The sequence below is a fragment of the Rattus norvegicus genome, chromosome 20 (genome assembly GCF_021556685.1).
Source record: "Rattus norvegicus strain SHRSP/BbbUtx chromosome 20, alternate assembly SHRSP_T2T, whole genome shotgun sequence".
Lineage (NCBI taxonomy): Eukaryota > Metazoa > Chordata > Mammalia > Rodentia > Muridae > Rattus > Rattus norvegicus.
In genome coordinates this window covers 6,670,624-6,953,570 of record NC_141553.1, presented here as the reverse complement: position 1 = coordinate 6,953,570, position 282,947 = coordinate 6,670,624, and the positions used below count along the sequence as shown (strand labels likewise).

Below are 282,947 nucleotides of genomic sequence, written 5' to 3'. Positions count from 1 at the left end.
GAGGCCTGCTTTCTGCTGCTGGCTCAGCCTCCCCTGCAGGGTCAAGCTTGTTTGCCTGTCAGTCTGGGCCCTGAGGACTGAGCAGGCAGGAGGCCTTGGCTGGAATCTGAGTCTAGGGTCTGGGTGCATGGCTCTGGGGAAGCAGATCATGGCGGCAGGGTGTCCTTTAACAGCAGCCCCCTCCTCCCCTCTGACTCTCCTCTGTGCCTCAGGCCCCCAGCCCCACGGGGTGCAGCCACTCCTAGCCCTATCCATGGCTACCATAGAGAAGGCGCCTTCTGTAGGAAGAGGGTTTTCTTTGGCTTTGTCTCCTCTGACCCTAGATGGCCTGGAGGTTGGAGAGTTAATCAACCCAAGTCCATGCCCCAGGCATAAGAAAACTTCTCATCCTGGAATTCCTTAAAGATGGGTTCGTGCGTGCATGTGTGCATGCGTGAGTGTGTGCGTGTGCGTTGTGTGTGTGTCAGAGGGTGGTGGTCTCTTTTTTATTCAGTGCCTAAAGGTCAGATGTAATAGCTGTGGTTTCAGTCGATACCTTGGTAATGAGGTAACTTGCAGGCTGAGAGTTGCTGTGGCGAGAGTCGGAACTCAGGAGGGGCCAGAGGTACCAGTCCAGACCTTCACCACCAAACTTCTTTGTTCGCTTTTTGGTCTCTCTACCAAGCCCCGGCTATCCTACAACTTTCGATATAGACCAGGCTGGCCCTGAACTCAGTGATCCACCTGCATCTGCCTCCCAAGTGCTGGGATTAAATGTGTGTGCCATCACCACCGCCCAGCTAGACTTCTTTCATAAGAGAAATGACTGTCCTGGCCGAGCCACTGATACCTGCTCTGTTACTGCCCAGACGACTCTGTGGTGACTGGCAGTCTCTTCCATGACTGGGACACAGTCTGCAGCACCCCTCCCCCATGGCCCACCGTTCCCACCTTTGTTAGTTGGGTCCTTGAAAAGGTGTTTTCTGTCCCAGCATTCTAGAGAGCTTGCCGTCTTCCACACACGTCCTAACTCACGAGGAAAGGAGATGATGCCCAGAGGGGGTTACGTGACGGACGGTACAGGGTGGGTTGGTCCACCTGCCCTGTGTCTCTCAGTCTCTGCACCAGAGAGCCAGTATCTCCTCTCACAGTGTAAGCACATGCATGTAAACACACCAAGACATACACATGTAAACACACAAACACCGTAGGTGGAGGCAAGAAGTTTATCACACATTCAAGGATAGCCTGATCCTCAGGCTAGCCTGGGCTACAGAGTGAGACTGTCTCGGAGTGTCACAAAAAGAAGCTGACTGGGTGGTGGAGTGGAAACTTCTAGGTTCTTTGCCAGGTCAGTTACGTCAAATGAGGTTTTGCTGGGGCACACAGGTGAAAGGAAGTCTTGCTAAAGCAGACACGGGAAAGGCTGTTTTCCTGAAGCAGACACAGGTGAAAGGGTGTTTGGACACAGCAGACACGGGAAAGGACCCATGATGGAGGAGTATAAATGTGACCCCCACAGACAGTGGGAGACCGGCACTGAGCTTTGGTTTTGTTTTGCTCCTCCTCGCTAGTCCTCGCTAACGACACACACGTATTGGTTCGCCTTACATAGCGTTGTTGAGCTCACTTGCGGTAACGCCACCATTGAGAGAAACTCGCCCAAGACCTCCTTGTGAGGTTCCCTCGTCAGCCTGCCACTTCAGTGGCCTTGCCTCAGGCAGGGTGAGCCTGGAGGTTTCTTCAGGATTGAACTACAGCTGCTGGTTCTCGCCTGGTGTCTGCTACAGTTGTTGGCTCATGACTGTGTCTGCCTGACTAGAGGGCCGGTCTGCAGCCGCTGAGCTGTGTGTGGTGTTTGCTATGGGACTGCACTGCTGCCTGAGAAGATGGAGCTCGCCCCCAAAGGACTATTCTATTGCTTAGGGCCTCACCACGATTGCTGAACAGGTCCTGATAACTTCTGCTACCTCTGCTGGATGGTGGGCTAGAGGAGAGGCTGAACCCTTCTAAAAAGTAGGTTACAAAATATTTATGCCTCCAGGATGGTGGCGTCACACCCCCATAATCCCAGCATGCAGGAGGCAGAGGCAGGAAGTGCACCCATCTAGATGCATCCTCAGCTACATGGTGAGTTCCAGGCCAGCCCGGACTCCAAGGGGAGCCCGTGGTCAGCATGTGACTTCTCTCATGTCCTATGTTTTGAGACACATCCACGTCACGGCATGGGTCAGAGCTTTCCTTTTGGATGACAGAACCGTATTTCAATCGGATTTACCACGTTCTGTTGCCTGGCACCTATTCGAAGCCCTCAGGTGTGGTGACAAAGGTTGATGTGGGACTCATAACCTCTTGGGCACGGGCTATCCTGCAGGGCATCCCTCTGTTTGGATCACACACGATTTGTGGAGCTTCTGGGTGTTCTATAGCCATGAAACTCTATTTCTCTGTCTCCAAGCTCCAGCATTGGCCGGTGGAACTGGGGGCAGAGTGTTTAGACTCCTGATAATGAAGCACCATAACACCACCGCTGCCGACTGCAGTGCCCTCCCTATTCTGTGAGCCCTGAACTGTGAGCTATTTCAGGCACCTCTGTGGTAGACCAGGTAGACCAGGCCTGGGAAAATCTGAGGTCACCGCTGCCTTCCTTAAAAGCCAGGTCATCCCTGGACTTGGCGACTTCAGTCAGGTGGCCCAGCCCCTTGTTTCTGGTTTCCACTGGGGGAAAGGATGCATCATGGGGCGGGGCTTCCTGTTGACAGACAGCTTGTGGCCTTTAGGTGTAGGGACAGCTTAACCGAGCATCTCTCTAAAAGTGGCTCGGAGCCTCCAGGACTCTTTTTATGTTTGTCACTGCTGGCTCCTTCCAAGCAAAACAACCTTTCTCCTTAGACTGGTTCCCTCTGTGCAGCCCTGAGGCGTCACACAGGCTACGCAGACCCTGGGATCCCAGCTCAGCCCTCCCACTGGACTCAAATCCTGCAGGGTGGGGATGAGACATTGACGCCAGTCTGGGGACATTATTTTTCATTTCTGATTCCGTGCGGCTTTGAAGAAGCCCCTGGCAGGCCCCCGAGTTTCCTCAGCTGGACACAGTGAATGGTGGCGTTCTTTTGAGTATTGATCTGCGGTGAGGCCTCCCCTAGAGGCCTAGGCCTGCAATAATGAGTTAGGTCCCTTCAGCCAGCCTCCACAGGACACGAAGCTCTGGAAGAACTCAAACCTCACCTTTTCTAAACTCTGTTAACTGAGGCCTTAGGTGTGTGATTTAACCCTGAACTCCCGATTCCTCCAGCCTCCACCTTCTGAGTTCTGGGATTACAGCATTGAAGAGGGAACCCTGAGCTTCATGCATGCTAGGCAAGCACTCTACCAATGAGCCACACCCCCAGCCCCTCTCTGACCCTTTGTATAAGGCTATAATGCCATGGTAGCTTTGTCGTGGGTTGACAGAGAGAGTAACACTCCTCAGTGAAGGGCTGGAGACAGCTTGTAGGATGTTATAGGTGCCCAGTAAACCACAGAGGTTGGGGATACAGAGGTTGAGCCACTCTGAATTCTCCCGGTCAGCTGATCCCAGAAGCAGAACTGGTCCCAACCTGCCTGGTACAGGCTCCACAGCCTTCACCCTAACTCGGAGGGCGAGGGGCTCAGGCAGGGCAGAGAACAGGAGGTTAGCATTGCGGAATGGGTAACAGGAAGTCCTGGGTTACTTCCTCCAGAAATCGACAGCTTCTTCCCCCAACCCTCCGTTCTCATTCTTGTGCCAAGCCCCGATTTCAAACAACCCCAGACAATGGAATGAGAAGCGGATTTCTGAGGAGATCAAGCTCTCTCAAGAGATAAACCAAGAAAGGGAAGAGGCCCACCTCACCTGTGGGTCCATCGCCCTGGGAGGCATGTGGCTTCCTGCTCCCCCGGGTGGCTCCTGTAGGCCACCCAGAGGGTGGGATTTCAGACTGCCTGGCCACAATCCTCCCGGCCTTGAGAACTAATTCTCCAGAGTTCTGAGGAGGTCTGTTGATGCAGAACCTTGATCCCTGTTGGAGAGAGAGAAGCCTTGGGAAAAGATGTGTTCTAATCCCCTGCAGCCATGAGGCTGAGGCTACATGTGGGTGATGTGGCTGGGGGTGCTGTGTCCCAGGTGCCGGCCTCCCTCCTCCCTTTTGCCAGAGTCTGCAGGTTCCTTTGTGTGCACATGGCTGGTCTTGGGTGTCATTTCTCAGGGGCCATCTACTGGTTTTTCGGAACAAGGCCTCTCACTGGCCCAAGGCTGGAGAGCAGGAGAGTGCCTGCGCTGTCTCCACACTCTGCTTTTTTACATGGGTTATGGGTATTAAACACAGGTTCCCACACTTGTGAGACAAGCATTTTAAAGACTGAGCTGTCTCCCCAGCCTGGAGTTTCTGTTCTAACTGCCTCCAATACAGCATGGTCCCTAATTAGGACAGTTCCAATATTTGTGGTTGAATTATTACTTTTAAAAAGTTGGGGGGGGGGGACTGGAGAAGAGGACTCAGGACACAGGTTTATTTCCCTATCCCCACAAGGTTCGAGTACCTCCAGTTCCAGAGGATCCAACACTCTAGCCTCCTTGGACACCAGGTACTTAGGTGGAACCCGTACATACATGTAAGATAACACATATACATCTTAAAGGTTGGAGGGAAATTTTGAGAGTCAAGTCTCTCTTTCTACCATGCAGGTCCTAGGGATTGAACTCTGGTCCTCAGGTTTGGCAGCAAGCATGCCTTTCCCTGTGTATAGTTAGAACCTTCCGTTGTGTCCCCTCTGTCTCCTACTAGCATTTCCCCACTTGTGACTAAAAATGTTCTCCTGATGTTGCCAAACATCCCCGTTGGTGTGGGATAGTTTGAGACACTGAGTGAGAAACTGTTTCCCAGACTCCCTTGCAGCTACGTGTGACTACATGATAACATGCTATCCAGTGCATGGCCTAAAACATGGATGTGCAGATGCCAGGTCATGTCTTTAAAGGGAAGAGAAGGCCTTCTACATCCAGGCTGATCTTCCCATTGGCCGTGGCAGCTCTCTCAGGGTGAGGTGGGAGCTGTGTGTCCGGGTGGTGGGGCCGCCACTCCCACCCTGTGGTTTAAGTTTAAACAGCGTCTTGTGAGAGAAATAACATCATCTATCATCCCAGTCAAATTGTGTCCTTGTGAACCAGAGTCATGAGGCAGTGAAGCTGCATCTGGGGCCAGAGAGGGGCTTCTGTAGTCTATCGTTTGCTGCACTAGAGTAAGGGTGTGAGTGTGAATCCTTAGCTGTCATGGAAAAGCCTGGAGGTGGCAGGGACAACTGGAGAGAGGGAGACAGGAGTGTTCCTGGAACTCAATTCCACCAGCCTGGCCAAATCAGTGAGGAACCCATAGCAACCTCTGGTCTTCATGTGTGCATACCCACATGTGCCCCTACACACGCAAGCACACTTAAATATACACTCACACTAAAACAAACACACACATATATGCACATACATATATACACACAACATATACACACATATACACTCAAACATGCACACTCATACATACTTACATACACATGCACACATACTTCAAACACACACACTCATACAGTCATCCATCCATATACACATGCTTACACACATATACTCAAAAAACCACGTGCACATTCACACACTCAACACATGCATATACACACTAAAACACACACTTATAGACATACACAAGTTCACACTCATACTCAACACATATATGCACACACACATGCACACACCTACACATGTACCCACCCACACATGTACCCACCCACACATGCACACACACACTCAAAGCACTCTTACACACTCACACATGCGCACATGTGTACACTCACACTCCTCAACACACACATACAGTCACACATGCACACACATCACACATAGGCTTACATAAACATACACTCACACCCTCACATTCACACGCTCACACATGTGCACGCACGCGCGCGCACACACCCACACACACACACTCATTCTCCCTCTCCCTCCCCCCATTCCCTCTCTCCTACCTGTCTCCACAGGGCCTGTGTTGAGTTCGAGGCTCCATGTCAGGGACTTTCATAAATTCTCTGAGTAACTGAAAAGCATTCACCCTGTGATTCCAGAAGGAGATGCTAAGGCTCAGAGAGGTTGTGTGCGACCTCTCTAGGTAACACAGCTAGCAAGGGTCAGAGTCATGGAAAGCTTCCTAGGGCGCTCCCGGGTTTGGAAGGCCCGTTCAAGGTGCCCACAGAAGGACGGGGTGAGAACAGGAGCCTAGCTTCAGCCTGCACCAGCTGTGCGACTCAGCCGACTCCTGTCCCTCTCTGGACCTGTTTCTTCATCTACAAAAAGAGGGTTAGGCTAAGCTACCTTTCCCTCTCTGTCACCTAGTCCCTAGCGCCTTGTGGCCACAGGCCAGTAGCAGGCCCAGAGGACCCAAAGGAGAGCTCCCCCTGCTTGCTGCTTCCCACGTCCATGGGTCCATGGCCATGCTGAGCGGAGGCCACAGGCCGTGTGCGAGCTGCTCTCTGGGACCCTGCTGTGGCATCACACTCCACTTGGCTGAACATCAAAAGGGACGGGAGGGCTCCTCCACAGACAATTGCCGGGGAGCATGCCCGCGGCCAGGCGGCCCCGCAGGGTCACCGCTATAGGCAGTGGGCAGCCTTTTATGGACCCGATATGGGGGATGGGAACAGGGCAGGCTGAGGCCTCATATGTGTGGCTGTTCCTTTCCCTGGTCTCTCCATTTCAGACTCCCAACCGCTGTCCCCACTGGGCAGGGGAGATGAGTGACTCCCCTGCAGCCTAGGGGGAGGGAAGATAAAGTTTTTAAAAGGGAGGGTGGTGGTGGGTCAGAGAGGGAGCAACTACGTGTGGGAAAAAAAGAACCGAGTTCATCCAGCAGGCAACAAGATATCAGTGTGACCGCAGTGAACAGCACGTTTTTCCCCTAGAGCCAGAAGAAAGGCAAGAATGCTAATCCTGACCCTCATAAGAACTTACAAGTGCCAGGCTCTGGGTCTAGGCAAATGAATGGATGACCTCACCCGCTCCTGGCCAGACCCTATGAAGTCGCCAGGTTTCCAGTGTGCAAGCTGAAGTTCAGAGAGGTTCAGAGGCCTGGCCAAGGCTACACAGCACATAAAAGGCGGGGGTTGGCTTTGATCTGAGGTTTCCTGGTCTAGGCTACAGCGTTGTGTGTGAAGACGGAGGGCAGGGGCAGCAGCTGCTGAGCCTGGTAACACACTGTCATCCCAGCGTGTGGGGGACTGAGGGAGCAGGATCATGACTTCCAGCCTGGGCTACATAGGGAGACCCTGTAAAGAAAGAAGGTGAGGAAGAGAGAAAAGAGCAAAAGAAAGCAGAATCGGAGCGGGTCTCGGAGGCTCAGCAGCTAAGCTCGCACACCATGCGCTCCAGCTGTTTGGTTCCATCGCCTCAGGATCCGAGGCCCCCTTCTGGCCGTCCCGGGTATTGCACACACATGCACAGCCCCACACAGGGACATACATAATTAAAAACAAAATCTTTTAAAAATAAAAGGAGGGGGTTGGGGATTTAGCTCAGTGGTAGAGCGCTTGCCTAGCAAGCGCAAGGCCCTGGGTTCGGTCCCCAGCTCCGAAAAAAAAAAAAAAAAGAAGAAAAGGAGGAAAGATGAGGAAAGAAACAGAAAAGGCAAGATGGCGTGCTGGCCAAGTGGTGGAGACACTAACTGACAAGACCGAGGCTTGAGTTGCACCCCCAGGACCCACATGGTGGAAGGGAAGGATCTCGATCCGGAAAGATGTTGTCACCTGTTCCCGACACCTGTGATATGGCCCTTACACCAACACAATAAATCAACTATTTCTATTGAAGGTAGAAATGGTAGCAGTAAATCTTTTTAAAGTTTTTAAAATATTTTTAAATTTTTATTTTATGTGAATTGGTGTTTTGCCTGCATGTATGTCCATGTGAGGGTGTCAGCTCCCCTGGAACTAGAGTTACAGACAGTTGTGAGCTGTCTTGTGGGTGCTGGCATTTGAACTCGGATTCTCCAGAAGAGCAGTCAGTGCCAAGACCCGATGGCAAAGTGAAACTTCTACTCTGAGGAACTCTGTAGTAGTCAGTTATCTGGTGATGTGAGCACTCCAGGAGCCTCATACCTTTGCCCTTTGGGGTGTCTGTGCATAGCAGTGGACCACTCTGAGGCTCTGATGCTCACCCCCAGACCCCAGCAGGGAGCTGAGGGGCTGAGGTAGGTCAGCAGGGGCTGGTCTAGGACAGCCAGGGAGTTGCTGGCCGACCTCTCTAGGGGATTCTGGAAGCCATCCCCTCTCAGGAGCCTCAGGCTAGTTGGGATTTCAGAATGTGGGAAGTGCCCTGGTCTCAGGATGGGGTGTCCTGCTCTCAGGGTGGGGCACCCTGGTCTCTTGCCTTTATTCTGCCTTCAGCTTTGGGGTGCTAGCAAGTCATTTGCTTGCCGCTAACCTTTTCCTTCAACTGTAAAGATGCGTTTGGCTCAGTTGGTTCTATGGTCTTAGATGGTTGGATGTCACCTCAAGACAAAAATTAAGACTTCCCTGTGTCTTAGGGGCAATGCTGGCAGAATGGCACATGTCAGGCCATCGAGGACCCATCGAGGACCTGGCGGCTTTCCTAAGGAAAGGGGGTTTTCTCAGCAAGATGGGAAGCGCCCCCCCCCCCCGTGTCTATCAAGGTGAATATCCCAGAGGGTTGTTGGAATATGTCCCCTGACTGCTGTGGGCTCCTCAGAGGACAAGCAGACAGCGCCGAGAGGGGGGTGTGTGTGAGGAGGGGAGAGGACGAGGAGGGGGCCAGGCTTTGATTCCCAAAGAGCTGAGGGGGTTTACAGTTTGTGTCCCTTAAATTCATTCGCTTGTTTTGGCAGGGTCTCTCTTTGTAGTCCAGGCTAGCCTAGAACTTTCGGTCCTCTGGCGTGCTAGAGCTCCACCACTACTCGCTCCCTTACTCCGTTATTATTGCAAATCCCACCAGCCCAGGTCATCCTTGTCCCGTTTTGGTGGCGTTGAGGATCAAAACCAGGACCTCATGCATGCCAGACACTTGCTGTGCCGGGGAGCCACGCGCCCGACGCAAGGGGTGGCGCTCTAGTTACCGAGCGGTGAAAGAACAAAACCTGGGCTTAAATTTCAACTCTGCCGCTTGCTAGGAATCGACTTCACCTGGGATATTCACAGAACTTACAATTCACGTGGCTGAACTGTGAAGGAACGTGAGGAACGCTCGCATGGGGAGAGGGGTGCGTGCACCCGCTCCATAGGCCAGAGCTTGACACCGGGTTGCTTCCAGGTTCCACGTTCTATCCTCTGAGCCACACTGTCCTCATCTTCAGGAGTCTGTCCGGGCAAAAATCATCACAGCTTCTAGATGCTTGCTGTTCCTTCATGGGAGGAGGGACGGGGAGGGTCATGGACTCACCTGCGCACGCAGCCAGCTGTAGGCAACTGTGCCCTAATTGCACGGGGTCTCCGGGGCTCGGGGAGGGGCTGGAGGATGTAGGTGAGGAAGGCTGAGAGGAGGCAGCTCCGTCTACACAGCCATGGGGAAAATCGGCGTCTTCCACGCTGGGTGCCCACCTTCCATAGTGGCTACTTCTGGGTCACCCCGCTCTGTAAGTAAGCGTTGATAAACTCATTGGTCCCAGGGTGGGCTTGAACTTTGGTTCGTCTCGAAACTTGGGAGATGGGTGTTGTGTGGCTCCCTAGGGGCAAAGGGTTTATGCAACAATCATTCCTCACCTTCCCTTATGAGGCAGGGTTCCTAACGGAAGCTGGAGCTCAGTGATTGGTTAGACGGACTGGCTGGCCCACGGTCCTCCGAGTCCTGCCGCTCCAAGAACACTATACCCAGCTGATCTTTTCCGTGGGAAAACTAGGGATCCAAATGGGGTTCTCATCCTCTGGGAGGTCTTTGCCCACTGAGCCATCTCCCCATCCCTGAAACGATTTAACCACTGGGGCAACAGGATAACCCAAAACCAGAAGCAAGTTGGGATGAAGGGAAGGGAGGGAACATGGACAGGGGCTTCTCCTGGTAGAAGCGAAGATTCAGTGAGCGACATTTCATAGGTGCTGAATGCGAGCCAGCTGCATGTAGCCTGTCCCCTCTTCCTCACTTTTCCTGTTTCTAAGAAGGGACTTGGCAAAACCGCCCAAGACTCTTTCCGATTCCCAGGTTCCTCTCTGGAGGACTCAGCTGGCTCAGGCCTAGGGCCCCCGCCTGGGGTCTCTTTGTCCTTTGATAAATGGAGTCCAGGCTTTTTCCTGGCGGAGGCCCTCGGAGCACAGCTCTGGGATTGTCTGGTGGAGGAGCTCTCAGTCCCAGGTGATTAGAGCCGGTAGCTACCAGGAAGTTTGTGTTTCGAGGCCTTAGTCAACATGCGGCTGTGGAAACTCCGGACGAGTTTCAAGGCAGAGTCAACCATTTCTAAATAGGGACTTTCACGTTAGTCAGACTTCTCAAAACAACATGGTATTTGAACAAAATTCCACTTCCCTTTTCCATCATGGACGGCAGCGGCTAAAGATATTTCTGTCCTGACCAGGGGTTTCCCCAGCCTACATTCAGCTGGCGTGATGTCATGGCGCTGAGGGGAGGAGGGCCAAATTTGGTGAGTTTGTTTTTCTCTCTCTCTTTTTTCCCTCTTTCTTTCTTTCTTTTTTCCATTTGTTGCAAACAGGGTCTTAGGTAGTTCAGTCAGGCCTCAAACCAGCTATAGGATCACAGGCATTCACCATCATGCCTGCTTGAAATTGCTGGTCCATGAGCCTTAGTTTCCCCCTGGCGTCTCATAAGACCTCAAAGCTAAGACTGCTCAAGCCAGAGCCTCAATGAGTTTCATTCATGTTGAGTCTCTGGTCAGATGACTTCCTGAGACTCCCAGCAGTGCAGGCCACAGCCTCCAAGATGCACCCCCTAAGCCATAGCACCACCCCAGGTTGCTGTGTCCCAACCTTTCAGCTCCAGCCATCCTTACCATCCCAGGATTTGACAGAGGACACTTCTCACAAAGTATCATGTGTCCCAGATGTGGTCGCCTCAAGCAGGCCCAGACTTGAGCCTTACAGCCTGTCAGACCCGGCACCCTTCCACAGCTGTAAGCCCTTGTCTCGTCGGCTGGGGCTCCTGCCCTTCTGCCTTTGGAATTGGGGTCCCACCTCTGTAACCGGATGATTAAAGTCTCCATGCTGAAGGGCAGGGGCTACCCCGTGCACCGCACTTGGCCAGTGGAGGCTTTCGCTGAGGTAACCAGCAATGGCTGCCTCAGCCGTGTGACCTTGGTAAGATGCTTGCCGGGCAAGCATGAAGATCTGAGTTCAGATCCCTGGCAAACATGGCATGGGCCGAGCATGGTGGCAGGTGCCTGGAATTGTAACAGGGAAGTGAAGATCGGGTGTTTGGCACTTCAGGCTGGCTAATCTCTCTGTCTCTGTGTCTCTCTGTGTGTGTGTGTCTGTCTGTCTGTCTCTCTAAACAGGTGTCTCTTATCTTGTGGCTAGCTAATCTTGCTGAATAAGTGAATTCCAAGTTCAGTGAGAGACTGTCTCAAAAACTACATGGAAGGCTGGAGCCCAGTGGCTAACAGTTCTGACTGCTCATGGAGAGGACTCAGGTTCAGGTCCCATCATCACATGGGGCAAGGAATCCACATGGGGTGTGGGGAGAGAGAGAAAGACAGAGACAGAGAGGGAGAGAGGGAAAAAGAGACAGAGAGGGAAAAAGAGACAGGGAGGGAGACAGACAGGGAGGGAGACAGACAGGAAGAGAGACAGGGAGAGACAGAGACAGGGAGAGACAGAGACAGGGAGAGACAGAGACAGGGAGAGACAGAGACAGGGAGAGACAGAGACAGGGAGAGACAGAGACAGGGAGAGACAGAGACAGGGAGAGACAGAGAATGACAGAGAGAGACAGTTGGGGATTTAGCTCAGTGGTAGAGCCCTTGCCTAGCAAGCACAAGGCTCTGGGTTCGGTCCCCAGCTCCGAAAAAAAGAAAAAAAAGTGATCAAGTGACAGAGAGAGACTGGGAAGGACAGAGAGAGACAGAGAAGGACAGAGAGAGACAGAGAAGGACAGAGAGAGACAGAGAAGGACAGAGGGAGACAGAGAAGGACAGAGGGAGACAGAGAAGGACAGAGGGAGACAGAGAAGGACAGAGGGAGACAGAGAAGGACAGAGGGAGAGACAGAGAAGGACAGAGGGAGAGACAGAGAGGGAGAGACAGACACAGACACACACATACATAGTGACATACACACACACACAGAGGCACAGACAGAGTCACAACTGTCTGAGTTTAGTCCCAGGGGATCTGATGCCCTCTTCTGGCCTCTGCTGGCACCAGGTATGCAGGTGATACATATATTTGCAGGCAAACATTTTATACGCATAAAATTAAAATATTTATTTAGTCAATAGTTATTATTGGGTTTTTGTTTCTTTTTTGTTGTTGGTTTTTTAGAGTCAAGGGTTTTTCTGTGTAGCCCTGGTTGTCCTAAAAGTGATTATGTAGACCAGGCTGGCCTCCAACTCAGAGATCTGTCTGCCTCTGCCTCCCTGAGTGCTGGGGGTCAAAGGTACACACCAGCACCACCCAGCACAAATATTTTTTTTTTAAAGGTGGAGAGAGATAGGCACCTACATCAGCCTCTGACCTGCACATAACACACAAACACTTATGCACGCAAAACACAGGAAGCAAATACCTAGGTTTGGTAAGGGCTCAGTCACTGTAGCTGTGGTTATGATGCAGATTCAGCACAACCCAACCTGACCCTGGGTGACTAGGACAAACACACACGTACATACACACACACACACATACATACATATACACACATATACACATACATACACACACATACATATACACACATATACACACTCACACATACACACACATATACACTCACACACATGCATACACACAGAACACACACACACATGCACACTCGAACATACACACACACACACATACACACTCACATACACACTCGAACATACACACACATACACACACATACACACTCACATACACACACTCGCATACACATACACACACATACACACAGAACACACACATACACACATATACAACACACATACACACATGCATACACACAACACACAAATACACAGACACACACATACACACATACACACACATACACAACACACATATAGACACAACACATATACACATACATACACAACACACATATACACACCACACACATACACACCACACACACACACACACACACACACACACACAAACACACACACAAGTAAACAGGGAACTGACACTCGGTTAAGAAACTTGCCCAGGCCCTGTGTTAGTTTTGCGCCTTAAGATCTGGGCTCTCTTGACCTTCAAGTCTGGGTTCGATTCCACCTCAGTTCCTCAGTTCCTATCCGAGGACCAACGCACTAGGAGCCAGGGGAGGGAGCCAGGCTGGATGGAGCCCAGGGAACTCCGCCCAGATCTCAGTCGGGGGCCCATGCAGGCAGGCGCTAGGCTGGGCACAGTTAATCTCCAGCCCTCTGCACTGGCTTCACCTGGCTCATTAAAGCCAGACACTTTCTGAGTTTACTTAGCATCTGCATGGAGCGTCTTTCATCTTCAAAGGCTTCTTGGAGCACCGACCAATTAATCCTTACAACTGCCTCATCTCGTAGACAAATATTTATCCTCACTTCATACCCAGGAAAGCTAAGGTGGGGAGAGAGAAAGACCAGACGGGGTGGGAGGTGGAAGACTGGCCCTGGACCATTCAGCTTCCCAGCCCATTGGATGCTGGGAAGTTGTTTCCGTTAACACACCTCACTCCTCCCCCTCCCCTCCCCCTCCTTATCCCCATCTCTCTCCCTCTCCCCTCCCCCGTCCTGCTCTCTAAATGGAATCAGAACCTGAAGGAAACACATTAAAAATATATTTTATCGGTTACAAATCTTCATGTCACCAGCCAAGAATGAGGGGCCTTGAATGCAGGGACCCAAAATACATAGAGTCAGCAGCTCCCGGGCAAGGGCTGAGAGGATTTATAGAGTGTGGGCTTGGGTCCACTGGAGCGGGCAGCAAGCTCAGGAGGGAACTGAAGCAGAGCTGTTCTCAGAGGAGCTGAGGGGGGAGAGGCTGCCCAGGGCGGCTTTGATTTAATCATTGTTTCTCATTTCTCCTCATGTAAATTGCCTTCCTCCACTACACCCCGCCCCCCATGCTGTAAAAGTCAGGTTTAGATCTGTCTTGGGAAGATTGCCCTCATTACCTGAGTGTCTGTCAAGGGTGCTCTGAGAGCCATCAGCCCCTAAAAGTGGTCCCCACGTCTGCACACCTCTCTCCGTGATGTCTGCAATGATTCGGGTGGGGGATCCGGAGAGCATGGGCAGGACATCCGTAGAATTAATACATTGATTTCCTCTAACAGCAGGGATTATTTTCCATTGACTTAAAACACCCAAATAAAGCTGGCGGGGTGGCTCGAGCCTTTGGTTCCTGCAGATGTCGAATGGATCTGTGAGTTCGAGGCCAGCCTGCTCTACATACCCGAGTCAGTCAGGGTTCCCTAGAGACCCTGTGTTAAAAAGACCAAAGTAAATACAGCTCAGGGACAGAAAACACTGAGTAAAGCATTAGTGGGTTATGGAAAGTTAGTCTGTTTTGCATGGTTTTTTTTTTTTTTAAGATTTATTTATTTATTATATATATAAGTACACTGTAGCTGTCCTCAGACACACCAGAAGAGGGCATCAGATCTCCTCACAGATGGTTGTGAGCCACCATGTGGTTGCTGGGAATTGAACTCACGACCTCTGGAAGAGCAGTCGGGTGCTCTTAACCGCTGAGCCGTCTCTCCAGCCCCGTTTTGCATGGTTTTGAGGCAGGTTCATGTAGCCCAGGCTGGCTTCAGGCTCCCTACACAGCTGAGCATGAATTCAGACTCCTGCTTCTACCTAGTGCTGAGATGGCCAATAGCACTGTATACCTGTGTTTACTTGGTGTTCCAGACCAAACTTGGGGCTCTGTGTATATGCCAGACAAGCGCTCTACCCCCAGCCCTACACTGGTCTTTATATTTTTTTTCCTCCAAAATTTGTGTGTGTGTTTCCAAGCGAGTATATGCCATGTGTGTGCAGTTCTCTCGGAAGCCAGAAGGGGGGCATCGGATTCCCCAAAGTCAGAGACAGTAGGTTGCTCTGAGTCTCCTGATGGTGGGTGTTGAGAACTGAACTTGTGTTTTTTCTTTTTTAATATTTATTTTATGTGAGTACACTGTGGCTGACTTCAGACACAGCAGAAGAGGGCATCGGATCCCCCATTACAGATGGCCGTGAGCCACCATGGGGTTGCTGGGAATTGAACTCAGGACCTCTGGAAGAGCAGTTGGTGCTCTAACCACTAAGCAATCTCCCTAGCCTTAAATTACTCAGTTTCTGGACTTGGTGATCATTGTGACATATGTGAACCAAACACAGTCTCATAAAAGTAAAAGTCGGGGGCTGGAGAGATGGCTGGGTGGTTAAAAGCACTGGCTGTTTCTCCAAAGGACCTGGGTTCAATTCCCAGCACCCACATGGCACCTCGCAGCTGTCTGTAATTCCAGTTCCGGGGAGGGGAGGGCGGGGATCTGACACCCTTACACACAGGATACAAGCAGGCAGGACACTAGTGTGCATTAAATAAAACATTAAAAATTTTTTTAAGGGCTGGAGAGATGGCTCAGCGGTTAAGAGCACTGACTGCCCTTCCAGAGGTCCTGAGTTCAAATCCCAGCAACCACATGGTGGCTCACAGCCATCTGTAATGAGATCTGAGGCCCTCTTCTGGTGTGTCTAAAGACAGCTACAGTGTACGCATATACATAAAATAAATAAATTTAAAAAAAAAAAAGAAAGAAAAGAAAAAGGCCAAACAGCCATGTGAGTTTTAAAAAAAAAAATTTTTTTTTTAAAGTTAACTTTATTCAGTCAGTGCTGGGAGGCTCATTGTGCCAGCCGCGTGTGAGTTTGTCACAGAGAAATACAATCAGCTGTAGACACAGTCGACTCCCAGCATCATCCCCAGTGCTCACAGGCGAGAAAAACGAGTGTCAGAGCCAAGTAGAAAGAAACAGGATTGCTGTTTGCCCAGGTAGTGCGGCCCTGCCCCCTCTAATCCCAGGTCCCTCCAGGTTGGGGGCAGGAGTTCAAGGTCATCTTTCATTGTATGAAGGTAGTGAGTTTTGAAGGTAGCCTGGGCTAAGAAAACCCTCCTAGGAAGAGAGAGAACAAACCCTGCCTATCTTTTGGGGATCAATAATGACTCCTTAGGAATTTTAAACAGCATTTTCCAGCCCTTCTGAGGGCTCAGAAGGGCGATAAAAAACCCTTCCGGTTTGCCTGGGCTAGGAGGGTAACAGGTTCTGACAGCCTGGGACAGCCCTGGAAGTTGGAAGGTCGTTCACCCTGCTGGGCTGTGTCTGTGTAGTTATTACCTCCTGACTTTAATTGACTAATGGGCTCGAAAAGTGAATTCAAAACAAAACAAAAAACAAAACTAGGGCTGAGCCCTAGTGTGGTGTGCACTTGGGAGGCAGAGGCAGGCGGATCTCTGAATTTGAGGCCAGGCTGGTCTTACAGAGAGAGTTCCAGAGCAGCCGGGGTTACACGGAGAAACCCTGTCTCAGAAAAGAAAGGAAGAAAAAAGTTGGAATCGGTTTTAGGGAGGGGACACTGAGGCATGGAGTCCTAGATTTGTCTTGGTGGCCAACAGGTGGGGGCTCAGCAAAAGGTGGAGTGTGGCAGTCAGTATGGTTGCCTTTTGTTCCCCATGTCCTCCGATCAGGAGCCCTGGCGGGGTGCCAGCCCTCTGCATCTGTCTATTTAATGTTCAGGAGGGAGAGAGGCTGGAACCTTTCTAAACTCCACTCCAAAGACCTTGCTCTCAGCAAAGAACCTTGGTGGGGCTGAGGGAGGATGGGAACTTGAGGCCGTGGGTTGGCCCTCATCCCCACACCTGAGCAGCCAGCGGCTCCTGGGGCAGCCTGGAAGGACCCCGTCTGGCATCGGAGCTGGAACCGCTCAGCACAGGAGCCTGGCTTGCTTTTCAAGCCCTTTCTTCCTTTTCTCTCCCCCCCCCCTCCTCTGGTTTAACTGCTTTTTCTGGCCCCAGGGGATCCCTGGCAAGTTAATAAAACTCACTACATCAAAGGGCGCCACAACCATTACCCAATTAAAACCTACCCGGGCTCCTGAAGCATGATTAACCCCGTTTTACGGATGGGGAAACTGAGGTTAAGTGGCTTGCCCCCGGGGCTACCTAGGAAATGAAGTCCCAGCTGTGTTAGGGCTTTGTGGGCTCTTTCTCCTGAGGGTACCCCTGCAGGTGCGAGTGAGGGGCTGTTTCGACGGCAGACTGATTTACATATATATTTTTTTTCCCCAAAAATACCTTGATACTTAGAAATTTCCCCTTCCTGCCGGAAATGATTCCTCCTGGTCTGTACTGGGCCTGAGGAACGTCACTAGTGCTGGTTGTTGCCTGGCGGCAGCTCCTGCCTACAACCAGGAGAGGAACCATAAAAACAGACGAAAGCCAGAGGTTTGGGACAGCAGTTTAGGAAACAACTTGGGCCTTCCAGAAATTAACGTTATTTAAAGGTGCCAATTCATCCACCCAGCAGCCTTCGGGGAGCTCAATCAGTTTATTTTCTGGACCCCTAATCCTCCTGACTCAAACTCCTGGGGGAAGGGGGCGGGGTGGGGGTGGGGGAATCCGGCAAGAATTTTAAAAAAAAAAAAAAAAAAAGCAGAAAGCAGAACTTTTCCCTCTGCCAGCCCTGGCTACGGCTCCTCCTTTCCAAACTGCATGAAATTCCCTAATCCTGTTTCTTCTCAGCGGGGCATAAAGCTCAGCTCCCAGCAGACAGTGGGTCCCACGGGGTCTCCACACCACCCACCACCCCCACCCCCCAGCCTCACGTCTGTCCTCTCTATGGGTGCAGCCAAGGTGGCTGGGATAGTTCCTTCCTTCCTATCCTTTAGAACTTCCCCAAACACCTTGGTGATGCTGGGGCTAAGAGTGTCCTGGCCTGCTGAAGCAGGCTGGGTTATTTTGGGTTTGGTTAACTTAAGCCACCTGAGGGAGATTTTGGAGCCCTGGAGCCTTGCAAGCCTCTCCGGTGCGATGATCGCAACCAATTACCGTTCACCGAGGTGGGGTACGATGTGTTTGTGTAAACGATTGCCAGATTTTGGGTGGCCAGACGTGTTTCGTGTTTCGGCACCCAAGAGGCAAGCCCAGAAGTTAATTTGGGGAATGGAGGGTCAGATTGGTTTTATCTCTGCAAATCAGGCCAGATTCTGGCAAGTGGTAGGGACACTGGACCCTGGGAGGTGTAGGCTTAGGATCCAGACATCTAGGGGATGTGGCTGCCCACCTCCCCTTCTACTAGGCTGGTTCTGGGAGGGGGATTAGGGAAAGAATCACCCCAACTTGCTCTCTGCTTGCCCTACAAAGAAGTGAAGTGTGGGGGAGGGGAGGGGACACCTCACTTCCCTGTGTTTTCTTCCCGGGCTACACATAGGTATCTAGACACTGTGGACAGCCCCATCGGAGTCTCCTCACAGCCCACTGCCCTCTCTGTGTTTTTTTTCCAGCCGGCACACTTGGCACTGGTGCTTATGGCTGAGTACTTGCCTGAAGGGCACTGATGATTGTACCAGAGGGCTGTGGCCCAGGAACCAAAAGATAGGGTGTCTTGTAGCCTGGGCTGGCCTTGAACTCCTCCTCTTCCTCCTTTCAGCACCGGGATTACAAGTGTGCTCCACCAGTGTGTGGGGTATTGGGGATGGAAGTTCGAGCTCACCACCTTCTCCATGACTGGATGACCATGACTGCACCTGCTCCCGTAAACCTGAAAGGCTCGCCCATCTGAACTGGATAGAACCATGCCTATAGTCTGTATTTGGTGCCCTGTCTGGGGTGAATAGATCTTTTTTCTGTCCCCACCACAGTCAGCAGAAAGGCCTTAGCAGAGATCCAGGTGCCTCAGAAGCAGCCAGCAGGTACTGGTTGGTTGGGATCACTGTGGCGGCTATGGTAGGCGTCCTTGGACCTGGCTTCAAAGGCTGAGGCAGCATGGTCACTCAGAGAGGGACACAGAAAGGAAAGGTGCTTGCATGGGGAGCTGGCTTCTCAAGGAAAGACTGCTCAGACCGGGCTGGGCAGGCGGTTAACCATTTTGTAAAGTTACCTACATTTTGGTTAAACAATGACAAGCTTCAGAATTATAAACGAGTTTGGTTCCCGGCACTAGAGCACCTTAATTTTCTAGAGTTTTCCCTCCCTGCCCTCTTGACCGCAAGTAATGGCCGACCATGAGAGATGTTTATCACCACCTGGTATTCTTTAACTTTTCCCCCAGCCAACTGCGACAAGATGGAAACACTGCCCTCCCCTCCCTCTCGGCCTTCTCTGCCCTGTGTAACTGCCCTCGCTTGTAAGTAGTCACTGGATGCCGGATGCTTTTACCCAGGCCCCCTTCTGCTGGCCTTTTCCAGAATAAACCCTTCGTCCTTGAGTCAAGTCTCCCCACAGGCCTAAAAGGATACACAAGAGTTGCCAACACAGAGTGGAGGATCTTGGGAAAGCACCCCCCCCCCAGATGCCACGAGAAGGAAGGGAGTTCGTGGACGCTGAGGCCTCTGTTGAATATATCTATTAAATATAGTCTATTCGATGGATTGAGGCCCAGCCTGTTCACTTAGGTTTACACATCATTGTTGGCCTCTCTCGGAGAGAAAGGAGCTGTTTTGAACAGAGAGCTCACATACCCTGGAGTACATAGAAATGGCTGCCCAGTGACTTCTGGGGGTGGTGGGGTTCTGCCACCTCCCTCCTGATCTGCCCCACCAGTGCTGAGCTAGCAGGTATGGGCCACCATACCCGTCTCTCATGCTGGTGCTGGAGATCCGAACTTGGGGTCACCTTCTGCAGCGGGCACTTTCTTGACCCGACCATCTCCCCTCATGGCTCCTACACCCATTCTCCAAAAAGTGTGGTTTCCTCCTCTGGTGCTGCGCTCACTGTATGCCTGTGACTTTCTGTAAGTCAGAAAACAGTTGAAGGCCTGTGGGCGGAGCTCAGTCGCACGCAGGCAGAGTGCTTGCCAAGCATGCTGGTCTGCTTTTATCAACTTGACACAAACCAGAGTTCCCCGGGGAGAGGAACCCCAGTTGAGGATTTGGCGCAGTCAAATTCATCGATGGGGATGTGTTCTTTGCTTGCTTTCGCTTACTGAAATTTAAAACAAAACAAAACAATTTTATATACAAGTGTTTTTGCTGGCTTTGTATGTCTGTACACCACGAGGGTGCCCAAAATGGCCAGGAGCGAGTATCCAGTTCCCCAGAACTCGAGTTACAGGTTGTAGGCTCCCCAAACTGGGCACTAGGAACTGAACCTGGTCCTCTTCAAGATTAGTAATGACATTCAACCACTAAGTACCTCTCCAGTCCCCAGTGGGGTGCATTCTTGGTTGCTAATTGATGTACCCAGGCCACCATGGGCGGTAACATCCTGCCTTAGGCTGTGTAGAAGAGACAGAAGCCAGGAACTAGCATTCCTCCAGATTCCTGCTTAAGGTCCTGCCTGCAGGTTCCTGCCCTGACTTCCGGGGTGATGGATTGTGACCAGGTAGCCATAAGATGAAATGGGTCCTTTCCTCCATACGTTGACTGTCCTCAGTATTTTGTCACTGTTGCAGAGAGGCCAGCCAGGATGCTGGTAGACCTCAGGTTCTCCCCTGGCACATGCATTGCGGGTTTGAGGGCTCTAGCGATGGTTGGAGACAGACACGGGGGTGGGGGGTGGGGAGTTAGGAATTCAAGGTCATCTGCACCCATATAGAAAGTTCAAGGCTTGCACAGGCTATGTGAGAACTTGTCTTAAAAATGGGGAGGGGTTAGGGGTTGGGGATTTAGCTCAGAGGTAGAGCGCTTGCCTAGCAAGCACAAGGCCCTGGGTTCGATCCCCAGCTCCGAAAAAAAGAAAAGAAAAAAAAATGGGGAGGGGTGTGTGTGTGCTGAGGTCAGGTCTGCAGGAAACCAGATTTAGAAAGTATCGTCTCGTCCTTCTGTTTGTGAGCCTGATATTTAATGGCTGAGCTGTACCTTCAGCCCTTTCTGAGACAGGGTTTCCCTGTGTAGCCCTGGTTGTCCTGGAACTCGCTCTGTAGACCAGGCTGGCCTCCGACTCACAGATCCTCCTGCCTCAGCCTTCCGAGTGCTGGGACTAAAGGTGTGTGCCACCACTGCCCGACTCTGAAAACATTTTTATACAGCATGTTACTGGGGGGGAAAAGGTAAGCCCGGGTCCGTGTAGTTTCAGAGGAAAATTTTAGTCTTCATTTGAGTGAGAAATGTAAGAATCAATTCTTTAAAAAAATAAAAATAAAAAAAATCACCCTACTCATCAAAAATGGAATTTCTAAAGAAACTTTGCTTGAATATCATACCAGTTACAAAGATGAGTTGAGGGGGTTGGGGATTTAGCTCAGTGGTAGAGCGCTTGCCTAGCAAGCGCAAGGCCCTGGGTTCGGTCCCCAGCTCCGAAAAAAAAAAAAAGAAAAAAAGAAACAAAGATGAGTTGATTCCAGAAACATATGGCAAATGCACCAGCCATGGGCCCGGCTTTGTTGTAGCGGCTACATAAGATGAGAAAGAATTTGAAAAACAAGTTGGTTTTTTTGTTTTTGTTTTGTTTGTTCCAACTACAAAGGAGCATTGGTGGCTGTGTTTACTCTCCTGTCTCATGAAGGGGAGGGGAAGCAGGGAACAGAGGGGAGAACGGAAGAGAACAAGGAGTCTGGACAGTGGCTCTGTGGGTAAGAGCTCCTCCTAGAGGACCAGGGCTCTGTTCCCAGCACCCATTGGGCAGCTCACAACTGTAACTCCAGTTCCTGGGGATCTGGTGCCCTCTTCTGGCCTCTCTGTGGTACTGTGTGCATGTAGTGGCGATTGCATAGCCAAGCAGGCTAATGTATGAACGTATAAATAAAAAATATGATTATGTTTTTAAGCCAGGCGTGGTGGCATACACCTCTAGTTCCAGTACTTGGGAGGCAGAGGCAGGTGGATCTCTGTGAGTTTGAGGCCAGCCTGGTCTACAGGGTGAGTTCCAGAATAGCCAGGGCTGTTGTATGAGAAACCCTGTCTCAACAAAAAAGACAATAGAACCAGGGGTTGGGGACTTAGCTCAGTGGTAGAGCGCTTGCCTAGGAAGCGCAAGGCCCTGGGTTCGGTCCCCAGCTCCGAAAAAATGAACCAAAAAAAAAAAAAAAAAAAAAAAAAGAAAGGTACTTGGTCTGCTGGGGTCTCCAGCTCCGGGGGGGGGGGAGACAATAGAACCCCCAAAGGATTGTGTTTTTTGGTTGTGAGCCTAGCCTTTAACGGCTGAGCCATCTCTCCAGCCCAGGATTGTGTTTTTCAAAAAGAAAAGTGGGTATGGTGGGGGAAGGGAAGGAAGGAAGGGAGAATAGTAGGAAACACTAGTTTTCTGGCGTTTACCAGCTTCCTGAGAGGGGGAAACAAGACGTCCCTAGGATTGCTTCAGCCTATTTTGGACTTGAAATCTTGCCTTAGCCCCTCTATCCTAACAGCCACCATACCCAGTTGTGAATTTTAAATCTAAAAAAATATCTTCATGTGGGCTAGGGGGATGGCTCATTGGTTAAGAGAGCTTGCTGCCAAGCTAGGCAACCTGAGTTCAATCCCCAGGACCCTTGTGGTTGAGGGACAGACGACTCCTACAATCTGTCCTCTGACCTACATACACACCAGTGAGTGTGCCTGTGTTTGCTGCACACACACATACAGAATAAAAATGTAAGGAAAGCTTTGAGAATAAACGTATAATAAAGACAGTTTCCTACAAACATCGGAAGAATTTTCCAGCAGCAGAATCGCACGGTAGGAAATTGTTAAAGTCCCCCAGATGGGGAAAATGATGCCAGATGAAACTACGGCTCTGCCCAAAAGAACAAGGGGAAAAAAAAAAAACCCACGGGATTTTAAGCCACAGTTTATATCTTTTTCAAAGATAATTGACCACTTAAACCAAAAATGTACGCTGTGTTGTGTGGTTTGAGGTGTGCATATGTAAAAAGTGTAACAATGAAAGGTAAAAGGTCAGGAGGAGAAAGGAATTCATGCTGTAGGAAGACTCTTGTATGCAAAACAGAGGAACAGCGATAAGATGTCTGTCTGTCTGTCTGTCTGTGGTCTGGAGAATTTGGTGGGACAGTGTTTAAGAGTGCTTGCTGCTCTTATAAAGGACCCAAGTTTGGTTCCCAGAAACCAAACTGGGCAGAGTATAACTGCCTATTACTCTGTGTGGCCTCCGTGAGCACCTACAGTCATACTCACACACACACGCGCCCCCCCACAGATGCACACACACATGCACACAATGACGCACACACGTAGATACAGAAATTAAAAATAAAAACTGTTTATTTAAAAAAAAATGGTTGGGTGTACACCTTTAATCCCAGCACTCAGGAGGCAAAGGTAGGCAGATCTCTGTGAGTTCAAGGCTATGCCGTGAAACCCTGTCTAGAAAAACACAAAACAAAAAATATTTTAGGAAGGGTGGTCAGTTAACTGGTATTTTTTTGTAGCTTGTTTTTTTTTTTTTGTTTTTTTTTTTTGTTTTTTTGTTTTTTTGTAGCTTGTTTTTGAGACAAGGTCTCATAGCCCAGGCTGGCTTCAAACTCACTATGTGGGTAGGGGTAGCTTTGAACTTGGGATTCTCCTGTGCTCACAGGCGCCACCATCCTATCCTGTCTGTGTGGCGAGGGCCATCAAACCCCTGGGTTTGTGCCTGCGAGGCAAACACTTTACCTGCCGGGCCATACACCCCAGCCTCAATTCTTCCCAGCTCTAAAAGTAATTTCACTTAATAAAAGAACTTCAAAATATGTGAGGACAAAACTCCAAAAAGAAAATGAGGCTGAAATTACGAATATAAATATGGCAATCATAATAATTGGCTGTGTCAATATTCCTTGATTACTTATATTGAAAGCAAGTAAGTCTCTGGCAGAGTTGGGCGGCACCATCAACTTGACCTCCGTGATCTCACAGACTACTTCATCCAGTGGCAGCAGAAACACAAATACTGTTGAGACTCCCAGAGAACAGTTACCAAAATAGGCCATATTCTTTCCATAAGGCAAGACTCAGTAAATTTAAAAAGATTCAAGTAATAATAAAAAAATGTTTTCTCACCACAATGGAATTAAATTAGACGCTAATAATAAAGGTCCTTGGAAAAATCCCCAAATATCTGGGGACTTGGCTTCCAAATAACTCATGGGTCAAAGGGGAATAGAGAGAGACATTCAAATGTATTTTGAGTGGGTTAAAAACCCAGCATGAAAATTTTGTCACCCAAATCAGTTTTTTAGGGATGTCTTCTGTTTTGGTCTCGTTTCTGTTGCTGTGATAAAAGCATTCTGATTAAATAAAAACAACAAAAAGTCTTAGGAGAGAAAGGTTGATTTTTTTTTTTTTTTTTTTTTTTTTTTTTTTTTTTTTTTAGCTTATAGTTCCAAGTTCTGTACGGTCCATCTTGTGGGGAAGCCAAAGTGGGGGGGACTTAAACAACTCGTCACATTGTTGCTCCAGTCAGCTCAAAGAAACGAGCATACATGTTCTTCCAGTACTCGGCTTTTCTCTACTCGTAAACAGTCTAGGATCCCATGCCTAGGGAATTGTACCACCCATGGTGGACTGTGCCACATCCAGCAAGGCAGTCCTCCACAGACACGTCCTCAGGTCAGCCTGATCTAGGGAATTTCTCATTGGAGGCTAACCTGATCTAGGCAACCCCTCATTGGAGGCCAAGCTGATTTAAGCAATCTCTCATTGAGATTCGTTCCCTAGGTGACTTTAGGTCAAGTTGAAAATTGAAGCTAGGGCCAGGCGTAGTGGTGCTCACCTTTAATCCCAGCACTTGAGAGGCAGAGGTGGTTGGACCTCTGAGTTCAAGGCCAGCCAGGTCTATGTAGAGCGACCCTGTCTCCAAAAACAAAAAAGGAAAGAGAAGTGGTGGTACACATTTTAATCCTGGCACTCCGGGAGCAGAGGCTGGTGGATCTCTGTGAGTTCGAGGCCAGCCTGGCCTACATCTCAAGTTCTAGGACAGCCAGGGCTACAAGATAAGAGGCTGCTAAAAACAATGGGGAAAAAAAACCCCGAAAACCAACTATTGCAACCTCAAAGCAGTAACTTTGGCTTCCACCTGAAAACAGAGAAAAGCAACCATGGCGACCCAGCTACTCAGAAGGCTGAGGCAGGAGGATCACAAGTTTAAGACCTACCTGAGCAGTTAGACCCTGATTCAAAAGAAGGCAGGCATGGTTGCCATGCCTTTAATCCTAGCCCTGGGAAGGGAGAGGTAGGCAGGCCTCTGTGAGGTCCAGGACAGCCTGGTCTACGTAGTTCTGGGCCAGCCAGAGACATAGAGTGAGATGTGCATGCTGGCACGCACTTGGGAGGTTAAGGCAGGGGCTCAAACGAATTCAAGGATACTTGGCGTATAGTGGGTCCCAGTCCAGCATGTGAGGGATTTTTCTCAAAACAAAAATCAAAGCAGCAAATAACAGTAAAACCTGGAATGATTGAGCCCTGTGATCCCAGCACCAGGGAGGCTGAGGCAGGAGGATTGCTGTGAGCTTGAGGCAGGCGTGGGCTTTTAGAGTGAAAACCAAACTCTCCAACAAGTCTTTTTGAAAAGGTAAATGGGGGTTTGGGGATTTAGCTCAGCGGTAGAGCACTTGCCTAGCCAGCGCAAGGCCCTGGGTTCAGTCCCCAGCTCCGAAAAAAAAAAGAAAAAGAAAAAAAGAAAAGGTAAATATTGGAATATTCACTTCACAAAGGAGAACCTGTATGATAAATATAAGAAAGCCTGCTTTATGTCGGACGACAGGGACAGGCAAATTTAAAGCACCGTGAGCAACCACCACATCCTGATGGGGCCACAAGACTGGGGCCCTGAGCCCATGGGACTGGTGTTCTTGAAAGCCAGTTTCAGGAGCGCATGGTGTCTGACACTGGACTCACAAAAACAGCGCAGAGGCAGCTGCCTCTAAGACAAAGTGGCCAGACCTGCTTAACCTGTCGCATGGACCGTGGGATTGTGTGGGACGCATGCATACTAAAGCCACACACACTATCTCCATGGATCTTCATGCCTGCACAGGGATGAATCTAGCCTAGAGGTGGCAGGGGGTGAAGTGTTGGTTGTCTTGGTGCTGTATTAACCAACCTGGGCGTGGAAGAAATAAGAGGGACAATACTGTTCGTGGTGATGGTTACCCAGGTATAATATTGCCAAAGCCCACTTTTGTGTGATGTCACACGTCTGGGATCCCAGCAAGCACACAGGCTGATCTCTGAGTTCAAGGCCAGCCAGGGCTACACGGTAAGACCGTGTCTTAAAACCAACAAAAGGCTAAGAAGCAGGCAGCTGATTCCGCATTCATCCAACTTGTGTCCTGTGCTTAGGGATCAGGGTTTAGTGTAGCTGGAATAAATTAACCTCCCTTTAATAACTTACACATGGGTCCGAGGTAGCGATGGCCTCTTCACAACTTCCAGAAGCCCTGAGTGCAAACACTGGTTCCAACTTAGTAGAGGGATTGACATTTGCACATTGAGGAGAGGGAGGGAGGGAGGGAGAGAGGACAGAGAGGGTCATGTGGGGCTGGAGGGACTCAGTAGTTAAGAATACTAGCTGCTCTTCCAGAGGACCTGAGCTGGGTTCCCAGCACCTATGTCAGGAGGGTCGCAGGTCCCTGTAACTTGGCACTCTCTTCTGGCCCCCTAGGGTAAGCATACATGTGCGTGTACACATACACACGCGTGCACACACACACATACACACACATACACACATTAGGGTAAGCATACACGTACGTATACACACACGCACGTGCGGGTACACACGTGCACACACACATACACACCCTAGGGTAAGCATACATGTGTGTTTGTACACACACACGTACACACATACGCATACACACACATATACACATAGTTAGGGTAAGCATACATGTGCGTTTGTACACACACACTTATACACACATACACGCACGTACATGCACACACACATATACATACACACACACCCTAGGGTAAGCATACACGTGTACACACACACACATACACACACACACACACACACACACCCCTTTTGAGGGAGATGATGAGGCAGGGTCTTGCTGTATACTCTGCTCTACATAGTCCAGGCTGGCCTGGCACTTGAGGTAATCCCCTAGGCCTCTGCCTTAGCCAGAAACTCAATGGGAAATTCCATAGCATGGAATTTGAGGGTGCCCTGGGAGGCCTTGGTGTTTCTTCTGTGTCCCCGTGTCTCTTACCCCCTGCACATCACAGGCTGTAGGAACGTAAGGGCTACACGTGGGTTTCGGGCACCAGCTTATCTGTTGCTTCCTCTGACAATCAGGGTCAGAAAAATTCCTGCCATTCCTCAGCGATCAGCGGACTCAGCCCCATCGATCTTTTGTTCTGCTGGGGGCTGCGGACCCCCCAGCAAGGGCAAACCATTCCAGCCGGCCGCGGCAAGGAGCAGCGGCTTCATCACTCGGCCTGCCTGCGCTACAGACTCTGGGGAGGGAGGGGAGACGGTGCTAGGAAGATTAGAGAAGGCAGTAAAAAGCAGTGTGTGAGAGTGTGTGTCTGTGTGTGTGTGATTATGTGTCTATGTGTGGTATGTGCATATGTGTATGAGTGTGTATTTGTGTATGTGTGTGTGTGATTGTTCTTAAAGATCACTGGCTGAGGTGTGTGGGTGTGTGAATGTATGTGTGAGACTGAGTGTGTGTGAGAGAGAAAATGTATGTGTGTGTGAGTGTGTACATGGTGTGTGTGAGTGTGCATGTATATATATGTGAGTGTGTACATGTGTGTATAAGTGTATGTATGTGAGTGTATGTGCAGGAGTGTATGTGTGTACGTGTGTGTGAATGTGCATGTATGTGAGAATGTGCATATTTGTGTATGTGTGAGTGTATATGTGTATATATTTGCATGTATGTGAATGTGTATGTGCATGAGTGTATTAGTATGCATATAGATGTGTGAGTGAGTATATGTATGTGAATGTGTATGTGAGTGAATGCATGTGTGTGTGTAAGCTCTTGCTACAACTTGCCGGTTCTCTTGTTATGGAAGGGAAAAAGGCCTACAGAAAAAATTGGTGTGTGAGACATCTTCACTATTAGAGAGAGAGAGGGGGGCTGTGGTGGTCAGGGAGGAGCGACAAGGATGGTCAGCCTTTGTCCAGAGAGGACAGCGCTTTTGTTGAGATGATGGGAAAGGCTTGGGTATAGATTAGTGATTACTCAACATTGCAACTTTAATTTATTTAATGTCCCCAAATTGTCCACGCAGGAATGGGTAAAGGGATAAATATTTTACTATTTTACCACAATTAAGAACCCCTACAGCCATGGCCCCCTAACTTCTCAGCCGTTTCTTTTGAGATCAACTTCAAACAGACTGGCCCTCCAATGCCCCGTTCTTTGTCAGCTCATTCCCGAGGCTCTCGGCACAATCTAGATAATTACATTAGACGGGAGTGATTGAAAGCCATCTCTCTCTCCAGCTGGTCTGCGATGCCTTCATCCCTGTCCAGTCAGTCCTGTGTGTCCAGTAGAGTCTCTTTACCGGAGTCGGAAAAACTAAAACACAGCCCCCCCCCCCTCCAGCGGGGCCCTCTCGTAAGGAAATGGGTTCTGTGAAATCCGAAGATTTCGAAAACAAAATTGGTGGCTGGTTATTTGCTTTACAAAGGCCGCCTCCCTCAACAAAAGGGTCTGCTCAAACCGTCCTTTAAGAAGGGAGGCCCTGGAGCATTTAATGATATTATTGGATTAAAATGAAATCCGTGGACCATTCAAGGACACCGAGTTGGAAGTATATGAATGCATTGTACTGTGTGGAGAGGAGTCAGGGTTCTTGACAAATGGACCGTTTGGGCCCGGAGAAACACACGAAGAAAACAAAACGCGTTTTCTTGGCCTAAAATGCTGGTGGCTGTCTGGGAAGTCTTTAAGGGTTTTGTAAGTGATTTAAGACCAGTCAGGCCCCCAAGGCCTGCGACGTGTCCATTTTATGAGAAAGGGCTGGTGTCATATTTAGAGTCAGAGTCATGACTCCTGCTGACCCCTGTCACCTGCCCTAATCAGAATGAGTTTCTGGGACCTGAGCTCACTTCTGTTCTGCCAGGGCACAAAGGAAACAAAAAACAAAAAAACAAAAAAACAAAAAAAAAACCCCAAACCTCTCTGTTGCCAGAAAGCATATTGGGTAGAAATGAGGGACATTATTTATGTCTGCATTAGGTACATTCTGGGGCCCATAAAGGTTTAATTGTCCTTCCAACTTTTTTTTTTTTTTTTTAAACCCACAAAGAGGCTGCCAGTTTTCCCCGGGAGTTGAAAACCAACTGAATATAGTTCTTTGGGAACAGCTTAAGTGTGTAACTCGCGCCCGTGTCCCGGGCACAAGGAGCAATTGTTTTGGGGGACATAGCTTAGAGAACTTTTTCGAGTTGGTGTTTGTGGCTGCTGGGTCGCCGGAGAGAGCGGGATTGGGGGGTAGGAAGGGGGGGGGGAAGCACAGGCTCTCCCGCGACTTTCTCGCTGCCTTCTGCTGCCCCCTAGCGGTCATTCGAGCGGACCTCGGTGTCACAGAGCCCTCCAGGCCTGCTGCTGCCATGCTTTCCCCCCACCCCCATTTCAATTAGGGGTACGCTCTTTCAAATCCAGATTGATCATAAGGGGTAAACCTGCGACTGCACGTTTTAATGGCTTCTCTGGAGAAAAGGCAACAGTGTGTGCAAAAAAAAAAAAAAAAAAAAAAGAATCGCAGAGCCTGAGAGTCGCTCGGAGGTGGTGAGGACCGTTGGGGGCATCCACCGGAGTTGTGTGGGAAATCTGGGCGAAGTGTGCTTACAGGGTCTGGACCCTGCAGAGCCCCTTCAATCTTGTTGAGGAAGCGGGACGTGGTTGCAACTTCCAGGGTCGTCTTTGTCCTGGGCTCGGAGCTTCTCTCTGGGATCCGTCCTGGTTGCCCACCCGCCACACTTCCCTTTGACCCTTAAGGGCCACCTCCAAGCCAATCTTCAGATTACCTCAGCCTTTCTCGCAACCTTGGGGTGGGGGTTGGGGGTCGGGGTCGGTGGAGTGAACCGCACTTGTCAAGAGACTAAGACCAATCGTTTGGACGTGCGGTTTTGTGTGCCGGGGAGGCCCCGGGTGGAGTCTGTCCCAGTTTACACGATTCCAACTGGTTCCATTTAAATGTCCCCCCGCACTGTGTTTACTCATCCCCGCCGCTTCAGCCGGCTGCCTATCTTCCGGTCGGTCCGACTGGCTTGGCCTCTACTTAACTTCAGCCTTTACTGTTCAGCCTATCTTGTTGTTTTCCTTCGGAAGATGTAAATATTTATTTACAGTATTGGCGTTTACTTTTACAAAGTTCTGTGCGCCACACAGCAGACACGCTGGGCTGTGGATCCTTCTCGCAATTCTTTCCATAAACTGGTGGTGACCTTGACCCAGTCCTTTTCCATCCCGTGCTCAGAACCGCTTTAGTAAAATTAGATTTATTTTTATTTTTATTTTATTTTATTTTTTGGCCTTTGGTTTTTACTTCCCCATCCTCACCCAGGATTTCTTTTAAAATTTGAGCTCCCTCATAGCCACGTGGAACCAGTAGGCCACTGGATTTTTTGCTTTTTTGTTTTTTTTTCCAGAACATCTTTGGGGATTAAACAAATTTCAGCCTAATTTGTTCCCTAGGGTAGAAGTACACGAAACTAGATTTACCCAATGAGAATATGGATTCAGCCTCACCCACGCCTGGGAATGGCCAGGGCTTCAGAGGTCTGATGTTTCTTCATTACTTTCTTTCTCCCCCTCCCCAACACCCCCTCTCTTCTCTTTCTTCGACAAGTTCTCATGTAGCCCAGGCTGGCCTCAAACTCTCAAACGTAGCCAAGGATGACCCTGAAATTTTGGACCTCCTGCCTCTACTTCCCAGGGTGCTGGGATTACAGGTGTGAAGTCGGACTGGGGTTGGGCAGAAATATCTAACACCCGGTTCTCAGTCTGGGGTGTTCTCAGTCTGGGGTGTGGGGATGCGTGAGGTACAGAGGTGTGATAATCTGGACAGGTAGCCCTTCCTTCCGGGGAAATTGAAGAGTAGGAGTTGAGTGTTGGAACAGAGGTGAGAGGCCGCTGTGGTGTTACACACCTAGAAGCTAGCACTTGGAAGGCAGGAGTATGAGGATCACCAATTTGGGGGAAGCCTGGGCTACATCTTTAGCAGGAGGCCAGCCAGGGCTACAGAGTGAGACCCAGTCGCAGTGAATAAACAAAATCAGAGATACTAAGACTAGAAGTTGGGCTGGAGAGATGGCTCAGTGGTTAAGAGCCACTGACTGCTCTTCCAAAAGTCCTGAGTTCAATTCCCAGCAACCACATGGTGGCTCACAACCATCTGTAATGGGATCTGATGCCCTCTTCTGGTGTGTCTGAAGACAGCTACAGTGTATTCACATGCACAAAATAAATAAATCGTAAAAAAATAAAAAGACTAGAAGTTAAAAGTCAGATGGTGGGGTTGGGGATTTAGCTCAGTGGTAGAGTGCTTGCCTAGGAAGCGCAAGGCCCTGGGTTCAGTCCCCAGCTCCGAAAAAAAAAGAACCAAAAAAAAAAAAAAAAAAAAAAGTCAGATGGCGCTGTATCTGAAAGTGAAGTCCGACTTTGGTGAAGAGACGCCCACCCTGCCGGCCCCAGGCACTCAGGGGTGGAGACCTGAGGCTCCAACAGGGAGTCTGAGGCCAAGGCGACTGCGCCATGAGTTCAGCCTGAAGCTCAGTCGGGTGAGCTTTGGGGTTGGACAGCCGTGGCAAGCAGGACTTTTCCTTCTCGCCTTAGGCTGGTTGGGGAAATGCCTTGCCTGCCTCTTTGGTTTGTACACTGTAACAGGGTTAAAGTGTTGGGTTAGCAAGGAGGGAGAATCCAGTCACCTTTAGGAGAGTTTAAAGATGGGCTGAGGTAGAAGATAAGCCAGGTAGAACCAGAGACTCGGTTCCACAGACAAAGGGCCTTATAGGAAATCTTATGTGCTTGGGACCCCAGATAAAGACTTGACCTGGGACACCCACCCTTTTCTCTGACCTGCACCCTGCCCCTGACCCTGCCCTCCCCCCCCCCCATTCTCACCAGGTCACTGTATGCCAGTTCTCTTTATGTGTGGACAGACTCAGTGTGACTTCATAAGAAGCCCGTGATCTAGTCAAGATCTTGCCCATCCCTCCTTTTGGTAACGCCTTGAAATCGCTCTCACCTGGCCTCATACGTGGGGACAGTCCAGCAGGACGCCCGCTTTTCTGGGTGATCATATGCATCTGGAATGTAAAAGCGCCCAGTAAATCATTAAGCAGTGAGTCAGTGATTAACTAAGACCCCTGCCCCACCAACCCAGAGGAAGGGGGCCATGTCTCGTTTCTCTAGGCCCTCAACGCTAACTTTTGCCTGGTTGCTTCTGATAGCTATTAAAGATAAGGATCCTACGCCTTGCCTGGCCCTGGGAAAATGCTTCCCTTAGCCTTCCTCGGCCACCTCCAATGCTCCCCTCCTCTTGTGTCAGCCCCACCCCCACCCTGGATGCCCGCTTTTGATATTGCCTCACAACCCTCCAAGAATTCAGATCTTAAAAGTTTTAATTACGTGTGTGTGTGTGTGTGTGTGTGTGTGTGTGTGTGCGCGCGCGCGCGCTCGCGCGCTTGTGGCAGGTCTCTCCTCCATGATAGGAGTCCAGGGGACTGAACTCAGGTAGCCGGGCATGGAAGCTTGCTTCTTGGCCCATTAGTCCATTTTGCTGACCCATGGATTTAAGTATCAAGACCAGCAATTTCATGATTACAGATAAATTCCCAGGGGAATTCGGACATCTGGGGAGATCTTTATAGTAGTGATGTTTTTATCGGGAGGAAAATGGGCTATTATCTAAAAACAAGCACTTTTTTTTCTCTTGACATTAAAATTCCCAGATGGCCAGGCGATGGTGGTAAATGCTTTTAATCCCAGTACTTGGCAAGGCAGAGGCAGGCAGATCTCTGGGAGTTTGAGGCCAGCCTGGTCTACAGAGTGAGTTCCAGGATAGCTGGGGCTACACAGAGAAAACCCATCATGAAAAACAACTTGGAAAAAAAAAATGTATGTGTTGTGTGTGTGTGTGTGTGAATACCTTATGTGACAGGAAACTGTGACGTCATTGCATAGCTTCTGTCCACTTCACAGTTGACCACCCAGAGGGAAATGCCAGGGAGAATGGTGGGGGAGGAAGGAGGCTTTTAGTGTATGTTGGAAATAGTTTGGGTGGTCGGCGCTGAGGCAGTGCTGAGAACCGAATTCAGGGCTACCAACCAAGCTACAGCCTTAAGTCCTTTCAATAAGTCCTACCTTGCAGTGGCCCACGTTTCATTACTAAGCGGCACCCATTGTCTGGCCTTATTTTGTTTTTAAATTTAAGTTGCTTTACCTTTTCCGGAACTGTGTAATCCAAGCCGACCTTGGCCAGTCCGTCCTCTTGCCTCAGCCTCCCGAGTAGCTAGGATGCTGGTTTTTCCAGAGTCAGGGGTTGGAAAACAAACCGCGTAGGTGTCCTGACAACGAAGCTTCCCCTCCAGCACCCACCGGCATTCAGGCATTACAACCATTTGTAACTCCAATGGCGGGAGATCGCACGCCCTCTTCTGACCACCTGGGGTACTGCATGCACGTGATGCATTTACATACATTTTCCGATGACTTCAGAGTAATGAAGAGGCGAGAAAGAATGTGAGAGAGAACACACCATGTTCTCTCCCCAAATCCAGGGTCCGGGTACCTATTCTATTTAAAAGACTTATGTAGGGGTTCGGGAGATGCATCGCACGCATGCCTTGCCCAGCAGGGATGAAGAGGGCGTCTGGTCCTGAGGAACTGGAATTGCAGATGACTGTGATCCACCATGTTGGTGCCGGGAATCGAACCCTGGTCCTCTGGAAGAAAACCAGTGGTCCCTAAAGGCTGAACTATCTCTCCAGGCCTCATCCTCATCCTTTTTAAGATTTTTGAGGTGGGCTGGAGGGATGGCTCAGTGGTTAGAGCACAAACTGCTCTTCCTGAGGTCCTGAGTTCAATTCCCAGCAACCACATGGTGGCTCACAACCATCTGTAATGGGGATCCGATGCCCTCTTCTGGTGTGTCTGAAGACAGCGACAGTGTACTTATATATAATAAATAAATCTTAAAAAAAAAAAAGATTCTGAGGGCTGGAGAGATGGGGCTCAGCCTATCTGAAGCCCCTTCCATCCCCAGCACTGTAGGAACCCATGGTGGTGACTCACACCTGTGACCCCAGCACTCAGGCCGAGACAGGAGGGTCAGCACCCCTGGGCGTGCTCTGCAGGCTACCCCTAAGCCCCAGGTCCTGACACCTAGAATCGGTAGGGATGACCGTCTCCGCCCCGTCTCAGTCTTGCCCTGAGTAGCGGCAGGTGGTTCGTGGTGGGTCTTATACTGGAGAGGCGCATGTGCCCCGTGTTGCCAGGACACCTAAGCGGTTTGTTTTGCAACCCCGGGCGTTCCCACTCCTGCCCCGGTCACAGGGTGGGGGTGTGGAGTGTGTGACAGCATCGACGTGGGGGCTCGGTGGCTCCGCCCAGCTCCCCAGCCCCGCCGCCCCCGCCCCGTCCTCCTAGGTGGTTGAGCCCACACCACCCACCGCTCCGCCTTGCACACCCGCGCCCGAGCCGCCCAGCCAGCCAGAGCGGGCGGGCGGGCAGAGAAGGAAGTGAGCGAAGGGGAAAGAGAGGAGTGGAGAGGGGAAAGGGAGAAAGTGGAGGGGGAGGGCGGAGGATGGGAGAGGCGACTCCTAGGGAGAAGGGGGAAGGGGAGGGGGAAAGGGAGGGGTGGGGAAGGGAGAGGTGGAGGGGCAAGGGGGGAGTGGGGAAGGACGGAGAGGGGTAAAGGTGGGGGGTAGCGTCCGTCCGGGCGTCCGTCGGGCTGAGGGAGGCGTCTGGTGTTAGACGACAGCCGAACTCTGCTGCCTCAGTTTCCTCCCTGCCCCAGTGCTGGTCCTTCTGTCCCCGACGAGCCCCTGTCATTTGTCCCCACCTAGATACCACCACCATCATCATCATCACCACCACCAGGATGCCAGACTTGAAGGAGAGGGCGGCCAGGAAGGAGCCCGGCGCGGCAGAGAGCGCCTCCCGTGAATCCCGCGGGGGAAACACCCGGGAGAGCGCGAGCAGCGCCCAGGGGCACCGATCGCGTAGGTTCAACCGTCGCTCGAGCACGGCCGCCCTCACCCCAGGGTCCGCGCAGGGGCGCGGGGTACAGACGGCGCCACGAGCTCCCGTGGGCCACGGAGGACTGCGGACCGGCCTGACCTCCCGGTGTCCCCAGCCCTCCGCCCGAGCGAAGCTCCCCTCGGTCACGCGTGGGGCACCGCTTCCGCCATCCCCGGGAAAGGGCCACTTCGGCGCGACCCCGATCTCGCACAGGCTAGGTATCTGCTTGAGGCAGGGTCCCCAAGTGCGGGGACTGCAGGTCTGGACCACCCCTTCCCCTCGGTTCAAATGCTCCCGCGCAAGCGTTGCCATGGATTTCCTGCGATGCTCGACAGTTAGTCTGCCCCCTGTGGCCACAAGGGGTCACTGCTGCTTAATGCAGTGACTTGAGACAAGCCCCAGGTGTAGGGGGTGGGGTGGGGGGTGGGGTGGTTAGGGGTGGGGCTGTGCACCCGAATAGGATCCCGGCCGGAGTGGGGTTCAGGAAGTGCTGCTGCTGCTGCTGCTCCTCCTTTGGGAACCCCAGTTCTTACAATGGTTGGTTGCATCCATAGGTAAAATGACTCCTGAGTATATAATCCAATTCCTTTTGAAAAACCTTGGAACTGTGTATATTAGGCTGGCTTTGTTGTCTTGCAGTTTTATTTTTTGGGGCGGGGGGGGCGATCTGGATTTTAAAGAAAAAAATTTTTTAAGATTTATTTATTATGTACACAGAGTTCCACCTGCATGTAAGAGGGCACCAGATCTCATTATCGGTGGTTTTGAGCCACCATGTGGTTGCTGGGAATTGAACTCATGGCCTCTGGGAGAGCAAACCGTGCTCTTAACCTCTGAGCCATCTCTCCAGCCCAATCTTAAAGAATTTTATAGCCACACTTTATCTCTACTTTTTGAGCCCTCCTAGTTTACGTCTGGAGCTTGGCCCGGAGTGCTCTGGGTGGAATTTCTGGATGCTTCCTTGCAGCTGGAGGGTTCTTGAGGAGCCCCTGTGGCTTCGAAGGTTTCCTTTCACCTCGTTTGTGTACAGATTTGTGTCATTACCGGCTGTTTCGGCTGGGTTAATGAAGGGCTGCATAAGTGCGGGGTAGAGCAGGGGCGGTTCACGCTTGTTTTTATAAAAAGGTTTGTTTGCTTTTGTGTGAGCGGATGCCTTGCCTGCAGGTCTGTCTGTGCACCTTGTGTGTTCAGGGTCAGAAGAGGTGTCGGGGGGCCCTGAAACTGGAGTTACAGATGTCTGTGAGCCAGGGATGGCACCCGGTTCTGAGGAAAAGGCAGCCAGTGGTTTCACAGTAGGAAAATTCTGCCTTTCCAGGCTTGTGGAGGCATCTGAGTAGTTAAAGCTCTCTACCTACCCAGGCAGCCATGTGACGGTGGGAGGAGGGAACCTTCCTCTGGCCTCCTCACACGCACTGTGGTGTGCAATAGTAGTAACTTTTTTATTATTTTAGTCATATGAGCACACGGTAGCTGTCCTCAGACGCACCAGAAGAGGGCATCGGGTCCCATTACAGATGGTTGTGAGCCACCATGTGGTTGCTGTGGGAATTGAACTCAGGACCTCTGGAAGAGCAGCCAGTGCTCTTAACCATTGAGCCAGCTCTCCAGCCCAGAACATTAATTTAAAAAGACATATTTACAGAAGTAGTATGGCCGGCCGGCTGTCATCCTGAGCCCCCACTTAGCGTTCCTGGTTTGACTTTTATAGGCCTAGATGTGTATGGTTGTTAAGTAAAATTTTCTCCTTGTCCATACTTGACAGCACAGAATCGGCAGACTGTGATCTTTCTTAAAATCTTCTTGGAAATTTTACTAATCTGTGAAATCCTAAACTCTGGCAACTACTGTCTTAGAAAAGCAAATAACTTTGGTTCTCTGTCGGAAAGTAAGACTCATCAGTTGAAAAGCTGCTCAATAAACAAGTGTTTATTTTTGCAAACCACAAATTGTTTCTTTGTAGCAGCTTTAAGCAGCCTTTTAAAGACTGTTATTTTTTTTTTAAAAAAGACTAAAGTGTATGTTTTTTTTTTTTTTAAAGACTAAATGTATTACCATGAGTACACTGTCACTGTCTTCACCAGAAGAGGGCATTGGTCCCATTACAGATGGTTGTGAGCCACCATGTGGTTGCTGGGATTTGAACTCAGGACCTCTGGAAGAGCAGTCAGTGCTCTAACCACTGAGCCATCTCTCTAGCCCAACAGCTTTAACTTTGAATTGGCTTCATTCTGTGCCTTCCTGAACTAGCCTTAGCCTTCATGCTGTCGGACTCCTCTGAGCATGTCTAGCCTGCCCCTGGGGGGCATACAAGTGACAGGTGGAGCGGACTCTGAGATAACCTGGGGGGCCTACAGGCGAGTGACCCTGAGGAAATTAAGACTGGTGTGGGTCGATAACTGTCCACCAGAAGTCCTTCCCGTTACAGGTCTGACGGAGAGAGTCCACGATGCTTCCAAGCTGGATTGCCACTTGGAAGATAGGAAATCGGCAAGCAGGTATCGGCTGTTAGTTTTCTGCCTTTGACTCCCTGACATCGTTATTTAGCACTGAAGGATTCTGGGGACTGGGAAGGTGGCTCAGGGAGGCTGACACTGTTGCCAAGCCTGACATCCTGAGTTTAATCCCACATGCCCTTCCCCAATCAACGGACAAATCAACGGTTATTCAAGATAAACTCAGCGCTGCATGGCAGCATTCGCACACCTGTAGCCCCAGTGCTGGGAGGCAGAGGCAGGCAGATCTCTGAGCTGGAAACCAGCCTGGTCTACGAGGTGAGCTGCAGGCCAGACAGGGCCACACAGGGAGACCCCACCTTAAACAAGCAAAGAGAACAACTCAAATAAATATATGTCTCCTTGATGAGCTGTGTTGATGGCCACGGTTCCTATTTTGATGATTAAAATCTCTTTGGTGCTACTTATAATGACTTAAAATCCACAGCCCAAATACAGGATGCCTTTGGCCCGCCTTAATGTTTAAAACCAGTCTCTACATGGCCTCTTTGGGTTGAAAAGATTCTCCTTTCTATATTGAATGGCTCTGTCTTTCTGTCTCTATCCTTAGACAGGATCTTTCACAGTCCAGGATGCCTCCTGAGTGTGGAGATTAGATTTTTGTTCGTTTGGGTTTTTGTTTTATTTTGATTTGGGACAGGGTCTCTCTGTGTAGCCCTGGTGGTTCTAGAACTCACTCTGTAGACCAGGCTGGCCTTGAAACCACAGAGATCCCTCTGCCCCCTGAGCACTGGGACTCAAGGTGTGCACCGCCACCACCCGGCTTTTAATTTTTTTTTAAAGGATTTATTAAATGTATGTGAGTACACTGTAGCTGTCTTCACACACACAGAAGAGGGCATCGGATCCCATTACTACAGATGGTTGTGAGCCTCCATGCGGTTGCTGGGATTTGAACTCAGGACCTCTGGAAGAGCAGTCAGTGCTCTTAACCTCTGAGCCATCTCCAGTCCTGTTATTTTAATTTTTTTTTAAGGCTTAACAAAGAGCGATAACAAAATGTAGGCTTTGAGACTGGGGAGATGATAATGCTCTCAGCATAAAAATTCCCGAGGAAGAGGTAGAGGGAAGCATTTTTTTGAGACAATTTTATACTTGTGTGGATGTGTGTGTGTGTGTGTGTGTGTGTGTGTGTGACTGTGTATGTGTGTGTGTGTGTGTCTGTGTGTGTGTATGTGTGTGTGTGTGTGTGTATGTGTATGTGTGTGTGTGTGTGTATGTGTATGTGTGTATGTGTGTGTGACTGTGTATGTGTGTGTGTCTGTGTGTGTGTAGCCCTCACTGATCTTCTATATAGACCAGTCTGGTCTGGAACTCAGAGATCCTCCTGCCTCTCTGCCTCCTGGGTGCTGGGAAGCCATCACCCTGACCTGAGTCATATTTTTAAAGCCTGACTGTTTTGAAGATGTTTTTTTTACATTCAATTGTTGTCAAAAAAAAAAAAAAAAGAAAGAAAAAAATATTTTCCTGACTTTTATGAGAGAAAATGACGGCTCCATGCACACGCGCGCGCACACACACACGCAGGAAGCAGGTCACACTTGTAGGCGAGACTCACGCTGGACCAGGGGGACCTTGGCATCCCACCCGGCCCACAGCAAGCGGTGCTGAGCTCTGCGTGCGTTACTCCTGGTGTTGTCTTTGCGGGGCTTAGATTCTGAGCCTGGGGTGGTTTCTCCGGCTCTGGTTGGGTGATCTGTGCGTTTGACTCCCTCGTAGCCTGGAAAGCAGAGGCAAGGAGGTCATGCCCAGTGACTTCTGGGACCATCTGAAAGAACAGCTGTCAGCTGTGCCCCCCGACTTCAGCTGTGCCCTCGAGCTTCTGAAGGAGATCAAAGAGGTGAGGGGGCCACGGTCCCGGGCGGACGGAAGGTTCCGGAGACCTGTGTGAGGCCGCCCAGCGGCTAGTGACCACAGAACCCTAATTGCCAAGGTGGCTTAGACAGAAGTCTTGCCCAGGGGTTCAGGGAAGGGTCTGGTGTTATAGATAGGGTGTGAGCGCCTTGTGGGTGCTGGGAACTTAACCAAGGCACTCCTAGCTGCTGAGCCTTGTCCCCAGCTCTGTCTGTGTCCCACGTGCTCAGTGGAGTCCTTGGCTTTATTAATCTCTTTCTCTGACTCTGCGACCTAAGAAGACAGGGGCTGGGGTTTGGGTAAAGGACTGAGGCCTGGGGAGAATGTAGGACAGAGCTTAGGATGTACTCGGCGACTCACCCGGCAGATCCTGCTGTCCCTGCTGCTGCCGAGGCAGAGCCGCCTGAGGAACGAGATCGAGGAAGCGCTGGACATGGAGTTCCTCCATCAGCAAGCTGACCGTGGCGACTTGAACGTCTCCTACCTGTCCAAGTACATCCTCAACATGATGGTCTTGCTGTGTGCGCCGGTCCGCGACGAAGCTGTGCAGAGACTTGAAAACATTTCGGATCCCGTCCGGCTGCTGAGGTGAGGAGACGCTAAGTTTGCAGTTGTGCGACCCTTCTCTGGCCTGAGCTGGGAAGGGCTAAGCAGACCCCGGGCGGCCATTGTCTATACTGTTTTCTTGCCTCCCCCTTGGCCTGTTGGTTCTCACTTCTTCCAAAAAGGACCTTTGGGTCAACCTTATCTCCACAGCACCCTTTGCTTTGTATAAGCCTCTTCAGTAGGGCAGAGTTCTGAGGCGTGAAAAGACTCCTTCCCAGCTCCTCTCTGGTCTTGGTTCACATGAACTGTAAGGGACAGTGGCGGGCCCCCTTCTGTTTTATGGCCATGTGGAGTTTGGGAAGTGGCGTTCACACGTTAAAATTCAAAGACAACACCCGCTCCTCGCCTGAATGGAGGAGGGTGGCATCACTTAGAACTCTGCCTTCTGCTCACAGGGCCCTGTAGCCCTCGCTGGGACTCAGAACATGTCCCTCCTTGGCTCTCCCAGTTGAGGGGGGGGCTCCATTGTGCACCACCACACCCAGCTCTCTGCAGAAAGGGCCCTGGGTCTTTCCTACGTGCCACAGGCTCGAGGTGGGCCCTGTCTCGGCTGCAAGTCCTTCCGCGCCTGGAGGAGACACAGCTCTGCGTTGAGTTCCTTTACAGGCTCTGGAGCCCTGTGCCTCAGTTGTCCCTCTGTGGCTGTTCCCTTTCTGCGACAGGGGGATCTTTCAGGTCCTGGGACAGATGAAAATGGACATGGTGAACTACACTATCCAGAGCCTCCAGCCCCAGCTGCAGGAGCACTCCATCCAGTTTGAGCGGGCTCAGTTCCAGGAGCGCCTCAACAAAGATCCCAGTATGTACTATGGCGTGAGGAGAGAGAGGGTGGAAGGGGGCCTTGTACCTGACTTCAGGAAGGGCTGTTCTCCCTCTGCCTCTTCAGGGAGGATGTTCTTCTTCACCCAGTGGGGGGCAGGGGTGGGAGAGGCCGACTGATTGATTAACCCGGAGCACAGACTTTTCACACTTGGACGTAGCGATTTACTTTAGTTTCTTTGTGAAACTTCGTTTCTTTGCGATTACTTAGTTTCTTTCTTTTCAGCCTTGGCAGTCTTAAAAACTTGAGTTTTCAGGCCGACCCCAGACTTGCAGCATTGCTGCTGTGTCAGCCGCATGGGACCCTCACACGCTGCGCTCCTCTCGTTGCAGGCCTCCTCAACCACACCACGAAGTGGCTCACCCAAGCAGCTACACAGCTCATCGCCCCCTCTGGGAGTTGCTATGACATACAGGACCCCTCCAGCTCGTCGGGGCCGTCTCCCAGTGATATAGCCATCCCGGAGCCTCTCAGCCCCGCAATGGTGCTGTCTCAGGGGTTCCTGAACCTTCTCACCTGGGACCCCGAGAATGAAGAGTTTCCTGAGGTAGAGATGTGGGAAGGGGGCATTTCCTCATTTCTTGTCTTGAGCTTTTGCCAGAAAGCCTGATGGCTGATGGCCTCCTCCTCCTCCCCCGCTCCTCCCCCTGCTCCTTAGACCCTGCTGGCGGACAGATCCCGGCTGCAGGAGCTGGAGTCGCAGCAGAACCAGCTAACCATCCTTGCCTCCGTCTTGTTGGTGGCCAGTAGCTTCTCTGGCAGTGTTCTTTTTGGCTCACCTCAGTTTGTGGACAGGTTGAAACGAATCACTAAGTCCCTGGTGGAGGATTTCAACTCCAGGTGAGCGGTGGTGGTGGGCATCTTTTTTTAAAGGAAGGAGCTGGGGAAGCGGTTTTGTTGGTAAGGTAAGGAGTTTTTTTGAGCAAGCGTGGAGGCCTGGCTGTGCCCCCAGCATACTCAGCAAGAGCCAGGCCCACTGTGGTCCCGCACGCCTTTAATCCTAGCCCTCAGGAATCGGGGACACGGAGATCTGTAAGTTCAAGGCCAGCTCGGACTTTGTAGAGACTGTCTCCAAATAGCAAGAAGCCGGGCATGGGGGTGGTGCATGTCTGTGACTCCAACGCTTTTGCGGAGGGTCTGGGTAGGTTCGGGGGTGGTGGCTCAGCTAGCCCAGCCAACATTTGAATTCCAGGTTCAGAGAGAGAGTAGAGAGCTACGAGGAAGACACCGGCCTCCAGTCCATATGATACCTGTGTGTGTGTGTGTGGGGGGGGGTATGTGTATGTATGTGTGTGTGTGTGTGTGTGTGTGTGTGTGTGTGGTGTGTGGGTATGTGTATGTATGTGTGTGTGTGTATGTGTGTGTGTATGTATGTGTGTGTATGTGTGTATGTATGTGTGTGTGTTTGTGTGTGTGTGTGGTGTGTGGGTATGTGTATGTATGTGTGTGTGTGTGTGTGTGGTGTGTGGGTATGTGTATGTATGTGTGTGTGTGTGTGTGTGGTGTGTGGGTATGTGTATGTATGTGTGTGTGTGTGTGTGTGGTGTGTGGGTATGTGTATGTATGTGTGTGTGTGTGTGTGGTGTGTGGGTATGTGTATGTATGTGTGTGTGTGGGGGGGGGGGGTATGTGTATGTATGTGTGTGTGTGTGTGTGTGTGGTGTGTGGGTATGTGTATGTATGTGTGTGTGTATGTGTGTGTGTATGTATGTGTGTGTGTGTGTGTGTGTGTTTGTGTGTGTGTGCGTGCGCGTGCACGCCCTAGGGAGAGCCAGGCTGTCCTGAAGAGCTGGGAGCTCTTCGCCAAGCTTCAGTATAGAGCGCTGCTTGCAGAGTTAGCCGGTGTGTTCGGAGGGAATCACAAGGAGGCAGAATCTGCCTGTCATCAGGGTTTTTGCAGTTCTCTGGAGGCAGTAGCTTCCCTCCTGTCATCCTACAGAAGGGTGCCAGCTTCCCTCTGTTGTGGTCTAGGCCGGAGGAAGTGATGCAGACCGTGAGCGATCAGGTGACCGAGGAAATTCACCAGAGTCTCAAGAATATGGGCCTGTCCCCTCTGAGCAGCGAGAACACAGACTCCCTCATAGGGCAGCTCCAGAACATTGCCAAAAAGGAAAACTGTGTCCGCAGCGTCATTGGTGAGCGCGCCCGTGTTGTGCAGATGCTGGAGGGAGAGGACCTGGGCAGGTTTTCCAGTTGAAACCGCATTCCTTTTCCAGCCACAGGTGGACTCTGGTCCTATGGGAGGGAGGTCTGCATGGGGAACCCTGCCCACCTACCCTAGATAAGGCACTCATGGCTTCTGATGAGTCTCTGTGACATCCACACCCACCTACCGGCAAGGAACCAGCTCCATCAGTTTAAGAGAGCGTGTTTCTGTAGTGTAGGCCCCAGCCCTGTGCTGGGACTTGAACCTGTCCCCAGCTTTAAGCAACTGAGAGTATCAATTGAAGTGTTCCTTAACATCAGACCCTTGATCTAATGGTGGAGCCCAGGTTAGCCTGGGATACCACATGCATCTCAGACTGGCCTTACTCTCAGCTTTCCCCCTGCCTCTGCCTCTGCCTCTTGGGTGCTCGGATCACAGGTGTGAGTTAGCCACACCCGGATACCAAACAGTCTGGTGTGCTTGGGAGGCTCAGTAACAGAACGCCTGAGAGAACTAGAATTCAGACCCCCCTACCCCCCTCTGTGAGTGACCCGGACAGTGGGCGGGTGGCCCAATCCCAGCTGCTCCAGTTGATGCAGTCGTCGCCTCCTGCTCGCCCACAGACCAGCGGATCCACTTGTTCCTCAAGTGCTGCTTTGTCCTGGGTGTGCAGCGATCTCTCTTGGACCTCCCCGGGGGCCTCAGTCTGATCGAAGCAGAGTTAGCAGAACTGGGCCAGAAGTTTGTGAGCCTGACCCACCACAACCAGCAGGTTTTTGCCCCTTACTACACCGAGATCTTAAAAACCCTCATCAACCCAGTCCAGACCCTCACCACAAAAGTCGGTTCCCTCTGATGGCATCGGCTCGGAGCCCTGGCACCTCAGACCCAGGGGATGACGTCACCAGTGAGCAGCAGAGCAGTGGGTCCCCTCTGCCCCACCCCCGGACAGCCAGCACCCTGGGGCTGTAGGGACCAAACATGTAAACAACCGGCCCAAACCCGCTCCATAATAAACTTCCAAACTGCAAGCTGACAGCCGTTCTTCTTTGATGCGGTGGAGGCCAGACTCCATGACCCGGTGACTCTGCAGTACTCCTCTCTCTGGCCACGTGACGCCCCCCCTCACCCCCACAGTTGTGCACAGACAACAGCCAACACGCTAGGGCGCTCTGGTTAGGGTCAGCTTCCCTGGAGCCTCCATGTTAACCTGGAGGGTTTAGGTGCCACAGCAGGAGGTCAGGGGATGGGGGGGGGCAGCCTCTTCCAGAGCAAGCACTGGAGGGACCTGATGTTGGCTTCAAGCAACCGCCATAGCCAGCAGCCCCTGCTGTTCTTGGCTCAACTCCTCAGGTTATTTAGAGTTCGGGCTGGGACCCTTGGATCTGCTTAGCCCTGGTCCAGTTCTTCTGTGCTCTTAGCAATGGAACACCCACCCCGAGAGACAGGCCACACACGTGTGTGTTCAGATGGGAGCAGACTTGGTCTCTCTCTGCCAGCGTAGGTGGTTTGGGTGGTGACTGTACCTTGTCCCAGACCGACATCAAGTGTGGGACTCTGTAGGAAGGACCTGGGCTCGCACCTACTGTCATGGCTGGTTGCAGCACACCGTGTGGGTACAGACTCGGGGCTGATGAGCGACTTGCTTCCGTGTTGCCATTGAAGTCCGGAGTAACCCAAACAGTAGAAGTTCTGAAATGATTTTTCCTTGTTCTATGTGGAGGAGGCAGGAACCCCATCCTTACGTAGAGAAAGCACTGCTCAAACTCGCCCATGGGTCTGAGGGTAATTCCGTTTGTTCGTTTGTTTGTTTGAAGCCCGGGTCTCACGATGTAGCCCTGGCTATCCTGGAACTCACTCCGTAGACCAGGCTGGCCTTGAACTCCTCTGCCTCCCGAGTGCTGGGATTAAAGGCTTGAGGGCGTCTTAAATTTTTTTTTGTGTTTGTTTTCAGTCGTGATAAATACAAAGTCTCTTCATGAGAGGTTATTTCCTTTCATTCTGAATGTGCACAAGTATCGTGACTTTACACTTGATCTTAGCCAAAAGGCCGAGAAGCGATGTATCGTGACTTTAGATCCAGTTTCATTACCACAAAAAAGAAATACCAGTAGCCAGTCACCCCCTTTTCTCTTTCCTTCAAACCAGGTGACTGTGACTCCACTGCCTTGTCTCAATGCGACTTAAGCATTAATCTATTTAAACATTTTTTTAAAGACTTATGTGGGTGACCGGATTAATCTATTTAAACATTTTAAGACTTATGTGGGTGACTGGTGTGTCTGCATGACGTGTGTACACCAAGCACATGCAGTACCCATAGAGGCCAGAAGAGGGTGACAAACGTCTAGAAATGGGGTCACCAATGGTCGTGAGCTGCTGTGTAGGTGCCAGGAACTGAACTCAGGTCCCCTGCAAGAGGAGGGACTGCTCTTAACCACTGAGCCATCGCCCCAGACCCTGTATAAATATATTATATAAATGGCGCTCATGTTTAGAAGCAGAGCATGTAGTTTTTTGGTCGGTTTCTTTCACAAAAATTTTTTTTTCTTTTTCTAAAGATGTCATTAGTGCCCAGGCTGGCCTTGAACTTGCAGTCATGCCTCAGGTTCCAGGGTGCTAGGACTCTACCTCGCCAAGCACTTGTGTATGATGTTTTCCCCAGGTTATCGTTCCTTCCGGATGGCTGGTTTGGAACGCCAGCCATGTGGCAGTGCCACATCTGCCTTGCCGACCATCAGCTGTCGGGCGTGGTGGTAGCCTTCTGTAGCTTCTGTGAATGCTACCACCAGGAGTCTTGTGTGGCACCATATATTTTATCCCTTGATTTGAGTCTCTGCAAACTTGTCATCCTGCAGGGGGCTACTGTCGCACGACCAGTCCATGTTTAATTCATTAAGGACCGAAAGCATGGATTGGTGTGTGGGGACCGGAGGTGAGGCAGGTTTGTTCTCCTGGGTGGACACATCATTCTAGGACACATCATTCTGTTGAAGCGACCGCTGGATCTCTAGCCATGCTGTCAAAAAGAGAACCAACCGGCTCTTTGGAAGACTGAGGCAGGAGAATAGCTTCAGGCCAAGGACAGCCTGGGTTTGTATCCAGGCCCAATCTCAAAAAAGAAGACACGGTGCACGTAAGTGTTTGTTTTTGGCTCTTCTAGTCTAGTGGTCTGCAAGCCTGCCCTTACGTCAGTAAACTACCACTTTGATTCTATAGCTTTGTGGCTAACCTTTGAAACTGGGAAGTACGTGTCTCCTCCCTGGCCTCTCTTTAGGGTTACTATGGTCATCTCCTGCATTTTGACACGATATTTTAGCATTGGCCTGTCCACTTTTGTTAAAGGTAGTTGGGAATATCTTTACATTTTATTTAATTAAAAAAAAAAAACGCACGTGGGCGCTGGAGAGATGGCTCAGTGGTTAGGAGCACACTGGCTGCTCTCCCTGAGGCCCTGGGTTCAATTTCCAGCCACCCACATGGCGGATCACAGCTGTCTGTAAACCAGGGGATCTGACATCCACTCACAGACACCTGCAGGTGACACCCTCACACAGACATACGTGCAGGCAAAACACACACACACACACACACACACACACACACACACACAAAAAATAAATCATTAAAAATGATGTGTAGGCATTTTACATGCATGTATGTATGTACCCCATATACATGAAGTGTCCATTGAGGTAGGTAGAAGGCATCCGATCCCCTGAAACAGGGGCCGCAGATGGCTGTGAGCCATGGGAATTGAACTCAGGACCTCTGGAAGAGTAGTTGGGTGCTCTTAACCGCTGAGCCACCTCTCCAGCCCGACATCTGACAGTCTTTAGAGTACAGATGTCACATGTCCTCGACTCTGGTTGTCCCGAAGTGCTTCTCCTGTGCGGCTGTGAACAGAACTTGGTAACTTCTGCTCACTTGGTAACGTATAGAGATAAGCCCGTCCATCTTGTTCACGAGGGCCTTGCTGGATCAGGCGCACTTTCTGGTATGGGTGGGAACTGGCATTTTTCTTTTTCTACCCAGGCTCATGTGGACATCAAGAATAAACATTTGTCGTTTTCCTTTCCAGTTTGACTCTATCTTGCTTTCTTGCCTAGTGAATCAGGTTAGGGCTTTGTAGTCGGATGCTGAGATGTGGTAGAACACAGACACCCTTTCCTTATTCCTAACTGGGGGAGAGGAGGCCTTCTGGCCATTTTGTTTTATCTTGTTTTTTTTTTTTTTTTTTTTTTTTTTTGGAGCTGGGGACCGAACCCAGGGCCTTGCGCTTCCTAAGCAAGCGCTCTACCACTGAGCTAAATCCCCAACCCCTTTATCTTGTTTTTTGAAGATAGGGTTTCTCTGTGTAGCTTTGGCTGTCCTAGGTCTAGCTCTGTAGACAGGCTGGTCTAGAACTTAAGAGATCTGCCTGCCTGGGTGCTGAGACTAAAGGCATGTGCTAGTCCCATCCCGGTGGCCGCCATTAGCTTTTTCACTATTGAGTCTGACTGCCGGCTAGCTTTACATCAACTTGACACAAGCTACACTCATTTGGGAAGAGGGCACCTTGGTTGAGAAAGTGCCTCTACCAGACAGGCCAGCGGGGCATTTTCTTGATGACTGATGGATTCGGTATACCCAGCGTTGGCTCACGGACCTGTAACATGTGAATTGGGTATAGTGTGTACACTTCTCCCTACGAGGGCCGCAGGGGCGTTAGCCTGTTTATTTCTCATCCTGGTTACCAGGATTTTGAATAATGTCTTTCAAAAGGCCTGGTGGCCGCCCACTGTACCACCGAGAGGTTTCAAGGACATGCCATTGGAGGGCCGTGGGTGGCTTTGACTCTCCCTGTGTCAGAGAAGAGACTGGGGAACTTTAGCAGAAATCTGCCTCTGCGATATTGGTGTTTCCTCTCCTCTCTGTCTTGTTGAACTTTCTCGAAGATGGCTCTATTGTCTGTCATTGACTCTAAACTTTTCCTGTTTTGGTTTCACTACTCTGCCCTCTCTCATTTTGCTTTGGGCTTCTTTGCCCTGGAAGACCTGCCTCTCCCCATGTCCAGTTAGCACTACAACCCTCTCCAGCAGCCATCTGTGTCCCTGTCCCCGCGAGGCAGACTTTCAATTCTTTGTCCCAGATTCACTCCCTATTTCGTAGGCTGCCCTGCCTGCCATTCTGCCATCAACCCCTACATTGACTCTATGGTGGCTGAACACATCATACGCAGTTTTAAATCTTATTTTACGAAGGCTCGTTTTGTGGCCCAGAATCGATTCTCTTTTGGTATGTGGTTTGTGGGCACCTGGGGACCGAATGCTCTGCTCTTGTTGGCTGGAGCGTTGGCTCGGGTCAGAGAGAGCCTCGTAGTTCAGAGGTCTGCAATGCCCTGCTTTGATCAGTGGCTGATGAAAGGGGTGTGGCTGTCTCTATCTGTATAGTTGTGTAGTATTTTTGGCAGGAGATCCTGTGGATCCCTTTCAGATCACAGGTTTGCACAAGCCCATATATGAAACAGAATAGGAACTTCATATAACCACCATCCGTCTGTCCTGTGCACTTTAAACAGTTGTTATGTATAACAGGCCATTACAGTGTAAATGCTATGTGTGTATGCATTACTTAGGGACGGACCAAAACTCTATGTGTTTAGTATAATTAAAAAAAAAAAGAGTGGAAGAGGGGGTGCTCAGAGGCTGAGAGCACTGCCTTCCCCTCCAGAGGACTGGAGTTCGATTTCCAGCACCTAGCACCTATATGGTTGCCTTCTCCGAACTCCAGTTTGAGGGGACCTGATGCCCTCGTCTGGCCTCCGTACCAGGCATGCAGATAGTGCACAGACACGCAGGCAAGTAAAACACCCAGAGACATAAAAAAAGTAAACTTAAAAACTATTTTTCAGGGGCTGAAGAGGTGGCTCAGCAGTTCAAAGTGCTCGCTGCTCTTCCAGAGAACCCGGGTCTGTTTCCCAGCACCCATGTTGTTGGGTGGCTTACGGCCATCTGCACCTCCAGGGAACACAGTGCCTTCGTTTGGTCTCTGAACGTACGTAACACTCACATGAAATTCACACACACGCACACATAGGTACACACACACATGCATACACTCACACGTATGCAGATAGGGAGGGCACTATTTTATTATTATTTTTACCATAAATACCATAGACCAAGTAAATGGCGTCAACAACAGAAATTTATTTCTGACTGCTCTGGAGGAAGGAAAGGCACGGATAAAGAGCGGCGAGGTAGGTGGGGTTGGGGATTTAGCTTAGAGGTAGAGCGCTTGCCTACCAAGCGCAAGGCCCTGGGTTCAGTCCCCAGCTCCGAAAAATAGAAAAGAAAAAAGAGTTTGTGGTGAGTGTTCTTTGCAGGGTCATAGGTGTCTCCCTTCTCACCTCAAGGGACTTTGTCCTTGGCTCGGGGTGAGGGTGGGATTGCATGTTTGTACACATGGGGTTGGGGAGGAAAGGAAGGAGAGAGGCTGTGGTCTAGAACCTCCTTGTAAAAACTAGCAAACCCAGTGAATTAGTCGTCTCCTAAAAGCCTTAGTTTACCTTAGCCTCCTCATGAAAACTCCACACATACCATGCTCTGAGGGCTGGAAGTCGGCGTAGGAACTGGGGTGGGATTCACTCCAGAGCATCTGTGGAAGCTTTGCATTTTTCCTTCAGTCAGGTCTCATTGCACAGCGTCTCAGGCCTCGCTGGGTGGCGCGTCCGCACTGAGTGTCATTAACACCTTCATGCCACGACCCTCAGTTGTCTTTAATTTGTTCTTCATAAGCGATCTGCATATTTTCTCTACCTTTAGGACTAGTGTGTGTACGGGCACGTATGTAACATGTATGAATGTATGTCTGCATGTTATGTACGTATGTGTGTGCGGTGGTTCCTTGTGAGGGTCAAAGGACAGCCGCCCATTCTCTCCTCCTAGCATTTGGGTTCCAGGGACTGAACTTGGGTTGTCAGTCTTGGCAAGAACTCTTCTGCACTGACCCTCTTTAACCAGATCCCCCACCCCCAAATATATTTACTTTCAGTATGCCTTGAATGGTAGGAGTCCCTTGTGGACATATGGTCCACCCAACCACCCACTCACCCATCCATCTACTCACCCACCCACCCACCCACCCACCCACTCACCCATCCATCTACCCACCCACCCACCCACTCACCCATCCATCTACCCACCCACCCACCCACTCACCCATCCATCTACCCACCCACCCACCCACCCACTCACCCACCCACCCACTCACCCACCCACCCACCTGTTTATCTGTGATACAGGACAGCAAACCCAGGCCTTGTGCACACATTCAGGGCAGATGCCGTTCCATCCAGCAGCGCTCCTAGCCCCAGACCACGTTATCTCTGAAGAGATTTTGAGTGTTTGCCTCATGTGAGTGTGCCCTGTGTGTAGTCCCCAAGGAGTCCAAGAGAGTCTTGGAGCCCCAGGACCCGGAGTTTACAGACAGCCGTGAGCTGCCGTGTGGGTGCTGGGAACTGAACCTGGGTCTATGCACGGAGCAGCCGGGGCTCTGAACCACCGAGCCATCGCTCCAGCCCATCTGGATCACATCTTAAGGATCGACTGTGCGGATGTTCTACTCCTCCTCTTCCGCCTTCCTCTGATGTTTCGAAGCCGCATGGGTTTTATGCCGCTGTTTTATGTTTCACTTATTAGGGGGTTACCCCGCACTTGGTGTGTAGCTGAAGAGGGCTTTACACCCCAGATCCTCCTGTTCTACCTCCCTCGTGCTGGGGTCACAGGGGGTGTACTACCACGCCTGGCTCACCGATCGTTTAATCGGTAATTGCAAACAACTCACACTTAACATTATTGTGGTTGAATAAGAAGCATTTCCCAACAGGTTCTTGTGTTGACTTGATCCAGGCATCCGGAGGTGACCAGGTCACAATTACCCCGGGGGGATCTGTAATTTGATGGCTTTGTTGGGAAGCCTGCAATTGTAGGAGGCAAAGAACTGATCATACCTTGCTGTAAGCCCCTTTCCTTGGCCCTTTCTTGCTTCCTGGCTGCCCCAAAGTAAGCGACCCTGAGACCCTGTCGTTCACACCACACGCTTTTCCCCCTGGAGGCATGGCGCCTGCAGACAGGAGGGACAGTGGCCTGGGCTTCTAAGAAAGTATAAACCTGGGCTGGAGAGATGGCTCAGTGGTTACGAGCACTGACTGCTCTTCCAAAGGTCCCGAGTTCAATTCCCAGCAACCATATGGTGGCTCACAACCATCTGTAACAGGATGCCCTCTTCTGGTGTGTTTGAAGACAGCTACAGTGTATTCATAAATAAAAATGAAATTCCTTTAAAAAAAAAAAGTGTAAACCCAAATCTTTCCTTTCCTGGGGTAATCTGTCATAACAGCAGATGCCCGGCTAACGAACTGGCTTTAGAACGTAGGCCTGCTGTTTTCTACTTAACATATTTTTCTCTTTTTTTTTCTGCCCTCTTGGAATTAGTTGGCTTTTGAGATGGGGTCTTGGTGTTGCCTAGGCTAGCCCTAAATTTGTGATCTTCCCAAGTTGCTAGATTATAGGCATGAGGTACACCTGGCACCCCGGCATGTGTTGTACGTCACTTTGGTTTATCTGTAGTATCTCCTTTTCCCATAGTAGTATGTATGTATGTATGCATGTATGTATGTGTGTGCATGCATGTGTGTGTGCAAGCATGCATGCGTACATACATAGAGTCTGTATATAACTTGCCACACTCATCATCTACCAGTTCAAGTAACAGAAGCTTTATCTCCCAGCGCTGCCCTTTAAATCTGTCACTGTCGACGGCTGTGTCTATACAGGCAAGAGCTGAGAGCCAGAGTTTTGCATTAAGTATGCTTCTGTTTCTGTGTCTGACCTCCCTGTGTGCCTGGAGAGCCAAGGCTTCTGTCTGGCTAACTTTCTCACCACCTATTTGAGGACAGTTTCCAGTGACAGAGTCTCTCCATTACCCCCCCCCCCCCCATATCCCAGGTTCTCGCTCACTCCTGAAGAATACCGACTGTTTTCACTGAGGTAGGATTCTGGCTTGTCAACTCATTCCTCTCCCTCCCCGCCACATGATCTCTTTTGGGGTGGGGCTCACCTTAGTACAGAAATGGACTGGAAACTCATGACACAGCCCAGAGTAGCCTCGAATGGTGGCGGCACACCTTCCTGCCTCAGCTCTCTAAGGTGTAGGATTATGAGACAAGCTGTGCCACCAGGTCCGTGTCGTTTGGCCTTCTCTGCTTGAAGGTTTGTTCATGGATTCGGGCATTTGTCTGTTTAGTAATGATTGCCCTTTTTGAAATGGTCCCAGCAGATAATCTGGCTGGCTTGCACCTCTGCCAAGCTGCTCTCAATTCATCACCCTCCTAAAAGCTGACTAGAGATGGGTGCCGCACCACAGGCCTGAGGATCCTTGCTCCTCCTGGGATCTGGACTCATCAGTCTTAGCTAAACCTGTGTGAGCGGTCGCTGTTTACCACTGCTCTGCGAGAGAAGGAGATACAGCATCCTTACAGCTGAGTAGGGCAGAAATCCAGGTTCCTCCCTTCACCTCAGCTGTCCTGGGGGTTACAGCTGCTCTTCACTGCCTGGGGTGGGAGAGCACTCGACCGTCCCTCATGGAGAGCCTGACCTGTGCTATTGGGGCAGCTTACAGCAGAGGTAGGCAGGCTTCCTTCCTATGGTATTCAGCTAAAACAGAGCCAAGATTAGCACCTTGCCTTTTGAGGCTGCTTCTTCCCCGGTGCTGATCTAGAACGGCCTTCGCTTGGCTTTTTGAGTTAACTGCTGTTTCCCCTGTTAATCTGTCCCAGGTTTAAACTGTCCTAGAGAGGGGGAGCAGATGTCCTGCTTGCTCGGGACAGCTGTCATCAGCCTCCTGTTTGGGGCACAGACATTAACTGCACTTGCTTGCTTTCGTGAATGGTCACACTTGGTAGTGCAGGGATGTTTGGCTGAGCACGTGGAAACGGACCTGGGGTGTCACTGCATGCTTGGAAGGGTTTCTCACAGCAAGACCCTGAGGTGGAGCTCTGGAGACATGCACTGTGGAAGGATTATCCTAGCCAACTGGGGTGGAGCAGTTCTCTCAGCTTAAGCCCCATGCTGTGACAGAGGTGCTCAGTGGCCACCTGTGGGTGAGCCGGGCACACGGTATGAAGACCCATCTGTGGCCACACATCCCTTCTCAGTTCAGTCTTGAGGTCCCTGCTTCCAACATGGTTGACCGTCCCAGGGCCAGCTTGGCATCTACCTGCTGAAGGATGCTAGACAGGGGATTCCCAAACTGCCATCCAAGCCGAGCAGAGGACGTGTGTCCCTGACCTGCAGCGACATCTGGCCTGTGTCCACGCTCAGTGCCGGCGAGGAAGCGTCCAATTCAGAGACTCCAGAGCTACGACCGGTTTCTACCCTCCTTTATTAGCTGGGTCACAGCTACGTAAGAAACCGAGCTGGAAGCCCAGGGCGTGCGCACTCTGCAGTGAGGTCAGTCTACACCGATGCACAGATTGGTTACGTTTGGTACCACAAGGTGTTTATAATTCAAACAAAATTGGACAGACTAACAATTTTATGTACAGTAAAACAAAAGGGGAATTCAAGTATCAAAATATGGAAACAGATTAAATAACATCTTTCTTACAGTCCAGTCCCACTGTCCGCCATGGGCAGTAACTTCCGTGACCTGCAGTGCAGGTCCGGGGACCTCACAAGCTAACTGTGAACCGTCTTGATTGCAGCCGTGTGTTCCAAGCGCTCAAAACCAAGGCTTCTCAGAACCCCCAAGTGGGCAACCTCAGAGGCAGAGTCCAAAGTACCCCGTTGGGACGCAGGGCAGCCGGCTAGACAAGAGGCAGGCCAGGGAGCCTGTAGCCGCTGCTGTGAGGGGATTGGGCACATCTTGCTACTCCCATCAGAATGGCCCCTTCACAGTTCAGGCACAGCCTTGGTTGTCGCAAGGCATGATTCACACAAGGGCCAAAGGCAGGCCCTTCCGTTTGGCACCTGTCCTGAAAAGGAGAGACCCACCCGAGGAGGAGGAAAGGAGGAATCTCTTGAGTGTCCAGAAACCAGTCTTGAAAGAGACGCAGGGCAGACAAGCCGGGACTCCGTGGTAGAAAACCCTGAATAAGACAGCAGCGTCGAGAGGGGGAGGCGCCTGCCTGTGACCCTACGGCAATGAGTCTGAGTGCCCATCGTAGTGTCTACAGTGTCCCCTGGGCTTGGTGCCCACCACACAGCCCGCTGAGCTCACCTCTGGCACAGGGAAGGGGTTGAACATAACTGATCTAGGAACCTAAGGGTGTCTCTGGGTTCCTGAGAGGTGGGAGCCGAGGGCTGCTTTCCAGGGCTGAGAGTGCGAGGCAGGAAGGGAAACACTACCGCCAGTGCCTAGCAGCAGACGGCCCACGGGTCTAGTGGCGGGGGGGGGGGGGGGGACGCCCCTGCTTCCCACTCTGACCAGCCACAGGTAAAGGCACCCAGGGATGCTCCCCGCACAGGCCCAGAATTGCAGCGCCCAGCCGCTGTTCAAGCCTCTGGTCCTTTGGACCAGAGTGAGTACCTGCCAGGGAGGCCTGAAGCCTCCTCACGTACCCATGGGCCAGGCCCCTCCCCCCATCTTTCTTTTTTTGCTCCCTACTCTGGGAAAGCTGGTGAGTGGCCGGGGTGGTCCCCAACCCCAGCAGCCTGCCCCTCGCTGCTCCTTAAGCCCAGGAGGAGGACCAGCACCCAAGTGACTTTAAAAAGCAAAGCGAGCTAGCAGAAGAGTTGAAGCAACGTCAGCTTGACCTCAGGACCGACCACAGCTCGGGGAAAATAAGACTGTGACCCGACTAGCCTTCCCCACATCTGGAACAGATGTGCCCAGCCTGCCACAGAGGGCACAACAGTCTTAACTGACACTCCCATTAATGCCCTAAACAAAGCCACTTCTCCCTTCTGACATGGCTCCGACCCGGCAGCAGCATGGGGACAGCCGCCTCCGGCAGTGCTAACACAGACAGGCGAGTGAGTACGAAGGTGTCCCCTGCACCACGAACTGCTTGCTCGTCCCCACTGGGAACCCCATGAACGTCTACGTCATCACCTCGCTAGACAGTGAAGCTCGACTCTGCCCCAAGTTGCCCACAGGTGTGTCCTCATGGCTCTAGCCAGGCTGAGCGCCCGCCCGCCCGCCCGCCCTCCTCAGTTCCTGTCTTGTATAAAGATTGGCAGCTTTACCGAGAGGCCGGAGCCAGGTGTTAGAAATGTATAAAAAGGATTACTTCTCCTATTAAAAACACATGTCCTGGACCGGCTGCTTCCTGGGCCATCCAGAGTTCCGGTCTCCTTGGTCTTCGCTGCCTCCAGGGCAGGGCACTGCAGGTTGGGGCAGGCCCAGGCCAAGCAGGTGATAGGAGGTCCCACAGCAGGGCTGGGCCTGGGTCTTCAGAGCTGCAGATGAGGCTCTCGGTGCTGGGGGCAGGAGCCTGTGCTCCCCACGTTTCTGCAGCACAGTGCGGCTCCTCAGTGGCTCAGCTTGGCAGAAGCAAACAGTAGGGGAGGAGAGAGTTAACCAAGGAGCCTGCGCAATGTGGAGGACACGGAAAGGGACACAGCGCAGACAAAGGTCCCTGCCTCCCGAGCCCTCTGCAGCCTACAGCCCACCACTGCTTCTGGCCCATCTGCTCAGAAAGGCACGAGGAAAGGCAGGCAGCCGGAGGGCCGGCCCTGGCGTACGGCCTGGGTGCTGACTGACACTACGCTGCCCGCACCACGGCCTCAGGAATCTCTTCTGTCTCCTGCCATCTACACTGATCTTTCCACATCAGGGCACGTGAGGCTTCTCCGAGACTCTGCTCCACTGGGCTAGCTCCTAGGCAGGATGGCTGGGCGACGGCTGTCTCGGACCCCACCACCAGAGGAAGTATGAGGACGCTCCCCGACACCACAGAAGTGGCTCAGCTCTGCCCTGTCCAAGGACAGCTCCACTCTGAGGAGAAGGCGCACTTGTGTGCAGGGCACCCCTCAGTGAGCTGGATTCCGGAACCAGGCCCACAGCACAGAAAGGGGCCAAGCACACACACGGGTCCCTTGGGAACCTGTAGTTCGGAGGATCACAGCCCGAGGTATCAGAGCCAGCCAGTGCACAGGGGCGTGGCTGGCACCACCCTTCCCCCTGATAGAAGTCTGTCCCCGGTGCAGCCAGATCACCCACTGACCAGGAGAGAAACCAGCACCTGAGAGCAGCTGTGTGTAGGGCATCCCGGCACTGAGCGGTCACAGTGGTGGTTGGGTCAGGAAAGGTGACAACTGGTAGCTCTTGGCATCCAGCTGTGACCCAGGCGAGGAGAGCAAGCTCAGAGGGAGCTCCTGTGGTTTGCTGGAAGACTACCTCACCTCACGGTGCCTGTCCCAGAGGCTTTGGGGGCCTCAGCCCCACTCTGCTGCCTACGAGGCCCCCCGTCAAAGACAAGTCAGCCTCCAGCTGTCCTCAGCCCAAGGGGAGGATTCACAGTGTTGGGTGGTGGAGGCAGGGGCTGCTGCCAGGAGGGCAGGTCCCAGGGAGGTGGGGCCTGGGTGGCTGCAGCTGGAAGGAAAGCTGAGAGCAGAAGACTGGGTGGCAAAGGCACAGTGGGGCGGCGGAGAGAGCAGCGTTAGAAGATAGTGGTCTCATACTTGGTGCTGAGGCTCCGCTTCGAGTCTGGCTTTGGGTCCACGATCCAGGAAACACTAGCGTGGGACGGGGCCTCTTGGTCAGAATCGGGAGGTTCCAGCTGCCAAACAAGGAGAGAGGGAGGGAGGGTCAGGACAGGACGGCATACCTGCCCCTCTGTGAAGCTTCTAAGGGACCAGCATCCCCATGGACAATCTCAGCCGCTCTTTGGGGACCTCGCCCCACTAGATTTATGCCCCATGCCTTAGTATGGTCACAGTGGGCAGGAAGGGTCCCTCTGGCGGGGCAGAGGAGCTCAGCCTGGGGCAAGACCACAGCACTCATGCCAGACCTTCGCAGAGGACACAGGACAAAGACAAAGACACACGGAGGGCATCTCCAGGAGGAAAGGAGCAGGCAGAGCATGAGGCCAGGGTATGAGACAGCTCACGGGCACTTGAGGGAGCCTGACACACAAGACAGCGAGAGGCGGAAAGACCTTGGCTCCAGGACTAACAGACGGCAGCGGTAGGTAGGAAGGACGGTGGGTGGTGCAGGTATGACAGTGACAACAGCGAGAATCGGGGGGCACCGGCACCTGGGACGCAGAGCAAAGCAGACAGACACAGGGATGTCACTGGGTGCTTGCTGCAGCCGTGTGCAGCAGCCCCGTGATGACCATGCCCTGGGTTGGGCCTGATAGGGAAGACACTGCCCTCTCCTGCCAGAGGAACCCAGGGTGGAGGGAGCTAAAGGAAGCGGCTGTTTTCCTGGGGAAGCTGCCAAAGAGCGAGAAGACACTGGATGTGCCCAGCTCCACCCGAGCCCTAGGGTGCCTTGGCGGCGGCAGGGGCACGTACTGCAGACTTCCTCATGCCGACCCGAGGCTTAGGCACCGGTTTGGAAGATTTTGTCTCAATCATTGAAGCTGCAGAGGCCGCCATGGTCCTGGATTTCTGGGCCTGCAGGGCCAGCTGATAGGCCACCTCAAATGCCTGCCCCAGGGTCAGGATGATCTCGTAGGTCAGGTTCTGGGGAGAAGCAGAGTGCCAGCTATCAGTGCAGCTTCCTGCAGACCCGCCCTCCTCACAGGGAGCAGGAAACTCAGGGTTTTTGAAAAGACAGATTTGTTTCAAAGTGGTCAGTGAGGAATTCTAGCAGAGCAGTGTTTCTTTAGGGATGACTCTGTTCCAAGCACCAGGACAGTGCAATCCCGGCGGACTGCATCTATCAAGAGGGAGCACCCGCAGCACAGCCCTGGGGACTATGCTCTCTCCGAGTCTCTCTCTGGCTGGCTTGTGAGCTCTAACCTTTCCAAGGTAGAGAACCTAGTGACTGGGGATGGATAACATGCAGAATGTAACCCAAGCTCATCTGCCCATAATGTATGCAGCACGGTGCACTAGGAACATGTGTGCCCGCGTGAGCCACAGGGGGACAGCTGTGTTAGCTAACCCATGTGATCTTCAGCCCCAGATAGGGAAAGGAGAGGCAGAGTTTCTAGACCATGGAGCTAGCTGCCAGAGGCAAAACCGGACATCTGATGCCACAGGCCAGGGCTGAAGGACTTCTGTGTGGAGGAAGCCCCAGAGAGCTGGACATTGGTGAGTGTCCCTCACCCTTCTGGGTGAGAAGGGGCAAGGAGGGTCGAGGCCAGAGTGTATAGCTAACAGCAGCCTGGGGATCTGGGAACAGTGGGTTAACAAGTAGCCAAGGGGAGACGGGACCTGTGCCACCCAGGAATGCATAGCTAGGCCACCAGGTAACCCCTGGGCCCAGGGTGCTTCTGTGGATGTTGCTGGGCTAAGCCGCCACCGTCGGCCAGAGCCTGCACCTGTCACAGGGCCACTCACCACATCCACGGTGCTGAAAACATGGCAGTAGTGGTGGCTGGTCTGCAGGTCCTTGGTGATGTAGGCAAAGGTACAGAGGTCCTCCGGGTCCTGCGCGGCGCAGGAAATGTTCCGGATCTCATGCTCGGCGATGACATTCTGCCAGGGAAGGTGTGTTCTGGAGATCCTGCTTTCCTCAGGGCATGCCCCACACCCCTTTTTTTAAACCGGCCTGGGAACTCCAGACAGACCCCACTTTTTCCTCAATGGGACTAAGGACCGTGTCTAAGCTGGCTCATTTAGGCACAGGGCCTCACCCCTGACCATGGCCAACAGGTAGCAAAATGTCTCCAGGCAGACACAAGCTCCATCTGCCCTCACGGGAGGGCGGGAGATGGCTCTCAGGAGGTGGATCGCAGGCGGTCTGTCTGTCAGTGAAGGAAACCGTAAGACCAGTACCAAGGAAGAGAGGAAGTTGGGTTCCAGGACAAGGACCTGAGCAGTGAGGGGCTGGGACTGGCAGACAGGAGGGGTGAACTCCAGCAACCCCACAGTGAGATGGGCTCCACCCACCCACCGCTGCCCTTTGGACAGGAAGTGCTCCAAAGACTCATGGACTGAATACTTGTTCTCATGCTGGTATTTTGGAAGGTGCTGGAAAGTGTAGGAGGTGGGGCACAGGCAGAGGAAGTAGATCACTGAGAATGATCCTGGTCTCCCTCACTGTTTCCTGTCCGCCACAAGCAGGCTTCCTCTGACCTGTGCTGTGCTCCCCCTCTGTGACTTAGAGGACTATAAGCCAGACCCTTTGTGCTCTGGTTCTCAGGGTGTGGTCACAGCGACCGGAAGACGTCACAGAAGTGGAGCCTCTGCGGTAGCTAACCCGACCACGTGGTTCTCACACCTTTGTAAAGGCGTCTGTGGAGGAATTCGGAAATGTGGGCTAGAGAAAGACCAGGATGCTGCCGCAGAGCTTGGTGGGAAATTCTGGAGGAAGCTCAGACAGGGAGAGGCTGTCTACTGGGGACTGAGCCACTCATGGTGCGACAAGGAACTTTACACCCCGCCTGCCCCTGGACTGAGAAGCCGAGGGTGAGGATGACAGACGCCTGGACCCAGGCAGAGGAGGCAGCGGGGACACAGACGTGTAAGAGGGAACGGTAACAAAGGGACAAAGATGTGGAAAACAAGTAGTTGGGTCATGAGACCCCGATGAAGCCGGCCCCGGGAGGACAGGGTGTCTGAAGACAGTGGGGCACTATGAAGGAGAGTCAAGTGCACTGGGGGAACAGGATGATGACTCTGGAGACAGTTCTGGCACCAGGCAGAGAAGAGCCGGCTCCAGTCTGCTTGTCATGGTCACCTAGAAACGTGTATCTCCGGGATCTGCTTGACCATGCGTAACCATCCAAGTACTCGAAGCCTGCCACAGCCGTGGCCCAGGAGGGCCCTGCTGCTCCTTTAGTGGGTGGCAGACCTTGGGGTCACCTTTGTGGCGCTAGTCTTGCTGCTGTGCAGAGTGAAAATGATGCGGACCGCGGAGGCCTGCACTCCGGGTTCAGAGGGAGACCTAGGGCCAGGCAGCGTGGGGGTCTGCAAGGGGAGCTGTGAGGCTGGGAAGGTGAGGGTACAGGAGCACAGAGACGGCACCAGGGACATGGGTGCTTTCCAGGAGAGGCTGGGGGCTGGGAGCAGACAGGCAAGAGCCGAAAGCAGGGCCTCCCACATCCACTGGCGCTCCCAGGACCGCACCACATGCCCAGGGGCCAGACACACTGTGGGCACTGTCGCCTTGTTGGATTCTGGTTTGCTCTGGTCTGATCTTGCTATTTTATTTCTTCCTTTTTTATTTTTTCTTTTATTTTAGAGTGAAACTGTTTATTCTGTACTAATCTTGGGAGCGTGTAATTTAGCTTCCGATATTGATTTATTTATAAAATAAAATATCTATTTTAGGTGTATGGAAGTTTTCCCTGTATGTACGTCCATACACCACATGTGTGGCACACAGGCCAGAAGAGGGCATTAGATGTCCCTGGAAGTGGAGTCACAGGCAGGTTTCGTGCCACCACGCGAATTCTAAAAACTGAACCCAAGTCCTCGGGAGACCAGCCAGTTAACACCTGAGTTTTACAGGGGTCACAATTATCAGTTTGCTTTGAAGCTGGGCATGGTAGCTTTTAATCCCAGCACCTAGGAGGCAGAGGCAGGGAGATCTGAGTTTGAAGCCAGCCTGGTCTATACAGTGAGATCCTGGGTAAAAATGCATTTGCTTTGAATCCCAGAGGAAACTCTGAACTTGTACTTTTGTTAAGTGTGAGATTGTAAGGGCTCTGCGGATGCTTCAAGGGGGACTGCGTTTGCGTTATTAGATGGTCACGAGCCATTTGGGGCCAGTAGCAGAATACTATAGTTAAGAAAGCACCCAGTGATGGTGCCATTCTAAGATATCCCAGAGAGTTGTTCCTGCCCTCCCTCTGCTGCTTCCTGAGCACCAGGAGGTGAACAGGCCCTGAACCACAGAGGCAAGTGTGCACGGGCTGGCCCTCCTGAACTGTTAGGTTGTTGTCTCAGCCGTCTTGTCAGTGAGAGGGGACACAGAGTCCTCGGAGCAGCATACCTTGTTGGAGGCGTCCATGAACTTGACACCCTTGTATGTGATGGACAGGATGATGGTGGGAATCTTCTTCATGTGCTCTGTCGACTTCTGTAGAAACACGGGGTGGGCTGAGGGGTGGGGCCCAGGCGGTCATAGCGGGCGTCCCCTTGCTTGCTGTTCTGGTCAACGCCTCCCACCTACCCACAACTCCCTTCTCGTCCTCATGCTGTGTGTGTGGCTGCTTTGTCTGCGCATGTCATGCGCCTGCCTGGCCTCCGTGGAGGCAAACAGAGGGTATGGATCCTCCGGAACCAGAGTTATGGATGGCTGTGAGCTGTCATGTGGGTGCTGAGAACCGAACCCAGGTCCTCTGCTAACCGCTGGACCATCACGCCAGCCCCCTTACCCGCATTTTGGCACAGGCATCTTGGGTGGACTCGGTCCCGCGCAGATCCTTGATCAGCATGGAGCCCAGGTACTGTGGGGATGGGCGGAGGGTGGGCTTAGGGACACTCGTGCTGCTGTGTGGGATGGCCTGGCTAATGGGCCATCCGGCTATTACCGGCTTTAGTTTTCGGATCTCATTCTCCTGCCCCCACAGAAAGCTCCCCCGTCCCCGATTCGTTATCCGGCTAGTGTCCCTCGCCTAGTACAGCAAAGGCTGTCCTCTGGGTCTTGGGTCCAGCCTTGCTAACAGTTCGAACAGTTCAAGGGCCCAGGTAAGAGGGGGCAGGGAGGGAGGCTGGCCATCTTGGGAGGGCAGGAGCAACTCACATTGGCCTCATAACCACAGGATTCGAAGATGAGCTTTTCCGGCCGGTGCTGCCAGCTTTGTACAGGGGCGTAGGGGGCAGCCAGGCTGGGCGGACGGAGGGTCAGCTTGCTCTCGCTGGGCTCCTCCTGCAGAGCACACAGTGGGACTGACTCTCTGGCTCCAGTGGACCCGATGAGTGGGGAAGCCGTGGCCTCGGCAAGGTCAGGGCAAACTGGAGTCTGAGCAGCGCTGGGGTCGCGGGAGGTGCCCTAAGTGTGCCTAGGCCCTGAGAGGGCATCACAGCCAGGAAGAGCTTGGATGTCTGAGACAGGAGCATGTCCAGGCAGGCCGTGTGGGGAATGCATCCACGGGGACCAATCAGCTCACAGAACTTAGACTGAGGCCATGGAGCCAAGCCCTGGGCAATGGATGCCCTCTAAACAGAGCCTTGCCTAGGAGCCGGGGTGGTTAGGGTGGAGACGCAGGCTCAGAAAATGGCTTCTGCCTCTACTGTGTGTGAGAACTGAACGACTGAGCACTATGTGAGTAAGATTCACAGCCAGCCGTGCTTCGAGAAGGAGGGACCGGGGAGACACCTTGTGACCTGGAATGTGTGCAGGGTGTTAGAGCAGGGGGGAGTGAGGCATCAGCTCCCCCAGAAGGGAAGGGACATGGACCACTCTGCGGTCTAGATGGCTGCTTGCAGCAAGGAGCAGAGGCAGAGCTTGGCAAGGCGGGAGGTCAGACAGGCCAGACTGGGGTATGGAGGGTACGGCCGAGCCCATACTGTCCCGGGGAGGCACAGAGAAGCAGGGAGAGCCTAGCTCTGCTTGTAAGCTAGAGAACACATGGTGCTGGTCTGTGGGTCTGTGGGCTGGGTGGGCCAGGAGGAAAAGGAGCTGAGAGCTGCAGAGGAAGACATTCTGGGGATGGAGATGGGTCAGAATGGGACTGCTATGGGGATGGGCAAGGGCCTGCAGGGGTAGACCACGCCCCAGGAGAGCCCCAGGTCTGATGGAGAGATATGGAAGCTTTACGAGGAGGCTCTTCTCAAGGCTTCTGGAGGCCCAAGGCCTCACCTTGCTCTGGGTAGAGGTAAAGACAGCAGGTGGCACTGCCTCCTGACACCGATGGCCCCTGTAGACTCTGCCTCTCCTGTTACCTGGACCCGGAAGTGTTCTGCTCGAGAGGTGGTCCCGGGGTCATGCAGGCTGTCATGCCGCCTTCTGCTTGTGTCTACCGAGGGCAGCAGCAGGTCTGCCGACCGCCCTGTACAGGAATCATTCTGGCTGAGCGGGGATGATGTCTGGGAGATTAAATCCTGGCACTGTTGGGAAAGAAACTGGTGTTGAAATTCCCAGGCTGGAGGCATCAGACTGCCAAGGGTGGCACGGAGGCAGGGCGCTAAGAGGTGAGCAGCAAGGAGCAGCATACAGTGGCATCATCCGGCCAAAGCCCGCATGTGGACAGAGGCAGCTAGGCCTTGCCTGTTCCGAGGAAGAGCCAAACCTCCCAGGGGCCAAGAAGGCCCAGCAGCCCACCCTGCAGAAGCCTGTACAAGGCTATGCAGTGGAGAGGAAAGAGTAGGGGCCCCTCCCACATTCACCACAAGTGAAACTATCCGCCCCATCAGCAAAGCAGAGCCCTCTCTCAGGAACAGCCTCAGAGGAGCGGACTCCTCCAGCAGGAAGCCGGTCTTCATGGCCCTGAGAACTGAGGTGCCTTATGTGGCTCCAGCCCTGGCCTGTCTCAGCTTCCTCACGTGTGAAAGCAGCTGCTTCCTGAGGCTGCTGCCCAGCACAGAGCTGCGGGTTGGCCCATCAGTCACAGTTGAGGGGTTCCCAATCAGCAGCCCTGAGGGGCTGTCAGGGACTGGCTGGTCTGAGGAAGCCCCAGCTGACCCAGGCCTGTAACTGCTTCTGCTCCAGGATTTGTAGTTCAGAGGCAGGCACTAGGGAGAGCCTGCTGTCTGTCTGTCTGTGTGTCTGTCTGTCCAGGGATTCCCAGCACTGCCTCAGGCACACTGGAGCGAGCATCGGAAGGGTCTCTTCAGCAAGTAGGTAGAGGGCAGAGTCTAAGCCCTAGATGTGGCCCTCGCCTGGAACTGGTTACGCTAACTTCCTTCCTAATAGTCCCAGTGGTCCTTCGTCAGCAGGCACCTGAAGGATTTTGGGTACAAGCAAGAGGCTGTCACCTTCGAAAAGGGCAGAAATTACTCTCTTGCACGTGAGCCCAGCGGGCGAGGGGCAGGGACGGTTGTGTGCTATCCCAAGAGTCATGCTGTTACCAGGACTAACACACAAAGCTCCCTGAACTCACTCTTAGCTGGGAAAACCTCGGAGGCTTCTGGGGCGGCTCCTCATAGGGCCTGTCGGCAAGCGAGGCGATAATGCGTTTGCGGTGGCCCAGCAGGTGGACCTTCAGGACCTGCAGAGGAGCAGAGGGGCAGTCAGTGGTGTGGGGACCTTCCGCCCCCTCGGCCCCAGCCTGCCCCATGCACTCACATTGACGAGCTCTAGCTCCCAGAGGTTCTTCACGGTGTCGATGGAGCTGTAGCCACTGGACAGGAAAGAGTGGATATAGTCCTGCAGCCCCAGCGAGTCCAGCCAGGAGGGCACTGAGGCGGGGCTGACCCCATCATAGCCAAGGGCCTTCACCTGTGGCGTGAGGAGGCAGGAACGGTGTCCCTGAGTCACAGAGCAGGAACCTGGGGACCAAGGGCTACCGAAGCCCTCCCTTGGCACAGCCCATTGCTGTTCTGGGATGTAGGGGCTGCTGGGTGTGGGGAGGAGGGGCTCGTAGGCAAGGAAGATGGAGAGGAAGGGTGGGGATGCTGCTCCGTGAACTCCAGGAGTCACTTCCTGAGCTCTGATGAAAGGACCAAGGGGCATGCTGGCCATGGCAGTGACAGTCAAGGGTGGAGGCTGCGGCCTCAGAGAATGGTCCTCTCAGGCCTCTCTGGGGTCAAGATAAGCTAGCCTGGATTCTAATGAGTCAAGAGACTCCAAAGGGGGCTTGTGACAGGCCCCGATGGAACTAGGCTCTGTGCCAAGAGGACCCCTGAACCTCCTCAGGGGTCCAGACAAGGCACTCACTGTGCTGGAGCCTTGCTACTCTCCAAGGGCCCTGAGCCCTGCTGGGCTCTTATGAGGGAAGGCGTGGGATGAGATCTGCATGCCTTAGAGCCACACTCCTTTCCTGCTCTGGGTCTAGCCTAGGGATCCTCATCCTTCCTACTGCTGCGCCCCTTTAATACAGTTCCTCAGATGGTGGTGACCCCCAGTCCTAAAATTATTTTTGTTGCTACTTCATAACTGTAACTTTACTACTGTTGTGAACTGTAATGTAAATTTCTAACATGCAGGATATCTGATATGTGACTCCTGTGACCCTAAAGGGGTCGTAACCCACAGGTTGAGAACCTCTGGTCTAGGGGGTCAAGAGGGCCAAGGCCTGGAGTAGTCACCTTGGGCAAGGAGCGTGCAGCCTGCAGCAGCTTCCGCCGGTGCTGGGGGTCACTGATGCCAATCTCCCTCAGGTCCTGGTCTTCCATCACATTAGACCCCTGAGGTAAAGAGGATGTCAGATCATTCCTACACCGAGGCCTGGCGTCCAGTCAGGTCAGCCAGCCGCCATGCCATACCAAATGTTTCTCCACCACGGCCACTAAGAAAAGGCAGAACACCAGACCCCTGGGTAGCAGCCAGTGGAAGCTGTCGCAAACCTGCTTATCCCCGGAGCGCATGGCGCTCTGCTCCCCACAGATACCGCTTAGTCAGCCTGGGGGACAGATGCTGACAGGAATCAGACAGGACAATGGGGACAGGGCTTACTGCAGGAGGGAGGGTCCACACTAAGCTTTATTCAGCTTTCTCACTGCCTCTCCGCTACCTGAACAGAGCAGCCAAAGGGTAGAGAAGCTGCAGAACCTGAGTCTGACAGGGACAGAGCAGACATCGGCAGGCCACATGCCTGCTTCCCAAGTGCGTTGGTGTGAGCTATCTCACCTCACAATCACGACAACGTTAGCATCTCTGTTAAACTTGGTCACCATTAGAATTTTCCAGAACTTATATGTGGAGTAGCAGAGCCCAGATCTGAAGCCAGCAGTGTGACTCCGCCTGCGGCCTACAAGGTGGGCTGACTGACTGACTTCACACCCGCAGCCCACGAGGCCGGCTCGCTGTAACAACCATGAGAAGCGTTTGTAGTTTTTTTGTTTGTTTTCTTTTTTGGGACAGGTTTCTCTCACTGCATATAGTTCTGACCCAGAACTCAAGAGATCCTCCTGCCTCTGCCTCCCAAGTGCTGGGATCAAAGGTGTGCGTCCTCATGTCCAGTTGTGAGAGCACATTTCATGTAGTCTAGGTTCATCGTGAAGTCTGATCTTTCTCTTCCCCTCCCTATGAGGGGGTTTCAGGTGTGTAACCCCACGCTGGGCCAGATTACACACAGATGGCGCTACCAGAACCCCAGGTATCATGCCTGCTAGGCCAGAGCTGCAGAAGGGCACCACTTGCTTAAAGGGTATGGGCATGTCTCCTCAGCGCGGGCTCCCCACGTTGGCAGGGGCTTTTGTGAGCAGTAGCCAGCCCATGGCGGCTGTGTCAATGACACCACTCTCAGCGGAATGAGAGCTTCGCGTCCCAGACAAGGTTCCCGCCTTCTTATTTTGCTTAGGCGGGGGTCCCTGCTCCATGTTCTGCATGTCGAGCATACACAAAACCTTTCTTGGTTACTCTCTCCCCGCTTGACTTTCTGTGTTCTCTCCAGTGAGGAAATAGACCTTTCTCTGTGGGCAGGCTAGCTCAGCACCTGCAGGACATATCCCTGCCCACCATGCACAAAGCCAGGGCCAGCTTCTGGGTGATGTCGAGAGATCACCACACTGATTCTGCAGCTGATCTGGAAACTGCCCTTCCAGCTACTTCTGACGTCCATCTTAGCTCTGTTCTCTGTCAGACCCTTCTTTTTACTTCTGAAAGCGCTCAGATCCCATGGGCGTCTTGGTGTGTCAGGCTTGGGAACCCCTTCTAGAGTTATTCTTTAAGCACTGAAATTTTCTTCTGTATGTAGTGATGTCCTCCAACCAGTGTTCCTCCCTTGTAGGCAGAAGCTGTCTGTTTCTTCAGTGCGCGTCTTTCCTACCAACCTGGAATTACACCTGTAGGTCTGGAGCAGCTGCTTCTGGGCCTCTTTCTGGATTCTTTCTAGAAAGGTGGGTATTTTGTCCCTACTTGGTACTTAGACATGTGAAGTAGCTTGGGTCAGTGATACTGACCACGACCTGGTGGCCCCACTGTCCTGGGTGTGGGACAAATATCCTACAGAGGACACCACCAGCCTAAGCTTAAGAGAGTTTGGTGGCTCTGCTTTTCCTGGCCCGCAGAGTGTATCCCTGCCTACCACACAAAAGCCCAGACACTGCCACCTCTTCTGGCTGGAGCTAGAGTCTGCTGGTGGGTAAGGCAGAGAGGGGGCCGCCTACCCAGACTGCCTTCTGCAGACACCGAAGCAAGGACCTGAGCTGAAGCGACATGAACTTCTGGAAGCAGTCACTTCCCACACGCCCACTGTCACTCCTACCAGCTCCAACACCAGACTGGTTCTCTTGTTAATCAAGACCCAGGTCCAGGGTCAGGAACTGTAAAGCTCTGAGAAAGGTGAGTGGAAACAAACAGACGAAGGGCATGATAGGAATTGTTGCTGCTGTACCCTTCTTCTCCCTGGGACCTTGACTGTGTGAGCTTGCAGGAGTCAGATCCCTCCGGAAGGAGACAGCGTTTATATGGATCCGTGGATCTTGCTACCCCAACAGGCCCTGCCGGGACTCAGCTCACTTCTTCCCCACTGGTTTACATCTCCAGATTACTTTCAAAGCTCAGGGCGGTGCAAGGCTGCCAACAGTTGTTACACAGCATTGTTATTGTGTTGCTTCAAACACCAATGGCTGAATCCGTTGCTATTGCACAGAGGGCTGACTGCACAGAACTATATGAGCTGAACACTCAGACTTTCTAAATAAAACATTGTAACAACTGGTGGTCTAGTAGTTCTGGGAGGGGGGATCTGGGTGGGGATGGAGAGGTTCCAGAGAGGTGGGGCTCAGCTGGGCCATCAACAGTGGGCAAGGACCGGATGGTAGAAGGCAGGTGTTAAGCAGAGAACGAGGTTGCCACTGCCACTGCAAACAGCACCAGTCTCAGTCTGTATGTGTCACAGGTCTCAGTAATCAGTGTTCCCAAGGTCAGCTGAGTCTGGGGTCAAGCCCATCTAAAAGGCTCACATACCTTCACCATGGAATAAAAGCCATTTCACAAAGACTAAGGCAACCAGGCCCCTTACCCAAGTGACCTAGTTCCTGAGCTGTTAGCCGGTTGCGGCTGCCTTGCTGAGAGGCCTGGGGAGGGGCACAGACACAGGGCTCAGTGGCTAAGAGCACTGCCTGCTCTTCCAGAGGTCCTGAGTTCAAATCCCAGCAACCACATGGTGGCTCACAACCATCTGTCACAGGATCTGATGTCCTCTTCTGGTGTGTCTGAAGACAGCATGGACATGTCTTGGCACTCCTTACACATCGACGGACAGAGCGACAGCAGGGGTCATGTGTTCATTCCTGTGTGCCCCTTAACAGCCCCACATGGACATTCCCACATTAGGAATTCTTTCACCACGTGACTTTTTCACATCTGTCACAACCTCTGGCCTCAGGCCATCCAATTCTGCCACCAACACTTCCAGGAGGCTGTTGGAGAATGACACAGCGTGCTTCAAGTTACAGGTGTGCCAGCCGTCACCAATCTCCTGCACTGGCATTTGCTCCTTAGTCCCCACAAAGCCCATTTCCTGTGGTCATGGTTTGTGGTGACGATGAATGGGCCATGAGGCAGTTGGTAGGGCTGCTGGCTGGCAGGACGGCCGCACTCCCTTGCTAGTGCTGGGTTTCCTGGTGCTAGGGCTGGGCCTCCCATTAGCCCCATTAGCAGAGGGAGCTCATGGTAGCCTAGCCCTCACAGCCCTGACCTCGCCTGTTCTCTCTGCCTACAGGCAAAACGGTACGGGAGAAGTTTAAGCTACAAGGTTTGCTTGCCCAAATCCATCACAATTGGGATGATCAGGAGTAAGAGCACTGAACCCAGACAACAGAGAACCCATGAGGCCACTATAGACTTCAACAGAGCATAAGTGTTGTGTGTGGCCCCGAAGGTGAACCTGAGAGCAGTGGGCGCAGGACCCATTGCAAATATGAACATTACGGCAGCCAGAGCACTGGGTCCTCTGTCCCCAAAGACATCAGGGCAGACTGTCCTGTAAAGCTCCCTTAGCCACACACAGAGCTTCCACAATGCTCACAAGTACACCGACAGGGAACGCCACAGTAGCACCTTGTCTGGGAACATGTTTCCAGATGTTCCCAGCATACCTGGATCTGGGCTTACCGGGGCTACTTTGTATCTAGTAGAAATCTCCAGGGAATCTCAGAACCAGGCGAACCATTTCCTGTCTACTGTGAACCAAACTGGATGATCTACACCAGGACCAGGTAATGGGGAGTTTCAGGAGTGGGAAAATGTATTTTAGTCCCTGCCAAAATGTATCCTTAGGCCACCTGGCAGTTTACTTACAGTTACCTAGGATGCTGTGTCCATCACTCAGGTCACTCCAGGACTAAAGCAACATTATACTAAACTCAGGTGTGCTCTGCCCACCCCTGGTGGATACCTCTGTGGATGCTCAGGGACTACAGAAGCCCTGGAGGGACCAGCTGCTGGTCACCAGGGTAAAAGGTCATACAGGCTCTGCACCTTTCATCGGCATCTGGCTAGGGGCATGTTTGCCCCAAATGTCATCTAGCTGCTCTCTGGTCTGGCTCTCAGGTTGGGTCAGGGAGTCCTGAGGCTGCTCAAGGACTGGAAAGTTAATCCTTTCCAAGTTTAGCAGAGCTGCGCCATCATTCCATTCACAGACTTAGCCCCTGAAGGACCGGAGTGCAGGGAGCGTCTGCATATCTTGCTGGCAGCGGCAGCATGGCAAAGGGTACTGAGAAGGAAAGACCCCAAAAACCCAGAGCAAGGGCAAGCTGTCCTCCCCACTAACTGAGCCCTCCTCCTTCCTAGTTCATGGTCCTCCTCTAAAGAGCACTGTGAGTCAGAAGTAAGGTTCCAGCAACCGTCAGCACCCAAGTAGCCTAATTTTCAGAAAGAAAAAACAAACTGCTATTTTAAAACAGCAGATTTTTAAAATCTGAGAAAGAACAGCCCCCAGCCTTGCCATGAGAGGGCAGCTTGTTGAGGACTTGCCCAGGACAGGATGGCTTGGTTAAAGCACTCTCCATTGGGCCTTTCCTGCAAGTCACAAGCAGGATCCCCCCCACCCCCTCCCCGAGACACCAAACTCTATTCTGACAGAAAAAACCCCACTCATCCCACTGAGCGGACGGTAGACTGGGACTCTGTGCCAGCTCTAAACACGGCTCCTCACGTGAGGTCAGGGCGAATGGGCGCAAGTAAGAGAGCTCTGCTTCAAGGTAACAGTCTGAACCCCTAGGACTAGGAGAGGAGGGGATAGGCCTCTCAGAGAATGGCGGAACTGGGCAGATGGGTCTGTTTGCTTACCAAGATACATAGCATATAAGTGACGGTGTTCAGAGAGGGACCTCTTGCTTTGTCCCTTCCAAGTGTACATTTTCACACGGCCAATTACCGGCAGTGTGACCCTGAGCGAACCACTTAGCCTCTGCCTGTATGTGGGAAACAAGCAGACATCAGCACACAGCCCGTGGTGGGTGCTGAGGAACCACAGAGGCCATAGATTATCAAGTGCTGAGATTGGCACCCAGCTCATAGTAAGAACGTGAGCTGTCACAGCCACTGCTGTGACATCGAATGGCCGGCTCCTGCACATGTCTTGGCTCACTAGGACACGCTGGGCAGGGCTTCTTGGAGACGGATGACAGTGGGACCACTGGCTTCTGAGCCCGGGGTGTAAGCTGAGTCCCATCTCCTCAGAGAGCAGGGCTGGCCCTGGGTTTTCCTTTGACCCCTTGTATTCCCTGTGAGTACAGAATGAACCTCGGAAAAGCAACCAGACCAATACTCAGCCCCTCTCCGGTCAGCTCTGGGGCCAGGCCCACGTGAGGCTCTGGTTTCCTCCAGGAAGAAACCTTTGGTGGCCAGGGCCGTCTGCGAAGTGAGCATCAGCTGCCCAGCTGACCTCCTGGTGCCCACGGCCCTCTGTTGGCTCTCCCCTGGGGTAAGGGATTATACACCCTTTCAAACTCCAGCTGGGTGCGCCAGTTCAGTCAGGGAGCCCAGCTTCCAACAAGCAGCGCCAGCCTGGGCCAGCACATCTGACGCACTTACCAGGAAGCGGACATCGTCAAAGCCGTTCAGTAGCAGCTTGCTCTCATACTGCTGCAGGCCGATCGACTCCAGCCACTCCCCGACGCTCTGCTCCAGCGTCCGAGAACCTGACGAGAGAGGAATCGGCAGACGCTTGAAAAGGGAGAGCCCGTTAAGGCGGTAGCAGCGGCACTCAGAGGAAGACAGATGGCACTGCCACATCATAGTCATTACCATGAAGCAGCCAGACTATGTACAAGAGAGCAGAGAGCGGGCGCCCGGCTTCTCCTCCCTGTACAGGCAGGGACAGAGCTGCCTAACGCTGGACAAGAGCCAACTCGTGCGGCTGCTGCCCACTCACACCCCACAGCAGGAGCTGTCGGGGCTGGGACCGAGGCTGCACATGCACGATCTTGCCCCAGGGTTGGGGGAGCCAACCCCCAGTGGTCTCTGGGTCAACTGCTCATCAACGTCCACACAGAGGCGTGGCAGAAAGTCTTCCCCACAGGTACTAGAGGGGGACGCCAGAGCTCCTAAGTGCCCACCAGCCTGGCTGCTCCTCTCATCCATGCAACTTCTGGAGCTGCTGTGGGGCTGTGGCGAGGGGCTAGTTCTGCGACCTTGCAGCATAGACCAGTCAGGAGAGAGCGCGAGTCTTCATGCAGCTGAGGGACACAGGCACACAGCGAGGGCTCCGGGAAGGAAGCGGCCGCGGTCATGGGGACCCAGCACATGCAACACAAGCAGCACACAGAACGGCAGGGGGACAGAAGGGGCTTTTACTTGTTTTCCCCCAGCAGTCCCGGAATAAGCAGACCATGGCCCCAAGCTCCTTGTGCTCCCTGCTCAGGACAGCGGGGGGCTGAGTGGGACAGGTGGGCTGGAGTGTTGGAACCAGGCTCAGGTACGGCTCAGCTGGGTCAGTGGCATGGTCTTCTATCGGGCAGTGTGGCTGGCCGACTGGGGCCCACCTACAGCCTCTGGAGGACGACGGCAAGCGGGGTGCCGCCTTCCTGGCCTGGGTTGGTTTCCAGCAGCGTGGTGTTCATGCTCCCCGTCTTCGTCTTCTGGAGTGGCTCCTATGACCTGCCTGCCTGCTTAGGGGACGGCAGTCAGGCTGTTCAGTTCTTGGTCAAAGAAGACAAAACCAAGCAGACGGAAGAAAGGGCCACTTGTCATCGGGAGCTCCGGCAGTGTCTAGTCACAGTGTGGATCTCTCCGTCTGAGTGACACACACACAGCTTTTTTCCCAGGGTCCCTGCTCTCGAGATCTTTACAGATGCACAGGAACTGAACGTCCTCTCTCTATGCTCGGTCAGGGCGGGACTGAGGCAGCGCTGGGAGGGCAAACGTTCTGTCCCTCCTGGCAGCCCTCACGGGTTCAGTCGGATGCCTTCACATCCACCTGACTTCTTTAGTTCTTGTAGCAGGAACAGGTAAGAGGGGGTGAGGAAGGGGGGGACGAGAGGGGAGCAAGGTGGGAGGCAGAAGAACCAGCTACAGAGACACCACCTCCAGGAGCTCTTCTTTGGCACGATGAAAGTCATCCAGCCGTCACTGGCTGTCTCTGCCCTTCACAGCAGGGCAATGCCAACTTGCTTGTCTTAGGGACCCTGCTGACCAACTGTGGCAGTCTCTGCTCCTCTCTGGTCCTCCGCAGCACAGACGGTGGGCGGTGACCCGGTAGTCTCTGGATGCGGGCTGTGGCAGAGCCCCAGAATGCCAAGTCTGGGGGGTCTCCCGGACTTGCCCTTGAATGGGAAGTCGGCTCCAGGAACCTACACGGCAGGCTCTTGAATGCTCGTGAGCTCACGCAGCCCCGGCTGCTGATTCATTCCTGCTTGTAATCCCAGGGCTGGACAGCTGTGGTCCAGTCTGCTGCCGGGAGATGCGCGCTGACAGAGCCGCGGCGGAAGGCTTTGTCTAAAGGCTCTGGGGCTCCACACCGCTGGCTGCCGGCTCCGCTGTCCTTGCTCACTCTCGTGTCTGGCCCTCCCCCTCGTCCCCTCCCACCCTTCCCCCTTCCACACTCAGGAGAATACATCAGGGATCGGACACCGGAGCAGAAGCTGCAGGCGCTGAGGGGGAGGCAGAGCGAGATGACAGGTTTCCTGGGAGTGATGCTGGAGATGAAGGCACAGGCACTAAGGGGACAGCAGCAGCATCTCCAGCTCGGGGCTGGGAACCTCATACAGGGCACAGACAAACTGTGTCTGTAACTTGGGCTGGTAGTTTTGAGAGCCAGGGGAAGGGACCAAGGGGCACCACAGCCCACAGTTAGGTGACCCTGCTGGCCTCTTTAGGAAGCACAGTCCTATTAGCGCAAAGATAGCGAGACAGGTCTATTGCACCTGATGCTCCGTAGATGAGGACACGAAGCCCAGGGGAGAAGCACCTAGAGCAGGATGCTCAGCAAGGGAGAGCCAAGGGGAGACCTGATCAACTGCAAGTCCAGCCAGAGAGGGACAGCAAAGGTCAGAGGTATACAAGAACCACACGTCACCCCATAAATATGCGGGAGGTGCCTGCACTTAATAGGTCGCATACAGGGAAGCTGTCAGGGGTCTGGGCTCCAGGAGGATGCGCTCAGGAGGTGCTCAACAGTGACTTGGGTGAAGCGCAGGAAAGCCAGGCTACCTCCCGACAATGTAGACCTTTGTTAGAGAATCCAGAGTCCTCAGTGTGATGGAGTCTGGTTGCTGGTAGAGGTACGGGGCCATTGTGACACCTGTCTTTGGGGACTTGGGTATCTAGCTCCAGTGTAGACATTCTGGGGGTCCTTGGGACTCAGTGCTGCCGTCCTGACTTTGAGGAGAGGACCCTGTGCAAAGCCAGTCTTTCTGAGCAGAGGGTGCTGGAGGCTATGCCAGAGTCTAGGAGTTTCCTCCTGGACCCTCTCTGACAGGTGACCCCTGGTACACTCTGACACTGAGTACTGAAAATGTACAATGATTCTGCTTTGGCCTGGGCCAGCCTCTCCGTCCCCTGGGGCTCCCTACACAGCATGGTACACGGCTTTGCTGTCCTGGGGGTCCCTGTGCTGTGGTGTACAAGATGGCAGCAAAGTGAGCGTGTGCACAAGAAAAGACCAGGTGCCGGGGTTAGCACAGCCCAGCCCAGCACAGCAGAACAGAGAAGCCCTCTTGCTACTCCCATGGGAGGGCCGGGGGGAAGGGCAAGAAGCCGAACACACATCAAGGGCAAGGCTCTTCCCGGGAGGCCTGACTAGATCCAGAGGCAGAGCTCTGCTGAATCTGGCCTCTTGACACCCGATGGTGGCTCGGGCTTGGGCTCATGGTCCTTATACAAGGGATAGTAAAGCAGGTGGCCACAAGAAAGCTTAAAGCTCTTGGTCCCAGCTTTGAAAGTGGCCTACACTACTCTACAGACGCCCGACCCTTGGAAACACGTGTGCACGCCAGCACGGTAGAAACCGCGGTCTGGAGAGGCATCCAGGGTTCCCAGCTGGGAAAGCCATCTCTGTCACCTCCAGCAGACGTCCCATACCGGCAAGGACAGCCTGAGCTCAGTCCCTCAGCTAGGACCCAGAAGTGGGGCCGTGGGAAGGAAGGACCAGGAAGTGGGGCTGAACGCGGAGGGAGCCAAGCCAGGAGCGGATGCTCTGTTCTTGGAGCTCCTTAGCACCACAGACAGAAAGGGGCAGGGCCCCTGTGGACACAGGGCTCCTTTCACTCTTGAGTCACAGGTGCCGGCTGGTGGGAACCTGGCTCTCGGGTGGGACGAGATGACTTACCCTGAAGTCTACATCTAGAACTGGGCAGTGTGTCTCCAGGGCCCAGGCTCTGCCCAGCGAAGCCCACAGTTCCCTCCTCCACTGCACATGGTGCCCTCCCTTGTTAGGCCCCTTAGCAGGGCCACAGGGGGCCTGCTGGTCTAATGCTGAGGGAGGTACGGAACCCTGCCCTTGAGGGTGGCACTCGTCAGGAAGGGGAAGCTGGGCCTCCTCCTGGGTACCACAGTTCTAGGGCCTGAGTCAGGACTCTACGGGGTGGGGTGGGGACTGTGAGCGCCGGCTCTCAGAGGTCCTTTGAGGACATCTCTCTTGAGAAAGAAACCCAGCAAGCATGATGGTCCATTTCACAGAAAAGGAAACCAAGGCAGACCTGACTCTAATGGCTTGGATGAAAAGAATGACCAATGCAGGGATGATCTGCGTAACACCAGCAGATGACTGAGGAAACCGGAGGGAAGGAGACAGCTAGTCACTTCAGGAGACTCTGACGTGCTAACAGTGAGGACACTTGTCTACCCCCCCAGGCTGCCAATGTACACAAGGCACGCAAGGGCCACGTTTTCATGCCCAGAGCGAATAAGGACCAGTGTGGAAGTGACCCCAATGTGGGCCGCTCTGATGAAGTCCACACCGACCAATACAATCACGGACATGTCACCTACTGAGCAGTACAACCCCGTCCTTCCCTTAATGAGCTCTGTCAAACTCAGTTCATGTGCACCACGAGGTGGGGATGGCACCGTACCTGAGATCTTCTGCTGCTCCTGAGAGAAGTCAATCCCTTCGCCGATGGAGCTCATGATCTTCTCAATCTGAAACAGAGAGACGAGAAGCAGAAGGGTTAACTTGGGGCCGGCGTTGCCAGCCCAAGGCCAGAACCACTTGGCTCTCCTCCCCGAGTCCAACCCAGCCTGGGATGGGGTGGGCAGCCACTCCGCAGAGAAGTGACCCCCTTCTCCCAGCGGTCTGTACATGTCACTGTTCTCGTTCGAGCTTGGGTTCCCTAAGAGGGCAGTTGTCAGCTTTGCTCTGTACTGTGTTTCCAGTCGTGCTTGGCAGACTGTGAGTACAGTAAAAGATAACTGGTGGCCATGACCGCCAGTTCTGAGGTATAGAGGCAGGCACACAGGAAGTTCCCAGAAGCCAGGGGAGGTAGGCATGCTGCCCTGCAAGGAAACCCTACTGCAGCTGGGAGCCCTATTTGCACTTACTAGGTAGGAGGAGTCATCAACACTGTCCTTCCCCTGTACCGTGGTAGAGACAGTTAGCCTCAATGCATCCAAATGTCTTGAGCACGGCCCCTGGTATGGACCACCTGCCTCAGCACCTGGCTTAGGCTACCATGGGCTGGATCCAGGCTGCCCCACCTGCCCCCCAGTCCAGCATTCGTGGCCCGGGGTAGGTCTAGACAGCCAGACGAAGAGCGCCTGTCCCCTTTCTTGGGCCGCAGTGATAATGAGCTCATTCACGGCCTCTTCCAAAGCCATGAAAAGAGGGACCTTTTGTACCAGGGCTTGGATGTTTTTCCCCTAAGTGCAAGCAAGGAGCCTGCGCCTGACAATCAGAAAAACAACTCCCAGCCGGCCTCCAGCTGGCAGGCAGGGGCGCAGCTGACAGCCAGGAGAGCACAGGGCAAGTGCCCCCTCTCTCCCTGAAGCCAGTTCAGCTGCAGAGCTCAGCCGAAGCCCAGGGGCACAGCAGAGGTGACAGCCTTCCGAGCAGAGTGGGGGTGGTGGGAGGCTGTCTTTGCTTGGGAGGCAGCTCCAGGGCAGGTCCGCACTGCCCCTCCCTCGGGGTGCACATGCATCCCTCCCTTGGGCTCCAGTCATTTCAGGTGCTGTAGCACAAGTGAGTGTCCCAGCCAGGCAGGGAAAGACCTTCAGCCTCTGAAAGCTGGGATGTAAGTGGGGAAGTGCGCATGACATGGCTCACTGTGGATGCTCAGTAAAAATTAGCCGTGCGCCTGTTTTCCTCCTGATCACCGAAGACTCCAGCCTACCAAACTGGAAGTTTGAAGCCTGAAAAATTATTTTTATGTGTAGGGGTGTTTTTGCTGAAATTATGTCTAATCACCGCATATGTGCCCGGTGCCGGTGGAGGCCAACAGAGGGCATAGCATCCCCTGTAACTGGAGCTGTAGATGGTCAGAGCCACCAGGTGGGTGCTGGGAATCAATCAAAGGGCCTCTGCCGGCGGCAAGTGCACCTAAACGGCCAACCACCTCTCCAAACCGCTCGAAAACACTATCTTGGCTTTTTTCTTTTGCTGTTTGCTTTTGGCTGGCCTGGAACTCACAGAGGTCCTCCTGCCTCTGCCTCCCAAGTACACTGCTAAGCTTGGTCCTCTCCTCCATGGAATCCTTACATACAGACTACTCAAGAACTCCAAGAGGTTATTTAGAGAGCCGGTCTGTCCTGCCTGCCTCCTATTACTTGTTCTCCCGGATCTCTGAGATCACGTCTCAGATACGGGCAAACACCAGGACAGCCCTGCCCGTCCACCGCAACAGATACCCTGTGTATTGCTTTTTCCAATAACCATGCTCCGGAGCTTTCTCAGGGTTCACAGAGAACTTGCAATGCATGGGCCGCAGTGTTAGTGCGGCTCTCAGATCGTACTTCTGTCCCACGAGTCTTTGCTCACTCGCAAGCACATGAGTGGGGTCAGTTCTGTGAGTCTGCTGAGGGCCGGCCAGGCGCCACACGACAAGAGCCAGCAGCGTGGTCTGGGGAGGGGGGTGGGGCGTTTGCTGTGAGGTGAGTGACCCTGAGGCAAGGATTCCACAAAATGCACACGAGGATGGATGTGGTAAGGGGTGCCTACGGCCTGCGCACCAAGATGGGAGGTAGAGACGGGAGCCTCCTCAGGAGCTCACCAGCCCGGAGGGCACAGTGGCAAAGAAGAGACCCGGTCTTAAAGGAGGAGAAGGGTGAGGTGGGTGCTGGCCATCATATATGCACCATGATGAGGCACTCACTTACACATGAACACCTGCATGTGTACATGCACACAGACAGAGCCAGCAGCGGGTCAGAGAATCCCTCCCCTCATCCACGGTTCTGTCAAAGGTTGCCTGAAAACCGGCGCTCACCGACTCATACCATCAGTTCATCCCGTCTGCAGAGTGTGTCTACTGGCGCCATCTTGTCTTTTTCACAGAGTTAAAGCTTTTCTGTAATTTTTAACTCGGGGGTGGGGGGTGCCCACCTCCAGACCGAACCCACTCCCCCTGGTGAGGCAAGGCCAGCCCGTGAAGCGCACCTTAACACAGGATACGTAGGCGCGTCCCGTTACACAGGCCTAGCAATGGAGGGCTGTTTTCTGACACCATGCTTCATACAATCAGTGGAGAGAGCTCAAGGTGGGTGGTGGTGGTCCCACCTCATTCCTGAGATTTCCCAGCCGGCCACTTGACAGTAGTGAGTGCTGCTGGTCCCCAGACCCATCCACTTGTGCCTGGAGGCCAGCGCAGGCCAGGGCTCCCACAGCCTGCCCCGTGTGCCTAGTGGACACTGCTAGGAGGCTTTGCCCAACCACCTCACCGTTCTGCAAGCTGCCACAACCAAGTCAGGCAGAAGAGCCACTGTGCAGGGGAACTGGAGGGCACGCCTGTCTTCTGCTAGTCTAGGGAGGCAGAGGCAGTCAGAGCTCTGTGAGTTCCAGGGCAGCCAGAGCTACACAGAGAAACCTTGCCTCAGACAGACAGACAGACAGACAGACAGACAGACAGACAGACAGACAAGCCTTGGAAATGATCCATTTCAGCAGGTATTCACGATGCTTCTGTTCAGACGGCTCCCTGATAGGCTGCATGGAATGTCTCCCCAGACGGCAGACACTGGCCATGCTGCTGACATATGCTCAGAGCCCCCAGGATCCATGGGCATGGGCCTGTCCAGCCACTGAGATGGCACCGCGCCATTCAAATAGCCCTCGGAGTGAAAGGAAAACCTTCTCAAGTCCCCAGGAGAGTTGTGTGTGCCAGAAGTGTCTGAGGTGCAGACAGTCCCTGTGGCGCCCTGGGCCAGCATGCTCCCGCTCTTAGGCCTGTGGGAAACTTCCCCTTTGGGCAACCGTGTGGCCAGAGGCTCCCCTGTGGGACTAAGTCATCAGGATAACAGGCACCACTGCGGTGTGTACCTAGAATTTCGGGTTCAATAGGGAGGAGAGGGCCTGCCTTCATCCTACTGTTCTAAGTGTAAATATTAAAAGGGATTTTCTGGAGAGCAGCAAAGTTGGCTACCGGCAGCTCCCGTTGCTTCCTGGGCTGTCCCCGCATACACAGGATTCCTTAGGGCCAGAAAGCTTGTGTCCTCCGGTGTGCCCGCCTCTCCTCCTCTACCTCACACTTACGAACTTATTCAGAAACTTGTCTGACCCTGTTGCTTCGACACTTTTTTTTTTTTTTTTTTTGGTTCTTTTTTTTCGGAGCTGGGGACTGAACCCAGGGCCTTGCGCTTCCTAGGTAAGCGCTCTACCATTGAGCTAAATCCCCAGCCCCTGCTTCGACAGTCTTAACAGTGTGTCCCAGTGATGTCGAGAACCATCAAGGGGCAAGGCCTGTTTCAGGGCTTTGGATCTAACCCCATGTCTTTTCAGAGCTGGTGAGTGTCTTGGGGGACATTCAGGTCTCCATACGCAGTGGCAATATTCGATGCTCTCACCAGGCTGGTCACTGAAACTTGAATCGCTCTTATATAAATGGAGAACGTAGGGAAGGTGGCCCACGGTGCCGCTCCCGGGTCCGGCTGGACTCTCTGGCATTCTTCCCTTGTTTTCACACCGGCCCTGCATCCAGGGAGGAATCCCGAGTGCCACTCCATGGTAGATTCTTAAATGTGCGTGCAGCACAGCCTGATGAGCACGGAGCCGGCTGGGCAGTGCTTCAGGGTGTGTGAGTGTATGAATGTTGAGGACTGAGCAACGACCTCTCAGTCCACCAGAGGCTCACCCCACCCTGTCCTGTGACCACTGATGCTGTCAGGGAACCTTAAAGATGCTGACAGTGACACTCCCACACCAGAAGCCATAGAAGAACTCACGGCCCCCTCTACAATGGCTGACTTGCCTCTCGGGGCAGACGGGCACTCAGCTTTGATTCCATATTTGAAAAGGGGTCACTGACCGAAGGCTACATTATTATTATTTTTTTTCTTCCCCTTCCAGACTGAGTTGCCCCGGGAAAGACAAAGATGGAGTGAAGTAAATTATGTGTCCTGGTTTTCTAATATTGTCAACGGCTTTTAGGAGAGGCCAGGATGGCGTGGAGAAGCGGCGGGGAGGGCGGGAGCTCGGCGTGGGGATAAAGAGCGAGCTGCCAGTGGGTTAAGGGCTCTTCTCTGGCAGATCCGGGAACAATGGCCAACTTCTCCTCAGAGCAGACCGTTAGTCTCAGCTTAATTTATCTCAGCAGGGAGGGCACGCAGGTTGATCCCGTATTTACTGTGGTATCCTTCCCTCCTCTGCTTGCCCTCTCTCAGGGTCCCGTCTCTTTTTTTCTGGGATACGGGATAACAGAGTTGTTTCATTTCAAAAGTGCTTTGTCCTGCCCTGTGAAAAGCCTCCCCCGCCACCCCCGTGATTGCTCCAGATGTAGAGGGGCAGGCAGCCTGGTAGAGGAGAGAGGGGAGGGTGCTCAGTCCTAGGCTGTGTCTCTCTACTCCTGTGGCCTGCACCTTGGGGTTGTGGACACCGGACACCGGCTCCTGAAGCCTCTGAGCACCTCCAATCCCACAGCCACCAACAGGGTCCCTTTTCCACCCAGGGCAGGCTTGTGGTGGTTAAATGTCATTCTGACATTTGGACTCCTGTGAGAGCACCTCTTGGCATTTCTGCTGTGGGTGCTTTCCGAGAGGTTTAAGTGAAAAGACCCCCCTGAATGTGCCCAGAGACACCCCACAGGATCTGGGCTGGACTGAACAAGGAATAGCCTGGGCAGATGTCTCTCTGCCTCCTGACTGTTGGAGCGGCCTCAAACTGCACCACGCCCTGCACTCTCCCTCAGACTGCAATGAAGTAGACCTTTCATCTGCTTTTGTGACAGTGACAGGGAAGCATAAAGGACACAGAGAGGCCCCATGGCAACAAGTAGCCGTTGACGAGTAGCCTTCTCCAGCAGGATGGCCTGCTCCGAAAGCAGCCTTTAACTCACACATACCAGGAAAGTGCTGAAAAGGAGAAACTGGGAGACCCAGATTCCAATTAACTTGATTATTGCTTGCCCCGTAACTCTGGGTTATGCGCCAGGTATTGGCTTCAAAAAGTGCGACAACTGCGTGAGTGATTAATGGGACTTCCTCGCTTGGGTTCTGGTCCAGTTTATGCTTGGCTTGGCCCCTGCAGGAGGGACACGAGCCTAAGGTGCCTGACTGGGGACTCTCTCCTAGTGTCACACTCACTCTTCAAGTCGTCCCCTGTCCTGTTCTGTGTGTGCCGTGATTAAAGAGGCCAGGGGTTCGAGGCATCACTGCACCAGCACTGTGGGGAGAGCGAGGCGCTCACCTGCTTCTCAGACCTACAGGCAAACAGCTGTTTGTAGTATGGGCGGTCAGATCACGGCGTGCGTACGCTCAGGAGTCAGCACGCCACCTGCACGTCCATCAGCCTCCCTAAGGTCTCCTTAACTTGCTGCCCCTAATGTCCACTGAACAGGAAGAAATCAGAGTAAGGGAACTGACAGAGCCCCAGTCTTATTTCTAGACACTCAAGTAAGTCCTTACCTCACACTCAAGGGCACACCCTGCACTGTGCTTAGATGAGGTCACAGATCAGGTGAACAGCGGCGGAAGAAAATGCCAGAAGAGTGGGTGCTCAGGGAGGCTTTAGGGTGAGGCTGGGTAGGGACTGACTGGGAAGGGCGGAAGGGAACATTTTGGGGCCATAGCAATCTTCTTTGTTCTAATGGAATTTGTGGTTACGTAATGGGCGTCTGTTGAAGCTTACGCAGTGACAGCTATGATCTGAGCTTGTCTTTGAGTATACACCCCTTCCCATCCCAAACTCTATACAAGTACTCAACTCTAGTTAACGGTACAGCCTTCTAAGCCCAAGAAGGATGTACTTATGCAGTTTACCTGAGACACGTCAACAATAACATGGCTTGCCAAATGGACAGAGGCATGAAGGGCTAGAACATATAGCAGGCCCCGAGAAACAGCTGTCCCAAGACATTCTCCACCCCAATCTCTCAAGTTTCTATAGTTCAAAACTCAGAACAAAATCCTGTGAAGAATGTTTCAGGTGCAAATCCTTTAGAAAATATCAAATTGTACAGCCACACAGATTCCCTTTCTATCTGTAAAGGACTCTGTTTAGCATGCCACACCTGGCAGAGGCCACACAAAGGTGTGGGAAGCTGGCACCCCTGCCTTTCTGTAGTACACAGCTTGGGCGGAGGGTTCTCCCAAGGCCTCAATGTTGTGATGTCTGGAACTTGAATTCAGGTGTTCTCAAGAAGGCAGAGCATGGGAAACTGGTCATACCCATCGGGTGCCAGTGGAGTTGATCACCGCATCGGGAATGAAGTGTGGCGGGACGACGTGCACAGAGGAAGCAGCACTCAGTGAGCAGAGCAAATTCCTATCCCTCCCAGGCTGGGATCCAGGGGATCAGAGCCTCACCCAGGATACAGAAGGAGCATGGAGCAGGCGTGGGTGTGCTAAAGGCTTGTGGGCTAGTCCTCTCCTGCTTCAGGAGGTGCTGTGTCCTTGGAAGCATTACAGCTCTAGCCTTGAACTCCGCTTGGTTCTGCCAGTGGACCTGGAGGACCGGCCACCAACACGGCCGGCCCTCTCCCATCTTCTAGCCCATCTGTGATGTCCGAGTTCCCAGAGCTTAAAAATCTGTGGCTCTGACTGACCGTGATCCACTAGCTTCCAGTGTCCAGCTTGATTTTTGGGCTAGCCTCTGGTCTGTGAAAGCTTAGGGCAGAGTTTCAGGTATGACAGAAGGGCATCACTAAATCAAGGTGGCGATCAGGGAAGAGCAGACTTCAGAATAAAAGGCCTGAGTTCACAATCTGGTTCTCTCCATTTGTGAGCAGAATCTTGGAGAGGCCATTGGGCCTCTCTGAGCTTTAGCATACCTCCAGAGATTACAGGAGACTTCCTTAGCCACCGGATCACTGCTACGGTCAGTGACTTTTCTTCTCCCCTCTCCCTGCTCCCCTGAGCTGCTGTTACTGTGCAGCCCAAGCTGACCTCAACATTGAGATTCCCCTGCCTCAGTTTCCCCAGTGCTAGGATTTAGGGCATGTTCAGCTACTTCCTCTTCTGAGCTTCAGCTTCCCAAAGGATGCTGGGAAAGTCTAAGACGTGGTAAAAAGCACAGGTGGGAGAACAGAGCCTGAGGCCTGCGCTGGTGCACCTCCTCCATTCCGAGGACATCATCCTCTATGACGCGGTTCTGTGGTTCCTCTCCAGAGGCGATCTGTCTGTCCTTCCCAGGCCAGAGCGGGAAGTTAGTCCTAAGGGCCTCCCTGGCCCAGTGAAATGTGGGCTGGACTGAAGCGCTGTCTCTTTCCCCTGCTCTGTGACCCATCTGACCAAGTGCCATCCTTCCTGCTCGAGGAAACATCTGTAGTCTTCCAAAACTGCAAATGCCAGGCAGGCGAGCTGCCCGCCACCTCTCACTACTGATTCAGTCTGCTGTGACTAGAGAGACTGCCGGAATTTGTATGCATTTCATTCTGAAATAAATAGAAGTCCACCTCAAAACAAGTTAAGAGCTGGCCAGGTCCCTTAGAGATAAACCAGAGGGAAAGAGCAGAAAGTGTTCACAACCCTCTGTGAACAATAGCGCACTTCCTGGACACAGCTGGTGGTGGCTTCTCCATTCAGGACAAAGTGTCCAGTGAGGGAGGGGCTTCCTGTTAAGAGCTCAGGCCTGAGCTACTCCACCGGTGTAGAGGGGGATGGGGTGGGGGGTGGGGGCACTGGAGGCTGCTGTATCTGCACTTTCCAGAAGTTTGTCCCCAAGAGTTGGACGGCGGGACGAAACAGGCAAAAAGCATGCTGGAGTCTGCTCTGGAGGCTCCTGGTTACCATGAGCTACCAGCTCATAACTCTCTGGCCACCTTTACCTCAACTGACCCGGCAGATTAGCTAACTTTACAGCATGTCCTCCTGACAGGAGGCACTGCGCGGCTCACAGCCTGCAGATTTCTGTCAGCACCCACAAGGGAGTGGTGTGCTTATCCAGAGAGGTGGGACTCACTCCCAAACTGATAATGGTGGTCATATCTACAATGACCTCGGGGCTTGAGGGGCTGAACAGAAGGTTCTAGAATCCGGGGCCAGCATGGGCTATACAGTGAGATCATTTCTGAACTTAAAGCAAATAAATGAAACTTAAGGCTGGGACCTTAAGGTTAGTATTAGACTAAGTGCCTAGCACGTGTGATCTCCAGCTCCCCGCCCCCCACACACACCAGGGAGGAAGAAGAAAATGTAATTAAATGTTACAAACAGACACAGAATGAAACAAATACAAGTGCTGTTTCTATGACAACCAAGTGGCTACTTCAAAGAGATACAATAGTAGGAAGCCTTCGAAAATGTGTTTTTGAATGAAGTGTGGTTGGTTAAATACGTTTGAGAAATTCTGAAAGAAATCTATGCTCAGATTGCTTCAAGAGTGGTGTAATTCTGGCTTTAACAAAACAGTCAAACTGTAAAGGCCAGTCAATGGAGCATCTTGGCTGTGCCTAGTGTCATACAGAGAGGCAGAGAACACAAGGTGAACAGAGCCACTGGGGAGAAATACCCAGGTTCTCCTCCAAGAGTGGACGCACATCTCTTGTTAGAGTAACTTAATGTTTAGATTCCTTTAACAAAATCATTGCTTTCTTTATCAGGGTTTGTAATTAGCCTAAGAGCCCCATGCAAGCTGCTATGCCAGAAACTCCCATTAAAGATGGGATACCTAGACCAAACGAAAGCCCCTGCGGAAGCTTGGAAGCCTCATAAACAAGGCAGCAGTCACTTTCCAATCACCTTCATCATCGAGTAGATCCGCCTCCCCAAGCAGAATCCCTCTCCTCTGCTCTTTCTTAGGAAGTCTCTCCACTGACTAGGGAATGACACTAGGCGGCTTCCTTCTTCTTCCTGGAATAGTTTGGATAGTGTCCCATGGATTGCTACCTCGGTTCAGGACAAACAGTGGGTCTGTCCTTCCTGACCTCCCCGGCAGAGCACGCGGGCATCAGTAGAGCCTGAGCTCTGCTCCGTGCCCAGAGGCCACCCAGGTCCTAGTTCCAGACTTCATTCACACACGTGGCAGGTGGTCAGCCAGAGCTGCTCCCAGCCAGCCCAGTGCCCAAGCTGGGAGCACAGAAACAGGTTACGAGGCTAACTAAAGCCCTTTTCTGCATGTGGAGCCCTATCTATCCTGAACGCCTATTGGACAGGGAGGCAAAGCAGCTCCAAATCTCAAAGACCACTCTGAAGCTCGAGGTCTCCTAAAGCTATGAGAGAAGGGTTAAGCTAGGAGGTAGGAGCTAACCTGGGCTCAGCCTGATCTTTGACCCATCAGGAATGCAAGAATCCATAGGAAAGGCATCTTTGTGTCCCTGAAGGTAAGTCTCTACACACAAGAATTCTCAGGACACCAGAGCTCAGGAATGGGGCAAAAGCGGGAAGTCTGGCTTTGGTGGACGGTGTGACGATGCTTTGCCCGTCGGTCCTGCCCCTATTCCTGCCACTGCAGGTCTCTGGCTGGAGCCAGCAAGCCTGTTCTGAACTCACCCCCTCCCCAATGCCTCTCAGGACCAGCCAGGTCTCTGCCCTCCCCCGATGCAGTTGGAGCAAGGCTTCTGGTTGGCTGGCCCTTTGAGCTAGATATAACCCACCTAAGCCGGGTCCATGCGTGAGAACCAAACCCCTAACGAGAGCAGCAAGGTGAAATGCAAGCTCACGTGCATACGGCACTCACTCACTAGTTCTGTACCCAAGGTTGCTGCCTGGAGCTCTAGCAGCAGAGGTGGCCTGGCTGCACACAGGCGTAAGTGAGGCTTGGCCCCGCATGCTCACAGGCCTCTGAAGCTTTCCTCTGTGTCCACTGCTGCTCCTGCAAGGACTAGACCCTGGGTGACTTGAAAGGCCGTACAATGAGTCTTTCGTGAGGTTAAACCCTAACTGGGTCTTAGGCACGGTTATCTGGTTATCTTAGGGGTTTCCTCTTTTCCTCAAGAGGAAAGGGGAGGGGACAAATATTGGCTCACTCTGAGAGTACAAGGCATCTACAACTGGTGCCTTTCCTCTTGGGGCTCAAGAAAGGAAAAAAAAGAGAGAGGATTCTTAGATTCCAAGCCTCACATCAGCACAGCAGACCCTTCATGATTTCCCTGGCATGCACACCCCAACAGCTCTCCACCTGGCCATCCCCAAGCCCTTCTGAATGCAGCCCCTCCCCCGCTCCTCACACCGCCATCCGGAAAAAAAGTGTTAGCGCCCCTGCCAGTGTTCAGACCGAACACAGGGTTCCTAAGAGCACAGGAGCAAAACTCTTGCCTCCAGTGCTTCTGGGCCAAAGCTCAGGGGTCAGGGGCTCATTTGGCTGGGGAAGGGATGGGAGGCCACAGAAGGACCGAGGCCAGAAGAGACGTACAGGGAGCAGATCCCCTGGCCACCCTGTGCGGACAGCTGGTAAGTTCCCTATTATCCAAGAAGCACAGGGATGAGCACCTGAACAGAGCCCTAGAGAGGCTCTGAGACCCCTGTGGGGCTCACGGCCAAGGGAGCTGCAAGGTGGGAACTGTGGAAGGGCAGGAAAAGTACTCTGACACCTTTGTGCAGGGAGACCCTTAGGCTGCCCTGCCCATCTGCTGAAAATGCTCTCCTTCCTCGGCAAGCATGGAAACCCACAGCAGCCCACAGCAGCCCCACCCCCAAGTCCAGTGGCTCTGTAAGCATGGCTCAGTGCCAAGGCTGGGCCTGTGTGTGTCTGGGCTCTTCAGACAAGGAGTGGGCGCTTCCACCTCCAAGAGGAACCGAGGAAGACCCAGTTTATTAATGCCGGAGTAAGACGGAGGACAGTAAGACCTTAGTATTTCTCCTAATTTTATAAGAGCCTGCTTCTGGTTACTTATTGGGCTTCTGCCAATCTCGGTGTCTCCCACTTTTGTTACAATAATCAATAAAGACTTGGAAGGGGGATGTGTGCTCCTTTCAGTCAGATGCGGCAAAACCGCGGCCGAGCAGCTTTGCTCCTTCCGGAGCTCTGGGCAACAGGAATGAAGGGAGGACTGGGGCAGACAAAGGATCCCGGATAGGCCTGGCAGAGGGGCCCAGGACCTAGCCTGGGCTTCCCAGCTCTGCTGTCACTGGGGTGCCTCCTGAGATAGCCCTTGTGCATGGTTGTGAGTGAGCTGTTGGGGTGTGTGTGCACGCTGAAGGAGTGCTCTACACTCGCTTTTCTCACTCTGAGCTCAGGCTGTGTGCACACATCACACTCTCAAATGTGCTCCCACAGGGGTGAAAGTACACAGGACAGCTGTAGTCAAAACTGTGACGCACGGAACTTGTAGACTTTCTCCCAGAAATGGGAGCGAGTGAGAACGGCTGGCGCAGGCCCCCTCCTCACAGGGACCCTGTGAGTCTCTAGGTCAGTCAGTAAACCAGGCCAGTAACTGGCTCAGTCTTGCTCCCTGCCTTCGGCTCCCCTGCCCTCTCTCCCACTCTGTGATAAGGAGTGGCAGAAAGGAAGCAGTCCTTGGTGAAGGTGCCCTGGATGGTGTCCCTGAACTCAGATGCTAGAGCCTAGCCTCTGAGGTAAAGTGTGTGGCACCAAGGCATTTGCCGAGGGAATATGGTATCTATGAGCCGGGAGGAGAGCCCTCAGGAGTCCTGACTCATTCCAGGCCTGAACAGCCACAGGACAACGACGAACGGTGAGCACTCCAGCCTGTATTCTCCTGGCTCCACAGCAGGAGAAGCGCACACCTGTTCTAACACTGGGGTCTCCAGTTGGGACATGGTTATGTCCCAGTTCCCCTGGGAGCCAATGACCCTGTGCTCGGCCAAGGCGCACCGTGTCTCTGGTTCTCTGGAGGAATGGAGTATGAGGAACACTGACTTCTCTCTCTTTTTTTTTCTTTTTTTCGGAGCTGGGGACTGAACCCAGGGCCTTGTGCTTGCTAGGCAAGTGCTCTACCGCTGAGCCAAATCCCCAACCCCCGAGCACTGACTTCTCACGGCACAGACCTGAGGCTAGATGAGGTGGGCCTTGGTAGGCGGGTCTCGGTGCTCGGGGTGGGACGCTGCTGGGGTGTGTTTATATCCGTTATGAACTATTTCCCCACAGCCAGAAACTGGGGAAACAAAGGACCACTGGGAACTATTTCTGAAACTTCTAATATATAACTACTCCAAATTAAACATTTAGATGAAGAAAATGTTGAATTAACCATGCCTTTTCATAAAGGTCAACTGAGCCCAAACACTGGGGAGGTCAGGCCTAACCGTGCCTTACTTAGTTCTCTCCTGTAGCCCAGCTGCTCGGGGTGGAGGGAAGCCTCCATCTTCCTCAGCCTGGCAGGCACGCGAGGTGCCACCGTCCTGCCCCAGCTTGTGAGGGTCTCCCTTCCTTCCCAGGTGGGCGCAATGACAACCATCGCTGACAGGCCTGGTGATTCTGCTGATGAGATTCCAAGTGCCTGCTCTACACCTGCCTGAATGTCACCAGGGCCTCTGCTCCCACTGTCTCTGTCACTGTCACCCAGGGCTCTGTTCATGGGTCGTGAGAAAAGCAACTTGATACCAGCTGTTCCCTCTGCTCAATTTTGCATTTTTACTCGCTGAACCCTGTTCTTCCTGGCTGACACTGAGGGCCAGTCCGTCCTCAGAGGACCCAGCCCCTCCTGCTACCGGGCTGCCTCAGCTCCCTGTGCTGCTTGAAGCAAGTCTTCCTCTGCAGAAGGCAGTGGCCATGCTCCTAAGACCCAAGGGGCGGCACACTGGACGGCAGAGGCCTTGGGCTGTAACCTCAGTGTGGGGAAGCAGGTCGCTGAGGGGTCCCCACAGCTTTTCCCACTTAGCACTTGCAACTGTAAGCCTCTGTAGTTCCTGGGAGGGGCCACCTTAAGTATCAGTGACCTGTCCTGCCTCCCCTGGGGGGAGTCGCTCACACTGTAATCTTCAGCCCTAGTTGCACCTCTGAGTTTAAGAGGGCCTGTGCCCTGCAGCCCGGGAGGTCCCTCTCCTCAGCTCTCACCAGCGCCCACTGAAGTCCCAACTCCAAATAGACAGTGTGCACTTAATTTCTGCTTTTGGAGATCTCTACCCAAGACAGGTGCTCAGAGGGGAATTAGGGTCACATGCCAAGTGCAGGCAGTATAAACAGGGTGTGCATGAACCACCCCTGGCAGTGGGGCGGCCAGCAGACACCCAAAGCTTGGGTAACTCACAGAAAGAGAGTTTATAATGAGAAGCGATTTCCTTGAAAGACTCACTGCAGCTGCATGTATAAACTACTTCCGCTTGCCTCGTTACCCCAGCCAGCCACGCACCTACAAATGTGTTAGCTAAAACTCGCATGGAATTTTCCTTCCGTAGCAGTGTTAAGGAGGCCCAAGCATTTGAAACAGCTCCTCACACACTGGGGGGCCTGAGAACTTTCTGAGGGCTGGTCAGAGCCAGTGCACTGGGCAGCTCAGGTGTCTGAAGGATGAGAAGCAGAGAGAGAGAGCATGGCAGAACTGCAGGCTGAGCTGCCACTGGTGATAGCATGGGGTGACCCATGCGCAGACCATGAAGAGAATCAGGCAGCGCTGCCTCAACCTGTATGCCAGGCCCTGGCTCACCCTGGGTCTGAACAATGGGAGCTGACACCAGCTCTCCTCAGGCAGATGCCAGGAGACACCGGCTTGCCCGTGTACAAGTGCCCGCCTGTGCCGTCATGTGAATAAGCAACAGAGACTTGGCTTTCTCCAAGGTCACGTGAAGTCGGGGGTCACCTCCTTATTCCTTGTATTTAAGGTCTTCTAGCTGTGGTGCTTACAAAGCAAGGCTGCAGAAACACTCTGTCTTCCTGCAACCAGCCAAGGACTGCCAAGGACTGCCAAGGACTGCCAGCATCTGAGCCCAAGGACCCTCTGGCTGGTCGGAGTCCAACGAGGTTCGATGGGTGCCAATGAAAGGTGCTACCAAGGTAAGATCGTGCTGCACCCAGGGGCAGCCCACAGTGCAGAAGCGCCCGGCGTGAAATCACGTCTTAATTGGCACTCCCCTGGTATATTATGACGGTTAATCACAGCACCGCTGAAGAGAAACCAGGCCCCGCACCAGAACTGAGAAAGCTGTGATAGCCTCAACCGGGCTTTAAATGAGCCCTCCTGCTTGGAATGCGAAGCAGGCAGTAGTGCAGAGGGACAGGGCAGCCACCTGTGAAGGGCATCCAGACACAGCGCTCAGTGAGGGCTGGCACTGCAGAAGCCACCAGGCCCTGACCTCGCAGGCCCCACGGGAAATGCGCAGGGAATGCTCTTGTCTTTTTCGGTTTCCTATGAAGCAACACCCATGGATGACAGCAGAGCTGTGGGCCTGAGAAGGGACAGGAGGGTGGCCCAGGAGAGCCAGCTGTGGGCACTGAGCAGCCAGGCTTCTGGTAGGGAATAATTCTGTCGTAATTAACTACTCTAAGACCTAATGCTGCTGTGGCAGTAAGGCTGAAAGGCTGGATTAGAGACCTCTTGGCGGACCAATACGAGTCCCGCCCTCTTCTGACACATTTCAGCCTTAAATAAGTAAGAGACCCAGAAAGCTATCCTTGTTGACCTAACACACAAAACCTAAATCAAACAGGGAAACTCACTGAGATGAGCCCATGAGCCCTCCGTGAACAGCTCTGCTCTCAAAGCTCTTTCTGAGCGCCGCATGCTAGCAAGCTCTTAGGGGAGTTGTGTCCTTCAGCCCCAGCCCCTTGCCTGCGGGCACCCTGTGCAGCCTACCACACAGAGGCTATCGTAAATACCTGTTGATAACAACGTGAAGGGTCCTGCTCCAGCAAGGGCATCGACGCTGAGAACAAGGCTCCTCCAGGGAGGCCAGCGCTCAGCGCTCGCCTGTTACTCAGGGAGAGAGTGTTCCTAAGCCAACCCGTCCCACCTCCTCACATAGCAACCAGTCCCTTGGGTTCACAGTGGCCTGTCTCTCGGATCTGCTTGCTTGTGTTTTAAAATACCAGCCTACGTCTCGGTGTCTGTGCTTTCGCTGTGGACGCCAGGATTCGAAATCAAGGCTGCGCTGTCGATGTGGCCTCACAAAGTCACACACCTGTCACCCACAGCAGAAGCTCCTTGGACTCAGCTTTGTGGCTTTGTTAGCCTCTGACAATCTCAGGTCAGATCTGTGATACTTTGTTCCCTTTCTAGATAGATAGGTTGGTCTACACCCCACACAGAGACAGACAGACAGACAGACAGACAGACAGACAGTGTCTCTGTCTCTGTCTCTCTCTCCCCCCTTTTTTTCCTTTAAGACAGGGTCTCGCTAGGCAGCTCTAGCTGTTCTGGAACTCACTATATAGACCAGGCTAGACTCACAGAGACTCCCCCTGCTTCTACCTCCCGAATGCTGGGATTAAAGGCATGTGTCACTATACTTGGCTTGGAATATATTTTCGTTAGGACAGTAAAAAAAAAAAAAAAAAAAAAAAAAGGTGTAAATTAAGCAAATCAAGGGCACAGCACAGACCTGAGTGGGGTGAACTTGCCACAGGCTGGGTGTGATCCAGGAACGCTGTCCTTCCCTTGCTTTGTACACTCTGACCGGGGAGAGGGGTGATGTTCCTGCATGGCGGCTCCCTATCACGTCACCTGCTCCCCCACCTCATTCACCTTCTCAATCTGCCTGGGCATACACTGCAATGGTCAGCCACCGGGGCTGCTGCATTTTAAGGATCAAGGACATTGAGTGCCCCTCCCTTCCTTCCAGGCTCTTGAACCATTGACTCCCATAGATTTCTTCTTTCTTTCCTTTTTGTTTTCTTTGTTTGCTTGTATTTTTGAGTCAGGGTTTCCCTGGCTGTCCTGCAACTCCCCTCTGAAGACCAGGCTGACCCTGATATCTAAATGGCCTTGAAAGAATGACCTTGGCTTACTACCTTGGAAAGGGTCCTGATCTGGCTGGGAAGACAGGTCTTGCACACACAAACAAGACTACCGACACACACAGCGCCAAGTAACGGGAGAGACGGCTGCCCAAGCAGACGCAAACCCAGGGTGGAGGGAAGACGGGACTGCCTTTGCACCCTAACACGGCCTGCTCCTTGCTGTCTCTTCTTGTGGCTCACTCCAGGCCTGCACAGCAGGGAGGGTGTGCAGTCTCTCCACCTCGCCACCCTCACAGCTCTCTGCTCTTCCTTCAAGAGCCTTTATTTCATCTGTGATCGTCTTACTGGTTTGACCTTGTTTGATGGCAGTCTCTCCCTTTAGCTTGAAGAACCTCAGAGTGGGCTGCCCTTCTGTTGTCAGCAGCAGAAGGCACTGGCCAGGGCCTCAGCATGCGAGGCGAACACTGTACGCGGCTGAACTATAGACTCTGACCACTGTTTCCTTTTACTCTGTCTTGAGATAGCATCTGGCGCTAGACTAACTCTGCAGCCCAGACAGGCCTTGAATTGGTGATCCTCCTGCCTCAGCCTCCTGGGTAGCTGGGACTACACAAGGCCACAAGGCGCAAATAAAGCTGTGTATTTGTCATGGTCATACTTTCACTTGGCATGACCGACTCTTAGAACCATGCTAGGCATGCAGTGGGCTTTGAATAACTGTGGGACTGGGACTGGGAGGCAGCTTCCTGGGTGAAAGGCTTTCTGCATGAGCCTGACAACCCGAGTTGGGACTCCAAGCAGTTGGGTGCCATGGCAGGCATCTGTAACCCTAATGCTGGTGGTGGAGACAGGTAAGCCCCGGGGCTTGCCGGCCAAACAGTCTAGACAATCAGCTCCAAGTCCAGTGAAAGCCTCTACATCAGAAACTGAAGTGACTTGTGACACAGGGGACAGATGCACACACGCACGCACGCACACACGGGAGAAGTGGTAGAATGAGCTTTAATAAAGGGTGAATTTCAACACAAGAAATGGAGAAAGGTATCCTGAGCGGCAAAGGGTGTAAACTAACAGAGTAAGGGAACATGGCCAGAAACGGGAACAGATGTCAGCAGGGCAGCGACAGAGGTCACACCAAATGCTCTTATGTGGCGAGTCTCAAGCTCCAGCTGAGGACTTGGCTCTCTGCTCTCAGCACCAGGGAGCCCAGGGAGCCTGGGGAGCCCGGGGAGCCTGGGGAAGCCTAGGGAGCCCAGGGAGCAGAGAACACAGGGAGCAAAGGGAGCACCAGAGAGCACAGAGGGCAGAGGGAGAGGAGGCCTGTGGTCAGGGACAGTGAGGTGAAATGGTTAGGGGCACAAGGAGGCAGCCACCATGAGAGAGCCTGGAAAGGCCTGGATGCTGTGTCTGTCCAGAGGGGGAGAATGGTGAGAAGAGGGGGTGAATGATGAGGACAGGCAGACATGTCAGAGGAAACCTTGGTAGTGACAAATGGGTGGAGGGGTTCAGACATGGCCTTGGCTACCCTCTAGGATCTGGCTTGGCTCATCTATAACACCAGGGCTTTCCTAGCCTCCGTCCGTCCTATTGATTTCAAATAAAAACTGGGACAGAGGCGTCTGTGCTGCAGATTAAGGTCACGGCGAGCGAGGCTGCTATTACAAATTGCTTGAGAAAGTCTCTCTGACCTAGAGCAGGCCGAGTTTACCAGCGGGGAGAACAGCCAGAGCCACTGGCATGAGGCAAGACACAAGGAAGACCTGTGTTGACTGTGCCAAACATGACAGCACAGGAAGAGGCTCTTCTGTATTTCCTGGGGTAGGAGTCACAGGAGGAAGAGTTAAAGACTGCCAGATGGCTTTGGATGTAGGTCAGTGATGGAGCTAGGGTGTGTGTGTGTGTGTGTGTGTGTGTGTGTGTGTGTGTCCCTATGTTCAATACCCCAGCACCAGAGACAAAAGAAAGAAAGAAAGAAAGAAAGAAAGAAAGAAAGAAAGAAAGAAGCAATGTGCATTACACAGCGATGGCATCTAGGGATCAGCATGTGGCCATCAGTGACTGAGCTCCCCGACGGACTGGGAGGCACACGCAGGTCCTAGATAAAGAAGGATTTGGTGAAAGCTCCCTACGGCACACGATTAGTCCCGCACACATTCTTCTGCCCTTCTTGTGGCTCAGCAGGTACAAGCAGGGCAGGGTAACCGGAAACAAGCAGAGAGAGAAACAGAGGGTAGAGCAGAGAATGAGAACGGACTTCCCAGGACTTCGCAAAAGGAATGACGGGTGACAGAGGGGATACGGAGCGTCTGAGCTGAAGCTGGCAGGCCCGTCAGGTAACATACAGGGAGTCTAGTCTGTGCACGAGGCACTGGGCTATACTGAATTTGAGAACTTGATGGAAGTCGCTACGTCCACTTTGTAAGCCACAAAAGAAACAAGCAAACAAACAAAACAAAGCGAACAGTCTGCCAGGGACGGCAGCAGCGCTGAGCTTTAGGGGACTGGGAGCGGCACTGCTCACAGGAGGCCTCCTCCCCAGCTACTGAGTGTGTGCATGGGGGAGAGAACCGACTCCCACACCGTCCCCTGACTCCCTATGTGCACTGTGGAATGTGCACACATCCTCACTGAATAAAGTTAACGCTTCAAAGTGTCCTGATAATTGAAACTAGAGCAATGGGAAAATAAAAATCAAGCTCGCCCCACTGCTAAAGTCAATCGTTTTGTTAAAAGCACCGCTTCCTCCACTGGTCGGCACGGAGGCCGCAGGCCAGCTCTTTCTGCTTCCAAACTCTGCTTTCCTCCTCTGGAGACTGAACTGAACCGTGGGCTAGATCAGATCACTGCTACAGACAGAGAGCTCACCAACAAAAGAGACACTGCTGAAGAGACCAAGGCTGGAACCTGAAATAGAAGCTGTAAGGTTTGGCGGGAAAACAACGCTGCTTTTGGAAGCCGGTGCTTAGGGAAGATCTCCGTAAGCCAGAGGTCAGAGGTCACCGGGAAAAGGCATGTAAGAAAGAAAGGAGGGAGGGAGGGAAGAAGGAAGGAAAAACAAAAGAAAGAAGGAAAGAAAGGAAGGAAGGAAGGAAGGAAGGAAGGAAGGAAGGAAGGGAGGAGAGAAGGAAGAAAGGAATAATAGGGGTGTGGACAGCGAGAGCTCAGCTCAATAATGGAGCATTTCCCAGCATGCATAGGTCCTGGGCTCCATCACCAGCATGAGAAACAAATCCAAAAGGCAGCTGACATCCTTGAGAAGGACCAGTCCCTTCAGGCACACAGAGCTTCTACAAATCAGTAAGAAAGAGGTACATCAGCAGCAGAAAAGAAAGAAAGAAGAAGAAAAAAAAACTACTGTTTCTTTTTGTTTTTTTGAGATAGGGTTTCATGTAGCACAGGCTAGCCAGAAGTTACTTTGTAGCCGAGGATGATCTTGAGCTTCTATCTCCCAGGTGCTGAGGTTCATGTTACCCCACAGCCGGCTAAAATTTCTGCTGCTGTCATTTTCAAACCATCTTTTAAACAAATGGGAAGGTGCCAATCTCACTCGTTATGAGACACATTGTAATACTCTACGCTGATACAGTGCTGCTGAGCTGTGGGTACGGTACACACCTGCAAGCCCAGCACGGGACGGGCTGAGAAAGAGAAAATTTAAGTTCAAAGTCAGGCTACACGAAAAAAATCTGCGAACTGAAAGGATGCTAAGAGGGCCCACTGTCCCGTCAGGGGTGTAGAAACAGCTCTCTGTGTGCTCTGAATGGGAGAGCACAGTCATTCAGCTTCTGGAAACCACTGTTCGAGGATCCAGGTCAGAGCAGGGTTCTTAGAGCAAGGGCTTCATAAGATCCACAAGTCCATCGTCAAGAAACTTCTGAAGTGAGTAACAGTGTCTGTGTGTGTGTGTGTGTGTGTGTGTGTGTGTATGAGTGTGTGCAAGTGTGTGTGTGCTTGTGTGTGTGCGAGTGTGTGTATGTGTGTATATGTGCGTGTGTGCACATGTGCCACTGGATCCTAGGAGAAAGCTCAGCATGTCCTTGGTTGTAATCATCACAAATCTATTATTGCATGAAAAGGGATTTGCAGGAATGCACTCGGGACGGCACCGCTTTTTCTCTTAAAGAGAAGATGTTCATTGTGTTGGAAGTGTTTGCTTGAAAGTGTGCAGGATATTTCTGGAAGGATATTCACAACGAGGGAGAGGAACTGGGGGGTGTGAGTGGGCTGGGGGAGACAGTTCTCACTCCGTGTTCCTCACTCAGTACTTTTGGGTTTGTGGCCACATGGCCAGTGTGGTGGTCCGTGTTTACAATCCCAGCAACCCAGGAAGAAGGGTGGAGCACCCAAGGTCTACCTGGGTGAAGACCCGGAACAGCGAAGAAAGACATTTCTTCCTGGCCATTAGCAATTATCTAAAAAAGAACCCCCCCCCACCACGGTCTAAGAATTCCACTTTCAGAGTTGGCTTTGCCCAAATTTCCATACAGCTGGGCAGGAGGCTGCTTCAGGCCCGAACTCTGCGCCAAGGCACAGAGGCAGCTCCGATGCGGCCTGGGCAGCTCTAACCTGAACTGTGTGAGTGTGGAGACTCTAGACACGCCTCTGCGTGGACCCTGAGTGTCAGCGTTCTCTACTATCCACTGGGAAGAGCTGGTGGCTGAAGAGAGACTTCTCCAGGACACCATTTTGGTGGCAGCCCAGAAGCAGTTTCCCAGTGAGGACTACAGGATCTTGTCCTTGCCCAACAGACACGAGGCCTCACTGGGCTGGAGCACATCCTGCTGAAACCAAGGCCTCCGAAAGCGGAAAGGGAGTGGGGCTCAGGGTGTTTGCCTGTAACCCTCAACCTAGGAAGATCACTAGGAGCTGCACACCAGACCGACCTACAAGTGACACCATGTCTCAACACCCCACCCCTTCATATCTCCCCTTCCCCCCTCAAAAACCCAGAGAGATAAAAAAACGCTGAGGAACCAGGATATCTGCACAAAGTGCGAATTTCTTTGTGTCTGCAATGACTTCGTGGCCGTTTAATCAGGACAGCCGGGAACAGATTGCCAGACAAGCTGTCATTTGTAAGGCCTACTGTGCTCAGGCTGTTTCCCACCTGTCCAGACGGACAATCAGGCTGCCTACAGCTATGGACAAGGGGTCCTGGGGTGCCAGACACTGGGCCATTAGAGCTAGTGAGACACAGCAGAGCCACTTAGCTCCTGGAGGCCTGGGCTTCCTTCTTACCTGTTCACTTGGTGGCACCAAAAGGGACCAGTGCTGGGAAAGGCAGCAAGAACAGAGCAACACAGAAACCCTGAGCTGGAGACCTAGGACTGTAAGAGACCCCAAAGGAATCAAAAGCCCTGTGCTGCCGACTCCCAAGGAAGCCAAAACGAGCTCATGAATTCCCTCCTGGAGTTGTATAAAATGTTTGTTCCCCACCCACAACCTGTCTGAGGCTATCACCTTCTGCCTTCATTTCTGGTCCCTAAGAATCTCCTACTGTATACAGACCTACAGACTCCAAGGCCAGAGGTCCCTATAGCTCAGAATTCTGCAACTGGCTATGGTGAATGGTTTGCAATTCATTATCAGCCTCCCGGGGAGATGTATGCAAAACAGTTCATGCTCCAGCGGATGCATGTAAGTGCACCAGGTCCTGGAGGGACACAGGTAAGGCACACGGTGCTCCTGGGCATGTATGTAAGTGCACCAGGTCCTGGAGGGACACAGGTAAGGCACTCCAGGCAAGTTCCTCATGGCAGGGCCTCACGCGTGTGCTCATCTCCAGACTTCCTTACGCCCGATCCGCTGCTGGCCCCACTCACGGCATCTCTTCCTTAGCAATTCTGAACCCCTTCCTTTGTCTTAGAATCCTGACCGTCTGATGAGCTCATGGGAACTTCCTTCCTGAGATAAGGGGGCCACCATCTATCCCCTCCACACACAGAATTCACTCATGGGTCACACCCACTGGACAGTGTAATGCTTCTGAGGAAGCTTCAGGAAGTCAGACCTCAGTATCGTCCCACAGCCTAGAACGGAGATGTGTGAGTGTTAGGAGGAACCGACATGGTCTAAAAGAAAGACAACGAGGAAACCAAACACTGGGAGGCAGATGAGGAAAGACAGGCAGTGGCATTGCACCGAGAGACGGGAAAGGAAGCCACCTCACAGGGCCGACTCTCTGATGACTTAAGTATATGGTGGAATTTGAGATTGCTTTTACAGCACAGATGAACGGGAAGTAGCTGAATAAGGCCGCCAGCTTCCTCCTCCTCCTACCACATCACCGGCCAGCTTTTCCCTGTCCTCAAAAGCATCCTCTCTCAGCTGGCCAGCTGCACCCTACTCCTCGACTCGTGGAATTCTCTGGAATTCTCCCGACACTCGCCACCAAGCACACTGCCAGACCTGCTCATTCAGCCTCTCCTTTCTCCTCTACCTTCTAGCGTGCCCATGGCATGAGAGCGAGAGAATCTGTCATTTTGAACAATGCTGTTTTCCCAGTACCTGGGACACAGCAGGCACTCAACAAAGTAGCTTGATGAATAACTGTACAGAAAAGAATACACGGGGGGGGGGGGGGGAAGACTCCTATTGTGTCTCAGAAACGACTGTTTAGAATTATCCAAGGCAAATTACCATGGCCAAAAATCATACAAAACCTTTTTGTCCACAGTCTGTTGGTGCTATGACTACGTAACCGGAGCCGGGGTGAATAAAGAATGTCCTAGAAAGTGAAAGCTGGGGACAGGAGAGATGGCTCAGAGGTTAAGAGCACTGACTGCTCCTCCAGAAGACCTGGGTTCAAGTCCCGGTTCCTTTTTTTTTTTTTTCCGGAGCTGGGGACCGAACCCAGGGCCTACCGCTGAGCTAAGTCCCCAACCCCAAAGTCCCGGTTCCTATGTGGTGGTCCACAATCTGTAACTCTTAATTCCAGGCAATCTGATGACCTCTTTGGGCACGCATGTGGTACACAGGCATAAATGCAGAAAACATCCATACATAAGTCTTGAAAAACCCCAAACCAAACCAAACATAAAAACAAAACCAACCAACCAACCAACCATGGTGGTACACACCGTTAATCCTGGTATTTGAGAGGCAGGCACGGGACAACCAGAGCTACACAGTGAGGTGCATACATTAGTGCCCATGTTTGTTTGTGTTTAAGCAGTCCCTCTCTGCCACACACACACACACACACACACACACACACACACACACACACACACACAGCTGACAGATTCAGCACCACAGAACCTGTTGTGTGTGCTGTACCCACTGGGCTCTTTGGCCCCTTGCTTGCTGCAAGGGCAGTGGGGAAGCCAGGCTGGGGGCAGTGAGGCAGACAGCAGCGGGAGGCAGGAGGAGAAGTCTGCGGCTCAAGGAAGCAAGCCCAAATTTGCAGGCTCCAGCTCCCTGCTCCCCAGCACGCTGCCATGATGGGCCAGGAAGGCCAGCTGGTCTGACTACAGAGTGTGGAGCCAGGATTTAGGGGCCCTGTGCAGTAGAAGACAGACCTTGAGAGCCCGTGGATCTGACAAAAGACTAAAGGGCAGAGCTACCGGGACACAAGTGTGACTTCGGCATTGTGAACAAATGCTTCAAACCTGAAACCAACTGAAACTCAGAGGGTACGGCTGCCACTCCAGTATGTGCCAGGAAGCAACTTAAATAGACATTCCAGGCTCCGAGCTGTCCCCAGAGGTGGGAGGGCCACATTCTTGTTTAGAGTGGGAGGGCTATGCCCAGGATCAAGCACGCCAGTTTACATACCAAGGAACAATGCACACTGCAGACCCGTGGCGAGCTGAGGGTCAGGGGTTGAAGTGCAGACCTCCTCGTGTGCACTTCTCAGGGGCTAGGGCAGCCAAAGCCTCAGTGGAGCTGCACCAATCGCCTCTCCTCTTGATGACATCATGCTGGCTCTAAGGAGCAGTGCTGGAAACGGGGAAGCTCAGGGCTTGGCCTGAAAGGGTGCTTTGCCTCTCAAGAAGGGGCTCAACTGAGGGTCCCTCAGCCACCATAGCAGACTAAAAGCACGGCACTCTCCACATGGACATTCCTATGCAAGAGTCGTTCTAAGCTGCATACAGAGCACATCCCTGCTTTCTACCGTCTCGCTTGTTTAATATTTATGGAAACTGATTACAAAACACAAATTTATCACTTAAGCCTTCAGCCAAGTGTTCCCTGGCTCGCGTGTTTATGCTAAGTACACAGGCAGACTTCTGTGGTTTTCTCTTCCATAACCTTCAATCCCATTCAAAAGTAGGCACGTGGGGACCTAGCTGACCTCACAGACATCGAACCACGATGTTCTTACAGTCAGCCTCCGCATCTGAGGGTCTGATATCTGATCTGAGGTTCGACCAATTACACAGTGAAAAGTTAGGGGACATAAAATTGAGGCCTACAGCCGGGCAGTGGTGGCGTACACCGCCAAGCACTCGGGAGACAGAGGCAGGCAGACCTCTTTGAGTTTGAGGCCAGCCTGGTCTACAGAGTGAATTCCAGGACAGTCAGGGCTACGTAGTAAGAGCCTGTGTTGAAAAACAGAAAACAAACTAACAAAACAGTCAACACCCATAGTCTACAGGTACTGACTGTTCTGCCTACACTGCCAAGTCAAAGGACTTTATTAGGTACCTAAGTACCTCAGCGCCGTGAGTAATCAGGAATGCGTGAAGTGGTTGTAAGTGGCCCTATCTTGCGCAAGGGGCTCCAGTATCCTCGGGTCTTGCTTGGCATGGGAGGGCTGGTTTACAGACCACTATGGTGTGCAGAGCACTTAATTCTGGCATCAGTCATTTTTGCTGCTGTATGCATACATGACTGTGTGCAGGAGACAGGCTGGGAGTTTCTCTGAGGAGACTGAGGTACGTACGGTACGGAGCACACCACTGAACCTGCCACCTTGGCAGGACAGGGCATTGGAGCCTTTCCTATGGCTGGAAGTGGGAAAAGCTTTGAGTTCTGACCCCCTCCCCAGCACCCTGAACACCCAGCCTCGCCGACACAGGGGAACTTGCTAGAGCTCACTGTCTACCCCAGTGCACAGCATAAAAGCTGCTTAGGGGTGACAGAGATAAGGTCCTCGCTTGAGAAGGATCTCGCATTTCACTGATCCTGGGCGCAGTGGTAATGTCATAGGTGGAGGCACAAGGACTATTATGAGTTCAAGGCCAGCATGGGCTACCAAATGAGATAAAACGAGCCAGCACTTACTTATGCACACAGCACCATTACTAAGCTTCTCAGTGGGGCCGTGGAAGGTAGGCTGCAGGGTCACGTCACAATTGGGGACGCATGCTGGAGGGTAAATGAGGGACCCTGGGCAGACCTGCTGCTGGGCAGAGGCCCTATAGGAATCTAGCCTATAACAGAGGCTCTCCTTGGACTGCCAATGCAGAGCACACGGCAGGTTAACAAAGGCTGAAAGAAGAGAAGGGATTTGAAGGGTAAGAGGCGTGTAGTTCCACAGCGGCTAGGAACCCCAGCAGTGCCCAGCACAGCCACACAACACAGCATGGAGCCTTCAGACCCAAGGGCATTGAGACAACCCGGTGGCATGGTGGAGCATGTGGTTCGCATGCTCAGGGTCCTGGGTAGATTCCCAGCAATGGACATATAGGGGCAAGGGAGAGACGGAGCTCCTGCTCCAAATCCTGTCGTGGAAAGGAGTCTACGATGCCCAGTTATCAGGTGAGAAGAGTAAGTTATAAGTAGGCACACAACTAAATTGGGCCATGTGACAGCTCCCACACGGGCTATCTGCGTGGGAGGTGCATGTGGTTTCCCGTCTGTGAGCCACAGGGGTCAGGACAACCTGCTCTGACCTGACTGAAGAACTCAGAAAACACGTGGAGTTTGCTGTCAGAGACCCTCTTGGGAAGCTGTTTAGTAAGCAAGCTCCCTCACTCCTGGGTTAGCAAGACTCTAAGGGAGCGTAAGGAAAGGCCAGTGTCGCTAATGGGTGCTCCTGGACGTAGACCTTCACCAGGGAGCACTCACACGTCCTCTTGCCCAGGGACATTCGCTGAAGGTTGTTTCCAGCAGTGAGCAGCATAACCCCAACCCTATGCTCCCAGTAACGCCTCAGCCGTTGACCAATGCCCTGCTGGCCGTAGTGTATAAGAAGCATGCGGTAAATCCAAGAGGGCTGGCCAGTGTGCACCTCCTCTGTCTGTGATGGAGAGGAGCCACGTATGAAGGCAGCCCCAGGCAAGTGATACCAGAGCCTGTGGTGTAGCTGCCCGTCCCAGGGAATGCAGGGATAGTGACCGGCACTTACACAGGCCACTGCGTGGGCCTGCTTCATAGTAACAGACAATAACCCGAGAACGCATGTGTGTCCATGCCCTGTGTAATGAACGGTGGTACTGGCCTTAGAGCCAGATCTGCAGAGGCCCAAAATGTGTCTACTTTGCTCTGCATTCTAGAAGCGCCAGCCAGACTCCCCACACCACCACCGGGGCTGCAGTTCAGCTGCCCGGAGCCTCCTCCCCGGGGGCCTCTGGAAGGAGCTGACCACGCTCTATCTTCTGAAGCACAGCACACATTGGTCACAGGACTGCCCCACCCCAGCACGCCCCTGACTTTGTGAGGCTCAAACATGAATTCTTTCCAATAATGGCTCAACCATCTTTGCCCCTTTTCAGATTTAAAGTACAGCAGTGTAGCCTTGCACGGTAGCACTGCACACCTACAGCCCTAGGGCTCCAAGTTCAAGGCCATCCTAGGGTACACAACGAACAACTGAACCAAACCAAACCAAACCAAAACACCAAGCCAACAAACCAACCAGCAAACCTGTACAGTAATACAGCAAAGCTTCCGAAGCTAACACAGAAGTCCGAGTGCAGTGTGGTGGTGCACACCCACAATCCCAGCATTCCACAGCCATGGCAGGCAGGCAAAGCTTAAATTTGAGGCTAGCCTACACCACACAATGGAACCCCATCTTGGGAAAAAAAATGTGCATACATGCATACATTTGTGTGTGTGTGTGTGTGTGTGTGTGTGTGTGTGTGTGTGTGTGTGTGTGTGTGTATGTATGTATGTATGTACAAAGGTGGTAACAGCATCTTTTAAGGCAGAGAACACCGTGCACAGGTCTAAGTGGCCCTCTTTGCTCAGGCTGGCACTGAGTGTGGCTTACTCTCCAGGGGAAATGCAAGGAGAAAATACCTAAGGCTGCATGCAAGGCCGCACCGGTGTCCATGTGCTTGCCCGGCGTTATGGACATCGGAGGGTAAGGACACCAGGAAACAGCCAAGCTGCCTTCTAGCACATCGGAACACTTCTGAAATGCTGTCTTCCTGTGATTCCCCGCTCTCGGCCCCGTTCCAAGGCCTCTCTCTGGTCCCAAGGGCATTTTCTACCCTGCCTCTTTACCACCCCGGCTACATGTGCACACTTCCCCGCCCCAACAGCTATCCGCTCAAGTTGTCTAGTCACTGGGTTACTCTCAACCTGGTTTGAACCAGAGGCGTTATTAGTTCCTTAATTCCAGTGTAATTCCACTTCTCCATGGTCTTCCTGGAGGCTCTCTCCAGCAGTGTGGCTCCTGTCTACCCCTCTTACTGCTCTTGACTACGTCCCCACCCCACCTGTGTGCTAACCTAACGATGTTCTGAGGGACATCCACACACACACACACTGCTGTGCAGTCTCCTGGGGGACACAGTGCCTAGCACCACCCCAGGAACAGCCCACCGAGGCTTTGACTAAGCAATGAAAAATCCTTTGCCCAGGGATTCCTGTGTCTACCTAAACAGCCCTGGGCCTGGTCTTATCTGGAGACAGGGGCAGGAGGAACTGCCCCACCCTGTCTCTGCAGCTACCTCAGCAAGCTGGGTTGGGGATAAGATGCGTGTTGGCATGCGCACCGCAGCTCTGCTGTCCCCTTGTTAGGGAGCTAAATGCTTCTCCAGGTTGTTCCTGGGAGGCACTCAGTCCACTTCAAAGGCAGGCAGTAGATTGTGAGGCAGGCCCTTTAACATTCCCAGGGTACTTGACAATCCTTCAGACACGGGCTCTTCTGCCCAGTAAGACGCTCCAAAGCTCCCTGGGAAATAGGCTGGTTATACCTCCAAAGAGTCAGTAAAAAGGTTGAGAACTCTAGGTCTCTCAGTGAAAAACGCTATCTTCACACCAGTCCTTCCTTCTTGAGTCTGCAAAGCCTCTGCCTCACCAAGCTGGGAATGTGGGATGGGCGGCACACATCTGCTGGGAGAGGCTTCTGGGTCTCAAGAACATGGCAAGAATAGCCGGGAGGAACCCAGAATAGAACCCTTCCCCGGAACCCTCTGGGCACCTTCTTGCCCAGCACCCGCACCCCGGCCCACCTGCCGCCCTGCTGAGCCTGTTTTCCCTCTGCGTCCTTAGGGACTCACAAGAAGTGCCATGCTGTTGTGAAGTAACCTTAGGCAGATGGGCTCCAAATGTTTCCAAACACATGTCATTTCTAGGAACCATCCCTCCCTCAGCCCTGCTCTGCTGGGCCTCCACCCTCAGGCTTAACTATTCGGGGACCTGTCCTTTGGGTTATGGGCTCTCCTCAGAAATGTTCTCGGCACAGTGCTCAGGACGGGGCAGCCCTGGTCCAGATCCAGCACTCGGGGAGTCAGGGTGGGCTACAGCCAGCTCTGCTGTGCGCAAGCTCTCTGAGGCCACGACGGACTTACCTCATCCCACTCGGAGGCAAAGGAAGGCGACTTCTCTAGCCTCTTCTTCCCGATGCTGCAGTTGGACAGGGACTCGCTGCGGCTCCCCATTGTGGTGTCCTCCGTGGGGGAGCAGGTCAGGAGGTCAGAGTCAGACTTAGACAAACTGCGGCTGAGTTTGAGCTCCGCTTTGGGCTTGCTGGTGGGAGGGGCTCTGCTTCTGGACCCGTCTTCTTCCTCGGCACCAGCAGGGTGCAGAGGTACTGTGTGAGTCAACGCGTCGAGGTATGTTCTGCTGGCCAGGGCCGTCAGGCCTGCCGACAAGCCCGCTCTCTTGCTTTGGTCCAGGATGCCAGGCTGCGGGGCTCCAGTGCTTTGCTCGCCCGGCTCCTCTAGCTGCATGCTGGCCTCCTGGCAGGCGTCCTGCTGGGAGGACTCGGGGTGGTTCTGGCTGGGGACAGTAAGCAACTGGAAAGGGTCCTGCCCCACCTCACACACTGGGGAGGAGCCGTGGAGGAGACCTGAGAACTGCTCCGGGACCTGCCCGTCCTGCCCCTCCACAGAGTCCTGGCTCCGGCTGCCGCCGCTCTGCCTGTGGTCTTGGAGTGGACAAAGAGAAATAAAAAATTAAACGTGGCAAAAATCAACAGAGTTCTTATGCAGCACTCGGTGGCAGAGCAGAGTTCACAACGGAGAGGCAGAGAGAGAGAGAGGGAGGCTGGATGGGCTGAGGTGGGGGAGAGGAGAGAAGAGAGCAGGGAGAAAAGCAGTCTCATCTCTCTCGTTCACGTTTATGAAGTTCCAAACACTGGCCTGGTTAATGCTGTCTGGCCGCCATCCCCCTTGTTAGGTCTCTGTTAACGTTACCAACCAGACCTTGCTATATAAGGCAGGGAGAAGCACGGGCTACAGGCAGAAAGGACACGGGTAGGACGGAGTCAGGACAGAATGAGGGACGGCAGGAGTGTACCAGTGGGAGCGACTCCCGGGACTCTGGATACATTTCCATAAAGGCTCAGTGTTATTTAGAGCCACCCGCTTGCCTGCCTGCCCGCCCGCCCGCCCGCCCGCCCTCCCTTCCTCTGGCAAGCAGCGACTAGGGGAAAAGGGAGGTCATGACCGCAACCTGCGACTTCTGGAGTTCCTTAACTGAAAGTGCAAAACAAAACCTCGGGCAAGTAACGGCTTCCTTTCTCCTCCAGGCCACTCAGATCCACATCCACGCCTAGCCCATCCGTCCGTCCGTCCGTCCGTCCTTCCTTCCCCAGGAACACTTTTCCTTTTGTTTTTTGTTTTGGGGAACGTGTGCGCCTCACTGCTGCCGAGGCTCCCAGCTCCACTTATTTGTCTAAGTTTAACCTTAGCTGATCCACTGGAGAAGGAAACAGTCCAGTTTGTCAAGCCAGGAGACAGCTGCTGCTCTCTAGAAACCCCTCTCACACCCTAGAAACCTGACACTGGTAGTTCCTGAGGCTAGCTACTACTGCGCTTTCAAAACCTGCTCTGAAGGAGCAGAAATAATCAGTCAAGTCCACATCTCCCACCAGTGCCCTGGGACGCCCTGTGGGAACTCAGCCTTGCACAGATTTGCCAGTGCCAGTCCCAGGCAACACCACACTGGGAAGCAGGTCCCATCCCAAAGCTGTGTCTCGGCTCTCTAGGGGGTATCTACTTTACAGGCATGGAATCATCAAACAACTTCCTGGTCCGTCCAAACTGCCCAAGAACCATTCACGGGGCTGGAGCTCCGCAGAACTGAGTGTGTGGTTCCGGGGCTTCCACAGGAGCCGTCTATGGCTCTGGTCTGGTGTGCTCTGCCCAGGGTGGTTGGGCAAACGTTCACAGGGCGAGGTACTGGCTTTGTTCCTCTCTAGCTGTGTGGCCTTAGCTGTGGTGACAGATCATCTTGCTGAACATCTCTGTTTAAAACAGCAGGCTGGACTGCACAATGCTTAAAAATCCCTTCACGGCCATGACAGTGAGGAGAACCCCAGTCGCAGACAGTGCTGCTGCCTCTGAGAGAGCCGCTTCTGCCGACCAACAACCAGCTCACCCCGGGTGCCCCGCACCACTCAGCTCTGGGCAGGTCTGCGGGGCAGAGGTGTGGCAGCCAATTCAATCACTGTGGCTCTGAGCCAATGGGGGAAGCCAGGAAGAGAACTCTGAGCACTCTGGACCTCCCAACTCACTCATCCCAGCCTGATACCACAGATCCTGAGCAGTGGACAAGGCGTAAACAACTCGATTGCGTTCTCCAGGGAGGGAGGAGGAAGGGAGGGAGAGGGGGGAGGGAGAGGAGAGTTCCAGTCAACCTAACTGGGGCCCGAGTAAGTCATAACTTTACAGCTGGGAATAGTTACTATGACAATGGGTAGCCAGAACAAAGTTGCCCGTGAATCTGAATATTGAGGCCTCAGAGAAGGTAACACATGACAACTTAACGGAGGCTCGGGATGGCAGTGCTGTCCTGAGAGACTCACGGCAGCAGAAGCTGCCACTGTCCACAGCTCCTGCCCAAGCTGCACTATCCCTGCAGACATTCAGGAAGGGGCCTGCATTACAGGAGGAGCACCGGGCCCCTGCTCCCCTGCATCCTCTCAGGTTCATGGTTAACCATTTGTGGGCAGTTAAGAAGCCACAGAAGGAAAACTCCGCAGCCCAGAACTGGGGCCTGCTTGGCTCACCCTGACTGGTAGGTTTCAAAACCCAAGTTAGAGAATGTTCAAGCTGCTTGCTGGGAGCTGACAATGGAGGCCTTCAAACAGCCACTCATTCATGCCAGCCATCAATGAAGAAAGGGAGGCAGATGCCAAGAGCTCAACACCAGAGGGATGCCAGGGGGAAGCAGTGGGAGGAGGGAGAGCAGGGGTAGGGGCCTGTGCAGGATGGAGATCGGCGGGTAGAGGAAGCTCTGTGAGTCACGGAAGGTACAACTCGAGAATGATCACAGTTATGTGATTGCCCCCAGGAAAGACATCCACGCCTGAAGGGGCCATTGAACCACAAGAACTTTTACCGTGTCGGTCTGTCCCTCTCTTTGTGTATTGAGACAGGGTCTTGTAGGTAGCCCTGGCTGCCTCCAAACTTGCCATCCTTCTACTCAGAGCTGAGACCACAGCCTGCCTGCCTGCTGCTGTGCTCACGGGGATCTCACTAAGCTAGCACGCTGCCTGTCCCTAACCTCAACATGGCTGCTTAAGAGACTTGTCTATTGCTAGAATAAAACACCATGGCCAAGGCAAGTAATAGGGGCAGCTGGGGGCTCACATTCTGAACCATGAGCACAAAGCAGAGAGCGGGAACTGGGGATGCTGTGAATCTTCAAACTTTCAAAGCTCATCCCTAATGCCACACCTCCTAATCTTCCCAGACAGTGCTACCAACTGGGACCAAGGACTTAATGGTCCAAGGCTGTGAAGGCCATCTCATTCAAACCACTGCACGGATAAGATCTGTAATTCAGGTCAGGATTCTGAGGCCGTCCATCAGACTGCACAGGAAGAGTCTCTCTCAAAAGAGCAAGAAGGGGACATATTTAAGACACCCCTGCACAAGTCAATAGATGGGAATAACTGCTTGATGTCTAGCTCTCTACCCCAGGTATTGCTGGGTACCATGGGCTTGCCACCGTCCTGCCTCCAAGTCCGGAATGCAGGAGTTGCCCTCCTGGTTCATGATGGTTTCCATCTGTTTGGGAGGTTAATATCTTCCCTTAGAGACAAGGTATAACAAAGTAACATGAAGTCCCGAGACCCTGAACACATTATCTGATATCTTTGCCTATTATTGTTACAATTCTATGGAACTGCTGAGGAGATGAACTGTGGATGGGGGATGCTTAGGTCCGTGCCTAGGACACACCAAGCTCGGACGAGATGCTAAGGCTGTCTGTCCACTGCCACAGCTCCACTGTGACACTGCCCAGCCCGTCCCTCGCGAAGATCAACAAAGAAACAACTCGAAACATGAAAAGCCCCTCTGAGTATCTACTGTCTTCATCATCGTCCCATCATCTCTCCACAATGGAGGAAGAAGCAGAGACGTAAAGAGAAGTCTAAAGCCTGAAACTCGGAGGCAACACCGAGCCGCCAGCCACGTGTCCTCACCGAATGTGTGTGCGTTATCGCTGCCTTCAGGGGCAGGCCCGGGTAATATGGAGATGGCGGAGCCATGCGTAGCTCGATGCAGGAAAGGGAAGGCGAGTTCAGAAATGAAATGCAAAGACTGACAGGTGCTCTGAGGAAGTCAAGTGTGACTGGGATAAGTTGGGAGTGTCTCGGGGTGGCGGACTCTAGCCTGGGCTTTGAAGGGGAAGGGAAGTCTTGGCAGGTTAGAGAGAGGCAGGCACATGCCCAGGAAGCAGACATCCAAATCCTGCCCAGGGCCTCCTTCTCCTCCCACACCTAGCCCTTGCCCCGCCTCCCAGGACAGCAGGCTAATTCCCGGCATGGCCTTTGTTCATTCTGGTGATGGTGTCTGTTCCCTCAAGGGCCGTGGAGGCAAGAGGTCTTCTGTGCTGTTTGCAGGGGTCTCGAGGACTTTGGAATACTAACATTTTAGTGTTTGCACATTTCCAGTAATCGGTGCTCATTTCGACCAGGGTGGAAAAATGCAGTTCATGTGAGGAGCTAACCTGACCAGGCTGCAACACTGTCCTGCTTCCTGTCCTTAGGATGAGGGCCCAGTCACAGTGAGAGCTCCTCAGACCACATGTGCCCAGCAGACCCAGCACAAGACTCCACTGTTCTCGGAAGGCACGTTTTCTCCAGGAGAAAGGTCCTGACTAGGTGATGCCTACAGACCGTAATATGAAAGTGTCCATTCGGGTCCACAGTGACCCAAGAACAGAACGCAAACTGGAATGGGGGTCAAGAGGACCGGTGTGGTCTATCTCAGGGCTTTTCCCTCTTGGGGTCTTTTTTAGAGCACAGACAGCTGGTGCGCATGGGGTGCATGAGGAGCGTTCTGAGACACCCAGGTGTAAATCTGCGATCACACCACATCTCCGTGGTCCCTCCCAGTTCTGTGACTTGAATCAGGGTTTCTGATCCAATGGTTCTAGTCACATAGGTGAAGACGTGGTCTGGATTCTGTGGACTAGGGCTTAGGTCCAAGCTCTAACACCAAACCAGCTCTTCCCCCACCCCTATTACACGGACCAAAATAGCCCTACCCTGAAGCTGAGTCTTGAGTTACACACAATGAGGTGACCAGGGGAAAGCACCCAGCATGGTGCTGCGCTGGGCGGGCACTCAGCACAGGGAGCTGCTGCGGTCTCTGTGTCATTCTCTATGCACAGCCATTCCCGAACTCCTCTGCAGACAACAGCCCACACAGAGGCTGGCTGACTTTCCTGACTTAGTAGAGGGGATGCTTTCTTCCCACGTGGCCTTGAAATCAGGCTGAGTAAAACCAAAGCTGGGAGTCCAGCAGCCTTGAGACTTGGTTCTGGGTGCCATGGGCTGGCTAACCAGCTCTCCCTTTTGTGTGCCCATGGGGATAGCCCAGGTCTGGGACTCCAGACTGCCCCACACCAGATCCTGGAGACCTCACCGGTACACACTCTGTCGTTTCCACAGTAGTAGTCCTCTGCCCCTCAGATGCCATTAATAGCCTGGCCTGGATCAGCTCCCTCCTGCTGTGACACCTTCCCAAGCCACCTTCGGGGCACCTGGCCTCTCTGCCCCCGGCTCTCAAACAGTTCCTATGTTGAGTATTCACAGCCATTTTGCCTTCTCTTCCACAGCTGCTGCAGTGCTGAGTCTGTTAGAGTCTGAAGAAACAACTGAGACATAATGCATCCCTCCACAGAGCCATCTCGCCCTTCAGCTCCCCAAGGTTCCCTCCCCAAGCTCGGCATCAGCTGGCTCCCATGGCTTCCCTTCTGCTGTGTCCATGGCGCCTCAGGATTCCCAACAGCCATAAAGAACTGGTGTCCCTTCTTTACATGGACACCGCCGAAGCTTCAAGAAGGCACAGGACTCTGCAGATCCCAGTCAAAAGAGACTGAGCAAGGGTTCAAACGCAAGCCTCTGCTCCTGGCCTGGCCCTCTTACGCCTTTCTTCCTCTGATGTCACCACCAGAGTGACTGTCTCTTCTGTTCTTTCAAACTATCTTTACCCACAGCACCGTCTGGGGACATGACAGTCTCCTGAGAAGACAGCAGCGCAGCCATCCTGAGGGAACCCAGGGACTGTTGTTCCTTGCTGTCTGTCTCAGAGAGGCACAGCCCCGTTAGGATTTACCAATGGCCTCCCAACCACCTGACACATTTCCTAGAGGCCGTTCTCTAGCTCCGTGTCACTGGCCACTGTGCTAGTGGGCCCCGCACACTCATCCTCCTGTGCGTCTCTAACCTGGAGTCCCTAGCCACCTGGGATAAAGGGTGCGGTTATCGTTCAGGGTGGCTTCACTCTGCAGTCCAGGCTGATGTGGAGCTTGTGACTCTTGTCCTGACTCCCCGCACCTAGCTTTTAAGGCTGCCACCTCTTCAGCATAACGGCACCATTGAAGAGACATTCAGCTTTTGGGGACTGCCTTCCCATCGCTTTCTCCTGTGCTAACGGCTGGAGAGCGAACAGCCCCCTGGGCTGTGACTAACAGGTCCTGACAGCACCACCTTCCGCCCACCCTGAGCTCATCACTGCAGAGGCCATTCAGTTCCTGGGATCTTCAGGGTCTCTCTTCGTCATCAGAGCCACCTTCCTGGCATGATGGGCAGAGTCACACAGACGTTCTCCTAGAACGCACAACACTCAACCAAGATTTAGCACCGTCCTTTAGTCCTGGCCTTCCCAAGTGCCCATTTCTACTGGTTATGTAATACTCTCTCAGTCAGGCTGGAAACCGCCCTCAGCACCCAGCCCTTGCTCATCCATGCCTGGCCGCACCTCCGCTGTCCTACCCTCAGACTTGTCCCACTCCTTCCTCCTCCCCTAACTTCCTCCTGCCCCTCTGGGATAGGCTCTAGTTACCAGCAGAGACTCATGAAGGTTCCTGGCTGCAAGCTATTCCTGCCTCCGCCGGCCTGTCCCAAGCCCTGACTCCCAAATTCTACCCTTTTGAGCGTGTGGCTCCTAGGCTGTCACCCCACTCCTCGAGTTTCAACAATACCGCTCTGTCTCTGGAATAAAGACTGACATTTGAGATCCAACACTCTGTGACAAGTTCTCTTTGTTCCAGTCAAACTGGAGTCTGGCCCTGATCCAGGCTACTCTCCACCTCCTCCCTCCACCCTCTGTCGTGTGCCACACCCCTGCCTGGAACCTCTGGTCATCTCCCTCCCCAGTGCTGGCCTTTCAGGTTGAAGTCTCTGTTTCAGGGCTTGGCTCAGACACTCTCTTCACAGACCTATCTCTGATCTCTTACGTGAACGTAATTTGTCTCACTTTTGAATATCAAATTGCTTTTTAAAAACCATTTTCGTGTGATCTTAACATATTCTGCCCCCTTTCACCTTTCGACTACTTTCTGTAATTATCATACATGTCCATATACATATATATATCTGTCAAAACATTTGGACAACACAGAGATGCTACTCACAAAGCTTGTTTAATCAGAAGGAGAGCGAGCTGTTCTAACCCTGCAGCGGCAAGAGGAGTGGGGAGGCAGCCAGAGGCCTGGCTTCGTCAGGAGCCTAAGTCAGAGGCTGGGGAGAAGATGCTGGCCCATGAGACTCAACTGCCAAGCCTCTGTCCACAAAGTCACAAAGGCGTGCAAGCTTCTGCCATGAAAAGCCAGCCCGGACCTTCAGGCTGAGGGAAGGGACTGAGGACAGCACTATTTTCTCTTTCTGAAATCTGAGTAAGGGGGCCCTGCTCAGCACTGGAGAGGGCTTACCAAGGTGACAGGATCGGAGGGAGAACTGCAGACAGAGAACAGGCCCCTGCCCTCCAAGAAGATCAGTCTTCTTACTCAGGTGCATGCATGGCTCTCGGGAACAACACCTCGACTCCCTCTGGAACCACACTACGTGGCATTCACATACGCCTCAGAGCAGCCACTGCCGCTCGTGCTAAGTCACCTCTTCACAGACCCAGAGTGCCAAGGACAGTGCTGTGACTACTAGGCCTACTGGCTACTTTCCTTTGTGCTATCCAACCTGGAAAGCAGCCACTGCAATCCCGAGTGGTCACACGTCCGGACTGCACGGACAGAAATGGCTCAGACCCACTGGCCCTGACTTGGAAACAATTTGAAGCACAGAGGGTCCCCCTTCCTTGTTACAACTATCAGTGCCCAGTGGGCCTGGTGACTTTTGGGAGATGCATTTTCTGCCTCGTGGATCTGCTAATGTGTCCTCCCGTGGCTGGGTGTTTCCATCCTGTAAGTGCGATCAACATTTCTGGTGGGAATTCTCCTGTGTCGTGGTGGGCTCAGTGCTCCTGCTCTCCAAGACTGTTAAGTTTTAGGAAAGTAGGGATCCTTTGTGGTTCAAACACAGACACAGGGCCACTTCTGTCTGTACTTCCCGAAGTATCTGACTCTGAGACTGGCCCCCAGAGGCATCAGCTCTGCTTTTTACACAAGATTTGTAGTCACTGAATGCCAGGCTGTCCCACAGTTCCTGACCCCACCCCCACATGCGGCCTGTGTCTATGGCTTGACTTCCCCGCTTCTCTTCTCCTCCTTCAGATACAGTGTGACAGCTGCAAGGAGGCTGGGGCCACAGCGAAGCCTGAGTGTGTTTGCCCGCATGTTATCTCCACTCCTCCTCTCTGCTACTCCCCTCCCAGCCTCTCTTCTCAGGGTCACTGTGCCACGTCACGAGGCCACCATGCTATATCACAGTGTCACATCTGGGATACGCTTAAACTCCGGAGCTTAAAAGGCCCTCCGGCCTCCAAATGATGGGACTACAATGTGCATGCGTCTCCTCACCAGACACCATTCATCTTAATGTAAAAAACAAAAATTGACAAAAAAGCAAACAAAACAAAACAAACAAACAAACAAAAAAACCAAAAAACAAAAACCCACAAAATCATAGGCACCTCAGAAACTAAATAAGCAGGACTGCACATCTTGAGAAGCGAAGGCATTTCCCAATTTTGTTTTTTCTAGCGTGTGTGTGTGTGTGTCTGTGAGACTGGATCTCTTACTGAGCCTAGGGTTTTATCAATAGGCTAGGACAGCTGCGGTCCTCCTGTTCCTACCTCCCTGGTACAGGGGTTAGAAACTCCTGTTGTCAGCCAGGTAGTCGTGGCGTATACCTTTAGCTCCAGCACTTGGGAAGCAGAGGCAGGCAGATCTCTGAGTTCAAGGCCAGCCTGGTCTACAGAGGGAGTTCCAGGACAGCCCGGGCTACTCAGAGAAATCCTGTCTCAGAAAAAAAAAAAAAAAAAAAGGAAAGAAAGAAAGTCACGCTTCTATGTTTGGTATCTTTGTGTGGGCTCTGGTGATCAGACTCAGGTCCTCAGGCTTGCAAGGCGTGTGCTGACAGAGCTTGGCCCCCTGCCATTGATTTTTTAAATTATCTATATCTATATCTATATATATCTGTGTGCATGTCTCCCGTGTGTGTGCAGGTGCCCAAAAGGGCCAGAGGAGGGTGCTACATTCCTGAATTGGGTAAGAAGGCTGCAAGCCAACTGAGGTGGATGTCAGGAGGCGAACCTGTGCCCTCTGCTGAGCAGTGTGGCGTCTTAACTGTGAGCAGTCTCTACAGCCCACTCTAGTGCTGCTAACATCACAGTGACAGTGCACTGTGGGGCGGGCGCAGCCTGGAAGGTGAGAGAGTGTGTGTGTGATATGTGTGGTGTGTGTGTGTGTGGTGTGTCGGGGTCTGAGTGTGTGGTGTGTGTGGTATGTGTGTGTATGTGTGGTGTGTGAGTGTGTGGGGTGTGTGTATGTATGTATGTGTGTGTGGTGTGTGTGTGTGTGGTATGTGTGTGAGTGTGGTGTATGTGTGGGGTGTGTGGGATTGTGGTATGTGTGTGTGTGGTGTGTGAGTGTGGTGTATGTGTGGGGTGTGTAAGAGTGTGTGTGAGTGTGGTGTATGTGTGGGGTGTGTGTGGGATTGTGGTGTGTGTGTGTGGTGTGTGTGTGGTGTATGTGTGTGTGGTGTGAGTGTGTGGAGGGTATGTGTGTGTGGTGTGTGTGGTATATATGTGGAGGGTATGTGTGTGTGGGGTGTGTGAGGGAGTGTGTATGTGTGTGTGTGTGAGGGAGTGTGTATGTGTGGAGTGTGTGGGATTGTGGTGTGTGTGTGTGTAAGAGTGTGTGTGAGTGTGGTGTATGTGTGGGGTGTGTGTGTGTGAGAGTGTATGTGTGTGAGTGAGTGTGTATGTGTGTACAGCAGGCCTGCAGCATAATTTACAGCAGAGCCCCCTGGAGACACATCCATCCATCCGCCAGCTGGCAATGAGAGCTGAGAGATGGGTCTTTAGCAGGGACTGAGGAAGAAGCGGCTGACACGTGAGAGCCAGATGGAACTGGCCCCCTGGTCTTCAGACAAATGCTGTATAAAAGCAGATTCCCAGCGTGGCTTGTCACATGCCATTCTATGCTGTGTTAAATGAAGCACGACTACCTCACAGCCACGACTGCATGAACACAGCAATGGGGTGGGGGTGGGGAGCATGCTCACACAACTCAGAACGAAGACAGGCAAAGCCTTAGCGCACTCTACTCTTGTACTGTTTGCTCCCCCTTTAGTGAGTATATCCCAGTATAATTAACAAGGCCATTCAAAAGCACCCCACACTACAGACTAAGGTAGACCCAAACTCTGTCTCATTAATGCTGACATAAACATAACCTTTGGAAAATGGATCAGTTAGTTCTTAAAAGCTGCAAACAGAGATGATATTACTGGGAAAGAAAAAAGGATTTATCCAGTAGCACTGTAGGCCACTGACTGCCTCACTTCTGGGCTGGTAGTTTCTGCTCCCTGACAGGACATGCAGGGCTTCTGAGAAACCAGTGAGTTCATTTTCATAGTTCATGCCTCATTGCCTTCTCTGAAAGTTCCAGTGAGCCAGGCCGAAAGGCTAGCCTGGGCTAGCTTGCAGGCAGTAGGCCATGACAAAGGGCTAGCCCGTAGGCTGGGCGCACATACACTATGGTTCAAACAGTGCCACAGCACTCGGTCCCAACAGCCAAACAGGACAGAGCAGCAAGGAGCAGAGGGGCAAGTGTGAGATTGTAAGTCCTCGTTCAAAGCTCTCAGGAGCTGGGAGAATTCCTGAGTTTGGGACAGAAAAGCTTCACCAAGGACATTTGGCAGCCAGAAGATAGCCCCTCTGTCAACCTTCTGCTTTCCTTGAACTGCTGAGCAGGCTCTGTATGGCCATTCTACATGAAGCCCCTAAAACAATCGCCCTCTTTCTTCAAGAAGCACCATCTTCAAAAGCACGGGCCTATTTCACCAAAGTTAATTTCCATGAGCTTTTTGGAAAGGGGCTCGCACCGTAGGCTCACCTGGCCTTCAACTCTGGAACTTATAGTAATCCCCCTGCCTCAGTCCCCAGAGCACTGGGATTACAGGTGTGAACAGCTATGCACGGCTCCTGTGGTTTCAGACTCTAGAGCAGGCACCAGAGCCCTGGCCTGTTCCTGATGAAGATCCACCCACAGGACGGGCAGGTTTATCAGGCCAAGACACCAGAGCTTCCTGAAACGTGGGAGTCGGGACCGACCCACACACAGACCCACCCTGGCTCCGAGAATAACCAGCGAGACGCAGGAACTGGATGCTTAAGACACCTGGGACGACGCAATGAGGGAAAGGTGTCCAAGAGGGCCGCACATCCTAAGTACAGAACTTCAATCCAGTACTCAAGAGAGGCAGAGGCAGGTGGATGTCTGTGTGCTCGAGGCCAGCCTGGTCAGCATACAAGTTTCAGGGCATCCTGGGAAGTAATTATATCAATAAATTGGAAACAACTGAGGAAGACGCTTGACACCAACCTCTAGTCTATGCAACCAGACCAACACGTGCATGTACACCCCACATTCATTCATACACACATGCACACACATGCGTGTGTACACACACACACACACACACACACACACCACGGTTATGACATTATGAGCTTATTCATCAAAAAAGAAAGGACAAATTGAACTTCTCCAAAATTAAGATCTCAAAGCCACTATAAAGATGGCCGTAAACTGAGAGAGAAGCACACTGAATACAGAAGTTGTCAGAGGGCTGTGGTGGCACAGGCCTGTCAACTCTATTTATGGCCAGCTAATGGAACTAACAGGAGACACGAGGCATGCACGGAGGAGGACCTCATATCTACAGAGAGCTGGGAGAGGCAGGCTCTGCAGACAGCACCCTCCAGCCTGCTTGGTCCCCCTGCTCACTCCCCTCTGAGGGCCAGAGCACACACCCAGAAGCACAAGCAGGCTGCAGTGCCAAAGCACTATGGACACAGGTCATGAGCTTAACCAGGAACACCCTGCTCTGGTCAGGACTCAGAGCCCATCATGACAACCTAATCTGCTGGCTAGCACAACAGGCTCCAGCCAGTCTCCACAGGGTGTTGCCATCCTGTGTCCTGCTCGCACAGCTGCCAGCTGGGTGCCCTAAACTGCCCCGCTGCACTGTGGGAGGGTTGCATCTCCATCCATTTAAGGGCGTGGTGTCCAGGTATTGAATGAGAGCGAGCACAAGGCCCTCACCGTCCCAGCCTCAGGAGCCCACAGCTGCGGCACCTCCTTTCCTGCGGTGGGAGGCAGGCGGGCAGGCAGGCAGGCAGGCAGGCAGGCAGGCGGGCGGGCGGGCGGGCGGGCGGGCGGGCGGGCAGGCAGGTAGGCAGGCGGGCATACCTTCAGTCCTCCCGTCTGTGGTCCCCAGCTTCTTGGTCTCTGCTGTGAGCAGCAGCTCATATGGGTGCTCCTCCTCTTCCTGGGGGGCACTGCCCTGCATTCTGGGTCTCAAAGCCAGGCCCTACGAGACAGAAACACCCAGAACATGAGGCCAGCACGGAAACAGGTGCTACGCCACAGAGCTGATTCCTGCTGATTCCTGGCAATGGTGGGGCACAGCAGGGATGCGGGGGTCGGGCGTCCCGTGAATTCTAAAGTGCTTGTCTAGTTCTTCACCCGCGCTGGCATCTCCCAGAGGTTGACATACTGGAAGCCTGATGTCCAGCGCATCAAGGATGGGACACAGACCGTGAAAGAGGGGGCATGGTGGGTGGGTGGTCCTTAGGAGGCCACGCCTAACAGACCCACTCCCGGTGGAGTTTAGCTTATGTGACACTACAGGACAGCTTCAGTTGTTATCGTGTGAGCCTGGCACCCCCAAGCCCGACTGCCCAACACACTGCCCTCTGCCACACACTCCCCAAGCTGGGATGGAGCAGACCCCCTCACCAGAAGCTAAGTGGGCAGACAGAGCTGCTTCATTTGGGCTCTGTGGCATTCCAAACCGTGAGCCATATAAACCTCTTTACTTTATAAAGTGCCCGGATTTGGATGCTTTGTGAAAGCAACAGGAAAACCTAAAACAATTTCTGTATATGAAATCTCCACAATCTGACTAAACCGTTCTTTTTTTTTTGCCCCATTTTTATCCTTCAAAATGAGATAAAATCTAAGCCTCTCTTCCTTCCCGTCTTCCTATGTTTTCTGTGGAGACTGCTTTCCTAGCAGTTGTTACTTAAGCTGCACCCTAACTTACCCTTTCTCCATGCTTCTTCTCTGACATGCACATACCCAGTATCCAACTCAAAAGGAAAGCAAGATACTCCTGACGTTCAACCCTTCACAGGTACCGGACAAACTGGCCTGTCCTCATCCTCTTCCTCCCCCTCTGTAGTCCTGGATAGCCTGGAACTTGCTATGTAGACCAGGCTGGTCTCAAACTTATAGGGATCCCTCTGCTTCTGCCTCCAAAGGGCTAGGATTAAAGGCCTCTGCCACCACAGCCAGCTTCTATCTTCTTCACGGACTCCAGGAGCCGTGGGAATGAACTGACCCTAAAGCTAGCTTCCTACCATGTTATAAGGTGACTTCAGATCACTTCCCACAGTCTTGAGAGTCAGCTACTGGCAGAGTGGGTTTCCGTGGGCGGCAGCAGCTCCATCTACTGAGACAGGCCTGATCCAAGCAGACAAGCGCCCCAGCTGCAGGGCTTCAGTTAGGAGCGCGTCAGGGGCTGGCTGTGGCATTGGAGCCGAGATGGTAAAAGCACAATGCTGGAGACACAGGGAAGGCTATGGAGACTCCTGCTCTGGTAATTCCACTCACCTGCCCTGAGCCCAGTATGATTGAAAGGCAAATTAAGAAAAATTACATTCCAGCAATCCAGGCAGAGCACAAAACTTCCAGAGCTCAAGTGATGGGTACAGCCTGGGAGTGAAGGGGATGGGGCTGGGACTCTCTAACAGCAGCAGGTCCTACAGGGTGAAGGGGACAGGGCTGAGACTCTCCTCTAACAGCAGCAGGTCCTATAGGCAGAGGTCCTTTACACACACAGACAAGTCTCATTGCACACTGGGAAAGCAACAGGATGGCGATTGACCAGAGTCCTCCTCTGTGGGGACAGTTCCCCGTGGGCACCTCTCCTGAAGAGAGGACGGCACTCCTAGTCTTATCTGAAGGAAGAGCTGATGCTTGTTTACTAACAGGGCTGCTACTCTGAGGGCCTCTCACTCTAAGTCTGTAGAGTGCAGCAGGCACCCCTCTGTGCAAGCCCCCTGGGAGCTAAGGCTCCTTTATCCTGGGGTCCTGGGCATCTTTATTCCAGCTTTGGTTTCTTAGGAACACAGTTAAGGGAACAAGGAGGGGCCATTAAGTCTGCCCTACAGTCAACTCCATACCCCACGTGCTATTGTCACCGCAGGCAGGCGGCGCCCACAGGAGCTTGTGCCCTGCAGGCTTACACCGTAGGATCCCTCAGGCAGAGCTCTGGAGTCTGATTCCCTGTGTGTTTGCCTCAGCAAGAGTTCTCGCCGGCCCAGGCGAGCTTCCCTGAGTGGGAACTCACCTGGATGGCGGACCTACAACACAGGGCCCGACAGAAGACTCAGTGGCAGGACAAGTGTGAGCAGAGGCATCACCCACAACAGTGGGGACGCCAGTCACAGCTCGAGTACCTGGTTCTGGCCCATCCATCTGTCAACCCAGCACGCCAGGGACCTGTCCTTGGTTACAGCAGTTCACAGCAGAGCTATGGCCACTAAGCACACGTCCTCAGATTCTAATCCAGACTGGCCTCAGTCTTCCTACATCCAAGGTGGACGGCCTCCCCTCTTCAGCTGCAAACTGAGAGCCCTACCTGGACCCGGACCGTAAACATGGATGTTCCTGTCCGAACCTTGCTCTGGCCTGACCAAGCTATGGATTAAACCTCCAGAGACAACACCGACCTCTTCTTCCTGCCATCACTCCCACGGAAGCAGCCCTGTGTCACACAGTGACGACGGCAGTAACTGAACGGACTCTGCTTCTTCTACATTACTACATCTTCCTTCTTCCCTCTTCCTCTAGGGCCGGCAGTGACTCAAAGCTGAGGAAGTGCGCTGTCTGCTCTGTGGGGAGCAGCCCCGCTCGGTCACATGTGAGTAGCCATCACCCAACTGTAGCTTTGGAGGATCCAGCTGGGGTGCGGGTGGCTGAGAAGCCCCACAACAGAGGAGACCACAGCTGCTGTGTGCGTGCGTGCGTGCGTGCTTGCATGCGTGCGTGTGTGTGTGTGTGTGTGAAACACGTGCATGCGGTGCCTGGCATCACGATGGGGTCATTGCTTGAGTAGGCTCTCCCACCATCAAATGCTGGGTCACATGATTGACATTAAATGCTGGGTCATGTGACTGACGAATAGGCAGCTCTCAAGCTTGGCCTGGTCATAAAGTCTTCCTCCCTCAGTACCAGCGAGGTTCTGGGTTTAATCTTCCCAGTACCACAAACAAGGTAAAATGGCCTAAAGTTTACTGACATCAGTGTCTCAGAACAGAGTTTAGTTTTAAAGCTTTGAGAGAGCTGGAAACAAGGGTGGTGGGGTCAGCGGTCTTGATGCTTCTGCAGACAAGCAGAGAGAAGGCCCCGGCACCCACAGCAGCTGGCTCATAACCTCAGTAACCCCAGTTCTAGGTGATGCGATGCCCTCTTTGGCCTCTCCGGAAACCAGGCATGGCTGTGATGTACAGAAGGACAGATATGGAGGGAAGAACTCCCACATACGTAACACACAGCAGTAAAAGTCCTGTGTGGCTCGTCAGAGAACAAGGCTCAGGCCACATCTCCTCTCATTCAAGCACCCGTTCTAACAGCAGATAGCGAGACCAGGGCTCTTGCTCTCATGTCAGCTGATCTGGAACTCCATGCTATTAGGATGCATTTCCAAAAGATGAATCTCACACACAGAAAGACATCCCACCAGGTGAGATGGCCTCTACTCTTGACAACCTGTGTTTAGTCCCCGGAACCACATGATGGGCAGCAAGAACTCTATCCTCGGGCTGGAGAGATGGCTCAGCGGTTAAGAGCACTGACTGCTCTCCCAGAGGTCCTGAGTTCAATTCCCAGCAACCACATGGTGGCTCACAGCCATCTGTAATGGGATCCGATGCCCTTTTCTGGTGTGTCTGAAGACAGCGACAGTGTACTCACATACATAAAATAAATAAATCTTTAAAAAAAAATGCCTCCTTTAAAAAAAAAAGAACTCTGTCCTCTGACCCCCCCACATACTGTAACATAATGAAATATTTTTTTAAAGGTAGGCTGTTCAAATAACCGCCTCCTTCCCTCCCACCGCCATCATAGGCCTCCCATATTTTTTATTTAATTTTATACACTTGATTACTTAGTAAACTTGCAAACAACATAAATGTATCACACAGCAAAATTAACCAGGCTGAAGTCTCTATCTTTTCCAGTTGTCATTTGTGACCTGGTTTGGATAGTCTCAACCACCAAAACTCAACAACATGGTACTGTTCACAGTGACAAGGACAGGAACTTGACACTTTGTGTCAAAAGACAACAGGGCGTTTTAGTGAAAGTCTGACAGTGGGAAGACAGCAGACCTTACTTCCCCTGCGGCAGGGCAGGCGCACACGGGCTTGTATGCTACAGCCACACCACAAGTCTTTCAGGGTGGAAGGCCTTGCTCCAGATTGCAGACACACGTGCATCCCAGACTTACTAAGCACAGGAGAGCAATGAGAAAGTAAGGAGGTCAAGGCAGGGGATATGGCTAAGGGATAAGAGTGCTTGCTCTTCGAGCACCGGGACCGAGTTAGAATCCCCAGCACACACATTAAAAGCCAGGCATGGCTGTGTGTGCCTGTTCCCCAGCATTGGATTAGGGGCTGAGGGTAGAGACAGGAAGATCCCGAGTGCTCACCACTCAACTGGCATAGCCAAAACGGTAAGCTTCAGTTTACCCAGAGACCCTCTTACACCAAGGCTGAGCGCCTCAAAGGAAGGAAGGCAGCCACGGTTCCGCTCTGGCCTGAGCATGCGGGGCACATGCACCTACACTGCACAGTGTGTGTATCTAAATACTCGCACACATGTAGCGCTGCTCTTCCCCTGAAAGAAAACAGCCTGGGGTGGTTCAGGGATGGAGGGCTAGGCTCTGGGTTTAAGCCTAGGACTCCAGAGATGGGTCGGCAGTTAAGGTCACTGGCTGCTCTTCCAGACTTAAATCCTAGCACCTATATGGTTGCTCACAACTCTCTGTAACTCCAGTTCCAGGGGATCTGATGCCCTCATATATCTGACCTCCACAGGAACCAGGCACACATGTGAGATATATATGTGTGTGTGTGTGTGTGTGTGTGTGTGTGTGTGTATATATATATATTTATATATTTATATATTTATATAATCTTATACAAGAAAAGAAAGCAGAGGGGGAGAAAACGAAGCCTCCTTTATGCAGACACTCATCTACCATCTAACACGCTGTGTCAGTCATGGGCTAACCCCCAGTCCCTCTACCTCAGAAGCTGCCAAGGGAAGATACTTCTTATCTACGCGCTCTTCCTCCTCTTCATCAGGCGGCGGCTTTGCTGGAGGTGGCGGGCGTTCCCTCTATGGAAGAAAAATAAATAGATTCTACCATCTCTCTTTTGGGTTCACCCTCATTATAGTCCTTGGAAATAAAGAGTTATGAAAGAATTCCCCTAGGACACTGAAGTTGAGGTCCGGTGTCTGAGCAGGTGGAGAACCCCACCCATGGCCATGGCTTCTGACTTCTGCAGCTAAGATCACAAACACCTCCTTCCTCGGCCCCGCTGTGAAGAGGGCAGGGGAAGCTCAGAGCTGAGTCGCTGGCACAAGACTAAGACACAGAAAACTGGAAGCAAAAACGCAGCGGCTCCACTTTCAAACTCCACTGAAGAGAAGAAACTTGAGAGTAAAAGGGCCAGCCCAATAGCTCTTCTAAAGCCAAGCATCCAGTGAAGCAAGGGGAAAAGCAGCCAGAGATGGAAACGTGTCCTTCCTCAGACCCCGGCCTTATCTGCACGCACCAGTAAAAGCCCGAATCCCTCTACCTCCTGCAGCCAGTCAGGGCTGAGCCAGGAGCATCTCAAGCCCCGGAGTCTGAAGTCACCCTCGCTCAAGACACAACATCTCATTTGTTTTTTAAATCAGTGATAGGGTCTCACTGTGTAGCCCAGGCTGTCCTGGAACTTGCTATGTAGGCCAGGATGCCCTTACACTCACAGGGATCCTCCTGCCCCTGCCTCTGAGTGCTGGGATTAAAGGCGTGTGCCGCATGCCCTGCATATCTCGGTTTTAATCACCCCCTTCAATAATGAGAAGCACATGGTTATAGGGAACCCTGTTTGGCCCATTTAGACAGGAGCATGGCCACTAGTCTCCTTAGGGCTGGGACAGGCCAGCTTGTTCTTAAAGGACCATCGGTTCACTTCACACTCAGAGAGTGTGGCTAGATTTTAAAACAAACAAACAAAAAACTTCCTTCACAAATTCAGGCTTCCTGTAACGGGGCTGTAATTGCCATTCTACCCCAACTCGTGGAAGGGGTACAAGTGGACCAAGAGTGGCCAACTTCAGGAACACACGTGACTCTTTTTTTTTTTTTTTTTTTAGTTCTTTTTTTTTTTTTTTTCGGAGCTGGGGACCGAACCCAGGGCCTTGCGCTTCCTAGGTAAGCGCTCTACCACTGAGCTAAATCCCCAACCCAACACACGTGACTCTTGATGGCACGGTGGAAGGCTGGGAGGCCATTACGGCCCAGCATTTCCCTCTGTTCTCTACAGGGCTGGACAGAGCTGGTCCCGGGCGCCACCCCAGGCTGGCGGGTCAGTTCAGTGTTGCTGGAGCAGCTGAGGTGCGGGAGGCAGAACGGTAAAGGCTCCCACCCTGCACGTTGCAGAGGCAGCTGTGTTGGGTTTGGCACCCAAGACTGTCCTGTTCCAACAGCGTCTCTGCTCCGTAGCTCCCCCATGACCCCGTCCTCCCTGGAGTCTCCAGAGGCAGCTCTAGGGCAGCTTATGCTCACACCAGGGCTGTTTGCATTGCACTCCCATGGGGAGGGCCTCAGTTTCTCCACCCTTCCTGGTTCTACTACAAGTGCTGGAACGGACCTAGTCAATGCACCCTGTACAAAGGGACAAGCACAGATCCGCTGTGAAGCCAGCCTGGGGACACGAGTGTGGCAGAAAGTAAAATAAAACAGCAGAAATGGCCCACCTCAGAAGCCTTCCGGACGGTGCAGACCACTGGAGACAGGGAAGGAAACCAAAGTCCCCATGGGTCTCTCCCTCTGAGGCAGATCTGCCACCATCGCCGTGCCATCCACCTACATGGAAGTCTTGGCCATGGTGAGCCAGAGGTCTGAAAACAAGAATGGCTACAGCACACGCATGCAAAGTGCTCACTCGGGATGCTCTTGTTTCTGCTTAAGTACAACCACTACAGAGCCCTGTGGCTTCTAGCAAAGGCACTAGCGCCCCCTACTGGGCGACACCTGCAAGCTCCACTCAAAGCAAACCTTCCCCCACAACTTACAGCGTGGGTGCCAATAGGAAGACCTAACTGTCCACAGAAACACCGTTCTCAGCACGTGCGTGTGTTCACAGTTCTCGCTAACACCTATTCTGCTGGGCTGCCATAGACCGCAGGGCTCATCGAAACCCACACCCAAACGTGTGACTGCATCAGGATATAGTAAGGGTAAGGAGATCACCAGAGACACCAGCGGCCAACAGGAAAAACAAAGGAACACCAACACCTATGCCCCCAAATCTGTACCAAGGTGGCTGGCACTAGGATCCCGTCAGCTGCAGCCGGGTCAGACCTTCACCAGGGTCTGAAAACTCTGTCAAGGGGAAATAAAGAGGGCACAGGGCTGTAAATGTGGAGCACCCTCTAGGGCAGAAGGGGGAGTCAGGAGGGAGTCCTGAGGCGCATGAACAAGACCAGAAGTAAAAGCAGGTACTGGACAACACAGCAGGAGGCAGGACCAAGGGGCACACCAAGGAGAAACACGGCGTTGCTCTCAGAAGCCGAGACAGGGCTCATCGAGAACCAACAGTTGGCGTGTCTAGTAAATGCGCAGTCTGATTAAACCTTGTTATGCCCTCTCCCCTGGACAGGACCGCACCGCCCACCCACGTGGCTGGTGAGGCGAGTGGGACCGGGACATCACTGGATACATCTGTAGAAAACGGAGCACGCACAGCAAGACCAAGGCTTGAGCAGCACTGAGGCTGAGTGAGAGCACAAGACATGGATTTGCTCCAGGGCATGGAGGATGGAGAGCCGCAAACTGGCTACACTGAACTTGCAAACGGCAAACTTCTACCTCAGTGTGAGCTACAGTTTTACCTTCCTGGGCAGGAGAGACTAGACAGAGCGCCCCACAACAGCAGGCGGGCTCAGGGGTCCGGCAGCACACTTTCTCTGGCTAGCACCCCCCTCCCCAGCACCCTACAGGCTCAGGCCGGGGCCACATACAGGCCTCACTCCAGCAGCCCGTGCTCCGGTGGCCTCGGCCTCCTTGTTCACGGAGTCTCTGTCCGACGATCGCCCACTGGCCGTGCTGTCCAAGGAATGGCAGGACACAGCGTTGTAGAGCGCCTCGTAGGGACCCTCCTCCTCAGCGAGGATGTCAGAATCAAGAGTCGGCTCAGTCACTGCCTTCTCCACACTCCCTGGAGGAGAGGACAGAGGGCGAATGATTGGTATGATGGTATGAGAGGGCAGAGTCCGTCCCCGACTTCTCTGTGATAGGAGCTCGCCCAGCACTGGTCCATCGGGAAAACTGTGACTTTGCTAAGGGACCGGAACTGATTTTCTCTAAGTCAAAACAGGGAGATGAGGCTCAGCAGTGACAGAACTCTACTCTTTATGCACACATCCAAGGGTCTAGCTCCCACCAAAAAAGGAAAGGACAGTAGTTATATGAGGGGCTCCTCCCGTGCCCTTGGTAAACTCCCTGGCATCTCAGTGCCTGCAAACATCACCTTAGCCTGAAAACGCAGCTGAATGCGTAACTGAAACTTTAAACTGGTACGTTTGTTTGTTTGCGGTTTACTTCTAAGGTAGGGTCTCACTATGTAGCCCTGGATGACCTGGGACTCTCACTCTGTAGACCAGGCTAGCCCTAGCCTTGAACTCACAGAGATCTGCCTGCCTCTGCTTCCTAAGTGCTGGGATCACAGGTGTGTGTCATGTCCAGCCTCCACTTTTTGGGTCCTTCCTTCCTTCCTTCCTTCCTTCCTTCCTTCCTTCCTTCCTTCCTTCCTTCCAAGATTTATTTATTTTACGTATATAAGTACACTGTAGCTGTCCTCAGACACACCAGAAGAGGGCATCAGATACCATTGCAGATGGTTGTGAGCCACCATGTGGTTGCTGGGAATTGAACTCAGGACCTCTGGGAGAGCAGTCAGTGCTCTAACCACTGAGCCATCTCTCCAGCCCCCTACCTTTTGTTTTGAGACGGGGTTTTAAATGCTTTAATCTAAACCCTGAAGCCTTTCTAAGATAAGGTGCTCCGTGATTAAATGGCTGTCTGCTCAGTGCTGGGATCCAACCGTGACTGCAGAGTCACTGTCAGAGATGGCATCTCTGAGTGGTGTAACAGTCACAAACGTCAGGGTGAGCGAATGCCTTCAAAGTGAATGACCCAGGCCAAGGAAACCGTGTGTGTGGGTGTGAGGCTGGGGTGTGAGGCTGGGGTGTGACTCGGGTGTGAGGCTGGGGTGTGAGGCTGGGTGTGACTCGGGTGTGAGGCTGGGGTGTGACTGGGGTGTGAGACTGGGGTGTGAGGCTGGGGTGAGAGGCTGAGGTGTGAGGCTGGGGTGTGAGGCTGGGGTGTGACTGGGGTGTGACTGGGGTGTGAGGCTGGGGTGTGAGGCTGGGGTGAGAGGCTGGGGTGAGAGGCTGGGGTGTGAGGCTGGGGTGTGACTGGGGTGAGAGGCTGGGGTGTGACTGGGGTGAGAGGCTGAGGTGTGAGGCTGGGTGTGACTGGGGTGTGACTCGGGTGTGAGACTGGGGTGTGAGGCTGGGGTGTGACTGGGGTGAGAGGCTGGGGTATGAGGCTAGGGTATGAGGCTGGGGTGTGACTGGGGTGAGAGGCTGGGGTGTGATTGGGGTGTGACTGGGGTGTGAGGCTGGGGTGTGACTGGGGTGTGAGGCTGGGGTGTGACTGGGGTATGAGGCTGGGGTGTGACTGGGGTGTGACTGGGGTATGAGGCTGGGGTGTGAGGCTGGGGTGTGAGGCTGGGGTGTGAGGCTGGGGTGTGAGGCTGGGGTGTGAGGCTGGGGTGTGACTGGGGTGAGAGGCTGGGGTGTGACTGGGGTGAGAGGCTGGGGTGTGACTGGGGTGAGAGGCTGGGGTGTGACTGGGGTGAGAGGCTGGGGTGTGACTGGGGTGTGAGGCTGGGGTGTGAGGCTGGGGTGTGACTGGGGTGAGAGGCTGGGGTGTGAGGCTGGGGTGTGACTGGGGTGTGAGGCTGGGGTGTGAGGCTGGGGTGAGAGGCTGGGGTGTGACTGGGGTGTGAGGCTGGGGTGTGAGGCTGGGGTATGAGGCTGGGGTGTGACTGGGGTGAGAGGCTGGGGTGTGACTGGGGTGTGACTGGGGTGAGAGGCTGGGGTGTGACTGGGGTGAGAGGCTGGGGTGTGACTGGGGTATGGCTGGGGTGTGTGGCTGGGGTGAGAGGCTGGGGTGTGACTGGGGTGTGAGGCTGGGGTGAGAGGCTGGGGTGTGACTGGGGTGAGAGGCTGGGGTGTGACTGGGGTGTGAGGCTGGGGTGTGGCTGGGGTGAGAGGCTGGGGTGTGACTGGGGTGAGAGGCTGGGGTGTGACTGGGGTGAGAGGCTGGGGTGTGACTGGGGTGAGAGGCTGGGGTGTGACTGGGGTGAGAGGCTGGGGTGTGACTGGGGTGTGAGGCTGGGGTGTGAGGCTGGGGTTATTAGACTGGGGGTAGGAGGAGCTTGAGAACGCTGTGCAGACAGGCCAGAGCCCGAGGCCATCCCCCTTTCGTGTTGCTTTACTGTCCATTACCATCTACGTTAGGGACACTGTCACCACTGTCTTTAGGATTTACTTTATCTCCGTCATTATCATACACTGGCTTCTCAGCAAACCGGAAAGGACTCGGCCAATGATGACCACCTACCACCCAGACCACTCTACCCGGGCGACATATCACCACTACTGCCACCTGCACGACGACTGACCAGCAGACCTCATTAGGCACTTGCTTCGGACCAGCTGCTCCCACACCAGCTTGTGTTGGAAAGGAAGCGACACTGACCACACCTTGAGATGATCCTGCCAACTACAGATGTACAAAACAGAGCCAGCGTGGGGGTGGAGACGTGCTCAGAGGTTACAAGCACTCTCTGTCCTTGTAAAAGGCCAGCGCTTGTTCCTGGCACCTACACGACAGCTCACAACCATCTGCAGAACCCGACACCCTCTCCTGACCTCCGCGGGCTCCTGCCTACAGGCAGTGCACACACACACACACACACACACACACACACACACACACACACACATATGCACACAGAGACACAGACACACACACACATACACACACAGTTTTGTTTAAAAAAAAAAAAAAAAAAAGACAGGGTCTTACTATGTGGCCCTGTCTGGCCTGGAACTAGCTATGCAGACCAGGTCTTGAACTCCCAGAGCTGTCTGTCTGTCTTTCAAGTGCCTGGTTGAATTAAGAAGTGTAAAGGGAACAGAAGGACAGACCACACCCACAGCAGAGCTGCCTGTGCCCACGGACGTCTTAGCTTGGAGACAACAGAGCATCCTGACGACCCTGCAGTTACCATTTCAGTGAAGAGCTTCCCACTTTGCCCAAGAACGAACAGTTCCTCTCGGGCCTCACAGAACCTCACCCAGAGACTTTGGGGCTATGGCGTCTGTGCAGGAGAGGAGAGGTAGCTGGGCTGTGGAGGTCTTGTCTACATCTTTCACACTTCTTCTTCCGGTCATGTGGTCTGTGAGGATAAGTGGTAAAGACAGAAGCTGCACTAAGCATGGTGCACTGTAGGTTAGCCATGGCTGGCCCAGGGGCAGTGTGGTGATGCACACGTACCTTCAATCAGCGCAGCTATCTGCTGGCTCTTCTGAGAAGGCAGGTCTCGGACAGTGTCAAGGGCAGTCAGGCCACGGTTGTCCTTGATGTTGACGTCGATTCCTAGAAAGGGAGACAGATGGACAGACAGGGGAGTGAGCGTGTCTGGGCCAGCCTCAGAAGCCAAGTCCAAGGACAGCCCTAGCTTTGAGGCAGCACAGCGAGCATTCTTCACTCACGGCCGGCTGTCAACAGTCGGGTGTCCCGGGACCGACCGAGTCCCACAACCCTAACCGCACACGTGCGTGCGCGGGTCTCAGACACCACCTGGCCCGTGGGATCAGCGCTGCCAGCCTCACCTGCAGCCAGCAGGATTTGCACCACATCGGTCTTGCCGAACAAAGCAGCTTCATGCAAAGCACTGCCCATCTCCGTCTGGAAGGCAAACGAGAGCGCGAGGCGAGTCACGTGACAGACGGGACGTGGGTGAGGAGGGATGGCAGTTAAGCTACACAGAGCCCCCTGGGGGCCCTTCACCCTTCCGAGGTCCACACGGCAAGGCCACTGTGTGCTATCTCGGGCCAGGGAGCTTGTGAACTCCCACTGTTTATGGGGAGGCTGACCAGACCAGTAAGACTTGTGCACGCTCCGCCTGCCGGGTGAGGGCATCGGAGCACCTCATGGTCCAAGTGGAGAGTCAGCACCAAGCCTAAGGAAGGAAGATGACTGAAGCACTGAAGCCCTCCATCAGAGAGGATGGCTGGGTCACACAGCAGTTGAGGCTTTGGCAGTGTAAAAAGGTGGCCCTGGAGTGTGTACGGGAAGGTAATGAGCCTTTCTGCTTTTTTTGAGACGGCCCAGGAGCGCATCTTTTCAGGGGTTAATGACCATCTCAGACCCTGAAGAGAAACGTGCAGAATCACTAGACTCACTCCAGAGCTCATCTGCTTCTAAAATGTCAGGGCAGGACAAGGGACACACGGAAGCACGTGAATGTGATGTGGAAACACAAGCAGCCCAGCAGCACTGTCCTCGTGCCTCTCCCAAGGACATCGTCCCTTACGCCACAAGAGACGTCCGGCTTGCTACCTGGTAGTTGCTGTCCATGCCGGCGTCCAGCAGCACCTGCACCACGGCCTTGTGGCCGTTCCTTGCTGCCAAGTGCAGGGGGGTGTGCTTCCTAGTGCTGCAGCTCAGGAGATTGGGGTGCGCACTCAGCAGCAGCTTCACCACCTCCAGCCGCCCGTACAGCGCCGCCAGGTCCAGCGGGGTTTCAAATTTGTTGTTGCGCATGGTGGGGTCCGTGAGCTCCTCCAGCAGGGCCTTCACTACCTCCGTGTGGCCGTACTGTGCCGCGCAGTGCAGGGCTGTCTCGTTGTCGTTGTTCTGAGGGTCAACAAGAGCGTCTTATCAGAAAGGTGTGGGGTGGGGGACTGACCCTGCCCTGCCTGGGTAATCACCCGTAAAACCGCTGAAATTTCAATGAGGAAAACAGCAGCAATACTTGGGGACTCATACAGCCAAACTCCGGGTGCCGCCCCCAAAGCTCAGCCTGGCTGCTCCTGCTGGCTTCGTCCGGCCACAGACCCTGCATGAGGGGAGCATCCTGAACACTTGCAGTCTGAAGCCCCGGCATGCATGGACACCGTATCACTGATATTGCTTCACTGTAAATTTCAACTGGCTTTACGAGCATTTCTTTGTTGAGCCTGTGGTCCTGATTCTGGTTGGTCACCAGCCATACCCTTCCACACAAGCTTTATAAGGAGAGATCATCATCCCGGTAGCTTCTTGCATGCAAATCAGTCAGCCGGTAAGGAGAGCGACAGAGCAGAACACCGCAAACCACTCTAAAGGTAGCAGCCAGCAGCCATTCCCCAGGAAGAAGGCACAGGCTCAGGCCTGAGGGCAATGGGACCCTCTCCTGTCCCAGGCTTACCGCGGAGGGGCGCATGGGCCAGTGCACACAGCTTCTACCACTTAAGAGAACGGGCACAGGGGGAAGGCCTTCTCACGTAAGAAAGGGACAGTCCTGGGATGGTTGGTGGGAGAGGTGCAAAATATTCCAGTGCGACACTGCCCTCCATTCGACTCATAGGCTGAGGGCCCCTGATGCCAACGTAGTCTCCAGGACACAGAGTCTGGGGTAGAGTCAGAGAACTCTGTGCTTTTTCAACTGTCGGACACAGTGTGCGAGCCATCTCGACTATGTTCTCTGCTGAGACTGACGGCACGTGACTGAGGCAGACAGCGCTCTACAGAGCGCCTCAGTCCACCCAGGCAGTGCCCACTGCTTTGGGGGGAGACACGGCTTGAGAGCACCCGTCCTGAGCCAATACTGTGCACCTTCCTGGAGCCCCGAGTTAAAGATTAACTATGTCTACAGTTGGTTTAACCCTGTTAGTGGCATTAAAAGGAGCAGACGAGGAGTTACCCACGCGTGCGTCAATCCCATCTGCTTTTGACTACATTTTGTTGTTTTCTTTTTTTTTTTTTTTTTTTTTTTTTTTTTTTTTGGTTTGTTTCCCAGCTAAACGAAAATGGGCGAGAAAGATTCAGAGCTGCTGAGACCAAGGCCCCAAGCGGCCAGTGACGGCTAAGAAATGTTTAAAACCCAAACAAGAACAGGAGGAGTTGCAGCGGTGGTGGTGGTGGGGCACACATGCAGAGATAAAAGGCACACAAACACACAGAACACGGATGAAGGAACCAGAGTGCCAGTACGGCCAGCCAGAGCAGCCACAGGACACAGCCCTCAGTGGCCTCTGGCAACACGCCGGCCCAGAGAGGGAACCCGGAGGTCTGGAGGAAGGACAAACTCTGCACAGAAAGCAAACTGTTGGGCTGGTGTGCCCAGTGGTCATTTCCACCTCCTACCGAGCTAGGGCCTAGGGCCCCTGAGCAAACTCAGGGCTGTCACCTCACTTCCTTGAGACAAAAACAGCTCTATCGGAAGAGCTGGTGGGAGCTTTCTTTAGAGCGCACCCCGAAGATGGTTAAGAGGAGTCTCTGAGTTTTCTATCTCAACTTGTGCATGACAAATAGGGCCAAGAAAGGTCATTCGCTAAAACTTGTCAACTATGAAACAAATCATTACAGCCATGGTGCCTTCTCCCTCTCCTAGGTTGTATAGAAGAAAGTAGGGCTCAGGCACTGAAAAATCATAAAGCTATAAAGACTAAACTGCCCAGCGAGGGATGGAGGGAGAGAGGAGGGCAGACAGACACATAAAGAACATGCTGGAAGTCTGGCTCAGTGAGTGGTGGAAGAGGTGCTTAGCACGCAATAGGCCCTGGGTTTAGTCCCTAGTGTAGCCCAGCAAAACAACGAAGCAGAAAGACACGGGGAGTGTGTTTAGGTTTGCTTGCTTGTTTTCATTGGCCATTGGCTCTAACTAGGACGAAGACAGCTGTCCCAAAGCTGTCCTGCTAGGCGCAATCTTGGTCAGCCCTGGCACATGGCCTGCCTGGTGTTCAACACTGTCTGACCACACCTCCCTGGCACAGTATGCAAGCATCTGAGGGTGTATTGATTTTGTCGGACACGAGCTGGCGGTTAGCTTTCTTGGGTTGTCTGTGGTGATCACTGGCCACCACACGCTCTCCTGTTTCCTCTTGGAGTTGACAGCTGTCTGGTTAAGGAGTCCTCTGGCTCACGGGTCCTCAAGAGGGGCAGTGAACCAATAGAGAGGCACAGATTGCCCTCTAGCTGGTGAGCTATGGCCATCCCTCTCTTTCTTCCCTTCTGAACAACGCTGTAGTAACCAGCTTACCGAGATTCTGCACTGGGCGAAGGCCATTTGGTCCAAGCCAGCCTTGAACCTGATACGAAAGCCTTTCCCAAACCCTCCATTCCTACTCGCTGAGAGTAAGTTTTCCCGCTATACTCTATGTCTAAGAAAAACAGACTATTCCTTTCTGCAGTCTCCACTGGACTTTATATATGTGATTTACAGATATACAAATTCAGCAGCGAGCAGAAAAAAAAGTCATACAGAAACATGTCCACAGTCACCTTCTCCCGAACCTGTTGAGAGCATCCCGTTACAGCCAGGCCCAGGCATCCCTGTGGATAGAGGCCTGTGCTAAGGAGCCAGAGCCGTAGCTCTCTGCACCTCGGTGCAGGTTCTAGAAACATAAGCGGGAAGAATGGCAGAACCATGTGTCCAAAGTTAAGACAACAGGAAAGTGAAGGCTGACCCCGGAACGGCAAAGGAGATGAGCTCCCTCGAGCAGTGCGATGTGGAAAAGCACGCCCGTCCAACAGCAGAAAGGAGCCGGGAGCCTGGGAGCAGATGCTCCATGTGTCATTAGGAAAAGCACGGAGGTGAGAAGGAAGGACAGTCTGCTCAGGTAAAAGGGTGAGGACTCCTCCAGGCAGGAAGTTGGCTCAGACCAGTACATCTCAGACAGACACATTTAGGAACTATGAGGGGCTGAAAAGAAATTGGTGACTTGCCCAACTTCAGCTTTGGCCAGGAAAGCTGTTAGAGTGTAAGAGCACGTGGAAGGACAAACCTGTAATCCCAGCAGTCAAGAGTCTGAGGTAGGAGATGGAGGATCGTGAGTCTGTGAGTTCAAGGTCAGCCTGAACTTCACAGCCGGAACTTGTCTCAAAACAAGGGCTGGGTATTTTATTCAGCAGCATGTGTTTGCCTAGCAGATTCAAGACTCTCCTGAGAAGCATCTTCAGCCCCTATCCCTCTAAAGAAGGAAACCACTGTCCTCAAGGAGACAGCCACACACCCAGAAGGTGTTACTTCTATGGCATTTCCACCCCAAGCATGTAGCCTGCATCTAACCGCCAGAGCAACAGTGTTGCGATTGGTGTGTGATAAGAATGACAAGTGGGGGGGGGAAAGGAGGGAGTAGCAGGAAGGAGGGAGGGAAGGAGGAGGAAGGGGAAGGAGAAAGGTAAAGAAATGAATGACTGGGCTGGAGAGATGGCTCAGTGGTTAAGAGCACTGCTCTTCCTGAGGTCCTGAGTTCAAATCCCAGCAACCACATGGTGGCTCACAACCATCTGTAATGGGATCTGATGCCCTCTTCTGGTGTGTCTGAAGGCAGCTACAGTGTACTCACACAATAAAATAAAAATCTTTAAAAAAAAAAAAAGACACCAAGGACAAGTTAGATATATAAAAGAGCTTTCAGCATATTTATGGGGACAACAACACAAGGACACAACTAAGTATGGAATCCCATGGCATAGCAAAGGGTCCCATGTGGAAGTGGGTTAGCTAAATGGAGGTGACAAGTCCTAAAATAGACTTCAGAGCTAACAGAGGACTCTTAACTTTGGAGGAGAGGCCAGAGATTAAACTCACTGCTGAACTGAGACAAAGGCTGACACTTACACTGTAGTTTTTAGGTTAGAAATCTGTTAAAAGTATCAGTCAATATTCTAAATGTCTTTAACAAAGCACAGTATGCAATGTAGATGGCTAACTCATAAATGTACATCTAGGTGAAGAATCACAAAGTCAACCACCTCAGCGCTATCTACAACGTGGCTTTAAAAGCACATCACAGGGGGTTGGGGATTTAGCTCAGCGGTAGAGCGCTTGCCTAGCAGGCGCAAGGCCCTGGGTTCGATCCCCAGCTCCGGAAAAAAAAAGAAAAAAAGAAAAAAAAAAAGCACATCACGGGCTGGAGAGATGGCTCAATGGTTAAGAGCACTGACTGCTCTTCCAGAGGTCCTGAGTTCAATTCCCAGCAACCAAATGGTGGCTCATAACCATCTGTAATGGGATCCGATGCCCTCTTCTGGTGTGGCTGAAGACAGCCACAGTGTACTCACACAACACACAACACACAACACACAACACACAACACCACACACACACACACACACACACACACACTTTTTTTTTTCTTTAAAGAAAGAAATGAATGACTACCCACTTTGAGGACAAGCGGCAAACGCGCAAACAGCCCTGCAACGGCCCTGTGTTGTGAAATACTTGCCATCAATCTTCCATTTTCCTAATGTAGTGACTGTATCACTCAGGTCTCCTCGCTGTTTTCAGACAAGGTCCTGTGGTACTCCCTGGCTGGCCTGCACTCACCAGGGAGCCCAGGCTAGCCTCAGCCTGTGGGCCAGGATTCCAGGCATGCCCCACAGTGTTTGGCTTCATAAGGGGGTGTCTTTGCTCTCTAATTTCCACTGAAAAGCTGATTAATACTAAAGCTAAGTTTTTGGAGTCAAGACACCAACAGCTTAATCGCAAATGCATCGCCAGCCAATGGCCACAGCTGCACAGGGCGGCGAGAGAAAGGCAAGGGCAGAACGCTCCCAGCTGTGCACACGTAGTCTGCACTGCAGTCCGCAGCCTCAGTTGTGCAAGCTGAGACTCCCTCCAACGGAAAGTTTGTCAATTGCTGCTGGTGCTGCTGATGCAGTCAGCTCAAATTCAAGGGTCTTCCAGCTCTGGGACATGACTGGTCAGAAAAACTGGCTACTGCTTGCTGTGTGACAGTCAGACAGGGCGGAAGCTGTTCTAGAGCAGGGGCACATGGCTCCCACAGTTCCACAGTACCCGCCGCTGGCTGTCATTTTTCCAGGCTTATGCGGCCGACTGGAAAGGAAAAGTGTTGAGAGGGAACAGGAGAACTTGAGGGATCCAAGTGTTCCCCAAGTGGTGCTGAGACTTCTAGGCTTGTACCCAAGCCAGACGGGATTTAGCATTCACACACATGTTAGTAAGGCAAAGCCTAGCTGTGAGCCAGGCTAGTCTAACCCCATTCGGTCAGGACAAAACTGTCGGGTGAGAGCAAGGGGACTCCAGAAGGTGACTCCTCAGCACATACACATGCCACTCAAGGGAAGCAAGCACAGGACAGCACCAGGCAGGAGTGTACACTGACCCAGACTTTTACTCTTCTGTCCTTGAAACCAAAGACAGGGAAAGCACTTTCAAGGACCAAAGGCCCAGCCTTTAGTCTGAGCATTAAAAACCAATTTAACCAAAATGGAGACAGCCTCCTCAGGCCCCACTTGAGTACACTGAGAGCAGCTTTGCTCCACACCCACCAGCCCTGGAGACAGGTTACACGGTGCCTTTCCAGAATAGCACAGGTATTTTAGGCCATCGCACACAATCTTACCTGCCAGATACTTTCCCCTCATGAATGTAACTCCAAAACAACCCAGCAAAGGCGCTGGTAACATCCCAGTTTATAAAAAGGGAAACCAAGGCTTGGAGCAAACATCGCTAACTCGGGCAGCAGCCTGGCTGGAAGTCTTTGATCTGGAGCTGAGCTGTCTCCCGCTGCTCTACCAGCAAGAGCCTAACAGTGACTGCCTACTCCACGGCCTCTGAAACCAGCACAGGAGACTTAGAAAGCGATGACGTCCCTGTCACATGCAAACACTGTAAACCCTGGGTGCTTCCTTGGCCTGGGGCTGCTGCATTCTGGATAAGCACAGAGCAGGAATGAGGACCATTTGTGTCCAGACCAGAGAGCACCTGCAGAGCTGGGAAGACCACTCAGCTGGGAGAGAGCCTGCCCTGCAAACACAGGGGATGAAAAGGTGGTGAGCACTCCAGCACGAGGCGGGGGAATCCTGGGGAGTCACTGCCAACCAGTCTAGCCAATCAGCAAGTTCCAGCCTCAGGGAGAGACCCTGTCTCAAAACTTAAGGTAGAGAGTGATTGAGGAAGACATTCGACATTGACCACTGACCTCTGGCCTTCTACACATACACACACACACACACACACACACACACACACACACACACACCCCACTCATACACATGGGCATGGGGGAGCAGAGACAGACAGACAAAGGGAAAGGGAAAGACAGAGGCAAAGAGGGAAAAAAGCAGGTACATGCACATCAGCCCAAACTTCATCTGAGTAAAACTCAGGGATACTCGTTTAGCCTGTGAAACAAGAAGAAGCCACACCCACCAACTACTAAGTCCCGCCTCTTTACGGAGATGCTGCCTGGTGAGGTAGGCAGTGGCTGGCCAGGTAGGTCCAGCAAAAGCCACTGCAGTCACCAGGCCAATGTTCTGAGCTCCTGCTTCAGAGCCGCTCATGAGCAACAGTGGGAAGGGAGAGAGAAGAGATACTGGAGACTGGAGGGCCAGGAGGCCCCTGCGAGGAGCACTCCCAGGAAGAAAGCGCCAGCGGTTTCTGAAAGAACAGCATGTGGTCACCTATGTCTTGGCCCCCACATCACCACCAGAGCTAAAACCCAAGGTTCTACTCCCAAAGGAGCCTGGAGAGCAGAGGAAAAGGAAGAGGCTTTGATCCTAAGCAGCACGGCTCAACTGTTTTCTGTGCTTGCTGAGAAGCCAGCTGACTTGTTTGATGGCCCTCTCTGTGGACTCCCCAGGACTGTACGAGTCACACACACACAGTAGGCTTACAGTGTGGTCCTACTTTCTACTCTTGCTGCTCGGACGCTCCCAACCTTCCCGGGAGCGTATGCTTTTAAAACTAAGGCCTCGGCCCACCGTGTTGTGATTTCCCTAGACAAGCCAAAAGCAGATGGGCTGAAGCAGGCGGCTCGAGGGTGATGAGGAGGAGCCCAGGAGGAGGGTCAGAGGGCCGCAGCGGAGGGGCAGCATGGAGAACACAGGACGACGTGGGGGTCCTGGCCGGATGTACACACCTTGGCATTGATATAAGGGTCAAAGGGGCCGTACTTTTTGAGTTCTTTGATCTCAAGAGCATTCTACAAAAAGGAGAGGAAAAGACAAAGTGGTGATGAAGCGGATGAAATATCTCAAAGCAATATTAGCCCTGAGGCCCGATGCTAGGACAACCCAGATCTGAGCTCCCGCGGCTGATGGAGTGAGCTCACGAGAGCAGCTCCAGGGAAACTCATCGGATCCACATGCCCGCTGGAGCCACGCTGGTGGCTTCAAAGTCAAGGTGGTGCTGCAGCTGCCTGGATCCCATGTGTGCTTCCGGATACTTTGGACATCCTGCCCAATTGCTGCCTGCAAAATTTACGCACTGGGCTGCCACCCTCCTATCCTGGGGTACTCCAGGCTGGAGGCAGCTGTGAATGAGATAAGCTAGCACACCCAAGTGGCTCAAAACCCCAAGCAGCCATGTTTCGAGGCAAGAGTGGGTGGAGACAGTGTTAGGCATGATGGCTGAGAGTGGCTGAGGGGAGGATCTCCATGGGTGGCCGGTTCCAACACTGAAGGGCATTAGTTACAAGCAAGCTTCTCTGTGCGCTTCCTTCAGAGAGAAGACTGTCCCTTCAGTCAGGAGAATCACACTTAGGCTCTAAGAAAGCAAGTGTAAGGCCGTCATCACTCCGTCACACAGGCACCCTTCACCAATGGCCTGAGGACCTGCTGCTTACCTACCTGGAAGCTTCTTCCCCCCTCCCCGCCATGAAGGAACACAGGACTGACGATCACTGCTTATACCCAGTCTCCAGACAGAGGCCTCGGGAACCCACGTGGTTTCCCGCTGGTATCTCAGTGGAAACCTATGTGGGCCTGGCTGGAAGGGGACTTGCCAGGTGATGTCCTAGGGTCTGAGGATGAACCCCATCTACTCCACAGAGAGGAACAGCCTTCTGGGGCTGTATCGTGAGGAAGACAGCTCTGGGTTCACTCAAGTGCAGCACAGTGCAGTCAAAGCAGCAGGGGCCAAAGTCCAGACATGGGGGCCACGGGAGCCTTTGTCACTGAGAACAGAGAAGCTATCCCCAAAGTTGATTCTCTTCTCTCTTTTCTTTTCAGTGTATGCTTGCCATCAGAGTGGCGTCGGAGGACACCGGAAATGATCTGTGTGCCACTGGATCACTCTGACCTGCGTCCACATGGCTTTTTCTAGCATCAGCACAAATACTCCCATTTCTGCGCATTGTGATGTCTGTGAAGTAGCAGGATGGTTCACACAGCACTGACTAACGCTGGAACTGCTGTGCTGGCTACGTGTTGGTGGTGTAAGCAGAAATTATAATTAATGCAATCTCTACGGTTTGAAACTAATTCGACATGATTTCGAAAGATTTGCATCAACTTTTATATATTCAACACTGTGAATCTGTGTGTGTGTGTGTGTGTGTGTGTGCACGTGCATGTGTGAAATTCTAGTACAAATCTGCATGAGTTAACTGTATATAAAAATGTATCCTCCAGGCTGGGCGAGGTGGTACACACCTTTAACCCCAGCACTTGGGGAGGCAGAGGTAAGTGTCTTGGGTTCGAGGTCAGCCTGATCTACAGAGTGAATTCTAGGAAAGCCAGGGCTGCACAGAGAAACTGGGTCTTGACAATAAAAAAAAAAAAAAACAAAAAAAAAAAACAAACAAGATGTAGCCTCCAGAACATGGTCCCCCACCCCTCCTGAGGAGGGAGGGTCATGTCTAGGGAACAGAGGAACTATGTCGAGGACACCCTAAGTGCATGAGGCCAGAGCAGAGGGAAGACGCTCTCTCCTGACCTGTTCGTTGACTCTGGTGTGCGAGGGCCCCTGGTGGATGAGCAGCCGCACTATCTGGGCATCTCCTTTCCACGCTGCCAAGTGCAGTGGGTAGCAGCCTTTCGAGTCAGCAACGTTGGTCAGCGCATCGTTCCTCAGAAGAACCTCGACCACATCCCTAGAAAGCAAAAAACACCCATGAGCTTATAAGTCTTCCCACGGGTGTACCGCAAATTACTCTCTGACCCTATCTTTGGAAGGCTAGCCTCTTCTGAGGCCAATGCCAGGTTTACTCCTAAAGCCCACAGCTACCAGTATGTGGCTGCTAGGTGGCTGACTCACGGTGACCAATGACTCACCTTCTGGGGCCTTTCGAGGTAATCCATCCATGTCCTGCTACTTAGAAAACATCTGGACTCCTTGTCTAAACGGTGCATTAACTCCCTACTTTGTGATAGATAAATAGCATTGGGGTGGAATCTGCATGACAATGGTTACACTCGAAGAATGATGTCCTTCACTACCTATCCCAGTGCCTTGGGGTGTGGGAGCCGAGAGAGAACAGCAAAACCAATGTCACAGACCTAAGTCAGACACACAGAGGGGCATCTCAAAGCTCTGAAAAGAAGCCTCTCTGGCTTTCTTCCTGGCGACACTGCTAATGAGGCAGACATGCACGTGTGAACATCCCCAAGCACACAGAGCCAATGAAAACCTGCCTGTGGGGGCTGGAGAGATGGCTCAGTGGTTAAGAGCACTGACTGCTCTTCCAGAGGTCCTGAGTTCAATTCCCAGCAACCACATGGTGGCTCACAACCATCTGTAATGGGATCTGATGCCCTCTTCTGGTGTGTCTGAAGACAGCTACAATATACTTATATATAAATAAATAAATCTTTAAAAAAGAAAAGAAAACCTGCCTGTGAATACAGACAGGCAGGCCCTGGAGAGGAGCCTCGCTAATAAACTGACACCTTGGAGTTGAGGGGTCACATTAATTTGGGCTTTCCCGACTACTTGAGAGGGGTCTCGGTATATTTCTTTTTTTTTGCTTTGTGTGCACGCATATGTACGCATGCAGAAGTCAGAAGATAATCTTTGGAAGTCATTTCTCTACATCTATATGTGGGCCCGAGGGGTCAAACTCAGGCCACCTGGAACACAGCAAGTGCTTTACCCTCTGAACCATCACCCTGGCCCTGGATTTACCTTTAGAGGTGTTTTAGAAAAGACAAGGTGTTCACGTTTCAAGTTGAGAAAAGATCAACGCTGGAGCGAACACTCATGGTGCACCCCCTGCACGATGGCGTCCGTCAGCTTGGTCACACTGGGTCAGTAACAGAATCCTGCAACGTGGGCTGAGCCCGTTCCTTGCTATTACAATGTAAACCGGGGGCTGAGGGTGTCATGGGTTAATGGCGGAACGTGCACCAAAGAAAAGGGCAGGGCGATGTCAGTGAGGCTCACGGCTCCGGCTCACCGGACTACACTCATACAGCTCTTCTCCCCTCGGGCTTTGCTTTCCATTCTCCACACCAGCTTTTCTGTCCCCCTGTTTCTGTTCTTCCACATCTGGGCAAATTCACCTCGCGCCCTGTGACTTCGGCCTGTGCTGCGCTGAGCCTTCAGTGTCATCCACTGATAACTCTCGGCTCCCCAGAGCTCAGCCTCCCCAGGAGCCTCTCCACACCGATTTCCCACTCAAATCCTGACCACCTCGGCTGCCTTGAGGGGATGCAGTGGGCCAGACACACACTTTGTCTCTGTTACATGGCTCGGTATGTTTGCAAGGCTGACCTTATGAGGAAAGAATGACAGCAGGCAGGACAACTATCCTGACAGAACGCTAGCTCTTAGGACCCTTCCATCTACTGTGTTCATCAGGGGATGGGCACCGTGGGGCCCCAGTGTGCTCCTCACGGTGCCATCACTGTGTGATCCTGGAGCCCTCGATGGGAAGGACCACAAAGAGAGAAGGTGAAATACACTTTTGTCTAAAGACTTCCCTGGGGCTGGTAGAAAAGGAGCACCGTGTGCTGAAGGGAAACTTGGTTTCTGCACGCACTGTGCAGTCTGCTTCTCTCTGTGCTCGGGGCCCTGCCGAGCCAGCCTCATAGGAGATAGACACACCTGAGCCGGGCTCCTCGGAGTGAGCAGGGGAGGAGGCCCTGGTACTTACCTGTGGCCATTCAAAGCAGCGTGGTGTAGTGGCGTGTAGCCGGTGCTATCTACGCAGTTCACATTCGGCCCTCTCCACATGCTAGAAGGAAAAAGAAAGAGGTATATATATATATATATATATATATATATATATATATATATATATATACATATATATATAGTTTTTTTTCTTTTTCTTAAGATTTTATTTCTTATGTATGTTGAGTACACTGTCGCTGTCTTCAGACTCATCAGAAGAGGGCACCAGACCCCATTACAGATGGCTGTGAGACACCATGTGGTTGCTGGGAATTGAACTCAGACCTCTGGAAGAGCAGTCAGTGCTCTTAATGACTGAGCTATCTCTCCAGTCCAGAGAGAGAGAGACTTTAAAGGCTGAAGTCACAGCAAGGTCAGAGATATCTGGCTAACAGTGCAGTAGATAAGCAAACCAGAGGTCTCCGCAGACTACTCGGGTGGACAGCAGGTGCACAGCACCTGGAGTCGGGTACTGTGCAAGCCACACTGTCACCCAGGGGCCAGGTCCACCTCTGCTGGCCCACCTGGGCTGCACTATTTACTCAGTTTGGAACTTTGGCCTCTGAGTACTCCCAAATAACCAAGATGTCATCCAAACAGCACAAAACCAAAACACCCAGCCAGGCATGGGTGCTGAGAACCACCCTGTTCTGGTGAGTGAAGCCAGCAGGTACCTGAGTATAATCTCAGACTGCACCTGACAGGGTCAAAAGCGCACCAGGATACATTGAGTTGAGAAACAAATCAGACTGTGTCCCCCTTCCTTCAAAAACACAGTTGGCTTAAGGGAAGAGTGGATTGGGCTGTAACAGGCTCAAATATTGTGGGTTGAAATAGGCATAAAAATACACGTCTACCGAACACACAGAACCCCTTTTCCCATCATTGTAACCCAAATGATACGGTCTAAAATCTGATTGCATAAGGGTAAGTGGCACATGATTTTGATCCCAATACTCTGAAAGGCAGAGGCAGAGGCAGGTGGATCTCTGAGTTTGAAGCCAGCTTGGTCTATATAGTGAGTTCCAGGATAGCCAGGGCTTCATGGAGACTCTGTCTTGAAAGCAAAAGAAAACAAAACAACAGAAACAAAGGCCTGTTGGCACAGCAGTCAAGCCATATTAATTATGGGCAATCAAGAGGTGGTTGCCAACACCTGGGGGCGTGTGTGAAAAGCATCCGGCACACAGCATTTTCCATGAGAGATTCCCGAGTCAGTCTCTGGTGGACACTGGTAAACCAGTCCATCCTATCGGTGGGAGTTTCCATATGCTGATAAAATCTATAGCTTGCGGGTCTGACCTCCGGGAGAAACGACGTAATAGGGAGACAGCGTTACCTTTTTCAACTTGCAAGGCCCTAACTTTAACACTGAGCCTCAGGCATTAGAGGCCACCTTGGTCGTCTCTGATCCTGCCAGCACTGATGGTTGGGGGTGCGACCCCCACTCCCGTCTCAAACATTTAATTTTTGGTGGTTTTAGGGGTGGATCCTGGGGTCTTGGTCAAGCTGTCGCTGAGCTATACCCCGCTCTTTTCTTTTTAAAGCGCTATCAGGAATGGTTGTCCAGTTAAATGCATTTTCTGCAGCTGTAAAAATAACCAGCTTTAACCAGCTTCATGCCCAGTGACTTAGCACGTGGTGGCTGCAGCTTCTATATTAAGCTGCTCTCATTCCTGGGTGACCTTATCTGCTGCCACCTGTGAGGACCTGGCTGGTGCACACTGGGTGGCCATGTCTACTCACAGCACAATACTTGTCTGTGAGGCTGGTCCAAAGGTTCTGCCTTTTAGTGCCTCTGCGAGGGGATGACGTCAGTGCTGTCTATCCGTTATTATCGGCAAACCGTCGTCCTGACTGGTTTGGAGTTGTTTTTATGTGTCTGGGTGTTTGGCCTGCATGGATCTACGAGGGACCGTGTGTGTGGTGCCTACTCAGAGAGTAATCGGGTTCCGTGGAACGGGCTAGGGGCGGTTGTGAGATGCCACGTGTGTCTGGGACGTCCTTGGTCACTGAGCACTACTGCACTCCGTCTTTATTTGGGACTCGGGACCCCGCGGAGAAGCCGTCTAAGTGTAGAGCCTTCGAGCCGGGCTCTGGCTTGACGCAGCATGGCTGGCTACAGGAGCGTTTTGGAAAGAAACTCGTCACAGAACAGGCCAGGCGGAGCTGTCCATCACCCCACCACCCTCTCTGAATACGGCAGAGCAGAGACCACGACCAGAGTCAACAACAACCAAAATCTTAAACACAGCAGGTTTTGTTCCGAAAGACCCTGTAAGAACTGATGGGGACGGTGGACTGGCAGCTGACTGACTTCATCTCGTTCTCTGCCTGAAGCTTTAAAATAAAACGTCATTAATTGAGTTAGAAGCTGGGGCCCGTGCGCCACAGCTCATCTGTGGAGGTCAGGGAACAACTTGTGGGGATGCTTCTCTCCTTGGGCTTGGAATAAACACTGTCTTTGCTTGGCCATCTTTGCCCCCTCAAACATCCTGAAGTCTAATGGAGCGACAGAACAGAACCTTACAAACCAACTCATCCCTACAGAGTAAGGAATGACCTCGTCAGCTAACTGTCAAAACTGACATTTTTTTCCCCTTTGCTTTCGTTTTGGGGGTGGCAGGTTCCCATTATGCATCCAGAGTGGCTTCAAGCTCATAGTCCTGCCCCAACCTCCCAAGTACTGGGGTCACATTTGGCTTTCTGAGAAATTCATGGAGGGTGCCTCAGAGGCCAACCTTAAATGCTGGCCAGCAAACCCCTGTAAGCTGCCTGTCAGTCCTCCCCACTGGGAATTGGGATCATAAGGTGTGTCACCACACCCTGCTTTCCAGTGCTGGGGACTGAACACAGGTCCTCATGATTGCACGGCCAAACATTCTACTGATCTGAGGGGGTCTCCTCATTCTCTTTACCTGCTAGTCCTGAAAGGTAGAAAGTCGATAGAGCCAAAAGGAAGACACCAAGAAAGACAGGGTAGGTATACCGGTTATGTCTGATTTTCTGCCTATTGGATTAACACAGAAGAATGGGGTCATCAAGTGTCTGTGAAGGCAAGCACACTATTGTTGTGATGGTTTGAATAGGCTTGGCCCAGGGAGTGGCACTGTTAGAAGGTTTGCCCCTGTTGGAGGAGGTGTGTCACTGGGATTTAAGACCCTCATCCTAGCTGCCTGGAAGTCAGTCTTCACCAGCAGCCTTCAGATGAAGATGTGGAACTCAGCTCCTCCTGCACCATGCCTGCCTGGATGCTGCCACGCTCCCACCTTGATGATAATGGACTGAACCTCTGACCCTGTAAGCCAGCCCCAACTAGATGTAGTCCTTATGAGAGTTGCCTTGGTCATGGCGTCTGCTCACAGCAGTAAACCCTGGATAAGAACTGGTATACGTCTAAGTTAGTAGCTCCTTTGGGAAGATGATTTGGCAGCATTTATCAAAACCAAAAACAGCATTCACTGTGAGCTAGCAACTCCACTTCCAGGCAACCGTCCAACAGAAACATCTGTGCGCGTGCCCTTACGTAGGACTGCTTCACCTGCACAGTAGATTCTACAAGCCAAGCATATCGGTGGGCAAGCAGTGGGGATGCGGCATATCCACCCACAAAACAAAACACAACACACCGGGTAATGAAGAATGGAGGAAAGCTGGGCCCATGTGCCCTGCTGTGAGCTCCGTGAGCTGAGAGCTCAGAGAGGTGGGCCTGAGAGAGGTGGGCCTCACCCCATTTCACAAACGCACAGGACACAAATGCTCTGAAAGTGAGTGAGTGCAGATGAGTGCTCACCAAGAACTGTTCTTAGTGGTGACCTTGGAGACATTGCAGAATGGTGGACAGACGCCTCCAGGCTGACACAGTGACCATGGTACTCAGAACAAGGGCAGCCATGCCATGCCCTCACAGTCAGGGCTTCTACAGGAAGGACGGACACACTGAGGCAGAGGTTCCTGACAGCCCTCAGGGTGGGCCAGGCCCCTTTCCTAGGGACGCTTTATCTAAGAGATGTCTGAGCAGCCACAAAAACAACCTGCAGAGGACCCTAAGTGAGGGAGGGAGAAAGCCCCTGCCAGCTGTGCCAGAGGCAATGCCAACATCTAAAACACCTGGACGTGGCTGACTGCAAGGAAACAAACCCATTTAAAGATGGGCAAAGTACATGAAAACTCGTCTTTACAGATGGAGCTTCATGCAGCCCAGAATGGCCCTGAACTCCTGGTCATTCCCCTTCTACCTCCCCACTCCCTCAAAGCTGGGATTCCAGGCTATTTTATACAAGACATACAAATGATCAACGGATAAATGAAAAATGTCCCCATGTCACTAATTCTTAAGGAAATACAAACTCAAAGCTACTTGCTATGACTGCGTGTCTGTCAGAACAGTCAGTGCAAACAAGAGGAAAGGCAGGAGCTGGTAAGGACGTAAAGGACACCCTAGACACGGCTGTAGGGAATGTAAACTCACCCATAGGGAGAGCAATGGGGGTGTCTTAGTCAGGGTTCCTAGTCCTGCACAAACACCATGACCAAGAAGCAAGTTGGGGAGGGAAGGGTTTACTCAGCTCACACTTCCACATTGCTGTTCATCAGCAAAGGAAGTCAGGACTGGAACTCACGCAGGTCAGGAAGCAGGAGCTGCTGCAGAGGCCGTGGAGGGGTGTTGCTTCCCCTGGCTTGCTCTCTTACAGAACCCAGGACACCAGCCCAGGGCCCAGCTGTCCTTCATCTTAGAAGAGTCCCCAGCGGCTCCCGCAGAGGCCATTACACCAGCATGCACTCCCTCAAAACCACAGGAGATGACCAGGACATGGCGCGCGCGTGCGTGTACACACACACACACACACACACACACACACACACACACACGGCCTCTCTATCCATCTTTCTCTGACCTAGAGATCTAGGAATAGGGTTCACCTAGAGATTTCAGGGTCCAGGGAACAGACTGAGCAAACGAACTCCTTCCTATACGGGAAGGAGGCCTGTGATCTCCTTGTTTGGATTTTAGCTCTGGACAGGATGGCAGCGACATCCTCTCCACCCAACGGCCTTCCTTCTTGGCAGCTCAAGAAAAGAGCTGTTTACAAATCCCGGTCTTCCTCCCTGTGCTGTCCTCAAGCAGTGAGTACCAAAGGCTGCTCACCCGCAGACACAGCGGAGTACAGCGGAGGTGGGAGCCGGGCTCTAAAAGCGGCCCAGAGCATCCCTATACAAAGCTTCTGTGGGTTCTGCAGAGCCGCAGGGTAGACGTAAGCAGACTCTCTGCAGCCATGGAGCAATTCAGCACTCTTAGCCTCCTGGGATAGCTTTAGGTCCAGGTTCAGGGCCCAGGCTCCATCCTCAGCGGCTGCCCCTCCCCCGTGTCAGGCACAGCACCTGAGCCACTTGCTCACGTGATCAGGACTTTCTTCATTGGACATTTCCAGAAGCTAGAGCAGATCCACATCCCACTGTGTATCAGACGCTGTTTCACGTGCTATAGAAGCAGCCCTGCCCTATTGCCTTGGAAGCGCCTACATTTAGACAGGACCTCAGAAAACCTTGAAGACGGCAAGGGAGTACAGGAAGGTGTGGATCTTCTTTGGCCCTGAACCTCGCCTCGAAGCTTCTTCGTCCCTGTGTCCCACAGCACGGCCACATCTGCAGGCTCTGAGCAAGGTTTGCAGGACAAATGAGTAGACCATATGACACAAGAACACACATTTGGTGAGTGAGCTCTGGCCAACAGGTCTTGGTCAAGGGGCTGCTCACACATCGGTTAATACGTGTGGCCCTGCACAGAAGGCACAGAAAGGTCCCGAATGGAAGTCTTCATTTAGAGTGAATACAAATGCATGCACACGCAGGTTCAGGGACTTGGATACCCGCAGGGAGACCAGAGGCCCACATCAGCTGTCATCCTTTCTCGCTCCCCACTGTATGGATTGGGACAGGGTCTCTCACTGGACTAGGAACCCCGGGGTTAGGCTGGTTGGCCAGTGAGTCCCTAGGACCCCATCCATCTCTGCACCCCCAGCTGCAGGTGTGCACCACTACTCCCAGATTTGATGTGATGCTGGGGACCAGAACTCAGGTTCCTGTGCGTGCACAGCAAGGGTTTTACCCACTGCGCTATCTTCCTCTCAAAGGGTAAGATCCTGCCCCATGGCCCACTTGGCCTTCTACACCCAAACAGGAAGCTGCCAGATTATGTTTTGGAGACACAGTGACTCCAGAGGAAAGGTCAGGAGCTGCAGATCTGGGGGGTTTTCTTCCCTCTATCATGATATGGGGTACCCCCGACAAGCTCTCCTAGCCTCTGCACAGTGTCCAATTAGCTTCTTTGCCTCAGACTTACACAAGTGCAGATGACAGAGAGGGATCCTGGGCACTGAGGAAACCTTCAGTATGGGAAGACAACACTAAAGACAGGACGACTTCTGAGGTGACATCATTCCCAGCCTGGACCTCTCCAGCAGACGCATTACTCTCAATGCTCAAACCGTACGGTATGTTTAGACACCCAAGATCTCAAACTTTGTCGGGAAGAAAACTGGAGGATGTGCTGCTCCACCGAACACATAAGCAGTGAGAAACAGGAAGATGGCTGTCCAGGAAACCAGGCCCAGGGACTCGGCCCACCGGGGAGTATCTGTAGGACAGGGTAACACATCAATCTGCCTGGGATGTAGGGAGACGCTAAAGAGATTTAACAAGTATAGCCATGGTTTGAGAAGTAAACTCAGGAAACCAAGAGGTTATTGATAAATGAGAAGGAGGAAGAGGACTGGTGTATTCTGAGTGGCTCAGCAGATGAACTGCTGTGACAGCCACGGCGACACAAGCCGACACTGACCGGCAGTGCACCGTCTGCAGGAACGGTGGCAAGACCTCCCCTTCCACAGTCAAGACTACTAAGGGAAGCCGAACTTTAAGGATAGAGGAACAACAGGCTGGGGCGACTCGGATTCTCAGAGCCCATGCAAAAGCCAGGCACAGTGGCCTGCACCTCTGATCCCAGGTGGGAGACGGTTCCTACTGACCCAGGCTCAATCAGTGAGCTCCGGGTCAGTGAAGGAACTTGTCTGACTGGTCCTCACAAAGTGGGGAGTGATGGGGAGGTACACATGAAAGAGGGAGAGGGACAAAGGGCCATGACAGCAATGACTACTGTGGGGAGAAAGGCAGCAGAAACAGGACGGGCAGGTAGGCACAGTTCCACACGGAACAGAGGACTGGGGACTTGCTGCCTGCTTGGCTAGAGGAGCCTTAGTAAACCCTGAAATGTAAGTCTGGCTGTGTGGGCGTTCTGTGGCTGTGTGTTTTGTTTCAGACGTGTAATGAGTAGCTGCAATACTGAAGGCCTTTTCCCCTCCAGAGGGAGACACAGTGAGAGGCGGTACCCCACGTCACCTCTGCACACATGTACCCAACACAGCACTGGGGGGAGGGGCAAGGGGCAGAGCCACAGGTGACCTCCATTCTGTCCTGCACCTTATTCCAGTTGGCAGGGCGGGCAGACCCATCGCAGGCTGACAGGTAGGCTTCTGGGGGGCCACTGGGAACTCCTGGCGCCTCTTCCCAGCACCAATTTCCACCGCTGTGGTTGGTCGGGTGAGGCGCCGTGCCCTGTACCCTGCCTGCTGATGGCGATGGGAAGGGAAGCAGTCGGGATTCTGGGGCAGAGGACAGGGCAGGCTGAGGAGCACAGCCGCAGGTGAGTCCTAAGAAGCCTCTGACTGCACCGGTCTCATCAATGGTCTCGACCCTCGGGTCTTCAGTTCCTGACCCACAGATGCACATCAGCAGTGTCCGATCAGCTTACAGAAGAATGGTCTCCAGGGCGCCAGCGCTAAGTGGGGACCCTCCATGTCTACTTGCTAAGCCTACACTGTCCCCTGCCTGCCTGAGACATTGGACTGCACCTTGGGCAGAGCACTCAGCACTGTGGGGAAGGCAGAACAGGGGAGAAGTCACTGCTTTGCTCTGAAAGTTTTATTTAAAGAGATACCAACCCTCTCCAAAGGAAATGAGAAGCACACACCAGTGTGAGGCCCTCTGCTAAGGGAACATGGGTGCCATGGTGGTTGACTGGGATCTCACTAGATAGGACAGGGGACACGAGGGTGATGGGTCCGCAGCACCTTCAAGAGAGACTTCGCAGGTTTCTGTATTTCCTGGAGTGCCTACTCTCCCTGGCCTCTCCCTGCCATACCCCATCAGCCCTGTCCAAGGTGAGGCAGGAGTGCCACCTGCGATGCCTCCCTGGCATCGGAAAGAGCTGTGGGTCCCTATCTGGTCGCTTCTCTTGGCAGACCAAACACGTTCAGTTTTATCTACCGTTGTGTTCTCACTGCCAGCGAAGGGCTCTACCTCGAACCTTCAACACCTTCGTTATTTAAAGAATGAAGGCTACAGAGATAGCTCAGTGGTTAAGGGCACTGGTTGTTCTTCCAGAGGACCGGGGTTCAACTCCCAGCACCCACGTGGTGGCTCATAACTGTTTGTAACTCCAGTTCCAGGGGTTCTGATGCCTTCTTCTGACCTCTGCAGGCACCAGGCATGCATGTGTTTGCACAGACATACATGCATGTAAAACACTATACGTGTAACATATAAGTAAATTTAAAAAAAGAAAAAGAATACAAAAAAAATTAGGGATGGAAAGATGGCTCCATGGGTAAGAGCTTTTCCTGCAGGCATGAAGACCTGAGTCAGGACCCCGCACACATGAACAAAGCTAGGAATGGTCTATGACCCCAGCACTGGGGGAGGGAAGGTAGAGGCAAGATTGCCGGGGCTTGTTGGCCACCAGCCAGATTCAGGTTCAGAGACAAATCTCAAGGGGATAAAACAGAGAGAGTGACAGGGCAGGGCAATCAGAATCAGACGTCCTCGTCTGGCCTCTTACACAGGCAGGCACACCCCTCCCACACCATTACGTGCACGCACAGGGATTTAAATGATGAACTGTTCTCCTCTAAGTTAATTATTGGTAAATAGTACTGCACGAATTTTCCTAAATGCTGGTGCAGGCGTGTGACACTGAGGCGCTCGCTACCAGGGGAAACAAGTCTCTCCAGTCAGTGGACGCCACTCTCCCTGAGAGTTCTGACAATGATTGACTGACTGTTCGTCCATTCAGTGGGCTGGAGCAGGAGGACAGGTGACGGAGTCACTGTTGAGGGGTACGAATTTTGTGCTGAGTTGGTCCTAAAGCCTAGCTTAGCCCTGGCAATCCCGCTTCAGAATGAGGTGAGCAGCACTTGGTCTGAACTGACACAAACCGTGGGTCCACTTCCCTCCATCTAGAAGAGACAGCTCGCACCAGGAGCTCCCTACATTCCAATACCCGGAACAGGACTCCGGCGCCCGCCATTCCGCTTGCTTGGCTGCTTTCTAAGGCTTTTGGAAACAAGGCCTCAACTCATCCAGACCGGCCTCTAACCCAGCGTGTAGCCAGGGATGGCCTTCAACTTCTGATCCTCCTACCTTGACCTCTCCAGTGATGTAACTACAGTCATGCTCAGTTCTCCCACAGTTCCGTCTGGTTTTGGGAGGGGGCCTTGTGGCACCATCCAGGCTGTCCTTGAAATCCATGCTTCAGCCTCCCTAGGAGCTGGGACGGATGGTGTGCACCACCAAGGCTGGTCTGTTTACATGGTTCACCCCCTGAAACTCCCCCCACAGGAACATGTCCGGGAGCCCTAGGAAGCCGATGTGTGTGAGGTGAGTAACTTACCCAGGGTCACAGAGCTTGGCAGGATGCAGGTGAGGTGAATTCTAAACCCTCAGCCCCACCCAATGCATCTGCTCGACCAGTGGCTTTCCTCGTTCCTCTCCCTACAGCTCTGACCAATGGCTTTCCCCGTTCCTCTCACTCCCCTACAGCTCTGACCAATGGCTTTCCTCATTCCTCTCACTCTCCTACAGCTCTGACCAATGGCTTCCCTTGTTCCTCTCACTCCCCTTCAGCTCTGACCAATGGCTTTCCCTGTTCCTCTCACTCTCCTACAGCTCTGACCAATGGCTTTCCCCGTTCCTCTCACTCCCCTACAGCTCTGACCAATGGCTTTCCTCGTTCCTCTCACTCCCCTACAGCTCTGACCAATGGCTTTCCTTGTTCCTCTCACGCTCCTACAGCTCTGACCAATGGCTTTCCCCGTTCCTCTCACTACAGCTCTGACCAATGGCTTTCCTCGTTCCTCTCACTCCCCTACAGCTCTGACCAATGGCTTTCCTCGTTCCTTTCATTCTCCTACAGCTCTGACCAATGGCTTTCCTCGTTCCTTTCATTCTCCTACAGTTCCTGTTCTCTTCTCGCCAGTGCTGCGGGTAAAAGCCGCCAAGGCACACAGTGGGTCCCAGTAGGAGATGAGGAGGTGGCTAACTGAAGACCCACTAACGTTTCCAGAAATCCAATTAACTGACTTAAAGTAACAATATAAAACAAAACAAAACCCAATAGTGCTACAGTGAAAAATACCAACTGATCTGTGTAACCTTAAAGTAGTAAGTTAATAATCCTCTTTGGAGGAAATTAAAATGACAACAATTTTCAATATACTGAATGAAATGGCTCACACAAACAGGACTACATGTTAAAAGTTATTCTCAGACACCAGGTCCTTCAGACGCCACAGGTATTTCCTGAGTGTCCCAAAAGGCCATAGACTAAGGCAGGGTTGTGACTGAGACTAGTGAGAGTGAGTGGGATGGCAAGGGACCCCCGTTCACACCCACAGCGGAGGCAGCTGAGCCCTGGATTAGCTAACACAGTGTCTGTGGTCTCTGGTCAAACCACCAGGTGGGCTTCATGTGGTAACTGAAATCCCAAGGCGTGCGGAGTGGCAGCACAGAGCCTGGAGTTGCTCTGTGGAGCGAGTGGGACAATAAATGTGGAAAATAAAACCGTAGACTGCAGGTGGAAGTGCTTACATTTTAAATGACTTCAGTTTATCATTGTATAACCACTGTGACCAGAGTGAAGTGCAAGACCAGTGTGTGCTGACTCGGGGAGGAACAGATCTGCTGGGTGAGGGGAGGCGTCCTGCCTCAAGTGTGACCTTACACCAACATGGCAGGCACACCGTTAGTCCTGACTGGTTCTGGGCATGAGACATATGTTTTACAGTAAAACATGCACTGTGCAGTCCTCTCTGACTGGACTCTAGGTCCATTCTTAAAGCCCCGAGGGGTCTGCTCAGCTCAAGGAAGACACCCGCTAAGTAAGTTTAATAGTCCCTGACCCCTGAAACCTGATTGAGTTTCTGGTCTTGACCTGGGATAGTTAAGTCTTTATAGCATCTTCAGAATCCCATGAGGTCAGTTCCATCCCTAACCTAGATGCCTCCACTGTGGAATTTCTGTCCAACCCTCCACCTTTTGACAGGCTGTAAGTGAGTGACACCCAATATATATCTATCCTTGTCCCGCTCCAGGCCCCCACACCCACCCTCGTAGCAGAAGCCAGGTCAATTCCAGAGAGAAAGAGATGGGCTTCCCATGAGAGTCAATGGGTCTCTTATGGGGACATTTATTCCTCCACCTTTTTAAAGGCACCCGTGGTCCCTGGCTTCCAACCTCTGGAAGGTGAACGTCAATCACTCTCTGTCCCTCTGAAAGGAGCACCTGCACCACAAAGGTGGCTCGAAAATACTTGCTCTGGAGAGCAGCTGCAGGGGAGGTGGCCATAGTGGTCAGTGAGTTCAAAGGCTAGAGGATTTGAGAAGCCCCTGCAGAAGCTGAGAGACAGCTGAGGTTAGAAGAACTGGAGGGCAGGTCAACAGGGGGTCCTTGTCTTTGTCAGAGTTCTACTGCTGTGAAGAGACACCATAACCACAACAACTCTTAAGAAGAAAAGTTATTTAACTGGGGCAGGCTCGTGTTTAGAGACTTGTGTTCATTGCTGTCATTGCGGCATGGGATCATGGCGGCTCTCAGGTAGCCATGGTGTGGGAGAGGTGCTGAGAGTTCTGCATCCAGATCAGTGGGCAGCAGGAAAAAAGTGAGTCACTGGGCCTCGCTTGAGCAGCTGAGACCTCAAAGCCCACCCCAGTGACACACTTCCTCCAACAAAGCCACACCTACTCCAGAAGGCCACACCTCCACCACATCCCACTTCCTGGTCCTCAAGGGCTTGTAGCCATATCATGTAAAAGTACATTCAGTCCGACTTTAAAAGCTCCCATCTGTAGTCTGTCACAGTCTCTATGGTTAAAAGTTCAAAGTCTCTTCTGAGATTCAAGGCTTTCTCTTAACTGCAGCCTCTGTAAAGTTAAAATTAAAAAGCAGATCATCTACTTCAAACCTACAATGGCAGAGGACATACATTACCATTCAAAAGGGGAGGAAAAGGAGCATGGTGAGGAAAGACTAGACTGAAATAAGACAGAAAACCAGCAGGGTAAACTTCAAACTACACCTCCCTGTCTGGTGTCAGGGCTCTTCAGTTCTCTTACTCCTCTCAGCGCTGTGGACTGCAGCATTCTCTTAGGCTGGTTCCACTCCCTGTTAGCAGTTCTCCTTGGCCAGTATCCCAAGGCTCTGGCACCTCCGGCATCCTGGGGTCTCCAAGGCAATTCAGACTTCATCTTCACAGCATCACACAATGGCCTCTCTAGGCCTCCATGCAGGGAAATGGGTGCCACACACCTGGCCTCAGGGGCCTTCCTCAGTTGCAGGGGTAGTTTTCTTCTATCCTTGACTCTAAAGTCACAACCACATGGCCGAAGGCTGCCAAGTTCTGCTGCTTTCTGGGGTTGCAACATGGCCCCCTAGTTCAACTACGCCTCCACTAGCTTTCTGCTTTTGATGGTTCCCTTCGATGCTTAAGCTTGGCTCTCCTGGAACTTACTCTGTAGACCAGCCTTGAACTCTGAAATTCACCTGCCTCTGCCTTCCCAGAACTGGGATTAAAGGCGTGTACCGCCACACCTGGCCCTAGGTTCTTCTTTAATTTGTTTCAATAAACCTGAAGCTTAGCTGGGTAGCTGGGTGGGGTCTTCTCCTGAAGTCACCACTCCCCTGTTCCATTGAGATCAGAATTTAATGTCTTGATCTTTTTTTCCTAACACATGATTCAGCTCCCTTCCACTTCTTGCTATGCCCCTTTCTCGTCAACACAGTCAATACTAGAAATATCCTCTCCTCTGCCAAAGCTGTTAATTCCTAAGTCTTCACTTTAGCCTCAGGCAGATTTTTTTTTTGGGGGGTGGGGGGACAAAGGCAGAAAGCAGCTACCAAAATACCTAGAGAAGTGATTGGTCTCTAGGTCACTCATCAATATTACTCTCTGAGAAAACATCTCGATCCAGGTCCCCACAGTTCAATCACCTCAGTACCACTATCTTCCCCGTTCTACTAAGATGGCCCGTTAAGCCCCACCTAAAGTATCCAATTGTTTTTCTGGTCCAACGTCTCAAAGTGTTCCATATTTCTCCGAGGAATGGTCAATCACGGCAATACCCCACTCCTGGTACCAACTTGTCTTAGTTAGGGTCTCCATTGCTGTGAAGAAGAGACCAAGTCCACAGCAACTCTTACAAAGAAACATTTAATTGGAGCTGGCTTACAGTTCAGATGTCTCCTACATATTCTACTGTCACGTCAGGAAACATATTGATACACAGGCAGTCAGTGCTGAAGAGGCAACTACAGAGTTCTACATCCAGACCAGCGGGCAATGGGAAGAGCCAGACACAGCCTGGCTTGAGCATCTGAGACCTCGGTATCAACCCCGGGTGACACCGCAGTGCCCCTACCTGAGATGCTTCCCTTCCTGAGACAACTTCTAGATTGGTCTCTTCATCTTCATTTCCAAAGTCGCCCTCTTACTCTTGAATCAACCCCCAAATGACTGCAATTTAACAAAGAAACATTTTGCAGAAGTTTTCACTATCTCAATGGCTCACCCAGTCGGGTTCTGCTCAGAGCTTCCTAGGCTGCTCTCTATGGAACAGCTCCTCGGCCAGCCACAGGGTGTCAACCCTAGTACTGCCACCAGCAGTGCCAGCACCCGACACCTTGTGCTCACAGGTGTCAGCTATGTGTGTCTGCACACGTGCTCTCTCCACTTCATCTCAAACTGAAATCTCCAGCTTCCTTCAAAGCCACACGGCATCCTCACCCTGCTCTCCAGGCTGTGAACAATTGAGTTCCCAGCTCGTTAGAGACCTGCCTGGACTCATTCCTTAAAACATCTATCCAACAGCTTGTCTTTATGGGAGTGGCCACAGTGGACACCCGGGCTAGCTGTCAAATGGTGAGCCACACTGGAACCCAGGTTTCTTGGTTGGCAGTAATGTTCTTTCCATTACACTAGGCCCTAGGGTGACTTCTTCTCTCACTTCATGCTCTGGGCTATGGTCAGACTAACTCAGAGGTTTTCAACCTATGGGTTGTGACCCCGCTGGGGGAGTTGTAAAATGACCCTTTCACAGGGGTCACCTTAGACCACTGGAAAACACAGATATTACTATTCTTAACATTAGCAAAATTAGTCATAAAATAATTTTATGGTTGGGGTCACCATGTCCAACATGAAGAACTGTATTAAAGGGTCGCAGCTTTAGGAACATTGAGAACCACTGGTCCAACTGGGAAGGCTGAACCCTTCACCGTTGGGGAAGTCTGGAAGAGAGTGCCTAAGGGATTTTCTGGTGCTGTGAGGAGCAAAGAATAGGGGTGAGGGGAGTCTTAGGGCTCTTAGAAAAAACTAGAGTGTCTGGGGAGAGGTGCAGCAGAACCCCCCCCCAAAGGGAACTAACTGGCTCTGGCCTGCCTGGTCCTGTCAAGTGTCTCACTCAAGTGCGCCACACCCCACCTTGGTGCTGCTTCCAGCCAGCCACAGCCACCACGGCAGGCTGTTTCCTCGCTAGAAGCTGCACTCCGTTTGGGAGAGAAACATGGTCGTTACTTCTGAAATAGCTGTACAGGTTATGCAGACCAAATTCTGCTGCCTTAAGCTCTTCTGTTTAAACAAATTTTTCAAGAAGTTCTTTCTCCATAATTCAGTAAGTCACCCAGCTGTAACTTCCGTTAGTGAGAACAGCTGAGCATGGCAAATTACTCGGCAACAACAAAACCGGATTTGGCTTTAACCAAGTCCAGGATTTTCTCGATCTCTTTGTCTCTATTTGTGAAGTGTTTAAATTTAGCCTAATCCCAGGGCCTGTCGCAGCAACTCCAAGATCTGTCTTTAATCAGTGTCCCAAATCTGCTGTGGGTCAAATGCTTCATCGCTCTACCCTTCTAGCCCTCTCAGAAGCAGCGCAGTGCTTCACCTTGGAGCCCTCTACAGTCCTCGCTCTGGACGGCTGAGGTTGGCAGACTCTCAGCTTTCAAAGCAGTGCCACCTTGTGTGACATCTGCTAGGGAGTAGAGACATTGTCACACAGTGAGAGAGGAAACCATCTTCTCATCTACATGGTGTCCCTACAAACAGCTATTTTGCTTCCAGATTATAAATTTACAAGAAGCAACCAGTCACGACCCAAGCATAGGGAGGGCCCGAAGCTTCCTGTGCCTATCACGGAGGGAAGCCTATCACGCCGATGGGCTAGGCAGGGTGAATCCCTGTCTAGCAGCAACTGTGGCACCCATACTAGAAACACGAGAGGACAACAGTCCTCGGTGGATCAGACTGTCACAGTAGGTGCTGGATCAACTCTGTTTTTCACATCAATAGGAAAAGAAGAGTTTGCATTGCACAAATTTTAACGGGCTCCGAGGTGTGGCATCGCCTCAGGAAGGACACACGGTTATCCCGGAACCCGGATGGAAGCTCTCCGCCTCACTTGTCAGTTCTACAGTCCTCCCTCCTGTTCACCAATTATCGACCTCAATCCTTAGAGACTTAAATGTCCATAAAACTTCTGAAAACTTAGAGAGTCTACGGAGGCCACAGAGTCCTAATGATCCACCTGTTTCAGCTGCTAATCCCGTGCCTTTAAGAACACGCGATCGGGCTGGAGAGATGGCTCAGTGGTTAAGAGCACTGTCTGCTCTTCCAGAGGTCCTGAGTTCAAATCCCAGCAACCATATGGTGGCTCACAACCATCTGTAATGAGACCTGATGCCCTCTTCTGTGTGTCTGAAGACAGCTACAGTGTACTTATATAATATAATAAATAAATAAATCTTTAAAAAAAAAAAAAACACGCGATCACTGGTTAAGAAGTAATAACAGCGGGGTTGGGGATTTAGCTCAGTGGTAGAGTGCTTGCCTAGCAAGTGCAAGGCCTTGGGTTCGGTCCCCAGCTCTGGAAAAAAAAAAAAAAAAAAAGTAATAACAGCTGAAAGCTAAAACGTCCCGTTCTAAACTATAATGTGAATCATTTCTAAGCCTTTTAAGATGGAGTGTAAACTATAATATCAACTGAAATCCCACAATTTGAATTACTGCTCTGAGAAGAGGAAATCAATCAATTTGATAAACATTGTCCCTTCCTGACTATGGAAACATAACACCGGCAAGCAAGGAGTCAGAGGCCACCACTGAGCTCATGGACAGGAAGAGAAAAGCCAGGTAAGTGACTGTGCCCATGCAACCTTGGGACTTCCAAGAAGTGAGCAACCTGCTTAAAGTTAAAAGCCTCAACCTACCAAACTCGATGAAGAAGAAGCAGATATAAATATTCGGGATCTATTGAAAAAAAAAATTGAACCAACAATTTCTTCCCTCAGCAAAATGCAGATGCCAGGGCCAGAAAATTTTACTTTCTGGTAAATTCTACTGAATTTATTTAAAGAGGAAATCGTATAGGTTGCTTGTCCTCCCTTCCAGAAAAGGGAAGCAGAGAGAGTAACTCATTCTGCACAACGGGCGGAATCCTAGTGTGCAAACCAGAAAGCAACTTGGAAGAAAGGAAGACAGCAGGCGGGGTAGCACTCGCCTGTAAGACTGCCTCGGGGGCTGGAGGAGGAGGGGCAAGTGTTTGAGGTTAGCCTGGGCTACAAAGTGAGAGCTTGTCTCAATGTCTCAAAGACGGGGGGGGGGGGGGGGGGGGGGGAAGGAGAGGGAGAACAGAAGTCACAGAACTTTCGGAATCTCTCTGTATCGAGGGAATTTATTGTGATGACTGACAGCCTGTAGTCCAACTACCCCAACAGTGGGCAGCTGTGGATGGGAAGTCCAAGGAGTTGCTCAGTCCCACGAGGCTAGGTGTTTGAGCTGGTCTTCTGTCGAAGTCGATTCCAACAGACTTGCTGGCAAGTAAGTGCAAGCAGTTGAAAAGAGTGAATCTTCCTTCTTCCAATGCCCCTGTGTAGGCCTCCAGCAGAAGGCGTGGCCCCGATTTAAGGTGTGTACCACCGGGCCTAGATCTGGAACTTGCTGTCCCAGGCTGACCTTGAACTCAGAGATTTTACCTCAATCCCCCTGGGGTTAAAGGGCTGTATTATCTTGCCCAGGCCTAAGCATTTCCCTGGAGATCAAGCTCAAGTTCTCCAGGCCAAGATCCAGGTCAGAAGCCTGTGTCTTCCAGCCTTAAGGTCTGGACTACAGACCTCCGATTCTGGATTGTAGTTCATTCCTGATATAGTCAAGTTGACGGCCAGGAACGGCCATTACAAGAAGAAAGGGAAAGGAAAATAAAGGACACCGTCTCCAATGACATGAATATAAACACCAGCAGCAAAGGCCAAGCCAATCCAACACAGATTATACACCATGGTGAGTGCATTTAATATCAGAGAGTGAGAACAGTTCAATATTAACATCCATCACCATCACTATTCATTACTGGGCTGAGGTGTGTCAGTGGGGAAGGTGCTTGCTGCCAAATATGACGACTGAGTTTACTCTGAGATGCACACAGCAGGACAGAAGTGGCTCTAGCAAGTTTCCCTCTGACCTTCACATACAGGTCACAGCCCTCCCCCCCCCCCAATTAATTAGTCCTGTTAAGGAGCTAAAGAAAATAAAATCATATGATCGTATCAATGCAAATAAGAAAAAGCATCCTTCATCATAAACGTCTTCAGAGCACAGGGAACAGAACTTGATGAAGAGTTTACAATGGGAGCCGGAGGGATGGTAAGAGTGGGGTTCCCTACACCCACATCCGGTGGTTCCAGCCCCAGGGAGAGCAGGTGCCTCTGGCCTCTGTAGACATTGGCACATGTGCTTATACACGCATGCAGACCCACATGCACACGTGATTAAAATGGACGAGATAAAATGTTATCCTGAGTTAATAAGTAAGACTAGAAGTTACTACCTCACTTCATGGCTCAGTGTTCTGGGAGGAGAACAAGATGTGAATGTCCTTCTCGATACTGCAGGTGCTAACGTAGCGAAACGGTGTGCACGCACACATCGGCAGGGGAAACACCCATGCACATAAAAGAATGGCTTTCCAGAGAGTAACGAGTAAACCCAGTGTGCTGGCACACGCCTTTAGTGCTAGCACTCAGCAGGCAAAGGATGACGGTCTCTGAGTGCGAGACACTCTGGAGTACCTAGTGAGTTCCAGGCCAACCAGGGATAATATAGTGTGAGGCCCTGTCGACAGAATAAAATAGATCTTTGGGAAGTGCATGGGTATTGGCTCACCAATTATGATAAACGTGTGGGGGAAATGCTTATGTGTCCATTTGTTATGTGTGCACACGTGTTCATGTGTGTGCGTGCATGCATGTGGAGGCCAGTGGTTCACACTGGGTTCCTTACTCTCTCTACCTTTTTAAGACAGGGACCCTTACTGGAGCCATAATTTATCAACCTGGGCTGACTTGCTGGTTTCGAAGCTCTAAGGAGGTTTCTGTCTTTACCTCCCCAGGACAACATAAACTGGAAGCTTACTTAAAGGTTTTTGTTTTGTTTGGGAGGGGGGCTTACTATTACTTTGAGATTTTTTTTAAAGATTTATTTATTTATTATATATAAGTACACTGTAGTTGTCTTCAGATACACCAGAAGAGGGCATCGGATCCCATTACAGATGGTTGTGAGCCACCATGTGGTGGCTGGGAATTGAACTCAGGACCTCTGGAAGAGTAGTCGGGTGCTCTTAACCCCTGAGCCATCTCTCCAGCCCTACTTTGAGATTATTAAATGGCAGCTGGACTGCGTAGTTCCTCACATGAACTTTATAGATAACTGTGGTGTTACATAGTCACAAGTTTGGACACGCCCTTGAGAGAACAGAGAAGAGTTTCACTTCCTCCAGAGTGGTGGCCTGGCACTGGAGGGCCATGCAAATAAGGGTGAGCGGAACCTCCCATGAGATTCCAGTCAGGACAATCAGGTTCCACAGGCGACGCATGGTGGCTGGTACTGTTGAGTTCTGTCCCTCACTCACTCAGAGAGATCTGAAACAGACATCCTTGGGGTTCCCAACCTGTCACACTCTGCTGCTTGGTGATGACAGGGGTTTTTTTCCAAGGAGCAGTCTGGGTCAGATCTCAGAAGTCCCTCAGGATGGTCAAGACTGTCAGATATCAGAGTACCTGACCCATCCATTGTTAAAGAAGAAAAATCATATGGTTAAGAATAGCTGGTGCTCTGTAATCCATCACCAGAGCAGCTGGCCGGAGGCAAGAGGGTGGCTGTGAACTGAAAACCAGCCTGGGCCATACAGTGAGAGTCTTTTCAAAACAAAACAACCTTGGCAATTCAGTACACTTTCGTAACAATAACATAGGTTTTAATATATAATATTATATATTTTAAATCATATTTATATCAATTATGTTACATAAATTATATATTAATTTATACAGATAATATAATGTTTGTTTAGGTATTTTGGGGCACAGTTTCTATACGTAGCCCTGGACGTCTGGAACTAACTATATAGGATCAGGCTATCTTGGAACTCAGAGGTCCACCTACCTCTCCCTCCTGGGTGCTGGGATTTAAGGCCTGCACCACCACGCCCAGCTTCTCATGATTTTTTTTAAAGAAAACCAACATGAAGGGCTGGGGGGGGGGGCAGCTCGGCGGTTAAGAACACAGACTGTCCTTGCAGGCGACCCAGGTTTTGTTCCGGGCACCTGTGTTTGGACAGCTCGCAACTGCGTATAGCTCGAGCTTCAGGGGACCCACCGTCCCTGGTCCCCATGTAAGTCAACGGGAACACAGAGGTACAAACATGACAATAAAAACGCCATCGATGCATTACATGTAAAAAACCACAAAGGCGGATCAGGTCTCACCACTGAAAGAAATGCGGACTGCATTTGTATATGACAGAGAAAAAAATAATTTCTTACACATTATGAGGATCCAAAGGATAAAGGCATGTTGACAGTTTTTAAAATTTATTTTTGTTTTTTTTCTTTTCTTTTCTTTTTTTCAGAGCTGGGGACCAAACCCAGGGCCTTGCGCTTGCTAGGCAAGCGCTCTACCACTGAGCTAAATCCCCAACCCCTTAAAATTTATTTTTACTTCACGTGCACTGGTATTTGCCTACCCTCAGGTGCCGGAGCCTCTGGAGCTGCAGTTATAGCTGTGAGCCACCATGTGGTTGCTGGGATTTGAACTCAGGACCTCTGGAAGAGCAGTCAGTGCTCCTAACACTGAGCCATCCTCTCCAGCCCCCTATTTTGGAAATTTTATAGTTTTGACTTTCGTTTTTTAACGCAAGAGGGCATATTACTTAAATAATTGTAAATGAGCTTTTATATCATGGGAAAGGCTCGAGTCGTCAACATGTCTCCCTTGCTTCATTTGATGTCGTATAAAGCAGGTACAAGAGAGAGTCTGATAAGATTCATCAAGGGAAGTATCTCTCGATTCCGCACACCAGTGCAAACCGAATTGCGTCCCGTTTCTGTTTCCCCTCTGCAATTCCGTGCAGATTCCCAGAGGTGCTTCAAGGACGGAGGCCCTTCTGAGTGCTTGGCCTAGAACATTCTGCACACGGCTTAAGTACATGCTCTGAGCAGGAGAGACAGGGAAACAGCACACTGCACATGGCCCCATTCACCTCCAGGTCAGCCGGCTGCACGGCTCACCCAGGCAGATACAGACTCAGAGCTGCGGCCCTCCCTTCTCTTCTCCATGCGGTGTTTCTCAGAGCTTGTCTTGTGCAGTACGGACACAATGTCCTCATCAGCGCAGACGCTCCCTTCTTAGACCCAGCTGCTGATCTTGCAGCTCTGCTTGGTGTGAAAAGCAGACACCCACTCTGGAAATGAACTCTGGGGCCATCTCTCCAGGACCCAAATAAAGACACCCAGCCTGGGCCGCAGAGCTTCCTCCAGATGTCAAGTGACTTCAGCAACTCCCTACCGGCTGGGACACGAGGTGAAAAGGCCACAGGGGACAATATGCCCTGGCTCTCCCAGTTTGCCCGTCTTCTAGGCGGAATGTGGGAAGCATTAGCGAACACCGGGATACAGGAAGAGGCAGCACCAGCTGTCCCTAGGAACTGCCCAGCGCTTCTTACTTCTCAGTACTCGAAAGCGAACAGAAGGCAAGCAGTGACTCCACCCCAGTCCCCAGTGCAGGTCAGGGCACTGTTAAAACTAGGCAAGCTCACAGGAAAATGCTTACCGAATGCCTACATAATGGGCTGTAAGGAACGCATTCTGACTGGCTGCAGCCTGCGTGCCTGACTTGGGAGGAAGGAGTCTGGAGACACCGGGTCAGTGACTGCTCTGCACCCTGTCTGTGGATGGTAAACGTGTACGTCTGTCTCTACGGACTATTTCAAACTCTTGAGTTGTTTGTGAAATAACTGTATTCACCGAATAAAAGAGCTCGACATCAGTACTCTGGGCCCCGACATCATCTAAAAACCAGTTTTAAGAATAAAAACTCATAAACTGTCTCTGTGCTGAGCCGAAGATGGTGAGTTCAACCTGGCTTCAAGTACTACACAGTGAGACACACAAAATATACATATACATGCACAAAATAATATACATACACACACATGCACACACACGCACACACCACACAGGGTGGGAACTATTCTACTGCTGTAACACTGAGGAATTTTTAAGAAACATTCGGTTTGTTGGTTTGTTTGCTTGTTTAAGACAGGGTCACACTATGTCACTCTGGCTGGCCTGGAACTAACAAGGAACTGCCTGCTGGGATCAAAGGTGGGGCTGCACGCCACCTCACACTTGCCTTTTACCAATTAACCACGGGCTAAAACGATGTGGGGTCCTGTCACTGAGTGTAGGAATAACAACAACAATTATTATTATTATAATAAACAACAACAAGGGGAAATAATGAGAGTTAGTGGTAGAAGGAACAGTAAGATATTTCTGGACCTACAATGACCAAAACTTAATTCAAATCTAGCGTGTGATGAATCCGAGGTGCTTCTGGCAGTGCTGAACTACGTTACATCGCGGCTTCTCTGCGTCTTTGGTTGCATACGGAACACCAAACACTGCTGCCCTCGACCCCTATGCTGAGGTCCGGTAGACTCCATGCTATTAGCGGTGTTGACTCCACACAGCAAGCTCTCTACCTCCACAGAAATGTGATGGCTATTTATAGAAGACAAAGACTTTTTTTTTTTTTTTGGTTCTTTTTTTTTTTTTTTTTTGGTTCTTTTTTTTTCGGAGCTGGGGACTGAACCCAGGGCCTTGCGCTTCCTAGGCAAGTGCTCTACCACTGAGCTAAATCCCCAACCCCCGAAGACAAAGACTTTTAAAAGGCAGATTCTCAGTCAGGTGCACGCCTAAAGCCCAGCACTCGGGAGTCAGGCAGGCAGATCTCTCCTTAGCTCGAGGCCAGCCTGGTCTACAAAGCAAGTTCCAGGACGGCTAGGCCTACACATAGAGACCTTGTCTCGAAACGACAAACAAAAGAAGTGGCTGAGTTAGTAGATCCATAATGATTTCCTTATGGTATTTTCATACACACAGTGTTCTCTTCATCCACCGCCCCTAGATGCCTCCCTGGCTTCAAGGTCCACTGCTGCTCCCCAGTGGCCTCCTTTCTACTCAGAGATCCCACTACCTTCTCTTGTTCTCCTCCCCTTCCCTACTTCTCACGATCGATCCCCCTTTCCAGTTTCATCACATGCACAAACACACACACACACACACACACACACACACACACACACACACACACACACACAGAATTTAACCTCACAGAATGGTGTTCGGCTCCACCATTTCCCTACGAACCTCACGATGACATTGGGATATACCCCACTGCGTGCCCAAGCCACATTTTCTTCAACCAGCCACCTGCTGACAAGCATCTAGGTAGTTTCCTTTTCTTGGCTCCTGTGATCACTGCTGCAATGAGTGTGGACCTTTGAGGACACTTAGGGGACACTGTGGTAAGCAGTAGCTTTTGTTGTCTTAGCCTTCTGAGCTGAGATGCTATGCAGCCCAGGCTCTGTACCAGCCACATGGCTCAAGACCCATCAGTTGTGACAAGGCCATCCTCACCGGCGTCTGTTCTTTGACTTCTTGCTGTTAGCAACTGTGACTTGGGTGACTAGAGATGATGAACGACTTTTCAAATATTTACTGGCCTTCTGGTTTCTTTTCGGAACTGTACGTTCTGAAAGAACTGTGGACTGAAAGGTTTTTGGGGTGTTTGGTGTTCTTTATATATTCTCTGCATTAGCCCCTGTCTGAGGTAGACCCCCCCCATTCTGTCTCTTCACTCTTGTGATTGTTCCCTCCTGCTGTACATAAACCTTTAGAGTTCACGTAGCCACATCTGTCAACTCTTGGGGTGGTTTTCAGAAATCTCACCCTTGCCTGTGTCTGAGGAGTTTCCCTCTAGCAGCCAAAGCTTTGCTAGGGTTTCTCTCTCTCTCTCTCTCTCTCTCTCTCTCTCTCTCTCTCTCTCTCTCTCTCACACACACACACACACACACACACACACACACACACAGAGCCCTCATGGTACCCGGAGGAGCTCCTGGGACCGACAGCTTTAGGGTACTGCAAAGGGATGCTGTCCTTTCTGCAGCCACTGGCGTGGTGATGCCATTCTGTCCTGAGTCTGCCTGCTGTATTTAGTACGTGATGATAACAGGAGATAAAGAAACTCCTCCTTATCTCTCCAACCAACAGGTCGGCCGTTATGCTATCAGATGTTAGATTGGCCACAGCAGTGTGGTTGGCTGGTATCTGCTTGGTAGGCTGGCTTCCGTCTCTTGGCTCTCAGTCTGTGTGCATCTTTATCTGTGAGAGGCAGTGTTTTCAGATTCTCCTAGTGTCCTTACTTATCATGTATTAACAAGTCAACATGTCAAACTGAATCATCGCATTAGACAAACACACCCATCCTGGTACATGCAAATTTTCTTCAGTTAGTACGTAATTAAATGGTATGTAAACAGAAGAATTGTTTTAAAATAAATGTCTTTATGGATTGTTACTGATAAATACTTGATTTGTTGACCCTTGTTATGAATCTGTATATCTGAACAATATGAGAACTCCTCGTGGGGAAAGGAAATGTTTGGGAGGAAAACCCAGGAGCAAGAACTGCTAGAACCCAGCAACCACAGCATAGTCCAGTCTTAGTGAACACTCAGCTGGGAAGGAAACTGGCCACGGCAGGAGTGAGGTGCTCCAGATGTGCTGAGCGCAGCAGTAGGGCAGACACCAGTACACACGCAAGGGGCGGGAAGGTCAGGCAGGGCAGTGGCACAGGCATCCTTCACAGCAGGTTCACCTGCTCCTCAAGGCCGAGGACAGCTCTCTAGAGTGGGATTCAGAGCCTCCCCATGCCTTGTTCTGAAGAAGTCCAAAGGAGACTGAATTGTTCAGCATGCAGACAAGGGTCGCAGAGTCAACGTCTGCTCAGTGCTGATTCTTCTAAGGAAAAGAAAAGCCTTTAAAACTGCAATTAGAAATTAATGACTTGGGCTGGAGAGATGGCTCAGAGGTTAAGAGCATTGTCTGCTCTTCCAGAGGCCCTGAGTTCAATTCTCAGCAACCACATGGTGGCTCACAACCATCTGTAATGGGATCTAAAGCCTTCTTCTGGTGTGTCTGAAGACAGCTACAGTGTATTCATATGTATAAAATAAATCTAAAAGTCAGTTGATATACACACATTTTAAAAAAAGAAAGAAAAAGAAATGACTTGCAGGCAATGATGGTGCAGGCCTTTAATCCCAGCACACAGAAGGCAGGGGCAGGTGGATCTTCAAGTTTGAGGCCAGCCTAGTCCCCAGAGTGACTCCCAGGACAGCCTGGGCTACACAGAGAAACCCTGTCTCCAAAATAGTAACAAATCAAAACAAAAACAAACAAACAAACCAAAATGAAACGAGAGAGAATCAATAAATGGCTTAAAATGTACTTTAAAAATGGGTAAATGTGGGGTTGGGGATTTAGCTCAGTGGTAGAGCGCTTGCCTAGGAAGCGCAAGGCCCTGGGTTCGGTCCCCAGCTCCGAAAAAAAAAAAAAGAACCAAAAAAAAAAAAAATGGGTAAATGTAAAAGGCACCCATTCTGACTACACTTCCCTTAACTATGAGTCAAGGATATGTCAGCAAGTCCCTTTCTGAGGGAAGGAAAGAGAAGAGAGGTCACTATGAGGCAGTGCCAGGAGAAAGGTCCAGGGGAAGCACTGTCCCAGACAGCAGCACTTAAAATGATGACATGTTTGACAGCTCAGCAACACAGGACAAAGGTACAAATAAACAGGGCTGAGTTAAAGGCCATGGTGACCATGAGGCTAGGTGCTCAGGACCCGAGGAAAAATTGCTACACAAATCCACCCCCACATCAGACTCCGCCCCCACACTAGACTCCGCCCCTCACTAGACTCCGCCCCCACACCAGACCCCACCTATCATGCCAGACTCCACCCATCACTAAGCTACCAGCCCTTCAGGATGAGGCCAAGTCAAGCAGCAATTCCATGGCTGAGCAGCCACACTTATTTTCTTCTTAGCCCTCACACCACCTCTGCCCTCCTCGTGTCTTTCCCTACTGCCTCATGCTGCAAGTCAGGGCCACAGGCCCACACTTCCTTCTCTCCTCCTCCACCACAGAATCAAGGCCAACATGGCTCCCTCACCTGTCCGGGACGTGGTCAGTGCCAGGGAAACACTCAGAACTGTAGAGCAGTCAGTCCTGCCTATGCCTTGTTTCCATACATACACATGTGCGAGGTAACAATCAGACAAAGAAGAGACACACAGTAACAATGCATCAGAGCTGCACGGCTGCAGTAGAAGCCATTTAAGACTGAGATGCCAGCCTCCCAGGAGGATCACGTTCAAGACCAGCCTCAGCTACAAAGTCGCCCGAGCTGAAATATACAGTAAAACAGCAGCAAGGAAAAAGAACTGCAGCTAGCTTACTTCTGGAATTTTCCACCTAAGTTTTTTGGAATTGCAGTTGACTGTCCGCAACTAAAACTGTAAAAAGCAGCTACGTCAGAGCTGCACCCTACCCTGGGAGGTAACACCTTCTGCTGCAGGCTCCCGAGGGCCACCAAGCGCTCTGTGCTTCCTTACTGACTAAATAAAGCACTAGGATGTGGCTGCCCTATCTCTTACCTGAGTTCAGGTCTGACTTCCAAGGGTGAAGTCCAACCATCACTGTCCCCCATAAACAGCTGTGTCTTCTCTCTCCAGAGCTTCCTCTAGACTCCACCCAGTAAGAAAAAGGAATCAAACAAAAGGAACTTGGTATGTCTATGCACGCCTGTCTTTCTCTCTTTAGAAAGGGTCTCACCGTGCTGACCCTGGCTGACTTAGGACTCACACACTCACAAGACCTGCCCATCCCCCCCCCCCATGCTGGGAGTAAAGGTGTGAGCATCCCCACACTTGAACAGCCTCGCCCTTGCATTTACGTGGTATTCAGCACAAGCGACACACAGAGCAGATGGGGGACGAAATGTTCCACAGGAGCTGCAGAGACGGCTCACTGGCTAAGAGCGCACACTGTGATGGTCTGAATAGATATGGGCTCCACAGAGACCTGTGTGAATCCTGGATCATGGGGAGTGGCACTACTAGGAGGTGTGGCCTTTTGAAGGAAGTGTGTCACCTGGGAGGTGGGCTTCCAGGTCTCTTAAGTTCAAGCTGTGCTCAGTGCGACACACACTCTCTCCTGCTGCCTTCTGAGACGTAGAACTCCCAGCTCCTCTCCTGCACCATGCCTGCCTGCACCCCTCTATGCTTCCTGCCATGATGATAATGGACTGAACCCCTGAACCTGTAAGCCAGCCCCAATTAAATGGTTTCCTCTGTAGGAGTTAGCTTGGTTATGGTGTCTCTTCCCAGCTAGGGAACCCAAATTATGGTGTTGCTCTTACAGAGGACCCTAGTTTGGTTCCCAGCACCCACATCAGGTAGGTAGTTCACAAATGCCTGTAACTCTAGTTCTAAGAGATTGGATGCCCAGAGCCCACATCACTCGGTCAGCCGGCCGGATGGCTCCGAAGGTAAGGGCGCCTGTCACCAAGCCGGAGAGCCTCAATTTCATCCCCAGAACCCACGTGGTGGGAGGAATAAAGTACCAACTCCCAAGGCTGCCTTTGATTCATGCAGAGTAATACGCATGTGCACACGGACAAATGTAAATTCAGGAGAAAACTGTAGAGGTGGGAGTGCAGCACACAGCCGTAACCCTGTGCTGGGGGTAGAGATGAGGAGCCCCGAGGTCGCTGGCCAGCGGACGATGATGTCAGGAAAAGTAAGATGGAGTAGTTGGGGTTTAGCTCAGTGACGGTGCTTGCCTAGCCCCAGGACAGCCGCAGCCCCAGGACAAAGCCCTGAGAGGGCAGGTACCTTGCAGTGTCTTGCCCTGGTGTGACTCACTCTACAGGAGGGGCGAGCTGGTCTGCCTGCCTCCTCCTTCAGCAAACACTGCAGACCAGGGGTTGCCAGCATAAAAACAGACCCCGGAGCTTCCGTAGCAGCCCCATTGCCAGAGTCAGGAGAGATCTGATCACCACTGCTCCAGAGCGGTCGTTCCACTTGGGAAATATACCAATCCCTTTCTTTCAAGGGCTGAACAGCCAGTGGGCAGACACAGCAATTACCAATGAAACCTCTCTCTCCTGCCCAGTTGAGGATCAAACCCAGGGTCTAGAGCAAGCAAGACAAACTCGGCAGCTGACCTACATCCCCGGCCCAAACACATAATGTTATAAATGGGATATCTGCTGGTGCACACCCTAAATCCCGGCACTCAGGAGGCAGATTCAGGCAGACCTCTTTGAGCTGGAGGCCAGCCTGGTCTACTAAGAAGTTCCAGGACAGCTGGGGCTGCACAGAGAAAGCCTGCCTCAAAAACGATATAAAATGAAATAAAATGTAAAGACTAAGTGAACAAGAAGTGGGTGTCCCTCTGCTACCCACTGGGTCTTTGCTTACTTGCTTTTGTCTCTGTGTAGCCCTGGCTGTCCCAGAACTCGATCTGTAGACCAGGCTGGCCTCCAACTCAGAGATTTGCCTGCCTTCCAAGTCCCACAGGGCGGTAACTGCAGGTGTTCATGCCTTTGAGTTTAAAAACAGACAAGAACCAAGGCCAGGGAAACAGGGGCACAGACCCCCCCGTACGCTGTCCCAGTCAGTCCTCCGTTTCTCAGAGTCACTGCAAATGACTAACGTCTGACATCAGCAAGTCTGAGAGCGCTCTCCTCTCTCTCTCAGCAGTTTTTGATGCAAGCTGGCATCAAGGCACTCAGATTCAGATGTGAAAGCGAAAGATGCTGAGAAATGGAACACAGGGATGAGGGGACAGCTCATCCAGATCAGTGCTCGTACGTGCATATACTCACACTTGTGCACACACACACACACACACACACACACACACACACACACACACATGCACACACTCTGGGCCAGCCAACAGTAAAAAAATGCAGTCCAATGACCTTCAAGTGTGTCTAACCAGTAACGCTCTGGAGGATTTTTTTTTTCTGCTAGAGTGACTAGGAATGGCCTCTGGTGGCCACTGCTTGCACAGGGAGAGAGACTGAGGAGAGAAGAGGTCTGAACAACCATCTAGGAGAAATTGAGGAGGGGAAGAAGAAAGTCAGGCCGGGTGGGGGTGAGAGGAGAAGAACAAGGCAGGACTGTTCTAGCCAGGATGTGTGGGGAAGGTATTTTCTTTAAAAGTCTTGGCCAAAACAAACAGGTTTCACATGTGTAAGAGCAAGGGCGGCTTGGATCAGGGCCAGCTGGTCGTGAGGCCCGGTTTCTAACACTAGGTAGGAGGCGGCGCTCTCAAGGATTTTAGTCTTGCCTAAGGTTCAGGGAAAGGGATGTAGACCAGAGGCCTGAGCTACATGCAGCTGCCATTGAGAAAACAGACGATAACCAGGCAGGGGTCTGGAGTGAAGCCAAGACAAAGCTCAGCAGAGCCAGGCAAGCTCCGGAGCCCGGTGATGAAAAGCACTTTCACCTGGTCCATATGTGCCCGGGACAGAGAAGGCCTCCCTCCTCCTCGGCTTTCTGCAGACGGTTCCCGCTTATGGGAGGCACACGGAAGACAGTCAGCTCTCTGACGCAGTCAGTCATCTGTGTGTAGACTCTTCCCTTCTCTAGCGATTCTTGTAGCCTTGGTAGCCTGGTCTAAGGCCACAGTCCTCAGAATGACAGCCCTAAAACTCGGCTCCTGCCACCGTCTGGGAAGAAAACCACAACAAATATGATGGGTGTCCTTGTGGTTTCATGGCTGGCGACTGAACGTGGAGGTGTTCGTGCATACTAGGTAAGTGCTCTACAGCCAAGTTGCGCCACCCCTAGCCCTGAAAATACTTTAAATCGTGTTAAATTAATCCAACCTGTCAGCATCTCTTCAGAGACACCAGCCTTGACGAGCCTTTTAGAAGACGTCAATCAAAGCCACAAAAGAACTGGAAGAAATCAGGCAATCCAGAGATGTCAAATGTCTAGAGGAAGGCTGTGGGGTTCTACCATTCGCAGTCTGTGCAGCTACCTCCCCTCCCACACGCAGGACGCTCTGCCAGCCTGAAGGCCACATTGTTTAATGCTTCCACTGCTAATCGCTGATTTCAAAACATCTCCTTGGACAGTAATGTTTAGTCTACAAAAGCAGCGATGGAATGAACGGCCAACGACACGAGTGAAGTTTCGGACTCTCAAACGAAACCTTCGAAGAGAGTGTACTCCTTATGACTCAACAACGAAAAAGCAGACCAACTCCAATACCGCCAATGGTCTTGAAAAGACATTCACCTTCCCGAGAAGTTACCTAATGGCCGACAGACCTGGAGAGAGATGCTTGATATCATAAACGTAAACGTCTTTAAAAAAAAAAATCACCTTATATGGCCACTTAGCAGTTCCCCCAAGTTACGCCACAGACTGAGGCAGGGGGATTTCTGAGCTGAAGAGTTTACGGTCATCCTGGAGAACACGGTTATGAGTTCACCTTTGAAGTAGACAAATGTATACCCATTTCAAGCAGCTAATGTGGCCTGAGGTGGTGGTGCATGACTTTAATGGGACACTTGGGAGGTGAGGCAGGCAGATCTCTTGAGTTTGAGGCCAGCCTGGTCTAACACAATGAGTTCCAGCACAGCCAGGGCTACACAGAGAAACTCTGTCTCAAAATAAACTGAAAAACAAACAAAAAACAACACAAAACAACAGGTTAAAGTAAAAACAGACGGTAACAAGCACTTGAGACAAGAGGTTGACAAAGCCACTCAGGAAACCCTGGCAGGTCTTCAGAAAGTTAAACGTATTACTACCATATAATTCAGCCATTTACTGTGAGAAAAAGACAGGCCTGCTAATACGGTGTACCAGTACAACACAGTATTACTGACACGCAGGAGTGTGGGTGCGTCTGGCTTCACCATGGACGAGCTTCAAACACCTAACAGTGAGTGACAGGTCCCCACACAGGAAGGAGATCATGGCGCATACGGTGGGAGGCACTGCAGAAACATGCTAGGTGAACCCTAATTGGTGCAGACTCCTTTGTGGAGTGATTATAAACCAGAGTGTGGTGATGTCGTACACCCCCGTGGATACACTGTGAACTACAGAACTGTGTCCTTACACGGGCAACCACTGTGGTGGTGTCTAACTTTTCAAGAGTGGTTTTACGGGTGCGGTGGCTGGGAATGAAGCTCGGCGGTACAGCACTGGCCTAGCGTGCGTCAGGCCCACGCACACGAATACCAGAGATAATCTGAGCAAGCACAACAGCTTCTGCTTATCTCACTGTCTGTACCACAGGGAGAATTCTAGAAACCAGAGGCTTTGGTGAGGAAGGCCCTGGGAAAGCACTCAGACCAATTCCTTTCTTTTATTTTTTTTTCTTTCTTTTTTTGGTTTTTCAAAGGTTTCTCTGTGTAGCCCTGGCTGTCCTGGAACTCACTCTGTAGACCAGGCTGGCCTCGAACTCACAGACCCGCCCGCCGGCCTCTGCCTCCCGAGTGCTGGGACTAAAGGTTTGCTCTGCCGCCAGCTTTGCTGCATATGTAAGGAAACTGCACTCAAAGGAGTAGCCGAGCTCCCCAGGCAGAATGGAAACTGGGCTGAAGCCATGCCAGGAGGGTCGGTGGTGGAGCGCATGAGCTCAGGTTCGAGCGAGGCATCACCACCACCAGCACGCCACCTACCTAGTGGGTGCAGAGTCTTCTGAACTCTGCTCTGCTGAGATGTGTTCCCCCTGTATCCCCCAGGCTTGTTTCAAAGGCCAAGTCCTCCCACCATGAGCCTGACTCAGGCTCTTTAGGCTCCAAACCTTAAAATCTAGGCATCTGGGCCGGTGAGAAAGCTCAGCAGGTGAAGGTATTTTCCACCAAACCTGATAACCCGGGCACAATAGATAGCAGGACCCTCGTGCTGGAAGGCAAGAGCCCACGCCTGACCTGCAGGGGTACCTGCTTCACCACGCTATCCCTCGGCCTCCTCACCTGCCAAACAAGTGTACGATTCCACGGCAGGTCTGTATGACGCCCCGGGTAGCAATGGGACCACAGACAAGGAACTCAGAACAAGGAAGGTAATCGGCAAATGGCATGGCTTGGGGCAGGGGGCACAATAGAAGCATGACTCCCCCCCACCCCCTCCAAAGAGGTGGCTGTGAAGACCAGATGACTGAAGGACGACATGGGTGAGGCACAAACAGTGAGTAAAAAACAGGAGGCAGGGGTTGTTTTAAAGTCCTTATACCGAGAGATGTGAGATAAGACACTGGACATGGGTGTGGCTTCGGCCCAGGCTCCCTGTTGTGAGAGCACACTTCCCAAATTGCCTGGGCTAATGCCTCTGCAGGAGGACACCAGGGTGCTCTCTTATTGCTCTGCTACAGCTCCTGTGACAGAGTACTCCTGACAGGCTGGTCGCAAGCATGAAATCCCAGTCCCTCCAATGACCCCAGAAGGCTTGCGGCTACAAAACCCTGTTCCCCACTCCTGCTTGTCTTTCACAGTCTCAAGATAATGGGCACCAGTGCCCAGCAGCAGCCTAGACCCTGGCCTGCTTGGCAGCAACCTCCGTTTGCAGATGTGGGGAGAGCGTTCTCGGGCTCTGGAGGTGCAGAGGTTCTGGCAGGGGCAGAGCCAGACAGCAGCCACCAGGATGCAAAACTGTGAAACAGGCCAGCCTGACAGAGCAGGCCATCTGGAAGCACAAGGAAGGAGTCAGCTCTGTCTCCCTCTGCTTCTGGATTCTAACTACAGACTAAAGAAGCTAGCTCAGATCAGAGATGGGTCCCACTTGGTTTTAAAGAACCCATGAGGAGTTGTTTCATTCTAATAACTTGCCCCATCCTTTCTCTTTCAAACTCTGTCTCTGCCCCGCCCCCCTCTGTGTGTGTGTATGTGTGTCTCTGTCTCTCTGTCTCCCCCGTACCCCCATCCACGCATACACACACACACACGATCTGTGTGGATCTGGAGGTCTAGACACCTTGCAGTCTCTCTGTGCATCGTCAGCCCTCACACGCTGTACATGCGGTGCTATTCCAAAGCTGCACTCCTTCCTCTATCCCATGGCTGTTGCTTACTCCTGACCTATGGACACTGGCCATCAGAGTGGCTTCCTGGCTGGCCTTCTCCCTGTCACCATCCCTCATTCAACACTTCACGTATCCATTTGGACTTCAATATCCTTTTGCTGTTCCAAAGCTTAGAAGCCTGGTGTTCTACATGGCCCCCTGCTGCTATTTTCTTGGTCGGTGTTGGGGATCCCCCTGGGGCCTTACGGGAAGCGAGCACTCTGCCCCCAGTTCCAACCCCAGATCTTAAAACCGAGACAGTCTCTCTTAAGTTGCTCAGGCCAGCTGAGAACTGATTCTCGCTCAGCCCTGTAAGTAGCAGAGACACAGGCCTTCGTGAACAGGGCAGGGTCGCAAAGGCTAAGCTTCTCTGTGCATTTATTCAGCCTCCAAAACTGCACACCCGCTCTAACTTCTCACTGCCTGTCACTTTCCTGGTGGCTTCTTAGATATATCAAGACCCATTCCCCCATTGGTACCCTTATGCACAGTGCCCCCCCCCCCCCTTGCTAGGGCACCATCCAGATGTCCTCTCTACCAGCCCAATAAGAATTGCCTTTCCTGAACGAAACACCCTCCCCTTCCCGCTCGGCCTCCTCCGGCCCCCAGGTGCTCTGAGTGCACACACTCATGTGCAGGGGCAGCAGCGCTGATTAGCTTCTGTGAGCCACTGACCATTCCAAGTGATCTGCGATTACTGGATCCTAATAAGAAAACACAATTATCTCCAAGAAGGCAAACTGAGTCACGGGCTAACTGGCCCAAGGTCACAAAGCAGGAACAACCCGGTGTATTTACAACCTGCTTTGGGTTGCACCAAGATCATGGATTGCTCAACAGTAGGACCCATGCTTTCACCACCCATAGCCACGCCCCAAGCTGCACATCACGAATACTGTGCCGGTCGAGGCCCTAGTCAGGGACTGGTTCTGGTGCCTCACAGCAGCTCACACACCGGCTTTCCTCCTCCTGGGAGCTCTAGGGAAGGGCCAAGTACCACAGCAGTGAGGCTGGGAAAAGGCAGAGCTCCCTTTAAATGACACCAGACTGTAGCCAGTGACCACAAACCAGGAGGAGTGGACGCACCTCATGTACACGGACAGGACACACTTTGTGTCCACAAGCCCAGGCCCCAGGGCTCTGGGCTCTTAAGTGCCAAGTACTTGTTTCAAGGTACAAAAGCAGCTACATGACAAATTGGAGGTGTCACAAAACTGAGAAGGTTCTTTGTGGAGACACCCTGACTCAAGGCAGTGGGGAAGGCTGTGCCCTCCAAGCCTCTCAAGATGCTGCTGTGTCTCTCTCTCCTGAAAACCATCTCATGCCAGGCCTGATGTTAGAACAGAGGTTAGTCCTGCCTTAAATTGTTGTTGGTTTTTTCCCCCTAAATATACAAACAAGCTGAGTGTGTTGGCACTCGCCTTTAATCCCAGTGCTCCAAGACAGAAGCACTAGGAACTCTGAGTTCGAGGCCAGCCTGGTCTATAAAGTGAGTTATAGAACAGCCAGGGCTACAGAGGTAAACCCTGTTTCAAAAGAACCAAATAAAGTAAAAATATACAATCAGAAGGTCTGTGTGGTACTTCAGCCTGTAATCCCATTGCTTGGAGAGAGAGAGAGAGAGAGAGAGAGAGAGAGAGAGAGTGTGTGTGTGTGTGTGTGTGTGTATGAGAGTGTGTGTGCGTGAGTGTATGAGAGTGTATGTGAGTATGTGAGTGTGTGTGTGTGAAGGAGAAGGATCGAGGGTTGAGGATCACTACTTGGAAAAGCCGTGATACTAACAGAAGGTGGAGATGCAGTGGTGTTAACAGGCTGCAGCCCTAGTGATCCATGGATAAAAAGCAGACTTAAACCGGCATAGCCTGCCCCTTTCAAAGCCAGACAGAGCCGCAGTAGACCCTGGTTCCTCGTCGCTTGTGTTTTCTTATTTGAAAAACATTCAGAAGAAAACATGTTTTGCCCAACAGTGTATTCTGACAGAAAGTCTGACACAAACTAGTCTTTGTGTGTCCTCTGGGTTACTCTGAGATGGGGGTGGGGTGGGAGGAGACATAGGGCAAGATTAACTATTTTTAACTTTGGGAAAAAGAAGCCACTAAAATAGGTATTTCTGGGCTCCCCTCCCCTCCTCCCACAGTTCCCATGCTGGCTGACTGTCCATGTCTTGTCATCCGGCAGCGCACTGTCTGTGCTCCTGACACACTGCAACTGCAGGAAACAGGCCCTAGCCATGCGGGTCTACAGAAAGCAGCAGCCCCTCCAAGGATCACGGCCCGTGTCTGTATGGCTGCCAAGATGAGAGAGGCTCAAGGCTGGACAGCAGCTGTAGGGAGAGGGAACCAGTTAGCGCCAAGTCCCAGCAAGGCAGACATCCAGGTCAGACCCCCCCAGCCTCCTGTCCTAGGATGCACATTCACCACCAGGCCTACACAATTGTTTGGAGTGGGAAGGTATGGACGGTGTGGTCTCCAGTGAACAAGGCTGGCCTTGAACTCCTGGTTCTCCTGTCTCTAGCCTCCGACTTCATTCACATCACTCGCAGACAGCCATGTTAGTGCCTACCTCAGAGGAATTCCTAAGGACAAACCTGCAGACTGACCAACGCCTGGCACAGCAGGCTTACTGGGTGTCATTTCAAGTGTTCTGTGTGTCTTCAAAACCTGCCCTCATGTTTTGTTTTGTTTTGTTTGGGAGGGGGCTGGTGGTGGGCAGGCATCAGGAAAACAGTTTCAACCTCTTAGTTCTGAATGGGCGAGCAGATCCACTCAACAGTGATTTAGTCAGGGAGGGAAAGGCCTGACATACGGCTACCCCAATGCTTCTAGCACATGGCAGACAGAGGAAAGTCTACCAGGCACAAGGAGAGGACTTTGGCCGAGACACAGACCCTACACACTTCAAGAAGCTGGCTAAACTGGACAGGAAGAGCAAACAGGAAACAACAGTGCAACATAATAAATGTCATGATGAGAGACACAAGCAAGGCTCTGGGTTACAGGGAAAGGCCCTCCTCACACAGGACGGGAAGGCCTTGGGTAAGCACTGACACAGAGGGGTGGCGTTCAGCAACCATTACCAAGAAGTTGCGGTGTGCTGTGGACGGCAAGTCTAACTCGGCACCATGCTGGGAAGGTGCTTGAAAATGAAGCAAGCTTCAGGGCCACCTCAGGGGCTAAGTCCCTTGTAGTCACTGAGGTGGGGTTTGACCTGGCATGGCCTGGAGTTGGGAGCTGGCACAGAGCATATATACCACAGGCAAAGAGGCCTCCTATTAGGTCCGGAGAAGGCCCCTCTCTTAGACAAGCAACCCTGTGGCATCCCATGCGCAGTGAGCGGTAAGCATGGTGAGCACTGTGAACCAGACTGCAGAAGCCCAACAATACAGGAAGGAGCCCTGAGTCAGGGCTTCATTTCCTGTTAGAGATAATGGTCCTCAGAGGACCTTCGCTGGAGACAAATTCCCAAGTCTTCAATAAAGGACTGGGAGCCGTGTGGTTTACCAGCTACAACCGATGCTTAGATTTACTTTCTCCTCCTCCTTTACTGTGGTGTTGAGAATGGAACCCAAGGCCTCGCAGGAGCAAGAGTCTTACCACTGAACTACATCTGCACCCTGGACATCAACTTTTAAAAGCAGTTTATAAACTTCAAAGGTAGAAACAACTCATGAGCACCACAATCAGAAGGCCTGTGTGGCGATCGGTAAGAAAGTCACACCTTCATTTACCTTTGTTCTTCAGCCACTCAGAAAACAACAGAACACTTTTAATTGGGCTGTAGAGCTCAGCCAACAGCGGGCCTCTTGGGAGACCATGTTTTCTGAGTGTGAGGGTGCACTGGGATGGGGTGGGTAGCAGCCATATTGGCCCAGAGACTTCTCCCAAGCACAGCACGGCAGCTGTAACCCAATGTTTACCAAGCACCAACCACGGCAGGCTCTGCTAGAACAAATGAGAGAGCCTTTGCTCCGCACACCAACTGCACAGGCAGCCTGATGACTCCCTGGGAAGGGAGGGAGCTGAGGCAGAGTGTTGTAACCCTTTCTGCTGAGGAAGCTGGCTGAAGAACCCAGCTTCCGCCTCGACGCCTACTGTGATCCCAAGACTCACCTGCCCGCTTGGAACTGTGACCCCGCCTGCTCAGGACTTCAACCAGAAGCTTCACACCCAAGGCCTCAACACTGTGCTTTCCTGATGGCCAAACTCAGTCTCTAGAAGCAGAGAACTGACCTTAAGGATACGTGGTAGGTGAGACCAGAGGGCTTTTGTGGAGAGGGTCTGAAGTAGGAATGGAGGGGGAGTCAGGCCCTGTAGGAGGCCTACTGTGAGCAAAGTCAGAGCCTCCTCTCTCCAGGCCCACAGTTCCACAGACTCACAAGTCGATCAACAGTCCCTGGGCTCCATGTTTTCTACACTAGCTGGGCCAAGACTCTCTTGGCCTTAGTTCTGGAGGAGAGGCCAGGCCAGAAGCAGGGCCACAGGCTACACGTGCACTCTGCGTTAACAAGAAGTCCCTTCCTCTCCACCCTACTGAAGAAAAGCCAAGAGCTCTCGAAGCCCCTTATGCCATGTGATGTGGCTCATACCTAGGAGGAGCGAGCGGGCAGACATGTGTAGCCTAAGGAAAGTTCCAGTTTACTATGCCGAGGGTCATCACACCAGCTTTGCACTCTAAACTCCTAACTGTGGTCCTACCTGTCTCCTGAGGCTGCTCACCTGTGTGATGTGTCTTAGCTGAGGGTCAGGTCCACTCTCTGACAGAAGTCTCTGATTTAATGGTCGGGATCCTTGGGAGACTCTTCAGCCATAGGGCAAATCAAGATGGTGCCTCTCAAGACGTGCACAGCAGAGCACAGCTCTTGGTCTCTCCTCATATTCTGTCCGGTGGGTATCATGGGGTTCTAGGACTATGTCTGGTCATCTTGCATAAACGATGTCACTGAGCACTGATCATCAGCAGCAGCCTTGGGTGTAGTGGGGTCCCTAAGCTGTTTTTACCATGCTCGTTACACAACTGAAATCCCCACCACTCAGGAAGCCGAGACAGGAAGATAATTCATAAATTGGCGGCCAGCTACACAGTGAGTGCTAGATGAGCCTAGGCCGGAGTCAGACTCTCAGGAGAAAGAGACAGATGTGGGGGGAGATGATAAGGAAGGACAGACCATTAGGTTAGTGTGATGGATATAGAATAGGTTTGGACCGCAGGGCATTTCATTTGCAATGCGAACTCTTCTCACAGAACTATAATTCCCTCCACGATGTGGTTATAGGGATTTCAACGGGTCACCTGGAAACCAGGGTGGGGCAGCACAGCCAGGAAGGCTTAGGAGAAGAGATTACTGAAGTGAGAAGTGCTTGAAGGAAAGTCACCAAGGCCTCCCCCAGGTGAGAGCCAGCCAAGCCAGCCCACACACCCTCACTCCCCCACCCCCTCACCCCTGTAGCCCCAGCAGCTCTGTCCTTCCATTCCTGGGCAGGGAGAGCGGCCAGTAGGTTGCTGAGATTGCCCCTCCCCCTCCCAGCTCACACTGGTGCTACAGAGGCCTACCTAACAGGCAGGAAAGGGGTGGGCCAAGGAAGGAATAGGCAGAGGCCCCGTGTGGTTGGTTGTCCCGGCTAATTTTATATTAACTTGACACAGGCTAAAGTCATCTTGAGAGGGATTCTCAGGTAAGAAAAGGATTCCATAGGATCAGGCTGCAGGCAAGCCTGTGGGGCATTTAGTTAATTAGTGATTGACAGGGGTCACCCCTGGGTTGTGAGTTCTATAGGAGAGCGGGCTGAGCAAGCCATGACGAGTAGGAAGCCAGCCAGTCAGCAGCACTGTCCATGGCCTCTGTGTCAGCTCCTGCCTCCAGGTTCCTGCCCCGAGAGAGTTCCTCCCTGGCTTCCTTTGATGAACTATCTGTGCCCTGAAAGTTTAAGCTGAAGGAGCCTTTCCTCCCCGGGTTGCTTTGGTCATGATATCTCACCACACCAATAGAAACCCTAAGACAACGAGAGACAACGAGGCTCCGAAACACGGGTGTCCCACAGGAAGGGCTGTGTCTGTCTGAAGAAGGAAAGGCCCTCTCCTAAGCGTGAGCCGCTCTAACACAAGCAGCAAGGCAGGCCGGTGCATATGTGAGGTGGTTGTTACTGTGAGGAAATGCCTGAGGCTGAGCCTGTTTTAAGGAAGAGATGTTCTAGCTGCGTTCCTGGAGGTTCAGGGAAATGGTGCTGCCATCAGCCCAGCTCCATGAGGGGCCAGTGGCAGACAGCAACATGGCAGGGAAGGGGGTGAGGCATGGCTCAGCTTCCCTCTCTGCTAACAACACACTCTCAAGAGAATCATGGTTCCCTAGACGCTGACCACTACCTTTTCAAGGCCGAATATGTCAGCCCAGGACAAATCTCCAGCATGGACTTGGCAAGCAAACGACATCCAATTATGCCAGGCAGCTGGAGGGCTGTGACCCTGAGTGACAAGCCCCTTCCAGATAGCGCTGCTGCTGTGGCTGCTTCAAAGAGCAGGAGCTGTGAGTTCAGAGCAGGGGATCAACCTGTGTGGAGGGGAGGACCCAGGACACACCAAATAACCTAAGGAAATGTCTCAAAACTCTACGGTGTCAAAGGATGCGGGACCTTCTGTCTTTATTTTTATGCAGTGCAATTCCCAAGTGAACCACACGGAGCCATAAACCCAACACAGATGGGACTCGGAGCAGTCAAAATATGTTTATTTTTAAGTTACGTGGGCGTAGAGCATACTTCAGAGCAAAGGGAAACTTTTCCAGTAGACCAAATGAGGAAATGATTCCTTAAGATGAGACATCTGGAAAACCTGGCAATTCACTTCTTGTTGATGTAACTTTCTGAGACCAAGGTTCTCTCTGCAACATTTATAAGACACTTTATGGGGGTGTGTGTGTTCGTGTGTGCGTGTGTATGTATGTGTGTATGTGCAGGGTTGTGTGTGTGTGTGTGTGTGTGTGTGTGTGTGTGTGTCTGTGTGTGTATACACAAGAGGACAGTTCTGGGAGTCATTCTTCTATTGAATACATTTGCTGTTATTAAGACAGGGTTTCTTCTCTATGTAGCCCTGGCTGGCCTGCAACTTGCTCTGTAACCAGGATGGCCCCAAACTCACACTAGCCCCACACCTGTAATCCCAGCCTCTGCGTTGAGAGTACCACAGTGGGGCAGCCCCCTCCTGTGCGATTTTTGAGCAGGGTCTCTCACTGAACTTGGAGCTTGCTTTGGGCTAGGCTGGCTGGCCAGCGAGCTCCCAGAACCCTCTTGCTTATGCCTCCCCACCATCCGCATTCCATTCAGCTTTTCTTCAACTGGGTCTAGAGATCTGAACCCAGGCCCCACACAACGGGGTATCTCGAAGGCCCCTCAGGGCACCCTGTCTAAGGGCACAGAGCAAGTGATCTCCATCCATAGCAGTTTTACTTCACAGTTTGACTCTGTAACCTTTACTTTAAGACGCATGCTCTGCATCTTTATGAGTTCGAAGACAGCTTGGTCTACAAAGCGAGTTTCAGAGAAACTCTTGAAAAATCAAACAGAACAGAGCTAAACTAAAAGCAGGCTGTGGTAGGCTGGGGAGAGGCTCAGCAGGTCAAAGTGTGTGCTGTCCTACCTGTGAAGTGAGTTTAGTCCTTGGGTCCCACATGGTGGAAGAAATGACTTCTGAACATTCTCCTCTGACCTCTACATGCATGCCGTGGTATGAATGTACTATATACAACACATACATTGAGGTTTTCTTTATTTTAAACATGCTGTGAAGCCGGCCGTGGTGGCACACTCTTGCGCACACTTACGGCACCCAGGAGGCAGAGGTTGGCAGAGCTCTGTGAGTTCAAGGCCCATCTCATCTACAGAGAGAGTTCTAGGACAGTCAGGGCTATCCAAAGAGAAACCCTGTCTCAAAACTACAAAACAAAGCAGACAAAAAGAAATTAAACAGACAGACAAACTGCCTGCCGCTCCCCCCTACCCCCCAGCACTCCGCGCCCAGCTCTGTCACACGACAGAGCCTTTCCCCTGGACTCCTTCCTCATAGGCTTTCCTAGGTTCCCGGATGCAGAACCAAATACTTTTAGAGACCAGGAAAGGGATGACTGGCTCAGCCTTTGGGTGGATCCTGGGCAAAACAGAGAGGGGGTAGAGTCCAGAGCCCAAGGAGTGGCTGGCCCACCTCAGGACAACAAGTCCCCTTTTCCTTCATCGTATTTCCCTGTGCGTGCACAGTGGGGGGCAGAGATCAATGCTGGATGCCTTCCTAAACTCATCATCCATTGCTTTTGAGAAACGATCACTAGCTTAAGCCACCGATCAGGCTGGACTAGCTGGCCAATCAGATCTACAGATCCTCTCTGCCTCTACCTCCCCAACGCTGAGATTACAGACGAAAAGTCGCCACGCCCATCTTCAACCGGGGTGCTGAGGATCTGAGCTCGGGTCCCCATACTTTCCCAGCAAGCACTTCAGCACATGAGTCACCTCCCCACTCTCCCGTCCTCCCTACGGCCTCACCCATCAATCTAAACAAAGGGGGGAAAAACCCTCGGGAAATCTTGTGAATTTGAGGCGCACAGCCCTGTAACCCCTGAGCTCAGGAGGGAGACAGCAGGGAGAGGATCTGCCCAGGCTACTCAGCCTCACCCTGCCTTAAAACAAAGAAAAGAAACACCATTGTACTAGCTGGAAACCCTGATTCGTTACCAAATCCAGACCTGTGCTGTAGTTAAGATGTACACACACGGGGTTGAGGATTTAGCTCAGTGGTAGAGCGCTTGCCTAGCAAGCGCAAGGCCCTGGGTTCGGTCCTCAGCTCCTAAAAAAAAAAAAAAAGATGTACACACAGGTGCATACACAGTGCAAGGCAGGCCTGAGGACATCCTGAGTGTGCGGTGCTTCAGGGGCAGGGACACAGAGAGCAAGCCCATGTGTTGATGCCCTAGAGCAGTGGTCCTCAACCTCCCTACTGCTGCTGTGACCTTTAGTACAGTTCTTCACGGTGTGCGGGGACCTCCCAAGCACACTATCATTTTCACTGCTAGTTCATAACTTAGTTTCCCTACTGTTAGGAAGCGTAATGCAAATGTCTGCCATGCAGGATGTGAGATGTGACTCCCAAAGGGGTCATGACCCACAGGTTGATAACTACTGCCCTAGAGGGAGACAGAGTTCAAAGGATCCCAGACTCCTGAGAAGAGCTAACACTTCCTACTTCAAACGCAAGGACTCTACCTACAAGATAATTACAAAAAAAAACCCATTTTAGAGTAAAACGCTGCCCTACTTCAGATGACTGGACGGCTCGCTAGGCGAAGTTGCTTGTTGAGCAAGCCTGACAACCGGAGAGCGATCTCCTGAAACACAAAAAAGTGGAAGGAAAGGACCAACCCCACTAAGTTCCCCTCTGACTTCCATACTTACATACCCCCCAACTCATTCACACATAATAGCACATAAACCATATGTTAAAAAATCAAGCACAGTAAGTGATTTGCCAGAGGTCGTGCAACTAACAGCTTTTTTAGGCAGTATTTCTTTTTTTTTTTTTTTTTTCCTTTTTTTTTGGAGCTGGGGACTGAACCCAGGGCCTTGCGCTTCCTAGGCAAGCGCTCTACCACTGAACTAAATCCCCAACCCCTTTAGGCAGTATTTCTAAGTTGTGTTCTCCACCCACAGACAGCTCTGCCCCTCACTGCTGCTCCCAGAAGCCTGCATTAAAACCGCTAGAAGAAAACAAACTTAAACTGACTCTGTGGGGGGCCTGGACCCCGGGGATGGGTCTTTGTCCAGTGGCCACAGTACAGCAAGCACTAAGGTCTCTTCACCTGGGGGCCTCTTCCTAAAGTTCTCTTCCTAAAGCAGAGCGGAGACAGGGAGACACCCTTCGAGACACCGTTCGCTGACAAATCTGAAGTTAGTGGGAGCCTGAGGAAATGGGCATCTCGCTGCTCCGTTTCTCCCAGCCCCACCTACTCGGCACTGGCCAGAACTGTTAAAACACAAAATCCTGACCAGGCAGGACTGACAACCTTTAATCCCCTGGGCCTGGGAGGCAGAGGCAGGCAGATCTCTGAGTTTGGGGTCAGGCTGGTCTACAGAGTTTAAGTTCCAGGAGAGCCAGAGCTCCTCAAACTTAAAATATTTGCTATACAGGTCAACAGCAGAGTGCGTGCCCAGCATCTCAGCAAACGGTGAGCCCTAAATCATTCCAGGCTCCTCAAGTCACTTCATGATGAACATTTGGTCAGACAGTGTGTGAGCCTTTAACCAACACTGTCTGTGACGTGGTGATTTTGTTTTGCTTAGATTTATTTTATTTGTATGAGTATTTTGCCTACTTGTTCATATGCACATGATACCGTATGTGTGTGCCTGGTGCCTGTGGGGGTCAGAGAGGGCTCTGGGTCCCCTGGAACTGAAGTTACTAGTTGGTTGTGAGCCACCATGTGAGTGCTGGGAGTCAAATCCAGGTCCTCTGCAGGAACAAGAGCTCCCAAATGTGCTTAACTGCTGAGCCATCTGCCTGGTCCTGAGAATCTTTTTATTCCCGTTTGGCTTTTCAACACAGGATTTCTATGAGTAGCCTTGGCTGTCTGACAACTTGCTCTGTAGAAAAGGCTGACTTTGAACTCAAGAGATCTGCCTGTCTCTGCTTCCTGAGTGCTGGGATGAAAGGATTGCCTCAGCTGCCACCACCACACCGAGAAAAGTGTCACTTAGGTCCAAGTGTTTGATGGTGACTGTTCCTTGTGTGGCTCCCAGGACAGGTCCCGACATAAACAGAAATACATTTAAAACATTTGAAGAAAGGATAAAGTTCCCTCGCAGAAGCTGGCAGACTTCATAAAGTTCAGGAGGGGAAACCTAACCATAGTCACGTGATGGGCTCTGTGAACCTCAATAAAAAGGGACCTTACACCTTCAGACAACAGGCCCACAAAAAAAACATTTCTGTATCTCTCCACCAAACACAATGTCCCACTGCTACATGCCACAGATACACAAAGGTAGGCCAAACAGTTACTCAAGCCAAACACGGTGATACCAGCCTGTAACGCGAGTTCGAGGCCAGCCTGGGTTACAGAAGAAGCTATGTCTCTATTACCAAGCAGGGACTGGGGACGTAGCTCAGTTAGTAGAATATTTGTCTCGCATGGACAAAACACTCAGTTCAGTCCCCACTCCTACACAAAACAGGATGTGGTGGTGCTCCAAGTAAGAGGTAAGAGTAGGAGGACCAGAAGTTCAAAGTCATCCTCGGATACACAAGTTCAAGGCCAGCCTGGGGCGTAGAAGTAGGTGTCTGGGGAGGTGGCTCAGTCAGCACGACGACATTTGCCACGTGGGCATGAGGACCTGAGCTGGCCCCCAGCACCCACAGGAAAACAACTGAGCCTGGTGCCAGGCACCTGTAATCTCAGCCCTGGGGAGGCGGGGGTGGGGTGGGGTAGAGTGGATCCTTGGGGATTGTTGGTCAAGCAGGCTAGACAGACCCATCTGAGAGACCCTGGCTCAAGAGTTGAGAAGGGGGGCTGGGGATTTAGCTCAGTGGTAGAGCGCTTACCTAGGAAGCGCAAGGCCCTGGGTTTGGTCCCCAGCTCCGAAAAAAAGAACCAAAAAAAAAAAAAAAAAAAGAGTTGAGAAGGATCGAGGAAGGCATTTAATGTAAACGGAGGGCTTTCACATGTACATAGGTACACGCACATACACACAAAACAAAAATGCTACTCAAAATTATTTTTATTTCTCGGTCCCAAACATGTCATGTTCCTTCCGATGGTCCCCTGAGCACAGTGCCACAGCACTCCCTAAGAGTCCCCCGGCCAGCTCTGCAGCAGAGCCACGCAGTTCTCTAAGCGGACGCCTGTCCAGTCCTTTCTAGCTAATGCGCTATTTCCACCCTCCTTTCATACACACATTGTCAACTCCTCAGAGATGGGAGGTCTGTCCTGGGCTGCAGACATGGCTCAGCAATTCAGAGTCCACGATGCCAGATTGTATCTCAGCGCTCACCTGAGGGCTCACTGGAGGCGGTAACTCCAGTTCCGGAGATCCTATTCGCCACCACTGAACTCTGAGGACACTGAACACTTTAAGATGCACGTACATACCCATATATACACGCAGGCAAAATACTCTTGAAAAAAATACTAGGGTCTTTCTCTCCCAACCGGCATGCTGTCCTACCCTGGAAGGGCCACTTGGTCACAGGGTCTACATGTTTCCTGAGGACCTTAGGTTCTCCTCCACAAGCCACAGAGCTGTTGGGAGAATGGGGCTGAGGCCCACCCACTCCCTCCAGGGCCTGCTGGGGAGAAAAGCCTTGAGGTGTTATCCTCAGAGGGAGGACAGGTCTACATCCAGAGCAGAAAGATACTGAGCCTAGTGAGTGATGTGGGAGAAGCAGCGTGTGCACAATGACCCTGAAAATGTGATCTGGCTACACCAGGGGCTCCTCAGGAGAGCCATCCCGATTACCACAGATCTGGCATGCTTGGCACTGAAGGTGCTGGTTTGCGAGTGATGGTTTTATCACAACATGGCACTCGCTCATATGGTACACAATCAGCTCTAAGACTGCTACTTACATAGCATGTCTGTTCCCTTGCAAAGGACAGCTCAAGGAACACCCTGAGCTGATGAGGATGCCTGCTGCTGCAGAGGTGCTCGCATCCCGGTGCGCGGCCCACATCCCAGAGAGCCAGGTACTCCTCATGAGGCACATAATACGGAGCCCAAAGGCAAGATGTAAGATGTGTCCTGCACCTCAAGGCCTAAGCTGCCACTGGTCTACTGACTTGACTGGGGATTCTCAGCCCTGCACACCACCATCCTGCATTCCAAGCCATCAGGGACTCGTGGCCACAGGAAAGGTGAGGCTGGAGTGGAGTGGCTGACTGGAGAGGGCAGACGCCTTTTCCGGTGAAGGATGTGGTCCGTCTCAGTGGCCTCTCCAGGTTAGGGCTCTCAGGATCACTAATCACAGAGCCCTAGAAGCTTGTTTTGCCTCTTTTCTTTCTTTTAAAGTTCAGATTAGGTTTTGCCTTTTGGTTTGTTTCAGTTTTTGCTTTTTTGGTTTTTCTCAGACAGGGTTTCTCTGTGTAGCCCTGGCTGTCCTGGAACTCCCTGGGTAGACCAGGCTGGCCTCTAACTCAGAGACCTGCCTGCCTCTGCCTCCTGAGTGCTGGGATTAAAGGTGTGCGCCACCACACCTGGCCTTTTTTTTTATTGTATGTGTGTCAGTAGGTATGAGATGGCACCCTACAGAGGCCACAGGCATCAGATCCCTGCAGCTGGAGTTCCAGGGGGTTGTGAGCCAAGGGACATGGATGCTGGGAACTGAACCCAGGTCCTCTGCTAGAGCAATAAGCGCTCTTTACTGAGCCACTGTCCCAGCCTCTAGTTTTGCCTTCCAGATGTCCTCGATGCCACCTGCATGGTCCTAATGAGAGACAGCTTAGCACCAGGGTGGCAGTCCCTCAGATTAGGTGTAGGGATCTCATTCCCACTGCCCACCCTGTTGTTATTCTGTGTGTGAGGAGAGAGCTGTTTCAGCAGAGCTCGGACCAAAGAAGCGATAGAGTGAGCTGTAAGCCCCATGAAGCCCTCAGCATCCACACGCTAAGCTCAGCATCCACACGCTAAGCCGTTTCACCGGAAGCACTGACTGAGCTTTTGCACATATTGGTGAATGGATAACTATGTCAAGTCTGATGGCGGAGGAAGGCCGGCCTCTTCTGACTCCCACTTGGCCCAGGGGCTCACAGGACTGGCTGCTCTGTGGAATGGTCCCTGGGAGATGCAGCTCTGGCCATAATGAATAATAACCAGCACGCGCTACATGGCTGAGTCTCTGCCTGTTTTGTTAAAGTGGTGTGTGTGCCTTTAGGCTCTGCCATCAGGAGGGAGAGGCAGGTGGATGTCTGTGAGCTGGAGGGCAGCCTGGTCTACAGAGCAAACAGCACACCTAACCTACGAACTCCCGTGAACTTCAGAAGTGTTTGTAGCAAGAACTGCACCCTCCAGAGGAGAGGCACTGGGCTCAGGTATGACCCACAGAAGACCACTCTGCATAGCACAGGTTTTCACACCCCAGGCTGTTGTAGGAGAGATCAACTCAGGGCCAACCATCCATCATGACGTCCGTTCATTCCACCTTTGAACAGTGCAATGGCTTGACCTCTTCATACCTCCAGGGGGAGTTTATCAGTCTGCAGCCCTGCTCCATAAATTCACTCCATTCAAAACACGAATCGCTTTCCCTAAGGCGCAAGTCCATCATTATCAGGACTTTCCCGTGTCCTCGAAATACCTTGGCCGTGCCTCCTGCCCAGCAACTACCCCTTAGCTCAGGCCTTGCTCTCAGTTTCCTCAGTGTGCCTGGCTCTTCTGCAGCCTGGGGGAGCTCTGGCTTTTCCTTCTCGGCCTGCACAGCTCCTTGGTCTTTGCCGGTCCCAGGCCTTCCCTGTTCCCAGAGGGAGGCTCATCCTTGGCGTCTGGAAACCCCTCAGCATCCTCCCACCCCACAGTCCTGACCACAGGATTATTGCTTACTTGCTCTCTCCCCAGCAAATGGACAAGCGCTGGATGGAGATGCCTTTTCTCTCTGTAGCCCCTCTAGCCAGCAAGGTGATCTGGCACCGGCAAGACACTCATTAAATGAAGAAGCTGCCAATAGTCCTTTGGCTCCGTGTCAGCATAATTCTCCCAACTTCTCCAGAAAGTAGGGCGAGTTTGGATCACTTAAATGCCTTAGAAATGGTGGGCTGGGGCTAACGGCTGTTATCAGGCCCATGTGACTAAAGAAGGTCCTAAGCCAGCTTTAAGTTTGGCTGCTCAGGACACGGAGTGGGGTGCAATGAAGGAGGCATGGGGGGGGGGGGATGAGCTTCTACAGTTCCGTGAACCCAGGACGGGTGCTCTGAGAGGAACTACAGGCATTGCAGACGTGTTGGCACATGCAGACCTTCCCCTCTCCTGTCCCACTGCACTGCACAAACCTAGGTGCACTGGGAGTAACGGACATGAGATGTCCCGGTGCCAGAAGGCAGGGCAGTAGCTGCCTCGGGGAGGGGCCCGCTGGGCCAGGGTGTTGGAGTGTACTCTACACAGATGCACTGACAGGTAAGAACATACGGGTCTATACCCGTAGCACTCAGGTACTCAACTGCACTCTCGTTTCTTTTCCTTTTGCAGCACTGGGCATCAAACCCAGGGTCTCACACATTAGCTGAGTACTCTGCCCCTGAGCTGTACCCCAGCCATGAGGCTTGGGGAGCTGGAGAGACGGCTCTGTGTTAAGGTACTAGCTCTTCTTCCAGAGGACCCATGTTTTCCCTATGCTCACAGCAGGGTTCGCAAACATCTATAACTCTACTTCTAGGGGATCCGATGTCCTCCTCTGGCCTGTGTGGACATCAAGCCCACACCGCAGGCAGTGATTCGGCCTGAGCCTGGTGTTTCTGTAACAGGTCGGTAGGGACACGCAGGGTGACAGAGCGTAGACCAGTGCACACAGCGCATTCCTCACTGCTCTATGCACTGAAGATCGTCTCAGTACAGCACATAAAGCTTACTTGAGAACGTTACGAGGCTGGCAATCACTTGACTCCAGTGTACCTTTCTCAACAACAGGGGACCAAAGGGCTCTCCAGTCCTGCAGAGACTAAATGAGTTTCTGGACCCTTTTAATCCATCAACTAGCTCCCTAAGAATATACTCCGAGGCCAGCATTCAACCCTCACAGTCTTGTACTAGCCGACCTGACGCACGGCGCTGGCCGGGCAAACAGGTCTGTCTGTCCCATTCCAGCCTCTCCATTTTAACCCTGAGCAAGTCCCCTCCCTCCTCCACGCAATCTTCTCAGTTGTCTGGACGCTACAAAGGCAGGATCCAAACTTTACTTCAGGAGAGAACACTGCATGGTGGAGAAAGAGCTTCCAAACTACCCTCGACTGACTGCCACCGCCTCCCCCACACCCCTCAGTTCTGACAAGTCAGACCCGAAGTTCCATGGCTGAGTGCCCAGGAGGAGGCTGGACTTCCTCTGTAAATATTAACGATCTCCAACTGGCCTGCTGTGTTCTAGCCACTTTTAAGCATTGACGAAGATTTCATCACTGAAGCATCATACAACCTCTTAGGAGAGCTCTTCCTTTCCTTTCCCTTCCTCTTCCTTTCTTTCCCCTTCCTCTTTCATTCCCCTTCCCCTTCCTCTTTCCTTCCCTTTCCTCTCCCCTCCTCTCCTCTTCTTTCCTTGGTTACTTTAAAGAAAGGGTCTCATGCAGCCCAGGCTGGCCTTGAATTCACAGTGTAACAAAAGATGACTCTGAATTCCTGCGACCTTGAATTATGACATGTGCCATCATATCTGGCTGAGAAATTCTATTATAGACAGTGGAAATAAGACAAAAAAAATCAAGAAAGTTGACTGTATCTTCAACTAGCAGATGGTAAGGGCAAGATCCAAAGTCCCTTTGATTCTGCATGAGTTCGAACCCTACTCCTGGCATCAACTTGTTTTAGTTAGTGGTTTTATTGCTGCAATGAAACATCACATGACCAAAACGCAGCTTGGGGAGAAAGGGGTTTATTTCAGCTTACATTCCCAGGCAATGCCCCATCACTGAGAAATCAGGACAGAAAGTCAAACACTGCAAGAACCTGGAGGCAGGAGCTGATGCAGGGGCCATGAAGGGGTGCTGCTTACTGGCTTGCTCAGCTTGCTCTCTTATAGAACCCAGGACACCAGCCCAGGGATGGCACCAGCCACAATGGGCTGGGTCCTTCCACCCTGACCACTAGTTGAGAAAATGGGTCTCATGCTGGGTCTCATGGCTGCATTTCCTCAGCTGAGGCTCCTTCCCCTCTGATGACTCTAGCTTGTGTTAAGTTGACACAAAAGCAGCCAGTACAACCTTGTGGTATATTTTGTTTTGTTAATTGTTTAGATTACTTATTTTTATATGTTTTATATTATTTACTTTATTTTGCCTGCATGTATGTCTGTGTACCATGTGTGTGCCTGGTCCTCAGAGATCAAAAGAAGGTGTCAGCTCTCCTGGAACTGAAGTTACAGATGGTTGTGAGCGGCCACGGGGATACTGGGAATCGAACCTGGGTCCTCTGAAAGGGCAGCCAGTGCTCTTTTTGCATGTTTTTGAGGCAGGTCTTACTCTATAGCTTTCAGCAACCCCCCTCCTAGGTATTGGAGCCACAGACAGGCAATCACACGTGTACACTCATAAAGCGTTTTAAATTAGCATGAAGAGTCCTCCCCTCAGTTCTGATAATCAGTGACAAAGGTCACAAGCCAATGGACAGCAGCAACAGTAAAATGAAACAGGTGTCCCGAGAAATATTACTGGGGGCTGTGGAGAGAGCTCAGCTGCATGCTGCTCTTCCAGAGAACCAAGTTCAGTTCCCACCCACATCAGGCAGCTCACAATGCCAGGGGATCAGATGCCTCTGGCCTCTTAGGGCACCTGCACTCACATGCACATACCCAATGCTCGAGCGCACACACACACACACACACTCACACACACACACACACTCACACACACACACACACTCACCCCTACATATAATTTAAAATATTTCTAGAATAAAGCTATAAAAACTAAAGAAGTCTGTCTGGGGCCTTTGATGGTTTGTGTATGCTCAGCCCAGGGAGTGGCACTATTAGGAGGTGTGGCCCTGTTGGAGTAGGTGTGTCGCTGGGCTTTAAGACCCTCATCCTAGCCACCTGGAAGTCAGTCTTCTCCTAGCAGCCTTCAGGTGAAGATGTAGAACTCTCAGCTCCTCCTGCACCATGCCTGCCTGGATGCTGCCATGTTCCCACCTTGATGATGATGGACTGAACCTCTGACCCTGTAAGCCAGCCCCAATTAAGTCCCTATAAGAGTTGCCTTGGTCATGGTGTCTGTTCACAGCAGTTCTCAACCGGAACAATCCCTTCATGGGGACATATCAGATATCTCCATTACGATTCATAACAGCAGCACAGTTACAGTTGTGACACAGGAACAAGGCACGGGTGGGGTCGGCACCTGAGAAACTGTATTAAAGGGTCAAAGCATCAGGAAAGGTGAGAGCCACTGGTCTGGAGGTCAGGATGCTTGACGCACAAGACTGGGTCTGAGTTTGATCCCCATAACTCACATAAAGGTTGAAGGACAAGATGGACTTCAGGAAGTTGTCATCTACCCTCCACACAGGCACTGTGGCATGCACATACATGTGCCACACACACAATAATAACGTTTAAAAAAAATCAGCTGTATGATCCTCCCACAGAGTCTTATGACACACTCAGAACCCCACATGTATCCCTCTGGAAAATCACAGATGTGTCTCAACGACTGTGAAACACAGCTCAAAAACTCGGGTCTTCGTAAGTGTCTGACATTGGGATGAGACGCAGCTAAGGATTTGAACCACAGATGTTCTCTCCATTACTGACCTACAAAACCGACATCATCAGGGTGTACTTAACCATACTTCTGGCCCTTGGGAGGCTGAGGCAGAATGATTACAAGTTCAAGACCAGCCTACTATACTACAACATACAGCCAGTTCGTGGTCAGGATAAACTAAATAGTGTGTGCGTGTGTGTGTGTGTGTGTGTGTGTGTGTGTGTGTGTGTGCGCGCGCGCGCACACGCGTGCACGCGCAAGAGAGAGAGACAGACAGACACAGACAGACGGATGGACGGACAGACGGACAGATGCATGCACGCACACCCAAACCAGGAGACAAATGTACATTAGAGAGAGGTAACTGAAATGATGGGAAGTAAAAGCAACAATGAGTCTAAGAGCTTGAAATGGTAAGAAGTCATTGAAGTCGTTGAGTACATACATAGTTCATTCTTATCAATTTAGTCAACATAAAATTTTACCCACACACAGACATACACAGACACACACAGACACAGACACACACACACAGACACACACACACACACACACACACACACACACACACACACACAAGATTCTCCTAGCTGGACACAATGCACACCTGTAACCCCAGCTCTAGGGAGGCTGACAGTAGGGTGTGGGAGGGTCAGCAAAGACTTAACGGTAAGAGCCCATCTGAGAACAAACCCCGGTCGTCCTTACACACTCTTTCAAAAAGAGAAAACTGCTAACCAGAAAGCAGAGCCATAAATACTGAGCTGTTTACTTAAAAACCCTTTGAAAATCTGCACTGTGTCTGATAACGATGGCAGAATGAACAGCTGAAGAGTGACTAGCCGGGAAATGAGTCTCCAGCTGGGGCTTCCATGGACAATTATGGAGAAAGCAACAGATTACAAGTGACAAATCCAGACACTCTGCCAATTTCCACATCTGAGCTGTTCTTATTGCTAGGTAAAGTAATAGCGCGTCCCACGACTGCTCGCCACACAGGGCCCAGGGGCTGCTTCATAGCTGCTGAAGCAGTCTGTTTCAGGAGCCATGAGCACCGCACACAGCATACCCTAAAGACTGTGTGGGGAGAAGGGCTGCAACCCTAGGCATGTCTCTTGGCCTCTTTGAAATTCATCAGCAAGATGGCACTGATGCTCTCATTGAAGAATTAATGATTAAAACCCAAGGGATTATGGGGAACAACATTTCCCATCTCACCAATCCAGGCTTCAACTGTTAGCCACAGTCATTTAACCCAGGCGGGTCAGAGTCTCTGAAAATCATTTTCTGGACCAACTACTCTTTATGTGAGAAAGCAAGATCTAGTTGTAAAACATTAAGGGGGGCAGGCAAGATCTGAAAAAGGAGAGCCAAAGGCAAGAGCTGCACACAAGCACACAGCAGTGCACGGCTGCAGGAGCACAAACAAGCATACAGAAGTGCATGGATAGGAGTGTGTGCACACACAGGCACATATGCACGGTCACACATCGGAACACAGACCTCCAGCTTCTCATCAGTTGTTCAGATTCACAGCCTCGCACTCACTCTGGCCACAGCTGTTCATTCACCCAAAAGTCTTCGCCACTTTCATGGGAGAGTCCATCTTTCCTCACAGGTATGGTTAGGTAAGGTCCAGGATTCCATGAACCCACCCTGAGGAAGGTAGAACCCTTCTGAGAGTCACATGAGAGACTTCTCCCTCTTCATGAGCTCCATTTCTCACGTGCTCCGAAACAACGTTAGCTGGTGTGCGCTTGCAGACAGCCCTTTATCCAACTTTCCTATATTCCAGGAAACAGCCAATGATTAGAAATGAGCTGACCTGATTTTCCGTAATCAAAAGGCTCCAGGGGATTCTGAGTTCTAGTCTTGGGAAGAAGAAAAAACTCCAGCTGCTTAGGAACTAAGCAAGAATTCTGGAGCCGGTTGACCTGGGTTCAGAACCAAGCCCCACACTTCCCATCAGCTTGCTCCCAGCAGTATACAGTACACGCCCTCACCCAAAGAGCCGTTACAAAGATAAAGTGAATTGCTGTTGATGAAATACACAGTACAGAGCAAGGTTTGTAAAAGCAACTGTTATAGGAAATTAAAGCCTTAATGAGTTCTCCAAGTGGTCCAACAGGTGCTGGAATCCAGAGTTTGGAAGTTGCGGGACTCCTGGCTCCGCCCTCTCCCGTGTGGCCCTGTGCTGGAACTCTAACTGCCTCTTAACCTTTTTTTTTTTCTTCTGTAGAGTGGGCACAACCGCTGGGCTCTAAAGGTGAACAGAACACAGGGACACAGAAGTACACAGCGTGCACAGGTGACCACACACACATGTTCACACCCACCTGTTGACACAGCTACCCAAGTGCTCAGGAGCGTTGACAACCACACACACACACTACGGGATGGGCTTTGCAGGAAGGCTTATCAGAGGGTGCTCTGCCATCAGCCCAGTGAGAACAAGAATCGGCACATACAGCTTTCTTTGGACTGGACCCAGGGACATTGATGGTGATGGTTGGGGACAAAGCCAGGTCTGGGTTCCTCTCCAGGCCAAGCAGAGAGTTAAGGCTGTGAGGGCTGGTGCACAGCGGTATCCCAGCATTCAGCGGAGGCAGGAGGAGCAGGTCAAAGTCCTTATCATCTGCACAGTAAGCTCCAGGCCAGGCCATGAGACCATCGCTCAATAAAAGCAAAGCAAAGATGCAAAGAGGCGCTCGGTTGGCTAAAGAGTTTTCCACCTACTCAGGTAAGTGGCCCGAGCTCACCGGTTCTGTAAGCACGTGCCTACCGTAGGTCTCCACTTTAATTTACAGAAAAAGCGACTTGAGAAATAGGACAGTTAAAGGGAGCAGGAGAGAAAATAACAATGACCGCCTCCTCGGGGAAAGGGAAACAATCAATGGCTGCCCCATGCCGATGGACGGATGGACGGACGGACGGACAGACAGACAGACAAGGCAGGGATGCACTTGGGCAGCACCTGGAGAGGCATCCGTATTCAGCTAGTGTCATCTCCCAGTAAACTGGGCTGTTCTCTGGTTATCTCACACCTCGGCACTTCCACTCTGCCCACCTTCTCACAAATGAGAGAAACAGCTTGCATTTTAAGGAATTTTGATTTGGGGTTGGGGGGGAATTAGGACCAGGACTTGAACCCACAGCCTCAGACATGCTAAGCCAGCACTCTGTCCCAGAGCTACATTCCCATCCCTTGTCACAGCTGGCCTGTCAGATAGGTCTTAGTGGGTAGCGTCGCTTGTTGTCAGGTCAAGCCTGATGACCTGGGTTCTATTTCTGGGTCATGTGTGACAGAAGGAGAGACCTACTCTTACAAGTTGTTCTTAGAGTTGGGCACGGTGGCACACAACTAAATCCTGGCACTCAGGAGGCAGAGGCAGGATCTCTGTGAGTTCGAGTCCAGCTTTGTATACATAGTGAGTTCTAGGACAAGCAGAGCTACACAAGGAGACCCTGTCTCAAAAGAACAACATAACGAGTTTCCTCCGTCACACACACACACACACACACACACACACATGTAAATACACTAAAAAATTAAAAATTAAAAATTCTATGTATGTTTGCATAAAGTGCATGAGAAGCACTTGGCAGCCGTAGAGCAGGCATGGACCTCCTCCTTCTCGTACATGGACCCAAGAGACAACAGGGGCCTCAGAATTATTTGATAAGGGGTCTTAATTCCGGTCGCACATTTATGATTTTGGTGATGGCTGAACACTCGATTTACACCTACTGTCGACTGGGTTTGCAAATGTTATAAGCGTGAGTGCACACAAACCTCAACAGGGACAACTTTGGGTGACAACCGCTAAAGACTTAAAAACAGCTAGCAAGGCCGACACAAAACTGACAAATGTCATCAGTACAGAGTACGGACTGAAGTGTCAGACTGCTCCTCATACATATGCACAATGACTTTGCCAATTAAAAATATAAATATGGGGGGGGGTGACACACGCCTTTAATCCCTGCATTCAGGAGGTAGAGGCAGGTGGATCTCTCTGAGTTCAAGGTCCGCCTGGTCTACACGGTGATTTCCAGGGTTACACAGAGAAACTCTGCCTCAAAGAATAACGTCTCAGCGGTTAAGGGCGCTGGCTGTTCTTCCGGATTCCATTCCTGACACACAAGTGGTAGCTCACAACCACCTGTAATTCCAGCTCTAGGGGATCTGACACCTTATTCTGGCCTCCACGTACATGCTGTTCACAGACAGACATCCGCGCAGGCAGAGCACCCATACACATAAAATAAAAAGAATAAAAGACTAAAATAACATCATCACACGACTATCCTAAAAGCAGAAAATGAAGAAGAAACTCATATGCCCACGGCAGGCAAGGGGTTAAATGATGCTTCCTCAATACCACAGATATCACCAAAGCTCCCAAAACAAGGCTGGAGAGCACAGAAAGGGATAGGGAAACAAGTTACTAGCAGAATGATGTCATTTCCATTTTTAAAATAGATTTGTACAGAGAAAAAGTCCAAGTATGCAGTGCACAATTTTTTTTTAAATTGCATGTGTGCGCTCTTGTGTTTTGAGATTTTTCTACCACAAAGGCAGGTGTCTATAATCCCAGAATTAAAACATATATACATAAAATAAAACAAACAAATAGCCAAACAAAGTCTCGGCCAAGCACAGAGCTGCACTGATCCCAGTGGTAGATTTCTGAGTTCGAGGCCAGCCTGGTCTACACAGTGAGTCCCAGTGAGACCCTGTCTCGAACAAACCAACCAAGCAACGAAACATACACATATAAACTGTGGGGTTGCCCCTGAATGAGGGGTCAACTAGTGAGCTGCAGACCCGACCTGGGCTGCCACCTGCCTCGGAGCTGCTTTGTCCCTGTCTCATTTAATGTGAACAGGCACAGGATCCACCACAGCCCATGGTGACATGTGACATAGCTGTGTCACAATCCCACTAAAGGGGCTCACTAGGGTTTCTATTGCCGTGATAGACACCATGACCAAAAGCAACCCGGGGAGGAAAGGGTTATCTCGGCTCACGCTTCTGTGTCACGGGTCACATTCCATCATCCAAGGAAGTCCGGATAAGAACCTGGGGTAAGAACCTGGGGCCCGGAACTGAAGTAGAAGCCACTGGGACTATTTCTTACTGGTTTGCTCAGCCTGCTTTCATAGACAACCCATGACTACCTGCAGTGAGCTGGGTCCTCTCATGTTAGTCATCAATCAAGAAAATGCACCACAGGCTTGCTCACAGGCCAATCTGATGGAGTCTTTTCTCAGCTGAGGTCCCCTCTTGCCAGACAACTCTAGTTGACATAAAAACTAGCCAGCACACCCCGCAACCTCAAAATGCCAGAGATTCCAAACAGAAAGCAAGGGCTCAAAGACCTGCCTTAGCTCTGCCCCTCTGATGTTTAAACTGAGATTCCTAGGATGGGCACGGACCTGTACTCCTGTGGGGAGGCAGAGGCAGGCAGATCTCTGTGTGTTGGAGGCCAGCCTGGTTTACAGAATGAGTGTCAGGACAGCCGGGACTACCTAGAATGATGTTATTGGGGGTGGCGGGGTAGGCTGAGATTCATCTACTGTGAACGAATCAGGCAAGAGCCTGCATTATCAATGACTATAATTTAAAATGGCAACATGAGAGACAAGTCCTTCACAGTAGGCTCAGTGGTCCAATTCATCAAAGGTGGGAGCAAGTGGCTCCCATGGAAGGTCCTGGTGGCCGCAGTCTATTCTGACTCACCTGACATTAGAGATGGAGACCCCTCCAGGCTGACTCTACCTATGAGGACATAAGCTTGGAGACGCTTCCTAAGCTACCTTTGTCACAAGCTATGACTGATGTCCTGAGCTGCAGGGTGGTAGCCTAAAGGCAGCTCAGTCGCCTAGGTCACATCCACCCGAGAGGCTCAGGGACTGCAGTGACAGGGCCTGCAGATACAGCTGGCTTTAAGACAGACAACTGGTTTATTTTAAAAACTCCTTTTTGACTTGTAAACTAAATGAACTCGATCTATAAATTACCGAGGAAGGATAAATTGGAAGCCTACCGTGTAATTTCCCGTGCTGTCGCCACTAACTCTAACCACACCAAAATCACCGAGGATGTACTATGGATGCAACTTATTACACAATGTAATTTCCTACGCCACAGCGAAATCTCCTAGTAATCTTCTGGCTATCAGTGTGGGAAACATTTCCCCAGGATGCACTACAAAGAATCCCTTGCTCCTTCCTACCTGGCCGGCAGTGTGGCTTCCAAGACAAGCTCTCTGCTGTCTATTTTTCGGGTTTCCTTGGTGTCTGTGCCCTACAGATTCTGGTGTTTACTTTCCTCCCAAAGACGGGGGGGGGGGGGGGGGGGGGGACGGGGACGGACGGACGGGGACGACGACACAGAAATGACCTGGACTTCCTTCTGAAGACCCAAATTCACAGCTGTTTGGGGTAAACAAACTTGGAAAGCTGACTGAAGGGGTTTTCCGGAGAGAAACATTTGTATCCATTTTATTTCTACTTTGTATCTGCGCCTGTCAGGCCTTCGCTTGACTTGGATCTTTGCTAGGAGAAAACCAACCTAGAGAGCAGGGCTTTCTTTTGCTGGTCCTGGTCCCTGACTTGTGACAGTGAAGAGACTGAGGTTGAGCCAGACACAAGTCAGAAGTTCTCCCACCCTCTACAACTAATTCGGTGAAAACTGAACCAAGCTGGAGAATGTGAAGAAACCGGGAGTGCCCGAACTGCGCACACGCGCGTGCACCCACCCATCCCCCCCCCCACACACATATACGCACGCGCACGTGCAGGCACGCTGAAAACAATCTGCTCCACATCTATCCTACTTAGCTTAAGGGTGGCATTCCCAGCCAGGCCATCATGGCTTTATCTCAGTGCTTAGGAAGTAGAGGACTGTGCATCTCTGTGAGTTTGAGGCCAGCCTGGTCTACAGAGTGAGTTCCAGGGCCACACAGAGAAACCCTGTCTCCAAGAAAACAAAAACACAAGCACCCAACAGAACCTTCTAGATTTTTTTTTCTCTTAGGAAAGACCCAAGTCAAGCCTAGGCCTGACCGGGCGGGCAAACTCCAGCCCTGCACTCCATTCCCAAGCCAAGATCCCAGATCTAAAGTAACACCCAGGGCCAGGGTTGCTATTTTGTTTTCTCTTTGTTTTGAACAAAGTAACCATTCTTTTTTTTTTTTTTTTCCCGGAGCTGGGGACCGAACCCAGGGCCTTGCGCTTCCTAGGCAAGCGCTCTACCACTGAGCTAAATCCCCAACCCCACAAAGTAACCATTCTCCTTTAGAAAAAGCCATACCTCAAGAGCAATTCCAAAACTAAGGAAGAGGGCTCCTAGACAACAAAAATCACGCAAAAAAACAGTATCCTAAGAAATTCTCAGGACTTGAAAGATAGCTTAGACATTTTAAAAGCACTGGCTGCCCTTTCAGAAAACCTGGGTTCAGTTTCCCAGCAGCCACCCAGTGGCTCACAACCACCTGTAACTCCAGTCCTGGGGGATGCAGAACCTTCTAGCGCCACCCGGGAAACAGGCCTTCACTGGTACAGACACACATCCGGGCAGAACACTCACGTTCTTTAAGTTTGCTGGGGCTGTAGCAGAGTGCTTGCCTAAGAGGCTCAGTACTGGACTCAATGTTACCCTCGTACCTAAAAAGGCTTTCTAATGAAGACAGCTCAGTGAAAGATCCCAGGTGGGGCGGGTCCTGACTTGTACGCTGGTTTTTGTTTTTATTTGGGGGTCTTTGTTTGCCTATGTGTTGACTTAGAACAGGAACTTAAATCGGGCAAATACACAAGACCATACCATACTGCCCATTACCATTTTACAGGGTTTTCCTCTTCCTTAAAGGGTTAGAACCATCTCTCCTTGTTTGCTTCCTTTCACAAGACGGCAGAGTTAAAAAGGAGTTTAAAACCACATCTATAGGCACTGTCTAGATTCTCAGATCTCTTCAGCAAGCCTCTGTGGTGACAGAATTATCCTGAACTGTGACACAGCCTCCTTCCTGACCAGCACCTTTGACTTTGTTCCTCTTGCTGAGTCCCGTGCACCTCCCTTCCCTGTTCCGTCAGCAAACACCAATTCGTAACTCACCACTCAACCCATAATTCTGAGCAACTACCTGATCAGTTTCACGTTTCATTTTCTCTGGCCCTTTGGCCTTTTAATCTAACTCTTACTGTATTCTCAGACAGAAATTGCTTTCCAAGAAATCAACTGCTTCATTGTAAACCTAAACCCGGCCAGCTCTGTTACAGCAAAGTTTCATGTCTGCTATGTGCTTGGGACTGAAAACACTCAAATCAAGAAGTTTAGCGGTGAAAGGTATCTTGTCCCCAGCTTTCAAGCTATATGCATCCACGAAACAGAAAATGCGCCCAAACCACACAAAGTCTAATCCATGCAGTGCGGCTTCTCTGTAGCACTAAACACTCTGGAGAACTAGCTAATCTACTGATTATTGGTAGAAGAACAAAAATTATATCTGCATTATTTTGGATAGAAAATTAAACATCTACTGAACACAATCTTTATTTAATGACTAAAACTCAGAAGAGACAGTAAACTAGTGCTTTGGGTCTACTCAGGTGTGGAGAGCTACAAACCTCTATTTCCAAAGCCTCAAACAACTAAGGGGAAAGTGGGTACACTTAGCTGCACATTTCATTTTGTCAGTTTGTCACATGCATACCCTACGTGCATACATATGTACAACGCCTACAAACGTTCTAAGTGAACTATGCATATGGTGAGAAGGGCTAATTCTGACCTGGCACCTTCTCTCCGATAGCTCTGAGGTAAATTTCACAGCGCATCTAGCAATCACTTACTTGGCCCTGAACAAAGCCGACGATGGGCGGGGCTGTTAATGAACAGCATTCACATGTCTGTTTGAGCAGGTCCTCTCCCTTACTGTTTCTAACCTGCCACTGCTCAAAGAAGAGATCACCAAGCAAGAGAGAACACCCTTTAATGTGTCTGAGCGGGGCGCACAGCGGAGTGTACCTATAATCGATCACAGCACTCAGTCAGACTTGGAAGACAGAGAATCAGATGTTCAAAGTTACCCTGGGGTATATGAGTTCAAAGCCAGCCTAGACCCTGTCCAAAAAACAAACAAACACAAACAAACAAACAAAAAAACACAAACACCCTTAAATCAAAACATGTCTGACACAGTAATTTGCACAACACAAGTGCACAGGACAGACTGTGTGAGGAATTGAGGATCGCTCACAGTGAGCTCACAGGATGTGTTATGAACTGTGGTACAGTGTGGTCACCACATTAATTACCCAAGGCAGCATCCGTGAGGCAGGTACCAGTGTCTTCATCTCACAGAGGGTAGGGATCAAAGTACTTAACTTCCACAAGTCCAGCGACAGTCAGTGCTGGCAGAAGAATTCGGACAGCCTGACTCCAGCACTAGTCTAATGCTCTACGCTGCAGAGAGGGGACAGTAGCCACAGGAGTCAGCAGAACACGGTATCCTGTAGGCTTAGATTTTTCAAAACCAGAGTCTCCAAAGAGAGCAGGACTTTGCACTTCGGTGTCTGTAAATGCTGGTAGCAGAGATCTTCTCTGCTGAGAGTGCGATTCAGATGCTCTCTCAGTGGATGAGGGCTGTGGGAACACTGTCAAGCCCATGACCAACAGCGACTTAGGGAGGAAAGGGTTTATTTCAGCTTAGAGCTCTCAGGTCATACTTTATCGATGAGGGAACTCCAGGGTGCCATCGATCACAGTGGGCTGGGCCCTGTGCCATCCATCATGAGGTCTTCCCTCAACCGAGGCTCCCTCTTCTCAGGTGACTCTTGCTTGTGTCAGCTGACGAAAAGACAAGCCAGCAAACAGAGCAAAGACATGAGAGCTACAGAGGCAAGCAAAGGTGGGACTGAGAACTACTGTGTATGATATATGTGTCCCCCGAGACCTGTGTGTCTGAGGACCATCATGGGGTGTGTGAGGCTAAGACCCAGGTACAAAATAGCTCTAAGAAATGGGACCTGTGAGGAGAGAAGGGAGTATTTTGTAATTTCAGAACACACAGGAGGGGTTGGTGAGAGGGCGCAGCTGGTAACATGCTTGCTCTGTAGGCACCAGGACCCAAGTTCAATCCCCAGAACGCACCTAAAAATGCCATCTGCGTGTAAACCCAGTCTTACCAGTTTCCACATATGTGTACACGCATACATGCAGAAAGAATACATACAAAACCTATGTGGGATGACTGGGGGAGAAGGGTCATAAACACATGAGGAAAGAAACACACGTGTGGTTCGCAACATCTATACCCAGTGCAGCTCTAAGCTCCGTAAACGTCAAGATTCCAGTTTTCAGTACTAATGAGGCTAGGATACACCAGTCGAGACACCAAATTAGGAGTCCACGGCTTCCAGTGATAACTCACGGTTCCAGGCAGGAAAAAAGAGTAGGAGTACCTTCCTCCACCTCCAAACCTACAACAGGGGCCTCATGGTTATGTAGATGCGTGACCTTGGGGTTGGAGAGGTGGCTCAGAGGCTGCTCTTCCAGAGGTCCTGAGTTCAATTCCCAGCAACCACATGGTGGCTCACAGCCATCTGTAATGAGACCTGGTGTTATCTTTGGCCTGCAGGCAGGCATGCATGCAGGCAGAACAATATATATAATAAATAAACCTTAATAAATGCATAGTGCCCCTAATTAATGACACACCCAGTGTAGCAGGGGCCTAAGCAGAGGCCTTCCCTCCCAGCAGGAGACTGAGAGACTGGGAGACTCATAGGCATCTGTAGCTTCTTTCAGACACAGCAGCCAATGAGGAGTCCAGCAGCGATGTGACTCTAGGGAAGGGACACACCCACTCATGCTTTATGGAAGAAATGGAAAAAAGCACTGTGCTCAACAGACCTGGCAGTCTTGTTTAACTATGTATGTGGCAACCAGATCTCAACAACGTCCCACTGCCTCTGAGGGCACACCAAGAGGAACCTGACCTGTATCAGAGGGCAGAAGATGTGCGGAAAGTTTATGTCCCCCTCCCCCGAGGCAGAGGGCGTCCACGGCAAATCCCCAAGTACTGCATCATCCGTGCAGTTTTCCCTTGCCTCTCAGCTAAAGGAGTACGTGCAGAATTAAAAAAAAAAAAAAAAAAAAAAAGTGGGAAGTCCAGCACGTGGGAGGCAGAGGCAGAGGCAGGCGGATCTCTGCTAGTTCAAAGCCAGCCCAGCCTACTTAATGAGTTCCAGCCCAAGGCGATGTAGTGAGGCACTGCCTAAAAACAAACAAACAAAGAAATGAGGGAAAAAAGTGTTCCGTGTTTAGTTGCTGAGCGCCTGTGTGCTGGCTGGTTTTACACCCACTGACACAAACTAGAGTCACCTGGAAGGAGGGAGCCCCAACTGAGAAAATGCCCCCATAAGATCTGGCTGTAGGGCATTTTCTTAATTAGTGATTGATGGGGGAGGGCTCTGCCCACTGTAGGTGGTGCCATCCCCTGGGCTGGTAGTCCTGGGTTCTATAAGAAAGAGGGCTGAGCAAGGCATGAGGAGCAAGCCAGGAGAACAAGCCAGTCGGCAGCACCCCTCCATGGCCTCTGCATCAGCTCTGCCTCCAGGTTCCTGCCCTGGTGAGTTCTGGTCCTGAGTGAGTGACCAGACTATGATGTGGGAGTGCAAGCCATTAAATAAACCCTTTCCTCCCCAACTTGCTTTTAGTCATGGTGTCTCATCACAGCAATAGAAACCCCAACTGGGAGACTCTGTCTTCAGGTGCTAATATAGAGACTGAGAATACAAGTGTGCTAATACAAGACAGGCTGCTAACATGAGAGCCAAAAGTATACCGATCCATTCTTATTTGCCTTTAAAGGCACGACTACTCAAGATCCCAAGCAGGAAGTCCCCGAGTAGTCCACAAACAGCAAACAAACCCTGCCTCTGAACAGGGTGTGCTTCCTCTGAGCATTCCCAACTACGTGCTATCTACCCAAACCTTGACTTCAAAGCCAGCCTCGGTGCACCTCCCCTGGAGATTCTAACCTATCCCAGAGAAGTGTCTGTCCTCTGAAGTGCCAACCACTACCAGCTAGGATCTCAATTTATTTAGAGGCTGATCATCCCCTGAGGAGATGGCTCAGTCCATAGAGTGCTTGTTCAGCAAACAGGAACCCTTGAATTTGATCTAGCACCCATGTTTAAAGGAAGAATAAAGAGAGAGAGAGAGAGAGAGAGAGAGAGAGAGAGAGAGAGAGAGAGAGCGCGCCAACGTGGCTGTAATGTTAGTACTGGGAAGGCAGAGGCAGGGAAATCCCTGGGACTTGCTGGCCAGCCAGTTTGGCGCAATCAGCAAACTCCAGGTTTTGGGGGAGAGCAAGTGAGGAAGACGCCAGATGTCAACGTCTAGCCTTCATCGTGCACATTCGCGCGCGCGCGCGCGCGCACACACACACACACACACACACCCAAACATAGGCACACACACACAACCATTCTACTAGAATCAGTACTTTTTATCTATTCAAAAAACTTTGATTACCACCTATGAGCCAGTATTCTTCAAGAGACTGAGTGCAGCCAAACAGAATCGGCTTTTTCCCCATCAAAGGAAGGGGAGGGTTCTTGTATAGTGCTTTTAAAAATCTTCCTGAAAATATGTGGGTTGAGACTCAGGACTGAATGAATACCTATTTATTAAAGCCGTGGGCTTCCTGGTTGCAACCTCTCCAAGCTTACTTAAACTGAAGGTGCATGAACCTACAGGGAACAGAAGCTAAGGAAGCCACTTCTAAATGAACTTCCACTTCTTAAAAACCTCAAAAGAACAAGGAAGGAAAAGAAAACAGCTACGAAAGCGCTGCTGAACCAACACATTTTGTGCACTCTGACAGAGCATTCCAATCCCCCTTGTAAACTACAAAGAGTGACCCCCTACTCCCTCCCGACGCCTTGCAGCCCGAGATTCAAGCGTCTAAAAGATCTCAGAAAGTTGAACGCACCTAAGCTCCCTTAAGCAAGCCTTGGTTTCTTTGCGATTAAGTCCCAGGGGGAAATGAGCAGATGCCACTTGGACGAACCCAGCCAGAGTGACAACAAGGAAATGACAAACTGAGCTTCAGGCGCCAAGAGGGGCTCACAGACTGAACACCTCGTGCGCGATCAACGCAGAAGCAATTTTAAAAACAAACAAAAGCCGGGTTCTGCACAGCCCGGGTGGAAGGTTCCTAAGTTCCTAAGAGAAGGAAACGAGAATGTGCTCCAGGGGAGCCGCGAGGCTGCGCGCGGCGTGGGAGTTCCTGCAGGATGTGAGAGGGATTCCGCGAATTCGGTCTGCTCTGAAGTGGCTTTTGTGAGAAGCGACAGCTGGCACCTCACGGCGGGCGAGGGTGACGCCGAGCTGTGCCATGCGGCGCGGGCTGCCACCTGGGCACTCCCCCCATTCTCCGCAGCCGCGACGCCAGACACGAGAGCCCCGGCCTGCGCCGCGCGCGCCGTAGGAGCCGCGACCTCTCGGGGGAGCCCGCGCAGTCCGGACTGCGAGCCCCGGCGCGCGCACTCACCTCAGCAGACTGGAGAGAGGGTGGCTGGAAGAGCCGAGGCCGCCGCCCCCGGAGCCGCCGCCGCTGCCGGAGCCGCCGCCGCCGCCGCCGCCGAAGCCGGAGGAGAGCCGCTTCCCGGACAGCAGCTTCTCCACGGCCGGGAGGTGCCCGGTGCGGGCCGCCTCCAGCAGCTCCTGCTCCTTCCCCATCCCCAGGACCGCCACCCCTCGGACCCCAACCCCTAGCCTTGCAGAGCCAGCTCAGGCTCCTAAACTTTCCGTCTCCGGGCAACGCACCCCTCAAACCGGCCGGGGACGCCACCCCCTCTCTCCCCCTCCCCGCCTCCTTGGTCTCCCCCTCCCCTGATGGCGCGTCACTTCCGGGATCCGGCGTCACGCGTCACCGCGCCCCCGCGCCCCGCCCCCTTGCCCACCTAGTGGGCGGGGCTCGGCGCCGCCTTGCAGGTGACCCAGGGTGGCAGAGTGGAAGTCCGGGCGTGCAGAGTGGAGCCTGGCGCAGACGCGGTTCACGCCCAGCGAACCCGCCCATTCGACAGGTGGGAGAGAAGGAAGGCAGCACACTTGTTGGAGCTTCCCGAAGTGCTCGCCTTCTCAAAGGTTTGGGACCTCATGGGACTGGAAATCCGCTCATTGGTCCAGGCATCGTAGAAACAAAAGAAAGGCGGTAACGGGTACCCATGTTTTCAATTCCATTCAAGACACATAGATTAACTACGGAATAGCTGCGGATACCTAGAACCAGACTTGAAAAATCCCGCCCTCTGGTGCTTCCTTGAGGGAAGGCCAGAGAGTTTTTACAACTGCTGTTAGCCTGGCATTGTAGCACTCGCCGTTTGTCCCAGCAGTCGGGAAGCAGAAGCCGCCGCATCTCTGCGAGTTTAAGACCAGCCTGGCTTACAAAGCAAGTTACGGGCTAGCCAAGGCTACATAATGAGACCCTATCTCAAAAAGGGGGGCGGAAGAGGCGGTACGGGAGTGGCTGTTAGGTGGCTCCGTGGCTGCTCTGTCAGAGGATCTAGGTTTGTTTCCCATTCCTTGTGGCACCTCACTGCAGTCTGTAACTCCAGTTCTAGCGGATGTGATCCTCTTTTCTGGCCTCCCAGGGTACCACGAAAGCGTGCGGAGCCCAGACTTATATGCAAAACACCCATACACACGAAAGAAAAAGTTAAGAAATCTTTTTTTAAAAGATTCATTTATTATATGTAAGTACACTATAGCTGTCTTCAGACACACCAGAAGAGGGCATCAGATCTCGTTACAGATGGTTGTGAGCCACCATTGTAGTTGCTGGGATTTGAACTCAGAACCTCAGGAAGAGTAGTCATTGCTCTTAACCACTGAGCCATCTCTCCAGCACAAGAAGTCTTTTTAAAACGCATATCCTCGCTCTCCATCCTACTAATTCTTCCAATAAATGGTCAGAAGAGACCTTCTTTCTCTTAGTTGTCGTGAGAAACATTTTAAAAGATTTGGGGGACCAGTCCCAATTTTTAATATTGGTGGACTGAGGGGAAAAGGTAATGGGGAGAAGACGATTGTTTGCTTGCTTATTGTTTTTTCTGGTTTTTCTCAGGATACTAGCTAGCCCTGTTCTGACGCGAGGCAGGTGGCCAATATTTGAGACAATGAATGAAATTCAAGGTTCTGGCTACGTTCAACGAGTTGGCTACGTTCTGTTGGCACTAGATAGAGATGCTTGCGAAACAGAAGGTAAGCCTAAGCAGTTCCCTGGTGGACACAAGCCGGTGGTCTCAGTTCTTCAGAAAATACGAGGTTGGGTCGCTGCCGGAAGTTGCTCAGTCCAAGGCAACAACAGGGACGAAGTTTTCTCCCTGTTCCCTCGACTTTGCGCTGAAGGAGTCAAGTTAAAGAAGGATTCATTGGCATTGCATTCCCAGGAAGGAGAAGAAAAAGAAGTCTCTCGGTAAACGAATGTACGCTCTTTCAAAAACGCTTCTTCTCTAAAGCCGAGGCTCTATACTAATACATTTCTTTCTCGTTAAAACAAAGTCAGTTTACGTGAAGCCCCTGAGCCATGAACGCGCTTCTGAAAATGACCCCTCCCAGGAGCCGTGGGCGTGACGTCATCGCGGCGCGACGTCAAAGCCTTAAGCACCAGCTCTGGGGCACAGATTGCTGACCCTCACTCCTTCGCCCAGTGGTACTGTCATCGCCTCTGACCCCCTTCTATCGCGATGGACAACCTTGGGGAGTCGCCCACGGACAAAGCCGGGGAGCCAGGGGAGTCAGAGGAGACGAGGGCTACTCCTGGGGCCCCGGTGTCCGCCGACACTGAGGGAATCCCGGAGGAAACCGACCAGGTTGGAGACGCGGACTCGAAAGAAGCCGCAGCGGAGGAAAGCGAGGTAGGTAGAAGTTTGTAGATAAGGCTGCAGGAGTACCCGGGCTGTGCTCTCTGACTGCTTCCTGGTTTCCAAAGCCGGGAGAATTAGAATTACCACGACTCTTTTTAAGTCTGCAACCTTGAGGGGCAGGGGAGGAGACAGGAAGGTGTAAGTGTTGTTTCGGTCCCATGCAGTCAGCTGAAGAAGGAATGGATTCCAGAACTGCCTGAGCTACAAAATGAGTCCTGCTTCTAACCCAGGTCCTTTGGGAGAAGGGTTGGTGAGGAGGGAGGAGACAAGAAGATAGAAGATGGGGAGAAAATGATTCAGGATAAATACACTTAAAAATCTGAAGCACAAAGGTTAGAAACATGCGTATGTCAGTAGTGGAAAGTAAGTTGAAAGGGTTGTTAAATATGTAATGTCTTCTCTTTCCCTCTCCAAATTTCCGTACGAGTTTAAATATTAATTTCTTTCTTTCTTTCTTTCTTTCTTTCTTTCTTTCTTTCTTTCTTTCTCTCTTTCTTCTTCTTCTTCTTCTTCTTCTTCTTCTTCTTCTTCTTCTTCTTCTTCCTCCCTCTCTCTCTCTCTCTCTCTCTCTCTCTCTCTCTCTCTCTCTCTCTCTCTCTCTGTGTGTGTGTGTGTGTGTGTGTGTGTGTGTTTGAGACAGGGTAGCCCTGGCTGTCTTTAAACTCACCCTGTAGACCAGGCTGGCCTCGAAGTCAGAGATCCCCTTGCCTCTAACTTCCAAGTTTCAGTATCAAAGACATGTGCCACCACTGCCCAACATAGGTTTCATTTTAAAGGAACCATTAAACCTCATTAATGAGTTTTGATGTAGGTTGGTCAGGACAAAATGTGGGTTACTCTTGTGAACAAAACTGTTAAGTGCTTAGGTGAAGAGGGACACAAATAATAAACATAATAATAAAATAATAAAAATAGTAAAAGTTTTTAGCTTAGGGTAGGCAAAGTGGTTCAGCAGGTAAAACGTGGGAACTGGAGTTTGATCCCCAGAACCCACCGTTTCCACAGAGTTGTCTACTTGCAAACACACACACACACACTACACACACTCTCATACTGTATGCATGAATGTGTGTAATCATTGAAACTTTGTGCGTTTTTAAAAATACACTTTTACTATGTGAATGTTCAGCCAGTGACTGTTTGCCATGTATGCACCTGGCACGTTCCCTGTGGAAGTCAGAAGAGGGCATTAGATCCTCTGAAAGGAGAGTTGCTAACGACTGTGAGCTGAAATGTGGGCGTTGGTAATCAAACCTGGATACTCTGCGAGAACAGCCAATGCTCTTAACCTTTGAGCTATCTGCAGTTTTTAACTTAAAGTTGTGGTACAAGTCTGTAATCCCAGCAAGGAGGCTTAAAGCAAGACAATTTCCACACGCTGGAAACCAGGGAGTGTTGGGCCACCAGCGCAGGCTACAAAATGAGACCTTGTGTCTTAAGTTACAAAAGAAAAAGTAAAGATTTCAAAATTGGGCACGGTGACGCACAGCTTTAATCAAAGCACTCTGGAGGCAGAGGTAGGTGGATCTCTGAGTGCCAGGCCAGCCTGGTCTACAGAGAGAGCTTTAGAACAGACAGGGCTATATAGAGAGACTCTGTCTCAAATTATTTTAAAAAAAAAAATGTTTCTAGTCTAGTAATGGGAAAGATCTCATGGTCCAGTAGAAAAAGGATCAGAACAGAGCACTGTCCAGGGGGATGCTCCCAAGACACACACGCAGGAGACTGTACTGGCATCTTCTACGGAGTGAGGCCAGAAGGGTGGGCCCAAGGGAGAGTGGCTGTTTGGATCCTTGGCACTTTCCCCGTAATGTGATAAACAGATACAGGACCTCTATGTCATCGTGGCTAAGCTGGGAAACTGGATTCTTCAGTTTCTTTCCCAGCTGGACCATAATCCTCCTTGAGGAGATAGACCGCCTCCTATGCAGGGGGTCTAGGCAGTGCCTAGAACCAGATAGCCACGGCATAGAGCTGCTGGGCTGGAGAGAGGAGGGTGTCTGGGGACCTTGCCCCACCCTGAGAAGTGTCCCAAATACGTAACGAGAACTTCTGTCCATCTTTCCAGCTCAAGAGTCAGGATGTCTCAGACGTAACAGCAGCTGAGAGGGAAGACCCATCTTTACTTACTCCTGCAGCCAAAAAGCTGAAATTAGACACCAAGGACAAGAAGGAGAAGAAGCAGAAGGTGGACGAAGACGAGATTCAGAAGATGCAGTGAGTCACTAGCCGTCCCCAGCCCAGGCTCTAGCTCCACTCTGCACATTCACTCTCACTCGCTTTTTTTGTTTGCCTTGAGGTAAGGGCTCATGAGGCTTAAGCTAGTCTTGAACTCCTGATCCTCCTGCCTCAGCCTGCATAGAGCTGAGATTATAGGCATGAGCCACTGTGCTTGGATATAGTTTCAGGCCAGCAAGATGCCAGGTAAAGGTACTGGCCACTGAGCTCCAGTTTGATCCTGGGAAACCATGTGGAAGGAATGAGTTCCTGGAAACTGCTCTCTGATCTCCAAACAGGTGTGCTCCTGACAGACACAAAATACATACATGCATGGATGCATACGGGGAAGGACATTAAGTAGTTGCTTTTTCAAATGCTTCTTTATACTACATTTGGTCAATGTTTTTCCTTTTCATTAAATATAGACTCATTGGAAATAACTCAGAATACCACCCCCACCCCCCCGAAAAGCCCAAAATCCAGCTGCTGGAGCTTATCCCAAGGGTGTATATCTGGGAACATTGGTGCAAACAGGGTCCTCAGGAGCATTAGTGCCTTCTGGGTGTACTGTATCTCAGCCTGTGTGTGAATCACACCGTCAGCCCTGCACTTACTCTGGCTAGGATTCAACAGCCATGTTTCACCTTTGGGACACCTCTACATCTTCTCTGTTTCTCTCTGTGATAAACTAGCCATATTAACTATTGGTATGAATGTTTTCAACATATTTCTTGATTGAGGAAAACTGTGATCTTGTTTTAATTGAGTTAACATTTCAAGTTCCTTGGTAATACTTAAGGTTTTGGGCTTCTTGTTTGTTTTTTCTCAATCTTGATTAGCCATTGATATTTTTTGTGAATTTTCTATTAAGTGATGGTTCATCTTCTAAAACTGGCTCAACCATCTTTTTATTTAAAAGAATGAAAAAATAAAGGGGACTAGAGGGACCGCTCAGAGGTTAAGAGCCATCTGCACTAACCGAGGGCCAGGAAGGCTCAGCTCCATAGCAAACTGCTTACAAATGCCTCCAGCTCCAGCTCTAAGGGGTCTGGCACTCCTGCTGGTTTCCATGGACACCTTCGCAAATGTGCATGGCACAAGCAAATTGACTTACATAGATATGTCAGTTGTTTTGGTTTTATAAAGAAACACAGGGCTAGTGATGTGGCCAGCAGGTAAGGGCACCTGCCATCAAGCTCAACAGCCTGAGTTCAATCCCCATGAAGTTCAACTCCCTGGAAGGAGGAAGCTGCTTCTTCACGTTGTCTTCCATCATGGGTGCCCCTCTGCCCACCACAGACATAGGAAATAGACTCAGTCATTTAAAAGAAAAGTGTTGGGGCTGAGGCTGGAAGGCAGAGCTAGGAGGATCACAGTGTACGCTTAGCCTTGATTTCCCTCTGAACTTAATACTGAAGAACCCTGATTTGAACATAGGGTTCTGTAGTAGGTGTTTACAGTCGGTGGGACACAGACACACAGCCAGCATAGTACTGTTTTCTCCTCACATTGCTATCTTGCAAAGAGCAAGGTGGCCTCCACCTCCTGAGCAGGCAGGCACCACCTTCCCAGCTGCCTTTGTGTTTGCCTTTTCTCCTTCCAAGGTTCCTGGGAGTGGAAATGTTGCCATTCCTCATTAGTGACCCCTGAAACAGTGTCTGGAGAGGCTTGTGTGCTGACTCGGGACTTTAGTGTTCATTCTCATTAACCATCCTAATTACTCAATTCTTGTCCAGAATCCTGGTCTCGTCTTTCTCTGAGGAGCAGCTGAACCGTTATGAAATGTATCGCCGGTCAGCTTTCCCTAAGGCGGCCATCAAGCGGGTAAGGCTGGGCTTGTTTTCCTCGTTAGGAAGAAGCGAGGCGAGGCTCCACAGCCATGGTGTCCTTCAGCATTCTGAAGTGAGATAGCTTAGGGAGAAAGGATCACCTCTCACCATCTGGCCAACTCCAGCAATTGAGACCATTAGTCTTTTGCAGGTTTGGGATTGGTTTGCTCTTTGACTGCTGTGTCTGTGGGTAAATACCATGTGTGTTGGTGCCTGTGAAAGCCAGAGGAGGGCATCAATCCCCTTGACTAGAGTTAGAGGTGGTTGTGAGCCACCCAGTCTGGGTGCTGGAAACTGGACTCTGGTCCTCTCCAAGGGCAGCAAGCACCCTTACCACTGAGCTGTCTCTGTAGCCCATGTCACTTGGCCATCAGCCGTCATGTCACTTCCTGGCACTCCATCCTGAGCCAGCCATTGAGCATGCTAACACCAACTCTCTCTCTCTCTCTCTTCCCAGCTGATCCAGTCCATCACTGGCACGTCTGTGTCCCAGAATGTTGTCATTGCCATGTCTGGGATCTCTAAAGTTTTTGTCGGGGAGGTGGTAGAGGAGGGTGAGTGCCGTCGGTCCCCCTCATGGGGACCACGTTCCCAAGGCTGTCCCCACCAAGGCACGTTAGGGTCCCCAAGGTGGCCTTGTCTTGAGGAGAACATCACTGATTTTATTATTGGGTGTGTGGAGCTGGAGGGAGGGGGTGAGACCACCTAGGAAATCCCTTTCCTTAGCCCAGGGTGACAGAGACAACTCTGTATTTTTCATCAGCAGACCTTGTTTCAAAAGCAATGCCTTGATAGCAAGGCCCTGCTGGGAGCTCTCCCTGCCAGGGAGAGAGCTTCTCATTGCTAATCTCTGGCTTGTGGTATATAGTACAGTCCCTGCAGGATATAGTAAAAGCCAGCGAGAAGTACTTTGTGACATCCTTTTCTCTTTTGGGGGGGTGGGGTAGGGCTGGTGCTTTTTGAGACAGGCTTTCTGTTTAGCCTGGCTGGCAGTTTTAGAACTTGGTCTGTAGACCAGGCTGGCCTCAAACTCACAGAGATCCACCATCTCTGCCTCCCAAGGGCTAGGATTAAAGGCGTGCAACACCACGCCTTCTCTTAAGTTTCTTCAGCAAACTTCACAAAAGACAGAATTAAACTGGAATCGTGATTGTAATCTTGTGATGATATTGTTTCCTTCCCCCACACTAGCCCTGGATGTGTGTGAGAAATGGGGAGAAATGCCACCCCTGCAGCCCAAGCACATGAGGGAGGCCGTCCGGAGGTTGAAGTCCAAGGGGCAAATCCCCAACTCAAAGCACAAGAAAATCACCTTCTTCTAGATCTAACGGAGACTGTTGCAGGCTCATCACCGCTGGGCTTCTGTGCTGAGGCGTTGTTGGCGGCGTGCCAGGACGCATGATGCTGACTTTAATGTTTCTGTTCCACCTGCAAGGCATGCAGTGGGACTCAGACTTCAGTCAGTCACAGACTATCCTCGGGCATGGTGAAGACTCTTTGCTAGTTTGAAGAAATATACAGGGGCCATTAGTATCTTCTGGAGAGGGAGGTGGTTTCAGAGAAAAACAAGAGACTCTAATGGCTTCACATTGAAGCCTAAAGTTGCTAAGATTCAGGTTGTTTCTTGCTCTGGATTTCGAAACATAAACTTGCAATCATCTGCCGTGTAGTATTTCAGGTTCTCCTGTGTATTGTGTGAGGGATCGGTAAACTTTTCCAACCTGTAGGAAAGTTTATTTTATTTTGTTGAAGACAAAACTCATTGTTCTTCCAATAAAACTTGGTTTGTTTTTTTTTCTTCTTGTTTTTCTTTTTTTTTTTTAAGATTTATTTATTTATTATATATAAGTACACTGTAGGTGTCTTCAGATACACCAGAAGAGGGCATCAGATCTCTTTACAGATGGTTGTGAGCCACCATGTGGTTGCTGGGAATTGAACTCATGACCTCTGAAAGAGCAGTCGGGTGCTCTTAACCGCTGAGCCATCTCTCCAGCCCCCTCTTCTTGTTTTTCAAAACAGGGTTTCTGTGTTGCCTTGGCTGTCCTGGTGCTCATTCTGTAGACCAGACTGGCCTTGAACTTGTAGATCTGCCTGCCCTGACTTCCCCAAGCGCTGAGATGAAAGGCTTGGGCTGCCCCCAACCCTACCCCCAGCCCCCAGCTTGGTTTTCTTTGTTTTTTCCTTACTTCTTTTTTTGACTCAGTATCACTGTGTAGCTCTGGCTGTCCTGGAACTCATTATGTAGACCAGGCTGGCCTCCAACACACAGAGCACCACTATGCCTAGGACTAGTATTGGCTTTTTCATGTAGGAAAAAAAAAATCTGTTTTGAGACAGGGTCTCATTATATAGCCTTGGCTAACCAGGCTGGCCTTGAACTCAAAAGCCGGCCTGGAACTCTTGAGTTACACGGTGGCCATCACACTGGCCCTTTTTACCATATTCACAACCTTAAATCTGGACCTGGAGAGAATGCTTAGCAGTTAAGGGTAGAAGATCCAAGTTCAGTTCCCAGTGCCTGCATCAAGCCACTGACAACTTCTTGTTCCTCCAGCTCTAGAGGATGCAATACCTCTTCTGGCCTTCACAGGCATAGACACACAACATACACTCACACACAGACAAAAAACCCTCAAGTGTATTCATGTAACCAAGAGGACAACTTGAACTTGTGATCTTGCCTTACCTCCCCAGTACTAGGATTCTGGGTGTGTGCCACCATGTTGGATTGGTTTATACAGTGCTGAGGATCCATCAGTCTGAGGGTTTCTGTGCACACTAGGCAAGCACTGTTACAGCCGTGGAAATCCTGTATCTGACTGGGAGAATCGTGAGTTTGGGGTCAATTTGGTACATAGCAAAAGGAACCTATCGTAAAAACATAGAAACCCTGTACTTGAACTCGTATAAACACACGCGAGGACCGATGCCATTCAATGGTATCATTTATTTTGCTTTTCAGGTGGTTCACAGAACCAGTACACTTGGGACTCGATTAGCTATTTCAACAGTAAATTTCCCAATACTGACCAAGGTTCAGTTCACTGTATCCATTCTCACTGCTCTCCTCGGAGAATGAAGGGCATTGACAGTGATTAGCAGTAGTAAGGCTACCTGATGTAGTTGGCAATCTGCTGGCCCGCTCCCCATGTGCTGCTGAGTGTCACGGGAAGCAGGCTTGGAAGCTGTTTTCTTCTGAAGCTTTCCTGAGCAAGTCTTATTTTAGCACCCTGAGTTAGGGAAACAGTTCAGACTCACGTAATTGGACTGATCTAACTTAGGAACTTACATTGAAACTCACTGGCTCAGCCAGTGCAGAGGACACTTCCGTGGGGGCACTCCACAGAAAGCATGTAAGACTCAAGCTAACTCTTCACCAGAAAGTAGTAAACTGACAAAAAATTTCCCTCACAACTCCAATAGGAAATTCTTAACACACAGGAGTATGTCCACTTTGATAAAGGATACAGGATAAGAAACACAGCAGCAGAACAGGAAGCTCAGATCTCAGGCCTGGCCACTTTAGCAAGGCTTAACTGTTAAAAGTTACCAAGTTTTTCCCTGTGCCTTGGGGGCAGAAGGCCTCTTTCTTCACTAACAGCCACTCTCCATACCTACCCTGGAGAACTGGACTGGAGAGAGTGGTGGCACCTGCAAGGCTCTGATCACCCAGACAAACGTGCATTGCCCATCTCCAAGAGTTCATAACTACGAGTCCTGGCTGTTGTGGTCTTAAGCAGATGTTAATCTGCTAGCTTGGGTAGTTTATGCATCAAGATGAAAGAAAGGGGTCAGGAATACAAAGCTCCCACCCAGGAAACCTCACACCACCTCTGCAGGGCTCAACCTCTGGAGCCCCTAAGGAAAACCCAACACAACATAAAGACAGCAGATACTTGGTTCCGGGCTTTGCTGAGTTGTGGTAGCGACACTTTCTACTTCACATGTCCCGTTTCTCTCAGCACAGAGCACAAAGAGTGCAGCCCATAGCTCGGTAAGGTCAGAGAGTGAAACTGAAAACAGCTCATGGGGAGAGAGAGAAGCCATGTTGGCACCATCAGAGACTCCGTTCATCATTCCAGTAAACTGAAAATGAGTTTGAGCCACATCTCTGCAGCCCAGTTAGCGGGCTCAACTCTAAGTCTACACACACCAGGGAACACTGCCGGCACAGGCATGTAAACAGGAAAGTTCGACAATCACAGATGATGCAGCTATAAAGAGTTTTACAGCTGAGGGCCATGTGCAGTGACTGAACACTCTGAGGGACAGTGTTGCGGTCCCTGCAGAAGTCTCGAGGTATTTCGTATTGCAAACTGCAACTTCACAGCTGAACTTCAAAAGCACTGCCTGACGGTTTCCCGTACCCTTACCCTGGAGATCCACACAGCCAGGTGCATTATGGCCAAGTCTCTCCTGCTCATCCCCCAGTGAACAGGGCAATGGAATCGCAAGACACTATTGAAATGCCATGGGATGTAATCTTCCCACGCTTCCTTCCCGAGGGCTGATTTCAAGACACAAAGGCCAAAGCATAAAGGGGGCCAGAACTCTACATCTCTGTTTGCACATGGACAAGAAGCCCAGACTCCCTTAGCTCAAAAACCTGACGTTCTGGCCATTAAGGCATTGTCCTTGACACAAAATAGGTCTCTACTGCAAGCTCAAGGGTAAAGTGCACCAAGTATTTGTCAGAAATCTTTTCCTGAGGGAGGGGATGCAGTGAGCGGAAGAGGAAGGGATTTGATGTAAGCCAGGTCAAGTGACCCTGAAGATCCTGTTTCCTAGTTACTGCTCTCCCTTCCCTCCAAGAATGTCAGAAACACAGGGGCCGCTTCTCCAACAAGCCCTTCAAGTTCCTGACTTTGCTAAAAGTGCTTTCTTTTTCCCTGAGGCAGTGACAGGGCCCCAGAACTAAAGTTTCAAGATTGGGTCCCCGATCCTGTGTGTGGTCCCTTGCCCCCCTCAGGACAATGTCTTCACCTTGATCACTCTCCAACTCCCAGATAAACAAGTACAATCGAAGTGCCCAGTAGGGGGATGAGGGCACTCCCCTGTGCTGGGGCACCGCCGGGCTTTAGACCACAGCATCTCACTGATCCCTGCTCCCTCAGCAAGGCTCTGGCTTCTTTCCTGAGTATTTGGTTCTAGTAGTAGTGGCGGTTGTTTAGACATACAGTCTTTATTTCTGTGACAGAGTTTGTGATCGTGGGCTGAGCCCAGGCCCTCACGTGCCGCTCACATACTCTACTACTGGGCTCCACTCCAGCCCTCCACTGTGCTGAACCTCTCCTGTCAGGCTGCCTGTTCACAGCCTTGCTCACTCCCCTGTGGCTTTATGGTTATTTCTGTCTTCTGGTCTGCTTTTCACTGTCTACAAGTTGTGTGACATCGAATGTAAACAGAATGGCATTCTGAAGGATAAACAGTTCACCATTTAAAGTTCTAGGTCATTTATAAAAAATTTGAAATGAGGGAACTTCACCTGTTAACACTGTCTCCAGAAGATGTTGTCCCCAAATCTGTGTCTCCTCAGTTTAACAAACCAGTTCTGTAAGACGTGGTGTTCTGAAATTTGCCTTGGTGAAGAACATGTCTGGCCCTGCAAGTCTGAACAGTGTGACCTTATCCTTCCATAGCTGTGCTCCTTTTTACGTGGAATGGTTCTCCTCCTTCCCTCCCTCAGCCACAGTCAGGACTCCAGAGCATCACCAGCTCACGACAGACGGACAGACCATCTGCCAAGTAAGCGAGTCAGCCAGGCTGTGCTTCTACCCAGACAGCACACCACAGAGCCAAGCTCTGACAATCGGAAGGAAAGGGGAAACTTTGATAGGACCAGAAGGAAACCTGGGAAACATGATTTTAAAAAACCAAATAGAGGGGAGTGAGGCAGCATACCGAGGTGGGTAGAACTAAGTTTAGCTCAGTCGGAAGCCTACCAGAAGCACAGGCAGAAAGATGAGGCAGTCCTGGGAAAGCAGGTGACTCCAGGAACAGAAAGGAAGGGACCTGTCATGGACAGCTGTGAAAACAGCAACTGTATCCCCACCCTGTCATGCTCTCAGCTGAGCACTCGGGAGCAGGTGAGCCCTGTCCTGACTTAAACCTCAAACCAATTCTTATGCAGGGAAAGAGGATCTAGCCACTTCAGAGTCAAAGCATCACAACGAAGAAATCCTACATGAAAGCTTGACCCAGAACATCAGCCAAGATGACACGAGCCTAGCTCCCGTTCCACTGAGGCGAGTCCATGTTGCCCTGATCGCAGACCTCCTCTGCCTCAACCCCTGAGGATCGGCTATTGATCGATCTACTTCAAGACTCAGGCCAAGGACCTCTCAGGTACGCCACAGGAAGCTCCAGGACACGGGATCTTTGGTGGCTGTGTGCATGACTCGGTGGACACCTGTTCACATAGGCCATGAAGGAAGCAGACACTGCCGTGACACCAGGAGGTGAAACGCTCTACGATGTAGAGAAGACTCCTCTAGTGTGCAGAGGACTACAAGGCTACATTAATGGCAAGACGCAGTGCAGGGCCAGGGACAGAGCCACCCCATTCCTGGGTGCGGCCATGCTCTGCCGGCTCCTCCTCCGCCCAGGCTGGCAGCCAGCAGGAAGCACACAAGGAATGAACGTGTGCTCCTGGCCCTGCTGGCTCCCGGGCCAGCGCCTGTCCCAGGCGGCACTGTTGCTGGTGATAGCTTCTCTGTGGAGCCTGGACGGCTGAGCCGCTGTCAAAGCTCAAAGAGTGGGTTGTATTTCCTAATCTCCTGGAGCAGCTTTTCTCTGTCCTGGTTGGCAATGGCCAGTGCTTGTTTGGTGTCTGCAAGTTCTTGCTGCAGAGTAGGCGAGCCTTTCTCCTGAAGGAGAAACAGTTCACCACTAGAGAACACAGTAGCATCTCCTTGAGCCTGGAGAGGGAGAACGGGAAGGAAGCACCCTCAGGGCAAGGATCAAAGAGCTCAAGCCGTCTCCCAAGTGCCCAGGTCTCTGCAGAGCCCAGCATCAGCTACAGGGACACGAGCAGCAGTGGCCACACCCCACCAACTCCTGTGTACAGCCTGTTGTCTCCCCAGAAGCTGCTGCACAGGACAGGTGACCTCGTGTGCCTGAGTTTTACTGCTTCCACAATTACTGCCCCCTAGGTATTTATGAGGTGCTCCCATCTAGTTAGGCCTCACCTGGTGTCCCAAGCCCTGTCCTGTGGGCACCAGGGGCACCTGCTCTTTCGGGAGCTGCTGCTTCTCAGGTCCTTCAGCCAACGGCCTGTCCTGAGCAGGAGCTGGAGAAATAATGACCCATTTGAGTGACTGGTACCTGTCAAGAGCCAGACAGCTTCTACTTGCTTACCAGAGAGAGGCAGAGCAGAAAAGCCAAGAAGCCTGACTCACCACCAAGGTGAAACACACCATCGTCACCCCGCTTCAGCATGAGACGCTCCATTGTCAAAGTGATGGGCACAGGGCCAGGGGATGTTGGATAGATTGGAGGGATATCATCCTGAAGGGGAGAGGGGAACCATGTGACTTACCCACCCAGCCCGGGGCAGCATACCCTCACTCCTGTCACCCAGCCCGGGGCACTCTGATGCCATTGACTCTCCAGATATTCTTTGGTTTGTCTGAATTAATTTATTTATTATGCATGTATCTGAGTGTGTGTTTGTGAGTGCAGTCCAGGGCTCTCATGTGGAGGTCAGAGGACAGTTTGTGGGAAGAGGGTTTTACTTTCAGAGATGAAACTCACGTCAGCAGGCATGGCAGCAAATGTGTGTGCCCACTTTTAGCTCGCCCATAAGACCTTGCAAGCACTAACTAAGGTGCGCCCATCCCAAAGACGGTGGAGAGGAGATTCAGACAAACCAGGACCCTGGCTTGGTTATGTTACACGTCAGAGTGAGGATTAGGGGAGTGTCGGAGGTGTGCATGTGTGTGCACGTGTGTGCACTCACGCACGTGTTCAAGCGTGTGCATGTGGAGGCCAAGGTTCTGCCTTACTCTTGCTTTGCCTTACTTTCTTGAGGTTTCTTTTACATGTGTAAATGTCTTACATTCATACGAGGATATGTAACACATGAATGTCTGCTGCCTGATGGGGCCGGAAGACGGTGTCAGATCCCTGAACTGGAGCACCGATGGTTGGTTGGGAGCCACCTGGATGCTGGGAGAACCTCAGTCTGAAGAGCAGCCAGTGCAGTGAGCCGCCAAGGTCGCTCCAGCCATCTCCCTCACTGACGCTAAAGCTCCCTGGCTAGCAAGTCCCTGGAATGTTCTTGTCTTGCATCCTCTGAGGATGTATGAGCAGCAAGCACATCACCAGCAGAGCCATCTTCCCGCCCACTTCAGGCTTTTACCTGGGAGTGGAATCCGCCTCTCTTCACTTGCTCACACACTGGGATGGCATGGAGGACACTGCCGCTGCTACAGAGCCCAGGCTACGTGGTCCCTCTCACCTTGAGAGTAACACTGCAGTCCAGGAGCTCCATCTGCATGGGGACTACCACCGGGACGCACTCATCCTCCAAGAAAGGCCCCAGACCGTTGAGCACTGAGGTGAACAGCTCCAGGTCACAGCCCCGAAGTGAGAACCGCAGGAAGCCATTCTGCGCGGCCAGCGGGGAATGAACAGCTGCACCAGGCCCCACCTCAAAACGCAGACCCACAGCAGGCCTGGTGGAGTCAGTCTTCAGGTCCGAGGGTCCCTCAAAGCTTGGGCCTTTGGGAAAAGAACCGAGGAAAATGTATTAATCCAGGACTATGGTAAGCCCTTCAGCCACGCCCAATACTCATGATGACCTACACCAACATATGAGCACCACCCCACCTCGTAGGAGTGAACTGAGCCAGAGAATGACTTGCCCAGTCACGCCATCTTGTATAGCAAAGACAGGGCTGAAGCCAGGCGGTCGGAGCCCATGAACTTAGACTTCTTGTTAGAATGCCCCTCAAGGCAGAGGACAGGGAAAACGGCCTGCTGTGAAATCTGGACAGCAAAAGTGCCTAAAAGAAGACATGCGACTCCGGCCACCACGCATCTTTCCTTCTCTAACGCCTGACCCTCACATCTGTCACTCGGCCACGCTAATCCCTCCACGAGCCATAAAGAACCACCTGGAGTTTATCGAGGGAACGGTTTGTGTGTGCAGAACAACTGAGTGGAAAGCCTGGAAAACAACCACCTAGAGAAGCCGAAGCACCCCGCTCTGGTGAGCTAGAATCGGTACTTAGGGCAGGGCCTCAGGGACATAAGACCTAGGCAGACTCTTCAACATGTGCACCAGGAAAGACATACATGGAGACCACAGCACCTCTCCTGCAAACAGGGACAGAGATGGTGGCACATTCCAGTGAGTGAGGAACTCAGGAGGCCCAGGTAGGACAATCAGGAATTCCAGGCCGGCCTGAGACGCAGTTACACTGCCAGCCAGCCGGGACTGCATTAATGAGACCTTGTCTATAAACAACCAGGAAAGGGCATGAGCGACCGAAAACTCCTCCATCACAAATAGGCTTTTGTTGGCAGCCGGAAGGTAAGGGAGAGGCTGCTCCAGGTTAGGTCTGGAGGTGAGGACAGACACTACCCAAGGAACATGAAGCACAGGCTGCTCCAGGACGCCTGCTGTAGACCGGATTGGCAGGGACTTTCCCCCAGAGGCTGCTACAGAAAAGAGAACTGTGGGGCCTAGAGCTCCGCCCTTTACAGCACAGGGCCAGTGTTGGCTACGCTCTCCCACCTTGGGCAAATCCCACTACTCTGGAAAGGCCATCACCCTACCTGGGCACTGTCCATGTAGAAACTGCCAGAGTCCCACGGTGCCGAGCTGCTGCAGGGCCAGCTGCTGTGCTTGCAAGGCTACGGCCAGGTCCTCACCGCGAACCTCAAGCCCAAGTGACACTTCGCTCACCTTTAGGACCAGAACTGACACCTGTCATGAGAGAGTCTCAGTTTTAAGTCCCAGGCTTCTCAGCTGGCACAGAACCTACCCTCTGCACAAAGAAAGCAGGGCAGCTGACCGAGTGCAGGGCGAGGTCTCCACTGGCTGACGCTGAGCTGTTGGTCTCGGGCAACCCCTGGCCACTGCTATCCATGACAGGGCTCCCTTGAATGCCACTATCATCCAAGACGCTTGTCACAGATCCTGGTGGAACAGACTCTGGACCAGACTCTGCATGAAGAAGGCAATCAAAGATTTAAATTCAGAGTCAGAAAGACTGGTTCACATTCAACCTCTCAAACACAAACTGAAAGCAAACAAAACAAACCAGAGGGCTGATGGACTTAGGGCTGTTGTCTATGTTAGGGAGCAATAAATAAATAAATAAATAAATAAATAAATAAATAAATAAATAAATAAATGGGGGTTGGGGATTTAGCTCAGTGGTAGAGCGCGTGCCTAGGAAGCGCAAGGCCCTGGGTTCGGTCCCCAGCTCCAAAAAAAGAACCAAAAAAAAAAAAGGGAGCAATACGCATTGGGTCAAATTGAACACAGATCTAAAACCTAAATAGAAGCGACCTGTACATCCTCTGGTGGTCAACAGGTGATCAGCCTATGGCAGGTAATACCCGGAACAGCATACACAACAGGTAATGGTATAGCATACAGGACAGATCTACAAAGAACAGTATTTGGACTTGAAAGGAAATTCTACACTACACGCAGTACAACTAGAGTCTTGTGTCTATACTGCATTAAATAAAATAAAGAGGGGTTGGGGATTTAGCTCAGTGGTAGAGCGCTTGCCTAGGAAGTGCAAGGCCCTGGGTTCGGTCCCCAGCTCCGAAAAAAAGAACCAAAAAAATAAATAAATAAAATAAAGAAATCATGAAAGGATGAGCAAGCAGGTATGGCAGCACATGCCCGGAATCCAGGGGCACAGGAGACCAAAGGGGATCATGGGCTGGAGGCCAGCAGGGCCTACACGGTGATGACTCAAAAAGCCAACAGCAGAGACTAAGAGATGGCTCAGTGGTTAACAGCCCTGGCTGCTCCTGCAGACATGGTTCTGCTCCCGGTGGCTAATGACTGTGACTTCAGCCCCAGAGGCCACCTTTGGTTTCTGAGGCACCAGGACTTATATGCACATAGCCACACAGACACAGCCTTACAGCATCTCTCTAAAACACCAAGCCCTTTTCCAAAATAACAGAGAACAAGTGCTGGCAAGAATGTGGAGAAACAGTGGGTTGTGCGGCACACGCCTTTTGTCCCAGCACTCCGGAGGCAGTGGCAGGGGACCTCGGAGTTCAAGGCCAGCCTGGTCTAGAAGAGAAGTGAGTTCCAGGACAGCCAGGGCTACTCAGAGAAACCCTGTCTTGAAAAACCAAAAACCAAAACAAAACAAAAAACAAAACAAAACAACAACAAAAAAGAAACAAATTAAAATAGGAAGGAAAGAGAGAGGGACGGGGGAGGGAGGGAGGGAGGGAGATGGACGGGTGGATGTGGAGCAGAGGGAGTCGATCCCAGCGTGAGGGGACACTGTTAACCAGTCCAGGCATGTGGAGAGCAGCAGCTCTCTAAAGTGACAGTTCCCACACAACCGAGCCCCCCCACTTGGAGCTCTATTCAGAGGAATACAGCAGTTACTCAAGGAATGTGTGCACTGCCATGTTTATGGTAGCCTATTCGCAATTACCAACATGTGTTCATTGTCCAGAGACTAGAGGATGTGTGTGCCCAGGTGCAGGAGAACCTGTCAACCTGTCACTTGAGACAACAGGGACAGAAGGGCACAACCCACACACTGTCACTTCCCATGTGGTATAGAACACAACCAGGCATGGTGCAAATGGAGCGACGGTTAACTGAGAACCGGTCAGTGATGAGAATGTAAGGATGATGGTGGGACGGTATCACCGTTCAGCTGTACAGGAGGGTAACAGGGCAGGCGTGGGATAACGTATGTGACCTCATAAGCACATATTACAACTCCTCGATATCCAATGAAAGGTAAAGGAAAACAGGAAGAGACCAAGGGTGGGACTCCATGGCACAAGCCTTGCCCAGCACACTGACAGCCTCAATTAGAGCAACAGCAAACCAGTAATTATAATAATATCAAAGAGGAAGACAGAAATGTGCTCTTCAAATCTTATGGAGGGGGGTTGGGGATTTAGCTCAGTGGTAGAGCGCTTGCCTAGCAAGCGCAAGGCCCTGGGTTCGGTCCCCAGCTCCGAAAAAAAAGAAAAAAGAAAAAAAAAAAAAAGAAAAAGAAAAAAAAATCTTATGGAGGGATCATTTAAAAGTTTCTATTTTGGGGCTGGGGATTTAGCTCAGTGGTAGAGCGCTTACCTAGGAAGCGCAAGGCCCTGGGTTCGGTCCCCAGCTCCAAAAAAAAAAGAACCAAAAAAAAAAAAAAAAAGTTTCTATTTTGATAAGTGACTGTGTGTCTTCCAAAAGTGGCAAATTTAATTGCTAAAAGTTAATCAGTATATGGGGATGAAGGGCTGGAGAGATGGCTCAGCGGTTAGAGCACTAACTGCTCTTCCAGAGGTCCTGAGTTCAATTTCCAGCAACCACATGGTGGCTCACAACCATCTGTAATGGGATCTGATACCCTCTTCTGTAATGTCTGAAGACAGTGACGGTGTACTCACATATATAAAATAAATAATTAAATAAATCTTTAAAAAAAAAAAAAAGAGCACTCATGGACTGCTCTCCCAGAGGTCCTGAGTTCAATCCCCAACACCCACATGTGGCTCACATCTAGGGAATCTAACACTCTCTTCTGGCTTTATGGAACTATACACACCTTACATAGACATTTTTTTTAAGTTAATCATTATATCAACAGAAAAAAGCTTCATTATTTTCCAACAATAAAACAGGCAAGAGTTGAGAACACCAGCTGCTCTTGCAAAAGACCCACGTCAGAATCCCAGCATCTGCACAGCAGCTCACAATGGTCCTTGACGCTGGTCCCAGGGCATCCAGCACACTCTTCTGGCCCCCTAGGGCACCAGGCATACACACAGTGTGCTTACACACATACAGACAAAACAATCATACATGTAAATCAATATAAAAAATAATATAAAAAAATCTTTCAAAATAAAAAAATATATATACAAGCAAAACGAAGATCATACAGCAAATGGGTGTCACTAACAGCAGGCACAAAAACCAGCCCATTGCCTGGTCAGCTGATGTCGTGGGTTAAGTATTAGACGGTAACCGGTAAGCGATAGAAATGGTGGCGTACGTCTGTGACCCCAGCACTTGAGAGGCAGAAGAACAGCGACTTCAAGGCTAGCATGGATTACAATGAGACGCCCCCCACCAAACCCCATAAAAACCCCAAAATCTAAATATAAAAAAAACTAAGAAGTGTGGAGACAAAGCCATAAAAACAAGTGTACTAAATTTTCGTTCTTGTTTGGTTTACTCCACCCGAGTCCTGCTGCTGTGAACCTCAGACACCAAGAGCCCCCACTGTGCTCCCACCTACCAGACTCCAAGAGCATCACAAAGCTGTCACTGCCATCGCTGTCCACCGAAATCCGGTCTTCGGGGCCCCCGCTGTCCAACGAGACACCATCGAATGACTGCTGAGAGACTGTCCTCTTCATGGAGAAAAACCGGAGCCGGGCAGGACCTCCACTCGCTGGGGCCGCCACTCCCTCGTCTGACTTGGCCATGGCCTCCCTGTGTGGGGAAAAAAAAAAAAAAAAATCAACAAAACCACCAGCTCATCGCCGGACACTGGTTTGTCCTCAGGCTAATCCAGTTCCCTAGTTCAGACAGGCAATGTGAGCAAATACATGCCCGTTTTAACCTTAAGCAGCTGGTACCCTTAAAGGTCATTCAGGGTCAGCCATCCACTGAGGAGGCCAACTATCTGCCACCCCAGGGACAGCAAGGAAATGCCGCTTGCATTCACTCCGGTCTGGTTTCTTAACGTGCGTGTGCGTGTGCGTGCGCATGTGTGTAGGGCAGTACATGCATACACAGATGCATGGTCCCTGAAGCCAGAAGAGGGCAATCGACCCCTGGAACTGAGCTCCAGGAGGCTGAGCTGCCCGATTTGAGTCCTGCAAGGGCAGCAAGAGCTCTAAAGGCTGAGCCCACTTCTGCAGCCCCACTCCAAGAGTCTTTACTCAAGTGCTGTGGGAGTCCAGTGCAGGGTAGGTAAACCGACTCAGCTTTATATTAAATAGTAATAATTCGTGTTCCAGAGGAGTGGGGTGAGCCTCAGCAAGCGCCCACCCAGTGGCTCACAACCATCTGCAAACCCAGCCAGAGGATTTGATGCTCTGTTCTGGCCTGCAGGTAAAACATCCATACACAGAAATACATTTATTTAATACAAGAGGAAAAAAAAAAGCTCTAATTCCTGAGCTGTGGCACCATGGCCTATGAGCCACCAAATGTCCCAGAAGAGGCTCCGCACGCTGCACTGTCTTTCCTAAGACCACAGAAACTCACAGGAAAGCCCGCTATTCCAGCCCTTCTGACTACGCCTCTGTTTCCCTCAACCTGCTCTGTCTCTAAGCTTAGCACAAGCCCCACTCTACCAGCCATTCTTTCTCTGAGAGCGCACACAGGAGGGAGCCGGGCGCCGGGGGCCAGGAGCACAATGGTCAGAACTAGAGGAAGAGCAGAGGCTTTTCCTCAGAAAGAGGCTGAGGACACTCACTTGGCAGGAGGCAAGGACAACATCTTGTGCATGGTGGAAGTCATTCGATCTCTACCCAAACTGAAGGCATCCCTAGTCAGGGACACAGCCTCCTTGGTAAGGTCCACGGTAGCGTGGAGAGCCTCTTTGGTGGCATCCTTGGTCATGTGAATGGCACTGGACAATTCCCCCTCAATGCTCCTCAAGGGAATGGGCTCGCCTTGTCCATTCAGAGCAGCATCCCTGTCCGCAGTCGGTGGGCTGGTGGCGGTTTGAGCTCTGCTCAACTTCTTGGCCTGTAAAGACTCGACCGCCTCATGGCTCTTCCCTGCTGGCTGCTGTGCGAGTGGACCGACGTCCTGTAGCTCCCCATCACCATGTAGCCTCTCCTGGGACGCATCCAGATTTTCAGCGCTGCTGTCCCTCAGGACCTTCTCAGGGCTCACTGGGCCCTGGTCTGAGGAGGCATCCGACTTTGGCTCTCGGTCCTCTGATGGCGACAGCTCTGAGTCTATGAGGCTGGTGGTGTCTGAGCCCGCAGAGTCTGCGTGAGCGGCCCCGGGGTCCGGGGGCATGAGAAGAGCCACCTCAGCACTGGGGAAGAGAACTCCAACACACACTGTCTGGTCCTGCAGGGGAGACCCAGTCATGGCCTCTGTGTCCTTGGTCAGCTGCTCCTGAAGGCCCTGAAGCACCTCCATGAGGCGCAGCAGGGCCAAGTACTGGTAGTGGTCCAGCCTCACTCTGACATGGGCAGTGGAGTGTACAAGCATGTGAATGTCTGCCACATCCTCCAGCTCAGCCACCTGCCCTCTGTGGTCCACACCAGCATCACCTTCTCTCACAGCCCCCAGGACTTCCCCCGAGCCGGAGAGGCTTTTCAAATCTCGTTCAGTCTTTGACCTCTGATGGGACACGGACTCGGGGGCAAGAGCCTCAGAGTGCACAGGGCTGCCGAAGCTAGCTGACGGTTTCAGCCTCCCCTCGGAGGCCAAAAGGAGCCGCCGAGCCTGGGCTTGCTGCCAGCGGAGAGGAAGGCAGGCCCAGATGGACAGGGGGAAGGGAGCCACAAAATTCAAGGCATGGCCTTTGACATTCTCTGTGCCTTCGAAGTCCAAGGAAATCTGGGTGAAATGCAGGGACCAAAGGTCCTGGGCCGCCGCTGGCCTCTGAGGAGGCAGGGAACTAGGCTGGGCGGGAAGCGAGTCCGTCTGGAAGGCGTGGTGCAGGAAGACCATGTGCAGGAGGCTGAAGCCCCCTGGAACCTTGGGAAAGTGACCGTAGCTGGAGCGGAAGAACTCGGTGGCAGCAAAGCCCCGGAAGAGGCCCTGGAGGTCTGGACAACTGCAGTGTGGGGCGTGCCGGGTGTTGGTGGCAATCACGCCCGACGTGGAGAGGACAAGCGCCTGGGGACGGTGCAGCTTCGCCAGGTCCCTAGTCTCCAGTGGGAAGCTCACCTTCAGAGAGAGAATGGAACATGGTTAAGGCCACGCCAGCAAGCACGTGGCATCTGAGGCCAATCTCCCGGCTTCTGCCGAGTGACCACAGCAGGACTACGGTTCACAGCCTTGGAGGAAATGTAGCTGTGCCACCAGCAAGTGACCCAGTCCGGCTCCGTCCCTACCTTCAACCAGAACGCATCCAGTCGGATGTCCAAGTGCTCATCCTTGCCCCTGGGGTCTTCCAGCTTGTAGATGGCCTTGAACTGCTCCAAGCTTCGGTACAAGTCCAGGCAGAAGAGGTTTCCCCAGAGCAAGCTGACGGGATCCACGGTAAGCGTCAGCCCGTTTAACTGGATGTAGAGATTGGGGCACGGAACTGGAAGCAGCAAAAACAGAATGTTGGGAACAGAGCGGCAGCGAGACTCTCACTGACCCGCTAAAGCTGCACTAGGACAACAGCACGTTACACAGTCTTCCTTGTCCTGCTTGTGAGATGGGGTCTCACACACTCCAGGCCGACCTCACACTCACTGTGTAGACTATCAACTTCTGATCCTCCTGCCTCCACCTCCCACAGTGCAGAGATTTTAGGTGTGCATCTGCAAGGCAATCACGCACACTGGGCAAGCACTCTATCAACTGAGCCCTCACCCCAGGACCGAGTTTTAACGGTAACCAGACTGACTGCCACAGTGAGGCGGTACAGAGCGGCCTCGATGCTGACAAAGGTGAGGAGCGTCAGAGGGAAGGGCAGCCCAGCTTACCTGGAAGCTCCTGATTATCCGGGAAGTAATACTCTGTGAACTGTACATGGATGGCAGCCACCTGGCTCGGGAGGCGGTGGCGTTTGCGACTGCAGGAGAGCAGGGTGGACGGCTTCTTACTTGGCTGTCCGGCTGTGGAAACCTAAGTAACCACAAGTCACTGTGAGCCTGTGTCACTGCACCCGGAACACCATGTCCTGAGGAACATGTGCCTCCGCCATCCTCCCCATCCATCCCCAAGGGGGCTCAGAGCTACACGCTACTCACGCGCACACTCACACTGACACAGACACACACACACACAGACACACACACAGACACACACAGACACACACAGGCACACACACACACACACACCAACACACACACACACACACACACACACACACACAGACATACACACAGGCACACACACACAGACACATACAGGCACACACAGGCACACACACACACACACCGACACACACACACCGACACACACACACACACACACACACACACACACACACACACACACACGGCACCATCCCCAAGCCGTTCTTCTTTCGGTTTGGGGATTGGCCTCCTGTAGCCAGTGCAAGCTGGTCTTCAGCAGAAGGTTATAATATGACACTCCAAGCACACCAAGACCTTCTTCAGAGGCCATGTTCAACAGCAACTGACCAAACTGTCCATCTCCTCAGGAAAGAAAGAGGCCAACAGGCCCCGGTTCTATATCTTGGTTCATGTTGTTCCTGAACTACCCCAGGCCCCCACTGTCCGCCTGTATCCCTACCTGGTGGATATCCAGGTCATCTACTCGTACAACCAGGCAGCTAGAGCGTAAGCGACTCCATGCTGGAGACCCAAAGGCAGCTTGCCGGCCCTGAGTAGGGCTTTTGTCGAGAGGGCTCTTTCCAGGACTAGAGAAAGAATCTAAATAAAAAAGGAAAAGGAAAAAGAAGTAGATACATTCATTGCTCATTATTAATAAAGTAGAGAAAGTAAAACCCAGGGTCAGTAATTCCATGACACAGCAAAGCGAGCCCAAACCTCCCTGGTGGGAACTTAGTGACTGGCTGCTAACAGACAGACAAAGGGGGCTCCAGAAGAAAAGGCCACAGGCATCACACCAGGAGCAGTGGGGTGAAAAGACACTGCTTCCTCTCCACCAGCTATTTAAAGCCAGTCAGCAAAAGGCTGAGCAATTAGGCTCTGTGGGGTCCTAAAACCTGCCTGCTTTCTTCCGAAAGGGAGGGTCTACCCCCAGATGCCAAGGTGGCTTCACACTGCTCTCCTCACACCACTTCTCCATCCTACTCTGAAACTCTGTCACCAGTTGCTGGGCCCAGTGGCTTCGGGTCTCCATGGCCTCACAGTGCCGCACCCAGTGTTTACAGCTGTCACCTGTGGAATGAGGAAGAAACCGACTTCAGCCCAAGACCACAGTCCAGTGCCCCAGTGATTTCTCCACAGCTCAGCACTTCCTGGGATAGAAGAAAATGTGTTCTGAGAACACCATGCTCTTCCAAGCTCCACTGCAACCCTAAGGGCTCTCAGGGGCGCTGGGGCCGTGGACCACTACAGAGGTTTTAAACCTACCGATCCTGAACGACTTAGAGACCACCCAGGTTTATAGATGTTGTCTTGGAAAGATTCCAGGCACCCCCTAAGCACATGCAGCAATGTCCCGCACCCTTTGCCAGCTGCTCAATATAAACCCAGAAATCTGTCCTTAAATGTCTGGGGCCGAGCTAGAACAGGGTGAGGCCCTCTAACCTGCCCGGTGGAAGGGGTAGTAGTCGAACGCCATCTTGCGGAAGGTGAGCTGCATTGCACCTCCTGTGAGTCTGTTTGCTGACACACCTGTGAGAGAAGGCGTGGGTGAACGGCACTGAGGAGCAGAGAAACCTGAGCACCACCTGAGCCACTAGGAAGCCCCCTGGGGGCTTCACCGTGATCCTCCTGCAAGAGTGACCAGTGTTCTTTTTTTTTTTTTTCCTTTTTTTTGGTTCTTTTTTTCGGAGCTGAGGACCGAACCCAGGGCCTTGCGCTTCCTAGGCAAGCGCTCTACCACTGAGCTAGATCCCCAACCCCGTGACCGGTGTTCTTAACTGACAAGCCCTTACCTGTCCTGTATACTAAAGAGAATACATAAAGATTCCTCTGCTCAACTCGTGCATGAGAAGCAACAATAACTTTTATATTAGCTACGTTAAAGCCATCAGTATTGAATTTAAATCTAAACCTATGGGCTAGAGAGATGGCTCAGTGGTTAAGGGCACTGACTGCTCTTCCATAGGTCCTAAGTTCAATTCCCAGCAACCACATGGTGGCTCACAACCATCTGTTATAGGATCTGATGCCCTCTTCTGGTGAGTCTGAAGACAGCGACAGTGTACTCATATATAATAAATAAATCTTTAAGATAATCTAAACCTGAAACCACTGACAATGCTTTGGGGGCTTTCGTTGCAACGTCTCATGACTCTCAGGCTAGCCCACAACCCACAGCTAAGAGTGACCTTGAACTTCGATCCTCCTGCCTCCACCTTACGATTATAACCTGCACAACTACAACAGTACGCTCTTCTTATCTGGAGGAAGACAGGGTCTTGCATGTGGCCTGGGCTGGCCTCAGACTCCAGGATTAAAGGTATTTATCACCACCCCAAGGCCTTAAGCAACACTGGGAAGAAATCACTACACAGAAATAATTGTGTTCTAATTATCACTTCCTCTGGAGCAAAAGCAATGTCTGCGCTGTCCTTGCTTGTGTGGAAGTGGAGTTACTGCGAGGGTGAGGAGGAGCCAACCAGACCGCATGCTGCTTGGGGACAGACACACAGCACGCACACGCCCCTGAAGGTGAGGCCTGGCCACATTACAGAAGGCAAACAGACAGCAGGTATAGCTCACTGGCGCAGCACCGCACAGAGCTCACAAAGTGCTGGGCTCGACCCTAGGCACTGGTGGAGTAAGGCAAGAGCAAGTGCTGTCCCACGGGACCATGTGCAGTCACAAGTGAGACGGTGAAAGGGGAAGGGACAGCACTGACGGGCTAAGCTGGGAGTCTCAACCAAACTCCAGGTCCCCAGAGCCAGGGCAGCAGCTCAGAGCCTGACAATGGCTGTGCAGTAAATGAGACTTCCCTTGCCTCCTGCATGGAGACAGTCGAGGGTAGGCAAAAGGTTATTGGCTTCTGCAGGAATCATAAGGAAAAGTCTGTCGTTCTGAAGAGACAGACATGCGCATGTTTGACACTAGTTTGAGACTAGTTTGAGTACGCCACTAATGTAACATAGCCTCCCCACACATATAAATACAATCCATAAAACCGGGGGAGGGATTGAGACAGGGTTGCTCTGTGTAGCCCTGCCTGGCCTTGAACTCATGGAGACCCGCCTGCCTCTCTCTGCCTCCCCAGTGCTGGGATTAGAGCTGTGACTATCACAACACAATGCTAAAGTGACTCAACTCTGAGCATTCTGGTTCTGGGCGGAGCTGGGGGCAGAGCACATGTCTGTCCTACATACATACAAGGTCTGTGTTCAGTCCTCAGCTCTAACAAAGAGAAACCTGAGAACTCTGAGGTCTCCTAAGGCTGAATGTATTTTTCCCAAAGTCCTCCGCCAGGGGTTCTCACCTCTGGTGAACAGCAGCATCTGGAGAAGCATGGGGGAGACGAGGGTCATGCTGGCTGGGCTGGGTCTGTGCAGCTCTGCATCAGCCATGGTGAGAAAAGGGTCTGCCCCTGTGTACTACTGTGTGACAAGTGGCTCCATCATACTCTAAGGCTGGAGAGCATTCCTTTGTGCCAACATAGAGAGTTACCACAGGAGGGCTGGGTCCCAAGCCAAGCCTGCGACTACGGGAGCCAACTGAGGCTAAATGCCACAGTGTCTGTAGGGAGAGCCTTCATCCGAGGCTCTGCCCAAGACCCACAATGATGGGCGAGCTGCCAGGCTCAGGCCTCTGCGTACCTGGCTCTCGGGACTGGCTGTCGTCACAGATGTGCAGGTCCAGGCGGGAGATGAGGAGGTGGTACGAGGACTCCTTCACATCAAATTTCTCAAAATACTGGCTGAGGCGACTGCTGCTGCTGTTCCCCTGGCTGCCCCCGAACGCCTGGGCCCAGGTCTGCTGGGCGCTGGGAGCAGGTGGAGTGATCTACGTGTGACAGAGAGAAGGACGTCTGTCCATCAGGGGCTGGAGAGGAAGCTCACTGGTTGACAGCACTGGCTGCTCTACCCGGGTTGATTCCCAGCACCCACAGGGCAGCCCACACCTGTCTGTCACTCCAGTTCCAAAGGGATCCAATACCCTCATATAAACACGCATGCAGGCAAAACCACCAATGTATACAAAAGAAAAAGAAAAGAGGGGAAAGACGGGCAGACAGACATGCAGGCAGACAGACCGACATCAAGAGGCTCCTTTTGATGCTTTCTGTAAGCTTAGGTCCACATGAGTAAAACCACAGGTTAACACACCCCTTCCTTCTGTCTCGTAACTGCTGTGTAGTCTCTCACTGAGCACGACCTTGAGAAAGCAACTCAAACCCAACAGTCCATCCACACCAAGTCTAGTGACTGTGTCCTCAGGCTTGAGTCGCCCTCAGTCACCTCCTCTAGCGAGTCCTTGCTAAGTGCGCTGTCGGGCTGGTGGGCTCTGTGCCCTCAGCACACAGGGTTTACCTGTTACAGCACCTGCCACATCACGCGTGAGTAACTTGTCAACTGTCTCTCCTCCAAGACATGGGAAGTCCCAAGGGCAGGGACAAGAGGCTCAGGCCACTTCCTCCCTCCAGAGGCTAGCCCTCCATCTGACACACAGGGAACCCAGTGAGCAGAGGCTAGCCCTCCATCTGACACACAGGGGGAACCCAGTGAGCAGAGGCTAGCCCTCCATCTGACACACAGGGAACCCAGTGAGCAGAGGCTAGCCCTTCATCGGACACACAGGGGGAACCCAGTGACCAGAGGCTAGCCCTCCATCTGACACACAGGGGGAACCCAGTGACCAGAGGCTAGCCCTCCATCTGACACACAGGGGGAACCCAGTGAGCAGAGGCTAGCCCTTCATCTGACACACAGGGGGAACCCAGTGAGCAGAGCAAATGAGTGAAACAGGCACAAGCGACTCCACACATGGCGAACCCCATAAGCAAGCCGAAAATGCCTCCACTCCTCACAGCACTGGCACGAGTTAGGGCTAACCACCTGCCTCCCCAGCCCGAGCAGACGCCCAGCTGCCTCTCACCTGCACAGGCTCGGGTGCCAGGCTCTTTCTCTGCTGGGCCGACTTCTCCATGGCCTCGCTTAGCGACTCAGCATACTTCATCATCGCCTTGAGCTGTGAGTCTGTCAGCACCCAGAGCAGGTCGTCCAGGAGGAATGTCAACTTGGAGGCAACCACGTTGCAGTCCTTCGTCTGAGGGGTCACAGAGAACACGGTTTAGATCCTTGTGTCGCTGGCAGCCTTTTGCCTTCCGGAGGTGAGAAGGGCCATCAAGCATGCTGGCAAGCTGGCCTCTTACACAATGACTCGGGTTTGCTTCTTTTACCAAAGACCAGCCAACCGTGAAATGCCGGGGCCACTGCCTGCATAATACAGGTGGAAACTGGTTTCTACAAGTACCAGAACAGGACGGGAGCTTCTCCCACACCGGGGAGGCCAACGGCAAGGACAGTGGCACAATACCAACTTCCAGAAGTTTCCTGGCACGGGGAGCACACTCACTCTTCTCTTGAGGGCTATCTGGATCCGGCCTTGGTTGGTAATGAGCCTCAGCGGGGTGGTAACTGGGTCCTGATCACCGTTTTCTGTGGCGTCTGCCTCGACTCGGAGCGTCTGCCAAGTTATTTCCTTAAATGTTAAAACCTGGAAGGAGGGAAAGTAAAATGCTTCACTCTGTGGGTCAGAAGACCCAGGGGGCTGACCTGCTGCTCTCGGTTAGCATTCTGACAGTGCAGGATCCAGACCTACAGCTGAGCAGTGACTCTGGATGGAAAGGACCCCAGGCTTCCCAAGAGTGGGGACAGCTCCAACAGGGAGGAGGGTCCTTTAGGGGCTCCCCTGCTTGGAATCCCTCCACTCACCCCCCTCAGAACGCTAAGGCTGTCACCTCTCCTCGGCGGGGATCAGTGATGCGGGTCAGACGCAGGTCACTCTGCTGCCAGCTGGGGTTGACACTATAACCCTGGAGCTGCCACAGTTCAAAGGAAGCGTGGAAGGCCTTGGAGTGGATCTTGATGGTGATGGAGTTGACCACGATGAACATCCCCTCCACCACCTTCTCAGCAAAGCCGTACTCACTGTAACACATGAGGGAGGCAGCGGTCAGAGCCGGGGCAGTAGCCAACATGGCTGCTTCTTTTTCTTACTTCTCTCCTTGCTGCCCCTCAAGTTTTTGTCTGGGGATTTTCTTTCTTTCTTTCTTTCTTTCTTTCTTTCTTTCTTTCTTTCTCTCTTTTCTTCTTTTTCCTTTTTTCTTTTTTTTCGGAGCTGGGGACCGAACCCAGGGCCTTGTGCTTGCTAGGCAAGTGCTCTACCACTGAGCTAAATCCCCAACCCGGCTGGGGATTTTCTTAATACTTGTCTTATTCCTGCTTACTTGCGTGAATGCACTGCCTGCGTATTTCTGTACATCTCGTGGCGGTTGTGCCCAAAGAGTCAAAGGACGGGGGTTGGGGATTTAGCTCAGTAGTTAGAGTGCTTGCCTACCAAGCGCAAGGCCCTGGGTTCGGTCCCCAACTCCGAAAAAAAGAACAAAACAAAACAAAAAAAAAAAAAAAAAAAAAAAAAGAGTCAAAGGACGGAGTTGGATACCTGAACCCGACCGGAGTTACAGGCAGAAACAGTTGCTCTGCGGTGCTTAGGGCAGAACCCAGAGCCGCTAAAAGAGCAGCCGGCACTCTGCAGCCTCCTGGTCTCTATAATCTTCCAGGACACAAACCAGTGTGAAAAGGGAGTAGGAAAATGTAAGAAAGGCAGACAGGTCAGGGGGCTGATAGGACCAGTCCTGCTCAAGAATGCACCCACCTCCGCCTTGCCTTCTGTAGCTAGCAGAAAAATGACACTTCTCCTTCGCTGAGAAGCCCGAGAGAGAGAGAGAGAGAGAGAGAGAGAGACGCACACCTGGAAGGCCTCACTCAGACTGTGGAAAGCACACTCTTCTTTCTTACTCTTCGACAGCCTCCCACATGCACACAATGTACTCCGTCATCTTCGACTGCCCTGCCCACCTCTACCCTGCCCCGCCCCTCTAACCCCATCCTCCAAAGAAATCCTCTTCCTACTTCAATAAAACATTTCTTCAAAGCAGAAATCTTTTCTTTTGTCTTTTTTATTCTTATGTTTTTAGGGACTGGAAGGCATCCACCCGAAAGGGGTTCATTGTAAGCTGCAGTGTTGCCTTGGCCAAGGAACTGTTAAGCTAAAACCAATTCTGGAATTTTTTTCATCACAAGAATAAAAAAAAAAAAAAAAATCTAGAGCCATGTGGTGGCGGCGGTGTCTCATGCCTTCGATCCCAGCACTCCAGAGGCAGAGGCAAGTGGATCTCCGTGTTCAAGGCCAGCCTGATCTACAAAGAGAGTCCCAAGATGACCAGGGTTACATAGAGAAACAAAGACAGGAGGATACCTAGACGTTTAAACTGAAAGTGAACCTTCACTTAGAAGCCACGTAGCCACACAGTCCGAGAGCCATAAGAAGTGGAACAAATATACAGTTCCCAGAAAAATAACACTGGGCTTACCCACAAGTCCAAGCTCAGTGAGTGTGGAGCACGGCTACAGCGGATCACTCCCTGCTGTGGTGCAGGCCTTGGGTCTGACCCCAAATACAGTAACAATGAAGAAAATGGTGGCTCACACCAGCAATCCCAGCACTTGAGAGACAGGAGCGGGGGTGGGGGGTGGGGGATGTCTGCAAAAATCAGACCAACCGGGGCTGGGGATTTAGCTCAGTGGTAGAGCGCTTGCCTAGGAAGCGCAAGGCCCTGGGTTCGGTCCCCAGCTCCGAAAAAAAGAACCAAAAAAAAAAAAAAAAAAATCAGACCAACCTGCTCTGGGAATTCTTTACTCCACCTTCAGCACTGACACTGCAGGTGGACGCCCACACCCGCCTGGCATTTACACAGGTGCTGGTCGCCTCAGCTCCAGTCCCACTTTTTACCCCAGAGACAGAGGTAGGCGGATCCCTGTGAGTTTGAGGCCAGCAAGTAAGTCCCAGGCCAGTTGAACAGTGAAAACATGTCTCAAAAAGGAGAGAGAGAAAGAAAGAAGAAAAAATAGATGGAAGGAAAAATTTTTGAGAAGTTATATTCCTTTAAAAGGAAAAAGAAGCCCCACCCCCACCCCCCAAAAAAGAAATGTGAAAAGAGGACCTGAAAAAGTGTATAAGACGTTAAAGGAGGACACAGTCTGGTCAACTGTGGGAAGAATGAGTTTCTTCCATTACCACCTGTGATGGCTTCTATATGCTCAGCCCAGAGAGTGGCAGGATTAGGAGGTGCGGCCTTGTTGGAGTAGGTGTGTCACTGTGGGCATGGGCTTTAAGACCCTCATCCTAGCTGCCTGGGAGTCAGTCTTCTGCTAGCAGCCTTCAGATGAAGGTGTAGAACTCTCAGCTCCCCCTGCACCATGCCTGCCTGGATGCTGCCATGCTCCTGCCTTGATGATGATGGACTGAACCTCTGAACCCGTAAGCCAGCCCCAGTTAACTGTTGTCCTTTATGAGACTTGCCTTGGTCATGGTGTCTGCTCACAGCAGTAAGACCCTAAGACACCACCTAAGCACTTCTGCCCCAAGGCGTTCATCCGAGAGAAACACTAGCACATATCCACACAGACACGTCCGAATGGATATTCATGGAGGCCAAGAAGTGCAAGTGAAACGAGCTCCAAAGTGGTAGAAAGCTGACCATGGTAGCACCGCCTGTAAGCCCAGCTCTTGGGATGGGAAGGCAGAGGATCAGGAGCTCAAGGCCAGCCTGACCTACACATAATGAATTCAAAGGCAGCCTGGGCTACCTAAGACGTCCTAGGGTTTGGGGGCAGGCTGAATTGCACTACACAATGGGATATAACTCAGCGCTAAGCTGGTTGTACCCCAAGTTCATACTGATGTATAACAGGGCATCTGGGATTTGCTTTCAAACCCTGGAGTACTCAGGACACAACACTGGCAACATGTTGGTAATTGTTGAGGTCTGATATTTGTAACACGGAGATTTGAGGTACTAGTCTATCTGCTTTGGTTATATGTCTGAATTTTTGTTGTTGTTCTTTTTTTTTTTTTTTTTTTTTTCGGAGCTGGGGACTGAACCCAGGGCCTTGCGCTTCCTAGGTAAGCGCTCTACCACTGAGCTAAATCCCCAGCCCCATGTCTGAATTTTTAAGCAATCAAAGTTTTATTTTGAGCCAGGAAAAATGAGACACACTTTTTATTCATACAGTTTCACATATATATTCACAGGCTGAAGCAGGAAGATCGTAAGTTTGCAGCATGGACTGAAAAGCAAGACCATCCATCCACCCACCCATCCACCCACCCATCCACCCACCCACCCACCCACCCATCCATCCACCCACCCATCCACCCACCCATCCACCCACCCACCCATCCACCCACCCATCCACCCACCCATCCATCCACACACCCATCCACGCATCTTCGTTTCATCGAGGCTCATGGTAACTAACCTCTGTCCTGAAGCAAGGGCGATGGGAGACTGTCCATTGGGGGGTCGAGGGTCCTCACAGGTTTTCATCTCCACCTCCACCTTATCCAGACACTGGAAGACAATTTATAGAGAAGGAGGCGCCCACACAAAACTCACACAGCACCGGTAAAACAACAGGACTGTGCTAGAAGTCTTGCACAGCCAACACAAGCCACACTTGAAACTTCCTGCCTGGATCCCAAGGAAATTTAAGGCTGGAGCTCGAGCAGTCAAAAACCAGAAATAGGGGGTTGGGGATTTAGCTCAGTGGTAGAGCGCTTGCCTAGCAAGCGCAAGGCCCTGGGTTCGGTCCCCAGCTCCGGAAAAAAAAAAAAAAAAAAAAAAAAAAAAGAAGAAGAAGAAGAGAATAACCAGTAATAATCTCAGCGCTTGGGAGGCAGAGGCCAGCCTGGTCTACACACCGAGGCTACTTAGAGAGACCCTGTCTCAAAAACAAAACAAAATGAAACAAAACAACAACAACAACAAAAAAAAAAAAAAAACCCAAACAAAAAGATAAAACGAAAGATCCCTATCAAATGGGAAAGACCATTACCAAGCAGATCGGATGTGTCTTCAGCTTGGTCCACTGGATCTGAAAGGAAAGCAGAGACACAAGCCTGTGACAGCCGCTCCTTAAGAGAACAAGGCTGCCGGCTCGGGACAGCTACAGCGCTCAGACCCCACTCTCACCCGGATGGAGGCCCTGTTGCAGTAGACCCTGGTGATGGCCAGCCAGGTAGGCAGTTCCAGCACATTCTGCAGAACCTCTTCATCCAGCTCCAGATGGGTCAGCTGACCCTCCCCTTTCAGCGTGCTCAAGTTGATTTTGTCTGGGGAAAGATTCTTCGTGAACCTGCAGAGAGTGACAGTAAAACACCATTGCCAGCCAATCACCGCATGCTCTCCACCGTTACACCACTGTACCAACACCTCTCCTCCTACTTACGATGGCCACCGTCCTCCTGACAATGTGCTGGGGAGTCTGGGAAGTGGCTGGAGGAGTGGTGACACATCCTTCTATTTCTACTTCTGCATCCCCACATAAAAGTCCCCTAAAAACAGAGCAGCTGGGCCAGATGCTTGTGCACACCTGCGATCCTAGCCCTTGTGTGTGTTGCTGCAGATCAAGGCCACAGTGAATTTGAAGCCAGCCTGGGATGGGAGTTACCCTGCCCCAAAGGCCACAAAACAGCAAAGGGCCGCCACTAAACAGAAACATAAACGACGACAGCTGATGTTTCATCTTCCTTTCAAAATTTATTACCTCGTGTGTGCACGTGACTCGTGTTTGCACAAGCACACCATGGCTATATTTATTACCATGCGTGCGCACGTGACTCGTGTTTGCACAAGCATACCATGGCACACGTCTGAAGGTCAGAGGTTGACTTTTCCCACGTGGATCGCCAGGCTCCATGGAGGATGGAGCCGCTGATGGCCTCACACAGCTCACAGTCAAGGGGACCCAGAGGAGCTGAAGGTTATGTTCCAACAGTGAAGAAAGCTGGCTGCTCTGTCAGGGAACTGGGTTTGTTTCAGAGCACCCACATCACACTGCTCAAACTGCCTGTTAATACCACTTCCAGGGGATCCAATGCCCTCTTCCAGCCTCAGAGCACCCACAGACATGTGCACATACCAACACACACAAATACTAAGTAATCTTTAAGGAAATCAGTGTCTCCTGCTCACCTGTGGCTTCTACCCTCGCTGCCGCACGACGCTGGCTTGTGGGCTATGGCTGTGACTTACCCCAACCTCCACACAGAGTCCACTTCCGACCTGCCAGAATGCACCAGCAAAGACCCACAACCACCAAGTCACCTACTAGATCCAACCAGTTATGACCAGTAAGACTCACCAGATGACCTTCCAGAATCTGCAAGTGACGACCTACTCAGTCCAACTCTTGATCTAGTAGACTCAGTGAAGACCTACTAGATTCAATCACTGACCTATGAGACTGAGCCAGTAACCAACCATTTGATCAAGTGGGGACACAGTAGAATTAACTATCGATTGGCGTTTGTAACCACGGGAATCGTCATCATGTACATAAAGGAGTGCTCTGGAAGGAATGGGCATGACAACCAAAGTCCAGGGAGCAATACTTTGAGGGAGGAGGCTCACAGGAAGCTCCACCCACAGAAGACACTCACTCCAATAGCCTGCCCCCTCGGGAGGTTTTCTAAAGTCCCAGCAGCCCCTAGTATGTGCACGCAGTGCTGTGGAGCCATTCCTTTCTGGTACAATTTTGTGCTTCCAAGAGTATGCAGCCCTACTGAGTGCTCACTTGGGCCTCTTGTCAGGACTGTGTGTGCAAAACAGATGGGAAGGATGACGCCGTGGCTCCCTCCAGAATAGAGAGCAGGCTTGCTTGCCATGGACTCCAGAACGTCAGGACTGCATCAGGCACTCAGGCAGGGATCCAAGGAGGCTGCCATGCCAAGGTGGGCCCTGGGGATGGAGGCATTTCACCACTGTGCTCACCACTGCGCTCACTACTTCACTACACTGCCTGCTTGCCTCTGCAAGCATCCATCTAAAGTAGCAGGCTGTATCTATCAGCTTCTAAATAATGTTGGAGCTCAGAAAAACCACCTCCAAATATGACGCCCAGTGCGCTGACCATTGCAGTTCAAGGCCCTGGGAGGACAGCAGATGCCCAGGATGGTTTTATTCTGACCCACCTTTATGTACTTCAAGAACACACACAAGAGGGGGAAGATTACGCGGGCCTTTTTCTGAGTTTCCACTCACTAACTTCACATCTAAGGGAAGAAGAAGAAGGTGAGCACACTCGGGTAGAGTTTTATCTCTGAAACCAATTCAGTTCCTGAGAGAATCCTTTTCCCAGTGCACTGTCAGGCCCTGGGCCTCTCATGACTTTCACCACCTGTCAAAATCCTCCACTCATGAAGAAAGTCACCGGCTAAGCGCACGCGCTGGGACTGTCCCTGAGAATGTAAATCCATGTGAAAGTCACTCTACCCACAGTAACATCCTTCCAGCAAAGCATCTGAGGGGCAAGGGCAGGGCTTCAGTTTAGTTTCACGATAGGATAAACAAAGTCCCAGACTTTAACATAAAATATGACTGGTTTTAATTCATTTAACGTGCGTGCATGTGCACATGTGTGCACGTGTGTATGTGTGTGTGTGTGCATTGCTGGGAACTGAAAGCAGCCTCGTACATCCCAAATCCCTTTAGGGAGATGGTGTGCATGCCTTTAATTCTAGCACAACAGTGGGGAGGCAGAAGGTAGAGGCAGGAGGATCTCTTTGAGTTAGAGGACAGCCTGGTCTACAGACCTTAGCTCCAGGACAGCCAGGGCTGCACAGGGAAACCCTGTCTCCAAATAAACCAAACACCAAAAACAAACAATGAGAAATTCTTTAAAATCAACTGAGTATGACCCAGTTCTGTTCTTTACACCAGAGAGCAGCTGCCTACCAATGGGTCCTTTCCTCTGAAAACTCTCCTTTCCTGAAATGAACACCCACCCACAAGCGAACAAAAAATGTGGTGAGAAAAAAGTCCGTCTTCTTGGAACACTTGCTAAAGAACAAACCAAGAAAAACAGGGGGAGTGCACAGGCCTGGAGAGGAGAGGAGGCCCCAGGAGAGGCGGCCCTAAGGGAGAAAAAGCAGGCAGAGCAGGAAGCTGGCACATCTGCTATCACAGGGCACTGGCCAGCTCCCTCCACTTCTTCCTCACACTCCCCTACCTGCCTTCCTCGAGGGGGACAAACCAGGATGAGAATCAGTGAGATGAGCCTCTCTCCCTCATCATCACCCTGGGCTGGCCTCACATTGGCAACCTTGCCTTGGCCTGGCAGCTCTAGACTGCAGGTATGTGCGGTCCTGTCCACTTAGGAGCTTTCAAAGAAGACGGGAAGGAGGAGGGGCCTGGAGAGAGATCAGCGGGGACGAACACTCGAGAGAACCCACACTGACCGTAGGGAACCAATTCCCACACGCTGCACACACATGCATGCTCACACACCAGTGCACCACACACGCCCCGACATATTTAAAGCCCACCCAGGGAGAACCATTATTCCATACATATATAAAAGGGAAAGTATCTGTAACTACATGCTCCCTTGGATAAGAGATAAACTATAAACACGGAATAAGTTGTATTTTTTTTTTTTAGCTGAGGAGTGATTATACTAAAGATATGACATAACTAATTTCTACATTGTGTTCTTACCAAAATCTCTCTCCAGAGTTTGGTATAAAATAAGTGGCATTTCTCAGGGCTGGAGGGATGACTAAGCAGGAGGAACGCTTCCCGCTCCTGCAGAGGACCACTTCCAGTTCTCACCATCTGTGTGTGTCAGGCAGCTCACAACTGCCTGCGATTTTATTTCAGGGAGACCCAGCCCCTTCTGGCTTCCACAGGCACCCACACGTGGGAACACACGCACGCACAAGCACACACTTAAACATTTTAACAATGGCTTCCATCTCGTTACTTACAGTGAGTCTGTTTTAAGTTATTTACCAGGTTTATTATGTATACAGCGTTCTGCCTGCGTGTGTGCCTGCAGGCCAGAAGAGGGCACCAGATCTCATCATAGATGGTTAATGAGCCACCATGTGGTTGCTGGATTTGAACTCAGGACCTCTTGGAAGAGCAGACAGCTCTCCAGCCCTACTCATATCTTATAGTCAGGTCCTCCCAGATACCATACAAATACCAAAATCTCTAGATGCTCATCCCTTAAATAGAATGGCATGTTTGTTTATAAACCTTTACACACCGTTGAATGTATTTGGTTTCCTGAAAGTGGGTCTTGAATACAGTGCAGGCTGACGGGCATCCTGACCCTCCTGCCTCAGCCTAACAAGTGCTGGGATTACGGCTGAACCGCCACACTAGGATCCATTTCTCTTCCTGCTGTTAACAGTTCATCCAAGAATGCCCAGTCTCTACCATGAGGCTGGCTGGTGACCAGAGAATGCACCGACCGTGTCATCAGCTGGATGGTCGAGTACAAAAGCAAAGAGCAGACGATCAAAGGCAGAACACTGCTACTCTGATTCCTTCAGGTTGGGGATGGGGACTTGGATCAATGGCAGAGTGACTGCCTAGCGAGTGTAAGACCCTGGGTTCGGTCTTCTTCAGTACTTGAGAGGCTGCATGGCTTACAGATGGGGCACAATCTGGGTGATGTATCCTTAGGCAATGTTGCCACTGGACACACATGCACGGCTCTAGATCTAACCGCGTGCTACACACTTAGGCTGGATGATATGCACATGCACTTTGCATATCTGCTCAGGCACTGGCGAGAATACTTTATGCAATTTCTCACCAGTGATAAACACATCCCACCTCATAAGCTTTTCCAAAAGAGCAGCCAGAATTCCTTAGCAGTAAATCATGGGCCCAACACACAAGAAGCCCCAAGCTGGACCCCTAGGGCCAGAAACAAGTAAGAATTCAGAATGCAGCGGTACCTTTAACCCCAGAACTTGGCAGGTAGATTTCTTGATTTAAGGGCTGCATGGTCTACACATTGAGTTCCAGCACAGCACAGCCAGGGCTACATAATGGGACCATCTTTATTTAAAATAAACAGGGCTGGAGAGATGGCTCAGCGGTTAAGAGCACCCGACTGCTCTTCCAGAGGTCATGAGTTCAATTCCCAGCAACCACATGGTGGCTCACAACCATCTGTAAAGAGATCTGATGCCCTCTTCTGGTGTATCTGAAGACAGCTACAGTGTACTTATATATAATAAATGAATAAATAAAAAAAATATTTAAAATAAACAAAACATACTCCCTAAACTGGTATTTCCTGAATCTTACAGCGATGATAAAGAAAAGGCTTTGGGCTGGAGAGATGGCTCAGCGGTTAAGAGCACTGACTGCTCTTCCAAAGGTCCTGAGTTCAATTCCCAGCAACCACATGGTGGCTCACAACCATCTGTAATGAGATCTGATTCCCTCTTCTGGTGTGTCTGAAGACAGCTACACTGTACTCATATAAATAAAAAAAAAATTAAAAAAAAAAAAAAAGAAAGAAAGAAAAGGCTTTAAACGGTGATCTACAATACCAGTTGTTATGGGGAAGGGCGGGGCACGCTGGACTGAGGCTCTGAGGATGATACAAGAACCCAAGCCACTATCACCACTTACACAGACAATTTCAGCATGAACTCAGCCCAGCAGAGGGGTTGGGATTACACTAAGACCATTATCATGAGACTAACTGTCCTACATCAGCCTTGGGAGCCAGATGAAACCCTCAGGGAACCATAGGAGTCTGAATGTTTGAGGAGAACCTTGCTCTATACCTCTCTGTCCTCCACAGTCCCTGGCACCAACTTTGTTCAGCGTCCCTCATAGGCCGGGGTGGCTAGAAGGCTGATGGCAGCCTGGTACCAGTCCATACGGGTATGTGGGGAAACACTTCCAGGCCATCTGTCACTATTACTGAGCACAGAGGCTCAGATGAAATCAAGTTGGAGAAACAGACAGATCAACTCCATCTCTGCCAGAGAAATGCAATCTGCAAGAGAGGCAGCAGGGAGGTTCTTAGTCATTGGAGCAATGTGTGACACAATTTTAGAAAGCCAAAGTTTTTAAATGCAGAGCAAAGAACTTCCTTAAGTCAAGGTGTCAAGTAGCCCAGGCTGCCCTTGAAATCAGCACTTCGGTGAGTTCCTGAGTCCGTGCCTTTCTTTTCTTTGTTAGGTGCATGTATGAGCACCACAGAAACCTCTGGTACCCGCAGACGCCAGAAGAAGGTGTCACAGTCCCTGGAACTGGAGTTACGGACAGTCTTGGACATCCACCTGAGTGCGAGGGAATCCAATCCTGGTCCTCCAGGAGAACAGCCAGTGCTCCCAACTGCAGAGCCTTCCCACCAGCTGTAAACTTGAAAATTATTCAGAGTTTACTGAGCAAGATATGGCCTACCCAGTTTACAGGGGGTGGGGTATGCATTTGAAATGACAATTCTGCAGGTGTCATGTGTGGTATTCTAGGAATCTCTCTATATAACACATAAGTAGAAAACTCTATGTATGGTTTAGATCAGTGAACAGTCACCAGTGTGGTCTTTTATAGAAATAAGAGAACCACGGTCCTTTTATGTTTCTGGTGCTCTTCATTCTTCTTTTTTTTTTTTCCGGAGCTGGGGACCAAACCCAGGGCCTTGCGCTCTACCATTGAGCTAAATCCCCAACCCCCAGTGCTCTTCATTCTTTTCTGAAGACCCTAGCTGTCTTAGTCAGGGTTTCTATTCCTGCACAAACATCAGGACCAAGGAGCAAACTGGGGAGAAAAGGGTTTATTCAGCTTACACTTCCACATCGCTATTCATCACCAAAGAAGTCAGGACTGGAACTCACACAGGTCAAGAAGTAGGAGCTGATGCAGAGGCCATGGAGGGATGTTACTGACTTGCTTCCCCCGGCTTGCTCAGCTTGCCCTCTTATAGAACCCAGGACCACCAGCCTAGGGATGGTACCACCCACAATGGGCTGGGCCCTCCCCCCTTGATAACTAGTTGAGAAAATGCCTTACAGCTGGGTCTCATGGAGGCATTTCCTCAACTGAGGCCCCTTTCTCTGTGATAACTTCAGCTTGTGTCAAGCTGACACACAAAACCAGCCAGTACAATTGACCCCTTGTCAACTTGACACACAAAGATATCACTATTAAGCCTCAACCCTCACTTTCTTATTCATACCCCAAGATCAAAATAACTGCAAGAGTCACACAGTCTTTACATATGGAAAGTTCAATCCCTTTAAAATATCCACTATCTTTTAAAATTCAAAGTCTTTTTAAAATTCAAAGTCTCTTAACTGTGGACTCCACTAAAATACTTTCTTACTTCAAGAGTGAAAAATATCAGGGCATAGCCACAAGCAAAAGTGAAATCAACTCTAAGCGTCCAATGTCTGGGATCCACCCAGGATCTTCTAGGCTCCTCCAAGGGCTTGGGTCACTTCTGCCCTTTGTAGCACACACCTTGTCTTTGAGGTTCCAGATGCCTGTGCCTCACTGCTGCTGCTGTTCTTGGTGGTCAACCCATTGTACTGGCATCTCCAAAACACTGCTGTCTTCCATTGCAGCTAGGCTTCACCAATAGCCTCTCACAGGCTCTTTTCATGGTGCCAAGTTTCAACTCCTTTGCATGACCCCTTCAGTCCTGGGCCATCAATTGCACCTGAGAGTGCACCTTCACCAATGGCCTCCCATGGCCTCTCACAGGACCCAGCCTCAGCTGCTCTTCATGACCCCTTCATGCCTTCAAAACTAGTACCACCTGGGTGACTCTTACACACTACCAAGTCCAGTCACAGCACAAGTTACAACCTTGGCTTTCTCTGGAACACAGCCTCTTTGTGATCTCAGAAAACACTTCCCAGATTTCACCTCAATGATGCTGGTCTCTTCTTAATCACCACTAATTTCTTAGCTCCGGCTGACCAGCATCAATAGTTCCAGTAATGCAAAGGTTTCGCTTTAGTAGTTCTGGTATCTTGTTAATCACAGCTGATTCTTCAGCCCCAGCTAACCAAAACCACAGAATCTTCGCAATCAAAATAGCAACAGCCCTGATAAGAGTTTTAACCTGGGGTTGGGGATTTAGCTCAGTAGTAGAGCGCTTGCCTAGCAAGCACAAGGCCCTGGGTTCGGTCCCCAGCTCCAAAAAAAAGAAAAAAGAAAAAAAAAAAGAGTTTTAACCTTCCCTCTTAAATTTTACAAGCCAGGCCTCCATCTTTCTGCACTGTTCTCAATATTATCTTCCAAGCTCTACAGAACATCCCACAGAGCTCTTAACATCCCAATGGCTCTTCTAGCTCAAAGTTCCAAAGTTCCTTCCACAGTCCTCCCCAAAACATGGTCAGGTTGGGGTTGGGGATTTAGCTCAGCGGAAGAGCGCTTGCCTAGTGAGCGCAAGGCCCTGGGTTCGGTCCCCAGCTCCGAAAAAAAGAAAAAAGAAAAAGAAAGAAAAAAAAAATGGTCAGGTTGTCACAGGAATACCCCACTCCTGGTACCAATTTGTCTTAGTCAGGGTTTCTATTTCTGCACAAACATCAAACATCGTGACCAAGAAGCAAGTTGGAGAGGAAAGGGTTTATTCAGCTTACACTTCCACATGGCTGTTCATCCACAAAGGAAGTCAGGACTGGAACTCAAGCAGGAGCTGATGCAGAGGCCATAGAGGGATGTTGCTTACTGGCTTGCTTCCCCTGGCTTGCTCAGCCTGCTTTCTTATAGAACTCAGGACCACCAGCCTAGGGACGGCACCACCCCAGTGGGCTGGGTCCTTCCCACCTTGATAACTAGTTGAGAAAATGCCTTACAGCTGGGTTTCATGGAGGCATTTCCTCAAGGGGGGCTCCTTTTTCTATGATAACTACAGCTTATGTTTAAACCAGCCAATACACTAGCTTATATTTACTTTCATTCCTCTTCTTTCATCTGAAGATTGCCCTTCAGGAGTGTACCTCATACTAGGGCTAAAAAAACCTCAGTTTTATAACTAGAAATATCTCTATCTCATCTTCTATTTTGTCTTACTTTTTTTTTTTTTCCGGAGCTGGGGAACGAACCCAGGGCCTTGCGCTTGCTAGGCAAGCGCTCTACCACTGAGCTAAATCCCCAACCCCTTGTCTTACTTTTCTATTGCTGTGATAAAATACCAAGATCAAGAAAACTTTAGAATAATGGTTTAATTTTGAGTTTACAGCCCCAGAGGGCTAGAGTCTAATGACAGAGCAAAAAGAGCCCAGACCTCATGTCAAACCACAAGCAGGAGACAGGGAATAACTCAAAATAGCATGAGACTTTTGAAATATCAAAGCTTACCCCTGATACATACTTCCTCCAGCAAAGTCACACATCTAGTCCTCCCCAAACGACAACTGGGGACCAAGTATTCAAACGTCCAAGACTTTCGGAGGAAGTCTTTCAAATGACCATGTACCTTTACAGGACATTTTAGCTGGGTATGAAGTTTGTAGAGTTTCTTTCAGCTATTAAAGTTTCATCCACCATCTTCTGTTGCTGTTAGAGTAATCGCTCACTGCTTTTTATACAGTTAATTTGCAGTTACTTTTATGTTTTTAATCTTTCATTGTCACTAATATGAGCATTAGGTCTCCAGGAATGATTTTGTTATTAGCTTAAGACAGTCTCTCTCATAGTCCAGGCTGGCCTTGAGCTTCTTATGTAGCCAGAGATGACCTTGAACTGTTCCTCCTGCTTTTGAATTCCAACTCTAGGCTTGGTGAACGTAAGCCTAGTAAGCTATCCCCAGACCAGAAATGGTTTTCTTTGTTCTCATCCCGTTTTGGCTGAACATCTTGCATCTAATAAAGCCTGCCTCTGATAACACCTCCATGGAAATACGACCACATGCCATACACATCCGTTTGTCAGTGACTTAACGCTGTCAGTCGTGCAACCATAAGTAAACCAACTTTAGAGCAGCTTCATTACCCCTCACTAAGAAAACCCATGCCCTAGCTGTTACCCCCAACAGTCCCACAGCAGTCCTAGTCAACCACCAGTTTATGGTTCTGCCTATTTGGGATGTTTAATATAGCAGGAATCATATATGGTCACTCCTTATTTAAAATAGCACAAAATCGTGCACCTGTACGAGGAGGGGCGGGGGAGTCACCACAACATGAGGAACTGTATTAAAGGGTCCCACCATTATGAGGATTGAAACCACAGGCTTAAAAATAAAGAGGGCTGGAGAGATGGCTCAGCGGTTAAGAGTACTGACTGCTCCTCTACAGGTCTTGAATTCAATTCCCAGCAACCACATGGTGGCTCACAACCATCTGTAATGGGATCTGATGCCCTCTTCTGGTGTGTCTGAAGACAGTGGCAGTGTACTTATATATAATAAGTGAATGAATAAATAAATAAATAAATAAATAAATAAATCTGAATTTTTTTTAAAAAAAAAGGGTAACCAATAAATGACCAGACCTTATAAAAAAAAGAAACAAGGGGGCAGTTCTGATGCTAAGATCTTGTTCCCCAGTTGTTTCTCAATCTGTCAGTAAAGAAAGCTGGAGCTTGATTGCTGGGTGGAAGGTACAGGTGGGACTTCCGGGTCTCAGGAGGGAAAGGCTGCAGATGGAAGGAAGAAGAGGAGTTTTCTGCCATGCTTTGGAGGAAGAAGAACACAACAACCGTGTGAGGTCTGGGGGGGTTGAGCTCATAGCCATCTGTAATGGGATCCGATGCCCTCTTCTGCTGTGTCTCCAGACAGCTACAGTGTACTCACATACATGAAATAAATAAATAAATAAATAAATAAATCTTTAAAAATAAATAAACTTTAGAAAGGAAGTTAAACATGGGAACATCACATTTATTTCCATTTAGTCTAACTTACTAATGCCTCACGACTCATATTCTGTAAAGAGAAGGTAACTAAATGCCCCCTAAGGGATCAATCAGTGTACACATTCTGGTTCTCTCACCCTCTGGTGGTTTGAATGATGACAGATATGTTTGAATGTTTGCTCCCCAGGGAATGAACTGTTTGGAAAGGATTAGGAAGTAAGTTCCTGTTGGTAGTTATGTCTCTGGTCAGTGTCTCCGCGTCTCCGCCCGCTACCTGTGCATCAGGATGCAAACCCTCAGTTACTAGCAGCTACAGCGCCATGCCTGTCTGCTTCCCGCCATGATGATAATGGACCAATTCTCTAAAACGGTAGGCCAGCCCTCTCAGCCCCCATTAAATGCATTCTTTTATAGGAGTTGCCTTGGTGTTAGTCTCTTCAGAACGACATAACAGTAACTAAGACACACTGTGCTGAGGTCCCAGTCTCCCGCACAGCATGTGCCGTGCATGAGAAGATGGCTTCTTTCTCTTTTCAAGCTCAGTGAAAGAGCATTCAACCCTGCTCCATTACAACATCTATCTGTGTAGATGGAAGGAAGGCAGCATGACAGCCGGCCTGAAACCACAGCCTCAGAAGGCAGAAACAGGGCAAGCTCAAAACAAGATGGCCACTGAGATTAGCCATGCTGGGGAGTTCTGGGTTTGACTGACAGAGTCTGCCTCAAGGAGTAAGTCATGGAGGACAATCCCCAGCATCAACCCTGAGCCTCTTCTTGGGCACACAAGTGCCCATATCCACACATACTCAAAGGCATGTGTGCACACGTGCACAGCACATGGGAATATGAAAAGTGGGTGTGTGTGGGCAGGGAAATGGCACAGCAGGCAAAAATACTTGCCACCTAGGAGGATGACCTGAACCTGTCCCCAGAATTCACATAAAGTACATACAAGGAGAAAACCGATTCCATAAACTTGTCCTCTGATCTCTACACACATATGGGACTCACACACCCTATAATAAATGTGTTGGTCTTGTTTTGGTTTGGTTTGGTTTGGTTTGGTTTTTCAAGTTAAGGTTTCTCTGTGTGGACCCAGCCTGGAAATGGCTCTGTAGAACAGAGAGATCACCTGCCTCAGGTGGAATGTTCCAGAGAAGAGCACAAGGCCCTGTGCCAAGATGACACAGTGAGGTTGTCAAGTTATTTTTAAATGTGATTTCTACCTTGGCAGTGGACATGTATGATCTCAGCACAAGGGAGGCTAGGGTAGGAGGATCATACACTCAAGTGCTACACAGTGAGACCATGTCTCAAGAAGAAACATGTAGGCTGGCCCTGTAGCCCAGTTGAGAGCATTTACCTAGAATGTACGACCCCAGATTCAGTGCCCAGCATTCCTCTGTGGAGAAGAACCGAGTGCAAAACAGCATGGGTGGAGTTAGAGATGAGGAAACTAAAATTTCAAGAAGCTAAAAAACTTACTGAGCACACAGCTTCAATTCACAGAAACTGAGTCCTAGCATGTGCTTGAACCCTCTCTTTCCCTCTCCCTCTCCCTTCTTTCCTTCTCCCTCTCCCTTCCTCCCTTTCTCCCTCCCTCCCCCCCACCCCCCACCCCCCACCCCCGCTACACTGCATGCTCTTAACTGATCTCCCAAGGCAAGCACGTTTCACTGCTGAGATCCATTCCTGTTGCGCTGCTGAAGACTACAGAGGGCTCTGAAATACGCTAGATGAAACTGCTGTGCTCTGCCCCCAGGCTTCCCTACAATTTTTTTTTTTAATTATTTCTTTATTATATATGAGTACACTGTCACTGTCTTCAGACACCAGAAGAGGGCACTGGATCTCATTATCGATGGTTGTGAGCCACCATGTGGTTGCTGGGAATTGAACTCAGGACCTCTGGAAGAGCAGTCAGTGCTCTTAACCGCTGAGCCATCTCTCCAGCCCCCTACAATTTTTTCAGACTGATTTTACCCCATGTGTATGAGTGTTTCAATAACATGTATGCTTATATACCAACTGCGAGCCTGTGCCTCAGACCTTAGGAGAAGGCATTGAAACTGCAGTCATGGATGGTTCTGGGCACCAAGTGGGTGCTGGGAACTGAACTCAGGCCCACAGCAAGCACAGCAGTGCTCTTAACTGTTGAGTCATCTTCTGCCCCAGACTTTCTGCTTTTAATAAAGTATTACTAGAAAAAGAGGCCATGAACAGGCTGGCAATATGCAAGGGAGTTAGAAGAAGCGTGAGTCTGACGTGGTGGCACACACACTTTTAAACACAGCACAGAGAGGCAGAGGCAGGCGGGTCTCTCTGAGCTCAGGGCCAGCCTGGTCTACATGAGTTCCAGGACAGGCAGGCTTACAGAGGAACCCTGTCTTGAAAAACAAAATAGAAGTATTATCTTTTGCCAAGCACAGTGGCTCAGCCAATCCAAGACTGGGGAAACTCAGGCAGAGTTGGTCACCAAACCCCAGACTAAATCAGCTACACAGAGACTCTCGAGCCAGAGCGTAGCCTAGCAGCTGGCAGCTCCTAACAGAAAGCCAGAGGGCGGGGGTTGGGGATTTAGCTCAGTGGTAGAGCGCTTGCCTAGCAAGCACAAGGCCCTGGGTTTGGTCCCCAGTTCCGAAAAAAAGAAAAGGAAAAAAAAAAAAAAAGAAAGAAAGAAAGAAAGAAAGAAAGAAAGAAAGAGAGAAAGGAAGAAAGAAAGTCAGAGGGCCTGAGTGCAATGCAAAGGGTCATGTGGCAGGAGAGTGGACTCTGCATGGCGCAGGCGCACTTGCACACAGACACACTGAAACAACACATACAGATGTAAGACGGAGGGACACTGTCTTAAAAATCATAGGAAAGGGGGCTGGAGAGGTGGCTCAGCGGTTAGCGCACTGACTGCTCTTCCAGAGGTCCTGAGTTCAATTCCCAGCAACCACATGGTGGCTCATTTGCCTTTTCATGTGCCCTTTTAAGGTTGTCAAGGTACTTTAAGAGGTTAACACAGGGGGCTGGGGATTTAGCTCAGTGGTAGAGCGCTTACCTAGGAAGCGCAAGGCCCTGGGTTCGGTCCCCAGCTCCGAAAAAAAGAACCAAAAAAAAAAAGAGGTTAACACAGAAGGGTAAAGGAAGTCTCCGTAAAACCCAGAGAGGAAAACTGCACCTCCTCTTTGGATCCTGTCTGGAGTCACAAATGAAAAAGAAAAGAAAGAAAAACAAAAACAAAAACAAAAAAAAAAAAAAAAACAACACGGGGCTCACAACCATCTGTAATGAGACCCGATGCCCTCTTTTGGAGTGTCTGAAGACAGCGACAGTGTACTCACATACATAAAATAAATAAATCTTAAAAAAACCACCATAGGGAAGTTATGCAATTCAAACTGGCGTGTCAATGGGTTGCTGAGATTACAGAGAAGACCAAATACTTAGCAAAGTCCCAGCTATTTAGAAAGAGCCCCTTTCCTCATGTCTGATAGAAGGTATTTCCACAGCTGCCACATCCACGTTTGCCGTGCGAAGCCTGGAAGTGCCCCATCTCCACTGTCCCTTTGTGATTCGAATGTTATTCTGGAATGACAGCAGGTGTGTGGGGATAGGGCATCCGAGTTTGAAGAACGGAGACCAGGGCTCTCTTTAGCTCAGTCAGCACCCGCCAGGCAGTGTGCGCGGCTCCAGTCCTCAGCGTCACAGAGAGTCAGCTGTGGTAGAGCAGGTTTCTAATCTGCATTAGGGAGGCAGAGACAGGAGGATCGCAGGAGTGCACTGGCCAGCTAGCCTCACCCTAATCAGTGAGTTTCAGGTCCCAGGGGGAAAACTGATGGACAGCTACTGAGAAATGATATATAAACACAGGCAGGCGCACGTACACGCGCGCACACACACAAAATGCTTAAGGCAAACAGCAAATACAGTGGTGTAAACCTGTAACACATGCACACATAATAAATAAAATGCTTATAAATATGTGTGCATATGTATGTATATATGTATGCATATACATATGTATGTATGTATGTACATGTGTGTGTGTGTGTGTGTGTATGTATGTATGAATGACAAGGATGGGCTGGGGACGGAGCACAATTGACAGTGTTTACCTTCCTTGCATGAGGCACTCACTGGGTTCAAACTCTAGGACTCCAGGGTGGGGGAGTGGGCGAGCCACAAGCAGTAGTACACACCTCTAAATCTTAGACTTGAGAGTTTGAAACCAACATGGGCTACAGAGACTCTGTCTCAAGAAATGAAAACTAGGGCTGTGCTTCAGCTCAGGGGCAGGGCACTTGTCCCAGGTGCGCAAAGTCCTGAGTTCTAGTCCCTATACTATAAAACCAAAATATCAATGTAAAGATTTTTTGGAAACATATACACTGTCCACTCACATAAAACAAGATGGCTCCACTTTGAGGGAGAGGTAATTCGGAAAGAAGCAGTGGTGGGGTAGGAAGCCTCGACGTGCTGGGAATACTGCTTTTCCAGCAGGGGCTTCAAGGTGCTGGGTTCGGTCTATCACACGGAACAGACGTGGAGCATCGCAGCGGCGGTGGGGGTTAGCGGGCAGCTCCAGAATAGAGCCCGCACTGGACTCTCCTCCCGTCACTCACTAGCTGCGACTCTGGGCAAGTTATTAACCTTTCTGCTGAAATTCTCCCTCTGTAACGTAAGCTGAACGCCTGCAGTAATCACTTCAGGATCACAAGACCGCAAGATCCTTCTTAGTGCAATTAAATGTTTGTTGAGTAAATAAGTATGAATGATTTATTGTCTATTCTAAAGCAACATTAGAAGAAGAAACAGGTTTTGAGCATTAGTAGAAAACGCACAGAATACTCAACGGAGAGGTGATGGTGATGGTGTCAACCACTAGTCTAGCACAAAGGACCTACATACAAGGCAAGACGAGTCCTCCAGACTTCCACCTCGAGGCCACTGGGAGCTGCAGTCTGCGAGGTCCTGGCTGCAGGCTCGAGGGAGCCAGTCCATCTCTAGGACTCCAGTGCTTTGGCACTCTGGAGTAATAGGAGGCACTGGTCGACTCAGTCAGGCTTTCCTGTTCTCCAGAAGGGATTCTGAAACTGCCTATGCCTCAGGAATTCACTACTTCCATTTAAAAATTGACATTTTCTAGTCGCTCCAAGGAAATAACTGAGACTTCCAATGAGTTTCTGAAAGACACAGCTGGCCCTCTGCCGCTTGCCTGGGCTTTGACCCTGACCCTAACTTTGCTGGCCATATTTTTTTTTTCTTTTCTTTTCTTTTTTTTTTTTTTTTTTTTTTTCCTTTTTTTGGAGCCGGGGACCGAACCCAGGGCCTTGCGCTCGCTAGGCAAACACTCTACCGCTGAGCTAAATCCCCAACCCCCGCTGGCCATATTTTACAACTACTCTCTTTATTACTACCACCACCACCACCGTCACCATCACCACCACCATCACCACCTCCACCACTACCATCATCACCACCACCACCACCACCACCACCATCACCATTATTATTACTTTGGTCTTTTTGAGACAGGGTTGTTCTGTGTAGTCCTGCCTGTCCTCAAGACAGCCTGCTGCTTCTGAGCGCTGGTATCACACATGTGTGCTCCCACTGCCCGGCTACACCTCTCTTTATTAAGCCCTCCTTAAATGTCAGGCGCTGTAACAAATACCATGTCCGAATCCTCAGAGGCATTCTGGCTAGCTTCCATTACTCTTCTTGTCACTTACGGCCAACAACAGCTTAGTTGGGAAGCCCTCCCTGACCAAGAACAGCAAGGCTAGACCTAAGCTCGGTTTGGTCTGGCTCCAAAGGCCACGCCCTTTCCATGAAGAGTGCCCTGGGCGACTGCACACCCTGCCTACACCCTCTGTCCAATCCCAGGTCATTAGCTGAGGTGGTCTAAAGCAAGAAGCACCAGGCTTGATGGCGTGGTGCTGACAACACCAGCACTCCGGAGACTGAAGCAGGTGGGTTCTCAAGAAGGGAAAACTGAACCATAACACGAAAAACCTGATCCAGTGAAAAAAATCTATTTTAGCATTTATTTATGAAACGAGGTCTCAATAAATAACCCACGAGGGCCTCAAATTCAAGGCCTTCCTGTCTCAGTCTCCCAAATGCAGGGGACTGTAGGTACGCGCCACCACTCCCCGGTCATCCTGACAATTTTCTAAATAAATAACTATTTCATGTCGCTAAACAGAGCTCTTCTCACGGGTCCGCTCCAATGAACGTTTAACGGGGCATTAAGGCTATGCGTATTGGACAACGGTCATCCAAACCATGGATGAAATTCCAGCAGCCTCTCTGGCACCTTGACCATAACTAGCTAGAGGAAATGCAGTCATTCAAAAGAAATAGCTGAAATTAATAAAAATTACCGGAATGCAATTTGCTGCCCATGGCCTGTCCTCTCTGCTGCAGGACACTGTCCCCGAAGGTACACAAAGCTGCTGTCACACTACAGTTAACACAGGAACTCTGCATATCGGCGGCTTTCTTCCCCATGTCAGGTTCTACAAGCCACCGAGCAGCGGCTCCTCCCCTTGCCTGTAGTAGCAAAAAGGACACACACCCACCTCTCGCTGCACTGAGGAGTGAGTCTAAGGTAAACAAAGGTCCTGGGAATTTGGCCTTTCCAACCAGATCCGCATCCTACCTCTGCTGGGAGCTGAGGTGGCTGCTAGAACACAACCTCTTCCTCCTCCTCGCAGCCCCACAACTGGGGAGTCAGACACACTAATCCTACTTTACTTAAAGCATAAGGGCTTTCTGCCCCCAGCAATCACCAAACGTGTCCGGAAAGACAGTCTGCTGCCAGCTCCGGTTACATGACCCCATATCTTAAATAAATAAATGAATGAATGCCTGGCTCCAGGGCGTCTCATTAACATTGTATGCTCCCAGGAGAAGCACAGTCCACGGACTAGGAAGCTGGTTCTGACCACTCCGTTATCTTCTAGAAAAGTCACTTTCCCTTGTGCCCTGGCTAGACTTGCTTCCTCAGTCAAGGGCCAGGGGTAGAAGCCAGGCACGGTGAAATACGCCTTTAAACCCCAGTGTTTTGAGAAGCAGAGGCTAGAGAATCTCTAGGACATTGAGACCAGCCGGGTCTACAGATCAAGTTTCAGGACACCAAGACTACACTTACTGAGATCTTGTCTCAAGGAAGCGAAGAAAAAGAAGAGGGGAGTGGAGGGGCTGGACTACAGCAAGGATTCTTCACTTATTCCGGGATGCTCTGAGAGAGATTCAGATATGTACATTTCTAACTCCCACCAAAACTGCTATAAAAAAAAAAAAATCACCTAAAACCAGGCATGGTGGCAAATGCCAATTACTCTGGCACTTCAGAGGCGAAGGCAGGAGGCCCATTAACTCCACGCTAACTCGGGCTACAAAGTGAGGGAGGCACTGTCTCAAGAGAGAGACAGACTACGAAAAGTCAGCAGGAGGCGTGGGCAGGGAAAGGTGTTTGATTCCCAGAACCCCCAGTAAAAAGTGGAACTAGACAACTGACTCCCCAGAGTTACCCTGCAACCTCCACATGCACACTGTGTGGTACTTCTGTACCTCCCTGAACCCACACGACACACACACTCATTAACGTCAAATAACCACCCACACAAGTTATAACCCCACATAAAAATACCCTGAGTCCGACTGAGCACTCCCTGTGTGTGAGGCTCTTCAACACATCTTCACATACAAAAACTCATGCAGTCTTCTACTTTCTCTACTCTAGGCTGGCCTTAAAACTGCACCCCTCCGACCTCAGCCTCCAAAATGCTAGGACTGAGGATGTGTGCGCCAGAGCAGCCTACGATAATCTCTGAAGTATATACTGGTATTATCCAGTTTGAAAGTGATCAGAAGGGGTTGGGGATTTAGCTCAGTGGTAGAGCGCTTGCAGCTCCGGAAAAAAAAGAAAAAAAAAAAAAAAAAAAAAAAAAAAGAAAGTGATCAGAAGTAATGAAGAGCCTAGACTCCAGGAGCCCAGTACATAACAAACAGGGTATCTGAATGTAGCTGATCACATAAGCCACTATCAGCCAGGAAAAGGACACCACCCACGTCAGAGATAGAGGCTCACACAAGCCTTGGTGTTCCATGTTGACTGGCAACACACACACACACACACACACACACACACACACACACACACACGGCACACACGCGCACTCGCCCACCCCCCCAAACCACTAGCCACTGTGCAGCCAAACTCTGGATCACTAAAACTACTGAGACCACGTCAATTAACAACCCTCACCAACCCCAAGCTAGAAAAAGGAGAGAAAACAAACGGCAAAGCTACCCCCAATTTTTGCAGCCACCAGTTCTAACAAGCTGCTGCATCACGTAGAGACCCGGAGTCCTTCAGGTATGGCTGAAAAGTTATCTTGCCAGTCAATCCCTCACCCTCCAAATACCCGGCCCGACAGAACGGATTATCAGAAAGCCACAAAGCACAAGTGGACACTGGCTGTCAAAAAAAACCCTCCAAGGCATCTTAAAGGGAAGGTTGCTGAAACTTTATCCCCACCTCCGCTGACCTTTCTCCAATCCGTCTGTCTGTGTAACGAGAAGAAAGCGTACCCAGAAAGGAGGGAGGTCCGAAAGGACGACCAGCCTCGGTTTACATCTTTTTCAAGGGTGATGCAACAGGGTCAGACAGAAGAGGAGGAGCTCGCCTTCCAGAAGGAGAGGGCCAGCGTCGGCGCTGCAATCTAAGGGGACCTGGGTAATCCAGCACCGGGTGGCAAAGCCAGAAAGGAAGCGGCGCTGGGCGGCTCGGGACGCGGGAAGAGGCCTGGACCGCTGGCCTGGCTGGGTTCCGTGCGGGTCTATGAGATACGGACAGGAAAGGGCTGGGTGACCCGCGCTGAGGAAGGAGGCGGCGGCGGGGGTGGGGAAGGAGCTGGCCCGGGCGAGGGAAGAACGCAGCGCTGACAACGGCCCGCTAGAGTTGAATCGCGACTGCCCGGAGCCGCTCGCCCTAGTGCGGCCCGAGGGAGGTCGGAGGGCTCGAGAAGGGAGCGGGTACGGAGGGTGGCGCTCTCACCGGGACAGATGCTTCAAGATCTGCTTCTTAATGATCCCGGCCATGCTGTAGCCGCGGCCCGCGTGGAGTGCAGGCAGGCGGGTTGTCCTGGCCTCCTCAGTTGTGGTAAAGAGGCGTCCTCTCACCTCGCCGCGGTGCGGGCACCGACCGCCGTAGCCACAGCAGCCGCCATGGCGCTCTGTCGCCCCTGCCGCAGCGCCCGGAGTTCCACCACGTTCCCACCCACCCGCGCAGCCCGCAGCCTCCCGCGAAGAACCGCGACCGCACGCCGCCCTCTCGGCTCCCCGTGGCGAGAGCGCACGGCGAGGGGCGGGGACGCGCGCCGCGGCACAGGCGCACGGGATGAGGGGCGGGGCGGCTCACAGGGCAGAGGGCGGGGCCTATGGCGTGGGCGGGGCTTAGAGGGTAGGAGGCGGGGTTCAGTCGTCCAGGAGCTGGATGGTGGTGGCACGCACCTCGACTCCAAACTCTCCCGGAGCAAGAGGCAGACAAATATGGGAGCTCGAGGCCAGTCTAGATGGGGAATTCCCGGACAGCCAAGGATACATTGAGAGACCTTGTCACCAAAGAAATAAAAAAAGTTTTAAAGATTGATGTGTCAGCCTTTGCGAGTATCCACTTATCACGTCAAGCTGAGGACACGGCTCAGGGGTAAGGCGCTTGCCACCAGCATTGAGGCTGAGTTCCATCCACAGACCCAGAGGAAGGCGCCTCAAACCCTGAAGCGCAAGGACAGTAAGAAACATTTCCAATGACCCTGGCTGACACTATGCTAGCAGCTGATTCTGAGCCAAGAAATCTAATCTTTAATGCTTCCAGTTTCAAGAAAAATGTCTGCGGTTATTATCTTCTGTTAAACCCATAAGGTCTCTGTGGTAAACAACATTCTAGGCAAGCCTCGGGGACACTCCATCAAACACCGGGAGGCTCCTTCCACTCTTCACTGTATCCGGAAGTCTCTGATAACCATCTGACCAACGCTACGCAACTGGGACAAGGGCTGAATCCTGTTTCCATGCATGAAGATGGCTCGGTGCAAGGATCTCATTTCTCAATGCACCACCCTGACAAACTGCTGAGGTCAAAACTCCGAACCACGGCAAACCTAAACAACATGCTTTGCTTAAAGCCTCCTTTAGGAAATTTAAATAAAAACTCCAATCTAGCTATTGATCTTTTGAGTACACATGACTCAAAGAAGAGAAAAAAAAAAAAAAAACAACTCAGCAACATACTCAACTGCCTTTTGAAAAGAAAGCAATGGGGCTGGAGAGAGGGCTCAGTGGTTACGAGCACCCGACTGCTCTTCCAGAGGTCATGAGTTCAATTCCCAGCAACCACATGGTGGCTCACAACCATCTGTAAAGAGATCCGATTCCCTCTTCTGGTGTATCTGAAGACAGCTACAGTGTACTTATATATAATAAATGAATAAATCTTTAAAAAAAAAAGAAAAGAAAGCAATGAAAACAAGCATCTTCAATGCTCGCTATTGAGTGTCATTTTGCTTTCTTGGTTAGTTTGGCAGGGGTAGGGATTAAGCCCAGTACCTCAAGCAAATGAGAAAGTCGCACAATTCAGACGCCATCCCCGCCCCCCTAAGACTATTGTTTTTTGTTTGTTTCTTTTTTTTTCTTTTTTCTTTTTTTTTCAGAGCTGGGGACCGAACCCAGGGCCTTGTGCTTGCTAGGCAAGCGCTCTACCACTGAGCTAAATCCCCAACCCCTAAGACTATTGTTTTTATTTATCTTTGTGAATGCCAAGTGAACTCAGGTGCCGGCAGAGGCCAGCTGTCAGATCCTTTGGCACTGGAGTTACAAGCAGTTGTGACCCACTAGGTGTGGGTGCTGGGCACAGAACCTGGGCCCTCTAGAGCAGCACTTAGCAGCCCAGCCATCTCTCCAGCCCCCAGGTCTTTTAAGTTTACTTTTAAGTTTACAAGGTGTCCAGGTATTGTTCTAGATGACCAGAGAATTGCTATGTAGCTAGACCAGTATCATACCAAACTTGCAGCAATCCTCCTGTCTCTGACTCCTGAGCACCAACAACACAGCTGTCCACACCACACCTAGCTATACTGTTTTAGTCACTGCAATTAAAATTCATTGAGCTTTCACAAGTTGCCATAAATTTTTCTGAATCTTTATTCCAAAACTAGCAATGTTTCCAGATGGAGATGTAATGAGAGAGAGAGAGAGAGAGAGAGAGAGAGAGAGAGAGAGAGAGAGAGAGGATTGAGAGGAAGGGCGAACTATCTGACAACAGTTTTGGTGGTGGTGGTGGTGGTGTTCTTTATTGAGACAGGGTTTTTCTGTGTAGCCCTGGCTGTCCTGGAACTAATTTGTAGACCAGGCTGTTCTAGAATTCTGAGATAGGCCTGCCTCTTCCCCCACCCCCACCCCCTACCCCAACCCTGAGTGCTGGGATTAAAGGTATTCGATGCCATTCCCAGTTGATACCACTCTTTGAATTCCCAGTCCTCATGAGCTGAAGTAGTTCAAGGCCATCCTGGGCTGTATGAAAACACTCCCATCTCAGGATAGCAGCCAGGCATGAGGGAAGCACCTGGAAGAAGCAGGACTTCGAAATTTAAGGTCATCCATAGCGATTTCTAGGACAACCCAGGTTCCTTGTGACCCTTCTCTTTTACTTATTTTACATATACGAGTGCTCTGTCTGCATAGACACCAGAAGAGGGCATCGCATCCCACTACAGAGGGTTGTGGGCCACCGTGTGGTTGCTGGGGATTGAACTCAGGACCTCTGGAAGTTTAGTCAGTGCTCTTCTTAACCTGCTCTATCCTGGAGACCACATTTTAAAAAAATAAAAGAGTGGCTGGAGAGATGGTAGACGGATAAGAGCACTGGTTGCTCTTCCAGAGGGCCTGGGTTCAATTCCCAGGACACACAGGGCAGCTCACACTGTAATTCCAGTTCCTGGGCTTCGGACACCCTCACACATATGCATGCATGCAAAACACCAATGAACATAAAATAAAAATAAATTACATGAGAAAAGCTAAAAAAAAAAAAAAAGTTTTGTTTTTTTCCAGGCAGGGTTTCTGTTTGTAGCCATGGCCGTCTGAGGACTTGCTCTTTATAGAGTGGGCTGGCCTCGAACTCTGCAATCTACCTACTCGTGCCTCGTGACTGTTAGGATGAAAGGTTTGCACTGAATGACACTCTGCTGCCAACTGGATCTCTGGAGGCAGAGATGCCAAATCAAGTGGCCTGGAGACCAGAGACCCTGAAGTGGTAAATCAGTAAAATGATTACCTCTGTGCCGTGGTGTAGTCAGGCCTCTCAGCCTCCACCTGCCGCCTCTGGATTCTGCGCAGTTGGCAATTCCAGGAAGCACAGCTAGATAGGTGGGTCATTTCAACTACACCGAGTTAGACCAACTAAAATGAACCTGTCTGACTTTACAAATCGTGTACCTGTCACCGCTAGCTGACAAGAAAGCTGGATGGGGAGCACATGCTGGGTACCCCAGCATAGGGAGGGGAAAGGACATCAGGTCAGGGTCAGCCTTAGCTAGCCAGTGAGGTCAAGGCCAGCAGGACCATGGGAGAGCCTTTCTTGCTCCGTGCCCCTCACCCATACCCCCTCATGGCAAAAGGCCAAGAAGGGGATCTGAGAAAAAGGAGTAAATGGTTAGAGTGGGTAGCTAAAGGCATGGCTTACAATCGCAGCTCACTCAGAGTAAACAGTCCATCAGAGATCTGCCTGCCTCAGTTCCCCGAGTGCTGGGATGAAAGGTGTGTGCCACCACCACATGAAGTGAAAATGTTAAAATCTGATGTGCCAGCCAGGCATGACAGCATACACCCATAATCCTAGCATCAAGGCTGGCCTGGGCTTTAGAGTGTTCACACGGCTGGCTGCTAACGCACTGCAGAACAAGCTATAGAACATAGCTGGCTTCAGCTCCCTAGGACGTGATGCAGGACAAAGGAAGGAAGGGAAGGAGACACACTTTAACTAAAAGAGCTGACGACTTTATTTTCACATTTCACAATGTAAGTGAAAACCGCACTTTTTTGTACCACTTCTCCCTCCAGAAGCGTTCTCTCTGTTAGGAAGGGAAGTTCCTCATCATGCACCTAGGAAACACTCAGGGTCAGCACCAAGATCTCCTGGCGAAACAACAAGAAATACAAAAGGATAAAGAGCGCTTCTGCTCTTATCTGTCTGGCCGGGTCATGCCAGGCCGTGTGGGCACCATCATAGGGCGGGCGGGAGGTCTCATCATTGGAGGCCCGGGCATCATGGGCATATGGCCTCCCATGGGTGGTCTCATCCCAGGAGCTGCAAAACAGAACAAAGGAGAAAGGAGTGAAAAACAATATTCGGGAGACAGTAGGTGGGACTTCAATTAAAACCTAAAGGAGAGCAGGGCGGTGGTGGTGCGTGCCTTTACTCCTGGCACTCAACAGTCTGAGTTCTAGGCCAGCCTGGTCTACAGAGGAAGTTCCAGGACAGCCAGGGCTACAAAGAGAAACCCTATTTGGGGAGAAGGGTGGAGGACATCACACATAACAAACTACAGATTGGACCTGAAAAGACACACAATAGAAAAAAAATGTGACAAATTCAAATGTTAAGTTACTTAAGACACTCTCAGACACAGAGGGAAGGAAAGGTCAGCACAGGAAGTGCAGGCAGGGACCCTGGTCCGATGACAGCAGCGCTATAAATAGAGCACTGCTCTCAAGGCACCAAGGACACCAGCTCTGTAGACCAGGCTGGCCTCAACTTGCAGTGCTGAGATTAAAGGCGTGCACTCCCATGCCTGGCCTGCTCAGCTTTCCCAACCAGTTATCTCCACCATGTGACCGGGCACTGTGTCCTCCATGTGCAGGTGCAGAGGCCAATCTCAGCACTCAGCCACTGTTGGGAACTATGGGGAAATGACTAGGCCAGGTTAAAAACCTAACAGTAACCGTTTTAGCTCAAGTCATAAAAAATAACAGGCATCACATTAAATGGAACATACCGAGTTCCATTTTCTAAATGCAGTTTAGAAACTATTACTCATCTGTTGTTATGCACTACAATGTTTCTGCTATGTGAATTCCTTATAGTACCCATGCTTTCAAGCACACCGGCCCATCCTGTAATCCAGCACAGGGCAACAGAGACGGGAGCACTGTAGCAAGTTTGAGGCCAGCGTGGTTACTTAATACGCCTAGGCCAGTCGGTTATATATGAGCCTTTATCTCAAAAGGGGAAATCAAAGTAAGTTAGGGGTAGGGAACACAGAAACTACAAATACATCATTGTATCCTATAAATGTTTCTTTTAGTTAATTTTGATTAAAAGCTTGTGGTATAAATAGCTCAAGATATAATAAGCATATTCAAAGTTGGATGTGGGGTACATGCCTGTAATGTCAACACCCTGAGGGGACAGAGGGCTCAGGTTCAAGGCCATCCTAGGTTATGAGTAAAACTCTCGGGGTTGGGGATTTGGCTCAGTGGTAGAGCACTTGCCTAGCAAGCACAAGGCCCTGCGGTTCGGTCCCCAGCTCCGAAAAAAAAAAGAAAAAGAAAAAAGATAAAAGAAAAAAAAAAAGAAAAAAAAAAAGAGTAAAACTCTTAATTCAACATTCCATTCCCCCACCATAGGAGGGCAAATGATGTATGGGGAGCTCTATCAGGCAAACCCAGTAGGTCCAGAAGCTACAAGAGCAGCGGCAAGGGTAGCATGCAATGCTGTCCTACGTGAACAGCAGGTCCACTCTGGTAACCTGTATGTTACTGTCCATATAAAACATTACCAACTAGATACTCCTCCTTTCTCTCCACAGTGTATTTAATTCAGATTTTCCAACAATGAGATTTTATATAGAGGTCTGTTTCCTTTCCACCTTTTAACTTTATACCATAAAGTCTTGGTTATGTGGGGTAGGAAAAAGGGTGTGGTGGCCCCAGGTCTTCACAGCCTCTTTTCCTTATCCATGATTTATTTGTTTTTATACAAATAGGGTGTGCTGTACTGCCCACAGTGCCTCAAACAAGTGTCCTTGTGAATAGCTGAACTGCTCAGGAAGGACTACAGCGAAGGCCATCACATCCAGCTATGAGGCTTCTTTCTATGGGCCACTCATTCCTGGTTCCCAACATCTTTAAATTCACTGTCACGGTTTGAATGTGCTTGGAACAGGAAGTGGCACTGTTAGGAGGTGTGGCCCTGTTGGAGTAGGTGTGTCACTGTGGGCCTGGGCTTTAAGACCCTACTCCTAGCTGTCTGCAATCAAGTCTTCCACTAGCAGCCTTCAGATGAAGATGTAGAACTCTCAGCTCCTCCTGTACCGTGCCTACCTGGATGCTGCCCTGTTCCTGCCTTGATGATAATGGACTGCACTTCTTTTTTTTTTTTTTTTTAAAGATTTATTCATTTATTATGTACACTGTAGCTGTCTTCAGATACACCAGAAGAGGGCATCGGATCTCTTTACAGATGGTTGTGAGCCACCATGTGGTTGCTGGGAATTGAACTCAGGACCTCTGGAATAACAGTCAGCACTCTTAACCGCTGAGCCATCTCTCCAGCCCTGGACTACACTTCTTAACCTGTAACCCAGCCCCAATTAAATGTTGTTCTTATAAGACTTCCCTTGGTCATGGTGTCTGTTTGCAACAGTAAAACCCTGAGACACTCACTAAATGTTTTATTTAGTGACACTGCTTTAGAGAACAAGGTAGTCACAGTGACACATTCCTTTAATTCCAGTATTTGGGAGGCTGAGGCAAGTGGTTGTCCATAAGTTCAAGGCCAGACTGGTTTCCACAGTGAAGCCCTGTCTCTATCTATCTCACGTGGTTGCATCTTGAGCTCATAGGCCAGTGTGGTGGTCTGACTAGGTTTGGCCCCCATGACTCAAGTGTTTGAAGGGTTGGCCCATACGGAGCAGCACTATTAGGAGGTGTGGCCTGGTGGGGGGCTTTGAGATTTCCTATGCTCAAGCTACGCCAGCCCCAGTTAATATAAGAGCTGCCATAGTCATCGTGTCTCTTCACAACCATGAAACCCAAAGGCCACGACTGACCCTCCTGGCTGGAAAGCTGCCCTAATTTATCCCTGTGCACCTTGTTTCTCCAGTGGAGTCGAAGGAACCACTCATCTACTTCCAAACCTTCCTATGTCCACCATTTTTATTACAATAGTTAATTTAATTATGCTGTAACCAGTGACATTTGAGAACTTGACGTTCTATGGTATGTGGGTGCCCCACGTGCCCACAGTTAAAGATCCCCAAGGCCATGGATGAAGCCACAGGCTCTGGCTAAGTGGGAGGACCTATAAGCCTGGCAGGGCATGGCGAACACAGTGTAAGGCATTGGACAGAAATCACCCTTCTGCTTTCTGAATTAAAAACCAAAATCAACGATTCCTGGGCACAGTGGCACAGCCCCTCAATACCAGCAGAGGGAGGCAGAGGCAGGAGGATCTGCAAACTAAGGCCAGCCTGAGCTACATAGACAGTTCCAGGACAGCAGGGCTTCAAAGGGAGACCCTGTCTCAAACACAGAAAAACCTACAAAGCCAAAGGTGTCTCTTCTGCTGGTTAGGTACAGTTCATCTCCGAGAATCACTCTCCAACAGGAGGAAGTTCTCCAACAAATCAAAATCCAAACTACCTTTCCTTTACTCCCAAGAGGCAGCAAGCTGATCCACATGGTAAGTAGCCAGAAGTCAGACTGAGGAGAGGACGGCAGGAGGAGGGGGAGGCAGCCTCACCGCTGCTGTCAGCAGCACAGAACAAATCGTCATCATTAAAGGTTGATGAAATTCAGGGGTACGGTACAGACAACTCTTGACAGCTAACAAAACCCACCCCTGAATGCAGACCTAATACTACACACTAAACTGTGACACATTCCAACTCACCTGGTCCCACAGGCATCATCCCAGGAGGAGGGGGGCCCATCATTGGCATCATGGGAGGGCCTCCCATGTGGGGTGCAGGCATCATGCCAGGCCGAGGAGGACCCGCTAAAACACACAAAGAAGCTGCGGTTAGAGGCTTTCCATGCTGCACGATCCTCAGTGAAGCTAAGAGGCTCACGCCTGGATCGACACATAAGTAAAAAACTTCTTCATTATTACAGTTTCCGAGTCTAACAGGATTCACAAAAAGAGCCTGTCATGGTGCGTTTACCAAGATCTAAGAGAGCCATCACTACACAGAGGAAACAAGGCTCTAATACAGAAAACATGAGAGAAATAACAAACTGGGTAGACAGAAATGTAAAAACACTCAGGGCTCAGTGCACAGCTCAGTGGTAGAGCATGTGCTTAGCTTGCACAAGGCCCTGGGTTCCATCCCCAGGAAAATTACCTCTAGTAAAAACATTTACCAGTGTGAAATTGAGAAATCATCTTGAAAAAAAGAAAACAAAATTATCAAGGGCTAGAATAATGGCTCAGTGGTTAGAGCACTGGGACTCTTCCTGAGGTCCTGGGTTCAATTCCTGGCAACTACTTAGCAGCTCACAACCGTCTAACTCAAGCTCCAAAGGGCTTTTTGGATTGGTTTTTTTTTTTTGGTTTTTCAAGACAAGGCTTCTCCCTGTAGTTGTGGCTGTCCTGAAACTCACTCTGTAGATCAGGCTGGCCTTGAACTCACATCTGCCTCCACCTCCCCAGAGGAAGGGATTAAAGACATGAGCCACCACGGCCACAGCCTGGCACCTAATTCCAGAAATTCAATGCCAACTCCTGGCACCAGGCACATACACAGCATACTTAGATATATGAAGGCAAAACACCCACACATAAAATCAAATAAAAACTTAAAAATTCTCTGCAGTGTGCTTGGTTTTGTTGTTGTTTGGGATAAGCACACACTAGATAAGAGGATCTGGGCTAGCCTTGGAAACTGAAACCCAGAGGGGAAAGAGCGGAGGCACAGCAGCCTGAGAGCCCCACAAGTCCCTAGAGGCAAGCAGCCTGCTTCTTCATTCACACCCGTCATTACAAGACTTAGCTGGTGTCTCTCAGGCTCTCCCAGGGGAGCAAAAGAACAATGACCGTGTACAGATACACCCCGCCACTACATGAAGAACAGGCCTTCCCAGAGAACAGAGGCTCATGTGTATGTGTATGGGGTGTACATGTACATGCTGTGCTGTGTGGAATTCGGAGGACACACAAACGCACACACACACACACGCACACACACACACACACAAAATGGGACACGCACACCTTTAGTCCCACCATTTTCGAGGCAGAGGTGGGCAAATCTGTGTGAGTTCTAGGCCAGTCTAGCCTACAGAACACGTTCCAGACCACCAGGGCTACAGAGAAACCCTGTCTTGAAAAATCAAAAATCAAAAACAAAAGCAATAAAATGTGCGCATTTTACAACCACATAACAGGAAATTATGTGGGCAAACAATTAGTGACTACCCAGTCAGTCACCAAGATCTGGAAACCAACAATGTGAGAAGCTAACGATCTAATCAAGGGCTGACCTGAGCAGCCGCACACCTTGACACAAAGTCTGACACTTACGGAGACTGGGGGGAGGCGGGATCATGGCCCCTGCAGGCGGAGGAGCAGAGAACGGAGCTGGAGGGATCTTTCCTTGTTGAAATGCAGCCGCTTGAGATAAAAAAACAAAAGTGATGCGTTAGACTGAACAACTCGTTCATGAAAATACCTCTTTGAAATCTGCCTGTATTGACTTCGCTTACCAAGTATTCTACAGGTCCTACCCATGGACCGAGATACTGTATTTTTTTTTTTTTTTGGGTTCTTTTTTTCGGAGCTGGGGACCGAACCCAGGGCCTTGCGCTTCCTAGGTAAGCACTCTACCACTGAGCTAAATCCCCAACCCCGAGATACTGCATTGTTACAATAGCAACGAACTCATTTCCTGAACTAAGGTTCCTAGAAGTCTTTTTTTTTAAAATTTATTTATTTATCATGTATACAGTATTCTGCCTGCAGGCCAGAAGAGGGCACCAGATCTCATCACAGATGGTTGTGAGTCACCCTGTGGTTGCTGGGATTAACTCAGGACCTCTGCAAGAGCAGTCAGTGCTCTAACAGCTGAGCCATCTCTGCAGCCCCCTAGAAGTCTTCTTGTAATGTAACCATGTAACCTGTGCTTCCCACTGCTGTGAGGCATGGTGCACACCTCTGGCCCCAGCACTCAAGAGACATTGCCGGAGGACTTGAACACAGGGGCTTGTGACTGACAAGCATATGAGACAAGTCTTTGCACTAAAAAAAAAAAAAATTAGTTTTAATCAATTTAAGCCAAGCTGTAAAACATGTGCATTCCCCTTCCTGAGTAAGGACAACATACACTCCTTGTTCACCTGAAACAAATGCAGTGAACCAGATGAGGAAGAAACAAATATTTGAAAGCAAGAGATGACACTGAAGGAGCCATTACGCTAACAAAGGTCTACCACAGTCAGCCTTCTCCTGGACCACATGAGTCGGCAGTGAGAACAGAGGAAAATGAATGTTATCCATGCAGACATGAGAACAATCGCATCGCTAATACATGGGCCAGAGCCATAACCCTACACTGGGAAGCCGGTGCCACGAGGCTGGGAGTTCAAAGGTAGTCTGGACCACAGAGCAAGACTCAAAAACACAAAACCTAAAATCCCCTAAATAAATAAACAAAGCCCACTCTTGACTCCTGTGGCCTACCCACTCCATCCACTAAGACAAAGGCGGGCAGACCATGACTTCAGGGCTTCTGTCCGTGTAGGGCTTTTCCACTTGGAAGAGCGCTGTCCATATCCTATATAGGCAGCCTGTAGAGTAAGTGCGGAGGGAACAGCAAACTCATATCTACTTAACTCTGGACAACACAGCAAGTTCCTGACAGTCTCCCTCCCCTACACCACAAGTCTACCACTGAGAGAATTCACTTAGCCCAGTGTGTGGCATTATTGGACTTCTCTCAAATCTCAAAATAATTGCTAGAAGTTCCAAAATACCCAAACAAAAGTGGAAAGACACTTCAGTGCATGAGCGTTCTTGCTCAAGCCTGAGGACCAGAGTTCAAATCCCTGATACCATATGACGGCCAGGCATAGCCATGAATGCCTGCCTGTAATTCCAGGACAGAGGGGCAGACAGAGGAGCATCTCCGCTCACTAGTCCAGCCGGCAGCCAGCTGAAATGGCTTCAGCTTCGATGAAAGGCTCTATCCCAAGGGACTAAGAGGCCAGAAGTGCTAAGAGCAGAGTCAGGCCCAGTGACAACTGCCACTAGTTCCAGCTCTCAGGAGCAAAGGCAGCCAGCCTGGTCTAAATAACAAGGACAGCCTAGGCTACATCTGAGATGCTATCTCCCACACAGAGTGACAGAATAAGACCTGACACCTTTTCTGACTTCCACATGTGCATTCATGGGCAGACATCACACATAGGAGAAAAAAAAAATACCAATTATCTAAAACAAAACAAAACAAAACAAAAGCAGACCAGGCCCATGTCTGTAACGCTCAGGCTTAAGAAGCTAAGAAAGGAGGATCTAGGGTTCAAATCAGCCTCCAACGCACAAAGTGAGTCAGAGGCCCACCTGTGCCACATGAAACTAAATGAATTTTTAGAAAAGGCCATGTTCTAAGTATACCTCTATAATTTAAAGTAAATACAAAGTCTTGCCAGGGTTTGGGACCCAAAACACAGAAGGTTCCTGTGAACAAACAGGTCCAGCAGCAGCCCACATCACATGGGCTGTTCTTTACCATCAGGTTTCCCCTGACTACTCCTCTCTATCAGTTACAAACATGAAACCCAAATAAAGTCTCTCAAATGCATCCCGACCTTTTCAAATCATCACGGAAAACTCTCTACATTGTGGCTCACAATTTTCAAAGACAGGTGCACATAAAGTACTACAAAATCTTGCCATTAACAGGAAAATCCTAGGCAACTCCATCTTCTCTACCCATCCAAAACAATTGACTGTCCTCTGAGGCACTGTCTTAATAATTAATATTAATATGTCCCCATATTCCTGGTAAACCAGTGAACTTCCATTCTACTCATTCGACCCAAGCAAATGGCCCGGTATGTCACACAGTGAACTGCTGCTGTGGAAAAGGGATGAAGAAAATGGGATCACACTATCCCACCAGAACTACGCTAGGAGACACTCTATCCCACCAGGGCCACACTGTGAGACACTCTATCCCACCAGGACCACACTGTGAGACACTCTATCCCACCAGGACCACACTGTGAGACACTCTATCCCACCAGGACCACACTGTGAGACACTCTATCCCACCAGGACCACACTGTGAGACACTCTATCCCACCAGGGCCACACTGTGAGACACTCTATCCCACCAGGGCCACAGTGTGAGACACTCTATCCCACCAGGGCCACACTGTGAGACACTCTATCCCACCAGGACCACACTGTGAGACACTCTATCCCACCAGGACCACACTGTGAGACACTCTATCCCACCAGGACCACACTGTGAGACACTCTATCCCACCAGGACCACACTGTGAGACACTCTATCCCACCAGGACCACAGTGTGAGACATACTTGTTTTGTCAATCAGGCTCTGGGCCTGTTCTTCCATCCATTTCTGGTAATAGTCTTTCACATTCTCTTTGTGTTTCCGACCACTGCAGTGTGTCTTCCTCACAGACGGCTGTAAAACAGAAAGGTCATGGCAGACACAGAAACAAAATCATCAAACTAAAACGGTTTCAGCTTTGCCTCTGGGTGGGTAGCCTAGCTAAGACACTGAAATACCTTTTCCACACACTGCCATCGGTAGACATCTTTACTGGACATATTAACTAGACCAGAGACCAGCATCCTGGGGCCCTGAGCATATCTGTCCCACCAAGACCACAGTGTGAGACACTCTATCCCTCCAGGGTATTTGCTTTTGAGCACTGGGGCACACAGACCCTTGCCTCCTGGCCTCCCTGCACTCCACTCAGAGCTTCTGCCTTTTAGACATGCACTCTAAGGTTACACATCAGCCAACAACTTCATTTATTTACTGTCTGTGGCTTCTGTCTACAGTTACAGACTGTTATAGAGAATCCGTATTTACAGATCTAAGACACAATTTGCTACTTTAAGAAAAAAATGTGCATACCGCTTATCTGAACCCTAGTGCTATTTTAATGCCCCCATGCTTCTCTTGGGAAAATAGCAGCTCAAAAGGCACAGAGGCAGCAGGCCAGCCTGCTCTACGTAACAAGTTCTAGGCCAGCCATGGCCACATAAAGAAACCTTGTCCAAAAACAAGCCAAGGAAGTTGTGGCGCACAACTTTAATCCAAGCACTCCGCAGCAAGAAACAAGCAGCTCTCTGTGAGTTCAAAGTCAGCCTAATTTACAAATCAAGTTCCAGAACAGGCAGAGCTGTGTCTTGTTTTGTTAGGGAAAGGGGGAGCAAATAAATAAATAATTTAAAACTATTAAAACCACACCACCAAATTTGGTTGTTGCTAAAATTAATTTTTTTTTTTGAGGTAGGGTCTCCCATCATAGCTTTAAACTCACAGCAATACTCCACCTCAGTACGCTGGGAAGGCACGAGCCCCACTACCTAACTTTGGTGCTGGGTAGTTTTTATCTTTCCCAGGGCCTTGTGATTGTTAGACAGCAGGTGGCACTAATCACATTCCACTAGATTCTTCCAATTATTTCTGATGATCAATAGATAATGGGGTCCCCACAGAAGCTAGGAATGGAGCTGCACTTGTACAAGCTAAGACATTTCTTTCCATTTTAACCGACATTTGAATAATGTGACATAATCAAGTCTCCAAGTTGTAGGAACACACTCCTGTTTTGTTTTGTTTTGTTTTGTTTTTGGGGGGGGGTTGGGGGAGCGTTATTTTGACAAGGCTTGAATATGTATCCTAGACTGACCTGGAATTTGCCAACTTCCTGGATCACCCTTTCAAGTAATGACATTAAACGTGCATGCAATTTCTGTATATGGAAATGCTTTCATCGACAAGCTTGCTAAAGTTTTACCATTCTGCAAATATCTTCACATTACAAAGACGTAGTCAGAAGGGTGTAAAAAAACACCCACCTCCTACCTACTTTCTAGGAAAGGTGATCATAAATTTCCAGGAGGCTGCAACGCACACCCCTGGACCTAAAGAAAAAGAATCTTGCATAATTTTAAGGCTATACAAAGACGCGCCACTTACAGAATCGTGGGTAAGATACGTATCACAGTAGTCACAATAAAACCTGAAATGACAAAAGAATACGTCAACAATTAACAGTTGTCCAAACAAACTGACAAAAATCCCAACTTACTCGGATTCTAAATCAAACGAAGCGTTCTGACAGAATCCAAGGCTTCTCGGGGGAGGGGGAGTCCGACCCCACTCTCAAAGGGTGACCGGAGAGCCTGGTTCCCCACCCGGCATCTCACCAAGGTGCTCCCTTGCCCTCAGAGCTTCGAGAACCAGAAACCGCGGCCCTCCACCTTCACCAGGCCCCGACGGATCACCGTAAGTCCGCCAAACCCCAGGGCACACTCACTTGGGCATGTTGCTCCACAGGCCGTTGGCTATCCCGGTCCCCGCCGCCAGGAACTGACGCACACAGGCTGCGCCGACGCAGGGATGCAAACGCGAAGAATAGGACTTCTGCTTCCGGTCTTTACTGAGGACGGCCAGGAAGTGGGCTATGGGTGCCTCGGAGGTTCAACCCGCGCTCACTTACTCGTGATTGGTTATTCCCTCTCGGAAGTGCGTTACTTAGTTCTCTGAACAAAAAAGTTCCAAAGCCCTAGGTCAGCAGTTCTCAACCTTTCTGCTGCCGCGGTCTTTTAATACAGTTCCTCAAGTTGTGGTGACCACTCCCCAACCATAATGTTTTTTTGTCGCTACTTCATAACTGTAACTTTGCCACTCTTACGACTAGTAATGTAAATATCTGTGTTTTGTGATGGTCTTAGTTGACACCTGAGAACGGGTTGTTCTACCCGCAAAAGGAGTCAGGATCGCTGCCCTAGTATGTTACCGGCTCTGGTGTAAGTGCTGAAAAACAGCAGAACCAAATCAGGTAAAAGTCCTCATTCTCTGACACCTGATTAGCAATAAACTGAAATCGATCGAATCAGTGGACAAGGGATCAAAGTCCTATGCTAGGGAAATGAAGCAGGCAAGAGGGCAGCTCAACTTTAGGGAAGACAAAGAAAATGTAGAAGACGACCACTGAGAAATTAATAATTGTTGTCGAGCCATTAAGATGTGAATTGTAGAGACGCACTCCTGGGTGAGTGGGGCCGGTCTCTGTAGTAGAGTCCCAAGGTTTAAAACCTGACTCACTGCTTCGCTCCTATCTGTACTACTTACGCTCTATGAGCTTCAGTTTCCTCATGTGAAAAGTACACGGAATGACTCGTTTTGTTTTTTTTTTTTTTTTTTGATTTATTCATTTATTATATATAAGTACATTGTAGTTGTCTTCAGATACACCAGAAGAGGGCATCAGATCTCTTTACAGATGGTTGTGAGCCACCATGTGGTTGCTGGGAATTGAACTCAGGACCTCTGGAAGAGCAGTCGGTGCTCTTAACCACTGAGCCATCTCTCCAGCCCCCAAGAATGACTCGTTTAAGGAAGAATCAAATGTAGAAATGCTTGTTCGGGGCTGGAGAGTTGGCTTAGCGACTATGCATTTGTTGCTCTTGAAAGGATCTAGGCTCAATCACCAACGCGGTGACTCCCAGATACCTGCAGTTCAAGTCCCAGAGGGTCTGGTGGACCTTTTTTTTTAATCCCCTCCCAGCACTAGGCTCACACGTGCTGCAGTTACATACGTGCAAGCTAAACATGCATAATCTAAAAAAAAATTAATGTTCATAAAGCATCAAGTGAAATGTCACTTAGGCCACATAAATGGTAGTTACTTCATAGGAAGAATTTGGTTGGTAGCAGGACCTTGCCAACTAAAAGGTCAAACTTACACTTTGCTCTCTCTCATTTTTTTTAAAGAAATACTTTATATGAGGTATATGAGTACACTGTAGTAGCTGTTCTCATTACAGACGGTTGTGAGCCATCATGTGGTTGCTGGGATTTGAACTCAGGACCTCTGGAAGATCAGTCAGTGCTCTAACCACTGAGCCATTTCTCCAGGCCATGGATTCCCTTTTATTTGAGTTCCAGAGAATGAGTCATACTGCTCTCTCTCTCTCTCTCTCTCTCTCTCTCTCTCTCTCACACACACACACACTCACACACACACACACACACACACACACACACACACACTCACAAAGGTAATCAGAAAAGTTACTATACCTAGCCAGTTTGCAAAATCCAACTCAAATGTAATGTCACTTCAAAGCAGTGATCTTCTTTTTTTAAAAAGATTTATTTAAGTATACGAGTACACTGTTGCTGTCTTCAGACACACCAGAAGAGGGCATCGGATCCCATTTACAGATGGTTGTGAGCCACCTTGTGGTTGCTGGGATTTGAACTCAGGACCTCTGGAAGAGCAGTGGCCACTGAGCCACCTCTCCTGCCCCTAGCGGTGATTTTCATTGTCACCTTCAGATAACTTTGGTCTTTATTAGTTCCTTAATAACCCAGACCTTTGGCTTGGTGGTGGTTGTACGAGCCCTTAGTCCCAACACCCAGGAGGCAGAGGTAGGCGGATATCTGTGTGAGGTCCAGTACACCAGGAATACACAGAAAAATGTTGTCTCAAAAAACAAATGAACCAAAATAAAATAACCTAGGCCTAGCCGGGCAATGGTGATGCACACCTTTAATCCCAGCACCTGGGAGGCAAAGGCAGGTGGATCTCTGTGAGTTCCAGAACAAGTTCCAAAACAGCGAGAGCTACAAGGTGAGAACATGTTTGAAAAACAACAAAATCTAAATCTTCCCTCAGCCTCCTAGATCCTCCCCCTGACACTAAAATTACAGAATGTCGTGTCTGGTGTGGTAACACACCTGCAATCCCAGCACTTGGGACAGAGTGGCAGAAGCAGAAGGATTGCCTCAACTTTATGACCAGCCTGGTTTACATAGCAAGTCCAGGTCAACCAGAGGTGGAAGTTACATCCTGAAACTGTCTCAAGAAGCCAAAATAAGGAACTGGAGATACGGATCAGTAGTTAAGGGCACTGGAAGATCTCCCAGACAACCCAGGTCTAGTTCCCAGCACCCTTATGGTAGTTTAAAAACAGTCTAACTCCGGGGTTGGGGATTTAGCTCAGCGGTAGAGCGCTTGCCTAGCGAGCGCAAGGCCCTGGGTTCGGTCCCCAGCTCCGAAAAAAAGAAAAAAGAAAAAGAAAAAAAAAAAAAAAACAGTCTAACTCCAGTCCCAGGAGATCTAAAACCTTCTTCTGGCCTGTGGGCACTTGGTCCATATGTGCACAGACATACACGAAAATAAAACACCCATACCTATTAAAAAAAAAAGAAAGAGGGGGCTGGAGAGATGGCTCAGCGGTTAAGAGCACCCGACTGCTCTTTCAGAGGTCATGAGTTCAATTCCCAGCAACCACATGGTGGCTCACAACCATCTGTAAAGAGATCCGATGCCCTCTTCTGGTGTATCTGAAGACAGCTACAGTGTACTTATATATAATAAATAAATCTTTAAAAAAAAAAAAAAAAAAAAAAAAAAAAAAAAAAAAAAAAAGAAAGAAATATAAAAGCTAGTCAGGATATATGATATGTGTCCAAAAATAATAATAAAAAAATACTAATGCTACAATTACCTTGCTATGACGGTGGCTTCCGGGTGGCAGAAGACACTGTCTTTGGTTAGTGAGAAGGAAATGATTCATTAGTTCTGTGAATGTTTTGCCTCCACCCTGGTAAATGCAGAGTTTACAGCTAAGAATAGAAAAGGCTGAAGTCCCAGGCCCCGAGGAATGTGCTGTCCTTTGAACCTCTTTATTAGTCTAAAGCTATTAGAGAAACAGGTTTGTTCATCAGGAGGAAGTCCAGCCAAGAGCAAAGAGAACAGGTTTAGCAGGGAGGCTCTGAGTAAGACTCTGCTGGAAAGGAGTTACTGCTCTCGGTGTCTCCTTTTAGAGCCTAAGCTTGTTATTAGCACAGGATGTTTCTCAGTCCAACTCGAGGGGTGCCCTGCTATAAGGTAGGACGGGAATGGAGGCAACCTTCGTATGGTGTGGCACTCCAACAAGACCTGAGTGTGGGAAGGACACACACAGAAACAAAAAGACACTGCCAGTTATTAAGCACCAAGTCTGTATCAGAATCAGAGGAGTCCGTTTTTTTTTTCCTTGTTATCTAATGGGATTCAGCTTTGAAAGCTTTTTACTGATAACCAAATTGAGCACCACAGCGGTGACATAACTTGGGAAAAACAAACTGCAAAGCTAGTAAGTGATGAAGTCATTACTTGGGCTCACATAGCCAGAATCCATGGTACACACAGGGCTGGCTGGTGTATCGAGAACCTTCCAAATCCCAGCCCAAGTGTACCGGTAACCTCCTGATGCCTTTTGCTGTGATTGGAGAGCCTTATTTTCTCAGGTAAGTTCTTGGAAGTAAACTGCCTTTATTCAGGGACAAGATCATGGCCCTAAAATATACCTTAGTCATGCCTGGGAAGTTCCTGAGGCCAGAGGAATACAAGTCCAAAGATAACATGTGCTGCAACAGTTCAAGGGCAGCCTAGGCTCCAGAGTAAGATCCTGTCACAAATGAAAAGGGGCAGGGGCTCTGGGGCATAGGTGGTCAAGTGTTTGCCATGAAAACATGACACTCTGAGCTCTGCCCCAGAAGAGGCAGGCACAGGCAGATCCTTGGGGTTCACTGGCTAGCCAGTCTCACTGAATCAGTGACCCCCAGGCCAATGTGAGAGACCCTGCCTCAAAAAAGCCAGGTGGATGACTCCCAAGAAATGACACAAGGTCGACTTCAGGCCTAAACTCACAGGGACACTCACTGGTATACACACGGATATGCACAGACACCTACACAAGAACAAATTAAAGATCAAATCATTTTAAGAGGCAAGTTAATGGGGAAGAAAAGAGGCTGGTAGGAAGAGGCACGACGCCACCTGTCCTGGTCATTACCGAGAGACCACTCGGTGGACGCCTCCTACTTCAGAGTGAGTGCCACCTCACTGTACAGCACAGCCTGTCTCCCAGACGGGCGCCTTGAACTCCCTCCACTACCAACTACTAAAGCCCTGCTGCAGAGGCCGGCGGGGCTGCTTTGCTATGTGGACACACGCTGTAGGTGAGGATGGTCCAGCGATTGTAATCCAGGCTCCAAAGATGACACCTGAGGCTTATTTCGTTGAGGAAAGCAGGTACTAACACCGGCCTTGGATTTCAGACCTAAGAAATACCAAGGCAGGTGTGATGGGTCACACCTGGTCTTAGGGTTTTGCTGCTGTGAGCAGACACCGTGACCAAGGCAACTCTTATAAAGGACAACATTTAATTGAGGCTGGCTTACAGGTTTTTGTTGTGTTGTGCCCTGAAGTTATCTGTATTTTGATGCTAATTCCACTGCCCCAAGGACAGCTGCCTAGTCACTACTCAGAACTCAGATGACTTCACCAGAACCACCTCCCCATTGAATTTGTAAAGTACAGGTGAGGGGCAGGTACAGATAGAAGGAGGCCTGTCATTGGAGGAGAAGGAAGGATGGGCGGGAGAGAAGTTTGAAGGAAGAGGAGGAGACTAGGAGAGAAAGGAGGAGGCAGGAGACAGACAGAGAGAGGGTAGAAGCCATGGCAGGTGATGTTAAGATTCTGCTCTGTGTATTTACAGGTTGTTATCAATGTTCTTAAGGGATGTTCTTACCGGGCTTTGTATGTTTAAGGGGGCAATTATATCTTATCAATTGAGTCAAAGATTATTGTGTTGTGTGTTCTTTTATGTGAGGGTTTGAGTGTAAGAAAGTGCAGCTGGGATGTGTTTCCGCCAAGATATCTAGCAGATATCTTGGGCACCGAGGTGGGGACCTAACGGGATAAAAGACAACCATACTTTTTTATTAATATATTTTTACAACAACAGGTTTAGAGGTTTGGTTCATTGTCATCAAGGCGGGAGCATGGCAGCATCCAGGCAGGCATGGTGCAGGAGGAGCTGAGAGTTCTACATCTTCATCTGAAGGCTGCTAGAAGACTGACTTCCAGGCAGCTAGGATGAGGGTCTTAAATCCCATGCCCATAGCGACACACCTACTCCAACAAGGCCACACCTCCAAATAGTGCCACTCCCTGGACCAAGCATATCCAACCCATGACACCGGTAATACCACCTCTTGGGAGTCTGAGGCAGGAGGATTGCCCAGACTGGTCTACGTAGTGAGTTACCCAAGGTCACTTTGGGATACAAGGTAAGACCCTTGTCTTTTCAAGGAAAGAAAAAGAGACCACAAGGGCTGTTTCCGTAGATCAGCAGGTAGGGCATACATTCACCAACAAGCACAAGGTGAGTTTGACTCCCTAAATCCACACAGCAGAAAATGAAAGCTGACCTCCCACCTGTGGTCTTTTTTTTTTTTAAATATTTTATTTATTTATTATATATGAGTACATTGTAGCTGTCTTCAGACACACCAGAAGAGGGCATCAGATCTCATTACAGATGGTTGTGAGCCACCATGTGGTTGCTGGGATTTGAACTCAGGACCTCTGGAAGAGCAGTCAGTGCTCTTAACCGCTGAGCCACCTCTCCAGCCCCACCACCTGTGGTCTTCTGACCTCCACAGGAACACAATGGCACTCCCATGCTCATACTTACAAAACAAATGAAATATAAGATGTCTGTATAGCCTGTATAGCAGGTACACCCATAATCCCGACACCCTAGGGGAAAAAGGAAGGAAGGTCAACCCAGGCTCCAAGACAGACTGAACTACACAGCAAGACTGAAAGTGGGGGTGGGGCTCGAGCTGTTGCCTCTCGAGCCAGAAAGATGACTCAATGGGTAAAGGCACTTGCACCAATAGCCTGATGACATAAGATGGATCCCTGGAACTCACGTGGCAGAGCTCGCCAGACCACAGGTCATCCTTTGACCTTCACACACACAAACACATTTTTTTTTTTTAAGTTAAAGGGATAGAGAGATGGCTCGGTGCTTAGAGAGCACTGACTTCTCTTGCAGAGGAAGGGATCAGTTCCCAGCACCCACAGCTCAGTTCCGGGGATCCCACCTCCGTTTTTAAAAGTCGGAGGAGGGGTTGGGGATTTAGCTCAGTGGTAGAGTGCTTGCCTAGCAAGCGCAAGGCCCTGGGTTCGGTTCCCAGCTCCGGAAAAAAAGAAAAAAAAAGTCGGAGGAGGTGAGGAGGGGGAGAAGACAGAGCGGGTGGACGTCCTGTCTGTCCACCAGTGTGAACATTTTACCACAGGCACCAGGCAGTTCCACACCCTGAACACAGCTCTCCATGGTCCAGGTATTCTCTTTGAAGCCAACTAAGAGAAACGAAAGCACGGTCCACATAAAGACCTGCCTAAAATCATTCCAAGAGACTTTTTCATGGCACCAAACTAAAAACTAGGACTTTTATCCCTGTGGTAGAACAAAAACTCCACACTAGAACCCCACTCAACAGCGGCTGCACTGTCAAGAACAGGAATCGTTTGCTTTGTTACGGGTTTAGGGGTGGTTTGCTGTTTTGGGGGTTTTTTGAGACTGAATTTTTCTGTGTAGCCCTGGCCCTCCTGGCACTTGCTCTGTAGACCAGGTTGGTCTTGAACTCAGAGATCCATCTGCCTCCTCCGTGCTGGAATTAAAATCATCCTCTGCACCACGAGACTAAGATGAATTTATTTTTGAGATAGGGTCATAGGGTTGGGGATTTAGCTCAGTGGTAGAGCGCTTGCCTAGCAAGCACAAGGCCCTGTGTTCGGTCCCCAGCTCCGGGGAAAAAAAAAAAAAAAAAAAAAAGAGAGAGAGAGAGAGAGAGAGAGAGAGATAGGGTCTTAGGTAACCCAGACTGGCCTCAGGCCTCCTGGTTAGTCCAAACCGGCCTCAACTGTTCCGGATTACCTGTGATCTCTGTGCTTTGTCTCCCAGATGCCGGCTTCACAAGCGTGCTCCGGTGCACACAGCACTCTTGAATGAAATGTAAGCAAGAGAGATGAAAGTTCCCAGGCACAGGAGTGTGCAAAACATCTTCCAGTTGTGTGATGGTCTGAAGCAAACTCAAGGGTAATGACCCGCCAGGGAAAGTGCCAGGATTACAAAGGTAGCGTTCCCAGTGCAGGGCTTAATGAGTAATTTTCTAGGCACACTGATCCCTGGGATTTCCTGAAACTTGGGAAACTCACCTGCCCATCTCGAAATAATTAACGTTGACAGCCCTACCCTCCCCAGAAGAAAATAAATAAGATGGTGCCAGGTCTGGGGTTCAAGCCCCAGTACCACACATGCAAAAAGTATTTCAAGGCGAGCACTGTACTCCCAGGACTTGGGAGGTGCACAACTGTCATGCTGGCCCTCCAGAGGCGGAGGCAGGAGGATTTCTGTGAGTTCAAGGTCAGCCCAGTCTAGACAGTTTCTCAAGCCTGCTAGTGTTTTATGGTGAGACCTGTCTCAAAAGCCCACAAAAACAAAAAGAACTAATTACCAGGCTGTATACTTAAGATCTGTCTGCCCCCCCCAACCCCAAA

General features: G+C 51.1%; 6 protein-coding genes, 5 long non-coding RNA genes and 1 other non-coding gene across 33 annotated transcripts; 6 read left to right on the top strand and 6 right to left on the bottom strand.

Moving 5' to 3' along the window:
• Window positions 1-1,187: 1,187 nt before the first annotated feature.
• Window positions 1,188-9,735, bottom strand: LOC120098860 (uncharacterized). Its single transcript, XR_015645613.1, has 5 exons — window positions 9,431-9,735; window positions 9,197-9,348; window positions 6,013-6,096; window positions 3,854-4,019; window positions 1,188-1,413 (listed from the first exon to the last, which is right to left on the bottom strand). It is a non-coding gene; the product is annotated as an uncharacterized LOC120098860 (long non-coding RNA).
• LOC147998551 (uncharacterized) lies at window positions 8,096-20,322 on the top strand. The gene is made up of 4 exons (XR_015645614.1): window positions 8,096-8,225; window positions 8,562-8,687; window positions 10,557-10,622; window positions 18,796-20,322. It is a non-coding gene; the product is annotated as an uncharacterized LOC147998551 (long non-coding RNA).
• Window positions 20,323-29,865: 9,543 nt separating this feature from the next.
• LOC102552617 (uncharacterized) lies at window positions 29,866-34,689 on the bottom strand. Of its 4 annotated transcripts, none has more exons than XR_015645611.1 (4): window positions 34,576-34,689; window positions 33,635-33,903; window positions 32,438-32,498; window positions 29,866-30,672 (listed from the first exon to the last, which is right to left on the bottom strand). It is a non-coding gene; the product is annotated as an uncharacterized LOC102552617 (long non-coding RNA). The 4 variants fall into 4 exon arrangements; XR_015645612.1 differs by having other exon boundaries at window positions 34,488-34,683; XR_015645610.1 differs by having other exon boundaries at window positions 33,635-34,136; window positions 34,576-34,671.
• Tcp11 (t-complex 11) lies at window positions 32,391-44,403 on the top strand. Of its 6 annotated transcripts, none has more exons than XM_087597371.1 (10): window positions 32,391-32,533; window positions 35,259-35,414; window positions 37,859-37,928; window positions 39,666-39,786; window positions 40,168-40,388; window positions 41,069-41,205; window positions 41,559-41,773; window positions 41,885-42,066; window positions 43,198-43,361; window positions 43,996-44,403. In XM_087597371.1, exons 2-10 carry the CDS (start codon window positions 35,294-35,296, stop codon window positions 44,226-44,228), a joined length of 1,464 nt encoding a protein of 487 aa, XP_087453497.1. In that variant the 5' UTR covers window positions 32,391-32,533; window positions 35,259-35,293; the 3' UTR covers window positions 44,229-44,403.
• A 9,371-nt stretch (window positions 44,404-53,774) lies between these two features.
• On the bottom strand, window positions 53,775-207,294 carry Anks1a (ankyrin repeat and sterile alpha motif domain containing 1A). 9 transcript variants are annotated; one of them, NM_001414943.1, is given in 25 exon segments: window positions 53,775-55,899; window positions 57,040-57,137; window positions 57,877-58,047; window positions 58,870-59,007; window positions 61,469-61,555; window positions 61,854-61,925; window positions 62,222-62,347; window positions 63,364-63,528; window positions 64,521-64,628; window positions 64,706-64,858; window positions 65,668-65,766; window positions 71,564-71,670; window positions 76,042-76,108; window positions 105,032-105,609; window positions 117,795-117,915; window positions 122,922-123,014; window positions 125,910-126,106; window positions 129,317-129,418; window positions 129,517-129,618; window positions 129,855-129,930; window positions 130,585-130,881; window positions 138,120-138,182; window positions 139,916-140,072; window positions 142,074-142,154; window positions 206,968-207,279. In NM_001414943.1, coding segments are annotated over 25 exon segments (3,450 nt in total). In that variant the 5' UTR covers window positions 207,156-207,279; the 3' UTR covers window positions 53,775-55,895.
• Window positions 57,839-60,808, top strand: LOC147998550 (uncharacterized). The gene is made up of 3 exons (XR_015645608.1): window positions 57,839-58,335; window positions 58,487-58,620; window positions 59,675-60,808. It is a non-coding gene; the product is annotated as an uncharacterized LOC147998550 (long non-coding RNA).
• Window positions 87,974-112,164, top strand: LOC147998549 (uncharacterized). The gene is made up of 3 exons (XR_015645607.1): window positions 87,974-88,182; window positions 90,269-90,440; window positions 110,757-112,164. It is a non-coding gene; the product is annotated as an uncharacterized LOC147998549 (long non-coding RNA).
• LOC147998548 (uncharacterized) lies at window positions 126,955-128,541 on the bottom strand. Its single transcript, XM_087598681.1, has 2 exons — window positions 128,337-128,541; window positions 126,955-128,191 (listed from the first exon to the last, which is right to left on the bottom strand). The coding sequence occupies exons 1-2, from the start codon at window positions 128,429-128,431 to the stop codon at window positions 127,051-127,053; spliced, it is 1,236 nt and encodes a 411-aa protein (XP_087454807.1). The 5' UTR covers window positions 128,432-128,541; the 3' UTR covers window positions 126,955-127,050.
• A 1,774-nt stretch (window positions 207,295-209,068) lies between the features above and the next one.
• Window positions 209,069-215,190, top strand: Taf11 (TATA-box binding protein associated factor 11). 4 transcript variants are annotated; one of them, XR_015644709.1, is made up of 6 exons: window positions 209,069-209,335; window positions 211,413-211,643; window positions 211,747-211,860; window positions 213,301-213,388; window positions 213,851-213,947; window positions 214,585-215,190. XR_015644709.1 is itself a non-coding variant. In NM_001008350.1 (5 exons), the coding sequence occupies exons 1-5, from the start codon at window positions 209,165-209,167 to the stop codon at window positions 214,713-214,715; spliced, it is 636 nt and encodes a 211-aa protein (NP_001008351.1). In that variant the 5' UTR covers window positions 209,086-209,164; the 3' UTR covers window positions 214,716-215,188. The 4 variants fall into 4 exon arrangements, 2 of the variants coding, with proteins under 2 accessions (XP_087453488.1, NP_001008351.1); XR_015644708.1 differs by having other exon boundaries at window positions 211,413-211,860; NM_001008350.1 differs by lacking the exon at window positions 211,747-211,860 and having other exon boundaries at window positions 209,086-209,335; window positions 211,413-211,561; window positions 214,585-215,188.
• A 1,133-nt stretch (window positions 215,191-216,323) lies between these two features.
• On the bottom strand, window positions 216,324-260,637 carry Bltp3a (bridge-like lipid transfer protein family member 3A). Its single transcript, NM_001431780.1, has 21 exons — window positions 260,334-260,637; window positions 240,629-240,791; window positions 240,492-240,530; window positions 239,916-240,007; window positions 236,333-236,522; window positions 235,948-236,088; window positions 235,468-235,638; window positions 234,189-234,375; window positions 231,985-232,071; window positions 231,442-231,612; window positions 231,002-231,141; window positions 230,227-230,368; window positions 229,645-229,838; window positions 228,042-229,477; window positions 226,854-227,050; window positions 223,416-223,567; window positions 223,177-223,327; window positions 221,855-222,117; window positions 220,794-220,902; window positions 220,584-220,684; window positions 216,324-220,313 (listed from the first exon to the last, which is right to left on the bottom strand). Exons 1-21 carry the CDS (start codon window positions 260,375-260,377, stop codon window positions 220,137-220,139), a joined length of 4,347 nt encoding a protein of 1,448 aa, NP_001418709.1. The 5' UTR covers window positions 260,378-260,637; the 3' UTR covers window positions 216,324-220,136.
• Window positions 254,351-254,476, top strand: LOC120099029 (small nucleolar RNA SNORA26). Its single transcript, XR_015646055.1, has one exon. It is a non-coding gene; the product is annotated as a small nucleolar RNA SNORA26 (small nucleolar RNA).
• Window positions 260,638-264,309: 3,672 nt separating the features above from the next.
• Window positions 264,310-282,491, bottom strand: Snrpc (small nuclear ribonucleoprotein polypeptide C). 3 transcript variants are annotated; one of them, NM_001271040.1, is made up of 7 exons: window positions 282,325-282,491; window positions 274,854-275,079; window positions 274,514-274,556; window positions 272,875-272,983; window positions 269,856-269,945; window positions 268,227-268,331; window positions 264,310-264,641 (listed from the first exon to the last, which is right to left on the bottom strand). In NM_001271040.1, exons 2-7 carry the CDS (start codon window positions 274,859-274,861, stop codon window positions 264,517-264,519), a joined length of 480 nt encoding a protein of 159 aa, NP_001257969.1. In that variant the 5' UTR covers window positions 274,862-275,079; window positions 282,325-282,491; the 3' UTR covers window positions 264,310-264,516. The 3 variants fall into 3 exon arrangements, with proteins under 3 accessions (NP_001257969.1, XP_087453773.1, XP_087453774.1); XM_087597647.1 differs by lacking the exon at window positions 282,325-282,491 and having other exon boundaries at window positions 274,744-274,911; XM_087597648.1 differs by lacking the exons at window positions 274,514-274,556; window positions 274,854-275,079; window positions 282,325-282,491 and adding an exon at window positions 274,404-274,509.
• Window positions 282,492-282,947: the final 456 nt, after the last annotated feature.

What these genes read in the sequence shown, in the direction of transcription:
- Snrpc (NM_001271040.1), bottom strand. An exon ending in GAGCCTGATTGACAAAACAA is followed by an intron (nt 269,946 to 272,874) that starts GTATGTCTCACA and finishes TTTTATCTCAAG; the next exon opens with CGGCTGCATTTCAACAAGGA. An exon ending in CCCGCCTCCCCCCAGTCTCC is followed by an intron (nt 268,332 to 269,855) that starts GTAAGTGTCAGA and finishes TGTGTGTTTTAG; the next exon opens with CGGGTCCTCCTCGGCCTGGC.
- Anks1a (XM_087597368.1), bottom strand. Translation starts at nt 207,155, where the DNA reads ATGGGGAAGGAGCAGGAGCTGCTGGAGGCGGCCCGCACCGGGCACCTC. An exon ending in GGGAGCTAGAGCTCGTCAAT is followed by an intron (nt 64,629 to 64,705) that starts GTGAGTGCATGG and finishes GCTCCTCTGCAG; the next exon opens with GTCCTGAAGGTCCACCTGCT. An exon ending in CAGAACACTTCCGGGTCCAG is followed by an intron (nt 62,348 to 63,363) that starts GTAACAGGAGAG and finishes TGTGCTCTGCAG; the next exon opens with GAGGAGCCCAGCGAGAGCAA.
- Taf11 (NM_001008350.1), top strand. Translation starts at nt 209,165, where the DNA reads ATGGACAACCTTGGGGAGTCGCCCACGGACAAAGCCGGGGAGCCAGGG. An exon ending in CCGCAGCGGAGGAAAGCGAG is followed by an intron (nt 209,336 to 211,412) that starts GTAGGTAGAAGT and finishes CCATCTTTCCAG; the next exon opens with CTCAAGAGTCAGGATGTCTC. An exon ending in GACGAGATTCAGAAGATGCA is followed by an intron (nt 211,562 to 213,300) that starts GTGAGTCACTAG and finishes ATTCTTGTCCAG; the next exon opens with AATCCTGGTCTCGTCTTTCT.
- Bltp3a (NM_001431780.1), bottom strand. Translation starts at nt 260,377, where the DNA reads ATGGCCGGGATCATTAAGAAGCAGATCTTGAAGCATCTGTCCCG. An exon ending in TCCCTTTCGGAAGAAAGCAG is followed by an intron (nt 231,142 to 231,441) that starts GCAGGTTTTAGG and finishes TTTTTTATTTAG; the next exon opens with ATTCTTTCTCTAGTCCTGGA. An exon ending in TGTGATGCTCTTGGAGTCTG is followed by an intron (nt 223,568 to 226,853) that starts GTAGGTGGGAGC and finishes TTCTTCATGCAG; the next exon opens with AGTCTGGTCCAGAGTCTGTT.
- LOC147998548 (XM_087598681.1), bottom strand. Translation starts at nt 128,431, where the DNA reads ATGGCCTCGGGCTCTGGCCTGTCTGCACAGCGTTCTCAAGCTCCTCCT. An exon ending in CACCCCAGCCTCACACCCCA is followed by an intron (nt 128,192 to 128,336) that starts GTCACACCCCAG and finishes CTCACACCCCAG; the next exon opens with TCACACCCCAGCCTCTCACC.
- Tcp11 (XM_087597374.1), top strand. Translation starts at nt 35,294, where the DNA reads ATGCCAGACTTGAAGGAGAGGGCGGCCAGGAAGGAGCCCGGCGCGGCA. An exon ending in CCCGATCTCGCACAGGCTAG is followed by an intron (nt 35,652 to 37,858) that starts GTATCTGCTTGA and finishes TTCCCGTTACAG; the next exon opens with GTCTGACGGAGAGAGTCCAC. An exon ending in TTCTGAAGGAGATCAAAGAG is followed by an intron (nt 39,787 to 40,167) that starts GTGAGGGGGCCA and finishes CTCACCCGGCAG; the next exon opens with ATCCTGCTGTCCCTGCTGCT.